Genomic DNA, 288,358 nt, shown 5'->3' with positions numbered 1-288,358 from the left:
TCGGAGCTGGTTCTGGTATTTTTTTACCAGGAAACATTGCTCATATTCCGTTGGCTCTAGGAGGTGTAACAGTGGTATGCTTTTGACAACATCATTATTCGTTGCTTTTTTGTACCTACATCTCTGCATGTTCAAAGTGTTGCAGAAACACTAGGTTTTTGCTTTCCTTTTTTTTAACCAGGACCTCTGAATTGAGCAGTATTCATAACTTTTAAAACATAATAATACATATGTATCTGAATTATATGAATAATACAGAGAGTAAACAATAATTCATAAACACTTTAAGTAAAGTTCTTTCGTGTTACTTTTCCATTAGCATACAAATACTATGCTGGAAAGCTGTAAAGATTTTTATCTCAAGGAAGCACTTAGTGCTCCTCTTTAAGAAGATGAACATTCCCATTAAGATCACAATTCTAGTGAGCAGGAAAAACAATAAATGCAAAAAAACCCCCCATGCTTTTCAATAGGAATTTTTAATAAAAATGAAATTTGCAGAGTACCTTGTCTTAATGAAATCGGTGGGATTAGTCAAATGCTCAAGGTTAAGCATGGGCTTATGCACATGTTTAATTAGGGTCCTGAAACAAAAAAAAATAATTTGCAGGCTCAACTGCAGTTTATACTCCCTGTGGCTCAGGGCTGCCATGTTCCAACACTTGTGTGAATGGCTGCACTCCTATCAACACGGCCAATACAAAAATGCAAAGTACTTAATCAAACTGTTCCAAGTGAAAGCTTGCTTCTTGTGGCAAAACCTAATAAGTTAAGAGAAAAACAGATTAGTTTCTATGCAGACATTTTAAGAGGGACCATTTAAGCTACTGTTTGTAACAAATATTGAAAGTAAATGAAAACGGGAGTTAGGTGAGACAGGTGATTAAAACCATGTCCAATATTTAATTCATTTTGATAGCATAAAAAATATTAAGACCCAAGTTGTCAGGATCCCCAGAGAAATGCATCCTGCTAGCTGTCTAAGAGTTTCATGAAATTGTTGGGGTGGTTTCAGTCCTGTTAGAAATTGTCAACAATCTTCCTATTTCTGATAAAAGCAACTGCTATTTTTTTAAAGATATTGATGAATTTATGAGCAATTTATTTGCTGGTGAGTCTACAAAAATCATGGTTGCAATAGAAATATAAGATCTTTTTAGAATACAAATTAATAAACAGGCTGGATTTTATTAAAAGGTAGGAAAATGAAGGACTACAATCAAAATTGTTTTTCAGACTTTGAATTCTGCAAGGAATCATTGTAGGTCTACAAGAAACAGAGGGCCTATTCTATAAGTATTTACACTTGTGTTTATTTGCATTCATGTGATCAGTATTGTTTAACTTTGTGTGGAAAATGTGCAACATAAAATTAAGCACACACATGTACATTTTTAGAAAACACCTCTCCATTTTATTAAATCTATCAGAGGGATGTTTTGGGTCTCTCTTATTATTTTTTTCTACCATTTCTTACTTATCATGCATTTTAAACTTCTGTTAACATCCTCCCCAAATATATACTGTATCATTTCATGTAAATTGTAAGTTTTTACAGGAACATAGAGTCATGAAATAAACTAACTGATAATAAAAATCTCTACAGTCTTCAAGCTCTCTTCACGAATCATTTTGGGTGTTTTTTCCCTCCTGACTGAATCTCATCATAGCACTTTGTGAAAGTTGTCATATTCTGCCTCTCTTTTTGTTAAATTACATACAGGTGCATAGCATTTTGCATATGAAATTGCTCAGAACTTGCAGAAGAGTAGAAATGAAGCCACAGAAATGGAGTCCCGAGTTCAGGTCACAGACAGGTTTCAGGAATGTCAATTTGTCTACCACTCATCCTTTCTTTCTAATGAGGAAAAGTCAGAAAGTGGGGCCTATTTTTTTCTTTCCTCACAACATATTGGGTAATGATGCAGAGAAAGGTACCAGATTGCAGAGATGTCTGCGATAGCCTGAAATGAGACTTCAAAATTAAGTTTAATTGAGTCCCAGAATGCAGCTGTGACACAGAGAAACACAAGTGAAAATATTTTCAGGACCACCTGAAAAGCCTGAGATCAAAAGTGTTTAGGTGGCAATAAGAAGGAAATAAATCTGTCATTAGTATTTTCCTAGGAATAATAAAAATCCATTAGCTTCTCTGGAAGACAGGGTTATTGGTCATAGGATGGAAGACACGAAAGCTTCTGAGCTGTCCAAATCATTACTATCTAAACCTAAGATGACCAACTGCATAAAGAAAACAACCAAGTCAGGCTGTTATATTTTTAAGACCTATTTGGCTTAAACGTTTTTGAGCCATGCACCCATGGTCATAAGGGTACAGCCAGCCAGAGATTCATGCTTGTGAGATGCCTGGACATCCTCTGCCTCACAGAGACTGGAGCCATTAGAGATTAAGGATCCTGCAGCTGAGTCGCTGGACAAGCAAGCAAATCAAATTCTGCGAGAAGAAAATGTGTTTGTGTAAGAACACAGAAATCTGAAAAAGAAGGACCCCAGATGTTTGAGGAAGGTCTTAAAAAACAATTGGGAAGCTACTTTAATGGAGATGAAAACCATAGCAAAAAAAGTGCTCTAACAGAGAAATACACCATAACAGAAGAATATTTTAATGGAGACCTGCAGCATCAAAGGCCTCTTCAGGGCTGCGATGGAAGGACAAGGTCACTATCTGGGCTTTGCCGGAGGAGCAGATGAAGGCAGCACGCCTAGCTCACAGTATCACGTAGTTAATCCCTGTGCAGAACGGTATGAGCAGTGCTATGGTTCCTATTCGTAATAAACTCTTCCCATCACAGAACTGTCCTTTACTTCTAGGAAAAAGAAAACATTTTTCCACAGGCTACCAAAACTAAATAATAAAGGTCTGTTTTGGAAACAGAGCTAGTTTTGAATGGGGAAATACACCGGGCAGCTTTCTATCAGCATTCCTCTGAATGGTGGAGGTAGGATTATCCCCCTTTTCTACAGGCAAAAGTTAAGACACCGAGAAATTGTCACAGTTGCTACTAACTTTGCGTGCGTAATTTGAGACACTTAATGCCTCATTCTCCAGAATTCTTTGTATGCAGAGGACTATATTACACTCAAAGTATCCCCCCTGTTTATGTTAGTTGCAGCTGTGAATGCTCTGTACCTATAACCAGATCCTAAGCCTTCTAGAAAATGAAGATCATATGCAGGCAAAGTTCTTCAGAAGTTTGTAGCAGAGATAGGGATAAATTGAGATTAAAGGTCAGTGTTCACTTGCATTATCCATAAAAACATCTTTTCCTGCAGTGATTTTGCTCATTTACTCTAAGTCTTCTAAATCCTGCAAAAACTAGGTATGAGTCCTGAACTCATCAACTGTTTTAATGCATGATCCAGTTTTGTTCTAAGGCCACATCCATGCCAGGCACAGAGCGAGAGAAGGAGAAGGGAGGGGTTTCATGGAGAAAATAACATTCTAAATGTGCTAAATTATCAATTTATCAAAATGCCAACAGACAGACACAAAATGAACTGAATTAATATTGGTTTTAAAGGAAAATTTACTTCTACTATTTTTTAACTGTTCAGTGCCTAATTTTACAAGCTTACTAATATTTTAACACCAAACTTCCAAGGCTTCCCCAACAGTCTATCACTCAGACTACTCTTCTGTCCTATATATTATCTTCCTCCCTTTTATCTCCTCTGCATCTGCGTTAAGCATCTTCTTGCCCACAGGCCCAGTAGCAGAAACACAGAAAACGCGGGAGCATGATTCCCATCCTGAAAATGAGGGCAGTCCTCACGGCAGAGCGCGGCAGCCATTCAAAGCCTTACAGTCTGCATGTTCTCTGCACGTAAACTCCGGAGAGAGTTTGGCTGCCAAAAAACCTAACGAGCACAGGTGTGAGTTGCAACTTCCAAGACTTACGAGTAGGCAAACTTTTTTCATAGGCTCAATGAAAGAAATGCTTCTGACACAAGTGACAAATCCACTTTCACGTGCCAGTCCCTATTGCAAAGCAGTCATGGGCAAAGGTTCCCTTTAATCTCTCCCTCGGAAATTAGTGGATTTCTTTTGAAATCTTCACTCACACAGAGAAAAAAAAAAAAAATCCCATATGAATGCCTGCTCTGCAATGTTTCCCCTTTGCAGCTGAGGTTTGATGAGGTTCTAAGCAAGGACAGAGAAACTAACAGAAGCAGGTGTTGCTACTTGCACTGCTAGGACCACAACATCTTTCTCCTCAGCTGGCCCCTCTTATTCCTAAGGTTGCCCAGCACTTCCCAATTTATTTTTTTAATTTGCTTTTGCTTTAACAGCTTTTTCAGTTCCAGATGAAATCTGCCTTTCTAGGCATCTGCCTCAAACTGAGTTGGGACCCACTGGGTTAGACGTTTTCAAGAATGGGACTGAAAAAACAAGCAGTTCACGGGGTCCCTGCTGCGCTTTCACTGAAATTCCAGAAACCCACAGCCTGGGAACAGGAATTTCAACTTTGCTGTCAAGGAGAGGCTTTTGTGCAATATGCTTATATGCAGGCAGTCGGCACATACTCCACAGAGAGCTCTTTCAGCTGAACTTGTAAATTCTCCAAAGATGCTTCTGCCAGGGAGCATAACTCTGTTCCCTCGCAGATCTTATAGGTGTTAACACGGGCTTTAATTAAACATACTCTGGCCTGGAGCTACATAGGTGAAATTTGACTAAGCTTGTAATGGCTGCTCCCAAGCACAGTAACTATTTCTCCCTACTTTCATGGCTCCCTTTCCTCTTTCCCTTGAAAATTACAGAGGAATAAAATGATGAAAATGCAGAAAGTGGGGAGAAAAAAAAAAACAAATTGAGGGGAATGGAAACGAGTCAATAGAATCAAGAATTCTGGCGAGGTGAGGACTGAGTGAGGACATTAAAACTGGCTGGGAACTGGAAAGGGTGCCTGGCACTGGTTGCACAAGAAGAGCAGGAACGTGAACCAGTTTGCTAGGCAGGACTGAATATGGAGGGTAAAAGGATAGGAGGAAAAGTTTCCGTGCAAGGAAACTGAAATTAGGATCCTGTGAAGAAAACACGGAAAACAAGAAGCTGGACTGTAAAGGGAGAACTGTATCTTTAAGAAGCATTCGCAACAGTTCATTAGAAATCATTGTGGTGTGCAGCAGCTTGTGTGAGGACATGCTGGACACTGAGTGAAGCACCCTTTCACCAGACTCCTTGGCTTTGATGTCCGAACAGCAGACAGGTAGCCACAGGGTGTACGTGAAAAAAAGTCCTTGAAAAAAAGCATAGCGTAGCCTTGCAGCAACGTATTTCCTAAGATCCTCCAGGTTCTTCCAATAAACTGGGTGCAAATCTGACTAATTTATTCTTCTTTGGGAAATCTAATTTATTCATCCATTGCTGGTTCCAGAATTCTTCAGCCTTGCTTTCTGAGAGATGTTCCATGAAGCCATGAAGCAGGCTTCTCCAGTCCATCACTGTATTATCTTTGCAGCATGGTTACTGCATGTCTTTCTCTCCTGAAGTTAACAAGCAGCTGATCTTATTCTACACATCCATTTACTTTCTGATGTTTCACAATACAATAATAAAAGGGATGGCAGGGAATAAAAGTGGGTCTCAGTCTTCACCACAGCCCGCTGGGGGTCGGCCCACCGTAGCTGGAGGGAGGCAGGCTGACACTGGATGCCACTGGGATCAGGAAGGGGTTTGGTAGGCTGGGTGAAGAGTCGGGTGTGGAAAACTGGAAGCGGTTGGGCAAAGGGTTGGAATTGTGTGCAAAGGGTTGGAATTGTGTGCAAAGGAGACACTGCTTCTCAGAGGAGCCTGTGACTCAGCCAGCATGCAGACCTGGACAGAAAGACCAAGCCTGGAGTTCAGGAGTGGAAACAGGAATGCAAGAAAAATGAGAGTGGGATAAACTGCTGGGACTGGGAAAAATGAGGGCAGTCCCAGTTGGAGGGGATAAGCAGAAGCAGTCAAACACGAAAAAATGAACAGCGTGGTTCTCTTCAGCCATTAGAGTGCAATCCCCTTCTGATCCTGGAGTAAAGCGCACAGACCCCTGGGTTAGGAATACTGAGAGTCTAGACTCCGTGGCTGTGATCGATGTGTGGCTAGACTGTGATAAGCTATGACCATCTACTTAAAGATGATCTCACAATGGATCTGCAAAATGGCATTAAACTAATTCATTTAGGCTGCTCTTAATCCTGGCATTTCCTAACTTTGGTGTGCTTGACCTTGCCACGTTAATAACGCTCTTTAAAGTACTCTAGAGACTACACACATATACTATAAATGTATATAGGATCAGTCTGAAATAGTTATTCTCTATTTGTTTTAAAACGAAGTTCAAATATCCTTTGATTTTAAATATGGATTTGGCTTGTATGAATCTTCCTTTCAATTTTTTCCTCTTTTATACAATTTCCTAATTGTAAAAGTGGATTAGTAGCTTGTAGATTAGTAGATAAAATAGATTGCCAGCCGTAATTATGATTTATAGCATAGTCCCAGGTGTCTGCACATTAATTATGACTTATTATTGATATATGTATGAATTGATCATTCATTTCATAATTACTTTGGAAGGATCTAGCCCATCAGTGCTAGCTTTGAACAAAACCACACAAAGAACACAAACCTACTAGTAGGACTTTCAGTGTATGTTCCTGGTCCCGGGCACGAGCTGTGTCTTATTCATTAGCCTGTCTTCTCAGTCATGAAAACTAGCCTCACAAAGTGACCTTACTCTAGGAGCCAGGGCTTTAAGAAAAAAAAAAAAAAGTATTTTGAGACTTGTGATTAAACCAGGAGAAGTGGCAAGATTGTGGATGCTACAGGTGGTTCCATATGGCTGAATCTGATTCTGCAATACTCTGTGAATTCTCCGTATTGCTTGTATCACTTATCATTTGCTTGGTTTTACTTTTAAATGCGATCTTTCTTCTGTATGAGCCCTTCCTCACCAGTGCTCTCTCGCTACAGGAGCGCCTTTTGTCTTCTGCAAAACCTCTCTTCACAATCCTTCCTTACCGACTCGTTTCTGTCTCTTTCAAAACGTCTCTGTTTTCATAACTTTCATAACATCTCTCCAAACTTGCTATATTATTTATTGCTTTTTGAGGTAACGGCCACAAAAAGAGAAACACAGAAAACAGCTTAGCCCTCTGGTCTTTGGAAGGTTCGTTTTCTCTGGTCTTCCAACCTTTGATACCTTGTGTAGCACTGACGGCATTGTTAAGAGGTTAACAAAAGTTTGTTTGTGATTATTTTATTGTCTATGTTTAATGGACTTAAGTACTTTTACCAGCTATCAAGCGTTTACATGACTGGGTTGCACTTTTAGAGGACACACGCATCTTTTGTTATGTAAGATGACCCACAGTCCTGCAAGTCTCCTCAAGGGGCCCTGTGCCGGCCCGGAGGAACTCTCCTGCTGGTTTGAACAGGCACAGACCAACATTTCTTACTGTCCCACGGCCACCCAGCCCGCCCTAGTGCAAGGGTGCGACTGGGCCCCGCGTTGGGAACAGGCGGAGGTGGGGATCTCCTTCTACTGGGGTGAGGTCCCTTCCCCATGAAGGCGGCGGCGGCAGGCCGCGCTCTCTCGGGACGCCCTGCTCCCCACCTCCCACCAGAGCCGTCGCTCGGGCCGCACAGCTCCGGAGCAGCACCAGGTCTCCCCGGGCGTTTGACGCCTGCGGCCCCACAGCCAGAGCGCCCCGGCTGGGGCACGCCGACCTTCACGGGGAGACGCACACCCCCCTCCCCGCCGCGCACGCTGACGGGTAACGGCTCCCCGCCCCGAGTAACGGTTCCCGCCCGCCCGCCGGCGTCACGTGAGGCGCGGCGGCGCAGAGCGGGAAGGCAGACGGGCAGGTGAGGCGGCGCCGGCGATTGGGAGGCGGGCGGTGACCTCCGCCGCGGGCCCCGCCCCGCCCCGCCCCGCCCTTCCGCCGCCGCTATATGAGGCGGGGGGCGGGCGGTGGGGCGGGCCTGAGCGTGTGCGGGCACCGAGGTGAGCGGGGAGGCGGGAGCGAGGCGGTGCGGGGCCGGCTGCGGCCCCTCAGCGGGAGCGGCGGGGCGAGCAGGCGCAGGAAGCGGCGGCGGAGGTGAATGCCTGGGATGGCGGCGCCGGCGGGCGGGAGCCTGCCGCCGCTCTCTTCTTCCGCCGCCGCCGCGCTCAGGGAGCGGCGGCGAGGCGTGCGGGGCGAGGGGCCGGCGGCGGCCGTGCCCTCCCCGGGCCGTGTTTCCTTGCCGTCCCTGGCAAGGGCGTGATGAGGGGCTGACCCCGGGCTCCCCCCTCGGCGGGCCGCGGAGCCGGCGGGTGGGGTGCGGAGGCCCCTCCCTGCCCGCTGGCGGGGGCCGAGCCGGCGCCCCGGGTAAATGCGGGTTTTCTCCTGCCCGGCCCCTCACCGCCCTCGCCGTGGGCGGCCGGTGCCCGGCGGGGTCAGGTGCTGCAGGCCTCCCGGGCCGGCAGGGAGGCAGAAATGTGGTGTCATTGCTTTCCAGGAGCAGGTGTAAGTAGCTGAAGATGAGGGTGGCGGAGCATCTCTTACAGGAATTCTCTGTTCAAGGTTAAAGCCCAGCCCCTCCCATCAAAGCTGGTCTCTTGCCATGGCACAGGCACATCTTTTGGGTGGGTGTAGGCAGAGACCAACTCCTCATGAAGAATGATGCTGTTGTAAGCGAGTGTGCTGCTTGCTTTATTAAGCAATTTTTTTTTTGGTCTTCGTTCTTTCAATTGAAATCTTTTTAGTTTAAATTCTCAATTGGATTGCTGCAAAGGTCATGAAGGGGTAAAACTGATTTAATGGGGGTGAGAAGAAGAGGGGCTATACCTTCAGGCGTGCCCCTTCTAAATCTTCATTCAGGCTGCAGCCTGGATGCGAGGCTGGCGGCATGATTTGCAATTGCTTGCTTGCAGTTTTTTCCCTTGTGGGTGATGTGTGCAGGAAACCCGCCTAGTTTTATATGGACACTATATTGGGTTTCTGGAATCATCCCCTGTGCTGTCTGATTCTGCCTATGTAAAGGATTTCTGGTGTCTGGATGGGTGGGGAGACTTGAACAATACAAAGTTTGCCTTGCTTTGAAATAAATTCCTGCTACAGATATATTGAAAGGGGGAGGGAGAAGAGTGAAAGACTGTGATGAATTTTTTCTGAGGCTCAGTTTTGTGTCTATGCTTTCTGAATGTGTGATAAGGAAAATTGTAACTTTAAAAGGGGGGGAGGGCGAGAGAGAGCTAAATAAAAGGATTTTCTTTTCAGCTCCATCCATTTCAATGGTGCAGCTTTCCCAAGCCCCTCTCCGTCGCCCATCATCACCTTCAGGCCGGTCAGAGGAGGGGGAGGATAAGAGCATGAAGGCGGCCAAGCAGCAGGTGAACCCGTCTGGGGAGAGCCAGCCTCCCTCCAGCCCCCTGCAGTCTGCGCTGAACTCGGCAGCCTCTCCTTCCCAGGCATATGAGACTTACATTGATAATGGGCTTATCTGCCTCAAACACAAGATCAGGAACATTGAGAAAAAGAAGGTAACTTGTTTTTCTTTGGCATGGTACATATTTAAATCGCTACTTGTGCAACTTGGTACCTATTTTATCATAGCTGAAATAAAGTTGTGTGTGTATATAGAGAGTAATCATGTAATTTTTTTTAAATAACCCGTGAAAATACTTAAATGTGGATTCAGTAGGGTTTTCTTATTATCATTTATAACCCTGGTATAGTAAAGAATGGTGTTCTTTACTCCTACTGTTCTGAAATGGGGTACTTGCATTTGACATTGTGTGAGCATAACATTATTGTTTCAGGGAATCAGGAATGCAGCTTACTATAAACCTGTTCTCAGCAGCTGGGTGTGCTGTGTGTGTCCAATAGTTAGTAAAAGTAATTGAATGTTGATCAAAACTGGGGATGCTTCTCTAATAGACTGAATCGGTTGAGAACTAACTTGGAACTGATTTGGAGATGGTTTATAGTCTTGCAGAAGTCTTAATATTTCTTCTATTGACTACATGCATCTAATATTAGGATGTAGAGATGTATGTAAAATTGGAAATTAGGAGCAATGTTTCCTCTGACTCAAGGAAATGTCAAATTGTATTAAATATGTATTGCACTTCACTTTGCATAAATCTTTGTCTTCTATATTTTAAATATAGACAAATGTTATTCACTAGAAAGCTTTTAAACAGAAAGCATCCAAAGCCTGCTCTCTTGCTTTGAACTGTGCTTTTCTGGGGTGGGAGGGACACAGAATAGTGTTAATAAGGATAAGAACTGAGATAATGATACACCTAAAATATCATGGTTATAGCTGGTCAGGTTTCTGCATTCTAAGACTTTTCAGTTGATTGGCAGGTGACTGAAGTCTATGTGCATGATTTTTAATTGAGAAAATGCTATTTTCTGTAAGATAAAATAAATAATGGTGCTGTTGCTTTTGGTACTGGGTCAGGATTACAAGTAAAGCAAGTGTATGAATATGCTGTGCTTCTCTAGATGTCTGAAAAGCTTTGTGTTATGTCTTAGGCTGAGAAGAGGGAGTAGATCAGACTTCTGGCCATGTGGCTAGGAGACTTGATCCACCTGCAGGAGATGCAGTATTACTGCTGTCTCATGTCATGCATCATGCCGTAATTTTGAATAATGTTGGAGAAGCATGCTTTCCTTGTGTGATTAAGCAACTTTGTGTTGTACTCTAATTCTGTCCAAGGAAGCTTATTGTTGTGAATTTCTCATGTATCTTTGATTTTTTTCACATGAATGAAAATATGGTCTCTCTGGAAGATGGAAGTGTGACTTACTAGAATGAGAAGAAAGTATTGCTAGTCCTAGGCTCCTATAGGCACTGTGTTAGTAAACCCTATGTCAGTAGATATACAAATGAAATAGTATTCAACTTCATGGCAGTGAACTCCCTTTCTTTCCCCCATGGATATAAAGAAGCTTGTAATAATTAATAGTTTAGTTTTGTATAGCTTACATCAGCTTTTAAAGACTGTTTCAGTATATTAAAAATAAATCTTACTTCTTTCCTAAAGACATTAGTCCACTTTCTTAGGAAATAGCACTATAAAATCTTGATGACATAACTGAAGCCAGATTTTTGAAAGACATGCTCTAGAAAATTAAGTAGGATTATTCAAGGATAAGATAACTAAATTCCAGCATTGACTTGGAAAAGCTAAAAAAGCCTAATTTAAAATGAGGACACTGGATGTGTTTGGAGCCCCTTAAAGATCTGGGGTCAATGCATTAAATTAAACAAAGGTAGCAAGTAAGAAATGAAAGATCAAAGATAAGAAAGGGAAGTAGGCAATCCTGGAGACTGAGATTGCCAAATCAAAGGCATAGCAAAACTTTCTATGTTCATTTCTCCTGAAAATGAGAGGAAGTAGTAAAATTCCTATTCTGTTACAGTATGCAGATAGCTTAAAATACAGAAAGAATATGTAACTTGTACCGCATACTCCACATTAGACAGAAATCAATGTAAATAATTCACTTTGGATTTTCCCACAGCTCAAACTAGAAGACTACAAAGATCGCCTGAAGAAGGGAGAAGCCCTCAATCAAGACCAGTTGGTAAGTTTGCTTTATGCAGGAGTGGGTGGCCTCAATCTTCAAACATGTCAGAAGGGATAGGTTGCTGAAGGAAGTGGTGGTGTAGTTTTACAGCACTAATGCTGGTAGACTTGCATTAGTATTTTTTCACAAAACCGAATGGACAAATTATTGGTAATGGAGCTGAATGGTGAGCACACAAGCTTTTAAGTCTCCTACTTTAACCTTCATGTTGTATACTGGAGTAATAGAAGGTCCTTGTTTATCTGTGCTCTGTAGACTTTCAGCTTCAGTGCTCCTGCACTTTTATTTCTTGATGAGGTGTCTGGATGCAGCTTATCTACAAGGCATTGCACAAACCTCAAGACTTCTGGGGTATCTAATTAATCCTTGTGGCTTCTTCATGAACAGGTGTTACTTGACATTGCCTGTTGGCTGCACAGTGCTGTTGGTTACAAGTAGCTGTTAAAGTATAACTGACAAACAGTCCCTGTTGGTGCCAAGGAAGACACTGGTTTAACTTGCATGGGATTCCCTAATACAAGAATCTAGCTATGAGTTACTGACTTAGTTGGGAATACTCTCCTGTCCTCCTAGTGCTGCTATTAGGTGGCTGGCAGTTGCCAGTACTCTCAAATGCTGTTAGAATAGTATGTCTGTTTTGTGTCTAAGGTTACTAGAGCTTGGAATGCTGGGATGCAAGATCACTAGTCAACAAATGCAATCCACTTTGTGGAGCTAGCTTGCCTGGTGTTAAAACAGTGGTTCTGGCTTGGACTAGAATGGATTCTGGAACAGAAACCAGGTTTCTATAACATGAAAGCTATTGCTTCTTAAGCATGTCTGAGTAGCAGTGTTGCATAATCCAAAGGGTTTATTGCTCTAGTCATCTAGGAGTCACGTCTTCAAGATGTACTCACACACATGCTAAAGAACAATTGTGTGATAAAGGGCACTGACACTTCAGTGGTAGTGCTGTTCCTGCTAATGAACCAGTTGGAAAAATACTTCATTGACTGTTGGCTTTATCACAGTGCAGCAGTATGAGAACACAAATACGATTTCCTTACTCTGAATCATTTGTAAATGAAAACTAGACATAAATGGGATAAGAGGGGAAATGATAACTTGCTACTTAAAAGTAGACCTATTGGAATGAATGGTCATTTACCACTTAACTACAAAATCTCATGTAGTCTTTTGCCATCTTAAGTGCAGAGGCAAACAAATTAAATCTGATGGTTTGAAGCAGGATGATGACCTTTTAGTTCCTCTAAACTCAAATCTGGAATCAGGTGGGCAAGAGCCTTTTGTGTGTAGATCATAGGTGTTAAATACAATCTGTTTTCTTCTGTCACTAACGGTGAGACTATTGAACAGTATTCTGTCTAAGTTTGATTAGTCTTGAACATGTTTTAAAGCTACTTCTAAATTTGACTATTATCTTTGGTATGCACCCTGGACTGTGAAAAGCTGTTAGTTCCTCACATCTTAATTTTACTTTCACCTAAAGAGGTGAAGGATTCTGTAGATGTTTTTCTTGCAAATGCATCCAGCAGCACTAACTTTGGAAAACATATAGGCAATTAAGTTTGTTACTGGCTTTCAGTATTCTCAGCTGAGCTCAACTTTTTAAGTGTTAGTATTTTATCTCAGTTTTTGGGATATTTTAGGCTTCTAAAATGGGGAATTAGATTCAGTCTTGCTAGTGAACTGACCAGTGGTAGTCAAACTGTTCTGGTGACTATTGTAGAAGCAGGTATCAACTCATATTTACCTAATAGTCTAGTCAAGCCCCCTGTTTCAGTGGTTAAGATAGAGAAATACTGCATTGGTACCTTTCAGATGCAAATTCTCAATGTATATACAAATATTGGGACCTGGTAATTAAAGCTAGAGCAGAGCTTAGTAGTTTGGACACTTGCCTAAAGAAACCTAACTGCCTATAATACAGTGGAGCTCTAATGTAACTTGATGTCATCTATATTTTTCATTTTCTCACACAGAGGAAGTGCACATCTGGTGATGAACTTGTTTAGCAAGCAATTTGGGATTAAACTGTAATTACTTAGGTGCATGCCTGCCAGAGCTACTGTGCGTGTGCTAACCTTACTTTAGGAAACATTTGTTTCAAAAATGAGGAGCTTCCAGCAAGTTAAATGCTCTCACTGGCAATATTGTGCTGTTTTGGAAGCTGTGCAGACTTTCCTCAGTACTGTTACTCTAACATGCTGTTAATGAATCTTATAACAGGTGTGACAAAAGAAAGCTATTGCTTTCCTGCAGGCTGAGTTACAGCCTGTCATCAGAGCAGTGGTAACTGTTCTTGATGTTTTCAGGTAGGGAGTTTTACTCTGGGATTTGCATGGTTAAAAGCACAATTACTGCAATCTGTCTAGTAAGTTGTTGGTGTTAAATTGTGAGTCTTCCTCAAATGTCAAATGTGTGGGCATTAAGGGTCTAGAAGTCATTCTCCCAAGTGCTAAGTGAACTTGCTAATTAGTTCTTAAAAGTTGCTTGATAAATTGTGTGATGATAACTTAAACTACCAGATGAGTGCTTTACTGCACTTCTTTGTGATTTAGGCCTAGTAATGTCTAGTATATTACAAGTAAGTGAATACAAGCAACTGAACAATCAAACAAATGAATGTGTAACTTGTTTTCCAGTTGCTTAGGAACACATATGGAATTTGCATGTCCCAGATCTTATTGGGACAGTAGATTAAGCTTTTGTCACTGCACTGATGAAACACTTAACACTAACGCTACTTTGAAAGAGCGTTATATTAAACTGACAGGCCCATTCTAGAAAAACTTCTGATGTCATGAGCATAAACCAAACTGAGTGTAAAGCACATGTGAACAACTGAAATTAAACTTGCTACTTCCCAGGCATGCCTTATGGTATGAGGATATGGGCAGCATGTCTGCACTACAGCATTTAGGCATCTTCAGAGTTGTCAAGGAGACTTATGAAAATGAACTGACTCCTTAGTGGGGAAGAACTCAAAAAATAGGGTATATAAAAATGCAATTAATAATCTACTTTAAGTAGTCTTTTTGAAGGCTGCCTAGTAAAATATTGGTTAAAGCCATTAGTGAAGACAGGAACACTGCTTTTTTTTGTGGAAACTAAATTTGAAAGACTCTTTTCTGAAACTATGACTTGCCTTCTATATTGTTTTCTTTCTGAAGTTTCTACAAATTATCTGTAAAGGCATTCAGCTAAGCATCAGGGTAAAAATCTGTGCTGAACTTGCCTGTCTCCTGTATTCCTTCCAGGCTTTTATATCAGTATCTAATTTTAAGTAGCTGTGTACCTCTGGTTGTTGAGACCTATGGGAACAAAAGGCAAAATGAAATAACTGGTATCCAGGCTTTCCTGTTTCAACATTAGTATACTAAGTATTGCACAAGATGTTGCCTGGAAAGTCTAATACAGACAAACTTGTAGGATATGTGTGTGGTGGTGTGAGCTGGCTTTGTACTGCATCTCAGACAGTCATGGGTGAATGATGTTCATGACTAAATTTAAAGTACCAGTTACAGACATAGTATCTTTAAAAGTTACAATTTCAGAAGTACATACTAAATGACTAGTTCTCAATGAGAAGTTAAGTACAAGGGGATTGAGATGCAACCAGTAGTCTTAAGCATGAGAAATACATTTTTCTGTTCCTTTGTAGGAGGCAGTAGAGAAATATGATGAAGTAGTACATAATTTGGAATTTGCTAAGGAGCTTCAGAAGACTTTTTCAGGACTTAGCCAAGATGTAAGTATAAAATGCTCTTCCCTATATTGTCAGGAGGTAACTGCAAAGTTTGTGCTGCTCTTTTAATGGCTGCACTTACATGCCAATATGCAGAATGCTAGGAAGTTTCTATCTTGGAACTTGGGGGAACAATGTGCTTAAACTGTCTGGAGTAGTGAGCAGAGCAAATGTTGACAATTTTATGTAACACTGACCTCCACAATATAGTTAGGCACTGTGTACCCCTGTAAGAACTTACGCTTAAGTACATTGAGTCACTGGAACTCAGCTGTGTTTGAAATGACTCCAGTTTACTTAGGTTTGAAACTGTTAACCATCTGGTAGCTTGTGGCTGAGGTGGACTCATCCCCTGCATGGGTGCAGGCTGGCAGGAGAGCAGCTCTACTGGAAAGGACATGCAGGTCCTTGTGGGCAGCAGGCAAAGTAAATTAAGTGTACCCCTGGAGCAGCGAAGGCTAGACTTAGACTGAGGACCAGTAGATGAAGAACAACTGATTATTTGGTACTTGTTAACCAGTTGTATCTATTTCTGATCACTTGGTACACAAAGGCTATAGGTAAACTTCAGTGAGTCCAGTGGTGGGCCTCTGAATGGCTGGGGGCTGGAGCTTGAGACCTGTGAGGAGAGCCTGGAAGAACTGGGCTTGTTGGGCCTGGTGAAGTGATGGCTTGGCAGGAGATGTGATGTTAGCCTTCAAATACCAAAGAGATTACTGAAGGGATGGAGCCAGGCTTTTTGCTGAGAGATGTGGTAGGAGAAGGAATGGTCATAAATTGAAATAGTAGGTTCCAACTAGATAGGAGGAAAATGGTCACTGTGAGGATAATTGAGCACTAGAGCAGGCTGCCTAGAGAAGTAGTAAAATCCATCCTTGGATCTTTTCAAGACCTGACAACACAAAGCTCTAAGCAATCTGGTCTTGATTCAGTGTAGCCTTTGTTATAGAGGCTGAGCTAGATGACATCCCAAGGTCCTTTCCAGACTGAATGTTTTGACGTTTCCAGTGAGGGAAAGTGCTGGGGTTAAATCACTTTGGTTTCAGTGAGAAGTACAGCGCTCTAAAATTTTAAGTGGCAAACTCCACAAGCTTCAGTATTCTGCTGTAGTTGTCTATAATTATGGCAAGTCACAGATTTAGCGCTTTTAGGTCTTTATTCAGGGTTTAGAGCACTACATACATTATTTTTATGTAAGTAAGTGTTTTTTCTTTGGTGAAACTGGTCTCTTGGCTCAAGCAAATATTATCCTTACGAAAAGAATGTGATCCAAGGTAGTGTTGGGGATGCTAAACATGATTAGTCACTGCTCTGGCATTCTTTCTCTGCCTCTTATAGGATGCTGAAGGACTGGTAAAATCGCTTGTCTCAGTGTTGACTGAGACCCAAACAATTTTGCTAGAGAGGCTTTTCTTGTATATGTAGTAATTCCAGCTAGTGCAGTAAATCTCTCAAAGCACTATGAGCAGAGATTTAAGAGCCTTTTCAGCAGAGTTGCTGCTTTGGGTTCCCTCAGTCATTGTATGTTGAGCATAGAAACTACTGTGCTGAATGTCAAAACTTGGATTGCTTCCTATTACTTTCCTCTGTGTAGCTGTCCATAAAATATCAGAAATGAAGGACTATGATCCTTCAGTGTATCTTTCTGTAGGTTTTTTTAGTAATCCAGCATTAACTTATACCAGTTCATGTTTGTTCTTTAACTTATGCTGTGTTTAAAGGCCAACCCACTTTGTTTTTCACTTGGCTCTACTTCTACCAGTATGAATTCGACAGCCAATACCCACTACTGGAACACTAGGGGCCATTTTGGCAACAACATCTTTGTAACCTTTACAGTGCATTCTAGAAAACTAAATTTTCATAGATCTTGCAAAGAAACTTAAGATAACCCATATTGAGGCATTTTGAATTCTGCAGTTACTTGGATAGCTTTTGCTGCATAATTCTCTTAGTACATGATAAGTTTCTCCTCAAATGCATGAGGGCTGTGTACTGTGACTTGTGTTGTTGCTTATTTGAGTGCTTCAGTTTTCTGCCAACAGAACTAAGAGTAACTGTAAGATTCTGCTGTATCATTTAAATTGGAGTATTCAAAAGTGAAGAGGCAGTTGTCTTACTAGGAGAAATTTGAGTCAACTTCTGCATCACTAACTTCATGTGATAAATGTTAAAGGTCAGCTAGGCTTGGATTTGTGCATTGGTATCAATGCTATCAATTGCTTATATTCAGTTGTGAAAGCTGTTATAATAAAGCAACTAGCAGGCATAATCAGGATCTAAATATCATAAAGGCATATCACAAGTGAAGCTACCAGTATCCAGTCTGATTAAAAGTTAGATGTGTAGAGAATTAGTAGATAAATGGGGAGCTTTTCCAGAGGAGGAGCTTGAAAGATCTTGGGTATCTGAAGAGAGAATTAGGAGCTTCTGTTATCTAACCAAAATTAATAGTTATTTTGATCAATGTAGGATGCTCAATAGTAAACTTGAGGTGTTTTAACCTAGAATCCTGTTACTAAATGACTGTGTTTAACTGTTGAATTAATGTATTGAAATAGCTGCTGAAAGCACAGAGGAAGGCTCAGCGAAGAGAGAGTCTATTGAAGCTTGAAGCAGAGAAGAAAAAACTGCGTACAATACTTCAAGTCCAGTATGTGCTGCAGAACTTCACTCAAGAGCATGTTCAGAAAGATTTCAAAGGTGGTGTGAATGGTGCAATATACTTGCCTTCTAAAGAACTAGACTACCTCATAAGATTTGCAAAACTGACATGTCCAGAAAGAAATGAGAACTTGAGGTAAGTTCAAGATTTTTGTCTAATTGGTATGCTTCATTCATTACAGTAAATGTCCTCTGTTTGACACTGCCATGTCTTGAAATATTATGTTTTGGGACACTAATTAAAATTCTATTCAGTACACTTGCTTTAGTCTGAGACTAGGAATGTAGCAGATTTACCTCACTGAGCAATAAAGGAAAGCTGCAGTAATTACAGCCTCAGTTGTGCAAGTTACACACAAGCCCTGCCATCTTATGTCTCCCTGTGGGGTTGAGGGGAGATAGCCCAATACCACCATAAGCAGGGAGGCTGGTCGTGTGCTGAGGTCTCACTGTTTGTGAAATGAAAAAAGTGCAATAAACACAGGAGAACTGTTCTATATTCCATTCATGTGATGATACAGATGTGCTTCTTTATTCCAAAGGAATGTAAGGTGGTAGTCCTGAGGCTCTCTTCCTTTTAGCTTCAAAGTAGTTTTAAAAATTTGACTGAAGGTGCTTATACCTCTGCACTAAATGTCAGACATCTTAAGGTAACAGGTTGTCAACAGATGTAATTTATGTCAGCACTAACTTGGCATCATGCTTGTACTATGATGGCTTATGTTTAGTGTGACAGCCTGTCTGTTTTAAGATAGTGTAGTAAGAATTGTATTTAAACATGGAAAAAGTAGTTACTAGGTGGTAAGTTGAAACACTTCATGGATAACAGTAACTATTTCTATATTGAAACATGACTTAAGTTCCTAAAACTTCTAATCACTTGTCAATGTTAAACTTGCCTAATCTTTGCTCTTAAGTTAACTTCTGAAGAACAACTGCTTAAAGCCACACAATAGGAGTATCTCATCCCAGTGAAATAACTTTATTTCTAGCTTATTCTCATTGTATTACACTTCCACAAGAAGCTTAAGCGTTTCCTTTGGGATACTAAATTTCATCATGGTGGACTTTAAAATCCATTTTCTGGAGGGAGTGGGGTGGATCATGGACTGATGTCAAAGTTTCTCAATAACTAGCAGTGTGGCAGGAGCTGTTGATGGTTGCCCCTGCACATGTGCATTCAATAAACAAGGTGATCAGCTGATTAAACAGCAATTGTTTCCCTGTCTGGGAATCCTGGCTTGGAATGGAGTCCAGCTGTATGGTCTTGTGGGATAGTGCTAGGCTCTCTAATCTGTTCTAATTACCAGCAAAAGAAGTTAATGTGCTAGATTAAATCATGTACAAACAATACAAGTGAATCAGTTTCAGTACTGGATAATGGGCTTAGATTCACTCTAAGTATAGACTTAATCTAGAAGGCTAAACATTAGTCAGTGTCTTAAAGTGAGGGGTACTGGGATACTACAAGGCTTGATCTTGGCTATGATTCTACCTGGTAAAACTGTCATTTGTTTTAGTGTGGAAGACCAGATGGAACAATCATCTCTTTACTTCTGGGACCTTCTAGAAGGAAGTGAGAAACCTGTGGTTGGAACAACATGTGAGTGTCTCATTTCTCTAAGTAACTTAGACATCTGAAATTTGTATACTATTTAAATACCCGAAGACAAATTAATATACATGGAAGGCTACTAAATTAAGCACTTTCAAGTGCTATGTGTTAATGCAGTTAACAATACAGTAAATCTTTCCCTGGAAAAAGAAAGCATGTTCTTCTGCCAATGTACTAGCACCTTTCTGAGGAATAATGATGGTAGAAATTCAAAAGGTGATGCATGAATACATTAGAGAATCGGCAGTGGGAAGCTTTTTGGATAGTTATGTGCAAATGGGTTAATATTGGAATGCTGTTCCCAGCCATGAAATGCTTAGTTGAGTATACTGATGTGTATTACAAAGCTTCAGTGGCCCCAGGCTGAAGGTCCCACAGCATTGAAGATTTCCTCTTCTTGTAGGAATTCCAGGCTCATACCCATTGTCTGACTGTAGTGCAGGATACCACACTGAGGAAGGATAGTCATTAATAGAGCTGGCTGTGATCTCTAATCATGTACAGTACAGTCTTGCTTTGACGTGTTGCAAATGTCCTCATTTTTCAGGCACACCAAAATCTGTGGGACTCTACATATTTTCTTCCATCTGTGCCTTTTCCTTTCAGAAACCCTGGTTGTAAGCTAACATACACATTCTGTGTTCCTATTTAGAACTTGCTTGCGAGGAAACTTCCCTTACTTGAGTTGTAGTGTCTTTCCTATTGCAAACAGACCTTGCTTGCCCTATTTACTCCAGTCTTGTAATGGCTGTGTGGCAGTAATCTTTCATTTGTCATTGACAACAATGTTGTTGAAACTGTTAGATGAGAGCGCTAATGTGGCCTAACTTCCACATACAGATAGTTGAACTGACAACTAAGTGTTAACTCTCTTCATATAGTTCTGGACGAAGTGCAAACTAGCCTTGTAGAGCTACAAGCTGGCAACTTTAGCCTTGTATCTGTTGATATGAACTGATAGTTGCCTGGTTATCTTGGACTCCAAATTTTTGTAGCTTTTTGGCTATCTTCTAAACTTTTGTGACTATTTCATCAGTATCTCTCTTCCTTTAGTGTCAGTCTTCCATCATTTTGTGTGCAAGCTAAACTTCAGATAAAGCTGTTACGACTTCTTATTAGCATTCATTGCCTTGGAAAGCAGTTTTTTATATCCATATTAAATTCTAGCTACTATTCTTGTTTATATAGTTGTCACTGGTAGGAGTGATCTTTCACTGAATGTTCTTCCTGTTCTCAAGGCTGCCCTGTCTCTAGCTCCGCTGAAACAATATCTAGTATCACTGCTATTTCTGAGGTCTTACTCTCTACTCTAAACTGCTGTCTCTTTTTTGCATAGAGGGAACTGAGCAATGTTCACTGGAAAGAGTACACAGTTAAGTTTTTCTTCAACCATGTCAACTTTGACTTTTTTCCAAAACTTCAGAGGATTAAGTTCAGTCTGGAACAATCTCTTGCTTTCTTCCCCCTGCTTGTTTTTGCAGTTCTTAACTCTTCCTTCTGAGACTTGCCATCCTACACTGGGAAGGTGGTCTTGTAGGGCAGTTCCATAGTGACTTTGTTTAGCTTTATGTATGGTACAGTCTGCACAGCATGCTTTTAGTATCAATGCTGGCTAGTTGATAATGGTAAACCACTTTCTAAGCATGTGGGAGACCAGGTGGCTTAGTGTTTACCTTGTGTGCATTTAAACACAAGCTGCAGTCTTACCTCTGGATTACAAAGATATTTTCAGCTGTAACATATAAAGCAGTTTAACAAATACTTTCTTTTACTAAAACATTTGCTATAATTCAGTAAGATGTGTGAACTTGGAGAAGCTGCAGTTTATATAAAGAGAGCAAGTAAGGAGTCTTGATCTGTAATCTGACTACTCCTTAATTTCAAATTTTCATATCTTAACTTCATGGATTTTTACTCTTCAGATAAACACATGAAGGACCTGTTATCCAAACTTCTAGACTCTGGCTACTTTGAAAGTATTCCGACTCCTCGCGCCACTGTGCCAGTAAAAGAATTGGAAGAAGAAGTAAATAGAAAATCTGAGAGAACAAGACAGATGTCAAAAGGAGAGTCTGTCAAAGAACCAGGTGGAATATTACAGGGTTCAATTTCTGTAGCATAATGTTGGGATAAGCTTGAACTGAGCATTGATTTTTGCATTGCTTGATGCTAAATCTAATCCTGTGCTGTAGCTTACTGGCAATGTAGTAACTAAAATGGAACCTGCAAGGCTTGCAGCCCTATTCTGACTAATAGTGTAGAAAAAAAAAATCTAATTCATAGTAATAGGATGCTTTTGCCTTCTGAGCAAGCCTCCATGTTGAACATGTGAGAATTGTCTGGTGTAGGGAATGTTATATATTATAATAACCAAATTATGGATACTGTAAAATGCTTCTTGCTTAACTCTAAACTTCTGCAAATGTAAAACTGAATCAGAAAGTAAAAGCTTGTCTAAAAATTGCATGTTAAATGACAAGCTGAGCTTTCAGAATATCTGGTTTAGCAATTGGCACTACTATTTAAATAGAATTAAAGAATTGCTACTGTTTGGTCTGCCTGTCTGCGTTTGATCAGTTGAAACAAATTAACATCCTTTCTCTAGAATCCATTATGGAGCTTATGAAGTCTGAAATACAGCCACAGGAGGTAAGATACTCCACTGATAATTGCTTTCCTTTAGTGTTGTGATTTACCAGAAACATAACTGCACTTCTGCAGTCCTTTTTTTAAACTTAAAAAGGGAGTCTGAACAGCAACTTAGGTATTGCTTTATGTAGGAATTGTTAAAGACTTGGTTACATTTCTATTTCTAACCCCAAATTCATGGCTTCTCTGGGCTATTTTGGGAAGCAGTAGAGTACTTTAATGCTCTGGCACTTTCCTGGATAAACCAAAGCATCAGCCTTTAGAGTGGAAACACACTGATCTTGTGTACTATGGGACAGAGAAAATACACATCTACTAAAGCTGTCTCTGAAAGTTGAGCTTATTGCAGTAGACTTTATTGGTGGGGTTGAGAATGGTGTAAGTCTTTCTCTGATTTGTCAGAAAAGTAGGAATCCCAAGATAGACTTGTGTGCACAGGGATGTGTAGACCTGTTTGAACAGCCCTTCAGACTCTGAGTTAAGTACTCAAGCTTCAGTTGGCAATAGCATAAAAACCATTAGACTTGGGTCAAAAGATGGGGAGGGGTGTCCTTTTTGTAAGTAGAAATACTGGTTCTTAAAATGCTGAATCCCTGTTTCCCAGGTATCCCACTAGAGGGTGTACTCTAGAACAAGTTTTTGTAACTTGGTGGTAACACTGTTACCTGACTAAAAACTTTTCTGGTGACTTGTCAGGAAAAAAAACTCAGCCAGTTGAGCCTTGCACATATTTCACTTCATATATTTACTTCATGTTTATGACAAAGTAGTGACTCAGGAAAACTTTAGGACATCTTCATTGAACTCTCAGACTTATTGACAGTAAACACAGCCTGGAGTTGAAGTCCAGTGGTACTAAATCTGAGAATCTGGTGGCTTTTTAGTATTTAAAGTCCATTAAGAATGATGGTAATACTTGGTTATTGGAGTTCTAAAGGGTCAAAGATTTTGGGGGAGATGGTGCTGCTACACTTAGCAGAATGTCTACTAATATAGTACCACAGCATTTAGATGCTTAGGAGGAGAGCTACCTTTATAAAAATCACAACTGAACTTGATATTGTCACTGCCTAGGAACATCAGTTAGCATTGAGGATAAGGGTAATAGATTCACTCAGCTCAAGTATGTTTCACTTGGGCTGTTCAGGACTGTTTCATGCTTCTCTGTGGCATGCCAAGCAAAGCTAGTCTGCAGTGTTGTAGGATAAAGCCATGGCTGTACGCATAGTTTCTATGGCTAGTGCTTAAACTGTCTAGGCTCTGCTTTTAGTCAGAAATTTTCAGTAGCTGGGTGACCTAACTTAACTGACCTGAACTGTAGTAGCAAAATGTTTTCTTGGGAGCCATTAAGTTTCTTTGGTCTATATAGTTTCTCAACAGGCGTTATTTGCCTGAAGCAGAATACTCTGTCAAGAAGAAGCCAGAAGAGCCCAAATCTTGGGAAGCTGAGTGTGCTAGAAAGCAAGAACCTCCAAAGTCCTGGGAAATGCTTGTTGATATTGAAGAGCAGGAACAGAAGCAGAAACCAGAGACCTTAAAGCCTTGGGAAGCTCGTGTTAGGCAGCAAGAACCAAAAAGACCAGATTCTCCAAAGCCCTGGGAAGCTCGTGTTAAAGAGGAGGAACAGAAGCGTGAGCCTGCAAAGCCCTGGGAGACCCGTGTTGAGGAGGAAGAACAGAAGAAGCAAGAAGCTCCAAAGGCCTGGGTAGCACGTGTCCGAGAGGAGCAGGAATCCCCTAAACCTTGGGTAGCAAAGGTTAGGGAAGAGCAGGACCAGAAGAAACAGGAATCACCTAAGCCATGGGTAGCAAAAGTTAGGGAAGAGCAGGAACAGAAAAAGCAGGAGTCCCCAAAACCTTGGGTAACTAAAGTTAAGGAAGAACCAGAACAAAAGCAGGAATCTCCAAAACCTTGGGTAACCCAAGCTAGGGAGCAACCAGAACAAAAGAAGCCAGAGCCTGTGAAATCATGGGAAATGCCTGTTAGGGAAGAGCCAGAGCAAAAGAAGCAGGAGCCTGTGAAGGCTTGGGCTGCACATGTTAGGGAGGAGCCAGAACAAAAGAAGCAGGAGACTCGAGAGGCTTGGGAAAAACCTGACAGGCAGCAGCAAGTGTCATCACAGCAGTTACAGAACCCTCCGAAGTCCTGGGGAGCTGCAAGTGTTGGGCCAAAGGAGCAGATGGGGCCAAAGAAGTTTGATATGGAACCCAAAGAAGTGAGTTGGCATATGTAGTATTACCTGTCATAAGCTTTTCACACTAGTGACTAAAGTGGACTATTAGCAGAGGCTTTATAAGGTGCATTTTGTAGGCCTATACAAATAGACTCCTATTTCATTCTTTCTTGGGGGGAAATAATTCTGGCAATTAAACATAATATATGAATAGCAAGATGGGCTGCTTTGCTTTTTACATCAACACAGTATTGCTGTGTTTGAGCCTTGAATAATTGCTTTATGCATAAGACAGAAGAATTAACTTAGTTCATCCCCAGCTATTGGCTCTGTCCACTGTTATCGGTACAAAGCAAGTATGACTCATCCAGGGATCAAATACTTTGTCTGTGGCTGCATGCAAATAGCACTTCAGTAATTTTTTAGGCTTTTGATTAAAATAGCTGCTGATTCAAGAGAGATCTAACATCTAGATCAAGCAATACCAACTGTACAGGAGCTTAAATATGTATTTCCAGATGAATGCATAAGCTATACTGCTGTCCTGGAGAGTCTAACAATAGCATAGTTTGTTTTAGAAATGTAAAATGGAAGTTATTGCAGGGCTTAACAGCTGAGCAGGCTGCTAGCTTCTGGTTACATTACCTTCTTTCTCACCTGTACTTGGTAATAACAATTCTGATACTGTGAAAATGGGTAAGATGGTAGGTAAAGCAGAGTTCAGTTATGTCATTAAGAGAAGTGTTTAATTTAGAGTTAGACTTTGGGAAGAAAATACGGGGAATTGAGCAATTCTTTTGTACGCAATGTTGTTAGCACTGCTACCTTGTTTCTGCAAGAAGGCAGAAATCAATTAATTCCGTATTAGTCATAGCAAATGATTAAGCTTAAATCTTGTCAGTAAACTTGGCATAACTGAAAAATTTTTGTGCCTAGAGGCGGGAGCGCAAACAGAAGGTTGAACATGAAATTAAAAGAGTAGGTAACACACAGCACTGGGTAACAAAATGGGATTAAGGTGTTTCAACTTGATTCATCTTTACACTCAAGCTGAGTAGAATCTTGTGTCCACTGGTGGTGGTGGTACAGATACAAAACCTGGTTGCCTCACACTAAGTAGCTCTGAGCACAAATAGGTGTTGTGCACCCAACTATGCATAGCATTACTGTAACGGAAACTTATCATATCATACTGGAATAGTCTCAAGCACTTAAAGATGCCTTGGAATGTCAGATTAACTTAAAGCTTAAATGCAAGATGCTTCCTAATGAGATGGGGCTCTTACTTTTCTATAGGAGGGGAAGACAGATGGCTTAAGTGATGGATAAAACTTTGATGCAGTAAAGAAAAAGGAGGGTCTCCAGTCAGTTGGAGAAACTTGCAATCTGCCTAGGAATCTTCAGAGTAATGTGCAGGTGTGCAAGTCAGCCAAATTAAGCTAAATCTTTGGAATGTAAGGTTGCTTAAGCTGGATTCCTGAATTAAGTAAACAAAGCATATTTTTAAAGTATTCAAACTTCAATTTACAGACCATAGTGAAACACCAGCTGGCTATATTTTTGCTTAGTAGCTATTGACAAACCCTAATATTAAAAGTATACTGAATGAGTTAAAAAATAGTGTACTGTCAACCTAGCTGGCTTCCATAACCACTTCTTTAAAAGAAATGTTTTAATTTGACTTCTGAGATGCATATAAAAACAATTAAAATCATATTTTAAACTTTTTGGGTAATGAAACTTGTTTTGCCTTTGCTTATAAGAAGAAAGAGGAGGCAATGTAGTGCTATAGCTGGATCCGTTTCACTCCCAGGGAGAACCTATAAATGAACTTGTGCAGGGATCTGAGGATGGTAGAAAAGGCCTATGTCACTGCTGCTGCTTTCTGGATCTGAAATTAAGCTTTCTTTACTCCCTGAAATAACTGTTAGAGCTCTGAGACATCTTTTAATAAACTGCTTGGTTTTGAGATCTTAAAATACACTTATTTAACTTAATGTACTCTAAGGTGCAGTACCTAAGAGTTGGGCCTAAGGCAGCAGAGTGAGCTGATGTGCAAGCCTGTTAAACTGTTATTCTATTTAAATGTTTGTGCAACCTGTGGACCAGCAAACTTAGAGCTGAATTTGTGGCCTGCTATGTGAAAACAAAACAGTTTGGCTTTTGCTGTCATCCAATGCCATTTAGTTCATACCTGCTGTGAATGCTGCTCTGAGTAGAAAGCAAATGTTAATTGTATATCTACATAGCACAGCTGGTGATCACTGATGTGATTACAGGTTAGGTATCACCATTCCAGCTCATTTAGTACTCCACAGCTAACAAACCTAAAGAGGAATTGAGGTCCTGTATCATTGGATGGAGTTTTACTGGTATATGAGGTGGTTGAAATGTATGTTAGAGTAGTGTTAGATTTTCAGTGTTTAAAAAAAAAAAAAAGAAACCAAACAAAAAAAATCCTAAAACAAAAAACCCATGAAGCATTAACAGGAGTACCTAGTATATTGGCACTCTGACTAGTAACATTCCAAAGTGGTCAGTGCGCTTTTGACTTGGTTTATTTGCAATGGTTTAACAGGTCCTAAAACAAATTCTAGGTTTTTCAATTCTGTTTTTAGTCAGTTCTCTGGATATATGTTGAAACAGGTTTTGCTGAATGTATAAGTAGTGTTGAAGTTAGGTTTCAGAAACATTGTTATGACAAAGTAGATCCTAAACTTGTCAGTGCTGTGTAAAACTAACCTGAATGTTGCTTGAACCACTAGTCTTAAGTGATCTCAGCATGTGTAAGTTTGTGAGCTGGCCTAACAGGTTACTAAACTTAAAATCTGCTACCAGCTTGTAATGAAAAGAAACATGATGCTCCAGAAACAGCATCTAACTGTAGGCTAGAAAGAAAACTTGGTTTAAAACCATCTTAAGGATGTCAAGTACCTGCTTCTTTTCAAAGCATCTCTTTTATAAAGGTATAAAACCTGAAATACTTGAACTTTCTGATGCTTTCTCATGTGTACTCTGTATTGCACTTAAATATTCTAGTTTTGAACACCTAAGTACCAGCAAAATAGCAAAGCGATATGAGGTAAGGTCACTATAGCTACTTCTGGCTGGTGTATTTTAATATATGCAGGAACTAGAAAATAAATTCTGTAGAATGGAGTCTCAATGTTTCAATCCTGGCTTAAAGCCCTAATATCATATATGTAACCCTGTATGTTTGCTCTTCTAGTTGAAGTAAAGAATGCTACCAGCATAATGCACAGAGTATGATCTGGGGAAGGAGATGAAGACTAACAAATTGTAAAAGCATACAGAAGATTGTATCATCTTTGCAACCACAAGTGAAACATTGCAATCTCTTCTGCTTCCATGCTCTTGAGGCTGTTTTTACTTGCTTGTGCTTAATGTACAAGTCTAACTTATGTAGCTAGTGGACAATCTCAATAGCTTCAGACATTGACAGACTTGACCTGGTTAGGTGACTTAAATGGATAACAGAAGCTTTTCACCTTTACAAACATACAGAACTCATTTGGTAGTGTACTTGTGTCTCAGTAAACTGTAGCAAGGAGGAAGAGGGTAATAGAAACATTAATCTGTTTGACCCATAATAAATTTACTGTGACAGCAAGTGTTTTAAGATTAAGTCTGCGTGTAAGTGAAGGCTAATAGTGATGGACAGGAAAATTCAGATTCCTAGTAACTTAATCTATAACTTCCCGAGACTTAACTTTATCAACTCTATCTTTTGTCCTGCGCTTAGATCCTTAATAGCTTTAGTTCCTGTTCATTATTGGAAACTATACAGCAATATAAACTTGTATAGTCAGTAGTTAAAGGTAGTGCTTGTGCATCAGCAATTCTGTTTAAGATAGAGTAGTACAAAGGTGCACTCTTCTAGCTCCAGAATAAAGTAAAACTTCTCACAGTTCAACAAGTAGCTGTCATGTGGGCTGCATAGATATTAGAAATTGAGTCCTCCAGGGTTAATGATGTGCTGCATGTACATGGATGATGTTTTGTGAAGCTTATTAAACCCTGCAAGCTTCTCTGTGCATGCTATTGGAATTTCTGCAAATACTGGTGATTAGTTTCAGATAACTGTTGAAGAGGAAATGCAAGAGTATTTGGGCTTGTTGTCCTAAAACTGGACAAAGAGCATTTCATCAATTTGTTTTGAATTTAGCGTGACAATTAAATGTCATGACACATACCCTTCTGCTATATAGTCTTCTAATGACTTCATACAAATAATCAGCTATATTACTATACAATGTATTGAAGTAGTAACTTCCTCTTAGAAAGACAAATGTTTGTACTGTAGGAAAATAAAGGCTTTCACATGTTCCTGTGTGTCTCAACATCTGGGCCAGTTGAAATAATGCAACTACTTAATGTGTTCAGATTTGCCTCCCTCTAGCTGCATAGACAAATGTAAGAATGGCAAAGCTTTAGAGAATCACTAAAAATTATGGTTTTAAAATACTTATAACAAGCCTACCTCTTCCCCAAGCTGCTTTCAAAAGACATGTTAGACTATCTAGACAGTCTAATATTATTGTCACTCTGTAAATAACAGGGCTTCTGCTATTTAAGGGGTTTACTGTCATGATTTTTCTGATACCTTACACTTGTCTAATCTCTGATAAAACATTTCCCTCTTTTAAACCAGTTGCAATGAACTGTTAAGGGACCATCTGAAACAAGCAAGGAGTAATAAGGCCCTGCAGAAGTCCTTATTTAGCTACAAAGTTAGGCTCCCATGTGGGAGCACAGGTGTATTTTTCATGCCAACCTTTGAAAAGTTTAACATAATACTTTATGCAGGAGCTGGAGCATTGAGAGTATCTGGCTTGTTAGTAAAGCACTTTGGTCTGATCCTCAGTAACCTGCTTGCAGTGTCTCTCTTATGTGCAGTTTCCTCATAATGTCTGGAAGTGCCATCCTAATAAAAGATCTGTACTCACTGAAATGGGCTTTACTGGGAGGAAGTATGTTTTAAACCTTGAGTGATGCAGCTTTGATTTTTAAGTTTGTTCTGGCCTTCAACTTAAATATGTGGGTTTCCTTAGATGGAGGTGCCTAATTTTGCACTAAATGCAGGCAACCTATTGTCTTCTGTACATGTGACTGTAAGAAACTGAATGAAGTGCATTAATTCTGTGGCTTAACTAGTTGTGGCAACAGGAAGCTGATTTTTTTTAATGAAGTGAAAGCTTAATTCAGGAAATATCAATAACAGCACAGAATTCCTTGGCCCATGGTGTCTGACACCTATAAGTTGCTCTGGAAGTATATTGGATGAGGCAGCTTGTCTTGCTTCCAGTATTAGATTTAATATATTTTCTCCTTATTAGGTGCCTAAACCTGTACATCAGCCAGCTGCAGAATTTTGCTCTACTTCAACTCTTCCAAAAGATCCAGTATTGAGAAGGGAAAAACTTCAGGATCTGATGACTCAGATACAAGGGACTTACAACTTCATGCAAGTATGTTTTTCCCTGCTGTTGTAGCACAAAGCTCCAATTCCTACTGAGTTAGGGAAAACAGTGCTGACAATGTATGTTTGCACTGAATGAATGAATCTAGCTCTAATTAGCTAACAACAACCTGTCAAATGAGAATGTTTCATTTGTATCTAGAGTTTAACTTTTTCTACCAACTGATGATCTTTTTTTCAAAAGGAATCCATTCTGGATTTTGATAAAGCTTCACCAAGTGCCATTGGTTCATCCCAACCACCATCAGTTACTCCAGCAAGTAGTCCTGTAGGTAGGTAATACTGTAAGTGTAAATTGTATGTAACCTTTTGCAAACACTAACAGGGTTTGCCTGGGCTGTAGACCAGTAGGTGTGGTGAAGACAGCTTGTCTAATTATAAAGAATGCCAATGTCTGATTAAAAAAAGGCAGCTCGAGCCACTTACCTGCTTATTTGTTGCTAGAGGTGGCTTAAGTTGGTGCATCTGCCTGGAAATGGAATGCTTGTATAATCACTGACTGGCATGTGCATCTGAACCCAGCTGCAGAATTGACATGCTGTATCTGTGTAACAAACTTGTCTAGGTGTGGTGTATGTAGACACAAGCAGTGAATGACCTCAGGATAAAGAGTGGTTATCTGAGCAGTTATCTAGCTATAGTTAGAAAACTGGAACTTTCTACAATAGGCCATGTCAAGAAACTGGGTGGCTCTTGGGCTGTAAGACAGTTACCCAGTTTATTAAATATTTAATTGCTTCTTTTAATCTGGAAAGTGGGTATCTCTACTGTGGTAGAAATATTTTTATCATTGACATTACCTGTCCTCTTTTACAAAAAAACTGAAGTTTTCAATTGGGTGTAGTTTACTGATGCTAAGTCTAAATATTTGCAGTGCATACACTAAGAATAGTGTGTATCTTCATATACCAAATGTTTTCAAAAAGTAGAACTGCACACTGAAACTATATGTAGTGTTTGAATTTAAAAGTAAATGCTGCTAAACATTTTTTTTACAGCTTCAAAAGAACAGAAACTGCCAAGTCAGAGTGATTTTCTTCAACAGCCCCTTCAAGTAAGTTGAAGTTAAGACTGCCCCAAAGAGGCAGAGCTGTAGCCAAGGAATGCTATAGAAGTTATTCACTAGAAGAGACTTATACTTTGATTGTTTTTCTTATTGTCAGTAGTTTTGTAACAAATTTTGTGTAACTTAGTAGTTCGCAAGTCTAAGATCACTCAAATGCTGACAAAGTTGGCTGCTCTTCTGCTTGAAAAGCAGCAACAAACCTGAAATTTCTTGAAGTAAAACAGTATGTTGAATGCTGAAATAGTTTGAATATTTAAACCATAGATGCAAGTCATAGCTAATAGTTGTGTGCAGGAGAACGTGCTGCTTCTTTCCTAGATAGTGCATGTCTTCATCTTTGAGATCCTCACTTATGCCAAAGACAGTGTCTCAAGCTTTGTCAGCCATGGTTAAGTGAACCTTAAATTTACTTACTGTGCTTGCATGTCTTGCTACTTTGGCTTTTAAATAGGTTTCCTTGCCACTAACAAGAATTCCTAAGAAACTTAGACTAACTGGTCAAAGCATTTCAGCTCCTGCCTCATTCTGAGGTTTACTTGGAAATGCCCGGAGTGTGAGTTTCGTGGCAAACAAACATTTAAGATAATCTTTCAAAAACCTTATCTCACTTTTCTGTTCTTGCAAGGCTGCTGCTTCATCCATGACGCTGCATGGTTCAAATACTTCCCTAGCATCTGCTGATCAGACTCTTTCTGGCTCTGAAACTGAGGACTTGGTGACATCACAGGTAGTATACCTTGGGCTTTACTGGCATTCAAAGATCTGTGCAATAGCCAGCCCTAACAGAAAGCTGTGGTGGGGCCTCTCCTGAAGGACTATTTTTGAACAACATACAGGGACAGAATGCAATTAAGAGCCATAGAATAGCCTACATTCTGGAATACATAAGATGATTGGGAAAGTCTTCATAATACTGTATGAATGCAAAGTGAACAGTCTGCCCCTTGAAATGAGAAGGGTGTGGGATGAAAAACGCAGGCTAGAAAGTGTGGTGCATATTCTTGTGGGAACATATAAGCAGCATAAATATTTGCTTTGGTTACAGTGTAAATACTCCCTCTAATGACAGCATAGGGGATGCGTAAATCGGGATGGATATTGTCATGAAATAGCAGGCTTCTATGTAAGCTGAAGACTGATGTGTGTTCTCTCAAGCACTAACTGAAGGAATACTGGGAATCTGACTTTCTGATGTTCAGCCGAGACCTCAGACTTTGCTTTCTTAACTGTATATATGTGCAGTCAAAACCTCAACTAGCATTCAAATATTGTTCAGAGCTGAAAATAGTGTTTCCATTTATGCAGATCACTGTTTTAAAGATATCTTGCTAAGTTTTGCTGTGTTCAGAAACACAACGGGGTCTTACCTGTTGGACTCTTTAATACAGTGTATGTAGATTATAATGGGGAAATGTTCATGCTTTTTAAATTTTTTTTGCCGATGTACATGCATCAGTACAAGGTACATGTAGTATTTATTCTTTAACATGCTGTATAGTTGAATGTAATGGTCTTGACAGGGATATTATAGTCTTGCTGCCTCTTGAATCAGCAGTTTGGCCTGGTTCTTGACAGCTTCTCTCACTTCTACAGTGTCATAAGACCACTTGTTGTGACAAGGATTAAATAATTTTGCTGTTTATAGCACAGCACAAATCTTCTGGATGCATATTAATGTAAACACTGATTTAGCAGAATGTTCTGAAGTTTTCTGCAAACTTACTGATTGGCATTAAGGTGGCTTGTGCCCAGCATATCTCTAGTCCCTTAGGGTTGAAGTGTGGTGTCGTTCTTTCCCAGTCTGCTTCTCGTGGGAAGCAGTAGATAAGCTTTGTTTGGTCCCAGCACAACCAGGGAATACACTCCATGGTGACAGTGCACTCTCCTGGTATGCAAGTGCAGTTCTGTCTGATGCACCTGTGATGGTATACATGGTGAGAATGGGACTGGTAGTCTTTAGCCCTAGGCTGTGTATCCAAGTATAAGCAACTCTTAAACTTAGCATTACAAGTGTCAGCTAACTATAGAACATGCAGGTTTTGCAAAGGCAAACCAAAGTTTGGCTCTGAAGGCTTGTTCAACTGAGCTTACCCAGAAGTTTAACATCAGATGTCTTTCCATTTTAATTCAATGAGACAGGTGTGTGTCACAGACTTCACTGTAAATAACTGCTTCAGGCAATCTGCAGTTCTTAAAAATTACCTGACTTTGCAGGGTTAGTTGTACAACCTGTTGTGTAAGAAGGGTAATTAAGTCTGAATCTCTAAAGCTAATTACTTGAAGCTTTTGGTTAAGATTACTACTTAGTACATTTACTTTGGACTTAATGTTTGTCATGGTCTTTCAAAATCCACTTGTTTCAACTTATGCACTGGTATTTCATAGCTCTACCAGAACTTTGTGCTTTCTGCAATACTTCTTGTAATAGCAGGTGCATGTGTGGCTTCTTTTAGGCATCAGCATCGCTTTCTCAAGAGACTGAGAAATATACTTCCCAGCCGCTGTATCAGACAAGTTCACGTATTTCTGAGCCACTGATACCTAAAAAGATTGAAATTGCCCAGGTGAGCTATCATAAATACAGGCAAGGTAAATATATTGGTTGCTGAAATGTGTCTAGAGCCTTACATTCCTTTTGACTTCTGATTCCTAAAATATTGGTATTCTAAATCAACACTTCACTTTGCTGCCTGCACAGATGAGACTTAATGCTGGTTAATACTTTGTCTGGGCAACTCAGCATTGTTTCTAATCTGAAACATAATTGATTAAGTTGGGAGGGAAAAAAATCAAACCCCCTAAACTTCTAGTTCCTTTGGAAAAAAGTAGTCATTTTTAATATCAGCCAGAAAATCAGCTTCCAATAAATGGAACAGAAGGAATTATGTGTTTCCTTAGTGATGGGAAAAAATACCTAATGTCTCTTTATTGTGAAATTATTACAATGAGTGGCATGTATAGTAGCTCATAGGCACATTTCACTTAATCAGCAGAGACTGCAATAGAAGTACTGTTTGCTGAGGATGCACAGCAAGATTTGAAATTGTAAGCAAAAGCTATTTTGTAGCTCTACTATGTCCAAATGTCATCCTGTAGAAACTGCTGACTTCTGTCAGTCTAGGCTTTAGAACAAATTAACTGCTTCTGTTACTGCCTGATAACTGTAAAGTGACCTTTCATTACATTTGTTCTTGCCTCAGGCAAGTGAGCCACAGTCACCATTGCCTACTTCAAGCACCTCTGTATCGCCAGTACCACCAGCCCAAAGCTTTCAGTCTCCTCCAGCAAGCAGCAGTTCTGTCACAATAACAGCAGCTCCCTTTCAGGCTATGCAGACTGTAAGTATGCAACTTCAGGCCACAGAAGAATAATTGACAATAATGTGAATAACTTAGTCCTAATACTAGGGAACTGGCTCCTCTTGGTATAGTACAGAACTTGATAGATCATTTTGATGTTTTAATGTTAAAAACCTAGATTAGAACTCTGCTTCTCCAATGCCTTCAGAACTTAAAACAGATAATCTAAGAACAGAGATCCTGGTTTTGCTCTGTATAGTCCCAAAATCTAATACTGGGATATCTTAGTAGCCTCAAGGAACTAAGAGGGAGAAGTCAGACCTGAAATCACCAGATTTATAGCTGTGCCCCAAGGTAAAGTTGACTGTACTTAAACTGTTCTTATGTATAGATTTCAAATAAGACTGCAGAGGAGGGATGGAATCCTGAAGTATATAGCTGTTAGGACTAAGAGCTCTCTGGAGCCTGAACCTGTCTTGCTGCTTTTTAGTGTTTGCTTTAGAGGGGTCAAACTGGCAAACTTCTGTCACTAAATTGCTAGGATGTTAATTCCTCTTGTAGTGGTAGCTGTCTCTAACTTTGCAGTGCAGGGTTTTCTTCCTCTCTATGTTGCTTAGATTCTCATTGCTGCCAGGAAAACACAGCCATTGTATTTCAGTAGATAGCCAGGAGTCAGATGGTTCCTTGCCAAACAGTGGTAGTACAGTGACAGTAATGGAAGCATCTGATTACGTGTCCTCAGATGTCTGAACATCCTATTGCTGCCATTGTACTTATGGAAGCTTAAAGGGAGATCCTACCTGTAGCCCTAGTCCTTTATTAGAATTCCACCTGTAACCCTCACTGTAGGAAAAAGTAGGCAACTTGCTACAAATACTCCAGGATGTAGGTGCTGACAGCCTGACTTGACTGCACAGCATCCTCAAATTTCTTTTAGAAAGAGGATTGCCTGGGATCACTTTAATCGCTTCATCTGGCAAAGAAAAAAAAAAAAACCCAAACGTCTTACTTTATAATGGTGCAAAATTTGTACTCAACACTTCAGTTTCATGAGGGGTTTCTGTGCTGGCTCCCTCTTAGAGGCAGTACTTGGTTTCTTTACCCTGGAAAAAGTGTTCATTTCCCATTTTAATTATAGAGGCTTCTGCAAATGACAAGAATTGTCAAGCTGTGAAGCTGTTCCTTGCACCTAGCTGTAGTTTTGCCCTGGTCTGTCTTCAGACAGTTTATAAATGGTCAGATACACCTCTAGATTCAGTAGGAGTACTGCTGACAACTCTTTATGTGAAACTTAGATCCTTTTACTCAAATAGACTTCTTTCTGATTTGATTTTGATACTAGTTGTCACTTTTGACAGCATCAATTCTGGTAACTTTAGGTTATTGGCTATAAAGCAATACAGCCACTGGAGTGACTGAACTCTGGTTGACTAGATATAACAGTAATATCTGTGCACCACCCTACTGCCCAAGCTATAATATTAAAATTTGAATTACAAGACTGTTACTTAGGTTACATGTTTACCCTAAGGGAACTTGAAAGGAGTAAGAAAGTTGAGGCTCAATTTACCAAAGGTGCGAAGGCTGTCTAATATGGTATTTGAGTGGATAGTAGTGTTGCATCAGGTTCCCAGACACGTATAAAGATCCAAATTCTTCCCAAATGTGAGTATCTCAGTATAGGCTGTCCCAGCTTCAGGTCAAAAGCTGTAGGATAGGTAGTCAGTGAATTTAACGGTGGATTTTTCCATAGAAAGAAAAAGCTTATAGTATGGAGCTGTTCTGTTGATCAAATATGGTAGCTATGGTCCATCAAGCTATGGGTAGCAGCTATGTAAACACGAGTAAATTCTGTAAGTTTACTGAGAGGGAAAAGGATGGGTTGAAGCACAATGTTCTTAATTATTTCTAAGAAACAGTTGGTGTTCTAGAAACTGATCTAGGCATATGGATTTAAACCACAGCATAGCAGAGTGATGGCATTAGGCAGAGACTTCAGCTGGTAGTGTTCAGCACTTGTCTTGAAATATGTTGTAGGTATTTAAAGTGAATGCACCACTGCCTCCGCGTAAAGACCAGGAAATTAAAGAGGATTCTTCATATTCGGCAGGATATAACCAGAGTTTCTCTACAGCAAGTACACAGACTCCGCCTCAATGCCAGTTGCAATCTTCTCATGTTGCAGAACAAACCTCTCTTTCACAAGAATCTCTGTCTTCAGGTGACAACTGTACTTGTATCTGTATTACAAATAGTCTTTTGAAGATGTTCAGGTTATAGTAGTAGTCTAATTCATTAACATGTGCTGTGAATTCTTCTAACTCAGTGAAATTCTTAAACACTGTTATGTAGTACCTGTTAACGTTAGGGTTACATCAACTCTAATCTAGTTGATGGTATGGTATGCAAACTTAATTTCAAAACTGCTAGCAGGATGACAGGCTGCTTCAAACTAGTTTCTATATTAGTTGCATGGACAGTGTCACTTACATGCCTGAATTTTGCAGTAGGTGGGAAATCCAAGTATGCAGTCATATTTGTCAGTCAAACAATTGTTTGCTTGGAATTGAAGCAATGATGAAATACTCTTATTTGGAACCATTCATTTGGTCTCTGGTAATAGACACTAGTGCTGTCTAGTGCTGGCAGTTGCTGAATGCTAAATAAGAAAGTTGGGAGAAGTTTTCAGTCTGACCTGAGGAATACTAAACTTCTGATAAGTGGGGTCTCAAGCTGACTTATGTCAAGCAGGTCAGGTTTGTGTTGAATTAGGATACTTTACCAGGTGAATTTATATAGCTGACACTAAATTTGAAATTAAACTAGCCCCTAAATATACCTGAAACAGGCTCCAGGATGAGAGGAAGCTGACAACTAGACAACTAGGGATCTGGATTTACAAGACTATCTAATCAAGTGACTTGAGGTCATTTAAAACTACTGTTTTTCTGCCAAAGGAATCTTTGTAGAAATTATACTAGAAATAGACTGATAGCATGTGAAGTCAGTGAGACACATAGAGATTAAGAGCTCTAAAGAACTATATAAGTATAGCAGTCAGGAAAGCATGTTTAGCTTGAATGCTCCTTCTCATCACTGAGACTATGGGTGATCAGTATTCTATATAGTTTTTTGATGGAATATCATGATTTTTTTGGATTAACCTTCTGCAGTGGCTCTGCACAGACTTCAGAAAGGGGTTTAGACTGCCACTCTGGATCAGTTTTAAGCTTTTTGGATTGATATAAAGCATGGTCCTGTGGAAACACATTCGTGGCTGCAAGGTCTGTAGTTAAAGCTAACCACTCAACCACCCTGTGAGTGAAAAGCATTCTTGAATATCTGTTGCTTGGGGTTGAACTGCCTAATAACATGTGGTAGGAATGTCTGAAGAGACTGAACCCAAATATCTAGCTTTCCACAGTTGTCTTATTGCTATCTAGATAGGATTGAGTTTGTCCCTTCATTTTGAAGGATGTCAACACTGAGGTGACCTAGTTTATCAGGTAGACCACTGAGGTCTTGCTAGTAGAACAGTGTGGGTTCTAAGTGAAAATTCTTTAATCAGGTGTTACTTCATTTTTTTTCTAGCTTGGTTACTTTCTTGATGCTGCTAGGAAGCTTGTTCTGATCTAGGCAACTGAATCTTGTTGAATGTATTAGAGACTTAGACTGACAGCCTGGGCTGTCTACAGTATACTTTAACAAGCATTGCACTCTACAGAACCAAAGGGAGGATCCCCACTTATTTGGAGTAATGAAGGGCACAAGAACAGGATATTTGGAGCAGCTTGATCAGTCTCTGAACTCCCTAATGTTGCCCTTGCTTCTAGGTGTGGTAACTTATTACAGTTATAAAAGCTTTGAATTCATCTGTGCCTTCTGTTTTAAGCAGTGAATTATCAACCCGATGGAGCTGTTCCTGTTAGCAATGGTAGCCTTGCCTTTTATCCAGCACAGACTAATGTTATTCCCAGACCCCCTCAGCCTTACCTTAACAGTCGTGGGTCTGTCAGAGGATCTGCTAGAGGTGGAAGGTCACTGGCTAATTCATACCGTTCCCCTGGTGGGTACAAAGGTATGTATGTATTTACTACCACCTTACAAATAAAAGAAAATCTAATGTAATAACACTAGAACATGATTTAACACAACATGGTATTAAATTTAGGTTCTATATGTGAAACTTCTTAAAAACAAGACTCTAAGAGCAATGTGCAGAGAATGGGGTCTTCCTTTGTAGAATTTAAGCAAGTTCATTCTGACTTTTATTTGTAGTCTGTGTACTTTGGGAGTCAGGTGAACTGGCAGAGCAACTTCATAGCTTTTTTAATTATGAAAGTAGACACTTTCACTAATAGGTTATTGAATTACTTAATTGTATAGACTCTTCTGCTTGCTATTTCATTTACCCTTCCGAACTTTTTACCCCCTTTATTCTTTCTCTTGGCATCTGTCTTGCTAACATTCTGGGCAGATATTTTCTCTTCAGATGTCATTTGCAGTATTTGCCCAAAACAAAATACTCTTTGCTTAGAACTGCTGGCTCTAATATTACCAGCAGAAACTGGGATGGGGGGGGAGGTTCCCAATAGTGGAGACCCCTTCTGAATTAATAACAAACTGAAGGGTTTTAAGAGAAGGATTGCTTGGTCTTTGCAAATCAGTTGCTATTTTGCTGCTAACTGAAGTACTATGGAAAGTTTCAGCTGACTCAGCAGATAACTTAAGGTTGTTGATAGCTGTGGCCTATTCCACTTTGAAGTGGAAGGGCACTTAGTGATAGAAGTTGTTTCAGTTACTGGGCTGAGACTGCTCAATACTTTGTAGGAACATGTACTAGAAAGTGAGTTATGCAGTTCTGACTTACCAGCAGTTAAGGCTTTGGTAGTTTAATACCTAAAGATGTTAAATATTATAGTACTTAAATGTGTAAGAGTCATAGCGAAGCATCTGTAATAGCAAAAGAAAGCATTTCTTAATTCTGCTAAATCTTATCTCTGGATCTAGCAAGTTTTTCAGCTGTTCTGTGAAGTCCCATTAACATCAAACAGGCAATTGTTAAGGTCTGATGTTAACACTTCTAAACATGTAACTTTGATACATATATTGAATAGTTCAGAGTAGCTAACAAATTGCATCCTTTATAGGAGTAGTGAGACTCTGAAATAAGGAATAGATGTGTAATTCATAATACACATGATAATTGCCAAAAGGGAGCTCTAGTTGTATTCTGGACTTGTACACTTGTAAACCAAACAATAAATAATATTGAATAATCAACCTTATTTGAACAGGTTTTGATGCTTACAGAGGCTCACCTTCAATAACTAATGGCAACTATGGCCAGCTGCAGTTCCCTGGTAGAGATTATGCTGGAATGCCATATTCTCAGAGGGTAAGCATTGACTTTGTTTCCAGTAGCCTTGAGCACTGTATGGGAGATAAATCTTCTAATACTGTAGCTTTTCATTATCCTAACTGGTGCACTATTCTTTACAAGCTAGAGTTCAGTTTTGTTTCCTGGATGAAACCCTTTTTTTGGAACAGTAGACAGCAGTTGAAATAGGAAGTCGGTTCAGACAGATAACATCTCTGTATGACAGGCTGATTTTAGTCTGAAGGGAATCTCCAAAATGCAAACAGATGGCAAATAAGATGTGGCATAATGAGTCCATTTTACTATGGATTTTAAAGTTAGTCCTCAGTGCCCCTGTAGTATAAAATAACAAACTCTTAAATGAATTACTGAGAATGTGGTTAGGCAAAAAAAAAAAAAAATCCAAAAACCAATGTGTAAGAAAGCAAAGTTCCTGGTGGGAGGAGGGTCTTCAGCTTTGAAATGAAATGAAATATATTCTTCTGTACAGACTCAGACTTGTAACAGACCTGAGATTTAAGGTAATGCTCAATGAACTGAACTGAATGTGTAGTTCAGAAGCTAACTTGCTAGAACCAGCATTGAAATAGCTCTTTAATTTCATACAAGCAATTGTAAAAGTAAATTTTCCATAAATAAGGCTGTTTATCTACATGTTAATTCTGAACTCCATTATCTATTCTGGAGTTTGAATTAATTGTGCAAATGAAAAACAACTATATTTGGTAGTCCCACTTGTTTTCAGATTTGCTTGTAGCAATCTTACTAATAGTTATGTTCTTTTTAGGATGTTAATTACCAGCAGTGTTATAAACGAGGTGGGATAACTAGTGGTCCTCGAGCAAATTCAAGAGGTAAGGCTAACATCGGGTTCCCAGTGGTACACGTAGGTGCTTGGGCACAGACGCTTAAGTGGAGTCTTATTGTGAATAGTGAGAAAAAGTGTACTGTCACTGATCAAACAGATGAAGGTTGGTATGAATTAACCAAGATAGATGAAAGCTTAAGGACTGTGCTTGGACAGTTAGCATTGCATAGCAGCAGATTAATGTCACCTCTCCGTTCAGTGTCTTCACATGTCAAAGTTCTGACACAATGGCACCTTACTGAACTTTCTTCACAAATAAACTGACCAGGAAATACACACATAGAGTGGTTCCCATGTTGCATTTGACTTCATCCCTTAATTGTGTGGTCTCCCCTGATTCTGGGTGAGCTATCAGATCCCAGAAACTTTACGATAACTTTTTCTATGAAAAACAGTTCAGGAATACAGGTTTGCTCTGTACTTCCATGCTGGAGTACAAAACCTAAAGAAATGCATAAGACGAGCTGTTTTAATCCAAGCATGAATAGCGTGTATTTTGAAAAGTTGTGAACAAGATGATTTAATCCTGGAATGTGTGCTGGAAAAAGCTGGACTTAGTGCTATAGGTGAAAAGAAAGATGAATATTAACTATAGATCACTACTTTGAAGAGTGAAGGGAAATTATGGCGTATCATGGAAACTGTTTTAGAGTAAAGCAAGTCATCTCTCAGGGAGGACTCATAGAATATACTTCAGAAGAGAAAAGAAATATGAGATTGTGGTGAGTTGCAGTACATATCAGTAAGGTATTGGTAGCAACTTCACTTGTATTTGATATCTTAAGGTGTTCCTTTCCAGTGGAAATAAGTGGCTTGAAACTTGAGGGTGACTGCTTTAAATTTCTTAGATCTATAATGTTTTCATTCTAGACCCTTTTAACTTGGATATTTGAAAAGATAAACAGCTTCATTTTGGGTGATAGGGTGCAGAAAGCTTAAAAGCAATTCTAGTTCTTAGAACTTAAAATATTCTAGCATCATAAGTTGATATGACCTACTAAGAATGCAGCTCCAGAAGAACAGTATTGAGGTAACTTGAAGTGCAAATTCAGGTCTTGAAGGTGACTAAATGACTACTTGGCTCTTGGTAATCCTGCCAATTTTTTTCAGAAGTTATATTTTCTCTCCACTCAGAAGCTAGCATATGGGGTTTTTAATGGTAATATATGTATGTGGCAAATACTAACACTAAAACTATTCCAAGCTAGTGCCCTCTCCTACCTAAAAGTATGTGAAGTCATTGTTCATAGTTAAATTATGGTCCATCCTGCTGAATGCTGCAAGTGTGATGAATTTAAACCCCCTTCAAAGTTCTGTTCTCACTGGGGTCCTTTGACAACTTCCTGTAGCTGAAAGACAACTCTGTTGCAAAGCCCATACACTTGCTGCTTAAGACTACGCTTGCAGGTTTAAGGGTCTCCTTCTGTTGTAATACTTAATTAACATTGCTAATGATCTTTAACAGCAGGGTGGAGTGATTCCTCTCAGGTGAGCAGTCCAGAACGAGACAATGAAACCTTTAACAGTGGGGACTCTGGACAGGGAGACTCCCGCAGCATCACCCCTGTTGATATGCCCGTGACGAGCCAAGCTGCCACCATACTACCAGTGCATGTCTACCCCCTCCCGCAGCAGATGAGAGTTGCCTTCTCTGCCGCTAGAACATCTAACTTGGCCCCTGGAACTCTAGACCAGCCAATTGTGTTTGATCTGTTGCTGAACAACCTTGGAGAAACTTTTGATATCCAGCTTGGTAGGTTCAACTGTCCAGTGAATGGTACATATGTCTTCATCTTCCACATGCTGAAACTGGCTGTAAATGTTCCCCTCTATGTGAATCTCATGAAGAATGAAGAGGTCCTAGTGTCAGCATATGCAAATGATGGGGCTCCTGATCATGAAACAGCTAGTAACCATGCAGTCCTGCAGCTGTTCCAGGGAGATCAGATCTGGTTGCGTCTGCATCGGGGAGCCATTTATGGAAGTAGCTGGAAATACTCCACCTTCTCGGGATACCTCCTTTATCAGGACTAAAATCCAGTGCGATGTTTACAAAAGAGCTGCTCCAAACACCTTGGTGGAGGGGGGTGGGACTAGCTTTGCACTTACTACTGACTTTATAGAAGATAAGTGGTTCCATTATTGGGGGAAATGATGGTCCTGTTGTGCAAGGTGAAATCATGGAGTTGGGGTACTGAATCAGCACTAATTTGGCACTTTATCAGTTGTGATGTAGCCTTGCTAGTAAAGCTGTGAATGTATATTGTTTGCACTTACCCTAAACTGTATTAATGTCCAGCTTACTACACTATTGATTGCCTCAAGTATGGGCTATTCACAATGCCTTGTTGTGCCTCAATAAAACAAGTTAATATGCATTTTAGTATTAATCTCGCCAGTGGTCTTTATTTTTAAAATACATCAAACTGAGCTTATTCCTGATGTGGGGAGTACATGCATGCTATTACACAGTTCCAATAATTCAGGGTAAACTGTATAGTTTAATAGGATTACTTGTTTGCTTAGTTCTTGTTTGATGCCTTTCTCAAGAGTGTTCCCTTGATCAAAATGAATTCAAGATTGTTACATACCTGCTTCCTTTTTAACCAGAAGGTCAAGAAATTAGAAGTGAAATCCTACATACTTCATTAGGACTACTTACTTTAAATGCATATCCTGTCAAAAATCTAGCTTTGTCACATTGCCAGTCCTTCAGTAGTGATGTTGTTGAAATTCTTAAACCTCAAAACAGTGACTGAAGGGCTGGCTCACACTGCTTGTTACTTGGCTGCACTGTATATTAAAGTTAAAATTGACTCTTGTGAAGCACGAACAGGTACGGAAGCACGAACATGTACGGCTTCACTCCCCCATGAGACTTGAATCGGATTGTAATGCAAGTTACCTCCTCCTTTCAGAGAACTGCTGAGGAACTTGATATTTGTAGTTGAAGCCTACTGCTTGCATTTTAAATCAAACCTGAATACAAATGCTAGGATGCATTTATGAAATTCTTTTCTTGCAGCTGAAGGGCTGTGTGACCAGTCTTCAGCAATCTCTTGTGGCCTGAGAACTGAAAAGCCATTATGTATGTCCTTGTCTAAGCTGCAGCATGTCAGATACTATAAAGCATTTCAAGGTTTAAAATGTTAGTAGGAGCTAGTAAGAAGACTGTAGGTCACTGGCTCTTTCTACTCTTAAAAGCTTCAGTAGTTTGTTTTAGCAGTAGGAAGTACTTTATCTGAGTGTACGACGGTAGCTAGTGCAAAAGCCTGACTGGTATATCAAAGGATGAACTTAGAACTATGCAAAGTATAAAGCAGTTCAGCTGTGTGCTTATTTAAATGAAACTAAAAACCTAAATGGAATATACTTCGGACCTGATATAAAGCTGCTGTTTCTTGGTAACTGGTTTTACAACTTCCAACTTTAGACAGTTCTCCCCTGCTACCATGCAGATGCCAAAACAAGTTGTCTGGTGTGACTTCATAAAGTTACTGCCATAAAGATCTTGTTTTTATTCCAAGCTTAGATTTCTTTTTCATAAGGATTTTCTTTTTAGAGGGTGATCATACTGCAAGTGTTGGTTTAATTCCTTTGGCAAGTTCTGAGATGAGAAATTTGGGATAAAGCTTTAGGGAAGCTAGTTTTTTTACCCCTATGGACAAAAATATCAAGCCTTAACCATTGAATATTAAGCCTGTATTTTTAAACATGCCAATTCTGACTTCAGTCAATAGAGGCTGATTTCTAGAACACTCTCAATGAAGGCGAAGTAGCAGGAGTTTAACTAGCACTTCTCTGCTCAAACTGTTAACTCTCCTTGTGTATTAATACTGGAATACAGGAGATAAGCCTAATTTTCAGCTTGCGGTAGCTTTGCAGCTGTGGACAGACAGGCTTCACTGTTTTTCCAACAGACCTGCAACTCTGGATTTTTAGACATCTAAAGCAGTGGCCCAGTCCTTCCTCTCCCATGCTGTCTGCATAGGGACTAGTAAGTAAATGAGCCCTGTTCTGCGTATAGTAGCAGGGTATCCCGTGTGCTTCAGGCGGCCTTAGTGCAGGCGTCTTCATTTAGCATGCAGCTTATCCTACTTGGTTTTATCATATGTACTTGTATGATGGATTCCTTAGTTTTAAGAACAAGTTGCCAGTATTTCTAACTATTGCTAATAAGCTTGGCCTTTGGCACGTGAACACGTAAAGGACATGTTTCTTTCTAATGCTCCAGTTCAATCAAGTCTGGACAACTTCTTGGAGGACGCATTTGTTTGAGACTTACCTTATTTCTTGCTTGGAGATCTAGAAAAGCTTTTATCTATTTCTAGCTTGCATATAGTTAAGATATCTGAGGTCAGCATCTCAATTTCAGGGCTGGTTGTGCATCTGTATAAGATGGATTTTTAAATTTCTAACTAAAGGAGTACACGCTGTCACAGCAAGAAGCATGAAGATATGATGAAACATGAAATCTAATTATTATGCCATTCCTTGATAGTAAACTCAACAAGAAATCATATAATGGATGGCTTTAAAAGACTTCATACTTTTGTAAGCTTTATCAGCCTGAATTGGAATCATCTCTACAGTACCAGCTACTCTAAAATAAAAGGTCTGGTTTTTCCCTGATATTTGTTATTAAAAAAATACACAACTTGGATAATTCTCTTCCATACAGTTAGTGAACATATGATCAATTTTATCCTATAGTGTTCTCACGTAGTACCTCCTTAGCTAGAACTGTTGGCTTTCACTGTGTTTCTCGTTGGAGCCATGAACACAGCTCTAGCTAACCTCTGTTACAAAAAGGAATATAAGTACAATTGAACGGGTACTGCCTTTAAAAAAGTTTCCAAACTAGATGGGACTCAAAAGGTTAGTACTGAACCTTCAATGTTAAGGCTACATTTTTTAAAAAAATAATGCAAAAGACCAAGCACCTGCTTTCCACACCAATAGCTGGCCAAAATTCACTGGTAGAAAATTGCTATTCTAATCTTCAAAATACCTAGAAATATGACTTCATGTGATTTCCCATAATGATAAATACTAGGATATTGATACCACAATCCTCATTCTTCATGTGTCTAGATTAATGCTTGTTTTGAAAGCTTCTCAAAGTACTTCAGAGTATTTCAGTGCATTGTTTACCAGCTGACACAGTTTTAGTCTACCTCAGTATGTCCAGACTAAGGACCGAGATCCATATTCTACTGCTGGGTGAAGCATTTAACAGGTGAGTTTCACAACTTGAAAACATCTGAGGTAAAACCAGTATAGACTTCACCTAAATACTATCTGCTAATTCTTTTTGTGTCCGTAGTTGTTAAATGTAGTTGCTTGAGTTGTTGCACCAAGTAGCGTGCATTCACTATACAGAGATGATCATCAGGTCTAATTAATACATACAAAGGGGTATCATAGTTCTGCTAACTTCTTATTGCTCTCTTTTGCTATGCAAATCGGATACCACCTAAATTCTCTCCAGTTTAGTTCTCTTGTGCAGCCTGCTGAAGATAAACTATAAGGATAAGGAACTAACACTAGGTTTTGATTTGGAGTGAGTGAATTTCTGTGTTTCCTTCTCTGAGTTCAGTGAAATACTGGAACGACCCTGAAATAGGAGGGCGTACTGGTTTTGGCTGGGGTAGAGTTAATTTTCTTCATAGTAGGTAGTATGAGGCTATGTGTTGGATTTGTGCTGAAAACAGTGTTGATAACACAGGGATGTTTTCAGTATTGCTGAGCAGGGCTTACACAGAGTCAAGGCCTTTTCTGCTCCTCACCCCACCCCTCCAGTGAGGAGGCTGGGGGTGCACAACAAGCTGGGAGGGGGCACAGCCAGGACAGCTGACCCCAACTGGCCACAGGGCTGTTCCGTACCATATGACGTCATGCTCAGCATACAAAGCTGGGGGAAGAAGGAGGAAAGGGGGGACGTTCGGAGCAATGGCGTTTGTCTTCCCAAGTAACCATTACGTGTGATGGAGCCCTGCTTTCCTGGGGATGGCTGAACACCCGCCTGCCCATGGGAAGCAGTGAATGAATTCCTTGGTTTGCTCTGCTTGTGTGCGCAGCTTTTGCTTTCCCTATTAAACCGTCTTTACCTCAACCTACGAGTTTTCTCGCTTTTACTCTTCCGATTCTCTCCCCCACCCCACCGGGGGGGAGTGAGCGAGCGGCTGGGTGGGACTGAGCTGGCTACCGGGGCTAAACCATGACAGAAGGTTTCTTAAAAGTTTTCAAAGTACTAACGGACTTGTGACTCAGTGAGAGGAGACCACGAACGACCTGCCAGAGTTGTCGCGGCTAACTTCCTGCAGCTAAGGAAACCGCCCTCCTGCAGGCTACAGTGGCGCTGCAGAGAAGGCCACTGTTCTGCTGTACTGGTTCAGTTTACGTGCCTTTTCCTCCCTGACTGCTGAAAATTATCTACAGCTGCTCTGACAAAACAGTCAGTGGGGGAGACACCTTCCGAATTTTAACTCTGATCGAAGTCTTGTATCTGGGAGGCCTGGCATGCATTTATCTGCTGCAGATCATCCTTGCTAGCTCTTTAGCAAATCTATACATGTCTTTTGAGAAAATTAAGTTTGAGAGTCTTGTGGAGGATATGAAAAGTCTGTTGTGTGTTCTAATTGGAGACATACTGTACCATAACCAGATAAAAATGAATTAACTCTACTTATGCGCTTGTTCACAAGTCTCCGATCAACTTAATTTTGTGTCTTGTCTCCCAACTATGAACAATCCTATTAAGAATGAAAAAGCTTATAAATTTATATCAGCTGACTGAACATTTCCAGGCGGAGTTGTACTTGAAAAAAAATATTGTGAAGTACTAATTTGACTGGAGAGTACTAGTTCACACAGCTTTTGGACCATTTGGGTCTTAGATGAGTAAGGGCTGTGGTTGATGTGGAGTGAAGGCTTTAAGCTATCCAATCGCTTTGTCATTAGTTTATTACAATGAAGTAAACCCTATATTTTAAACAGTGGATTACTTTTAGCTTGTCGCACCTCACACAAAGAATCGTTGTCGTCTTTCGCATACTTTTCCATGCGTATCTCTTATTAACTACAACTTATAACCAGATGCTGTCCTAAAGGAACTTGGTTGGCAGGATAACGTAGCCGTTGTTCTATGCCCGTGGAAAGCATGTTACAGATAGATAGCATTCAACTAAAACACTACCTCCATTTCAAAACAACCAAAAGTCAAAGGACTAATTCTAAGTAACCTGCAATATGTCAGGCTTTTCTAGGTTTTTTTCCATCTCCCAAAGTTCTTTAACTTAATCACGTTATCTTGAGAGCAACTGTGTCAGGAACTTGGTCTGATTTTCCTTAGGGTCAAACTTACGTTGCTTTAAAAATCTTTGGTTTCAGCAACTGAGTTTCAAAATATGATTGCTTGTTCTAAGTCCTTCATAAAACTGTTGTTATAGTGCACCCGGAGAGCTCTGGAGCTTTAAAAAAAGTATCTTTGCTTTCCCTTATCTCCTCACCTCCCTTTTATTCTCATCCTTTTTTCCTGTACTTGCATGCTGACGCAACTTGGATTTCATTTACTTGTTTTTAGCTTCTTCGTGTATCACTTGTCCCTTTCACATTGGGTCTTCTCTTAGCAGCAGTGTTAGACAGCCTCCAAGAAAATCTCAGAATTTTACCTCAGATTCTTTATTCGGAAGAGTAGCAAAACAGATTTAAAAAAAACCCCGCATTCTAATTCAGTTCTAGATCCATTATTTTTAAGTAGATGAAGCCCAAAATATTAACACAATCTTTGCTCTAACAAAATGGCATACGAGTTCTTGCTTGTAAGTAGTTACTTTCATCCTGAACTTTTTGAAGTGACATAAAAATATTTCAATTAATGACTAAACTTATTTTTAGAATAACATAGCCACTGGTATCTATGGTGGTTCACGTTTTACAGAAAGAAGTATCAGGCATACATCAAACCCAGCGCATAGGTAGACTAAAATGCTTTCAACAATACTGTCCACAACTAAATCACTGCTGACGTATTACAAAGGAAATAAATAACCATTCTTGAACTGGATGTTACTTGATTTAGAGACTTGCGGGCATTGCCTCATTGATGGCTGTGTGCACAAAAAGTGGATCTTAAAAGCAAAATCTTAGGTGTAAAATCTTTTCCACTTTTTTTGTAGTGAATGTTGTGTGTCAAAAATGCCATTTTAAAAACAAGTGGTAAGTGCGATAAAATTATGAAAAACATTTTAGGAAGATGTTAAAATAGCCTTTAAGCATATTTTGTTCTTTATGGATATGTTTTACATCACCAGCTCCACAAGACTAAAGTCCTTCAAAAAATAAATTCTGTAACTTTTAAGTTGTCCTACCACGGATGAATACACAGAAACGGAATTAAACAGAAAAGCTTTTCAACTGTCCATAATATGCTAACTTTGGAAAAGGAAGTAGAGATATAACACCTTTAAAATAATCCTTTAAAGTCATTTGGATTTAGTATGATACGTGATCCAAGATAATTAAAATGGGCAGTTTTCACTGGACTAGTCTTATTTACTATCTTTATCAAAATGGGAAAATGACAAAGAATCACCATAGTTAACAATATATACTTTTTACACCCACATTGTCACATTGTTCTTTGTTTATATTTTATGGTTACTGAACATACTCTCGCCTGCTTCTAAGAAGAAATGAAAAGGTGAATGAAAGTACCTACAATTTCATGCTAGATGCTGCAGAGCTGCATTACTGGAGAACAGAAAGAAAGTTCTTGAGTGATAATGATCAGCTGTTCTGCACCACTTCAAAACGTGATGAAAACCACAAGAGAGCGCACGATCTCCAAATGCCAGGTAGATGTAATTCATGTTTACAGCTAGGTTGTTTTAATTATAGGCAAACTTATTAAGGGACAATTTTTTTTGTATGAAGTCATTATAGTATTAGCTGTTTTAACATTTCCCTTGTAAACAATTTAGGAGCTTAAGTTATTTAGTGGCAGTAAAGATGTTGTGGCAAGCATTACCATATAGTCTCCTTGGTTAGAGAAGGGTATCCCTACCATAAATGGCACTCCTGTGCATTCAGCAGTGTTAAAAAGAGCATTCTTCAGTACAGGTCAGGTAATATATAAGTTGAGGGAAGTACTGCTGTTTTCTTAATTGAGGAGCAGTAACGAGAAACGATGTTTTATACCGTAATTACAATGAACAAATGAGATATTGCCCAATTGTATTCTTAAGGCATCTATATAATGGGATGATCTTGTAATTGCCCTTGTGTTTGACTCTTCCAAAACACAGCAAATAGTCTCTTTCTGTTCTTTCTACCAGTTAATAACACGTCTCTGGTTTGTAAATGTTATGGAAAACATCACCTGCAGAAGCAACTGAAGGATTTGGCCCACTAAGATCCTACTAGTCATGAAGTTTTTCTGGCATGCTGTTGGTCTGTGAACTGCACTTTTGATAGTCATCTTGCACCTGCATGGATGTTTAAATCTTCCTTCGGTTCACCTGCATGCTCTAAGGTTTAAGGGGAAAAATAGAAAGACAGAGGTGGAGAAGCACAGTGGGGCAAATGCTTGCAGTTAGAAGTGGTGTTTGTATATTCCTGACAACCTGAGTGGAAAGCACCTTCCACCCACACAAACACTATTAAGATAAGCAAACCATTTGCAGGGTCTACTAATCTACATAATGATGAGGACAAGTATCACAAAGAAGCTTGCTCAGAAGCATAGTAGGAATTGTGATGTGTGTCCCAACCGCACATTTTAAGAAGCTCCTTGCAGCAAATTTCTGCCTTCCTGCATGTTGCGCGTCTTTCTTGTCCAGCTGCACATTACCTTGGGTACCTGGACAACTGTGTGAATAATGTCAGTTCTCCACCACGGAATTGACTTCACCACTATTCAGTCTTGGTGTTCTCGCTTTAATTCTCATGCAAACAACTCACGTGGCAACAAATACAGCACAATCAAGCCTGGTACGCAAGTCGGAAAACTATGAGAAAAAGGAGTAAACTATTAAGAAGGAAAACTAGGATTTTTTTTTTAAGTGCAGTGAAAGCATGTGCCGGTGAAGACGGATGGGTGCAGAGGAAGCATCCCGTGCGTCGGGCAGCCAAACGTCCCCCGGCCTGGCTGTCCCCACCCCAGCCGCCCGGGCCTGCTCCCGGCCGAGGCGCTGTGCCGCAGGGCCCCGCCCGCCCTCCCTCGCCGCGACAGCGACGGTTTGCTACCAGCCGAGTCTCCGGTCGGCGTCCCCAGGGATGGAGCTCGGGGCAGGCGGCCCTGCAAGCACAGGCTGCAGCACAGCGGCCGGCAGCCCCACGGGCACCGTGAGGACAGCGGCCGCCCCGCCCCCGGCCGCTCTCTCCCTCAGGGAGGAGGGCGGCGGGCTCCGTACCGCGACATGGCCGCCCGCCCATTGCGAGCCACCCGCCTCTGACTTTTATCCGTACAACAAGATGGCGGCCACCGCTCGCCAACCTCCGCACGAAGCCAGAAGGAGGCGCTGCGGCCGTAAAGCAGCGCCCGTTTCCCGATACCCAGCTGTCGCAAACCGGTGAATGGCTCTGGAGAGGGACCGGGGGGGGTGGGGGACACGAGCCTGTGATTGTGGCACGGGGGGGGCGGCGGCGCGAGCGGCGGCGGCTCCTCTTCCTCCTCCTCCTCCTGCCCGCGGGGAAGCGCTGCCCGCCGGCGAGGGACGGGGAAGATGGATCCCAACAGGATCATCCAGGCTCTGAAGGGCACCATAGACCCCAAGCTGCGCATCGCCGCCGAGAACGAGCTCAATCAGGTGAGGGGGGCGGACGGCCCCGGCCGGGACCCGCCGGCGGCCTGCCCCGCCCCCGCCCCGCCGCGCCTCACCCCGGCCGCCGCGCGCCACGGGGCCGCCCGGCCCCGCCGGCAGGGGCAGGGGCGGGGGCGGGGGGGGTCGGGGTGCGCCCCCTCCTCGGCGCCGGCAGCGCCCGCTCCGCTCCGCTGCGCTCGGCAGCGCGGGGCCGTGGGCGGGGGTCCCCGCGCCGCTGCCCTCCGCCGGCGCGGGCTGCAGCGGAAAGCGGGGCCGGGGGCGGCGGCATCCCCCGCCGGAGCGGGCCCTTCCGCGCCGGCTGGCAGCGGCCGCCCCGGCCGCAGGGCCGGGCGGGGGCGGCCTGGCAGCGGGAGGCAGGGCCGCCCGGGTCCGGCCGCCGGGACCCCCGCGGCGGGGACTGGCGCTGCCAGACCTACCGGCTCCCGGAGCCTCCGGCCGGCGGGCGGCCTGATCCCTGATCCGCGCCGTAGGTGCGCGGCGGCCGGGCGGGATCGGTGCCCTCGCTCGATTTCGTCCTTAATTTCGTGACCCGGGGAGCGGGGCGTGCCGGCGCCGAGCGCGGCCGTCCGAGCCTCGGGGTGGCCCGGGCGCTGGCGTTCAGCCCGCGGCGCCGGGGGGCCGGGCGGCGGGCTCCGCTCCGCTCCGGTGGGGTCCCGGGCGGGCTCCTAGGGGTGGCGGGCCGCAGTGACTCCCAGGGGTTCGTTTGTCCCGCTCAGCAGCGCGCCACGGCGAACTTGGAGAAGGGCACATGAGATTTCTGTGGGCAGTGTTTACCACAGCATCCCTCCGTTAATGCAGCGGCAGTATGCACTGAATCAAAACTGTGACCGCAGTCTCAGTTGGGACATTCGAAAAACGAGAAGGTTCCCTTGCACAACATTAATAAAGCTTTAGCCTCTGTATTTCCATGGAATATTTCACCAGTTTTATTGGACGACTTGGATTTTTTGATGGCGTTGGTGTGTTAAAACGGTCCATGAGAACTGGCTGTCAGGAATTACTGCTGCTTCAGGACTGCTACTCTGGCTTAATTTTCTATTTAGGCAACTTTAAACTCCTTCTGAATTAGTTATAGCTAATCCTTGCTTTAGCAGTTGGCAAGTTCCTTTAGTACATCAGTGGATTAAGTGCTGGACATTGAGAATGCTCTTGTGGATAGTTGGATAAAAATGCAATACGTTTTTTTCTTTATTTGGCATAGTTACTTTAAAAATTCGTCAGTACCTATTTTTATCCCTACTATTAAGGACTGAGAGGGAAATTATAAATGTTTGTCAGCAGCCTGTTGCACAGGAATGAAAACTACAATAATAAACTGCTGCATGTTTGGCAGGCTCAGAACAGAGAGGCAGCTGTCTGGATTCCTGGGTCCTGCTTCTAACGCTGTTGTTTTAACATCACCAATAAGTACTGTGAAGCTCAGGAAAAGTTTTGAAAGCTTTTTCAGAATGAAATCTGTAAAATCTTTCAAGTTCAAGTGATGGATAATACAATTCTCATGAAAGACACAGGTTTTAGATTCAAGAGCTCAAGTATGTTTATTGAGAACAGTTTGAGATACAGATTTTTATTTAAAATAGCTGGCACGTTATCTCTTTTCTGACTATTACAAAGAACGAATCTTGAAATTAAGACATACCTATTATTGTGTAGGCTTCCTGCTACTAAATGAAGCATGATGTATTTGACTGACATAATGTACTGATGCAGTGCTGGGTTTGACATGACTCTTTGGATGAGTGGAACAAAAGTGCTCCTGAGGAATGTCGATTAATGTGGGCCTTTGACATCTTGAAGCCTTTCAGTGCTTTTGAAGCAAGACTTCAAAGCGGCATGTCAGCCTCCCGTGTATCTAATGACAGTGTTGACATGTAACTGTGTTCCTGCAAGTAGTGGAATCCAGATGCTCTTCTAGCTTTTATCTTGTTCTAGCAAAGGAACCAATCCACCAAGCAAAGAGAATACCCACCAACAATGAGTACTTGAAGTGGTAATACCACACTTGGCCAGACAGAAGAGGGGTCACCTTTATTCCGTGCACTAGTTAAAGTGATGCTGCTCCTGATACACGCTAATGGGTGTTGAGGTAGAACTTCTCTTGTGTTAGGCCGGCTGCAGCATACATTTGCTTTCAAGTTTGAATCCAGATAGTGACAGGAGCTTCCCAGAGAGTATAAGTCCTACTAGTCCTCCAATATAGCACCTCTCTGTAGGCACCTCCTTGCTTGTACCAATACAGAGGGTCCTTTAGAACAGTATCTTAATAGTCCCGACTCTGTAATTTGCTTACAGTGTAGAGTGTGGGGAATAGAGTTAAAATGAATGAAAGCTCGCCTCTCTGTAAAAAGTCTCAGCATGTTTGAAAATGCCTCTTTTTCTTCCGTATGTTCTCGCACCTGTGTAAAGATAGAGCTAAATCAATGAAATTGCTGTCTGCCTTCTGGATTATCATCTAACTGCATTCAGAAGTGGAATAAAGATTCCTTTTTTGTTTGTTTGTTTGTTTTGCCCTTATTATGTCTATTGGAAGGCTGTTTGTGAATTTTCTTCTTCCTGTAGCTAGAAACAAGTGTTGGTTTCCAGCCTAAATTAATTTATGGTCCATTTCTATCCATTTGTGCCAATTTTACTTCTTAACTAGAATAGGTTTCTTGGTACCTGCTCTCACATGTTTGTCAAAGGCTGATCCCTACCGGCCTGTTTTCTTAGCCTCAACAGGCTGCATTTCCTTTACCTTATCATAAAACTGGATGTATAAAATCTAATAATAGGAGAGCACAGCTCTTCTCCTCATTTGTGTCCCTTTGAATTAATCTTTCTTGTGCAATCTGGTCATTTGTGTTTGCATTATTCCAGAAAGTCTCATGCTCAATGCTGTTAATACCTCATTTGATACATCCTAAAACTACAATTATCTTCTTTGTGTCCAATGCCTACATGTTTCTTATCACTTAGTATACCGAGGTCCTTTTATCCTGTGGTTGTTCCTCACTAAGAAACCTCAAGCATTTAGGAGAAATTCCTATTATCCTTGAGTGCATTACTATGCCCTGTTCCCCTGCTCCATTTTTGTTGGTGCAGTTCTAAAGATCATTCAGTTCTTTGTAGGATTTTTCTGATCTTTCCCCTTGGATGATGCATGCTACTTCTGAGTCATCAACAAACTTCACTTCTCTCAGTGACCTGAACACAAATATAAGTGTGGGATTTGTCTGAAACGTGATTCTTGATAAACTAGAGCAGTAATTTCCTGCCAGGTCAGTAATCTCTATCGTGTAGCTGCTGTCATTTCATACACATCTTTCCATCCCTCTTTTTTTCTTTCATTTTTTTCCCCCTCATTTTTTTCTTCAGCTCTGTCACATGACAGTTGGTGTGCACCTTAGGGCCATATTTGTCAATCACACTGTACTTATTAGAACAGTCAATTATCTTACCAAGAAAAGAGACTCAATTTCTGTGCACCTTTCTTTGATATCTGTTCTAGGCTGTTACTCTTGTTAGGTCTGTCTCATGGACTTCAGGGACTTTTGCTGCTTTTAATTTTTTTTTAATGGCTAAATACTGCTTTCATGTGCCAGTTCTTGGAGTGTTGTGGAATGTACTGTCTGATTATGTGAACATACAAAGTCATCTCTGATTCCAGTTCAGATAGGATTACCATATGATTTTCATGCATTAATCTTCTTTGGCTCAACCTGTTGCAGTACATTTCTTTGGCCTGTAACAACGGGAAAAATAAGAACACAATTGCAGAAATACAGCTGTTTTTTTAAATATTGAAAAGGAGTTGCAGAATTTGGCGAAAAGATTGCCCAAATGCAGAAGAGCCCAGAATAAAGTTGGGCTTCCTTCCACATCTTCCGCATCTTTGTTGAGGTGGCTTCCATAGTAGGCAGGGATCTGAAGGCCGCTCTGAAGGTGACAATGAGCACCTCATGTTACCTAGAGGAAGGAATCTCAGGTATTTGTATTGAATACCAATTTGATGAGGAAGTTGACTTGCATAGTTAGAAGTGCTGCGAAAGTGGAGTTTGAGACTGGACAAGTTTGGCAGCAGAACACACAGAGGAATGAGGCTCAGGTAGGTTCTTATACGTGTTTATTTTCACCATGTGCAAAAACACTCTGTATTTTCCCCTTCCTAAATGATGGCTTTGCATGTAGGCAGGGAAAGAAGAAAGTGTCTTTTGAAGTTCTAGTTCATTTTAACAACCTGTCTGTGACTGCCAGCGTAGAAAACGAGAGAAAATACTATTAACAACTGCAAAAATATTCCAAAGTGTGACAAATACTGATGGAGTTTCTAAGTAAAACATCTTCACTGCACAGCAAACAGAAAATAAAACGTAGTAAAGCAGATAGTTGAGCATTCAAGTCAAATGCATGAAAGCCTCAAAATAATCTTTGTAAACAATTAATTGCATACATATTCAAGGTACAGTTTTTTTCTGTGTGTTTGTCTTTGCAAACAAAGATGTAGTGCCTTGATTTTCCAGCAATTTTTACGTGCCATACTTGCATTCAGAGGTACGGAGAAAGATGTTGTTTACTGCTGGTGGAGAAAGGTGGTCTTAGCTTCGCTGGCAGAACCTGAGGGAAGGCTCCAGTTTTCCACATCTGTCGTCCTGTCCTAGATTGTCCTGTTGTTCTGCAGAGGAAGAAGCACCTTCCCGCGGCGTTCTGCACTCAGCCACTGTGGTTGCCATCACTGCAGTGGGAAAGCTACTGACAAATGTGATTATGGAGCAGTTGCTTGCTGTGGGCTTTAAATGCAACAGCAAGCAAGACACAAGAATTATACTTACTGAATGAGTTTAGTAGTATATAGTGCATGATAACCTGGGAGCCAAATTTGAATGTTAGATGTGAGAAGTATTTGCTTCAGTAGGATCCATTTGGGGAAACTTTTATGTGTTTTCCCTGCTTATCTCTCCTAGTATTCTAGCCCTTTACATATAACGGTGTTCATCTTGCTGTTTTTCAGTGGCCCATCTGAGGCTTTCTTGGGTGTCCTCTGTTTTATGCCTAATCAAAGGGAAGAGGAAATAGGCAAAAAAATGATGCGTTCTCTGATGTTTTGAAGAACGTAGCTGTGATGCTGAGGTGGGGAGGAATGCGTGTTAGGCCAAAGGTGGAGGGACAGAGTGCAGAAAGCTGAACAGCTGCAGCGCGCGGATCCTGAGACAGTGGACGCAGGTGGAACAAGATGTGTGGGGACATATGCATCTCCTTGGTCATTGCTGTAAATTTACTCAAGTGTATCTTACCAGTGCTGTATACCTCTTCTAGTTTAGCTGCTAGCCTTGCACGTTGCTGTACCCCATCCTCCTAATCCCAATGGAAATTAAATGAGATTTTTTTTTTTTTTAGCATAAATGCTTTGGTCTGTGATTCGTGCAAGAGTAGTCAGTATGTGTTTTAAAATAATACAGCTTTAATATACAGCTTTAAAATAATCGTTGTTTTTTATAAGTGCGCAGTGAAAGTTCATCTTTCAAAAAATTGTACTTTCTCCTTCAAAGTAAACACATGCCCCCGTCGATCAGCACCTTCGTAGGAAGTTTTACCGAATCACAACAGTGTGAATTCAAGGCAATGTAATTATTCGCAAACTGCACAAAGCAGCATGCTGTGTTATGGGAGTTGCGCTGAAGGTCTTTTTCAGCCATCTGGTGCCTCCCTGCCGCTCCTGGGCACGGCTCTTCAAAATCAGCAGCTAGCTTTCCATTCCTTCCATGGGACTGACGATATTCCCGCTGTCCCTTTGTAAAAGTTCAGGTGCAGCTGTAACGATACAAATAACTGTCTTGCTGAACTCATCCAGCTCCGAGGTCTCTTCCTTGACTCTTTCCATTTACACAGTGCACACCCGACAATTGCTCTGCACCTGCTCGCGTGATACGTACGGCTTTACTGGCTGGCGCCCAGGAGCCTGTTGTATGGTTTCCCAAGCAAGGCAGGGAAGGATACATCCCAAGATCACGATTAGCATGACAACTAAACCGACGAGAATGTGCTGGTATAGGAGAAATGTTGCTGCATGCGGCTTTTTAAAAAGTCCTCTGTTCCAAAAATTGCAAGCAGTGTGTAGTTTTCCTGACGGGGTTTGTTGCTGCACAAGTGAGCAGGATGGTATTTGAGCCTCACAGATACAACAGAATCAGGTGTCTTGTTTCTAAAACGGGCACACAATCTCTGTTGATATCTGCAGCGTTCATGTTTCTGGTGATGAGTAGAAAAGGAAGCTATGTAAAAATGTGAATTATGGGATCAAATGAGGAAACTAGGGCCTTGTTCAAAGTCATGGTACAAAGGTAATGATAATACTATGGCATAGAAGGATTTAGTGGGAGCTTGATACTGTGTCCCTGTGATCTCTTTAGGGTTGTCAGTATGTCAAGTGTAAAGCAGCCCTCAGAGCAGTGTGCTGGTAGGGATGAGACCCCCTCTGAGACACTGTGCCTACCTTCTGCGTAACATGTCTTTTTTTACTCCAGGTGCTTGCTGAGAGGGTTCGCCCTGCAGGCCAAATAACCGTATTTGTATATATCCTGGCAAAACTTAAGGGATAGCGGTTGTGCGCCAGCATGAGTTGTACCACTAAAGCTTCCTGGAGTAGCGGCGACTTTAATGTAGATTCAGTAAAAGCTCTTTGCACAGAGAAAGGGAAGTAATTTATACTGTTACCACTGCGTCCACCCTAAACGTGGTACTGGTAGGATTACTGCAGGAAAAAACAACAACACAACCTCCAAAAGGTTGCATTCTTAATCAATGTGTTTTTAGTAGTAAAAGCTGTTCGTAGACTGGGTCTGAGGACAGCGTATCGGCGCTATTTAGATGAAAAAAGACGATTAAAGTTGATGCATATTTTTGCTTTTTTGTGCTGCTGGGATTCCTCGTGCTTTCCTTATCTCCCTGGGAGTTCGATGTTGAGTGCTGGAGGCTGCTGTAACCTACTGCAGCCCCGTGGGTCAGAACCCACCAACGTTGCACAGATTCTCTCCGGTAGTGACTGAAGGACAAGCTTTGGATTCCAGTATACTCGATTAAAAGATGATCTTTGGAATCCACTACACTTCAACCAGCTGATGTTGAAAGCTGGTATTTCAGCGTGTCCGTGGATAAATGGAGTTATTGTGCTGTCTGTTACAGCTTTTACTTTATTTGGAGCATTGCTTATGGATAATTAAAGTTTATAGGGAAGGGAATTGTAGGAGAGTATGCTTTTCATTTGCCATTACTGCTTTTATCTGAGATCTGAGATTACTCCATAAACATCAAATGAGTTTCTGAGCACAGAGTAGATTAGAATTACACTGCCATTATAATGAGTAAAATGAGGGCCAGAAAGTTATGTGATTTGGTAAAATTATTGAATGACAGCGTTGTGGTGCAGCTGTTACACTAAGGCATCATGAAAGCAATGTAAGTTTACCTCATTATGGAAATGTTAGATCAAGGAACTGGGTGCATGAAAAGCAGAATGTACCTCTTTATTTCACAGCTTTCCAATGAGGCAAAGTTTACGGGAGGATGTAGTATATTTGTACTTAAAGCACAGCTCTGGAAACAACCACAGAACTGCCAGGCATAATCTAGCTGGAAAGAAATGCTATAAAAGGTGAAATAAAGAAAGCTTCTGCCATCTAGCCCCAAGAAACATCTCTCTCTGAACATAAAGCACATGGATCTAAGTGATGAAAGATCTGACCTACTAGTAACTACTGATGTTGCCAAGGCTTAGCAGTAACTGCACCATGCTGAGTCAACGATTCTTCACGTTGGAGGACCCCTGTTGAATGACAGCAGTATAATGCTATCAGATTTTCACATCTTTTAAATCTGGCATGCTTTGCTCAGAAGTTCAGTGAGCATTGTTTTCTCTTTGAAATTCTTCAGCTGTGTGGCTGATGTACTGTTTGAAAAGTTCTCAGGAAGGCTGTGGGGTTTGAAATGTTATCTGTCTATGAATGATTTTAATTAAAAATGGTTATTCCGCTGTGTTCCCCCAGTTTTTATTTTTCTGTTAAGAGGCACTATAGTCCATTAAAAGATAGCTGTATAATATATGACTAATGCAGGTGCTGTTTACCCTTGAAAATAATTTTAAATTTTCTTAATCTCTTCAAAATTCAGTGTTGCTATTATACCACAATCTATTTTGCAAATAACTGGTATGTATTGATGAAACATGTCAATATCCATTTGATTTACGAGGCTAAGTTAAATAATTCAAAGATCTGTAGTGCTTCGCATTATGCATTCTCAGAATTATTTAAATATTCATTATCACTAATCTCTAACAGAGAGCCTTGTCACATTCCTTATTCCACCCATATGCCGTTATATGCTCGTCTTTTACAAGTAATTATTTGGATTGCTGCAGATCTGGATAAATCCAAGTACTAAAACCTTTCATACTTCCTGAGGAGAGTCAAAGAACACTGCAAAATCCTTAGTTTGTATTTCTTATTCAGGTTTTGGTAATACAGTCTTCTTTAAGCATAGTGATTTGCTAACTGTGTTTTATATGTATTTCAGTCCTACAAGATCATCAATTTTGCTCCAAGTCTACTGCAAATCATAGTATCAGATCAAGTTGAATTTCCAGTGCGTCAGGCAGGTGAGAAAAATTCCTTGTTTCATTTTCTTTCAGTAGAAAATCAGTCTGTTAGTTATTTCAACAGAGTATTGAGCTGTCGCAATGTAAGTAAGTTCACATTTATTCTGAATGTGGAAATGAAAAGGATCTATCTTTGCTGTTTCTTTCCTACATGAGGGTCAGATAAAACCATGGCTATAGTGTGGAATCCTGCTTTGGCTTCCCTGTGTTTGTAGTGATCCCTACTGGATTGCTGTGATACTGATATGAAAAGAGAATGATTTGTGCTCAAAACTGAGTACCCAGGGAGCCTTAGGTATTCTTTCTTCTGGTGGTGAAGAAGTAGTGATGCCAAGACAAGTAGGAGTTTAAAAAAGTGGATCTCATTTGAATACATGTTTCTCTGTTTGAATTGCTTTTCCTGGAAAAATGAAAGTTTCCGAAAAATGAAAAAAACCCCACAGTTCCCTAGGTCAAGCGTAGCCACATATGCTTCGTCAGTATCTATGGTGTCCGCTCACAAAAGTAGATATGAGGGAAGGTCACATCACTGGTAAGTTATAAATTTATAGTCTGAGCGTGTCTAGAAAGATTGCCGAACTCTCTGTGTGAGTTCAGGTATGGTGATACAGTTAACTTTAGGGTATACGTTTGTGTAAGATCAGATTCTACATTCTCATAATCTAACTACTCCTATACAATATTTTTGACAGATAGATAAAGAAAATATGCAGCTTTTTCAAGAAGTTGATGAATACACAATTTCGTTCACAGCTCTGTTTTTATCCTATGGAACAGCATTTCCCATAGAAGCATTGTTGGTTTTTTCATACAGATCCTATTAATCCCCTGAGTGCGTTGGGGCATGCTGACATATGCTGTTTGTCATGCTGGCCTGTATTTTTTCAAAGATAATCCAACTTTGAATAGCATTGTTAAACGATTCTCTAGTAAAGGTTGATGCTTAATCTGGACTCCATAAGGTCATTTTTATAAATTAATCTCTTATTTCAGTATCATTCAGGAAAAAAAGCAAGTATGTAGAACATAATTTTTTAAATTTTTGTTTAATTTTTTTATTTTTTACAGAGTAGGGGTATAAAATAGAAAAGCACATTTAAATTACATTTGTAAATCAACAGATTTCTCTGGGAATTTTTTAAAAGCCAAGCATTTGTATAACAACAAGATCTATGCACAAAGTAAAGTAAAGTCTTGGGCTGGTCTTTCTGGACCTGTTTCTTGTCTGAATATTCTGGCACGTCATAGACAAAGAACTGTTTTTCCTCTTGCTCCTATGAAATATTTTACAAACTACATGTTTTCATACTTTGTAATTTGTCATCACCAAGAAAAATTATTGTACCCAAGGATATCTTATTTATACTTTAAAACCCTAGCTAGTAATCAACCAAAATAGTACAGGGGTAAGACTTTATTAAGAACATTCTTTTAATGCCTTCCACCATATTTCCTATGTTTTCTAAAGAATGCCTACAGGCATTTTAGTACTGAGGCATAAATGCTGCTTTATTTTCAGTGGAAGATTAACTTTATTTTTCATGGTTTTTCATGTGAGACAGAAGGGAACAATTCTAAGGGATTATGGGAAATCCTAATAGTGAGATAAAGCTTAGGGAATTCACAACAAACATTTCTGTCTGAATAGAAGGTCGGCCACGTGCCAGTTTCATACTGGGCACTTCCCCAAGCAGAACGTCCCATCTGTGTGCACAATGATTTGTTTGCACGAGCCTTCCAAAGCTTCACTTACTGAGCTCCAGTAGTTGTTTTAGGGATGAGTAAAAATGCAGATAAGTAGATTTTTGTTTGCTCATTTAGAACGATGGAATATTGTGTCCATATGGAAGACCGCTGTAATAAAGAATGTGCCCTAATAGAAGCTGACTGAAATACTATCCTGTTCTGTTTAGGACCAGGCACTTGAGCCTGGTCTTGTGTGGAATCATAAAAAAAATGGTTTTCTGACTTAGCTGTAGTTTTGTGCCTATAATTGTTAAGAACTCATGCAGTGGTTTTCAGTCGTCTTTTGAACTCTTTGTTCTACTTTCAGCTGTACTACATGTTGAGCACAGAGTAATGTGGAGATGTGTTAGAATTAAATTATTATTTCCCCGATGTTTCTACTTAGCTGCCATTTACCTGAAGAACATGGTGACACAGTACTGGCCGGACCGTGAACCACCTCCTGGAGAAGCAGTATTTCCATTCAACATTCATGAAAATGACCGTCAGCAGATTCGCGATAACATTGTAGAAGGAATAATTCGTTCTCCTGACTTAGTGAGGTACCTTATATTGTGCAGAGTTATTTCTAGAGATCAACTTTTCAGACCTACCAGTCCGGATGTAGTTAATATGAGAATCTCAGTTTCTTGGGAGATGAAGCAAGTACTTCTTTTGAAAGTGTAATAATAATCAATTTTACCATGTTTATTTGCACTTGTTTTTCAGAAATGTATTAACCTGGCTAAGAGCTCTGTGATGTGATTTGTCCTCTTATGCTGTAGTTTAAAGTGTCTTCTAACACTTGCTGTAGCGACAGCCTGTCTATTTGGCTGATTCAGAGCAGGTAGTATAGAGGGCTATCTGCAATACAGAATTACTCGTTCAGAGAAATACTGCCCAAGATCTTTTTTTATTCCCTAGTAGCCCTTTTCTCAATTACTTTTGCAATTTCTATATGTAATCCTGATATTTAAATGTGTGTTAGCATTCTTGGTTTTAAGATGTTAAAAGAATGAAGAAATGCTGTTCTCTTTTTGCTGGAAGAGTAGTTAAGATTCACAGCCATACTACAATCTATGATTGTTCACCACCCTAATTAAAGTGAGGCTAGTAGGATGGGATTAGGCCATAGTGTATAGAAGTTCATCTTTGAAAAACAGAAGAAAATCTTCCTCTTCTGTCTCCTCTCGACCAGCTAGGTGCCCAAAGACGTCTTTTTTTGTTAGTAGTCATATCCAGAGGAGGAGTGATTGTCTATAGATTGAAATTAGGATTAGAGAAAACACTTTAAAAAATAATGAAACACCAGAATGCATTAGGCTGCTATAGCATTGCTATTGCTGGAGGTCTTTCTGAATAGATTAGACAAACACCTGCCAGGACTGCTTAGATCCTGCACTGAGACAGGAAAATGAACTAAAGCATGGTTTCAAGTTCAGCTTTTCTAACATGCTCTGACACAGATGTCTAGAATCCCCACTGAAAGAAATTGTTGCTCCTTGCCAAGGTTGCGCTACAAGAAGCTTGTGTTGGTTCTGTGATAATGTAATAAAGGCATGTAGTTTCCCCTGCCATCATGTCATGAATACCAAGGCTAAGTTTATACAGAAGAACACAAAATAATGGAAGTTTGAGGAGTTTTCTTGCAAACTTGTTCAGGCATCATTTCGTAACCTGATATTCAAAATGCCCTGGCATTGCAATGACAATCTACATCTAAAAGGATTGTTGAAAACCCCGGGACAACCACCTGGAATAAAGTAGAGGGTTTCTAAATACTGGCTAAACTTGTAGATTTGTCAAGGGTTAAAAAAGTCAAAGAAACTTTACTGGAACTAGTCTAATGCTGTAATACTGATATTTTTCACTGTTTGGTTGTGAGTATAAGGGGGGAGGAGGAACAAAATCAGCAATGAGCACAAACTCCAAAGGCTTGAGGGGGAAGGTAAGTTTGTACGAAGCTAAAAGGATCAGTAGGTGGAGAGCCCCTTACTGAACTGCTTTGTAATAGTGGCTCCTTATGTAATGGACTGCAAGAGGATACCCCAGGAAAACTAAATATAGAAGAACCAATATTTTCTGCAGACTTCTTTTTGTTGTTGTTGTTCCTTAGCGGAGCCAGGAGTATTTATTTACAGCTTCTAGTTCAGTGCCTCTCAGCTTTTTTAGTCACACCTCACTTTAGTCAATTAACAATCCTGGCTTGCCTCTCCATTGTGAATGGCATCTAAAAGTGTGTGGAGGGAGAGAGGAATGGTAAGGTGTTTTTACCTGATTTGCTCTCCCATATGCTTCGGAGGTTGAGAAGTGCTATTCTAGAAGATCCCAGGAAAATTGTAATTTCATGAGGAACCTCTGGCTTAGATCATAACACTAGCCAATATTGTTCAATAAAAATGTACAAATTTGGGGTTTTGTGGTTGCTTTCAGCCTCATAAGCATGTAGAAGTACAAACATTCATTTTCAAAGTACAAAGCTAGCTGGTTTCATGAGCAATTAATTGTTTTCAAATATTGCCTGGTGGGTGTGGAAAGGGAGGAGGAAGGGAGAAAAGTAGCTAAAATATTTTGAAATTAGTTTCTTCCTTAAAGTTAAATCCCCTGGGATTTTTTTTCCTTGCTTTTCCTCTGCCACTTCCCAGTACTCTTTCAGTGCTGTCAAAATACGTATGATACTTATGTATATTGTGGCCAATAAACCAAGATTTGGGATCTATCCTTTAATTTTAAACACTATGCCATGATCTTATTTACTTATAATGTATTTCTTTTTTCCTCCTGCCATAGAGCCCAGCTGACAATGTGCCTCCGTGCTATCATTAAACATGACTTTCCTGGCCATTGGACGGCCGTGGTAGACAAGATAGGCTACTACTTGCAGTCTCAGAACAGTGGGAGTTGGCTTGGGAGCCTCCTGTGTCTGTATCAGCTGGTGAAGACTTACGAGTAAGTTGATGTCCATCAGTAGGTGAGGAATCAGTACTTTTAGTCTCAGATGACTACTGAGAATGACATTCTTAAGAGCACTGGCAGTTTTACAAGGAATTCAGATAGAAAATGGGAGTTAATAATTGTCATATGCTTCCTTTCCTGCAAATAAATGAAAACTGTTCATCATCTTTATATCATCACTGAATTGAAAGCAGAGATGCCAGCAATAGTCTGTATGAATTTACTGACATTTTGCTTGAGGCTTTGTACTTCTGATCTGATTTAACCCATCTGTGAAAAATTTCTTAAGTGTTTATAACTTCTTTTGTTTGAAGATTCCCCAAATGCTGGATATATGAATGCAAATTATTTTCTACTTCTGTGTCATGAATACAGTACTGCCGTCGTCATATACTCCTATTGCATATTGTTACCTGTACCATCCTCCTGATAGTCTAAACCCACAAAGTGTAAATTAGGCAAAGCGTAGTGTGCTCTCTCACTCATTTTTTAAAAAAAAAAATCTATTGTTAGAAACATATCTGTAAACTGCACAAAAGAAATGTAAATGGAGAAGGAGAGAATCTTTTCAAAACAAAGGAATTGTCTTTCCCTTTCAATTGCTGTTCACTCCTATTTGTTCAGCACCCAACTTGGGTTTGGCATTGGTATGAATGTCAGAGAAAATCAAGTCCCTGCTTCTCTGAGCTGACAATTCAGTGGTAAAGAACATTAGTTCTTCCTCCCAATAGCTGCATTTATATAAGGTAACATTTGTTGGTTTTCATTTCTCTGTTTATAGGTTAGAGAATTTGCACAAATTGTTAAGATGGGGGCTAGAGGAGGGGAGAGTGAATGAGCGAGTGCTGGATATTCATTTTTTTTTTTTTTAGGGTACAGAAATTAAATTGCTGGTGGGGAGTAGGCATTAGAATCTCCAGTGTGTAGATCCTGGACCAACATTTTTGTTTCCTTTGCAGATACAAAAAAGCAGAGGAGCGAGATCCTCTCATAGCAGCAATGCAAATATTTTTGCCTCGGATTCAGCAGCAGATGATCCAGCTTCTGCCTGATAACTCCCATTACTCTGTACTGCTTCAGAAACAAATCTTAAAAATCTTCTATGCTCTTGTTCAGGTTGGCATCTGTGTAGAGGAAAACCGAAACTTTTACTTTGCTGGGCACAATGACCCCCTTCAGTACACTCATGGGTGTAATTGAACAGCAATACCAATTTGGATGAGAAAAGTCATGTACAATAAACAGCTTTTATAAAAATAGGATCTTTATAGATTTTTCTACTTAAAAACTGGTCACATGATCCCCCAGATTAAATTTTTAATGAACCTGCATACTTCTGCACATCCTATCTGTAAGCTTACTGGAGAAATGTTCCTATTTTTATATGGTCACACATAACCCGGTAGAAATTGTATGGGCATCTAGACTGTGCTGGTTGGCCTCTGAAAGTGTCAGTAGCACATATTATAGTATAATTGTCAAGTAGTTAAGTAGGTGGTGTTTCTCATTATCTTCTGAAGATCTGGCAGAAATTATTAATCGAGGCACATACATTTTACAGAGATGAGTTTGGCTTTTATAGGGATGAGTTTGGTGAGGAAGTACTTTTAGAGAATGAGAAACAAAACAAGATCCTACATAAGGGGCAGCCTGAAAATTCTTACTGGGGGTTAAAAAGCTAAAATAATTTGTTATTAGATGGGGGGGAGGATTAAAGAGATCCCGAGATCCTGTAGTATTTTTCAATAGCTTGCCTGAATCTTGTCACTTTGCTTTGGATTTTGTAGAGAAGTAAGATTTACTAGATAGTAGCTAGGTAGTAATTAGGAGTATATTTCACTTACTAAAATGCTATTGATTTACCCAAGCCCTGTAGTATAGCTACTGCCATGGTCCCTAAAAGGCAGCTGGGCTATTCTGAAGAAAAGGAAAAAGTAAAAAGAATTGGCAAGTTCTCAGACCAAGGAATTTTCCTCAAATAGTGTCTGCTCAGAAATTCCTCTGTAGATTGTACCAAGAAGGATGCAATCAGAGTAGTATTGATATCTAACCTAATTAGTTTTAATTTTACTTAAAACCTCGTCTTCCTCAGAATGTAACTACTGTAGAAACATCTTCTGCCTTTCTCAGAGAAAATTAGTATTTCGTGACTGTGGGGTTTTTTCGTATTTCAGTATGCATTGCCGCTCCAGTTGGTGAATAACCAGACTATGACTCAGTGGATGGAGATCTTCCGTACTATCATTGATAGAAATGTACCTCCAGTAAGTTTTAGTTTTGTAAAGACCTCTGATACTTGTGTGTTGGCATTTGAGGAACAGGCAGTGTGAAAGTTTTCTCACTGTTCTTTTTTTTAAGATGTCATCTATTTAAGATTCTTATCCTTGGAATAAGTGGTGTTTCTGACAGAAGCGTAGGAAGATCATGTAAGCTGTCAGAATTTCATTGTCTGAAGTAGTGACACCATGTAAAATCCAATCTGGGACATTTTGGAAGTTTCCAAATGTTTTAACCAGTTTCTCTCAAACAAGAATCAAAAGCTCATCAGAAACCCATAATTTGTCTCTGTTCCTCTTTTTCTTTCATCCATCCTTCATATTTCTTGAAGAACAAAATAAAAATAGTAATTAAATTCTTGCTTGTGTGTGTACAACATTAAATAGCATTTCCTAAGTTTTTTAGAAATTTATTTCACAACCTTAACATTAACTTTTGCATTAGTATATGGTTAGAGTGTATATATTTGGAGGAGTTAATATCATGCTTAATTTTTAAGCCAGAGTGCACGCCACTGTGTAATATTCACGTATATGTGAGAGTTTTCATTTTCTAAATAAGCATAATTTTGAAAATTTGAAGTACAGGCATTGTACAAGTGTTGCACATATACAGTTATATTGACCAATTAAGATATTTGAAAGTTCCTGAATGCTATATAACTGTTAACAGAACGAAAGCTTTAGTCGATGCTGTGGATTTTTATTAGTTTACTCAGCAAGGAATGTTTAAAGCATAATTTCTCTCAACAATACACACAGCTAATTTAAAATAAATGTCTTCATTTATAGGAGACTTTGCAAATTGATGAAGATGATAGACCGGAGCTGGTGTGGTGGAAATGCAAGAAGTGGGCGTTGCATATTGTAGCTCGTCTTTTTGAACGGTAACAAACTAGCAAACTGATTAAAAACTAAGTTGGGGTTACAGATCTGTAATGTTACTTGAGGTGCAATTATACAAGACAGTGTAGTCGATTTAACAGGTCGTGGTCACTGAAGAGGTATTCCTGCTGCTGTCCTCTGCCTTGCACTGACACAGCCACTGGTCTGAGCTAGTAGTGAAGTGGTTTGACTCTCTTAAGAAAGCAAGAAACTAGCCCCTTGGGAAAAGTGCTTTTTTTTTTTTTTTTTTCTTTTTAAAACTACATCTGACTAGGAGTGCTTATATTCTCAAATATAAAGGCAGGGGAAGATCTGAAAAGAAATCCATAAACATGGAAGTTACAGAGCTTCTGACAAAAAGGTGGCTATATTTACTTGACTATAGTATTGTACCTTATGAGAATCTAAGAAAAGAAAAGGGAAGTGGGGTATTATATGGGAAATAATGGCTTAGAAGGAACCTGTGGGAAAGGATTCCTTTGGGGATGGAAGACTACTCAGCGTCCTTTGTGTTTTAGAAAGTACTGTGTTTTCCTGACTCGGTAGACTTCTCACAATGTAAATATCTGTGTCCTCTTCTTTTTAAAGGTATGGAAGTCCTGGAAATGTAACTAAAGAATACTTTGAATTCTCAGAGTTTTTTTTAAAAACCTACGCCGTGGGCATACAACAGGTAAGTACAGTTCATTTGTTTCTGAATGAGATAATTTTGGCTGAACAAATGTATTGTTTTCAACAGTGTGCTCGTATTGAAGTTCATTCATTACACAAAAATGAACAGAGTCAGGCAGGTTTTCCTTTTAGTGATTGAGATGTTCTTTAGAACTCAGTGCCATACAACTGAGGTATAATAACACAAATTTTCAGCAATTCAAAAAAACCCTGCAGGAAAATTCTCAGAAAAGGTGAGTTCTGATAGAATGGTATTATCATCATGTGTAAACATTCTAGATATAGCTGAGAGAAGAAACTGTTGATGCAGAGGCCTCATGTTATAGAAAGGTGTATTTTCAGGCCAGTCTTTAATAAGGGCTTTTGCTGCAAAAACTTAGGCACAGTAATCCAATGATAGTGTTTTGTTTCAGGAAGATACAAGCAGATTAGAAAGTGTCTGGAGAACAGCAGTAAAAGTTATTTTCTACCTGGAAAACATATTTTATGAAAATACAGCACAAATTCACAGTTTGCAAGGAAATTATTTTTGTTGGGGAATGCTAATTATTTGTGATTAACATGGTGTGGTGGAGATAGTTCAGTTCTGATAAAATTGCATAGAAGAGAGGCAGTTCCTGTCAGAGTTTTCTGTGTTTTTCTGCCAGCTCAACTGTGGGCCCCTGGGAACATGGGCTTCCAGGCTTTCAGCATCTCCCTGGTTTGGTGGAATGACTGTAGCAATTGGGTGCCTGAAAGCCCTGAGAGTGCTGGCTCCCAAGCTCAGATGTTTTTGGCACAGCTGCTCCTGTTTCTCATTCAGCCTGCCATATACTAGATGACTAGGAGTGGTACTTCCCAGGCTTTTGGCTCAGCTAAAGCTCTTGGGTGTCCAGGCTTTTGGGTTACATATTCCAAACAGGCTCCTAAGAAGCCAGGAGAATGCAATACGCTCTCCTGCTCATGATTCTGGGCTCTTGATTCCCTTTGGCCTGTAAACCTTGAAAAACACCTGGGAATGCTCTTTTTCAAGTGACAAGTGTTTGGATAATATGTATTTCCAGAATATGTGTCTCCTCGGCATGCTGCCAGATGAAATATCCCTGACATGGCACCTGCAGGCTTTGTACAGTTTAAATTTCCAGTGTCTTTGATGCAGGGTGCCAGGCTGTTGTTGTCACTCAAGTCAAATCTAAACTAGATTTCAAAACGCCAGGATTGTCTGCAAAACGAAATTACTTTTCTCCATCCAGTTTGACAACAGAATAGTTTATCCATCAGCGTATTAATTCTGTGTAAATATGTAAATGTTAAGAACTAAAGAGAGGAATGGTTGTGGTAAGGCTGTAAGCATTAAATGAAAAGAAAAGGCAAACAGTCTAATATCTATTCTAAGCTCCTTGCAGTGTTTAACTCCTGAGTGAAAAAAATAGAGTCCCATGGGCAGTTGTCATTTGAAATAGTTAAAGTTTGTCTGTTAAGAGATTAGGCTATGTAGCAGAGGGAGCAGTGTAGCTTTCAGGATAAATGGACTGGACAATGTGCACATTTCTTCCATTTCTGGCTTTTAAATGCTGATTTGTCATATTTCCTTGCGGAGTTAGTAAGAATTCTATTGTGAATATTACATTACTAAGCCTTCATTACTTATTCATCACTTGTTAAGTGCTGACATCGTGCTAGAGACCATATGAGAGAGAGACAATTCTTGCCCGAGGAGCATATCATATAAAAGACTTAAGATCAGACTTAGTACTCCTGATGAAGGAGTTATGTTCAAAATAAGATTTATTATAATGTTGTGAAGAATTACGAAGCAGAATTGTCCTTCTGAAAATATATGACTCAATATTTTGTTACGCATTGCCCTTGATTTTTATTGTTATTCATGTACAAGCCAATTCTTTACACTTATTAACACTTAATAGTTCATCTGCCGTTAGTGCAGATTAGTGGCTTTGTACTGTAGGTTTCTCTTAGTAGAGCAAGCCTTTATATTAAAGCAGCTTTGTGTGATAGAGTTTGTGATAGCATGCTAGATGATACTATCTGATGGTTACAACAGGTCATTGAAGTTAAGGGTTTTGGAGCTCTTCTGATTCACAGATTTAGATGCTAACCTATTTTTCTTTTCTAGTTTAGTATTTCTACTAAATTCTGTTCTCTTATTCATCATTCTGTTCTTATCACTGTTGTTCCAAAGTAATTTGTCTTCTTTAGGAGCCTGTCCTTAAAAAATGAACACAGACACCACTAACAGATTTAGAAGCCAAGCAGTTTGAAAATCTCACTGTGACTTTTCATTATCTATTCCAAATTTTGCTGAGGCCTGTGTAAACTGCGAGCCTGTGAATATTGAAGTATATCTTTGGTTTACAATCACAAGTGATCACATGGTGGGGCTAATAGTAAAGGTAGACATGTACATAAATGGTTGCAGGACTAGATCCTTAATATTTAAATGATTTCTGATTTTTGGATCAAAGGCATTACAGTGATTACTAACACTAGAACGCCTGCTGTAAAACTAATTAATCTGTCCACGTACATTCACTGAAGAGGTGCACTGCATGTCTACGCATGAGAGAGAATTTTCAGTCTTCATTTAAAAATATCAATTTGTCATTTCTTTAGGTTCTCTTAAGAATCTTAGAGCAATACAGGCAGAAAGACTACGTCGCGCCACGTGTTCTTCAGCAAACATTAAATTATCTGAACCAAGGGGTTATTCACTCTGTAACATGGAAGCAAATGAAGCCACACATACAGGTCAGTGCATAAAACCCAGTCGTAAACACTGCATGTCATCAGAGTGATTAAAAAAACCCAAAAAAACCCCACCAGTTTTGCAGTTTTAAAGAAGTTTTCATGAATCTTTCATGCAGCAATCGATCTGGGCAAAAAATAGCATCTCTACACGAATGTGGTTGTTTTTTTCAGTATTATGACTACCTTTTATGGGGGATATGGTTAACTCAATTATAAGATTCTGTTTCATAAGTTCATTATTTTTATTCTTGAAGTCTGCCAGACAGTCATAATGTTCTGGCTTTTAGTAGTTGCTAGTGTTCAGAATTGTCTATAGATTTGGAAATTTATAATTGATTGTAGTGCAAAGATAGTGGGCAAAGAGAACATGAACTATGAGGAACTGAACTCTGTTTTAAGGACATGTTTTATAAGTGAACTAAGAACAAGTGAAAAGTCATTTTCATGCTTTTATTTTTTCATATCGTAAACTCCCCTCTTGTAGTTAGTTAATCCCATGACTGTTAAGAGGAAGGACTCTGAAATCCATTCTCATGTTAAGTGTTGCACTGGTGGGATCCTTCTGCAGAATGCGGTGTTCTGCTGTTTATAGACTATGTCCTGAAGTATACTTTGTGTGTGGTACTGTATTATTATAAAGTTAGATTGTATAATTGCTGCTGTCTGGGACTGTTGCAAAAGGAAAGTATGTATATTGTAAGTTTATTTCTGTTAGCCAAAATAAAAGAGCACTGGTTAAAACAATTTTACTCTTCAGAAAAGTAGGTCTAGTAAATTAGCGTGTAGCGGAGGGAAGCTGTACTGGAATTTGATTTTATGTGTACTTATGTGTATTTGACTTCTCTAATATTAGAGTATAACAGAAGAAGTGATATTCTCTCTAATGTGCTACAAAGATGAGGATGAAGAGCTCTGGCAAGAGGATCCATATGAATATATCCGCATGAAATTTGGTAAATGTTTGTGTTTAGCATTTATTTTCTGCTTTCATCGTAACTGTACACTATAGTCCCAATTAACAGTATGGCCACTGTAGTGTCTCTGTCTTCACCAGTGTCCTAAACAACAGGAAGAAGAAAATTTGTTTCTTAAATCTCACCAATCTGTAGTTAAAAGGAGAAGGCAGATCAAGTGAATTTTGGCCATTTGGCTGGTAGCTTTAAACTAAATGATTCTCTTAATGTTTTTTTTCTACTTTACATGTGCTCAGTGCACCCCGAGTAGATGGGCTTGCTCACTTTTTAATGCCAGTTTCAGAATCCTGAGTTGCAGATGTGCCAGCTGCCTGCAAGTTCTTGCAGCTCTCACTTTGACCAGAAGAGGCCTGACTTGCGCTTTCCCAACTGAAAATTGTTAATGTCATCATCATTTTTTTGCCAGTTATTATTACTAAATTGTAAGGTAATTACATACATGTATTCTTTCAAAAGACTCAGTGCAAAATCTTGGGAATGTCACATAGGACCGTATTATGAATAACCACTTTTATTAGAAGAGTCATGTCACTGAAAAAGAGAAGGGTACTTGAAAAATATAGCAAATTTAGCTGGAAAACTCCAGTAAGCCAGGCACCACAGAGATATGTGGCATTTGGGAATTTTTAATTAGTTGATTTGGGATTAGCATATGTGAAAACGGAATTTAAATGCTCATAGAATAATTAAAAAAACTTGGAGAGTTGTTATGCAAAAAATTAATCACTATATAGTGTTGATCACTGGGGTACAAATACGCTGCTGATTTTTGGTATATGAATTCAGTTCTTTCTGTGTAAGTAGTGAATCCCGTTTTTATATGTAGCTGTGAAAGTTAAATACAGATTTAAATTGTATTGTGGAAGGTAAAAAAAAACCCAAGCATGAAGGTACATTAAATTTAGTTTAGTGAGGCACATTTGGGTTTGGAACAAGAATTCCAGTAATCTGGTAGTATTTCTTAATCATGTTTTATCTTCAAGTTCTCAGGAAAAGTTAGTGTGTAATCTTAACCACATCTTAAGATTACCTTTTTACATCTTTTTACTTAATTCAATTTGTGTAGGGATGTTTGGATTAGAACATGTTTGGCAGCACAGATTTTTTTTCAAGACATAAATTATATTTTCAGTAGGATTAAAGGAGGTTTACTTGTAATGAATGAAGCTGAAAAGCTTCCACTTTCAGCAGATTTAAAACTACCCCAGATCCAAGTAGTTTTTACATACAAAAGGTTTCCCATCAGGTTTTAATAAAATCAAGCCAAAAATGTGTACATATGGTATACAGATGGTACCGGAATGTATTGTTGTTCTTCCTATAGTGGTTTTAATTAAAAAAAAGCCAGGATTTTTCATCCCTTAAATAGATGGTCTCGAAAGAATTAATGAATAAATAATGCATTCCTAGTAAAGGGAATGATGAGTAGTCAGTAGATTTGGAAGGCGAGAAGTAAATGCTTTCATAAACTATGTGACATAAGTTTGGGTCTGACTCTTTAAGCATGAAGTGAAGACAACCATGTCAATAGTTTTGAAGTTACATATTCACCCTGATTTTGTGATATCCCACAAACACAATGGTTTCTGAGAATTTTATTACTATGCCATTCATGCAGAAAAGGAATTTTTTTTTTCCTTTTTTTTTTTTTTAAATTTGTTAGATGTATTTGAGGATTATGCATCCACTACAACAGCAGCACAGAATCTCCTTTATACTGCTGCGAAGAAGAGAAAAGAGGTATGGAACTAGTGGTTTTTAATTATTTGCAGTTTCCTTGATAACGTCATTTTCCCTTAAATTTGAAGATGCTACAGGAAGCTAGTCTTGAAAAATCTACTTGCTAATACATAGTCAAATGCTTTCCTGGCTAAGTGCTATAAATTTTGGGAGAATTAAAATATATGTGTATGTATAAATAAATAAATAAGTGGATTCCTCTTGCAGCTTTAAAATTAACCTGCCGGATATGAACTGAGTTGGAATAGATGTACTGGTATTTTCCCAGGTTTACAAACAGCCTCTGTCATGGCTGTTCTGAGCTTCCCAAACTGTAGCAGGGGGAAAAGTGAACCTGATCCTTATTAATTTTCACCGATGCTATTTAAAATCCTGTTGACAGCAATGAAATTAGCAAGAATGAAACCAATTTCATACAGCTGCTCTTTAAATGAGGACATAACTTTTCTGTAGATCTTTCTGTACTTACAGTGATCTGTGCAGAAGTACCCGGCCAAGTGCTGGAAAGCATACGTCAGTTTGCTAAAACTGCAAACTTTGTTTCTGGGTACCATTTTAACATCCAGTAAACATGGAGCTCCATTTCCAAGTGGATTTTCAGAGAGGAACATAGTCTTTACGTCAGGTGGAATAGCCTATGACCTTTCTGCTACTTTATTGTCAAAACAGCCCTTGCCCACTGACCTTCTCATTGTCATAATTAGTACCGAGACCGTCAAAATGTCATAATATCTGAAAAGCACATAATGGGTGTGGAAATGACATTAAACAATTGGTTTTGCCAAGAAACCTTTCTAAGTCTAGTCAACTTTAGAAGTTACTGCCAAAATCGATAGATTAAAGTAAGTTTATGAGGTTTTAGTCCAAGCTGTTCTTGAATATGTATATGTTCATACATATATGTACACATATGTATGTATTTATATATGTGTGAGACAAGCCAGAAGAGAAGTTAAGGGGAAAAAATGGGTGAGGTATTGTTTGAGTCTCTTGCCTTTTCATCACTTTTTTTTATTTGTCTCAAGACAATAACAAAAATACCTTATTTACTATTACTAATGTGAAATTTCAAGGAGATTAATTTAATTTTGACAAGTTTGGCTGAAAAGTTGAAAAAGGAGTCTTCTAAATTTTAACTGTGGAAAGATGCTACACATAGTACCTCACAGTTGCTTTGGCCAAGATAAAATTTCTACTTGAAAATGTCGTATGAATTTTTTAATTTAAACAATGCTATCAAAATGCTTTGGCAAAAGGAGATTGTGTGTTTTCTGTCTTGCATAGGTATTACCAAAAATGATGGCATATTGCTACCAGATTCTGACAGAGCCAAACATTGATCCAAGGAAAAAAGATGGAGCTTTACATGTTATAGGATCCCTAGCAGATATTTTACTGAAGGTAAGTGGGTAAGGAAGTGAAAAAGGTTTGTAATTCTTATTATCAATTGTCATTTCCAATAAAAAAGCCTTAGCTTATAAAGTATGGCTAGCCCTTGGCCATATTTATAAAGTCCATAGAGAGATTGCATTGTGCAATAAGAATCTGAGGGTTTGTTTCTTTAAAAATATTAACATTCTTTCCTGTTTTTTATATTCCCATTTTATATGCAGATTTTTCTTCCCAAGTTTCTCCAAAGCTCTGTTTGTTTGCTACAGAACAGTCCCTTGGTCCTCCCCTGCTTTACTAGTAAAATGGAAGGGTGTTAAAAAAGCAAACATGCATTCCATCAATAACATTGCCTATGATTCTTTAGCAAACCCCCCAACAGCCTGCACTATTGTGGGCTTCTTCTGGTTCCAGAAAAATGTTTACTTAACATGTTGCAGGAATGTTTTGTTTAGCTTTCCAGCTTTCTTACCCTGCAACGTGTGGCTTTAAGTCTTATTTCATCAGCCAGTTGGGAGTTTTGAAAATAACTGGAAAGAGCACAGAGTTTCTATCCTTCCTCCATTTTTTATAGACAGTATCTTCAGAACTTTGAGTATTTTTCTGGAATTTGAATACACATTTAATCCACACTGTTGCTCTTTAATGTAATATTGATTACAGTTTCCCTTACGCTTTTGTAGACGGTGGAGTCCAAAGTATGCCCTCTCTCCATGTCAAAAGTAACTGCCAAAAAGTTACCACTTTTAGCATGAGAATGGTGGACTAGTGCTGGAGGCTTCCTTTTAAAAGTAATTTATTTTATTTTATGTGAGTTGTCTCTCTGTGCAAGACGTGTCTTCATGTTACAAGCAACATCTTACCAACATTTACCATCTATTTTTTACCAATGTACCAATCCATGATCTGATCTGAAACATCAGTAACTTTTGCAGAATTTTTGTAGATTATGTTGGATTGTAAATGCCCTCCCCCATGCTGGAGTATAACAGTGAAAGAGGAAGACATTGTTCATGTTGTGAGGAGCCTGTCATATTGACTGGGGGTTTCTAAACCCATTTATCTCTGTCCTGAGGGAAAAAAAGGGATTTATTCCAGTATACTGCTCCTATTTGAAATTTTCAGTCTTGAAACATGAGGTTATAATATACTTTTATAAAAGAGTAATAATCCCCAAATACTGCAGAGTCCTCTCAACTCTGAATTTCTTGTGTTTGGGATTTGGCAGATTGAAAAATTCCATGAACTCTCTCTGCGTAAAATACTCAATTTGTAAGTGCTTTCTGACTGGTGAGCTGACTGAGATACAGATTGTAAGGAGCTTGTAGACACAAGAACCCTGCCTTAGCCGCCTCTCCACAGCAGCTCCAGTTTAATGCATGCAAACCTCTGACGTGTTTTCTCTCTGCTCAGTTCTTCATCTGCCTCTTTGAAGGTTGGGGAATCAGTGGGGGAAAAATGATGTGTGCAGTGGTAAAGTAGAAGTGTGATCACCTAAGATACATTTTGTATTGAATGTCCCCTTTCACCCTCTTCCTGTCTTAGCCACTGAATCATTCTTTTAGATAGTAACACGGGCCCCAGCATATATCTTTTCTAGTAATCTGGAGCTATAGGTGCTAGGAGATTCCCAAGTCTCCACGCTGGTGGCCCTGGCTTCCTGTGAATATTTTGGGATTTGCCAAGGTTGGAATAATGAAGGATAATTTTAATCGAATATCCTTCTCCAGCCAAGGAGGTTTCTATTACAAAGGAATTATCTTAGTCCGTTAATAAACACGAAAAAAGATGTGAGTTATTGTTGTAGTGTGTAAAATAATTAGTTTTGGTGCTTATAGTAACAGTAGGTCATTTGAAACTCAGATCTGTTTCATACTAAGCTTATATTTATCTTCAGGCATGTATGTACTCCTTTGTAGGAAGAATGGAGGTACTAGGTTATTGATCCTAACTGATTTTTAAGAAGAATCAGCTGGAATTAATTGCCTTAAAGAAAACGAAAATTCCAGTGTACAGTATTGTAATGAGTAATGTAGAGTTGAATATTATATGTACTGTTCTTTCACTTATCTGGCTTTAGAACTTGCTATGCTTATGAGGTTTGTTCAGATCAAGGTACAAGATCCAGATCGCTTCCTGAGAGAATACCTTTATTACATAGACAAATCATTGTATTTCCTGTGGTTGATAGTTGAAACGGATTACTGGGTAGAATGAAGTATGTGAAATGAATGGTCTCCAAAATTAATTTTTATTTACACCAACAGAAGAGTGTCTTCAAAGATCAAATGGAGCTGATGTTACAGAATCATGTATTTCCATTGTTCATGTCTAACCTGGGGTACCTCAGAGCTAGAGTAAGTTCACCAGTTCAATTAATTTCAGTATTTGCCATGATTCTTTCCTTTGCAGTTTGACTTCATTCTGAATGTTAATGAAAGAAATAAAGCAAATACATAGTAAAATTTCAAATAACGACCTTGTACAGTTAGTTTTCGGCATTTTGATTTAAAAAAATGATTTGTCAGTTGAATGAATTGATGTGAAGTCTGTGTCATATTATCGTTTACCTGTTTGATCAGACTGGAGAATTTTAGCAGCGGTTGTGGCAGTTTTCTAACCATTGTTCGTTAGCAGATCTCAATAACTAGAGTGGCTGGATGGCTGTGAAGAATAGGTAGGATTTCCACAGAATAGATAATGTCAGTTTGAGTGTAGCTTGAAGAAAATCCCCAAGTGCCTATATCAGTCATAAACAAACAGTTAGTTTTCTTTAATTTCTGTTCTGATTCTTTTTCCCCCAGAAGGACCAAAACTATGAATGCCAATTATGTGCATACTGAATTTACTGGAATTTGGGAAAGGAAAATAAAGAAATGCTTGAGTGCAAAAACTGTGTTACATTCACTGTATGAATACACCACAATTAAGAAAAAAAAAAAAAGCAATACATGCAAACAGAGAGATAGTTACCATTATTTTTGAATCAGTGAAAAAAAAATGCTAAAAATTACAATAGTCCCTAACTTGCTTTTCTTTTTGTCATGCAGTCCTGTTGGGTACTTCATTCATTCAGTGCTTTGAAATTTCACAATGAGCTAAACTTGAGGAATGCAGTAGAGTTGGCAAAGAAGAGCCTGATTGATGATAAGGAAATGCCTGTCAAAGTAGAAGCAGCCATAGCTCTTCAGACATTAATAAGCAACCAAGAACAAGGTATGCTACAGCGATTCCTCAGTTGTATACACTGATATTTTTTTTTTTAGAGCTGGGGAGGTTGGTGCAGATTTATCTAAACATTTCTACCATTTAAAGACATAGATTTCAGAACATTTCATCATGTTTAGACAGCTTCACTTGCTTGTTAGTTGCTGTACACATCCTAGAATTCTGACGTCGAGTTTTTATGGCAGGTCTCTGCACAAAAGAAGTTAGAATCAACATATTTCTTTCAATAATGTAAATAGTGCCTGTCTTTGTTTTTCTTCAGTGAAGTGAAACAGTGTGTATGTTTAAGAACAAATGCTGCCTGTGTATGAGGGCATGTATTCCCCCAAAACAGTGGATTTTTGTTGTAGATGGCATTTCAGTATCGAATGTGGTAAATGTACAATTTATTTACTTTGTCAGTCTACTAGTTATGGGCTGTAAAAGTGCTTTGGGTAGGTTTTTTGGCTTTTTTTTAATTTAGTGAATTAAACTTTAAAAAATTATTTTGTTCAAGAGTAGTCAGTTACCTAGTAGTTTTGAGATACTGTATATTTATGTTTATGGATAGTTGATTTCACCTAGTTTCAATTGTTTTTTTAGCCAAGGAATATGTGAAGCCTTATGTAAGGCCAGTAATGCAAGAGCTCTTGCACATTGTTAGAGAGACGGAAAATGATGATCTTACTAATGTAATCCAGAAGATGATCTGTGAGTACAGTCAGGAAGTAGCTACTATCGCCGTTGACATGACTCAACACCTGGTAAGAGACAATAGTAAAATACAGTCCAGTCAGAAGCACATGCTTGGTTTGGTAAACATTTAATGAACTTTGTTTGAAGTGCACACTGTTTAAAGTAATCTTTATAAAGGCCCACCTCTAGTATTCAGAATATTTTTTTTTTTTCTGTACGAAGCATCTTTAAAACCTATAGGTTTTTCAAAGATACTGAATTTTGTTACTGGTTTTAATGAGCCAAGCTCTAACTATTTAACATTTCAAATGGTTTAACATAGCCAGACTTCTCAAAAAAAGAGGAGTTTTTAATTTTCTATATTCCTCTTTCAAAAGTAAGGAGCATATTTTTTCAATGCTGATGGCTCTTACAGATAAGGCATTGCTGCTGTTGCGTTAGCTGGCTTGGTTTTGCATGACAAATTAGAAGTGTGAGTTTGCTCTTGAATGTCAAGTTGGTTGGTTTTTTTCATAGGCTGAAATATTTGGTAAAGTACTTCAGAGTGAGGAATATGAGGAAGTAGAGGACAAAACAGTTATGGCCATGGGCATCTTGCACACAATTGACACTATCCTGACAGTTGTGGAAGATCACAAGGAGGTGAGATTTTCTTTTATACATCTTTTCTCCTGCTGTTCCCTCATGCCTTTCATTCATGACAACAAGGACTTCTATGTATGTTGCATCACTTGAGTTGCCATGAATGTGCATTTACTGTAGCAGGATGGTGAATTAGTACCAAGTGATCTCTGGCAAATTTGAATTTAAAGCCCAGTTTACTTTTGTGATTTCTTAATTGTTTAGCTCTCAACTTTGAGGGGAATTTATATCCTGAGGGTAAAATCTTTAGCCCTTATTCTGGTAAACACTTCATCAGATAACTGTATTACAGACTGTTAAAACAGATTTTAGGGAGAAATATTTTGCATAAGGCTATTTTTTTACAGTGGTGACTCATATTTTGTTGTTTACCCAGCAGTTTCTTGGCTAGAATTCCTAGGAATTGGTCTCCCAGTTGTAAGTCTACATTTCACACGTTCAGGGAAAAAAGAGATTCTTTCTGCTCATACCATGTGGGCTGACAGAGGTAGGAAGGAGTTCAGTGACTGACCAGAGAGGCAAAGTCAGTCAGTAACGTTAAGCTCAGTTGGCATAAAAGTGCTTTGTCCTGCATTGTTTTGCTTCCTTGATTTACAGTGAGAGTGTTTCATTGCAAGTGTGAAATCTTTTTATGAACCTTATAATTTAAAAAATACATTAATTAAAATACTAATTATTTTCTTGTAAGACCATTGTGTTCCTTTGGATTTCAAAACATCTTTCATCCCTTTACAAGAACCCCTTGCATCTTTTGAAAGCTAAAATGAAATCTGGTAGCTAAGCTGAGCATCAGGAATGATAGTCTGAAGTGGATCTTCAGGTTTTAGCCTAGGAAAACCTTTGAGGTTTGGGTATTTTTGGTATAAACTTAGCAGCTTGTTTTTCTGTTGTGTGAAGCACAAACTAAAATACTGTGCAGAGTGCTCTTCATCTCAGGATCTTAAATCATTTTAGAATTGATGTAAATGATATAGAAATTATATGAGGCTGAAAACTCCTTAGAAATTCCTTTCCCTTTCACCATTAAGTAAGTATGGAGAGAGTTTAGGGGATGATAACTTTTGAGTCAAGTGTCTGAAGGTAAGTGGGTGAATCTGTGGTCACATACTTAATTCCTTTGCCTAGAACAAGCCCAGATAGCCTGACATCCTGCAAGGTTATGTTTGTAATGAATGACCTGTGGTAACAACATGAAATGTCTGTATTTGCAGGTTTTAATTAGACTTATAATGTGGCTGTATAGTTCTCCTTGTAATTTAGTTTAATTCATACATGTAGTCTCTCTGTCCAACATGGCAAGGCTGAATCCTGACTTCAACACAGTTGTACGCTCCCAATTTCTGCGTGTGTTCTTCTTGCTGAGCCTACTCTGGGAAGCTCTCCATAGACCTTAGGCAAAAGCATCTTTTCCTTTCTTCCTTTTGACGTATTCTACTTCAAAGGTTTTGGACAGAGGCTTTATCTCAAACACTTTCAGTACAGTGTTACTTTATATCCAGACAGGACAACAGATAAAGTTTTCGATAGGATCTGTAGAATAACCATAAAATAAGATTTTTTTAAAATAAAGAAAAATGCTGTAGAGTGACAAGTTTTAAAGCAATACTGTTTATTGAAAATTTGAGTACTTACGTCAGTGGGACCTTATTTCATAATATTGTGATCATTAATGCAGCATTTAAAAAGTGATAAAAGCCTTTTTGCTTTGAAGAACTTCTTAAGCTGAATTAGTCAAATACATTGATTAAATTACTGTATTTCTAAGTTTTTAAATAAACTGCTTTATGTTTTTATTTCAGATAACTCAACAGCTCGAGAGCATTTGTTTACAGATCATTGGCCTTGTTTTGCAGAAACACGTTATAGGTATGGTTTAGAGATAATTTTTAGAAAAACATTGCATGGTTTCACATAAAAAATTCTTAAATTAATTATTGCAAACAATACTATCTTCCTGAACAGAACTTCATCTTTTTTTTGTGTGTGTGCTTCTTTAAAGAAAAAAAGACATTAATTTTCAGTTATGATTTCTTTCTCCTGATCTCCTCTTGTACATTAATCAGGCTGGGTATTGTGTTTTGGAGGTCAGACTCAAAAGCAGAAGATGCAGTTCTGATTATAGTTCTAGCTAGCTGTGTTAAAGGATAACGTCTACAATTACATTAGTATTTTATGGACATGGTCTGCAATTAAATTACTGCTTTATCAGTACCCTGAGCTGAAGAGCTACACAGTTTTGTGATAAGGCTTTTAAGAAAAAAACAAAGGTTGAGAAAATAAAAATATTTTTCAGTAAATCATTTAGAAGCAATGTCTTTGATGTGCTGGGAATATATCTTTCTGGTGTGTATTTATAATGAAAAACTATGCATATTGTTGTAACTATAGCCAACATAAGGCCCATCTAAAGAAGTCTTTTCCAATATGTTTTATTTTTCTACGTATTGATTTAGTTACTAATTGCTGTCTTGTAGTTGTTGTATGACGTGGGGCTTGATTTCAGATTTCAAGGTATTTGCAAACTAAATTTATTTTTTAAAGCACCCTACTTGAAATTGTTTCTCCTTTCCAGAGTTTTACGAAGAAATTCTCTCCTTGGCCTACAGCTTGACGTGCCAGATGATTTCACCTCAAATGTGGCAGCTTTTAGGTGTTCTATATGAGGTTTTCCAGCAGGATTGCTTTGAGTACTTTGCAGGTACGATGGCTTCTATTCTACTGATGTTTCCACTGTTTGGGGATTCATCTCTAAAATCCACCTTAATAAGGGTCGCTTCCATTTAGTGTCTTGGTTTAAAATGATCATGCATTTGAGTCATGCCCTGACCGTCTGTTTAGTGTGGGAGTATAACAGGAGCATATTTAAGTAGGAGAAGCATGTTCAAATCTGTCAGTGTGATCAGTTATTGTAGGAGGTCCTGAACTCAAAGAAAGCTGAAATATACAAAGTTGATGTGAAACTACAAATTAATTAATTAAAATGTAGTGCTATTCTATTTCCTCTTCTGAGAATACACCCTGCATGGTGCGCTTTATGAAGAATTCTGCTAGAATCGACTTTTGCAGAGTTTGAACTTCCAACCATATCCAAGAATCTGAGCTAATGAAACCCATTATAGGACTGCAGCCTCACTGGTTAGCACTTGCATGGATTAGTTTGTAATTTTTTTTCTCTTTTGCTCTCCCTGTTCTGCAGATATGATGCCTCTCTTGCATAATTATGTGACCATTGACACTGATACTTTACTGTCTAACCCAAAGCATTTAGAAATCATTTACGCTATGTGTAAAAAGGTAAGGCTTCTGATTCTTACTGTTGCCTTATCACTGGTACTTAACAATCAGGTTAGCAGAGTGACCTGAACATGCCAGGTGGTGGCCAGTCATTTCAGAACGAAATGAAGTTTGGTCTCGGCTCAGTTCCGAGTACGATTAGCACCTTCACACTTTTTAAGTGACATGCTTTTTAAAAAATTACATGCACAAATCTACGTGGGAGAAAGTTGCTGTTTGTCTTGACTCTCTTCTATGAACAGCTATTTTGGTAAGTAGAGGAATTAATGAAGCCTGATTTCCTTGGGTTATGTATCTTGTGATTGGATTCTCTAGTTGTCAGCTAAGGTGCAAACTCATATGAAGTTCTTCCTGCATTTATAATGTTTCTCTTTTATGCTGATTCTCTCATGTGAATAAAGTATGAGATCACGCTGCAGCCTTTCTCTGATTTTGGGCATTATGGAGTGTTAGCCATCTAGCTACCTGCTTATTCTTAAGAAGCTTAGAGAAATGGAATGTGTTTGAGAATTCTGCTTCTTTGTCAGGTTTGATTGACACTGACCATAGGGTTGAAGTGTACTGAGAAGAAGCAGTCAGTTTCACATGTATGTGCATATACATAGAGTGATTGCATACATCTTATTTTTAGTCAGAAACTAGCCTAGAGATAGGACTTCACTTTGCCAGGCTGTTAATCTGCCAGCATCTATTAGAACTGAAGTCAAAAAACGGAAGCGTCTATTAGAATTGAAGTCAAAAAACGGAAGCAGAATGTGGAATCAATGATTCTTATAAGTAACATTTCCTTTAAAAAAGGGAAAGTGATGACATATAAAGAATACTAACATTCATAAGGAACTATAGCAGTTTCTTCTAAATTTTTAAATGCATCTTTAGCCACTTATCCTTCTTTATGTCCTGTGGAGATGATGTTTTATGTGTCTTAATTCCTCACAAAATATAGCATGAATAGGTATGCGTATGCCATGTAGAGGTTTTTTGATGTATGCAGATACAGGAGCACTTGCTTTCAAAGTTGTCAGTGATAAATACTGATAAACTAAATTGTCACTCTGGTTGTTAGGTATTAACAGGAGATGCAGGAGAAGATGCAGAGTGCCATGCAGCCAAACTCCTAGAAGTAATTGTTCTTCAATGCAAAGGACGGGGTATTGACCAGGTGATACACATTGAACAGGTTTTCTCTTTTACTGGTTTCCAATGATACGTGTATGATTCCTGAGAAAAGCAATTAGAATTAGAGAATTTGAGGGAAGTAAAATGTGTAGGTATGGGGAGAAATACAGAAAGAAGTAAATGAGCTCAGGAGAGTTTGTAAGGTTGTTTTTTTTTCTTTTGAGATTAGACGTTAGTGGGCATGACCGGAAAATGAATATAGACTGAACAATAGGGATATAGTATGATGTGCAGGATTGTGGTTTTTTGCTTTCTCCTGATACGATTTCCCTTTTGATGCAAAACACACATTGTCAAAACTATTGTGGCTGAGAGGTTAACTATCCATATCCAGCTGCTGAAGTTGTTTCTCCAAGCAATATGAACTTGGTCTTTTTTAATATTTTGAATTACTTAGTGCATTTGAAAACGAAGAATTTTTAGCGTGGCTGGATTGTGATTGCTGGGAAAAACATAATCACAATTTTCCAGAGTTTCTTAGAACACACTTTTAGATAATAGTCTTTTTCGTACTAAGAGCTAAATTCTGGTGTCATGTTTTACATAATGCTCTAGCCTAAATTACTTTAACATATCATATTTGATGTTGCCACAGTGCAATCCATGGACTTCAGTGATAAATTTTCAGTTAATTTCACTGAAACCAATATAACTTTACTAGTGTAAATCTGAAGTCATTGAAGATAAAAGTGTTCCCTGAAAGATTTTATTTTGAAAAGAAATCTGGAAGGGATTAAAGTGAATTCTATGCATTTGCATTGAAATAAGTATGTGGTGGAAGGCTTAATTGAGCTGCACAACTCTGTGAATTCAAATGGTTGCACACTGAACTGAAGCTCATAAGCTGAAATGTTCATAATGCTTCCCAAATTATTATAAAGCATAAACCTGAACGTTGCAGTATATGTAGATGTTTATTTCATTGTGTAGAAATTTGTTCATACTTGCTTTTACCTGAATAAACACACTCATTTCAAACTTTTATAAGAAATTTAATATCACTTTACATGTATTAGGTAAAACTTCTTTTATTTTTCTTGCCGATTTAGGTAATTTCATTTTTAATGCCTGTTAGTTTTGAAATTGTTGGATATCTTTATTCAAAGATGAGAATGTCTTTGAGTTCTTTTCTAAGCCTTTTATACATGCTAGAACAAATTCCACCAAATGGCCCCAAATATTCTCCTCTATGCTGAGAATAACATTGGCAATTTTTAGCTCAGAGAATAGCTGTTTTGGGAAAGATTTATAAGCATGTAATTAGAGGCTTAAAATGCTTTTACACTAGGAAGTGACTAGAATGCATTCCTAGGTTATACCAGGACTTCAGTTAACTCTGGAGACCAATTCCAGACAAAAGTATTTTAAACTTTTGTATAATCTGGCAACATGTATAATGCCTATTTTGGTTGTTTTTTTGTTTTGTTTTGTTTTGTTTTTTCTTTTCTTCTCCTTTATATTTATATGCCCAGTGTATTCCACTCTTTGTGGAGGCTGTTCTGGAGCGGTTAACTAGAGGAGTTAAAACAAGCGAGCTTCGTACCATGTGTCTTCAGGTTGCCATAGCTGCACTCTACTACAATCCTGACCTACTTCTGCACACCTTAGAGAACATCAGATTTCCACATAATCCTGAGCCCATCACTGCACAGTTCATAAACCAGTGGATGAATGACACAGACTGTTTTCTTGGGCAAGTACTGTGGTTTTTTCTTTTAAAACTCCATGGTTTTGATTGTTTTGTTCACTTCTGTTTGTATCCTCAGTCATGTTGACGAAAGAGTTCTCATTCCTTGGTTAGTCTAAATAACAGTAATCCACACCAGATCTAATTGTTGTGATGCCAGTAAATGTGACCTATGTCCATGTAACTTTTCTGGGTCTGTTGAGCTATGTTGCTGAATTTTCTGTGTTGTGAGGATACAAGGGTGCAATACATACCATATTTCAGAATTCTTTTAAGTTCCTTAATCACAAACTATCTGCTTCTCCAAGAAATGGTCCAGCATGCATTGAGGGTAATATTCAGATCTGACCAGCAGGATTTCAGCGAGATGTTCACCTTTTTTCTGAAACACTGTATACGTATTTTTTTGTTCTGTATTTTATAAAGTATTTTTAACTGCTTCGTTTAATGTTAAAAAAACATTATTCTGTCCAATGAATCCACACTCTGATTTTAATCCCTGCGAGTTGTTCCTGATCAACTTGCGTATTTATCATTATGCCATTGATGTACTGACTGTTTAGCATACTCCTGAACTTAAACTTCATTCCAGCCTCCCTTGAACATGTGTGTACACTGCACCACTGTGCCCTTGGGCAGGAGCTGAGCATTTGTAAAGTAAATGAAGGTGGACAAAGCCTGTCATCACATAGCTAAGCATGCACTTGATGCTGGGTGGATATGAAATGCAGTGCTTGACGGTTAGTGGTTGCCTCTCAGCTGAGATGTGGTGTCTGACTGTGAGATTCAAATCCACTTAAGGGCAAAGCAGGCAGTCGGTTGCAGTTAACAGCTACCTCTCACCTTCCTGCTGTGAGTTAAGTTTTGTCGTTGGAGGCTGACTTCTGACTGCAGGTGTACGGATAGGCTTAGAATATGTCTTCTCTGTGCATAGTCTACGCCAACAGACCAAGTGAAGTGTCAGCCTGTTAGGAGTCATGCCATGAATGAGCGTGGGCCGAGACAGACAGCTCCTGACCCATAGATGCATACCTTATTTTAGGTTGTCGTTCTTTTCCTACCTGTTCATGGTTTCTCCGCTCCCCAGTCATCCAAATAGCTTTTCTCCATACCAATTCTTATTTGAGTTAGTCTTCCCTGAACAGAATTATATGCCATCTTGGTATAGCTGCATTATTGCCTCGGTGTCCATCTTGAATTTAGAACTGTGTGGTGCATTATAGCACGTCATTACCTTTTTCATAACTGTAATAAAATAGTGACTCCCACTCAATCAATGACCAACTGGTATATGTGGGTTTTGCTCTCAGCATATCCTTTGTAGTATTTTTAAAACACATACCAAATGTACATGATAAAAATTTGGTTTTCTCCCTCCTCTGTCGTAAGTACATAGTTTAGTGGGATGAGAATGAAAGTGCCATAGTTTGTAGAATTGCAACATAGACTACCTTATTTCAGGTCTGCACGTTAATTCTGTCTGTTTTACTAGAATGAAAACCACTTGGAGATACAAGAGAAATTGCCTGCTTTGGTGTATACAGGCTTTGTGCAGATTCCCCATTCGTGTCTCTTTTTGAAGGTATTACCATAGCAGTCTCTCCTTAAAGAAAAAAAAATTAAAAGTACTAAATTAAATGGATAAAAAGTGGGGAAAAAAATCTCTTATTCATTATAACAAAAATGGACGGTTCATATTATTGCAAGCATTCTGACTTCTTCTACCTGCTGTGCATATGAAATGTCTGCAGTACTTCCTGTATCTTAACATAAATGCACATCTTATCCATTAGAGGGGTTACTTGAGTTGGTGAAAAAGAAGGGGTAAAGGACCCAGTGTCCCTCATTTCTTTTGGAATGCCAGGGGCTGAAAAATGGCACGTTTAAGTCTACCTCTCCCACACCTTGTGGTAATATTATTGTTAATTACTAAATTATTTTTGTATCTACTGACTTTAGAAAAGAGCAAGACGTTTTAGGATTTCCGTGTACTGATTTTTTTTTTTTTTTATGGCTGAAGCAAAGTTCTTGAGATTCAGCTCTTTGTGCTGTCATTTTTATTACTGCATATCAAATGCTGAACGCATACAGAGACAGTAGGAAAGAAGATATTCCCTAGAGGTGGTAAACTTGTCATTCCTTTTTTAAAAGAGATCGAAAATGAAGGAGATTTATAGCCTTAAACAGTTCATCCTGGAGCATTCGGTGAGGAACTAGTCAGATCCAGAAGGGAAAAATGCTGCAGATCTGACTAGGCTCCAACCTCAGGCCCTCCTGTGAGCTACAGCTTAACTTTCAGTTCTTTTGTGTTGCTTTTCAAAAAGCATCAGCTACTACGACTACTGTTCAACTAAATTCTTCTTCAGAGCTGAGACAAAAGTTGACAAAGCCTATGAAAATGAAACACAGAGATCATGATGCTAGATTCTGCTCAGACTCTGCACTTGAATGGCAGCAGAAGATTAAAATGTATCTTTTTGATGTGCTGTTACCAGCAGCGAAATAAATAACTGTAATATTGCTTAAATCTAAAAATCACTCTTTCTTCAGTGCTGTCTCCTCAGTATGTGGCTTCCAGGTTTAAGGCTGTTGCTATAGTACTGCTTGTCAGGCACTGTGATGTGGTGTAAGCGGCTTTCGCCCCTTGCCTCAGGACAGCACTGCTTCTAGAGGACCATTTGGTTTAGTAAGAGTAGTAAGGGTCATCAGCTGAACAGCAGCCAGATATTGAGGGGCCTAACTGAACAGGAAAACAGAAATGCAAACAAAACCTGGCTTGCTTGAAACCCTTCCTTGGGTCCACCCCTGCAGACTTCATGTCTTCAGGGTGCCCACTGCTGTCTTCACTGATGATCTGTACAATCCTTTTTCTCACCAGCCATCATTCGCTGCTGCTTTGGTTTACAGTTAGATTGCTTTCCAGCAAGAGGCAGTTTTAGGCTTAAATTCAAATCAGTTGGAAGACTCACAGATCCTAGAGAAACTGGAGAAGATCAAAGTAGGTGTGAAGGACCAGGTGAATCTTACTGCTGTTTGTCAGCCATGCGGGAAATCTGTGACTTACAGTGGCTCTTTAAGATGCTTTGTCCACATAAATCTCACACCCCTTTGTCCTTCTTCTGCTCCTGTGAAGTCTTAGTACCCATAGATCCTGCTCTGCCAGCAGTAGGGTTGTGTGTGTCTGCGTGCTCTCAGGCTGGAGCCAACAGTGTTTGCCAAAAGAATGCAGGATTCCTTGAGCAGCACTTGTGGACGCATGAGATGGAATCTATAGGAATAATACATCTTTGGGGGGAAAAGCAGTTACGGTAAGATAAGTAACTGTTCTTCCATGTTATTAAAAATATGGAAACTATTTAAAACTGATTAGAAATTTGGAATATTAAAAATGATCCAGGCAAGGAGAGCTCAGAACTCATTGTAAGACTGTGCATAAATCCAGTATGTCATTGTGGATGTTACATATCTGTGGATGTGTGCCCATAATGCCCATGTACCACAGTATGTTGTATTTATTTATTTCTAAATGTTTTCTACAATAACTTCAAACTAAAAAGCCATTTGTAGAAACATTTGTTCCTTACTACTTTCCACCTTTTCCCTGACAGCTGAAATTTGGGTGAGACTTCTATGTGACTTATGCTTACTCTCGTAGTAAAAATTCTTCTGTGGAAACTAGGGTGAAAGGAAAAATCTAACTTGCTTCAAAAAAAAACTCAATAAGTGATTTTATTTTTTTAGAAGCCGCATAGGGGGATTTATTTGAGAGGAGTTTAAATAGTTAGAAAACCTAGTTTCCTCAGAGTTGTGTGTAAAATCCAAGTCTTGTATAGGAAAACAGGGTTGGTTCCAACTTTGCAAGTAGAAGGAAATGGCTAATTATTTGCAGTTTGTCCAGGAACTGGATTGATGTAATAGAAAGCAAGTTGATCCTCACATGAAGGAGTACAGCAAACCAGTAAATAAAAGGCTTAGCGATTTCCCTTTGAAATACTTTCAGCTTGGTTTAAAATACAAAAGATTCCTGGATCTTTTTGTCCTGTATTGGAAGGAAGTGTATTAGCAAGAAAAGGTCCTGCAGATTATGAAGACCACACACAGCTTGTTAAAAACAGACTTGCCTAGGAGTCGTGCGTTGCGCTGCCACGTGTTGCATGTTTAGCACTCCAGGCTTGATATACCATTGAGGGAGCAAGCAGGGCCCGTGATTGTTAGGGAGGACTCTTGTGTGCTGCTGAGCAATTAAGTACAGATCTTGAAGCACAAAGCACTAAGGAGAATCGTATCCAGGCTCCCTTGTGCAGACAGAAGGGTGCTGAAATAATGAGTCTTTTGATAGCAAAGGAATGGTCCTGAAACCATTCTTTGCCATTACGAAAACAGGTAAATGACATAAAACTGTTTTGCTTGTTCAGTTCTGTGGGTGCTTGATACAGCCGGGACATAGTAGAATGCTGAACTTAAGGCAAGGCAGATGCTTATCCTGCTGTTTGTCTCTGCTGGCAGGTGGAAGAAACAAGTCTCCTTCTGGCTCAGGTTCACTAAAGATGGCTTGATGCCTGGATTTCTTCTGTCCTGCTGGGCCTTCTAATAACATGCATATTCTGAAGACATGTTCATTCTTACAACTTCTCTGTTTAGAAGCTTGAAAATGGAGCATGATAAATATGCTGTATTTTTTGGCCATTTGGTCTGCTTCCTAATGATGACTCCCTCTTAAACAGCAATGCTTGATTATTGCACTTACGTTTGCTGTCCAGAAAAGATAATTTAATATGAAGCTAAACCACTAATTGCTAAGATTTTTTTGGACATTTTACTGTGTTGCATTTTGCAATTGGCATTGTATAATGGTAGCTTTTTCAAATGTATTATAAAAGGTAGTGCCAAGTGGCATTAATTACTCTGGTGCATGTACACTGAAATTGCTTCATTATACTTGTGGGGCTTGAAGAAATTTCATGGCTTCCCAGTGTCAAGATGCAGGACAGAAGTCTTGTGCATAGATTACAGAGCTTTGGTCAAACTTGGATGAAGGTGCTGGCAGAGACAAGAGGTAGAGAAAGTTCTTTCCTTTTGTACTTGCAGTAAGGACAACTCTCCCCAAAAAGCTATGCTTCATTCATAGATAGCATCATCTTTACCTTGGATTTTGGTTTTCACAGTGTTGGCATGAGAGCAAATGGCGATAAGCTTGTTTTCAACACAGATAAACTGACAGGAGTAAGGGATTTAGTTTTTTTTCTGTGAAAACAGACCCTGTTTCCCTGACTCAGTTTCCTTGGGTGATTTGTATGCCCTCTTTTGTGCCCCATTCCTTCTGAAAAGAAAGTATTGCAGTTAGCAGTGATGGAAGGACGCTCTTCACCTACTTGCACTTTGGTACATTTTTCAACACGTGGAATGGAGCAACCAAACCCAACATGACAAAGCATGTCATTTGATATGCTAGTTGACTTTGTTTTTCTTGGAAGCTCTTCTGTGATCATAATGTTACGCATGGCCATATATAATTTACTGTTGTTGTCAACTACTCTGAGAATGGAATCACTTCACTACGCCCTAACAGGACTAACAACGTGGGAGGTGTAATGAAATCCCTCCAGATCGCCAGCCTTGTTTAAGCACGTGTAAAGTTCAGAAAGCTGTAATACATGATCACTTGTATTACTTAAAGAATATTATAGTTCAGTAGCATATTATATGGGAACTTTGATAATGAAATTGTAAGCACTTTTTAAATTGTATTTCTATAGCGATTTTTGAAGTGATGGATTGAGCTGGCTCTTCCTCTGTAAGCTTTATTGCAGTCTGTGGTGCACATCTTATTAGTTTCTTCTCTCTCAACTTGTATCCTCTTCATTCCAAAGTAAGACTGGTTCAGTAACGAAGTACCTACCGAGAGTCTGGAGGATGGCCATTTTCTGCCAGCTCTGGAGGTTTGCTTGGTTTCTGTAGGTCTTGCTGAAACTTCTTGCTGGAACTGCTTGTCCTGCAGAAGGCTTGCGCAGAAGCTGTCAGCATCAGATTGAATAGTTCAAACAAAACAAGCTCCTCTCAAGCCATTAATAACAAAATACCATAGTGGTAGAGAAGACTTGACTACTACTGGTGTTTCCAGTAAAGGAGAACCAAAGGTTATCTGCACAGGCAGTTAGAGAATTTTTCCCTGTCTTGTTTGCAAATAACTTCTATTTCTGGAAGTGAAAATCAATTCTTATTTTTAAGAGCAGAGGCTCTTACCTAGTTTCCTGGCTATAGTCACATAAAAATCTTTCTGCTACTAATTTAATGATTTTTTTTCCCCTTCAATTAGCTATAGTTTGTTTGTTTTGCTGGAGGTCTACTCATTTGCAAGTTCCCTGTTTGAGTGTACTGCCAGTTATTCTTGATACGGTGGAATTATTTCCCTGCTTTCACTGGAGTTAGCAGTGTGTCTCAAGTTAGTGTCAGAAATTGGATGTATAATACAGTCATTCTGATGGACTCTTAATAAACATGTTTAAATACAGCTAGCCCTGTGGCACTCCATAAATGCACCCTGCAATTCAGTGCATTCCTGCTTCTCATGACTCTTCACTGATAGTCTTTTTGCTAATTTCAATCCCTGGAACAGTACTGCTGTCGAAGCCAAAGCAAATTAATTTTCCATCCTATTTAATGATGATAATCTGTATCAAATGCTTTATTAAAGACAAGATATTCTACATAATTATTAAACAGTATTTATTTAGCATTACAAACTTTGCATTTGGTAATCAGAAACAGTTGTTCCAGGAATTTGACCAGTGCTTGAAAGATATTTAATTGTTATTGGACAAGTACTTTCTAGGGGGGAACTTGCATTCAGAACAAAGGAAATGATGTGTTTAGGAGCTTCGAATATAGACTTTGAACATAGTCTCTGTGACATTGTCTTCTGCCATGTCAAGCACCAGGACTTTAATGGTCTCTACATATCCTTGCAGTGAAAAACTGGTTTTTGTCTAACAAATGTCTGTTGTTTCAGACTCCATGACAGAAAGATGTGTATAATAGGACTGAGCATCCTAATGGAATTGCAGAACCGACCGCCTGCAGTGGATGCTGTGGCTGCCCAGATTGTCCCTTCAATCCTCCTCCTCTTCCTGGGCTTAAAACAAGTTTGCGCCTCACGAGAACTCACAGAACATGAGGATCATGCTAAAGATGAAAAACACGTTGCAGAAGATAATGGTAAAATCTCCCCTTTTCACATTGTGGATTTTGTCTGGATTTAATTTAAAGGGGGTAAGAAATTGCAGTTCATTTTTAAGACTCATTAGTCTGCTGAAAATAGCTCGGCTTACTGGGTGCTTGAAAGATCATCTTAGGAATTGATTTTTCCTCCCGAAATGTAATGAAAACGTTTCAACGTATAACAGCTAACACTTTGTGAAAGGGTAGTACTGGTTTAAGAGCAACAACAAAACTTGCAAGTCCACTCTTCTGGGTTGTGAATGTGCTCCATCTTCTCACATAGGCAGCAGGAGTTTCCCAGGACTGCACTGGTTATATTCTTGATTCCTGGAAAGAAGCTGTTCCTAGTACTCAACTGTTTGAAAGACCTGTTCGGTTGAGCTTTGAAGGAAATCCTAGCAAGTCGTCTTTGTCCAAATGGAAAGTGATTTGCAAAGTGAGGTTAGAGACAGCTGAGGTTACTGGAGTAGGCAAACCTCTTACTGCTCCGTTTACCAGAAGAGAAAAAACATCAAAGCATACCTTGTGGAGGGAATTGTGGGGAGTGAATTTTACACAGCATTGCAGGCAGATATGTGTGGCTGTATTTGACTTGGAAAAGGAGTTAGATGGTTTGAGGTCTGAAAATTAGATTGGATGTAAGCAGATTATGTAATCCCCTCAAATTTCACACATAATTGTTCTGTAATGGAATTTCAGAATTCTTCTCAATGCATGGGAATACAGTATGGAAACAGCACAGTAATTTTCAAATCTCTGTCCTGTGATTCAGTCCCTGCTTATTGCAGATACAGTCGTCTTTATTCTTTCTAAGCTGTTAACACCGGAAGAACTGAAGGTTTGGAATTGGAGGGGGATTTTTTTTATCTTTATTATAAGTCAGAAATATTTTCCCTTAAGTAAGAAATAGCAGTGTTTAGAATTGCATGTTGAAGTTGCATTTAATTCAGGATGTAATAGTTGTTTCATAAGCGGAATGGAAGGTAAAGCTAAGCGAACAATGCTGGTTTAAGTTTGTTCAAATAAAGGAGCACTCTGAAGAACAGCAGGCAGACATTTGGTCTACATCTGGTTTTCTCTTTGTTTTGTGTCAATTTGTGAAGTCTATGCAAGTCTCTATTTGTTTGTAATTTAAAAAGCACAGTAATGGAACACTTTGTCAAAGACACATTTCCTCAGAATGTTTGGATCCTATAATTGCACAATGACTGCATAAATGAAAGAAGAAAAAAGATAGCAGTTTCACATTCCCCAGGTGTGCTTAGAAACAGAAGTTTAACTGATCTTGAATGTAGGAAACATTTTAACAGCTTCATTTTTCCAATTCTTCTAAGATTTTGGGGGAAAGGTGTTAACAGAGGGCCCCCCTACCAGCCAAAACCTAGATTTATTAATTGGTATTCATTCATAAGTCATTGTTTCCATATACTTTTTAAACTTTGTTTTACAAAACACATCAATGCTTTTGCAGAAGAGATACCGAGTGATGAGGAGGAGACAAATGAAGTGAGCCAGGCAATGCAGGAGAATCATGGTGGAGGAGGAGGAGGTGGTGGTGGTGGTGGTGGAGGTGGAGAGGAGGAGGATGAAGATGATGATGATGATGATGACTGGGATGAAGATGCATTGGAAGAGACTGCTCTTGAAGGGTTCAGCACACCTCTTGACCTTGAAAATGGTGTTGATGAATACCAGTTTTTTACACAAGCGCTTTTAGGTATGTGTTTTCTAGTTGGCAGAATGATATAACATGATGAAATAGTGTGGAGATGTTTATGACCATCACCGGCAAAAACCCTTTTCTTTGTTACGAGTAATAATTTAGATTATTGAAACTGGAAAATGTGATCTTGCTTTCTAATGTTAGTCCTAAGATTTTTTTTTGGCTTACAAGTACTGCAAGAAACAAATGGTAGCAAATACAGCCAGAGATTAACTCTCTTCATGTTCTTTTTCAGAACTTTTCAATCACAGCCTAAATAAGTGGGACTCGGTTACTAGAGGGACTCATATATAGAAATATTTGTCACTATCTAGGTGTTAAAATCTTAATGGAGAAATTATTTTCTCCCTTTCCTGTTTGACTAATCCTGTTGCTTTTAGTTTTGATATGAGTTTTAAGTTAGAAAATTCACTTCATCATTGTCCATGAATAATGGCCACATGGTTAACTTTCCGTTTCAGAAAGCAGAGGATGTAATTAAGTTCCCCAAAATGGATTGCCTCTTTTACAGTGGGGATTCTGTGCTACGAAAACTGACAGGAATACTGAACCTGTTTTGCAGTGCAAATTCTGTTTTAAAACCAACCAGGGATTCCGTGTGTTTCATTTTGTTCTGAAATTAACTTTCAACGTAACCTGATAATCACTTTTCATCCATTCCTGTTCTGACAGCGGTGCAGAGCCGAGATGCAGCCTGGTACCATTCACTGACAGCACCGCTGAGTGAGGATCAGAAGAAACAGCTGCAGGAAATTTATACATTAGCAGAACACCGGCGAAATGCTGCAGGTGAGTCACTTCTCTGGGGCCATTTTGTCTGTTGCAGGGATGTTGGAACTGCATCTAATCTGTAACAACAGAGAGAATAAATCTCTGTGCTAATTAGCATTTCCTGAGAAGCGTGAGTGGGATATTGCGCCTATATTATCCCTTGCCTGGAAGTGTGTGTTATTCAGAGAGATTACTGTTGCTTCTAATTAATTGCCTTCTCATTGACATGTGCTGCTGTTTGAACAGGGTACAAACTAGTTTTGCACAATCTGACATTTGAAATGAAGAACAATTTAAGGCAGTATCTAGCTGTCAGCCAGGCATTTGATGAAGATTACTATAGATTATTATGTGTTTAACAGTTTTGTATCTTTTTAACTGCTAACATTGCCTTCACAGTCAGTGTAAGGTTTTAGATGTTTAGGAAGCTTGCATCGTGGAAAATGAATTCAGATTTAATCAAAAAGCATGCAGAATAGTGTAACATAGACTGATTCTGTAGAGGATTAATTTCTCAGCTCTGATGTAGAGGTGTGTGTCTGTTTATGCATTTAGAGAAAATCTGAGTGTAATTTATTACTGTCACTGCATTTAGGGAATGAAATTTCGACTCAACCAAGAGTTTTTTCCACAACTTTGCATTAACTGAGCTGTATTGTCTCTGGCAAAAGCATTCTCTATAGACTGTTTTTCATATCCTTTCCCTTCTTTGAATTCTAGAGACTAAGACAATAGAACAACAAAGTGGCTACACCTTTGACAACAAAGGACTGATCACAGCATTTAATTTTGCTGGAAGTACTCCTGGTGGCAACTGAAGGATCAACTACAAAGGTCAATGGAAAGGGTCTCATCATTACATTTTCTTGAAATCATCGTGACTTCTGAGTGATAGGGGAGGGTAATTTAATGCTGCTGAAGGTTTTCTGGAAAATAGCAGTGTGCTTCCCTCACCAGAATGCTCTTTCTAACCAGCTACTGTAATGTACAAATTCTCGTGGTGTTTTTATAATTTGATGGACTGAAAGGAAACATTTGTCCTCAAGGAACCTGAATGACTGGGAAGGGCCAGGCTGCATCTAATTGAGTTGCACTTCTCAGGTTTTTGCTGTGCAGAATTGATAGATTCATATGGATAACAGTGCCTTCTGTTGTACATGGATTGCCTGAACAAATGGATTTTGGAGTGCATTATAATTTTTTAAGTGTAAGGACATTTCTTGATACACTGTAAGCCTTGGTTCCACGTTTTCCAGTCACCTGCTTTTTACTACTCGGTTTAATCGTTCGTTGGTTGCACACACATTGCTGGATTCAGCATATTATCTCACCTTCCCTATTTGGTGCAGACCAGATATGTAGAGGGAGGTATCTGTTGGAGTTGCAAAGCGTACACTGGTTACATCAAAGGGTCTTAACAAAATTGCAGATTTTCCCTTGATGCAGTAGTCTTAAATTATTTCTCTTAGCCATGAAATCAACTCTCTTGAGTTATGATGGCACGCATGGCAGGTGGCTACCCTAAATCTACACTGATATTACCTCCTGCCTGGAAAAGTGGTGTGGCCCTCACATGTAGATGTTCTACGTGACAACTTCTTATTTCCACTATTTTTGATGAATATTGGATTTTACTTGGGATTCTATAAACCTCTTTTCTGTTTTTATTCATTCATTACCATTCCAGTGGTAGTACTGAATAATGTAAAAAATACTTACAGTATTTTATTTATCTTGATAGAAGAAAAACAGCTCTGAACTTATTTCTTCTTACTCTTACACTTCTGTGATTGAATTTCTGGCCTGCATTCCATTTGACTGTTCTTGTCCCATGCTGAAATTTCATTAACTGCCAGATTTTCTCCTAAATTTTGAAGACTGGTTTCTCATAAATGGAAACACGTATAACAAGGTGTTTGTGAATATGTTCACTTAGTGAGAAACTGATAGCAGTACTGATTTGAATAGGTGCCCCTCCTTTAGATCTATTGGGATCAGAGTGGGGGAGCCAGAGTAAGTAGGGGTGCTTTAGAATGTGAAGTTTGGATTGGAGATAAAATGTTTAGACCAGATTTTGTCTCTATGTGTTAATTTCTTCATGACTTAAAAATATTTACAGAGCAATTTTAAGCACATACTGATAATGTATTTCTTTAGAGCAGTGCCCCAACTGAAAAGTCGACGCCCTTCCCATACCCCATCAAATTTTCACTGAGTGTAGCAAATTACAAGTTGCTGGCCCTGCACTGTGCTGAAGCTTTCATTTCTTACGTCAGAGTAATTATAATTCAGTCTGATAAATCTGAAGCGCTCTATGCCTTGGCTTCTGGAAAGGGCCAAAGTGTCTCTGCCTGTTTCTTGCCCCATCCCCTGGAATTTTCTCAGCCTAGCAGCTGTGGGGCAGAAGGTTCCCCGCTGCTTTCCTTTTCTTGCACCTTTGCGTCAGACTCTCTCTGGTGCTGTTCTCTGCTGCTGCTGCTGCTTTTTTTTTTTTTCTATTTTCTCTACACACAGCAGCCGCAGAGTAAAGTTGGCCTGGTTCATGTAGGTTTTTCACTGCTGCTACTCACTTAATAGCAACAGTGAAAATTTCTCACTTTTAGGTCTGTTGTACATATGGAAAACTGTGAGAATTCCAGGGTCTGTATTTCCAAAAGGGAACAATACATTGAGCTGCATTGGACAGGCTCTTTAAGCTCAAGCAGCAGAGGGCTGGGACATCCTTTATTTTGAACGTCAGGCCGTGAAAATTATAGGTCACTTTTGCTAATTTAGGCCTGGGGGTGTATTGACAGAGACCGTAGGAAGGCATTACATCCAGTTTGTTGGTGAGTTTCTCAGAAAGCATAGAAGTTTTGAAATCCTTCATGAATTTAAGAAATGTTTTTGGAAGTTAAGGACATGGATGACCTCTCTCTTACCTGACAATTGAAGTTAAGTATTAGGCAGGTAAACTGTTTAAGCCCTTTATTATTTTATTAAAAAAAAAAAAAAGAGATTGTCAAGTTGGGTTTCTTTCAAAGCCCATTTGCCTTCTCTACACTGGTATGCAGAGCAGAAGAAGGATTTATTTTTCTTCTGCTAATGAGGTTGCTTGCAGAGTCACAAGCTAGTATTTAGGAGTTAATGTGTTCAAGGAAAAATCTGCTTTTCCATAGCATCATCTTTGTGTCACTCAGCTGAACTATGGCGGCTCCCTAGTTCTGCTTCTTGTATACTTTTCAAAATCAACTGCCAAGAAAATTTCATCCAGATGTTTCTTACAAGGGGTTTAATCAGCAGCGTGGAGTCGGGAATCTTTGTTGTCTGTTTTGCAGTGGGGGTCAGAGATGTCTGAGGGGATGGCATGTAAAAAGGTTAAATGCCCTTCCCTTCCCAGGAGATTCATGAGCAAATGTTTCTACTGGCAAAAGCAAATGTTAATTATTTTATTCCTTTTTTTGAAAAGGGTTTTCATCCAAAAAGATTTATTGGGCTCTAGCCTCCACTTTAACATATGGTTCTCTTTTAACATGATAGATATCCGTTTGTACATGATCATAAATAGGTAATGGATTTTAGGGATTTCTTTCTGAGCTGTGTCCAGCTTTGTACTACATTAAAGGGAGAGTAACACAAATGTGCATTACTGTCTCACTTTGAAGCCAAGGTAATCATGGAATATCAGATACCAGCATCGGCCAACCAAGCGTGATGTATTTGCCATTGGAAGTACAGAGAATCATGAATGTATTGTAAAATAAAACAAAGGCTGATAACTGGTGACCTATGTTGCCCCCATGCCCATGTTCCCAAAGTGTGAAGGTGGCTCGTGTGGGCACCATGGGGGCTTTACGTGGGAAATTAGCATTATGATGTGGGTTATAATCATAGCAAATGTTAACTTACATGATAAGCTGCTTTTTCAGATAAAATTAACTGATCCTGGGTATTGAATTGCATATTCTGTTTTGTCACTCTTGAAAGGAAAATAAGAATCACCACATGTTTTTGCTGCTTCTTTTTGCTCTCTCTCTTTCAAAGTTGAAGTACCTGGTTTGCTTTCATTACAGAGCAAAATCTTTAATCAAAATGGCTGGCTCCAGGAAGAGTGCAGAATATCAAGCTAAGGAAAAAGCTAAAAAAACCCAACCCCCAACAATCCCCCAAAACCCACATGTGCACAGTCTGATTGAAATAAATGTGCTTTAGGAGTGTAAGTCAAAATATGTAAAGAACGTTACACAAAATGATATTGTGAGATTCTTCGCTTTAGGGGGAAAGGCTGCCTGCGGGGTGTGAGGGAGACATGAAATGAACTGCTTTAGGACATGGCCTTTGCCTGTGAAGTCCAAGCGGTTTGTGACTCTGGATTCCATCATACATTGTAGAGTAGAGAAGGTAGGACAGTAGAGGATTTTTTTTTTTTTTTAACTATAAAGCAAGAGTCTGTCTTGAGACTTTGGTGAGCCAAAGGAGTTGGAGACGACGTGAATGATTAACTGTCTTTTGTTTCCAGAATACTTTTCTGCCTTTTTTCTTCCCTCCTTTCCTTCCGTTTGCCAACCACTATGTTACCAGAGATTTCAGGGGATATTCAAAATGCCTGAAAAGGTAACGCTTAAACAATTTTTAAAAAATCCTGTTGTTCTTGAAGCAATGCAACCTGCCCGTTGCATTTCTATGTATAGAACAAAGTCTCTCATTTGACATATGCAGATGATACAGAACTACAGAAAACCCTCACTCGTGCCTGCGGTTTGATGAGCCTTTCTGTGATTTACTTCTTACTATGGGTACTTTGAAATCCTCACACCTTGTACTGAAATTTGCTCAAAGGATCGGCAAAAATGCACTATGTAATGAAGTACCTAGTCCTAGTTCTGAGATATGCCCTAGTCAATCTTTTGATAATGTTTGACAGTCTGGTGGTCAGTTTCTTAAAGATCTCCGTCTCTGATTGAGGACATTCTTCAAGAGACTCTATATCTTTGCAGGTGGACATATGAGGATCATACTTCCCTCATCACAGCAGAGCATGCAGCAGGCATGGCTATCAACTTCTTTGACCTTATGAGTGAAAATAGCACTCTTTTCTCTCGGATGTCAAATCTTACCCCAAATGGATGGGATACAGTAGAGATGGATGTTCCCAGTGTGTTAAAGGAAGCCAGACACTATTCCAGATACCAGAAAGTCTTAGCATAAAGCCATATCATAAGAGGATATATGAACAGGCCAAGCCGCTTGCTTTTGACACCTCTTCCACTGCTACTACTTTTGTAAAACCAAACGAACAAAACCAGTGTAAAATGAAAGAGAACTAGAGCAGTGCTTGTGCACTAGACAGTTAGAAACTTCCCTGGCCTGTGGGTCTAATCCCGATACTCACTCCAAATGCACTCACGTACTTTTCAAATAGAATATGCACCATCTGTATGGATATCAGTACCCTGAATCTGACAGCCATTAATGAGAGGTAAAGGCTTAATGTGATTTTTCTCTGGCAGAAAATAGATGCATCCCTTTAAAAAGTCTGGGAACCTCTTGTCCTGGCTGATGGTCAGTCACCAACAGGAGACACCCAGTGTAATTACAGCCTTTCTTAAAGACTGTCAGCACACCTCCTACTAAAGGGCTACCTGAAGTGCTCCATGTCTAGGGAGCTAACTGATGAATACCCCTCGACTAAAGAGTCTTGGGGAACAGCAGTTCAAAGAGAACCTGCAGGCATATGTAATTGTGATGAATTGGGAAAGCATGCATTTAAATTGAGGTGATGCATTTGATATAATCTCAGATCTGCAGTGTTTCCAGTGTTGCCTGGATCTTCTAGAGGAGTGTCCAAGAACTTTGTCCCATGCCTTTCTCCAGGAAGAGAATGTGCTTGGGCAGCCCCAAATTTGGTCCGATGCTTTGAACTTAGGATCAGAAAGCCATTTTGGTTACAAGCTGGTAGTTGTCCATATCAGAAAAATGAGGTGAAAGCGGTATATTAATGCTAGGATTGTCTTTATAGGCTGTATAGAAGTTCACAATTTTAAGTGCTTGACTATGTGCATGGTGAGGTAGGAGATGAACTTTCAGATGCGTTGATTTCTCCAGTGTGAATACAATGTCAGCTCCGGGATTCACCTGAGGTGAATGGAGAGTGTTGGTCAGGGGCTGCCTGCTGGACCATCCAGGATTACGTTAGATGAAGTGAAATGCAAAAACTGAAAAATTACTTGATAGTTGAAGCTGTTGAGCAATAAAAATGAGTGTTTTCTTGAAATGAGATTTTAATATTCTGTTCAGGTATGTTTTAATTTTCAGGTTTCTTGCCCTTATACAAAATACAAAATTACTACATGACATGGAGGCCTATTGATTTTTCGCAGGACTGTTTACCATTGAAGGTGTTTATCCAAGAATTGTTCCTCATTTTTAAATATTTTCAACACGTTTGCTAGTAACATTGCACATATCCCTCTTTCACTACTTTCCATGCACAGAAATCTTGGAAATGAACTTAACAAAAGAAAGAAGAACAGTGCTTTGAAAAGAGAAGACTATGCATAAGCAGGTTATTTTTAGAAAACAGAAGAACTATGGCCTCTGAAGAAAATAGGAAACAATAAATATTTATACAAAAGTGCATGAGGTAAAGAAATTAATGTAAGACAATATAAGTGAGACTCCATTCTTTGATCACAGCTGTAATGTTTTTTTTTATTGCCAAACAATGTGTGAAAAACACTTCGGATTGCATGTGCTATTGGTAGTATGCTTAACATAAATCACCTGAAATGTTTTTGGGCTCAAAAAGAGACCAAAGAGGCCATGCATATTTCTTTTGCTACTAAAAGCAAAGATATGAGCCCATGCCTGCAGTGACTAGAGGGAGACCGCTATGTGCTACATTAGCAGATTGAATTGCAGGATCATCACCTTTGTAAGAAGCCTAAAATACTAAACTGTGGGTTGGCTTTGAGGGCAAGAATTGACAACTGCAAAACTTGCATCGATGACAAGAAGAACCTCTTCCTAGCTTGAAGAATCGTGTACAGTGTTCTCTTAAGCTGTGCTGAATTTGCTTTAAAAATAGTAATAAATCTTATTGCTTAGGTCGAATGTTACATCTGTTGTGCATTTATATGGGAGGAATAATATTTCTTAAAAAAATGTAACATGCCACCTACCAAGGAGCCCAATCTCATTTTATAGCCTCTCTTTATACAGCCATAAAACTTATTTGCAAGAACACCCCAGAATTATTTTTAAACAAACGTGTGCGTTATGCAGAGTTAATATGTGCATTTGTGTAGCAGTGCGTGTTTGTTAATCTCAGACTTGTGAAGACAACTATTCACAGGCACGCTTTGCCTGAGAAAGAACATAACTGACGTTTGATGTAGAGAAGATTGTTACGGATCATCCAAACACAATTCTCAAAATATCAAACTAGCGAAGATAGTCATCTTGCAGTCCTGAGAGACAGGATTGCACCAGAGCTTGAGCCAGTCTTCTGTGCATGGAATTCATAAGGAAGATAGTTTTACCAAGCCTCCACAGGACAAGAGATTAATCCTGCTGAAACTGCAAGCCTGGTGTTTGTATCAGTGGAGTATTTCCCTGACGGTGAGTTGCTGAAGTAGCCTGTTTGCTAAATTGCACTGATTGATAATGCTTCCCCTTTTCTGTATGGGGAACTTCTATGAATCCTCCACAGTACCTCCACGAGCAGTGGTTAGTGGCCCATTTTTATAACGGGAGGTTGAGTTAGTGTAGTTTGCCCAAAGCCGTAGCGGTGCGTTGCAGCTGGCATGAGAAATTAAAATTCTGGCCCGTAGAAGTGCCTGGGAGTTTTGCCATTGGCTCTAACAGAGCCAGGATTTCGCCCAAGAAATTTGCTAGGTCCTGGTGTTTGGATCACTGCTAATACCTTCCAGAGAAGCTCTGCCAGAACATACTTAATTTATGAAATTGCTTATTAACAGTGAGTTCCTCTATTGAGCTGCAAGTTTAATCTGTCTAGCAGTGACATTATTTAATTGTATCTTGTGTGGGTTGCTTGGTGTGACGAGCTCTTCTGTAGAAAAATGGTTCTCGGCTAGGTGATGAATGACACCCCGACTGCCAGCTCCTCTTGAGGCTTTGAAGTGAACGTGATGACATAGGAGCAGAACTCCAAGTGATCCGTGGAATCATCTATACCAGGTATCAGGGTGTTGGGAAGCTTGTATCCTCTCTGCAGGTATTAACAAACTTGCTGGATCAGTTGTGAGGCTGTAGGTTGTTATTGCCATTTTTAACAGGCTCTAAAGGGTATTTTTCACCAAAGTAAATACATGGCTCTTATGCTGCCTCCTGCCCTCTGACAGAGTGTCGATCTTCTCTTAGCTAGGATCACATTCTTACGTTGAATTCTAACTCCCAGTCTCTTAAAATGGTAGTTTCTTTTGGTCGGTCCCCAGCAAGGGTGAAAGATGATCAGTGTTTGCTTTCTCATGTTATCAGGTATGTTAAATGAATAATTTAAATTGGACTTCAACCAATCCCATGCTGAACTTGTGGTTTTTCTGGCAGAGCTCAAGCTACATGGATTTGTGTGCACATCAGGAAAACTTCCCGTAGTCATATAAATGAGATTCAGTACATAGAGTCTGGAAAGGTCATATCAGTATATGAATAATGTATGTTTTCTTTTTTATTAAAGATCTTGGCCTTCTATCTCTCAGCACCTTGTAGAGCAGAGTATGCAATTGCAACAAATAAGGGTGCCTTAAGCAGCTTCAAAGTCTCCCTGCTCTATTAAATATAAATAACCTGTACTGTCCTTTTTAGCGCAACATACCTTGCCTTGCACCCGCCTGCCTCGCCAGGCGGGTGTGCAAAGTGAAATCATGGAGCCAAATGGCTGCACGTTTGTGTAGGGGTTTGACCACAGCTGCGGGGCTGGCACTCGGACCGCGGCAGCAGTTGTGGCTGTGCTCTGGAAAAGCTAGGTCTGTATGGGGAAAGCATAGCCTGTGTCGCGCTTTCCTCCTGCCATAAATATCTTTCTGGAGGATGCAGGGGGTTAAACAAAACCGCAGCAAGAGTACTTGGAGAACACCGCACTGGATCTGAATGTGCCCTGAACAGAACCAGCTATCACCATCCATTTCTACATATAGACCACGCAGAAATGTGTCAGCATCAAGTGAGATTAAGCAGATACGTGGAGTCTAGTTCCTCAGTACAACAAGGATCGTAGCTGTTGAATTCTGCCAAACAAGTATCAACTCTGGGTGAACAGCATGATTAGCTCAATTTGTATTATTGTTTTGAAGAAAGACTGACAGGATCTGTCTGCATCATTGTGGGGGAAAAAACCCAACCTGGCCAAGAGAGAGTCCATGCACAAGAAGTCCCTTGAGCATTGGTTTCACTGGAAGAGCAAGCATGGAAATGGCTCCAAGGAAGAGTTACTGCTCCTGATGTTCAATTACAGAATATTTATCCCATTGTATTGTTAATCAAATGGTTTACTGATCTGATGAAGGTAGGACCAAGGTAAGAAGGTCGCTAATACTTTCCCATTGTATTGTTAATCAAATGGTTTACTGCTCTGATGAAGGCAGGACCAAGGTAAGGAGGTCGCTAATACTTGCCCATTGTGCTCCTCTGATCTGTAAGTCGGGCTGATTTCAGAACCGGGGGCGTCTGGGCCGCCCGGCCGGAGGATCCCGAGGGCTTTCCTGGCTGCCAGAGGCCGTTCTGTCAAGAAGGGCCAACTCTGCGCAGCCTCAGGCTGCCTCAGTTCTTGGGGTTGCCTCTTCCTAACTGTTGCGAAGGCGCATTTGATTGTTTAATGGGATTTTCTGTTACTCAGTGATTGATATTCCTCTAATAAAACAGACACCCTGAAAACCCACTGCCACTGCGTGGCTGAAGTAGCAGCTGTTTGCGGTTGCAAATCGCGCCTGGCTGCCTGTCGCAGGAGGGTGGGGGAGAGGGCTTGTGTCGGTCTCCTGTCTGCTCTGAGGAGGCTTTGCTACCCTCTCGCTTTGCCCTCTGCTCTGTAGCTTTAGGATGCGGTGGTCTTCCAGGGCATCAGGATCTTGCCTTACATCTTCAGCTTCTGCTTTTTGTAGCTGAAGAAATATTTTCACTTAATCGTGATTCTCGATTCCTCCGCCTTCCTCCTCTCGTGTGTGCACCTCTTGGGGGGTTTGTGGCTGTGATCTGCTGAATTAGGAAGAACTGTGGAGTGATGCCAGACTTTTCTGTTGATAGATATTCCCACAAAGCATGGGTTATTAATCATGAGATTCTCTTACTACTCTTTCTTTCTTTAGAAACAGTATTGTGTAAAACGTTTTCAAATACATTTTGATGATTTTTTTTCAGTGTTTCAGGGCCCGATTACTGAATCGGCACAAATCCTGACTGAATGAAATTCTGTAACTGTACAGCAGGTTGGGGAAGATACAGAAAACATGAGGCAAACAAACCCAAGGTTAACTGTGACAAGAAAAAGAGAGTATTGCTTTGTTTATAAACTGTAAATACTCAGTTTATAGCTTCATATTTTTGCTCTGTTCCTGATTTTGGGGGGGGGGGGGGGGGGAGTATTTAATTTTCTTTTACTTTTTAAATTTTCTTTTACTTTTCATTTGGGGATGGAATTGTAGTTGACTTTTAACTCCAGATTTTGCTTTATGACAGTACCACTGCAGGAAAAAAAAGCACCGGCTACTTAAACATAATGTCAAAGGACAGTTTATTTTGTTGCCATCTTTGTGGCTTTCATCCAAGGTCACTTGTGTTATGGGGCGCCTGAGTCCAAGTTTTATTCTGCTGCAGGAGATATTGCCTAACGGGACACTAACAGTTCATAATCTAATGAATTTCCAAAGCCGTATTAACGCACTGGGAAGCATTTCATCCTTTCCTAAATGATTTCTGTTTCACAATATAATTTTGTACATATCATTTTCTGACTGTTTTTTATAATATCCCCTTTTTGGTTGAAGAAAAATAGGGGGGAAAATGACCAACTGTGGGTATGACCTTTAAAGACACGGAGGTGAGCACTAGTATGTGTAGTGCTAATGGGGAGATAAGGGAAAAAAAAAGCACACCACCTGATTTTAGTCACCTAATTTAGGTTAGGAGGCGTATCTTGCTAGGCTTTTGTAGGAGAGCGGGGGACAGCCAGAGTTGTGCTTCTAAGCCATTGGATGCTCTAAATCAGCCTCTGGCAAAGCCTGCTTCCTTCTCTTATAAAGCGAGCTCAGGGAAATGAACCATCTAGGTTGGATGGGTAATTCTGCTAATGTGAGTACACCCCTGTTGGGTTTACTTGGAGGGGAAAAAGAAACACTCAGGAGGGTTATAACCAACAGTAATTAGAGAAGAAACGTCTCCACTTCTTGTTTGCTAATCATGTGCAAGTGTATGGTTGGTTTTGCTGATGCTCGTACATAAGAGAGATTCTGAAACATGGGAGTAATTTGATGCATATGCTTTGTCTTGCTACAGTAAATTACAGTCTTTCCTTGCCCAGGAACTGAGCTATAGTTTTTCTTCTGTTTTACAGTGTGTTATGTTGCCTTAATTGCACCATCTATCGTGACATTTTTGGTGCTTTTCATTTTTGTCTTTTACTGTGGATGCTCCAACCCAAGTAAATGATACTGCAGCATTCAGGAAACTTGTCAGCCTGCATTCAGGTCAGCAGTTCATCAGTGAGTGCTATGAAAGAGAACCTGTGAACGTCAAAGTTGTAGGACCTTGAAAAAAGGCAATCAGCAGGAACAGCTTGGAAATCTGCTGAACTGAAGCACCTAAAGGTAGGTACGGTTCTGATTATGAGTTACTGAATGTGGCAAGCCCCTGGGCATGTGGTGACCGCTAGCCTACCCTTTAGGATTAGGGGAAAACCCTAAAGAAGGGAAACCTGTAACCCATGGTGGGGCAGTATGTTACAGAGCTGGATTTTCTATCAATTTCTGTTACTATCTCTGCTTGAAAGCTTAGAGCCACCAAATAGTTCAGGTTGGAAGGGAGCTTAGGAGGTTTCTAGTGAACCTGCTGCCCAAAGCAGGGTCACCTCAGAGATCAGGCAAGATTGCTGAGGGGTTTATCCTGTTGGTCTTGCTGCTCTTTCTGTAGGATGGGCAGGGGGAACTCAGGGTTAGCAGTGGCAGAGTAGCTTGGCTGGGCTATCTGGGCAGAGATGATTAGGAGGGCAGGTGTTTGACTTGTTCAAAATGTGATAATGGCAATAATCTTGAACGAAGTGGCTCTGCTTCAGGCAGTCAAGGATAATTAGACTTTGCATTTGAAAGGAAATGAGCAGAAAAAGCAATAAGCATTAGGCACGAGTCCCACTATCATGCAATTTCTAACCCTGGAAACGACAGCTTTCTTGAAGTAGTGTTAGCTTTAATTGCAAGGGTGTGTCACTTCCTCAGAGCAGTCCAAAAGCTGAAGCATGAACGACAGAGTTCTGTGTTAGCATGAACTATAGAGTTCTGTGGGAAGGGGAGGTATAACAGGTATAAACTCCACAGCGTGAACTGTAGAGTTCTGTGGGAGGGGGAGATATAAAAGGAGAACCTACATGAGAAATCAGTGGCTACTTGGATTGCAAAGTGTCAGCAGGTGTCTGGTAGGTTCTGCTTGCTAAGGGAAGCAGGTGGCTCATTATTCACAAGAGAAGAAGGAGCAAATGGCTGACAAAGGATCTAGGCATGGGAGAACCAGATGAATGGAGGGATCTCTGGAGGTTTCAAGGAGGTGGGTTGTGACCCCCATGTTCTTAACCTTTCCCAAGATGACAAAGCATATTGGTGAAGGAGAGAAGGCTAGACAGGGAAGTACTGGCTTTTGAAGGCTGAGAAAGGTACCTGCAGTCCTTTACTTTGTGTTACTGCAGGGGAAAGTAAAGGCACGTTCCTGACCCTGAAACTATTTGCTCAACCCTAGTATGGAGATACGCAGCCACCACAACTGTGCCTTCCAGTCTCAAGCTTTGCCATCAAGCTTTAGCTTCTTTGCAGCGATCCGTCAATGAGGGGTGCAGATGTATTGTCTCTTTATTGGATGCACTGGAAAGCCAGATAGGAGAGACCGGGCTGTGGGAAGGTCTAGATAAAAATGTGGCAGAGAGCAAGGAGATAAAAACGTGGCAGAGAGGAAGAAGGGGTGCAGGGGTATGCGCAAGTTTAGGGAGACGATACAGAGCTATTAATGCAGTTACAGAGCCCATGTTTTCTCCTTCACAGCAATTTAGGGCACATCTGTAACTCTCCTAGATTCCTCCTGTCGTTTGTGGGGTAAGCCTTTTCCCTCTGGTACCAAACCCAGGTGACTACCACGGTGCCGAAGCCTGCCACGTTCAGGTACAGCTCGGCCACGAAACACCCCAGCTCCGCAGTTCCTCCAGCGGCTCCTCTTCACCCGGGCGTCCCGCCCAGAGGACACGGGTGGGGGGACGCCGCTCCGAGACGCGTCACCTCGGCGCTGGGCCAGGGTTTGATGCATCCTGCCGGCTGCGTGGCGGGGAGGGCGGCTGCCCGCGGAGCCGGTGCCGCGGCCGTGGGGGCCGGGACACGCGTGGGCAGGGCGGGAGCGGCCGTGCCGCTGTCCGCGGTGCTGACCGCCGCCCGCCCGGCGCGCAGGGTGCCGCTGCTCAGCAAGTCCGGGTGAAAAGGCGGGGGGGTGTTGCGGGCACCCCTCCTGCTGCGGCTCGGGCAGGCTCCCTCGGCTGGGCAGGGATCACAGGTTTTTCTGTTGGCTCCCTGCTTGGTCGTAAAAAGGTTGGCTGCTCTATAATCTTTCTGTCTATAATCTCTCTCTGTCATTTCTCGAGTAGCGTGGCCCGCTGGAACCCAGAGATTTTCACCATGGCAGATAACTCTGAATACCTCTAACCAGGGCTACCTTTCCTATTGCCTTGCAGAAAGCTACTATTACTGAAATAACTGTCTGCTAAGCTGAGCACAGTGGGGAGTTCTCAGGAAGATTGTTCTTCTGAAAATGGCTGTGCTACACCAAAGCAGGGAGTAACTCTGCTTGTACCATCCCAGCACATTAACTGACAGAGCTGCAAAACCTGAATCCTTAAAATCCTGACTGAACTGATATAGCTGTATGCTCTTGATTACAATACTTGATTGCCTAGAACTGCTTACAGTAGCTAAAAATATCTGATATATTCAAACTATCAACGACACATCCAGCATATAATACTGGATGCCACCCACTGGCTTGAAACATTTTTTCACCATGTGCCTGATTTGCTACAGGAGCCAGAAGGCAGGGAGAGAGATAGTCGGGGTGACATTGAAAGAAAGAGGCTCCCTTATTCCTTATCTAACTTGTTGGATCAGTTTGTGGCTCAGAGTTTTGTAGTACTAAAAGCTCTTTGTGAAGTGTGATTATTTAAATTGGTGCAGTCCCTCAGATGGTGTTGGAGAGCTGCTTCAAGTCCAGCATTTCCTAGGAAAGGTGACAGCAAAAGACATTTCTATAGGTTTTATTACACACTCCTGACACTGTGGTTTGGTCTACAGCAACCTTTGTGTCCGTGAGAAGATCATATTGGGCTCAGCTGTACCATTCTGTGGATGACTAACTTTTAAAGATTTAACATTGTTAGAATAAAGGAGATTTATTTTTCACTTTGTTGACATTTTCATGGGTTCCTTCTGACAGACTATATATGCAAGTCAGGCTCAAGGAAGAAGAAATCTCAACACCCACCATCACCTTGATTCCCTAGGCCAACTGAGCATCCAAGGAAGGAGTATTTGAGAGGAGAAGATCCTAGATCTTTGCACACATGATTTCTGATACTCTAACCTCTATCAAGCATCCCTTTTGGCAGTTTTCTGAAAAGCCCTTGTTAGCAGTCTAGGACACTTTTTCCTCCTGCTCCTACCTTAATCTTGCATTTGGCCCTGTTTCTATTTATTTCTGGGAATGCCAGAATGCTTTTATTCAGAGTGGCAAAACTTGGTTGCAAGATTTACGAAGTTGCTTTGCAGCTCTTGATATACAAGAGCTTTACTTCTGTATGTGTTGTTCCCTTCACTTGCAGGAAGGATGTGAAGTTTCTTCTACAACAATCTTGCTTTTAGCGTAAGGGCTTGTCCTCAGGATTATTTTTAGCATGGGACATTTTTACGTTATATATTAGAATTCATATGATTCTAGAAATCTCTGCTTCATTCCCACCACATGTTCAAATAATGGCTGTACAAAGGAGACTACTCATCTTGTCTGTGCCAAGCAAGAGCTCATTTCTGCAGTTGATGTACCATCACCCAGTCTTTGCCTGCAGGACTATGTTCTACATAGGAAGAGTCAACTGTAGAGGAAAAGCTCCAAGAGTGGTGTACAACCATTTATAAACCTTCTGCAACAAAATGCAAAAAGTGTTTCCCATTACATGCCAGAAATCATGCCTTGGGATTTCCATCATGTATGATTTTTCATCCCATGATCTTCAAGAATAATCTACATGTAACTTTTAAATTTTTTTAATAGTAACCATTTTTAGGGAGATCAGGTGAGGCAGATCTCAGCTAGCCATCAAGATGATTTTCATTCTGTATGTCACCAATTTGTTGTCATTCCCAGAAGGCTAAATTTTTGGTTAGGTTTCATTGCATGAGATGGCAGGCGTAGGCTTAGCTTCCCTCTTCTTTGCAGTATTTGAAGCTTAATTGACGGTGGTTGCAGAAAGATACCAGATACCTTCAGACACCAAAACATTTAAATCCCGGTAAGAAATGATTCTGTCAGGCCAGCATATTCTGTCAAGTGGAAGGGAGCTTCATTACAGCAGAGCAATGTCTATTATGTCCCTGTTATAAAATACGAGTTTTGTGACCTGATTATTCACAGGGAGATTTGAGAGAGAGATGTAGAGCATCCCAGTTGCTCTGTGAATTGTCTCAACATACCACTCCTTTTCCAGAGACATTCACCTCCTAGTTTCCCTGGTTTCTGGTGTGGCTAGACCCTAGGGAAACACTATATGTGGTTTTCTTCCCTGTAAAGCAGGAATTTGCCAGTTTTGCATTAGGAATGATAGTTTGACGGAGCCCTCTCTATGTTCCACTGTGATATAAAGCTACGCAGTAAATTTCCCAGTGCCTTCTGCTGTCCAACAGGATCCCCCTAAGACAATGTGGCAAATGTTCTAGTTTGGGAGCACACATCTCTAATCACAGAGACATATTACAAAGAGGCAACTGAGCAGCTGTGGCAGTGTGTGTTTCATCCTAATGAACAAGGGCAAGGCCCTGACCTACCTAATCTAGTTGGCCCTGCTATGAGCAGGACGTTGGGCTAGATGACCTGCAGAGGTCCCTTTCAGTCTAAATTATTGCATGATTCTAATATAGCTGCCTGAGCATACAGCCAGAATCAAGGGTGCTTTATACAACTGGTGCTGGAGCCATTGCTGCTGCAGCTGCTCTTGGGCAGAGGTTTGCCTCCAAGTGCTGCCTTTGTTTCTCTTGATGAGCATGGAGGCACTCGGAGATATCGTTTCTGGGACTGCGCTGTGGCGTGGCCAACTGCGCAGTCTGAACACTCTAGCACGTGGCAGTCCTGACGTGCCTCTGCCTCCTTGCATCCACGCTTGGTTCTCTTCCTGCCACCGTGGATGTGGCTGGATGACTGCCTTTCTTGCACCGGAGAAGAATCCCTGCAGCCAGACAGAGCCCCTTTGGGCAGCTCTGGTGCTCTGTGAAAGGCTCAGGAATTTCCAGATGTGAAAACCGAAGGCCACCTGCCACCCCACCTGGCAATCCATTGCTCTTCACTGCGAGTGGGTCATTCTCTGTGTTTCTTGCAGGGTTGCTGGTTGCACAAGCCAGCACCAATTTATTCTGTGGGCAGTCCTGCATCTTTACTGGAATGCAAATTTCACGTGCTCCTTTCTACCGCTTCCAAACAAGATAAATCACCCAAAACTTTAACCTTTATTTTCTACAAACTGTCTTTTTCAGCGCTGTGTGCCGTGAAACCTCCCCATAAACAGGCGGAAACTGAAAGAACAGGAGTTCCTTTGAGTTATACCCAAACCAAGTTTGAGCCCAAATATTGACATTTATAGAGGCAGGTGGCTTGTTGAATAGTATGCTCAACTGCTAAGCCATGATAGTAAACATCTGTCCAGGAATGCTATAAATCCTATCTAAAAAGTGCTCAGATTGTTTTATGTTTCAACATGCTAGCCCAAAGCTCCACACATAAGAAAAGAATAAACAGTGTGGGTGGCATAATTGTTACTTTTTTATATCCCAAACATACGCTTTTAGCAATCAGGACCTCATAAATTTTCCCTCAATGCTTGTCAGCATTGCTTTGGTTTCTAACCAGGAGCTTTGAACTCTGCTGGCCCTTCTCCAGAGCTATGATCTTGCCTGCACTGATGTCTGCAGTTTTGGGGGTCTAGTAAAAATGCTTTTGAGGAAAAAAGCATAGATTCTATGAGTGAAAGACAGAACTTGACAGGTAGGAATAAGACTTGTTCCCATTTTAAATGGGCCCTCCTTTACTAATCACTCTCTCCTTTGTACTCCGATCCCCGCCTCAAGCTGTGGCTATCCTACAGTTCGGTCCTTTTAGGTTTAGCCTTTTGCAGCTTGTGCTGTTCCTGTATTCGTTTCCTCTACAAGCTTCTCACCTGATTGGCATTTGAAAATCCTGCTCATCTCCTCAACAGGATCCGCGTGAACAGTGTCGCCAGATTTCGAGACTGTTCACTTCAGCTGCCCTTTCTGACCTGCAGATAAGGCTCTGCGAAGCCTGTGACAGTAGCTGCTGGAGACAGGCTGCTGCAGGGCTCACAGCGTGCTGGAGTTCTCAGGGAAAAGGGTTTGAATTTATTTTGATTTCATGTGATTTGATTTGTTTGTTTTGCCACATTTCTTTCTTTGATTTTTTTTAGCCTCCATGGTATTGCCCAGTAGTCAAAGCCTTTTGATTAGTGTCTCCCATAGGTTGGGGTCTGATAGGTCCTCAGCACCAGCTCCAGATATATCTCCTACAGTGTGACTTTTGCTTTCCTCTGTTCAGGCCCTCATCACTGTTCTCACAACAGGACCCCTGTTGCAGCAGCACAACGCTGCTCAGAACTCACCCGAGGAGCCAGAAGGGCAACATCCCGCCTCTCCCCGGCGTGAGCTGATTTACCGCTTCAGACTGGGACGCGAGTGCCAGCCTGTGAACGTCTGCTGCCCGTGTGGGCTCTGCTGCGAGTAGCAGGTGCACGCTGGGCTGATGCTTAGGCAACGCGTGGTGGGGATCGCGGGGCTGGTCAGCCTTCCTCAGCCATCGCAGGCTACAGGGCTCACCGCTTGCTGGCCACTCTCCTAGCCAGACACAGCTTGGCCTGGGGAGGATTCTGTTTGCCTCACAGCAAGCACCCTTCCTTGGGTTTATGGGAAATGGTTTTCCCTTACTGAAACTTAACAAATGTGGCACTTATTTGGGATGTCTCTGATGACAGAGAAGTGGGGGGGAAATTTGGGGTTGTTTGCACAACCCTAAACAGACTCATTCTGAAATCTTTTTTTCTTCCTTTTGCTGAAAGCAGATTTCACCTTGATAAGTCTAACCCTTAACTAGAGCAGACCCACCACAGGGATGAATGTCATCTTTATAGAGGAAGAAAAATTACAGGAAGAATTATGTAGTGCTGCAGCTTTTCAGTGTGGTAAAGTTAAGGTACTCAATTTACACCATTATAACTCTTCAAAATGATCTAAGAAAATCTGCTCTGAAGCCCAAACTTTGTTACTTCCCAAGTGCAGAGATTAACCTTTTGTGAAATCTTCACGTTAAACCTAGCTGCAATTTGGCAGGAGTTTAGGGAGGAGAGAAGGAAATGGTCTGGAAAGATGATCATGATTTAAGAAGCTGTTCTCAAACAAAGCGACCTCATTCTTTTATTTCTATTTATCTAGCCTGTCTTTCAGAGAGCATTTTTTGGCTATCAAAACACATGTATTTAGATCTTTCTTTTATGTGACTAAGACCTTGTCAGCCAGTTCCTGGCTTGTAACCGCTTGATTCTGCAACCTTAATATTCTCTTAACATTGGTTTGTATATAATTTCCTATGCTTGGCCTTAGGAGCAAATTGAAAAAAGCAGCTTTCCCACCATATGGAACCATATGTACCCTTACAGGGGTCAGCAAAATGGCTGAGCTATTTAGACTGAGATTTAGCAGAGACTTCCACTTGAGTTAAGAGCGTGCAGCGAGAGCACTGAAGAGCTATTTGCTCTGGCAGGGTGGTCTGCACTCCACAACTGTCACTGGCCGCAGTCAGTGGACAGCAGCTAGTCTGCAAGAGTTGTGTTAAACATCAAAATAAATGTAAGTTAAAGGTGGAACACCCTATTTGAAAAACTTAGGGTGTGCTGTGGATGGATGGCCAACTGCTAGAAGAAGGTGGGCCTCCTTCTTTGCTAGGGAGTTCTTCAGATGATTGAAGAACCTGGGCTTTGATTCGAGTTGCTGTGGAAGAGTGCATCCACAGACATCCCTCCGGTCTCTCACTCTGTTGCTTGTGAAGGTGGTCGCTTCCTTCTCCCTGCACAATCTGGGTGTCGTCGCTGAGAGCAAGGTGACAGAAGGAGAGGTGCATGCTGCTGCTCTCTCTTATGCCACAGTGATCCCCAGCAGCAGAAAATTGCAGAAAAGTTTGCTTGGTCCTTGGCCCTGCTTTAAATTGGCAGTGGGCTGTTGGACTTTTTAACTCCAGATCTCTGGTCCACCCTAAATTTCTCTGTTTCTGTGTTGTCGAAAGACTGCTCACGCAGTGAGAAAAGCACGTTATTCTGCAGTATTTTCTGTATTTCCTTAGGAGTAAGAAGCTGAAATGAACATAGCCCTGCCTAAGCAAAGACAATAGTAGGGATTTTTTGGCAATGGTAACCAGGGCTTTGTCAGTAGCTGTTTTAAAAAAAAAAAAAAAAACAAACCAAAACCAAAAAACAAACCAACAACAACCCAACAAATAAAAAAACAAATACAACCCTAACTTAGGTCAGCTTTCTCATTTCTTCTTTCTGGCCTTCTCTAAATTTTTCTGCTTGCCCATATACTGCCCAACTGCTATCTCTGTGGCCCTCTGAACTCAGCCAGCCTCTGTTCACTGAAGCCTGCAGAGCAAACACAACGTGGTCGTGTAGCAGAACATTTGTAGCATTGATCAGCTCCTTGTAAATGGTTTTATAACCATCCACTGTGGGTTTGCTGCATGCCTTGTGCAAGTGCAGAGATCTCCCGTTGCGACAGAGCATGCCAGTGCAAGCCCACATGGGTAACTCAGGGCCTGGTGCGAAGTCAACAGCTGAGTGTGAACCGCTGGCTTTAGGCACGTCTCTCTTGGATTGTGGACAGATTTCCAAGGCAGCAGCACATCCATTTCTGGGATACAACATACTACTTCCTTTTGGTGTTTTGAAGCCTTGCTTCAAAGCTTCAAGAGCTTCTAAATAAGGCAGTTGGAGCCTTTCTTAATATTGGTGAAACACTGTAGTTTTCCCTAAATTCATCCTCAAAATGGCTGGACTAATTTTGCTGGAACTGTCTGAAAATATTCAGCCTGAGGCAAGCACATTAGAGGGAAAATTTCTGCCTGAACACTGAATGTTTGGCAGTTGCAAGCAACTGAAATCAGGGTCGTCTTATAAAAGGGAGTACGAGGCAAATTTAACTATTGTCATCTGTGCCAGGTGTCTGCCTATACTAACGTTTCTGGGTGGATACACAAGTAATATGCACAAGTTCGTAATACAGCCTTTCTCTTTAGGAACCAGCTTTATTCTGGTAAAACTCATTAAAGTCTATGGAATTACAAGTTCATAAATCTAATATAACACTGGAAAATCAGGCCCTATAGATGCGCTCTGTGTGTGGTATCAATCTATTTGCAGTATATATATAAATAAGATTTGTGGTGAAATGAGAAAAACAAGCTGCTTGTATATCATCTAGGAATGAGCTCTATGTTGTGCTTAATATTTTCCAGAGACAAATGTGGTGACAGACTTATCAGAAACACTGGCTGAAATGAAGCTGTTGATCCAAACATCCTCATCATCCTTTATCCTAAAGCCAAAGCAAAAATGAGATGTCCCAGTGGGTGTGGGCCATGGTAACATTACTTTTTATCATTATTATTATTATATTCAGATGTTGGTTGTGTTTACAATTACAGTGCTGGCAGACAGACTCTATTAGAACTGCCAAAGCTGATCATCTAGCCCCAAATCTGATCATATTACTGAGAACACAGTCTGGGATTTTACAGGGGCCAGAGACAAATTGACTCTTTCTTCCTTGCCAGCTCATCTTGCCGTATCTATTTCAGAGTGAGGCACAACATCTATTTTATTGAGCCTCCGCCACTTGCTTTGGATCCTTCTGGGTGGCTGTCAGGCAGAGACCAAGCAAAGTTAGTGGCTTTACGCTAGCGGAGGCAACAACACAAAGGCACCCTTGCGGGTTCTGCAGGTAAGTGAGCTCACGTTCACTGCGCGTGAAAGATAAACAAGGGCTTTCTTTCCCATTTTGGCACTCTCTTTTTGTAACAAAAGGAGTTGTGGAGAAGAGGAAATGCCTGACAAGCCAATATATGTAATTTCTCTGTGGTTAGGCTGATTATTTTTCTGTCCCGGGGATAACAAGCCAACAGCGCTTGGATGGTGTACATTGCATCCAAAGAATAAAGTGGGCCTAGCAACTAAACTGGGACAAAAGATATCCTTCAGGCAGGTCTAGCAGCCAGCACTTCAGCGAGTTTCCACTACGCAGACACCGTTCCCTGGATTTAATGGCTCACTGAGTGAAAATGAAGAAATGAGCAGGTTAGCTTGCCCTCTGGAGAGAAAGAGAGATGCTCTTTGGAAAGCAAGGTAGATATTCAGATTATATGCAAGCAGAGCCAAGGAAGCAGAAACCCTAAGGAAATGGCCATGTGCAGAAGGATTATTCTGAAGAACCGGTCTAGGGTAAACAGCGGAGCAAAACTACTTGAGCTTTGATCCTGACTTCAACAGAAGGGCTGTTTTCAACCGTAGGAATGACTGCCTGCAGCTGAATGTTAAGGCCTGTCTCAAAAGACAGCACAAACCTTCCAGCTCCTGCTTATTAAATCTCAGGACAGGAGCTCATGGGGCTTCGTGACAGCAGCATTCTCCTGTCCCACAAAATAGGAAGATCCTCAAAACTCCCCCTTTACCTGGCAGGGTACACCAAGGACACTGGAGTCTGTGGGTCCAGCCCTAATTCAGGGAAGGGGATTTCCCATATCCCAGCTGACTCTGCCAAACAGTTGGTCACTGAAGTGGTCTGTGGCAGCATCTCCTTTCCTTACTGCTGGCAAGAGCTATTGCAAGTGGAGATCCTCTAAGAGAAAGAGTTTGTTTTGATGAAGCTGAAATTTATGTTTATGTTTTTTCTTTGGTGGAAACTGCTTGCAAAAGTCCTGGGATTTCAAGGAAACTGAAATTGCCTTTTTAGTGGCAAAATTATTCATTCTGTCCTGCCCTGCGTTGTACAGTGCTGCTGGCATGAGGAGCCTTGGAGAGGGGATGTGGCTTCGGGCTCAGCAGGAAACAGTTTCAGGGGCAGGCAGCCAAAAGTAGCTTCTTCTCACAGCAGAGAGATGCCATGGGAGGCAGAAATCCGCTGAATCCTGAAATCAGTGGGAGACAGATGTCCGGAATCTGCTTCTTGCAGAGACAGTGTCTGCCTTGGATGAGTGCAAAGGTCTTCTGACACATAGCTTGCAGGGTTTCCCAGATGCCTGAGCATGGCAGTTGGTTGTCCCTGCCATTTGTGGAGGCAAGGCTACCCAGTGGAGCTGATGCAGTTCTGCCACTGCTCTCATAGCAGCAAGATTGTGGATCCAAAGTGCCTACTCTGTTTTGACCTCAGGAAAAACTGTGATCTTGCTTTGAAAGTGGCAGGATTTTCCTGCCCTATTCAGCTCAACAGCCATGAGAGAGAGAAGGCTGGGGAGGGGGAGGAGAGGATGGTCCAGAGTGGTTGCCCCTCAAGGCGATGTCTGGCTGCCTCAGCAATGTGCTGCAGCAGCAAGAGGCAGTGAGTCTTGAACCACTACTCCACTTCCAGAGCCCGCAGGCTCTGACGAAGAGCAATTGCTGAGTGCCTGCAGTCATCCCCAGATGGGGAGTCCCTCCCCCAGCTCTGCATCCTCTGGGAAAGAACGAGAGAGAAAAAAGAAGGGGGAATGTGGAGCAATGGTGCACATGTCCCACTTCAGAGACTGGCTCGGCATTTACCAGATTAAGAAATAGAGCTCCTTCCACATACCATTCCTCTTTCTAGTTGGTACAATATTCCCCTGTGCCCTTTGTTTTATGAAACAACTGTTGTTCAAATTATCAAGTGCTTTCCTTCTGTGCCCTGCTGCTTTTGTGTTTCCCCCTCTCTCTCCTAACTGCATAGTTACCGTCCTTGGCTTGCTCCCTTTCCTATCTGTTCCTTACCCTGCACTGTCATTGAATTGAAAAACATCTTTCCATAGAGCAGAAGCCTTCATAAGAAAGTCATAACACACACCCCAGCCCCCAGCAATGAGGTGCTCAGAGCTGGCCAGGAAGGGGCAGAAGTTCTGCTGTGGGCTGTAAGCCCACTATGGGTTTCTGAGCCCTTTAGGTTTGTGTGAGGGAGGGAGGAGGCATCCCTGAGGTCCCTTTCTCTGAGTTCTTATTTTCTAGTTTATTTATTCTCCCCAAATTCAATTTTTAGTACCTCTTTCGGGAGTTCATAGGTAAGTAGGAAATAAGTTTAGACTAACTAACTCAGCTACTGTTGTTCCAACAGCTCTTTGCTGCAGACAATTCAGGCACATCTGTGTTGGTCCTCAATCCAGAAAACTTCTGAAATCAAAGGAAACGGGTTTGGGTCTCCTGGCTCAGTGCAGAGGTGAGCCCTTTTCAGGAGAGGACCATCTATTGAACGGACAGTGCCAGCAGGAATCCCCATCCTTAGGACAGGCTGTCCACCCATTTCTTCAGATGGGTGAGTCCTCACAGTTGCTCTTCCTGCCACCCAGGTCTTAACACTGGAAACTGCCCCATGTTTCCCTTTAAGCTGGTAAGTTTCTCCCAATTTTCTTTGGATTTTTCCAAGTGTACGCTTGACTCTAATGGATTTAAGAATTGATTTGCATTGACTTACTGCATGGTGTTTCAATGTGCTGTGACAGACAAGCCAAATGGGCCAAGTAAGAGCCCCTGCTGTGTGTGCAAGAGTGAAAACAGGAGGAGGAAGGTGCAGATATTGCTGTCAGCACAGCTGTTTGTGGAGAGGAACCATTTTCCCCTTCACTCTGAGCAATAGGTATTTAGGTTTCGCATGACTAAGAACGCAGCATTGTCTTCCTTTTAACTCTTACTTGTTGCTACTTAGTTGTCTTTTTATTTGAATGAATAAGCAGCTCTGAAGAGGAAATATAGCTGTTTAGTGGTTTGGGGTTTTTTTGGGTTTTTTGTTTTTTTTTTTTTTTTTGTGGACAAATGCCTATCTAGAGGAGCAATGAAGCTCAGCTTATATGTTATTTTAAGCAGCTCATTTTTGCTGCCTGACCTATATGACTGAGTTAAGGTCACAGGAAAGTGCATCTTTTTTCCCAGATTAGATGATATTCTTCATGCTTTGGGCTGATGCTAATAATTTTGATTTCTGGGACTGGAGGTAGAAATAAAAAGGCACCTTAATTCTGCTAGTCCATGCTAAATCTTCTCAGAGGAATTCTGTAAGCTCCCTCTGTAAACTGCATCATCCTTTGGTTTCATCTTCAAAAGTAAGGGCATCAACTACTCCGTGAAGGACAGCAGCACAGGGTGTTTTCCAGTAGAGGGATGAATACAGCATAACTGCAAGTCCTGCTCCATTCTGAGTTTTATGCAGTACCGTTAAGCTGGCTATCATCTCTTTCATGGTGTTGCTTCCAGTTATTTTGTATATTGGGGGTAGTTGATACGCTGAAGGGCGAGGCTGCCATCATTCAGGTGGACACAAACAAGCCGGAGAAATTGGATGACAGAAGTATCAGGAAATTCAAGAAGGCAAATGCAAAGTCCTACACCTGGGAAATAATAACCCCATGCAACTGTACAAGCTGGGGACTGAGCTAGAAATCAGCTTAATCAAAAAGGACCTGAAGGTCCTGATGGACATCAAGCTGAACATGAGTCAAGTATGTGCCATTGCAACAATGAGAGCCAACCACACCAGACACAGGGCACATTAATACCGGTACAGCTGGCAGGTTGAGGGAAGCGATTATTCTCCTCTATTCAGGACTTGTGAGGCCACATCTGGCATAATGTATATAGTTCTGGCTCCCAAAAAGTATGGGAAAGACATTGATAAATTGGAGCAATGGTAGTGGACAGCCACTAACGTGGTCAAGGGGCAGGAGTTCGTAATGTACAAGGAAAGGCTGAGGGAGCTGGGTTTGTTCAGCATTAAGAAGAGAAGACTCGGGTGGAACCTGCCTTGAGCTAGCTAATGGGGGTTACAGAAATAACAGAGCTGCTGAGAGGTACCTAGAGAGAAATGACAAGAGGCAGCAGGCACAACTTGTACCAGGGGGAATTCCTACTGTGCCTAGGGAAAAGTTTTTCCCCCAGAGGGAGGTGCAGAGCTGAAGAGGTGCCCAGAGGGGCTGGAGGCCCTGAGTATGCTCAAAACTTGACTGTGCAAGGCCCTGAGCAACCTGAGCAAATTTTGAAGGTAGCCCTGCTTTGAGCAGAGGGGTGGGACTAAATGTTCTCCCTGTTACTCTATGCTTCACTTTTATTTAGTGGCCCTGTATTTAGTCTTTCTCCAGCTCACCAGATTTCTCTAACAGACTATTAGATATTCAAGTTATAGCTGTTCATCGTACCTTACAAAGGAACTATTTGGGGCCTACACCTTTTGAAACATAAGTGTTGAACTGAGCCTGTGAACACCTAGGTATGTCTCAGCTCTATGCATTGTATGTCTAGTCCTGCGCCCACTGAATGCAATAGTTCGGTATTCGGTGGCTTCAGAGAGGTTGGGTCTATCACCCTTAATTTTTAGTTTTTATTGACATCATTGGGGCTTTGTTACAGAATAAAAAGTTAACTCTTTACAGAAATGAGAGCTTTCAGACATGATCCTTTGCCTTACAGCATCATATGGCTGCTCCTTAAATGTACATTTCATATGAGGTGTGTTCATTTTGCCTTGTAACCATAATTGCCATTTGATTCCCAAAACTGATTTGGGGAAAAAAACACCCCTGTTACCGTTCCTGTTCCCTCACTAGTGGTTCCCACTCCTTCACTTGTCTTCCAGTCCCTGGAATAGTAGACACGACTGTGGTACACGTCCACTGAGAGGATCAGAAGTAGCTGGAAAGGAGCAGGGCTGTGGAAGTGCTCTGGCAGGTTCCCAGTGAGCCACTGGGCCCTGCCACATGCCCCTGCTCCCCTGAAAAGCCCTCTCTTCACCTCACCCGTGCCAAATGTCAGATTAACCGCTTGTGTGGTCCTGATCCAACTGAAAGGGCAAAGCCCTGTGCTGAGGGCCAGGAGGGCTGAAGAGGAGGTGGGAACACCTTCAAACTACCATGAAAGGAGAAACTGATGAATGCTTTCCTACGAGGGTATCAGTAGGCAGGTTAGTGCTTCACAGCTCTCTCCTGTATCAGACAATCTGTCACTTACTTACAAAGGCAATTAAAAAGCGCACTGCAAGAGCCTGCTTTGCTGAGCGGAGGGAGGAGAGCGCAGGCTCTTTGAGATGAATGTGACCGGGAGCTGCCGGGCGGTGTTGGCATTAGTCCCCTCGTGATGTCAGAGGCAGAGCTGCAGCAGGGATGCCTGGAGAACATCAGGCTGCTTATCGCAGCCACAGCTCACCCTTGCTGTGATACGGGAAAGGTCACACTCGTGACTACTGCATTGAGCTTCTTTTAGACCCTGCCCAGCAGCTGTGAATGAATATGGAAGAAAAAAAGAAGTGAAACCCAAAGGCAGTAATGAAAAGAAGAGGAATGCAGCCGTGATCTGCTACTGCATTGAGAACATGTACGTTTGCCAAATACATCCTGCTCCTTTTCCCCTAGCAGATAATCCGCGGGGAAAACAAGCCTTTGCTATTGCTGTCAGCTAATGAGGTTATTCCTTTGGTTCTCACTGACAGGTCTGAGGCTGGAATTCCTGGAGGCCCTCCTCGCCTGTGTTCCCCTGCCAGGGGTGTTACAGTGGCTGTAAGCTTTCCTCGTTCCTGCACTTTCCCTTAAAAATAGCAAGGCTGGTCACAAGGAGCCAAAAGAGAGAGGGGAAAACATGGCAGCTTTGTCCCTTTTGCTTCCTTGGTAACGGTCTGTGACTTCTCTTGGAGGAAGTCAAGCAACTCGGTGATCCTGACGGCAAAGTTTCACAAGGTCCTTCACACTGATTGTGTGCTCTGCTACCCCTTTGCAGGGCAAGGACACTCTGATTTCATACTAACACAGTACTGTAATGCTTTGTCTTAGCTCACTCCATTGCATGGTGTATTCGGAATATGCCTTTTCTGATAAATAGAACAAAAAAGAATTCAGTTTCTCTCCTCTTAGAATTTAGATGATACTTTCACCAATGCCTCTTTCAACAAAGCCATTTTTATGTAATAGAAAATACCAAGAATTTATTTCTCTTTTATCTGATATAATACATTTTGACCTTATAATAACATGGCACAGCAGTTGCATTTTCAGTGCTGGTGTAAATGGTACCTATATCATATTACCAATGATCATTTGATACCTCGACACATCTCTGTAAAGCTCATCTGCAATCTTAAGTATTTTCCTGTTCCCTTGTAAGACCTGAGGAAGATCACTGCCTAATGGAAATGCATTCAAGGGAAAAGTGTTCTGGACATCCATTTGTTTCTTTGGATTGCATTAGAGTACAACCAGCAGAGTTAAGCTGGGAGCAGGGTAGAGCCTCCACATCCTCGTGTCTCCGAAATGCTTGCAATCAAATTGCAGTACTGATCTGTATATTTTAACTGGGTCACTGAGTGAGAGCCATTTGAATGCTTCATGCTCTGCATCTTCCAAGTAATTGCCGTTTAAGGATTCATTTTAAAGTTAATTTTCCCACTTACATGTTTGAAGCTGAGCTTGGAGTTATGCAAAAAGAGGCATACCTCAATCTATTTTGAATCTGAAACCAGCTAAGTGTCAGTATAAAACCAACCCTACATTATAACTTTACACATTAAAACTTTTTACATTATGCTTTTGAGGCGGTGAAAGACAAAGGACTCTGCCTTTTAATAATGACCCTATTTAAAAACCCAAAAGTTGGTAAGTAAGTTTTCCGAAGAAGCGCAAAACAAGATGCTGCCTCACGCATCCACGTCTTTGAAACACTGGTTGTTTCAAAGCAAGGAAAAGACTGGCTGTTTACACTGCTTTATATCTGACCCACATGCCTTCCAGCTTCCCAGTTCATTTATTTCTTCTTTGTAATTTATTTTTTTGCTATTTTTTCCAAAACGTGGCTCCTAAGATCAGTCCTATTACCTCTGGACACTAGGATTGACAGAACCTTTAGGAAAATTAAACCCAGAGGAGTTTTGTGACGACTGAGTGAGATTTAAAGCTGAGGGTTGGGGCTCCTGGGTTCTTCTCCTGCCTGCAAAATGTGCTTTTGGCTGCTGGCCACTGGGAAGGCGTAGCCTCAGGTGCACTTGCTGGCATGCTGGTGGAAGTGGTTCTTAAGGCCATGGGACAGCTTTATTGAGCAGAACTATTGGGAGTGAGTTGAAGTGGTCACTGATGGCAGGGACAGTCGCTGGAGGCACGAGTGGGGCTATTGGGATGCACAGAATGAGATAAAAGAAGCTGAATTAGATTAGGGATTCAAAGCGAATGGCATTCTTCAAATCACCAGGCAGGAAAGGCAGCTTCAGAAGCAAGACAAAATGATAGTTGGGCAGTAAAGAAGGCTAATAAGCGAATGATACAGATTTTATTGCAGAAATATGCAGCAAAAGAATTTAATTACAGTCATGATTTATTAAAATGAGCTGGGAAGCATCCCAGTTCAGAGTAGCTTTTTATAGAGGAGGCAGCCCACATATTGCCTATGCAATTAGCAAGAGAGATTTGTGGACATAGGATGTGGAAACTGGCAGCCACAGGGTGAATGGAAGAGTGTCTGTAAATCACATTTTGACAAGCGAGGGAGAAGGTTGTCTTGGCTTGTCACAACCACTCCCCTGTCTGCCTCTTTTTTTCCAATCCAGAACTGAAGTGTTTGTCCCCTCAAACAGCTGTCCTGCCTTTGCTTCTTTTGATGCTGTGAAGTTCATCAATATTCATCAGGGCTGGAGAGAGAGAGACTAATCTTCAGCAGAGGCAGCTGGGTGACTCACTGTCAACACCAACACTGGCAACAAGGCCAGATGCTTTGCCTTTTGGCATCTCCCACCGCCCTACAGTAGGAAATCTACCCTGCCACCACAGTGCTGCCGGCTGGGGAGGTCTGCCGAGGACAGCAAGGATTCAGACGTGACACCCACGCTAATCCTAGCAACTCCGAACGGGAGCACAGGAAAATCTAAGCAAGCTTGCAAGGTGATGGGCAGCAGCTTTAAAAAGGGTGTGCTGTTGTGTCTAGCTCATTGGCAAGGGAAAGCCTCCACAATTCCTTTGAGAACTTTTCAACCAGCTAGTTGGACTGTCTTTTTTAATTATTATTTAGTTTTTAACTAGAAATGAAGTTTTTTAACCTGTGCACTACTTTTCCAAGGTACTGGCCTGAGCAGACCAATTCACATTTTTCTTGCTCTATGAAGTGGCTTCCTAGTTAGTGTATATTATAAAGCATCCGTACTTGTTTTAGGATTTGCTCAATATGTCGCGTATGTGCCATGTGCATGGCAGGGGACACACTTAGCGTAACTGTGTATTGGGATCAGAGTCTCAAAGGAGCTTAAACCGTGTTTCAATAGTATCGCTGTCACTTAGGGCAAAGGCAGATGTTCTGGATCTGCAAACATTTGCCACCGTGGGAAGAGAAGCCGTGGGAAGCGTTGGGCAGAGACACCTTGCAAGGCTCCGCAAGACTCTGTCTCAGCAGCAGGGCTGACAGCAGAGACCAAACCAGCTCTGAAGCTGTGGTTTCACCCACACACTATGTGCCTCCACTGAGTAGCCCTGGTGAGATGGGATGGTGAGTTCAGGGGCAGCATGACTCTGCTGATTTTCTAGAGCTGATACCTAGGCTGTGCCAGCATCCTTGGAGGTGTCGTGCCATCTCTGTGCCTCTGACAGCACATATGCACCCTGTATGACTTGTGCATTTCTGAAAAAGATACTTGTGGTGTTGCATTTAGCAGTGTCACCCCGTGTCCACAAGTCTCTTGTTTCTTGTGATGCTAATGCTGGCAGGAAGGAACAGGAGCAATGGCTGTTTCCTACTGGCCCTTTTGTTAGTGTGCCTTGGGCTGATACTTGCAGTGGTTCCCTTCAGATTTGAGACCTGTGATGTCCCTAGGCTCTAGTGGTGTCTGTGTTGGTGGTGGCAAGTGCTACAGGTGGATGTCTACTTATTAGTCCCTGGGGGATGACAAATAACTTGGCTTTTGCTAGGTCTGGCTGATCCATGCTGGCTGTGGCAGATCAGAAATGATTTCAGACTCACCACGTCTGTTCCTTCATCCGACAGCCACCACAGAAGTAAATATTGCACCCCACTGAGGAGAGTCAAATCTCACAGCTGAGCTGGAGCAAGATGGACACTCTTTGTTATTTCTGTACTAAAAGTAATTTTTTTTTTTTTTTCAGGGGGCCCTTCACACCAACCAAATTAAGACATTTCTTCTGTACAGTCAATGGCACTCCAAAAATTCTGATTTGCTTTCTGGAGCTTCCACTGAATTTGTGGTGGCCCTCAGGCTGTGACTCAGTGATCTCAGGTAGATGCTGTGGGTACCCCAGAGTCTTAAGTTTTACATTAACTACGTACTTACCTTACTGGATTGAAACTCTAGATGGAACAACAATATTCTTCTTCACTTGCAAATCTTCATCTAATGGAGATTTCCATAAATCTTCATCCATAAATGCAGAGAAAGAAAACCAGAAATGAAACCCCCAAAAGTTAAGTACATCCTTTTTGCAACTGTCTGATATTCAGGAATCTCATGTTGCAAAGGACATGCAAAGCTTCTGCTTTTTCTTTGTCAGATACATTTGCCACCAATCCAGACTTGCTATCAGTTTGGGAGGTAAATATGAAACTGACCCAGAGTCACTGAGATTCGCCTGATTTCATGTCTGAGTTGGACGCGCTTTTGGCAAATGGGCGCTTGCAGTGGATCCAAACTCATTCAGAAGCTCAGCAGATGCTTCTCTGAGCCTCTTCTATGTTTGAAAACAGAAATGAAGCATGAAACCAGGTGCTTTTTGTGCTGTCTTGAATTATGGATTTTATTCTTCTTGTTAAAAAACAGTTTACACATCTTCTGGTTTATCATTTTTGAAGATGATTCGGTGTAAAATACCAGGTTCTACCTGACAAATGGCTGTGGGACTCCAGGAACTGCTCTCTTCTCTAAGGCTCTGTTCCAGTTCACTTGAATTCAACAGCAACCTTCCCACTGATATCAGGTGGGGGAGTGAGGGCTCTGTGGGTTGCAAGGACCCAAGACTGCAAATGAAACTGAAATTAGTCACGGACTTTGCTGAAATTCTCCACCCTATGTTATGGAGGAGTTCAGACAAGAAGGTCTTAAGAGTCCCTTCTAACCTAAATCCTAATGAAAAAGGGACCCACATTTTTGAGAATAAGCATCAGCGTGCTTTTTTCCAAAGAGGTTTCTGAGGAGGCAAGAAACACTTTGCTTTAATTTTCTGGCCTGAAAATAGCAACAGTTTGTTTTATTTTGAAAAAAGCCATGAGAATGGTCAAGCCATTGCCACCATGCCTGCAGGTTTGCAAAAATAAAGGGAAAATGGGCTGCTGTATCTTGATATTCCATAGAGTGCTTAGACATAATAATGTACTGATAGGTTTTGCGTTTATCAAGAGTGATCACCTTAATTCTGAGCTGAAATGCTAAGTGGAGGAAAAACTATTATTGTCATGACTGACCTGAATCTGTCAGGATTCTTTGTTGTTTGTAGCTTATATTCTTGAAATTGTTTTTCAGCTACTAAAACTATGGCTTCTCTGTAAGCTGAGCTCGGAAAATGAAAGCCAAGAACGGGAGAAGAAAAAACTGCTGTGAACACATCTAAAGGCAAAAGGTTTAAACATCTGGCTCGCGGTAACTTGCAAGAAGTCCACCGTCACTTTGTTTGCAGTGATTAAAGGTGAGCGACTGAGCCCTGTGTGGGATTTCTTGCCTTTGAAACACATTTAGTTAATTATTACATCTTAATTTATTTTCTACTCTAGAATAAGCTTTGCTGTGGGAAGCAGAGCATAGGAAACACAAGATGGTGCTTTTCAGTGGCAAAGCTTCGACTATGGCATCGTTTTTCATACTTGCAATATTAAACCGCAGTTTCCACAAGGGAGGTACCATAATAGCAAAATGCTATTAAAAATGATGGTGTATTTTATAAGAGCTTCCAGGGTCTCACATAATATTTGCAGATAATCTCTGTTTGCCAATTTGTCAAGTCATTATTCTCCATCTGTGATATCCAGTGATAACCAAATAGACTTTTTAATTCATTTTTATCGACATTAGTGAGCTCATCACTAACCTGTTGAAAAAACAAAATGCAAGCATTAAAAGCAGTGTAAAGGCAATATATTGTTATTCTAGCATGCACTCAAACCTGCATAATAACTGCTAATTAAAGTATTAAAGTCTTCATTTTAGAAAGACGGAGGGGCTATCTGCTTTTGTACCCTACTAGCCACACATCTTTTTTGTGATTTGCTTTCCAGGATTAGTGACCAAGGGCTTGTTTTGTCTGCCATGAGACAATTTTACCTGATCAGGAGACAGTTTTACCTAATCAGGTGCATGCATTGAAAGCCAGCAGCCACAGTTAAGCGTTCACTTGTACCAAATATACTGCATTAAACCAGTATGTGCACACGACCTTAGATCCCCAAATGGCAGGCACTTTGCTGGCTCTGGAGAGGAGCGCAGTAAAATTGTAAACCTTTTTTTTTTCACAGCCTGCATGTTGGCAAACACACACACACATCCTTGCCCCACGGACCAAGCAGGAGCCACTTCATCAGTGCAGCAGAAGTTCCTCTAAGAAACAGATGGAGGAAGATAGGTGAGAATGAACGAGACCTCTGCGCCGTGCCTTAAAACTTTTGCATACAGTATTGGTTTGGGTGGTTGTGATGTTTAAGCAGCATTTTGCATGTTACGCATTAGCACTGAGTACCTAAAAGAAGAGACCTAGACCTTCCATTCGCTTTGCACATCTATTTGATTAGGTTGTGTGCTCATAGCATCTTCTTCTTGAGCTGCAGTAATACAACTGGACACTAGAGAGCTCCTTTTACCAAAGACATCTCAGCAATGCGAGGGCAGGCTCCCTGAGGGGTGCCTTCCAAGCATTCCCCCTTTTCTAGGGGAATTTTACTCATTTTTCATTTTTATGTTAAACATTACTATTCTCAAGCGAAAGCTATCTTTGCCAGAGCGATGGCTGCAGCTGTAACTCCACACCTCCTACCCCCAACAAGGCAGAGATTTCGCAGGAGTTGTAACTTGGGAACTAATTATACAATTTCAGAGATAGCAAAAAGTAAATCAAATGCTGCCAGCTTGGAAATTATAATTAAGTTTTTCCTCGGAATAACAAACACACTCAATATGTGATTTATTATGACTATTACTGTATTAATAATAGTAATAGTCTATGTCACGCACCTATGCAGAGTACATGTTTTTGTCTAAATTGCTGGATTACAGTCACAGATGCAGGATGAATTCTAACTAGCTCTCTGCAGTCACTCTGCTGATAACCTTAAGCCTTACAACACACAAGCTATTGCTAAACACTACTCCATTAGCAAGCGATATAACAGGATGACGACTGGGTCTACTTTTTTCATTAGCCATGTTTGACCTGTTCCCCGCCAGTTGCCTTTACCCTATCAATCATTTATTCAAAACCAAAACAAAATCTCCTATGCTGTCACTGTAAGGACATATGCATTCCTGCTTCTCAGACACAAGCACCGGCTGCTGCAGGATGCTGTAGCAATGTGACATCCTGTCGTATTCCCCGTTAGGGATTTTGCTCTAGGATTGATTTACAGATAACCGTGTCCTGAGGTCAGCAGTGGGAGGGCATGGGATTTTGCCTCCTAAGCAAAGTCCTGTCCCACTCCTATCTGAAAGTGCCAAAGTGCAAAGACTGAAAAAGTCTATATGACAACTTCAAAAAGGTCAGGGGAAGCCTTGTTCCAGCCTCTCCTGTGCACTGTAGCAGTGCTTGGCCAGGGCAGAGAAACAGCTGGCTCTGCTGAGACCTGTAACAACAGCTACTGCTGAAGCTCTTACCAGAGGCACCAGCGCGCTGATGCCTGCTTTCCTCGCTCCTGCCTCCTCGTCCCAGTGTGAACCAGAACATGAGAGCCAGCAAAATCCAGAGCAGAAAGCCTTTGTGCTGTATGCAGGTCCTTCCCTTCCCAATCCTTGTGTGCCCTCAGGGGGAGAAGATGCCTCCCAACCAGGAGGTGTGCTTTCGGCTCCTGCCTGTATTTCCTGCCAAGCTCCTTTGTAGCTTTGGGCACATGTCTTAGCCTTCCTCTACCTCTGTTGCTTCAGATTTGTTCAATGATGAAGCTAAGGCTTGCTTTCTTCCACCATTTCTTCGCCTTGTTCCCTTGCCTGGATTGGGACCAGAAGGCTTTCACTGGGCAGGTGTGAGGGACTGCAGCTCTGTGGGCAGTAGTAATACGGGCCAGGCCTGGATGGAGGTGCCTCTGGAGTCCTGGCAGTAGCTCAGTGTCCGTGCAGCTGATGGCACAGCTGGCAGGATGGTCCAGACAGTTGGAGGATCTCTGTTGCAGTTGCTCAGTGACACTTTCAGTTGGACAGACCGATTCATTATTAATTGAAATGTTCCCGATCTGATCAGATTACTTGCAGGCAGCCTGACAAGGTGAAAATGTTTATCGTTGTCCCTGGATGTTGAGGAGAATATTCTGCAGGAGGGAGCCAGATCTGACCAGTTTTACCTAGAAAGCCAAAGAAGCAGCATTCTGATTTTTGAGGAAGCTTCTCTTCCAGGACAGCCCGGCTGTGTTAATGGCAGTGAGCTGAAGTGTGGCATTAACATCTCGTCACTTAGCTTCCAAAACCAGCATGTGACAATGATAGCTGAGAGCTGAACTCTAATGTTTCTTTCTTTGTTCTTTTCAACCCACAGTCCTCTGAAAAATGTATAGACAGATGTAAAGATAGATAGGATTTTCAGCGTAGGGCAGCTCCGAAGAAGGTTAGTGTGGGAGGGGAGAGGCTGCCTTCTGATTCATCTGAAATTCTTCTTTTCCAAACTGCTCTTTATGAGCCTTGGCCGTGTCGTTACACAACCCATACGCTGGCTCCCATACATGCAGAGCAAGTCCCCAGCACAGCACTCATCAACTCTCTACCTCAATGACCTTGAGCTACCCGGAGAATCCTCTCCTATCTTTGAGAACAGAGGGCTCATAATGATAGAAAATGTAACAAAATCCAGCCATAACTTGCTGAACTGAGCTAACAAAATGAAAGGGTGTGGTGAAGTCAGGGCTAGCACGTCCCTTGCAAAACCCCATTTCTCAGAAAATTGTGTTTTATTGTTTCCAGCCCTGGGAGCTCACATTACACCCTAGCCAAACCTAGCAGGGCCCTGTCATTCATCAGTCAGTTTTATGGTATGATGGGAGTCTGCAAAGTTAGAAGCCAGTTAAACAAATTAAAAAATTTAACGGGATTCTCTGACTGCGTCTTGCAAAAGAAAAAAGGAAATGCCTTAGGATATCTTTTGTTCATAGGGAGGATCATATAGGCCCCCAAAAGGCAACAACAGCAAGGTGGCCACTGGAGAGAGAGAGAAAAGATTGCAAAATTTTACAAAGGAAATTAAAATGTAATTCCTGTCAAGTCATCTCTCATGAGCCTGTCTTTTCTCATCAACATTTTGAACCATGTGATATGGAGAAAAAATGAAAATGCTAGCTGGGGCTGTGAACTACTTTCCCCCCCTAATTTTATTTTGCTTCAACTGTCCAGAGAGCAAATCTTTTGGGAGGTATCCAAGACCTCAGCGTCTGAGGAACTCTTTCTAGAAACTAAATAGAATAACTCTGCCAATTTAGCTGACAGATGTAGTTATTTCAGTGACAAAGCACCCTGGGACCTTATAATCCCTTCTCCAAAAAAAAATCCCCCACTATCGCTTTATTCATCTCCCCAAAATATTTTGGTATGTGGTCTTAGGAAAAATGGTTCATTTAATATCATTTTTATAAACCATTATTGAATGGATCGTGATCCAGAGGCTATTCTTTTCATCAAGTTGTCACCCACTGTCAAGTCTGACTAATAAGAGTTTATAAACCAGCAGTGAGCATAAGCAGTCTCAGTGACACGAATACAAACTCAGCAGCTCAGCTTACTGCAGCTTAGCATGGATTAATTTCCCATGGCAGACGCCAGCCTCATGCCAAAAAAGAGTAACCCCATCTTTATGATTTTTCTCTTCTTCACAATTGTCAATCTATGTAAATACAGAGATAACTAGGAATTGGCCCAAATTACAAAGTGTGGATCTCTGCAGCACGTCTTTGAAGTTGGGCTGTGCCTGAGTTTTCCTTCAGGCTCCTCTCCGGTCCTTTCCCTTATAAAACTATTTAGAGCAAGCTTGGTATATTTCTACCCTTTTTATCAAAAGGTCTGTTTAAGCAGTAGTGATATAAATGATATTGACTCTCAGGTAATTTTTTTCTCTCCATCTTTTCCCAAGGAAGGATTAGGAGTACAGAGACATACTGTGGTTTGATAGAGTGGTTTGTTTGCTATTATTATCCTTTTTGTTTATACTGGAGAGTGTTGGCCTTTTTGCACTGAGAAGATGATGATGAGGGTCACAAAAATCCTTGGGTCTTGCAGAGAATCACTCATTATTCTTGAAGCAGCTTCCAGGGAAGCTCTGTCTCAGTGTACATGACCTCTAATCTACAAAAGAAAAGGTTGCCTTGTGCCTGAGGAACAGAGCTGTGGCATGGACTTGGTAATAGTTAAGATATGCTGGGCCATGAAGCATCTCTGAAAGCCTCTAGACAACCCACAGGAAAAACTAAGAAGGACCTAGGATGTGGCAGTGAGGTCAGATGAAGCTCGAGCGAGGCCCCTGAATTTGATGTGATGTCCCAGGGATGGAAGAAAAGGGCAGGTGTAATGTGCTGGGACTGGTCTACTAGAGGTGACAGAAAACCCTACAGAGAGGTGTGGCTGAGCAGGTTAAGTAACAGCGAGTATGCTAAATTTGCTCTCAAACTGTGGCTTGTTTTGATTTCTACACCTTCCAGGCTCCAGATGCTGTCCAGAAAGCTTCCAGACTCCTATTGCAGGAATCCTAGGAGTGTTTCAGCTGAACTGCAGATGACTTTTGGCTTTGGGCTGAAGCCATGGGAAATTTTGTAAGCTCCAAACTAGGCAAAGCTCAGTAATTTGTTTTTTAAATTGTTTAACAATAGACATTCAAAGGTTGCAAGTTCCTACCAACTGAGAAGAAAGGTGGAGTGGAATCAGGCAGGAGAAATCAGCTGAAACACATGAAGGGAGTGTGAGCAGGCATAAGAAAGCAAGAGAGACTCATCTCCTTGGAGAGAGACTCTGAGAGTCCTGTGGTCCCCATTAGCAGGAGGAGATGAAAATCCTGAGCTCATACGTGTGCACTCATCTTGGGGAAAACTGAGAAAAATCACACATATGTCTCCCCAGAGCATTTTAGGCAAGCCAAGAGTTTGCATTCACGTGGATAAAAGGTGTATAAGTATTGTTAGCACCTATAGCTCATGATTCTAACATCGCCAGGTTTGTAGCCCCAAAACTAATTTTGCAACGTTGCAGTAACAATGTAGCAAAGCTCAATGTGAGCTAATACAGGAGAGAAAGGTGATTTTACCCAAAACAAAACAGGATTTGCACACGCTCTCACATCCTCATGTGTTCTTCATCCCGTTCCATCCCTGGATCAGGATTTATTCTTCTCTCCTTATCTGGGTGTTTGACAGCTCTAAGCCTGCTCTTTTCTTCCTTGCATCACTTCTTTAGGGCTTTGGTTTATAGTCTGTCCTCTCTTTTACGCTGTGTGTAGTCTGTCTTCAGTTTAGGGAGGTCCTGGTAAGCTGCACATAGACGTGCTGGCATCTTCATGACCTAGGTGCCATCTGCACCTACCATTCTCACAGCACTTCTTCTACTCGTCCTTCTGGTGCTTCCACACCTAGATAATCACTTTCATTCAGAAAGGTCTTAATATTTTTGTTAAAAATTCCTCGAGTATTGCAACATATTTTACCTGTCCACAACAGACTTACTGGAGTGCAGATGAGTGCGGAAGAGCAGGGATCACTGGGGAGGGTCCAATTTATCCTACCACCAGTTTAAGGGTCACTTAGATGCATGGTCTATGGAAACAATGGAGAGGGAAAAGGGAGCACTGAAAAGCTACTCCAGTCATTCCCAGCTGCCGCCTCCTCCATCCCGCTCCCCCCTGACACTGCCCTTCTTAATTGGGCTTTCAAATCATTTCCTTTGAGAAGCTGTACAGGGTTTTATTGCTTTGACTTTTAACTGATCTATTAGCTGTCTGTGAATTTCTCGAACACTTTGGGAAAACAGCAGCCGGCACATGGTGATGTTTGCAGGTGAAAAAGCAGATCTGCGTGATAGCTTTCCAGCTAGTGTAGCACTAGTGTTGGCTTAGGTGGTTGTAATTGCGCTTGAAATCTCATTTTTGCTTTAATACAGCTAGAGCTCCTCAGTTCAACTTGGTGTAAGAGGACTAGTGAGAAGAAGCAGTGCCCAGAGTGGCTGATTGATGCGTTGTTTTATCTGGAGTGTTTGTTCAACATAAACACTAGAAAGTGAAGCACTGTAACATAAAACTGGATCTGCTTGCAAAAATAAAATCCAAAGAAGTCGCCTGAAAAAAAAAAAAAAAAAAAACAAAGTCGTATTCCTTTCTCAGTAGCTTTTATGGAAAAACGTTCACGCTCCTCAAATTACAATGACTCCATGTAGCTTATTCTACAATATAGATTTTAATATTTTTGCTAAAATTTATTCCAGCTGTTGCTAATCATAGAGATATGAATAATATTATTATATAGAGAAAAGCCTTGACTAGACTTGATGCAGATTTATTCATTTGTAATTTTTCCATCTTAAACCCAAATATTAAAAAATAGATGAAAAGAAAGAAAAGTAATTGTAACCACTGGCTTCTGCTTCACCATGATGAAATTGAGCTTGCTCGGTAATCAGAGAATAAATGTAGAGATTTCCTGATTTTATCCGACTGTCTGATTTTATCAGACCATTTGCAGTGACTGCAATTCAAACGAAAGTGGGGATGCCAGAGGATCTTATATATAAATCAGTTACTTTTCAGAGAGAACTGCTACTGAATTCCAGCTCAAAGATGCCCAGAAAACAAAACCAACTGAATCTGAATGAGGGACAGACTTGGGGTTTTTAATCTCTCTTCTTATTTTGACATATACACTTCCAAGAGACGATTACATTGAGGAACGTACAGCCAACTCTGAAGGCTGAGCATAGGGTCAAATTAAACTGATTCAGATCAGTCCAAGCTGAAAACGCCTCCTTTGTCTCGCCAAAATCAGCTGCTTCTTCCGAATCCAATGCCTCCCTGCAGGAGCAATATGAATCCCAACCACTAAATATTGATCGGAGTGCTGTTCCCAAATCTGCTTCTCATGCTGCTCTTGACTCCGGTGCCCTCAGCATCCAACTTCACAGCCACGTGACAATTCAGACATGTCCTTGCACAGCCTCGTAGGAAGCGTATGGTGTCTGAATTATTAACGTCCATTTCTCAGGAAAGTTATACTTTTAAAATAACTTCTCTTTAGCAAGAGCCCCACTTTAAACAGCCTCACACCCATTCTGACCTGCTTGTACTCAGAAACAAGGTTCCAGGCAGGGCAAAAAGGCAGTCTGGGGCTATGCACTGTAAGTGAAAAAAATGTTGGGTCATCTAAGAGTCCCTCATTTGCTCGCCCAGAAATGGGACTATCTTGAGTTGGGTTTTCCCTTTTTAATTTTTGTGGTTCTGAGCCATTAGCTGATTTCCGTGAAGTACATAAAAATTCAGCTTGAAACTGTCTTACACTTAATCAGCATTAAATAGATGAATGTTACAAGCGATAACTCTTATGACTCAAGCCCTACAGGCTGCACTTTTCCCTTGCTCCGATGCCATAAAAAAGATCTTTCAGGCAAGGGCAAGACTGAGAACTCTCCTTGGCTTTGAGAAATTTCTGTAGTGCTTCTAGAGAAGGAAAAGTGCAGATCTTTGCTCAATAAGGAAAGAAAAATGCTTCTTCTCCTCCATTTCCCATTCCATCACGGGGTTCCAAACACCCAAATCAAGCACGCGAAAATGGAAAGTACTGAAGTCCTCAGCCGATGAGTGAGTCCGCCGGAGTGGACGACTTCAGCAGCCCGTGGCATAGTCTGCCTCTGCTCTGTAGGTGAAGAATCCCATTATTCTCACTACTGGGACTTGTCCCACCTTTGTATTGTCCCTGACCTTCAAACTGCGACTACCAAACCCAAGTCACTCTGTACGGTTTGCTGGATGCCTCTCCCCTGTCAATCGTGGATGTTCCACCCACCGCGGGGGTTCAAAGACCCTGTACTATCCTGCCCATAGACTAAGGCTTAACCTGGGTCTCTTCAAAAGCAGAAAATGCATTTGTTGTATGAGCTGAAAAAGAGATTCCCTCTAATCCAGTAACAACTATGGCAAGCTTTTTCTCAGTTTGAAATCTCTCATTTTACACAAGCATGTGAAACAGGTGACAAATGGATCTAAAAATGGGTCACGGAGGATTCTGTGTTACTTGCCATCTGTGTCAGCGATGGGAAATATGCATCCATGGGGATCCACCAAGCAGTGCTTACCATGTGATATCTTCTTGTGGATATAGCTTTGTAAAACGGAGGGGTTTGAATTTTCAGGCCTAATATTTAGCGCACTCTGTGACTGCCACAGGGAGAATGTTTATTAGGGGGTTGTGGACTGAACTTGAACTACTACATGCCTATTGAAAAGGAGAGGTCATCCTGAGGATACTGGATTGCTTTGTCTCCTAAGGAGCACAGGACCAGGGTACTAAGGGCAAGAAGTTTTCCTCTTCTGGCTCTTGGCCACAGTTGAAAGTGAAAGCAAAACCACCAGGCTTTGGGAAGAATGCACCGAAGAGAAACTTTCTGTAGCCTGCATAGACCTAAAAGCAATTTGGTAACAAGCAAAAAGGATGATAACTAGGATTTTTCCAGCCCAGTCCCGTCTTTCACTGCACTGTTGCAGTGCTCCCAGTAACTCCAAAGTTCAAATCCTACTTGACTAAAGAGCACGATGCCGGCACTGAACTCCTTGGAGGGGCTCTGGACCACATGGATTGCTCTCTGTCTCTCCAAAGCTCTTCCAGCACAGACGGCCCCCTGGATTAAAGATGCCAAACTCGGTTCCAGGTTTTGCAACACTCCTTCATTTAACATGGCAATTTCCTTTAATAGCTGGCAGAACCTGGTGGCTGGCTCATTCTAGAATTTTTTTTTGCTTTTAACCATATGAACATAATCTGTATCAACCGAAGATTATATGCATGGCAGATACAGAGTTTCATCCTGCGGCTACTGAAATGAATTGCAAAACCATTCAGTAACTGACTACAGCAGAAATCAATTGTACCAGTCACCAAATGACTTACTTAGCTTAAATGTAAAATTATTTGTTCAGACAGCAAGAAACTATTTACATGTGCTACTTTTGAAATTTACCTCTAGCTATGACCATATGGTAATTTAACTTTTAAATTGTATTTACCGCATTCTTATACTTTAATCAGTCAATGCAAAGCTAAATTCTTCAGAACTCCACGTTTAAGCTTGAAACTCAAAACTTTTGCAGTTTCTCTCTGTCTTTGAGCAGTTGCCATCTTCAGATAATAACAGATCAATCAATGCTCAACCCTTTGAAGTGTAACAGTTCAAATGTGTCTACTGCCTTGTATACCCTGCCGTATGTTTTACTCCGAGTAGAGGCTAAACTTTCCTACTTCAGAAGCAACGAGTTCTGCTCAATTAGCAGAGCAAGGTTTTTTTGAGCATCGCACATGATTAGTTTCAAGGTTTCTAGTTTTAACAGCCATTTGTTAACAATCTTTTTATATAGCTGGCACGGAACTTGTGATTCAAATACAAGTAGGCAGTCAAATAGCTGGAGTGCTTCAACTACACACATGATTCCAGAACTCAGCTAGGCTTTTCTGAGAAGCAATTTGGCTTTACATTTCAGAAGCGATGACATGGCTACTTTAGGTAGAGAAAGAATCAAGGCTTGTAGGAGGAGGAAATACTTCTTATTAGACCAGGTGTTTTTGGAAGTGGCAAAGCAGCTTTGGAGCAAACCATCCCATCACTGGATTCTCTTCTTTCTCTCTCTTTCCTCTCCCTCTATGTATATGCCTGCACACATATGTACAGGCTTAAGACCCAATATACAGCACAGTTCAATATGTGTTCTTCTGCTCTCTGAACTCTGACTTTTTGCTGTTAGTTTCTTTATAAGTGGTCAGGACTTCTAGCAATAGACAACATTTTGAATTCAGTCTGTGACAGTGACTGCTGCATGAGAGGTAATGTTTCCCTTTGTGGATCGAAAGGAGAAGACTATGTGCTTGTGTTTCAGCAAGCCTTGGTGTGAAGAACAGGAGGTCTTCCTCCGCGGCTGACATTGCTTTGTCTCTTTCAGATGTTTGCTTGAGGGAAGAAAGGAAAGATCTCGTCTGTCTTGGAGAAGTGAGAATAGATTTTCTTCTCATAAAAGAAACTTGACAAATCAGTGTTAACTACACTTTGTGCCTAACATTTCAATAAGCACATAAGAAAACAGATGAGAAAATAAATAGGGTTTTTCTCCCTTGCAAATTCTGTTTCTGTGCCAGATGAAAGCCAATGGCCAGTGTTGGTGCCCTCCTGAGGAGAGCGAGGGCAGAAGGAGTCTGAATGGCTCAGGACTGCCATCTCTTTCCATGCTTTTTGGTGTTGTCAAGCATGGTGGGTTATGAAAGCGAACAGGAAATTGTGGATCTGTATAGGAAGCAATGTTAACGTATTCCGCAGAGTGCGTCTGTTGTACCATGCGATGTTGTATGGCTGTGTTTGTTACTGTCCTAAGATATTGACAGGAAATCCCTCGACGAGAAAATGATTTTTTTAACACCTCTTCATCATTTACCATTTTAGAGCTCCGCATTTTTTGTAAGCTTTATGTGGTGAACTAGTTAGGCTCAAAGGGTGGGCAGTGGGACTTGTGACACAGCAGGGATGCGTACCACAGTCCTGGATAACGAATGGAGACCTGTCCCCTGCCCCAGCGTTGGCTTGCCTGATGGCAGCCCTGGGCCCTGCTTCGTGGCAGGAGCGGGCTATCGGCAGGCTGCCCGCAACCTGTGATGAAGGAGAAGGACAGGAGGCTGAAAGACATCAGTGAGAAAGGCCATGGGGACCCTGGTCCACGCTGGAGATGAGGTACGAGGGTCTTGGGAGGGACAGCCTGCCGAGGTGCAGCTGGGCTGCCAGGTGCGCTGGGTTTGTTGGGGTCACAGCAGCAGTGCTGCTGACCCCCCTTTCGGCTGCCTAGCTCACCCGTGCACGGTACATCTGCCCCAGAGAATAGTTAGACCCTCAGCTGCCCATTTCAGAACTACAGGGGACTGCAGATTTTGTTTGGTGGAGTAATTTAGGGTTTCAAATATTACCTGGAGTCTACTGTAAGGCAATTTCAACCTTTAAATCTTACGCATGTTGTTTTTGCTTTCACCAACATTACAGTCCATCTTTCCCCTCATCTCTCCTCCCAGTAACTGTCACCATTTTAATTTATGTCAACAAAAAGTCCCAATTCCACCTTTTAGGCACGCCTGCAACAGTGACTTTGTTTCCAGAGCTGCTGGGCACTTGCGGGCTTCGGTACTTCAGTGCCGCTAGATAGCAGGCTGTTTCTCTTTCTGTGCCCAGGCACAGATGTTGCAGTCTACCTTTATGTGCCTAAGCTTCAAAACTTTGGTGGAAACAAATACCAACGCCCCAGCACAAACGGTCTCGCATGCTGGGGAAAGCTCCAGGGAGCCGACTGCCAAAATTTCATCAGCCACTTAAAGGGAAAGTTTGAGTGATGGCCCTGCTTCTGGTGGAGTTTCCTTCTGTCCCGGATGTAAACACGCTGTCCTAGTCGGAGTTCACTGTTATTTTTAGCTATGATGACAAAAGTGCATCTGAAAAGCCTCTTCTGTTGCACTTGGAAAATACCAGATCGCTGGCAGTGCCAAGTAGGCTGGGGGAAAAAGCATTCCTGGCGAGGGCTCGCCCCGGACGGTCTGCATGAACTCTTCACGGCTTCCGCTCCCCTCTCTTTCCCACACGCACGCAGGCACGCACAGAGCAGCTTGCAACTGCACAGGCTGGTGGCGAGCGATGCCCAGCGTATCTTTTTTCAGGGACAAATTCAGAGTGTGTCTGGTATCTTCATTCACCTAACTGAAACTAAGCTTGTTTGCTAAGCAGTGTTATTTGTTTGGTCGGTTATAAGCAGGAGGTTTTATTTAAACAGCAGAAAGCATTAATAGAGTCTGTTTTTCTGTTTTCTGAAGAAGCCAGGGACGCACACCTTTTATACGTGGCTGAGGCGGCGATCTGAACATGGCCTTTCCTTAAGCGAAAGTTATCGGGAGTTGTCACTAACACAAGGAAGGTCGCGTACGGGCGGGGACGGACACACCGCCGCCATCGGAACAGTGCTTTGGAGAAGGCAGCTCTCAGGTGATTTTGGAAGAGGGACAGGGGAGGGACCGGGGGGAGACGGCAAGTTCCGCGGCACCAAAACGCCTTCCCCGCCCGCAGGACGCGGCGGGGCCGTCGGGCAGGGCCGGGGCTGCAGCCCGGGTGGTGCGGGGCAGCACCGATGCTGCGGCGCGGCGTGGATGCGGCGGGGCAGCACCGGCGCCGTGGGCCAGCGCGCGTGCTGTGGGTGCCCCGGCGCCGCCCGGGGCGCTCCCGCTCCCCAGGGGAGCGCGGCCCACGGGGAGGCGGACCGGCCGTGGGGGGGGACGCCCGCGGGGGGACGGCGGAGGCCCTGGCACCGGGGCAGCCTTGCACCTGCCTCCCGCGAGGGACAGGGGCGACCCGCCGCGCCAGGGCTCCGCTCCCAGCCCCGCAGCACGGCCTCGCGTGGGTGCAGCCGTGCCGTGCCGTGCCGTGCCGTGCCGTGCGGGGAGGGTCTCCCTCCCCGGTGTGCGGAGGCCACCCCGGGCAGAGCCCACCCCGCCGACGGGCTGAGGTGGCGGCGGGGGTGACAGCGCGGCAAGGAGCATGCGTGCGGCGGGGCGGGGGGGGAGGAGGAGGAGGAAGAGGAGGAGGAGGAGGGATGGCGCGGGGAGGCGGCCGCTGTTTATTTGCAGCCGGGCAGGCTGCGCCTCGGCAGAGCGCGAGTGGCCGGCGGCGGTCCCGCTGCCCGCCCCGCACCATGCGGGCGCCGCTGCCTCCCCGCGCCGCGGCGGCGGCGGCGGAGCCGGGGCAGCCAGCGCGGCGCCCCGCACCCGCGCCATGGTGACGGGCTCGGCGCCGGGCTCCCGCAGCCGGGACCGAGCCGCGCCGCCCCCCTGCCCGTCCCCGTCGGCGGGCGGGCGGCGCGGCGGGGCGGCGGCGGCGGCGGCGCTGGCGGTGCTGTGCGCCCTCTGCTACGGCAACTCCCTGCGGGGCGAGTTCGTGCACGACGACGTCTGGGCCATCGTGAACAACCCCGACGTGCGGGCGGCCGCCCCCGTGGCCGCCGCCTTCGCCAACGACTTCTGGGGCAAGCGGATGGCCGAGAACACCAGCCACAAGTCCTACCGGCCCCTCTGCGTCCTCACCTTCAAGTAAGTGCCCGCCGCCGGCGCGGCAGCGGGGCGGGCGGCGCGGCTCCCCCTCCGCCTCCCGGCCCCTCTCCCGGTCCTGCGCCCGGCGGCGGGAGGCGGCCAGCCCCGGGTGGGGGCCGGGGGACGCCTCCGGTCCCGCGTCCCCGGCTTCGTGATTCAGCATATCTGCCCGGAGCCGTACGGGACGGGGCGCGCCCCGGGGGCGCTTCGGCCGCCTGGTGCCGCCGGGGTGGTCCCGCCGCCCGGCCCGGTGGAAGTGACCCGGGGAGGAGGAGGAGGGATGCGGAGCCGCTGCGGGGGAGCCCGCCGCCCTCCGGCCGGCGTCCCGCTTCCCCGCCCGGTTTGGGAACAGGTGGCGCCTCTTCCCCAGGCCGCCGGGGATAAAAGGGAAAACCGAGCATTTCTGAAAGCTCTTCGGAGTGAGAAGGGTGTTCAGACTGAATTCCTCCTGAGTGCCTCCTCTTGCTCATCCCTCTGCTTTATCTCCAGTACTTTTCTCTGCAATTGAATGATCATGCCAGAAACTTCCCCGGTGCAGTTTTGAGACAGACCCACAGTCATCCCTACCTTTCTTTTCACCGCTAAGCGAAGGGGTCTGCCTTAAGGAGAGCGCGCCGTTTCTTGCAGCCAGCCTGGCAGCTGCAAGCCTCTCATGTCAGTCACGGAGTTCCCCGCCAGCCTCGTCTGCTTCAGATGTTCCCTGTGTACTGGGCAGAGTTGTTGAGGAGGAGTTTCGGTTTTACAGGAATAAAGAGAAGCTGGGTAGCAGCAAAGTAGCTGGCAGTTACCATCGCTAATCGTAGAAGGAAGACCCAGATGCCTTTCTCTCTCTGAGGAGAATAGCTTGTAGCGGATCAGCTTAGTTACGATTCATACAGTTTGTCATCCTTTCCTTGAGCTTGCTCTCTTTTTATTCTGATGAAACATAAATGATGGTGAATGTTTACCACGTTTTGGCATTTAAAAATGATATGGGTGTTTGCAGGGAGCTGTGCTGAAGAACTAGTGTAGCTGGGTGACGTTTAGCACTAGGGTCCTGTTTGTAAGCGATCAGTAGATGCTCGTTACGGACGTATGGCAGGCATAAGGAACAAACTATATAGACAGCGGTAAGTATGCCAGGAGGAGGTGTTACTGGAACCTGGTCGACTCTGCTAATTGAGTAACTATTCACTAAAATACCTGATTTATAAATAACAATTCGTGAACTATCTGAAAGTAACGTGTCTGTGAGGCGAGAGCAGTTTCAGGGAATGGAGCATCCCGTCGGCGCTCCGCCGAGCACTGGCTGCCCTTTGGTTGTAAGGGTGGGCTTGGAGCCGAGGGCAGTCCGTGTCGGCTGTCTGGGGAAGCGGGGCTGGATGGGCACGGGCTGGGGGATCCTTGATAAAGCAAAACTGTGAGCAGCACAGATGCTTGTAAACCGGATTGTTTAGGACAGGTTTTGTACCTTCCCCTTGAAGGGGCTCTCAGCAGGTTTCTGTAGAGAGCGAAGGGGACGTAGGCAGTCACAGGCAGAGCTGGCTTTGTGCACGCAGAGTGCCTTCTCCATCGGGTGTCCCGCCGAACTGTTGCAGTTTGGGGAGTCATCTGATTAATCCATTCCTCCAGCAATATATGCGGGGGTAATCTGAGAGGTGAGCGAACCTGCACGTATCACCACTGACCACATTGCATGCGGTATTGGTGCTGGACTTGGCTTCTTAGATCAGGTTGCGGGACTGAGGTTATGTTGTGCTGATTAGCAAAAGAATCTTGAATTTTAATAACAGAATGGAAACTAGATGCTTTAGTTCCCATTTGTATGTCTTGACTCTGAACTGGTTTTGCCTTTGCTATTTAAAGGGGTGTGTGTGTGTGTTTGAAAAAAAAAAAAAAAAAAAGTGCTGTCCCCATCTCGTCCTTTTTGGAAATTAGTGAGACTAATTTTATGAGCAAAATTTCATCCTCAAGTGCTTATAATAACCATACAGCTAAGACATAGGGTCAAAGGCAGAGTCATTTGTTTACTGCTTGGCATTGCATTTGGAATCGGGAAGGAATCGTTTATCTTCCCTGGCTGCAGAGGAAGATTATTTCTACCACATCCCAAATATCCTTCCAGCCCTCCAGTTTCCACATTCTTCCCATTTCATTTCTACCAGCTGGGTGTCAGAGGAGGAAGTTAAGATCTGGGTGGAGTGGATTCTCCAAACCCAGCACTTCCAAAGAGGCTGCAGGGAGCTCTTGCCAAGCGAGACACCAAGCCTGTGGTTGAGCTGTCCTCTGCCTGCCTGAGCCATCCACCCCTGCCTTGCCCAGCAGGAGGCTGCTGGTTGCTCTCTGTCCTCCTGCAGAAGGAAAAAGGATTTACCCTGATGCTTGTAAAATGTTTAACAGAAATGGACTTTTAACAGAATGGAAATGAACGTTGTTTGTTAAGGCTTTTGTTAGAATTCAGTGCATCCACTTAGGATGCTGGAGAAAACTGCCTGACGCGTGCTTTGCAGGATCTTGCTGAGGAAGGGAAGTGGGGACCAAACTATTCTGGTCTTTTTAATTTTTTATTTGCTTGTTTTATTTTATTTCTTTTTTTTTGTTGTGCTAGTTTGGTCAAATCCAAGGCATTTTAATAGTAGCGTGATTCTTTATACCTGCCTGGTGGCTGCGCTTCTGTTGCATGAAACTTTCCTCTGGAAAGGCTTGTTTTGAGTCTTGCTGTACTAAGATTAAAAATCTGGGAGATCTCCAAACTGCATGCACAGAACAGATGTGAAGGGTGGGCTGAAATTTGTATCTACAGATCCATCAGTCTACAGAAACTTCTGTCCTTTGTGGCTGTGAAAGTAAGAGGAAGGACTCATGATGCCCTGTGGACTTTTCATGAGGCTGAACATATCCTGCATAGATGCTACGTGTTCTTGAAATGATCTCAATTAAAAAAATTTATCACCTGTCTGTCAGAAAAATCTCAAGCAGAAGTTGCTGAAATTTTGTAACAGTGGTTCGGTGTCCCTCACGTATTGGAAATCTGAAATGACAGTCCTCATTCCAGTAGACTAATGCTCTAGAGCCAAACAGTGAAAACAGCTCGAGTATTTAACATTATTCACACCGGATCTGTCAGTATGACTGATCAGAGGATAATAAGAGTGGCCCGTGTTACTGGAACCATTAAGCAAAACTTAAAATATTCACAGAACTGGTGCATTGTTTTGTGTGGGTTAACATCAGAAGGGGAAAAAAGCCTGCACGTGAACTGTTGAATTAAATAATGTTTGCTTTGTGTCTTTGAACTTCTCTCACCTTTTCTCCTGACCTCAGGAAAGTAAAGAAGTGTTAAAACTAGTTGGTTCAGAAACATGCCTATAGTACGTGGGTAACTTGTTAGGTGACAGGTCTAGCACGACTCCTCATCTGCATGGAAGCTGAGATGGTAGGCAACAGTTTTGCTTAGTCCTTAAGAAAAACTTACTTCGTGCTCTCTTCTCCAGTGCTGTCACTCAGAGATGTTTACCTGCAGCTATTTTCTTCTCCAAGAAGTGATTCAATATACTTTCTAAAGAAGGCAACTTTTTGGATAGGATATACTATTTCTTGGTGTCTTCCATATAAAATGTTAAGATGAAGAGTGGAAAAGAAAAAAAACAGAACTGCCAATTCTGTAATTCACTCAGGGTTTTATATTTTAAACTGGGTGCTTTCTGTCTTGCACCTTGTCTCCACTAGCAGAAGTTCAGTGAATCATTTATTCCCTCGGTAGTGCTTAAGTTATTCCTTGGTTCCAGTGGTTTTGCAAAAATGTTTCTCAACTGTTGAAGCAGAAGGTGCAAGCCTCAGTGCTCTCTCCCTCCCACTTTCTCTGCTTGTCTGCCAAATCCCATTTAGATAGATTTTCAGCCCAGAAACAAATAGGTGATGGAGGTTTGATGTAGTCAGCAGCACAGCAGACTTAGCCTGAAGGTGTGCAGTGGTAGGACATTGTGAGAATGAAGACTCGAGAAACCCCAATGCTAAGGTTTGAAGACTCTTAACCAGAGATCAGCCTCCTGGTTTTGCAGGTGGTCTAGAAGTGAAGGCCCTGCCTGCTCAGCCTCTTTGGTAGCGGGATGGAGGGCGCTGCCAAGGCGGATGCTGGTGAGGGAGGTGCCTCCAGTAACAGCTCACCAGGGACAAAAGACTGGGCGAAAAGGAAAAGGTGGTGGCAGGTCTAGGCCACGTTGCCATGACAGAGACTCAGGAGGATGACACTGGCCAGACGAGTGCAGGAGATACCTGGTTTTCCTTGAAGGAGGTGGAAGTGACTGTTCACTGGGAATGTGCTCGCCTCCATGGGAAGGGTGTAGGAGTGCCCACCCCAGCTGCTGCTGGGTGGCTCTGGTAGCCCAGGAGGAGAGGAGCTGGGGGAGACAGGCTATAAAGGGGAACACAACTCTCTCACCAGAAAAGACGTAGACACACAATTTGTGCACAGACCCATCCTGCTAGTACTCTGGATGGAAAAAATGGGGAAGAAGATAAATTAAAAAGCCCAGGCTGTGCTCAGCTGCTGACTGGAGAACAGATGACCTTCCAGGTCTGCCCACCGAGGCTGCTGGCCAGGGGTGGCTCGGGTGCATACATGCCTAGGAAGTAAATGGGACCCTTCAGCAACGGTTCAGTATTCTGTGTGGGCACCTAATGCAAGGCTACCAGTGGCTTTGGATCAAAGCCTTAAGTGACTGTGAGCTTGGGTTAGATGTAAATAGATAGCCAAAGAGAGAATGAATTCAATAATTCACTGCCAACCTTCTCATCTACCTAGCTGCTTACAGCTGATCCTTCTGTTTTTTCAGCTGTATCAGTGGCATGAGTTTCAAGGACAGGGAGCTTAAGAAAACCAAAACAACCCAGGGAAGAAAAAAAGACCTTAGATTTTATTTGTTCTTGATTTAATGCTATATTACAGTTTGACATCACAGGGTAACATAGTGGAGCTATAATGTGTCAGGTTAAATACACAGTGCACAAGTATTTTCTTCACTGTGTACATCTATATTAGGGCAATATCACAACATTTAAGATTGTGTCAGTATTTCTTCTGTACAGCTTAGTTGAATATTTCTACCCTAGCTATAGCAATCACTCTCCATACTGATGCTGTGATACCTGCCATGAAATTGATGTAGTACTGGTGTAGCCACACTGGGCGAGGTGGAGTTTGTGAAAAGAGGCAGTTGCTTTTATTAGACTGATTGTGTTATGGTTGGGATATGCGGACACATTTCTAGGTGTATAAGCTTTCCTTCCGACACAGAGCAGAGTGTCTTGCTGCCATTTCCAGACTGGGAGAGGGTGTGTGTGCCTCAAAGCTTGTTTTTTCCCCAGTTCCAGATGCACAGAAGTCATCCCCGCCCTGCCCCCTCCTTGAATCTCATTTTCGTAGGAGGTGTCTGATGTTTTTCGGTTGTAGGTTTGGGCTGTGTTTCTCTAGGGGGACTGACAGGGTTGCTTGCACTCCCTGGAAGGGGGCCAGGACTCCTGGGGAGGGTCAGGGGAAGCTCCCTGCCAGGGAAGGGAGGGCGCAGATCCTTGCAGCCAAGTCCAGAGGTGAGCGATGTGTGCAAAACACATTGGACTTCTGCCTAGTCGCAACATTTTCTCAGTCCTTAATACTCAATAAAATTTGTCTGTCTCTTGAATTAAAAGCCTTTTATTTTGAGGGAAAGAATTCACTAAAAGGTCCAGGCAGATTCTCCTGAAAGACTTGGCTGACGTGAATCCAGTCATGCCTATGTTTGCTGCTTGCTTCAGTGGTGTTTTGTCTCTATTTAACACCTACCAGTTCCTGGGGATTTTCTCTCATCTGGCATCCTATTCCTCTTGCACCAATGTCACCCTTAATTTTCTTTTGTCTTCTTTTACCTAAAAGGCTCAGCTTTGGACCAACCTTCTTCCCCACAGGAGCATCCCTGTCAATACTCTTTAGAGTCCATGAAAATAAAGTGCTCTGGCTGCTGCTGGTTAGCTAAAGGCATTTCTCTGCATTTACTTGCTGTGTTTCTGACTGCTTTCCTGGGCTTTCTCATTTATTGTCTCCCAGATTTAAAAGAAAAAAAAAAAAAAAAAAGGCTGTTTTCTTTTCACTCACTATACTTGGTTTTTTTCCCTTTGCTTCTGTATAAATGAAAATGGCACTTCCTCCGTGGTCTGCAGCTCGAGCTGAGAGATTACCAAACTTATTTTAATTGGTGGAAAAACTCTTTTACCCAGTTTGAAATATTCTCTTCATCAGGCCTAATAACTTTAGACTAGATTTCTGTTAGCGTTGTCTTATCTTCTTGATGAATGAGTGTCCTAGCTTGGTTCTTGATCACATCCCATCTCTTACTCTCTCAGCGCTCGGAAGAGGACTGCTTGATGGCTGCTAAAGAGTTTTGCGAGATGTTAGTTTCCTTCAGTGCGTTGCTCTTGCTGAAACAATACTCGAGAATAATTTTGAAGACAAACCGTTTTTTGTTCAAAATCTGGGTAAAATGACACCTGGCTTTTCCGTTTGTAAATTGCCATCGTCTGGCTTTTTTTAATTTTCCGAGGCCATTTCTGGAGACAAATCTAAAGCCGTGTGAATGATGCTTTCGGTATTCTCAACACAGGAATGATCGTCAAACCACGCCTTCTAGGGTTTCACTAGAAATTTCTGCCCTGGCATATTTGCCGCTTCCAAGGTGCTGCTGCTTCCCAGTCTAATTGTGGTTTCTGTTTTCTTTTCCTGACTGTGCTGGAAAGCAATAACCTGCTTTGAATGCCAACACTTAACTAGTGCTCTTGTAAGTGATGACTGTTGTGCTCTAAGGGAATTGCTATAGCTTGGGAATTGGTATGGCCTCTGTCTTCTCACCCATCCCCGTTAGAGCAAATCAAGTAACAAAGCATTTAAGCCTTATTGTCCATTTAATTCTGAGGCATTTTACTGTACTATAAAAAGATTATCAACACGAAGTGGTGCTGCACCGTGGTGCTGGCCATTGCACGAACACTGCTGCAAAGGGGGCTTATTTTCCTTTTACTGCTACAGGTTTTTCGTAAATCTTTGAGCTGTTTCCACATAAAGCTTCAACCATTATTGCCACTGATGCAGCTGCACCATTTTTGGAGTGCAAATGCTCATTTTCCTGGCACACAGTAGATGCATCTGTGGAGTTTATAAGGAGATTCCACCGTGCACTGAAATCAGGCATTAGTTTGCATAAAGTTTGTCATTTATATCACGCAATTCCAAAAGGAAGGGAAGATCACAGGAAACGTAATCCATCCTTGTATGTTAGATTAATTTATATAAATCTGCATCTGAGCCTTCCTCTATAAAAACTGTGGGGGTTTTATGAAGTGTGGGATGCTCTGAGACTTTCCATTAAGTGTTACTCGCTATAACAAATTACCATTATTATCCTGTGCATTTCTATTTCATAACATGTTGCGGTTTTTGTTAGTCTTTTGAAAATAATAAAACAGATTAAACTAAACAAGAGCTGCCCAGGGATAATAACAAAGTCTATAAAAAGAGAAACTCTCCAATTATGGTTTACAATACTATTAAATCATAAGAGGTCTTAAAAAAGGTTGGATGCGTCTTCATGTGTACAAGTGGATAAAAAGCACTATATTAGAGCCCAGGGCTGCTGGTGATTATATACCGTAACTGGATATGTATGGGATTTGTCTGCGAGCCCATATTCTTGTGGCATAGACCCCTCTGGTTCTGGGTCTGCGAGGATGAATCACTGAATCCCACTTGATTTCCAGGCCCTCTGTATGGGGAATTTCTTACCCGAGGAGGTATGTCCCTGCCTGACGACTTATCTAGTGCCCATGGCTTGAGGGTAGCATGGTGCACAGTCCCTGTCCTGGAAATGCTATTCTTCAAATGAGGCAGCTGTGCCGGGGGGAGGGAGGGCAAGTGGTTAACTGGGGGTACTGGTAGATGTTGCTTATTCTTTAAGAGCAAGAGTGATTTGCGTTCTTCTGGAGAGCTCTTTTACAAGCTCTACTCAGTGGACCTTCAACAGCTGGTGCCTGTAAGTCTCCTTCTGAGAGCAGAGCTATGTAATCTCTTTTCCTAGGGTGGATGGTGGAGGAATGGAAAAGCTGCTGTAGGTGGCAAGGGAAACTACACTGCTCTTCCTGGAAAACATCCATTAGCCTGAACAAAATCAAGGGATTTCTGTGTTAGGGCATATGCCTCTTATTTTGGTATACCTCCTGCTTGGGCATGCAGTTTTGGCAGTGCTCTGCCTTGGGTGTGACACTCTAAACCACACATGCTGCAACACTTGGACACAAAGATGGGTGTTGGGACAAGAGTCTTTGCTTGAATACATGTTACAGTGCAGCCTTCTCCGCCCTGATGGGGCATGTGATCGATGCTGGGATCTCTGTCATGAATTTTTATTTTGGTGGTGGCTTGGGTGATGCTGATTAGCTCTATTAGAAGACAACTGACAGTGTCACCTAGTATAAGAGACTGCTTCTTCCCCTCCTTTCCCCTGGGTCTCCTGAGGGCCTTTGCATTTGAACTGCCATTCACCACTTCTCAGGAGGCTTAGCCCACTCTTTGACTCCAAGGACTCTTCCAGCAGAGGTGTTGAAGCAATGCAAAACTCTTCTTCTCTGAGTGTTCTGTGGGCGGCTCCCCTGAGGAAAGACCTCCTTGTCCGAGATGGTGGTCTCTCCTCTTTCAAGTGTCTCCATTCCTAGGAACATGGTCACTTGCTTTATTCGGCCCCAAATCTTTAGAATACTATTTGCCAACACCTTTCTGGTTTGACGAGCAGTCATTTCAAAAAGCCTGGCTGGCCCGAAGTATCTGCTCTCCTAGCTGTGTGCTCTACCAAGGCTGTAACCTGTATCTTAGAAGTTGTGCTTTAGCTCAGACAGATGTTACAATCTTCATGCAGAAGTGAGTAGGGTCTTCCAGCCCACATAATGCTGCAAATTAGAAATGGTGGTAGTACTGGTGTCTTTTGGGCTTGCAACTTAAAAAATGAAAGATTTTCCCTATTTGTGAGCCAGTTTAGATGTGGAAACATAAGGACTAACCTCCTCTCCCGTAACAGAGTACAGTTATTGCCTCAGAGCTTCTGTTCATGAACATCATGTTGGAGAAACACCGCTTCTTACTTAATTTCAAGATTCCTATCTCTGTTTTACTTTCTTTGTTTGCTGAGCTGTATACTGTGTATAATTACTACAAGACTCCGTGATAATGCTGCTGCCAGTAAACAAAGACAAGACTGAATCTCTGTAAGGATATTAAAGTTTAAGAAGGGAGAAGTTATTTTTGTTGATTTACCCATCCCTTCCCACTCCCTTGCCCAGAATTTGCTCCGTAGTTGCTCCTCAGTGGAACAAATTTGGCTGTCCATAGTAGGCTGCCTTTTTTTGCCCATGGGTGGATGAGCATGGTGGGGAGCTTTGTCAAGTTCTTGTGGTTTGGATTAGAGCTGTTTGGAGCCCCAGATTTGCTCACCCATTTGATGTACAATAAACTCAACCACTGCTAACGTTTCAAAATCATTCTGCTGGGATTGTTTCAGAACAAAAGAATGTTTCCTTCATTGCCATGTGGCCTAATTTCTTATGACAAAGAGCTTTAGCAGCAAAAAACACTGGTGTGAATATAGCACCTGCACACACTCATGTTTAGTGTTCGTGGACCACCAAAGATGGTATTTAAAACATACATCGAGGCATGCTTGCAGTCAGATTTTGCTGTTTAATGGAAGGCTTATCTGAATACCATGGTGCTGTTATGTTTGTGTTTTGTTCTGCTGGTGTTTTTTTTTTTTTTTTTTTTTTTCCTTCCCCGAAGAATACACAGGGGAATAGCCAATCTGTGAGGCTGAGGCTTTTACATAACTGTTTTCAATAACTTACGTTGGGTAATTTGCAGTTTACAAGCCTTTTTGACTTGATGTTTGCCTCAAGAAGGGGTGTGAAGAGCACACCCTGCCTTTGGGATCGGTGACCTGATGGTGGCAGGAAGATCCATCCCCTACAAGATTCTGCCTCTCCTGCCAGTAGACCCGTTTTGCAGGATGGGAAGTGGTCAGACGTGATCCCTGGAGACTAATGAAAGACTTTTTTTCAAGAATGTTGTCAGATGTCGTGTTTTTGGTGATTGGTCCTCACATCTTGGCCAAATAAATAAATAAATGAGAATCTCTCACATTTTGGTGCACGGGTTCATATCACCTGATAGCTTGAGCACTTGTCCTCACTGTCCTCACCTGCCCGCATCTGGTTTCTCCAGAAATCAGGTTGCCAGAGCACACTTTGTCATTTGGGCGAGAGCGATGGTGATGACTGTGCTCCATCTGGCTGATTTACAGCCAGAAAAGATTAATTTGTACAAAGAACGGGTCCTGCAGGTGGTCCCTGCCATTGCACGTGTCGGCAGGTGCCTCCGAGTGGGAACTTCACCTCCTTTGGGGCAGGGTGGCCCTGTGTTGCCCCTTGTCCCCCGCAGCGTGCTGGAAAGAAGATTTAGGCCTGGGGGTTCCTGCTGCTGCAGCGTATTTACAGCTGAAACTGTGTCTGGGTGTCTGTTACTGTTACATTTGTTGTGGTTTGTCATTCTGTGCTGGTAGTAATGAGGGAAAGTGATGTATGCTGCTGCCCTGAAGTGGCTTGCAGGAGGAAGGGGGCGGGGTGGGGGGAAGAAAAAGTCCCAACTCTTCACATATTCTTGAATCACACAGACTGATGTCTTGTCAAAATGTAGCTGCATCAACCCATACATCAAAGGGAAAGGTCAAGTCATGCTAAAATCTCGCTTTTCCCCAACTCTCTGGGTTTCAGCTATTGCCTCCACAAACACTCCAGTGGGAGCACAGCAGGAATGCACAAGTAAGTCTCCTGGTCTGGTAAAGTGAGATTGTCCTGGAAAATGCAGCCCAGGACACATAGCACTCTGTTGCTTCTAAGTAAGGAATGTAGAGAGTATTTACAAAAAGGGTATGTTGCCTGGCCATTGCAGACATACCACACCTCCTCTGTGTTACAAAAAAACCTAAGGTGCTTGCATAGTAGCAGCAACTCAGTGGCTTTGCTGTTGTGTCAGGCATGTTGTGGGAGACCTGGAGTCTGTCAGTAACAACAGGAAGGATTATTGTCCCTTTAGCATGTTTACAGCTACATTCAAAATATTTAGATTGAGTCTTTTTTTCACCAGTGTCTTGTCTATTTTTTTTTTTTTTAGCATTAGTACTTCCAAATTCCTTGTTCATGTATGGAGTCTTCCCTAGATAGAGGCACCATGTGTATGCATGTGTATATGTGTGTGTATATATATATTTGTCCAAATGTGCAGATGCAGTTAATTCTAAAGAGAATCGAGTTATCTTCTACTGCATGTAAGGCAAAGCCTGTCAGCAGCTGTTAAGCAAGCTGGCTATAAAAAACAGTGACCAGAAAAATGTGTTAATACACGCTGTAAAACAAATGTCATAACAGCTTGTTATATTTGGTTTTTTATGATCGACACAAATAACGAACTCTAATTGTCTCATCGAGTCTAGGGTGATGTTAGCTAACTTATCTATCTTTAACATCAATGCCCTTATAAAAATGATGCTAACTATTAGACCAACTTCTGAGTGTAGTCCTGCTGTCAGTAAGGCATTTAAATAAATGCTTAACCTCCAGTATGTGAAAGTATTTTGAAAGTTAAATGGGAATAAGTGTGCCTGTAACTCCAAGCAGATGTTCCAGCGCCTTACCGAGTCCTTGTCTTGGCTGTTCCCAAGCGAAAGCACCTACTCCATAGTAGAAAGTAACTACCTGTACTGTAAAGCTGCCCCGTGGCTGAGACAACCGCAGAAGGTGCCAACAGGGAAAGAGGACAAGTGCCGTGCTTGTGATGGTGGACGGTGGCGTTTGCTGCTGAGGGAGCACAGGCATCGTCTCGCTGCAGTGAACTGTACTGGGAGGGCACAAGCCTCTCCCATCTCGGTGTCAAGAAGGCTGCCAAATTCAACCGCCTATTTTAAAAACTGGGGAAGTGGTTTCTCTTCAATCAGATAAACCAGACGTTCAGAGTGATTTTCACTAATTAGTTTAATAGCACTTACATTAGAAGACTGCAAATCAGACAAAAAGCATAATTTAGAGTATTTGAAAGATGTCCTCCTATTACAAGACCTCTCCGGTCTACTAATGGTTCCCTTTTGTTTCCTTACAGGTTAAACATATTGCTGGCTGGTATGAACCCCTTCTATTTCCACGCAGTGAATGTAATTTTACACTGTCTAGTGACTCTTGTGCTGATGTACACTTGTGACAAAGCTGTGTTCAAGGACTGTCGACTTGCTTTTGTCACGGCGCTGTTCTTTGCTGTGCATCCCATTCACACCGAGGCTGTAAGTATGTGACACACAAAAAAAAGAAACGGGTGATACAGGAGCTAAAAATAAATGCATACTTTACATTTTATTTTTTTTTAAAGAAACCTCTGAGTCATACAGAATATGGTACTCGTGATTTTTTTTCTGTGGAGGAACAAAGGTGGGAATATACTATGTTTAACGTAATTTGCAGGAGTCATTAAGAAAAACGTGTATTCATGCTTGCCAGCTTTCTACTCCGGCACAAAATTCTAATTCACGGTCCTAATCAGAGATGCCGGGAATAAACGGACAGTCATTCAGCTGATGAAAATGTCGAGGCTTCTGAAACCAGAAACCTCGGTGAGGCTGCGCTCTCCTGCTGGGACATTGTTGCTTGCCTTCAGCCATCTCCTATAGTCATCAATTTAAGGGAGAAAAAGTGAAGGGAGCGCTAGTGTGTGCTCTGGAGGAGATCGCTCAGATAGAGGTGATATGACCCATGGATTAATTTATATTGATTTCAATTAAAAGCTAGCAGTATCATCTTCAGAAAAAACTTGTTAGCTTAATAAACATCATGGTAAGTTTACAGAACAACAGCTCATACTGGACATTTTTCTGCTCATTATAAGGAAGCACTTAAAGACATCATCATGCTAAAACTGCAGTCTGTTAGTGTGGGGAGGTACTTCTGTAGATAAAATAAGTCTTGCCGTCTTTGAGAAGGAAATGCAATGTCTAGCTATCCGTACTTAAAAAAAGAAATGCACTCGTTAGCTGAGATAGCATTGACATCACAGGCTCTCCTTACGAGCCTTTGTGAATGAGTGAGGGAAATGAAACGGCTGCCGCGGCTGAGAACTTTTCAGGAGAGATTACCTTAATAACAAAAAGCCACGAGCTTTACAGTTACTCCCTGTGCTGTCTCATGTGAACTAATCAGCTAGGCTCCCTTTGATAATGCAGCTTTATATTATAAGGGAGGTTTTAGAAGAGGCACTCTTTGAATTTATTTTTGTCTGGGTCAGATCTTAAAAAGGTTAAAATAAATGCCAGAGTGCTGAATATAGCTTAATTATGTAATCTCAAAAGAGGTGAAATTTCAAAGGGCCTTTTATTTGCTTTATGGGCAATTTTTAGATCTTTATGAAATGGAATATTGAAATAGTTTGTAAAAAGAGTGTTTATACATTCTTCTTCAGTGCTCTCTTATAAAAAGATTTGGTTAATTAATATGTAGAAAAAACTCTCATAAACTCAGATTATTCAGAAAGAGAATAAATTACATACTACTCTATCACTTTTTGGTGATAAGGTTCATTCAAATATTAATTCTTAACTCATTCCTATATAATAAGTCTTCTCCAAAGAGTTGCTCTTTCATTAGTCTTTTTCTTTAACAAATCTCAGTTCTGGGAGTTGGATGCGTGTCTCATTTGAGCCTTATGATACAAAATTAAAACAGATCCCTAAAAGTGGCATTTCTCTATGCAACTTTATTAATATTTTAATAAGCAAGTAAAGAATGACTTAACTGTTGGCTTACTCATTTGCTTTGCCAAGTGAGAAATGCAGCAGACAAAACTGAGCATGCTCCCCGAGCACACTAACCAAGTAACATTTCACTGTATTGAAGGAGGATAACACTGAAAGATAAAAAACTTAAAATAGTAGCAGTTAGCGTGGATCATTGAAACAGTCACTGAATGTGCATGCCTTTTTATATATGTGCTTTTACACCTGTGTGTCTCTCTTCGTTTTAGGTAACAGGTATAGTAGGCAGAGCGGATGTCCTAGCCTGTCTACTCTTTCTGTTGGCTTTTCTCTCCTATAATAGGTATGGCTCCTTGCTATCGGTTGTGATAATATCCTGAGGTGCTCTAGTCTGAGGAGGAGACAAAGGGGAAACCTGTCGGTTCTGGGTGGCTGTTGGCAGAGGTACTTCCCCCAGCGCTGCTGCCTGGAAGTGCCCTGGCCCCTGCTTTCAGCTGTGGTGCCAAAGAAGTGATGCTTAGGAGAACAAATAAACATAGAAAGAGAAGTCAACATTTAAGTTCCCCCCTTCCTTTGACATTACAGCTGACCATACGCTAGAGGAGGGCTTGTAGAGCTAAAAATTATAAAGAAATGTTTTCAACTGAAGGCAAATTGTCTGCGTGTAGAGTGGAGAATGGACGGACACATGCTTGCCTTTAAAACACATGCTGTGACCGTGGGACTCCGTAATACCTGGTTTGGGAGAGTTAAGGATTGTGTCTAGACTGTTCGTCATCCTTTTCAGATGAAAACTTGGCACCGTTTGCTGGTCTGTGTCCTGAAACTGTGGCTGAACAAGTATAGATAAAGAAATAGCTTTACTTGGATGGGGTTTCTGCCCCTTTTGCATTGTTATTTCATTTAGGAAAAGAACCGCGTCATCATGGCCGCATGGAAAAACTGCTTATATCCCTGTTGGGCTGCTTGCTACAAATCCATAGCGCTGTTTTCATTAGAAGGTTTCAAAGGCGTAAAACTAGTAGTGACCCCGCAGGAGTCGGCTTGTTTGATTTTGGTTCTTTCTTACCACCTTCCCTCTCATACAGGCTTGCTGCCCCGTCTATTAATGATTAGGACACATCTTTGACTCAGGGGAGTGTGGGTGGGGTGGAGGAATTTTTACTCGCCTGGTGCATTTTGTCACATAAGGAGAATTAAGCATGTGTGTTCTAGATGACGGAAAGCAGGTGTTTTTCTGCCCTTTCTGTCTTTGTACTTACTCTGCCTTCCTCTGACTGTTTCAAGTCCACTTTATCTTTCTGCTTCTCTTTTTTTCCCTCCTCTGCTCAAATTCTTGGTGCGCCTCTCAATATTTGTGTTTTCCCTTCCTGTCCTGTGTCTAAACCGTTCCTCATTCATCAGCAAACAGTGTAGATTGCTCATGTCGCTTATTACCAGCATCTTAAGAAATTAAGGAAAAGCGTCTCAGTATTTGTGTGAATGGAGTAAACATGAAAATAACAGAGAAGTTAAAATATTTATGTGAAATCTATTTTTCAGGAGTGTGGATCAGCTTTATGTTGGGGAACATTTCCCTCCCACTGCCTCCCCATTCTTTTTGCTGCTTAGTTTATTCCTTGGGACGTGTGCAATGCTGGTGAAAGAAACTGGAGTCACTGTGTTTGGTGTGTGCTTGGTTTATGACTTCTTTTCCCTCTCCTGCAATGGACTCAAACTGTAAGTAACTTGTTATGCTCGCTGGGCTTTTCAAGTGTTGCCACCTGTGTGTGCAAAATATGTATTATTATATACAGCACTGTGGGAGATGGACTTGCCCCGCTGAATTAGATGGCACACATTTGACAAATTTGGAGGGCACCAAGGTTTCATTCTGTATTTTTTTTTTTTGTTACTCTACTGCTGCCTGATAACTTTTGCTGGGTAGATAGACCAGATGTGAAGAACTGATCTCTCAAATGCTCAATTCACTCTGGCAAGACTAACATTTATTTTTTCCGTGGGAGTTCTGACTGAAGCATCAACATCTTAAAATTTCTCTGGCAAACTCCTATTTGCAACGTCTGCTTGATTATTCAGTCACAATGTCATGGTTGTAGAAATATCATATGTTGTTTAGTAGTAAAATCAGGTTTGATCCTTTCTGTCCTTACAGAATGGAAAAAGAGGGAAAATATCCAGCCAGTTCTGGGATCATTGGAATAATTAGCAGCTCTCAGCACTCACTGGAGAAAAATCAAATACTTTGAAGTTTGTATTCCTCACCCACTTAGTGTCACAAATAACTATGCTATTCTATATCTCCATTAAAATTCAGAAGTCTTTTATTTGATAGAAGCTGTTTTTTATCCATTTCTCTCCCAAACCATACCTGGTGCAAATCTATTGACGAGTGAACATCAGAGCTTACTGCCACTGAGAATGGGAGGTCTCTCCTGCCATTGCTTCTCCTGTTCCCACTGGTGCTGCCCCACAGGCTCTGGAGCCTGTCATGCCCCTGCGTGAGCTAGTGTATCTAGGTTATAAAGGACACTGAATTCATGTTTCTGCAGTAGTGAATGAAATCAGCTCCCAGAAGGGTTTGGGGAGTGCCAGAGCTGGCACAGTCCGAGAGCAGCAAATGCAGGGAGAGAAGAGGGACCCTCCTCTTTCAGGAGCATCCTGGCTTCCCTCCCGTTTCAGCCCTTCCTCTAGGTCCTGATGGGGGATGGACCAGGTTTCAGGCCCACCTGCCCTCCCTCCATCCCCTCTACCACCAACAGCAATCAGGGCAGATACAATGGATCGGCAGAGGATTTCTCCTGTTTTGACCGGATAAGTAATTCATAACGATGTAACTGGCGGGCAAGTAGCCAGCGAGTAGTTTTCTGGGGACTGACAGCTGGCACGCTTGTTAACACTTGCATTTACAGTCTGCCAGGCACGTTCCAGGAGCTACACAAATGTTAATTAATCAGGGGAAAATCTGTGCCCTCCTCCTTCCCCCTCCCCTCAATCTCCCCCTTCCTGTAGGTTCACATTCCAGTGGCCTCTCCAGGTTATTTCTTTGCTTCAGTGGCATCCAGTTGCCCAGATGTGGCCGTTATTTAGCTTGCAGGAATGTAGCTCTGTAGTCCAGATGTGCTGCACTTTCATATTTGCTCTAGTTGCACGTATTGTGCACTTTTCTGTCTGTTTGTGGTGCTCAGGATTTTATGACTGTATTTGACTTTTTTAGGGGGCAGCAGAAAACCAGCAGCCTCTACATACTGCTGAAACTCATCTCCTTCTACTCCTTCCTCCATATGGGAGTGCTCGTCTTCTGTTGCTGTTGGGTCTCTTCCTTTAGATCTAGTTAGGCACTAATAAATCCTGTCCTCCCAACATGCAAAGACTTTGTATTTTGGATTAAATAAAATGTCGTCTGTTCTAGTTAGATACCATGTTGTGCTGTTTTCATAATGTTCAACCTTTTGATAAGTAAATGTGAAAAATAAAAATCCTTAAATCCTTTTCTTTCCCTTTTCCCCTCTTTTTTCCCTTTTCTCTGCATGTGTAATCAGGAGAAATGGGGGGATCCACCAGAGACCTGCCCGGCAGTCTGCGGCCTCTCCCTCTGCCTCGCTGCAGGTCCCTCCGGCGGGCCGGGAGAACGGGAAGCATCGCTTTGCTCACCGGGGCACCTGGAGCTCCTGCCACCCGGCATCACCCGCGGAGCAGCGGAGCGGGGGCCTTTCTGTGCCCAGCAAAGCCATGTGGGCCATTCGGAGGTACTGCTGGCTACCTGCCGCTCTGTTGTGGTTTAGTTTGCAGCTGATCCTACCTTAAAATGTCAAGTCATTCACTTTGTTTTAGCCATTTTTATCCTGAAATGTGCTGTAATTTTTCTAATGCTGCTGAAGAGGGAAGAGAGGAGAAGGTGGCAGGAGGGTTAAGGGAAGAAAGAGGAGGGAATTGAAAAGTGCATTTCTTCTGCTTGGGAAGAGAAGAATATCTGAGGATTGTCCATGTCCTGAGACTTTCTATCCTGATATGATATCGGTAGGCAATGCTCTCCTTCCCAGCTTCTCCATGGAGAAAGCCAAAACTGTAATGCTAGTTTGAATGTGAAGAGGGGGAATAAGGTGCGCGTATACAATAATGCCTGAAGTGAGGTGAGTGCAGTGCAAGCAGGATATTATGTGATACTGCTATATATCTATATATACACGTTTGTAGGCATAATTTCTGCACATGGATATACATACATGTAGATGTGTGTATATGCATATTTATGTATATATATGAAAGTAGAGGTGATACCCACATCTGCTTTATGCCCAAGAACGTGCATATAACAGTGAGAGCCGGGCTCAGGCAGTAACAGAAGATTTTCCACTGGTCGCGTCCAGCAGTTCTCAGCACGTTCATTGTGCACCTCCCTGAGGAAGGAAGGGCTCTCCCGTAACTCAGGGCCACGCTCTGGCACAAGACCAGCACTTGGTGCCCTTATTCCTGTGGAACAGCACTGAGTTATAAGAGTGTTTAAGGGGGTGTGACTCAGCAGCCGCCCCATGGATCTGTGCCAGAGTCCGGGTGTTTTTCCTTTTAACCTTGACCTTTGTGCAATCTCCCTGGTAGCCGTTGCCCAACTTGCCCTTTGTGGCTGATTTTTGGTTTTAACTACACTCACAGTATGATTTTAATTTGGAGACCTGTAATAATGAGTTGCCCTGCACTACCTATTCCTTGGAAAAACTGTTTTGTTCCTTAAATAGATCAGGAATTACCTGCTGCAGTTCTCTGATCATTTAATGGTTGGCACCTGAATGGGCCCCATGGAGCACTCCTGAAACCTGGGAAAGGGAGTGTTTTATTCACACATAACACCCCTCATTAATTAGTTCAGTAGGAGCTGTTTGTTTGTTGTTGTTTGTTTGTTTTTTTATCTTCTTGCCGCATCAGTATTGATGGCATATAGGCATTACATGAGATCTGTAACTTCTCAGATCACACAGCCTGTTTCCTCTACCTGTACTTTAAATGGTTCAGCCCACGCGAGAGCTTCTGCCCTACAGGTGTTTTGTCTGATTGGTCTGACTTGGGGATGGTTGGGTTTTTGGTTTTGTTTTTCACAAGGAAGGGAGTGGGTTTGGTCGTGTTGCCTCTCTGTGGGAATCTGTGACACAAAAATGGTATGGAAGTCCAGGCTTGTCAGAGTGGGTAAGCGCTAGCTGCTCCGGCACGGAGACTCTTCTGACCATTGGGAACAGCTTCTAAAGTTGTTTGTTTGAATTTATTTCTTCTCCTGTATCCCCAAATGAGTAGCACAATTGAAAAGCATGGGTGACCCTGGTTCCTTCTGATATGCCAGGCCAGAACGGGCTGTCCAAAAGCCTCATTTAATATCTTGCCTCTCAAGTTTAGGACCTGGTGGGGAGCAGTAACCTGAGCACGGCACTGGTGCAGCTGCTATTCCTGGGCTTTGCTCTCTCCCAGTTTCTCTCAATGCTTTTGTTCTCTTTGATACCTGGATTTGTTTCCTTTTTCCCTGACAGATACTATGGTAGAGGGTATCAATATAAAAAATGTCTCCTGTCTTCCTCCATCTTCTTGTTCCTTGTTTCTTTTACCCCTGTTTCTTTCTTTCTTCCTACTGCTCCTTTTCCCCCTCCTTTGCTTTATACTTTTTCCAGATGCCCTCCCTCTGCCCCTGCTTTTGGGAATGTCCCTTTCTTACACTACGGGGAAAGCCTCTGGTTTTCCAGCCTCTTCAGGAGAGGCTGCAGAAGTTGTGTTGGAGAGACCGTGCACATGGGATGGCTTCAGAGGGAACTTGTCCACGCTGCCAACTGGCATTTGCTTTACGGCAGCTGCCTCTTCAAGTATTGTAAAAGATTTCTGCACGTGGCAAATCAAGCTCTGCGTGTACATAGCTGCTTTCTTCTTTTTAAAAAGGGGCTCTCACGGTGTAAGCCACTCAGCTTCCCTTTTCAAGTGACTGACTGTGTACAACACACTTGCAACAACCTGTTGTGTGATGGTTCGCTGTGGGATGCCCGAAGTAGAGCTGGCTTGGTCCCAGTGGCTGAGAGGGAAGCCTGCTGCCACACATTTGTGTGAGAGGTGTGCCCAAGAGCCTTGGGATGAAGCCTGGGATGGGTTAATGGATGCTGCTTTGAAAGAAACTTCTCTAAAACGCTGTTGGCAAACCTTCTTTGCTAGTTTTTTCCCTTGCTCTGAATTCCTGTTTCCTCTGAAGGCAGGATAAGGCCAGATAACTTCTTGCTGCATGGAATGACAGCCTTACAGAGCCTGGGCAATTTGACCGGTGCCTGCTTGTCTAATGTCAATGATAGTCACTATAAAAAATAAATGTGCTGCTACAGCATTTGTAATTTCAAGAGATCTTCTCAATTCTCACCCACATGGAGCATGCTTGCAGTAGTATGGAACGGCAAGATTAAATGTATTGCAGCTCACTGACTCTCAGAATGACGTCCATGTCTCGTGGAGGTCTGTGGACCACTACCTGATCGTATGACTGCAGTCTTCTCCTTACTTCCATGTGCTGACTCCTCTCACAGACCAGATTAAAATAGTTGAAATACTTTCTGTACACAGTCTTTCTCTAGTGCTATTGGCATATTATATGCTATGAAGTAAGAAGCACTCAAGGCAATTGCTCTATTAAAATACAATCCATCTTTAAAAAAAAAAAGTAAATCCTTGCTATAGATGAAAAAAAGATAGAAGGAAAAAAATTGAAGTTGCTGTCAAATATACAAAATTAATTACACAATTTCTCCTCTGTAATCGATGTTTCTCTGACTTACGTAGGTCTCTTCCATAGCAAAAGGGAGGGGAAAAGATTTTCAATATTTCGAACTCCAAAGTTAGAGGGCAGATTGGGAACAGTGAAGTAGCTTCAGGTACCTTATCTAGTGCACCTGGTTGCTAGTTGTAAGGTCTTCATTAGAATAAAATAGTTGTGCACTGCTTAAGCTGTACTTTGAAGTACTTGTGACCAGTTAGGTTTCTATTTAATAATAATTTATTATGTATCTTGCTACTAGAGCTAACTGAAAAATGCAGGAAAATGTAATGGAGGAGTTGAGGGAATCAGTCTAATTAGCAGTAACTGGAGCTAGTTATGTAAATTCTCTGTGCAGAGAGATTTCTGTTCTTTGTTGTCACTTGCTCTTATCTTCAGCTATCCAGTGAATGTGTGGGTTGCAGTTCTGGGTGCCTTCAGGAGTAAGGAATGAGTTAGTCTGGGTGAAATCGTAGGTTTTATCACCACGATTTATTGCAATTTTGGGGGATGCTGGCATATACTACTGAAACGAGGTAACTAGGGTCTCTTATGAGTCTGATCCATCTCCCTGAGTTTTAAGACCTGAAAGAGGCTTGTTACCATATAGGCCCACAAATGGAGAAGGGCAGACAGGAACTTTCACGTCAGGCTTGTACTTCTGTTTGGGATAAGGTCAGAGCTTCAGTGCTTTCACTATGATGGTGCAGCATACGTACACGTGTCCTATTAAAAAGCAATATCAGTGTCAACACCTCAATGGTCACCACAGCGATACTCTGTTAGATCCATGAATATGTTTGACAAGGATGATATACGTAAAACAACAAGCTGTCACAGTCCCTTGTGCAAGTTGTGTCTGTAGTTATTGTCACTCATTCTCTTTTTTTTTTTTTTGATTTGTTGAACCCACTGAAACCCAAGATCTGTTTTTTTTTTTTTTTTTTTTTTTTTTTTTTTTGTTCTGTTTTGTTTTGTTTTAAATTCCAAGGCTACATGTAGTTGTAGTCATGCCGCGTCATATGTGCCTCACACTCGGCATTAGTAAACGCTGTCCAGCCCGTGGACACCCTCATACCACCTAATCCCCCTGATGGGTTTGAGCTTTGTAAATGAGCCTGTGGTGGGCCTGCAGTCTAAGCTTCGTGAAAATCGAGACTCCTCAATAGCTTGCATACTTTTGAAACTGAAATCTCTGTTTCTCCTTGGTGACCTAGAAACTGATTTTTATTGCATCTGCTGTTGGTGATTTAGCTGGTGAGACTCTTCCTTTAGGATGGACAATAGACCGGTGTTTAGTGCTGCTGTTTTCCATGTACATGAACTGTTGCATTAGTTTTTTGTGTTTGGGGTTTTTTGTTTGTTTGTTTTTGTTTTTTTTAATTTTTTGCCAAGTGGCAGAATGAGAGAAGCAGCAGGTGTACCTGGAGCTGTGCCCGACAGCATCACTTTACATCTCTGTGTACGTGCAAAAGAGAGTGAAGGAGCTCACGACTTGTTAGCACTGTGGGATCCAGGCACAAAACCCCATTGATCCAAAATTCAATGAAATCCTTAAGGCTGTAGCAGGGATAAATGCGATCTGATGACTAAACCAGCAGCAATGTTGTTTCCTTTTGTGCAGTAGCAGGGGAAAGAAAATGGAAACACCCTGCAGAACGTGGTGCATTCCAGGGATGGCTGCGCTGGCCCTAAGATTGATATGCTATGAGGGAAAGTATGTTGAGGTCATAGCGTATCTTCCCTGAGTCCCCGCGCAGCATGCGCGGTCAGTGTTTGAGCTGAAACAGATGCTGTCCTCCAACACGAAGGAAGAGCGGAGGCAGTGGGGGGGGAAAAAGCGTTGGCACACGTAATGTGTGACTACATAGCAATTGCTTGGTGTTGATTTGGCTTTTCCTCACCGGGTGCTTCTATTTCCAATTATTGTGTAGCAATGATTTTTTTTTTTTTTAAACTAATTTGACAGTATAGCACATTTCTGCTTTAACATGAAATTGCTGCTCAAAAAGCAGAAGTCTCGGCTGTGTTTCTAATGCTTCCCCTTGCCACACAGTGTAATGCTACTTGCTAGATTCATAACTGATATAGGCAGAATCGTGTGACTGGTTTCCCAGATATAGGATTTCATGTGTGCAAACTTTACCTTTTCTTGAATTTGTTAGAGGAAGCTGCATAGGAAGCTGTGGCTCAGCATATGAAACTGCCTGGGTTGTAGAAGTGCGAGGAAGACACTTTCTGTTAGATTTGGTACAACTTCCTTAAACTTTAGGAAGTTGTGCTTAGTTGCACTCACACACCCTGAAGGTCAGTACTGGTTGTGTTCATACACAAAGCACAGCAGTAAAAAGCATTGCATGCCTCTGAGAACTATTATTAGTAACTATTATTAATGTATTATTTTGGTCAGGGGCAAACATACAAAAAAAGAAAAACCTGAATGCTTGTCACTGGCCTAAAAGGTCCTTGCCGTGCAACAGCAAAATAGTGAGGAAGGGATATAGGGCTTTGCAAACACCACAGCAATAGTTAGTGGCGAAATTCCAGGACAGGGGCCTGGTTTGGGATGCAGCCTGTGGTGAAAAAGGTCTGGGAGTCTAGCAGTCAAAATGATTTTCTTCAGGAAAGAAAAATGAGTAACCTGGAGCATTAAGTAAGGGCGCCAGCCTAGGCTTTTCCCTTCCTTCCTCTCTCATTGGTGATCTCCTCAGGGTTGTGAGGTTTTGAAAGTAAAGGAGCAAGCTCCAAGTCTGCGATGCTCTGAGCAAAGGTTGGCGTTGGATTGCCTGCGTGTGAAAGGAGAGAAAAGAAAGTGCTGAATTGTTGCTGGCCGTAGGCTGATTTTTTTGGGAATTGATGTTTAAAATTAAGGTGAGAATAGGACAACGCAATTTCACCCCAAAAGACAGGTAGGACCCTGAGTCCCAAGGCCTGGGAAGGCACAGTGTGTGCTGAAACATGATAGATTAGATAAGTGTCATTGTTATCCTGGTAACTGTGGGATGATGCTTCTATGGTATTGCAGGCTTTTTTAAATTGTAGCAGGTTTGCTAAGGCTCTGCCATTCTTGTTATTTAGTAAGCTTAAGTTATGAATGAAGTTCGGCCCCCTTTGGGGAGGTGTATTGCAGAGGTGGATTTGGCCGGTGGTTTACTATTCTCTGAACTCAGTTCTTTAGACCATTTTTCCATTGTGAGTCTGAGCAATAGCTCTAGCTACTGCTGTGTCTATGTCCTGTCTTTTTAGGAAATGTTCGCTGGCAATAACGCATGAATCTTCTCGTTCGCCTGCAGTCAGCGATGATATTTATTGTCATGCTGAGACGGTACCTGAGGCCACCAGAAGACTCCGCTAGAGTCTAGAAACACGTGAGGGGTGGGCGCCCCTATGCTTAAAGCCTTGGATTCAGCCAAGGATTTACACGCTCTGGCCTGTGACTGTCTTCCAGACAACCCTTGTGTAATCTTGGGAAAATAATTACGTCTCTCTGTTCCCATGGCCTGTGCTGGAAGATGAGGCACAGTAATGCATGCTTCTTTTCCACCTCCATTTGTGCAATATGGTTGTCGTTTTAAGACTCCCCCCAAAAAAGCCAAGGACTGTCTTTCTTATGCATACTTGTGGCATTATGTGTCTTCATCTTTGAAATGTGCAAGTGCTGTTTCAATACAAGTAATGGAACTCACTGCTTGCTAACTAAAGCTTATTTAAAAACAGCACTGCTTTGGTATGATGATGACTAATGTTGCATGCACATACAAAAAGACATGTTTAGACATCATTAGGCTGCAAAACTATGCACTCACCAGGTAAGAAAGGCCTGATTTCATTTTGGCCCTGTTGTGTGTTTATATTATGACAGACTTTAATTACACTATCACGTACCATTTTTTCTGCATGATCCCTGCTCTATTCATTGTCCAGAATGGATGGTGCTCACTTAATTTGCAACTATTCAATATTTTGTTTCTTCCTTGTCCAGGGCATGGCCCCGTGCCCTATTTTCTTCATGTCATTCAAGTCCTGCTTTGAGACAGATTAACAACTTCTCGATAATTTCTCTGTGTACAAACTACCAACTGCTGGTATTTCCTCACAGTTTGTTCCTTCGGTCTGTAATCTTTTAAAGTACTTTTGGCATAGTTTCTGGATGTGTAATTTCCTTGCTTTTCAAAACAATTAAAGTGAATAGCCAGAAATTTTGCAGTGGGGAGCCACATGGGTGTGAACAGTTGGATTGAAACCTTTGGATCCACCTCATCGACGTCTGCTGCTTGAGCAAGCAGACTAGCTGGTGGCAGCAGTAGATTGTGCTCTATAGGAGTCAGTATTAAGAGATGGGGGACTTTTCCCCTTAGATATTTGCTGACAGAGGAGGCACAATGACATGATGTTCCCTTCCAGACTCGGAGAGGAATAAACCCCAGCATGTGCAGCTTCTTCTGGCAGCCCTTTTCTTCCTCTCTCCCCAGTTTGTCGTCCTGCCTCATCTACTCCAGCCTGCCCTCATCTTTTCCCTTGCTTTCTTCTCCTTAGTCATTTAATTGCTTCTAATCTTTGCTCCTCAGGCTTGGCCTTTTGGATCTTGTTGCTTGGCCTTTTGGATCTTGTTGCTTGGCCTTTTGGATCTTGTTGCTTTCCTCAAAAGCTACTGTGATAAACTCCCTCTCCCAGGGTCCCTCTTAGACTCCTAGCCCCAAAGTCCTTGCCCAGCCAATTCAAGGGCCCCCACTTACGTCCTTGTACTGCGTGTTGGATCCTCCATGTGCTCCCCACTCCTCCTGTCTTTCAGGTTCAGTCTCCTGCTGTGGGAGCTTTGCCCAGCGAGGCGGCAAGGTCCTCCGGGGTTTTCCAGCTTTCAGCACTAGCTGTCTCTTTGCTTATCTCCTCCTCCCCTCTGCATGGGTTTCTGCTCCATGGGCTGCAAAGCTCAGTTTGTTTTTGACCTCTCTTCTCCTGCTTTGGGTGTTCGGCTCTCCTCCACCCTGTACCTAACTGAGGAGTTTTCCCTGTGCTTGTTGCCTGAGGAGGAGGGACCATGGAGAGGCTGGCAAAAGCCAGGAGCCTGCTCTGCTCTGGCGCTTGGTGTGGCGCAGAGCCACAGTTGCTTGCGCTCTTGGCTTATTTGTGTATGGAAAAGCAGGCACTTGTGCACGCGCTTGTTTGAATAGAAGAGGCTCGGTTTTAGATTTTTACTTCCTTCATTGGATCATTTTAGCTGCTATTCTGGATAATGGTTTTTGTCTTGCAGGACAGAAAAACACCTCTCTCCCTCTTTTTAAATCCTTCCGAGAAGGAAGTGGAAAGTAAATAATATCCCCTGGTCTACTAATATATGACAGTATCAAGAGGCCCTGTTTATTTCAGTAAGCAGCAAATAAACTTAAGTAGTTTGGCTTCATGTACATTAAATGTCAGGAAAAAAGAGGCAAGATTGAGTCTGATATTATTTTTCTTAGCTGATGATGACTTAACATGTTTTAGCTTTTTTTTTTTTTTTTTTTTTAGGGAATTTTTAGTCTTTTAAAGATCCTTTAGACTTTCATTTAGTCCATGAAAATCCATTTTTGTGAATTCGTAAGTGGAAACTGTGCCTGGGACAAAGAACCACGCTGCGCAAAACAGAATCGGGAGGAGAAGTTAACAGCTGGTTTTGGTTTGGTTTTTTTTGGTTTTTTTTCCTCATCTTCTGAAAGATGCTGATCGCTTATTCATTCATGTGCAGAGGGAGCGGGTTTTTTTCTCTCATTAATGGGAGTTGCATTTAAGCCCTGCAGTTGCAGTCACTTCATTGTACGTCGGCATCTTCGTTTCCCTGTGTTGCTAATTGGAAATCCCCAGTTTGTAGGTGCAGTCTGTGTGTCCCCGAGCTGACTCACAGGAGATTCTGTTCATTCCCTTTACTTCACAGGACTGCCTTTCTATTCACAGTTCATGGCAGTCTCATTAAACCAGCGTTTGAAATAGCAGCATGCCCGTTTTCATTGGCTTTCTCTGAAAGCCCTGTAAACCAGTGTCAGGGAATTAACAGCGGCTGAGAAACAGAAAAACCTTAATGGCTTGCCAGGTCATTTTCCTTGCAGTAAATCTGGGTTAGTTTGACACAGAATGGTATTTCAGTCGCCCAGGAAATAAAAAAAACCCACAACACCTGAAGATAGATGATACCCAGATTATTGCAGGTATTTTCCCAGAGCTAATCTAATTGAACAGTTTTTCTCTCACATCTTTGACTTCCAGGCACATTTTTGGACATCTAGCGTAAACTTTTAGGCTGTTCTGAGGAGTGAAGGATTCAGCTGTAACTACCTACCTCATTAATGACTGATGCTTTCTGAGCTGGTCCATGTCTCCTCTGTGAACCTGGTAATAAAGGCATATATTAAGTGAAGGATAGCAGACTCTCAGGGCTAAGTTACATGGCTTTAGGTTTTCACAGGCTGTTACAAGCAATCATTTGCTCAAAACCATGAGGACACCCATCTCATCAAATACGACCTTATGTGGATGGTTCCAGTTGCGTGATGAGTGTTAGTTTGATTTTTTTTTTTTTAATGTGAAGTAGCTGTTGAGACTTAATATTTGGTTTAAAAAGACAAAATCTGTTAGCATGTCTAATACTCCTGCCATCCTCCTTGTATGCTTTCCAAGATGAATAGATCCTTCCCTGACTAGAAACTTAATCTTCAACTTAATCTTCTTCTTTAGAGTAGTAAATCCACTTTCACATTTCTAATTCAGTTATCCCAATATTCTTTTCCAACTAGTGCATTAGAAACCTTAATCCTCTCCTTGGCTTGGAAATGCTGGAATGCACATTTCTCTCCCGACTGCAGATCTTTGAAATGCAGATTTTTTTGTTGCTATTCTTTTAAGCAATTTCCAGAATGTGAATGTCCAGGAAGCTGCATCGCAGAAGGGACTCTTGTAAATGCATTCCACATTCCCAAACATCCGTGCTGAAATTCAGATACTGGCTGAAGTGAGCCTTGAAAGACAAGGTTTGTGCTTGGGCTGTTGGAGCGCTGCTGTGGAGTGTTTGCTTTCCAGGTGGGACAGGTCTCGCAGCATCTGGCAATGCTCTGCTTTGCCTTATGAATTCTCATTACCTGCCACAACTGATCACGGAGCGGCTTAAACGAAAATCTTCCACTGAAATATGTTGTGGTGGTTGTTGTGGGTTTGTTTTTTTTCTTTTTTAACCTCCTTTCTTAAAGTTAGGTTTGGTTGTCTTAAGAAAATACCTTTCTTATGCTGTGTGGATAATGCAGTTGTTCCTCTGTTTAAAGCTTTGGTTGGCAGCGTGTTTGCTGTAGGTCTTCTGTTCAGGCTGGGGGCTGAAAGTCTGCTCAAATCTCTCCTTTTGTGACCTATGAATTCCTTGTCTTTGCAAATCAGCTGTAGAGTAAGGAAATACTAAGCATAAAATTTGTACTTTGAAATTATGGTTGCACTTTGGTTGTACTAGTACAAGAACTATGGAATAAAATACAGTTCCTTTTAATCTGTGAAAGATGCCAACAAACATGCTGGGTGTTCATTTTAGAAGAGGAAAATTAGAAGGAAAAACTGTCTCTTCTCTGTTTTCCATGGAGATAAGGACTTTATTGATTGTTCAAAATAAAATTCAGGGAAGGAGTAATTATCAGTCAGGGGTGGAGTGAAGAGGGAACATTACCTTTATTTCCCTCCCATAAAATGGAGTTTTATCCGATCATATAACACTGTTACGCATATTGTTCTTGCAAGACCACGTTAGGAATTTCTGCAGAGACAAAGCTGCTGTAAAATGATGGCCTTGGGTTCTCCTGCAATATTTTGACATTGCTTGATTTAATTGCATTTACCGTAATCTCTGCCTAATCTCATGACAGCAGCTTGTATCGCTGCTGCGCCTGTGAGTTATCTCTAAATGTCTGAAGCAGAGATGTTTCTTTTGTATTTTGGTAGTAAGCTCAATTCATTTGTTGTTGTTCTTCTCCCTCTTCTCCCCCATTCCCTCCAGTGTTAATTATGTCACGCATTTATTTCAAAAGATGAATTGCTTAGAGTACAAATGTTTTTGGTACAAGCATCAGGAATTTTCATCTTTGGAAAGCTGTCACCTGGTCTGTGGTCTAAATGGCTGCTAATGCCAGTCTTTCTAATCTGTCCATTACAGATCAGCATTCTTTTGCTGATCTTGGCTGACATACTGTGGATTCACTATCATGACCCTGTTTATGATCCTGAATGGTATCTCCATCATGGAATTACTCCGTGTGGAAACCCAAATTCCTTCATTGCCTGTATAAACTTTTGGAGATGATGGATAACTTTCCACCCCGAAGGCGTTTGTTCATGCACTTGGTCTAGTGCTATGGAGGAATATGAATACAGGAATTTTTGCATGATATTTCTTCAGGGGAAGAAAAAAAAATAGAAGTCCTTTTACTTTACATGAGGATTTGTGTATTGGACTCATATCAGTATATTCAACATAATAGAAGAACATTGTGGGAACACCATATCAAAACAGCGGTCCATCTAGCCCTAGTATCTGTTTTCTGACTGTGGTCATTACTAGATGCTTACAGAGAAGAAAAGAATGGGAACAGGACCAGTACGGGGTTACCTTTCCTCACCGTGTATGCTGAACATGTGCCAGTCAGTGATTTAGAGTCTATGGATCCGGATGCTTTATCTGGATCACTGTGTTTAAGACTCTCCATGGACCTATCCTCTGTGGAGTTGCCTAATTCCCTTTTTAGAACCCTTCTCTCCTCCAACTTTGAGGACATCTTGTCTCGATGAGTTCTGTGATTTAATTACACGCCATACGAAGAAGTCTTTCCCTTTGCTTGAAAACTGATAATTTCATTGCGAGCCCTTTGACTTTGTGTGATAAGAAACAGAAAGTAATTTCTCTGGTTCACTTCCCCAAGCCCTTCATAATTTTATAGTATCTTTATATGTACTCCCTTTCCAGGGTGGAGAGCCCTGTTCTGTTGAATATCTCCTCATGCAAAAGCCAGTCCATGTGTCTGATGAGCCTTATTACCCTTTCCTGTACCTCTTCGATCTCTATTAGATCCTTTGAAAACTGGGCAGAGGAAGGGGAGATCTTGGAATAACGTGCCGTACTGCAGATGCAGGGACACCTTGGATTTTTATTGTGTATTATTGCTTGTTGTTCCTGTTCCATTTCTTTCTAAACGTGCTGGATGCTTATGCTATTCACAAGCTGCATTTTCAGTGCTGATTTATGGCACCACCCTTTTTTTCTTTATTATTTATTCTTTTGTTCTGACTGCAGTCTGTGTAGGTAATTGAGATGTACAGTAAAAACCTGAACGGAAAACCTAAGTATCTTTTATTACTGTGTTTTGAATTCTGTGCACTGGCTTTGGCTGAAGACAATCCTGCGACTGCCTGGCCTGTTCCCCATTACAGGGGAAAGGCTGGAGCAAGATGCTGAACTAAGCTAAGATGGACCTGGCCCATTTCAGGGCCAGAGATGACACCATCAAACTCTGTAGCTGCTGTATCTGGGCCTCCGTTACCTAGATATGGGTTTACAATATATCCTCCCTTTCTTAACTGCTATTTGGGGATGAGTAATAACACAAAGTAACCTGGCTTGGGCAAAGCTCGTGGGCTTCCTCAGACACTCACTCACGAGACTGAGTCCTTCTCATTGCTTTTTATCGGCTTCAGCAGCTTTCTCTTCTCTGTGGTGTAGTTGCAGTGCAAAGGGGCTGCAGCCGCTCTCTCGGCTGCCGGGGACCCAGGGTGTGTGTGTCCTCTCCGTCCGAGTGTCTGTGCTCCATCAGCCAGGGAGAAGCGTTACCTCTCTAAACCAAAGGGCAGAAAGTCTGAGCATTTGCCCGAATTCACAAACAAAACCTGACATAAGGCAGAGACTTAATCCAGGATTTCCCAAATCTTCACCAGATTTACCTCAGCAAAAGTCTTCCTATTTTTGCCCGTAAACTGACAATTCCTCTCTTAAAATTTGCTGAAAAGATAGAGCCCCCTATCCCCCTCCCCTTTCCTACAAGTCGAAAGCTTCAACATTTGTTGTTTTTATGAAGATCTAGACAGTGCAAGCCATGATAGCTGCTCTTCCAGGGCTTTCATGTCACTATTTGTTGCATTATTTACTTTGATCTGATTTGGCCTCTTGACTCCCATCAAAAGCACCTTTCAATGTGAATTAATTAAGAGAACTGTATTTTCTTCTTTCAATTGCCTTTAAAAGAGAAACGCTCCCAGATGGCATTAGGGAAGGAGGGAGGTGTTTTTTCTCTCTGCACAAGCCATGCTTTTGTCATAAACCAAAGGCTTTCTCTGCCCTCTGTTACACTTTGGGAGTCTGCCGTTTTGATGGATTGAAGGTGCTTTCTCCCGGGAGTTTGGAAATGCCAGAACCGAGTGAGCCCCTCTCAGTGGCATCCCCAGCCCAAAGGAGCAGCTTTCTAATAACGAAGATGACTTTAATATTGCAGCATCCTGTCTCTGCAGAGCACTCAGTTAATTATGAGGTGTGAATAAGGAATATGTTTCACAGTGCCTTGGCAATTTTCTGAGTTCACTGATCCGTAAACAAGATTATTCCCTAATAGTCCTTCATCTCTGCCATTATCACACAAGGATGTTCAACTTTAAATTAAATTAAAAACCATCGTCTTTAAAGTTTGTTGAGTCACGGCTAATCTTTTGAGAGTGTTTCCAGGATTAACTATTTTAAAATTGCTTAGTTATTTGGGGAGGAGAGAATCTTTTGTTGTTCCTGCTGTGCCATTTTTATAAAGACCACACTGTAGCAACTTTCCGCTGGGAAATGCGAATTAGACCCATTTTTCTGTCTGTCTTTTCAAAGTCCCTGATGCTGTCAGGCAGCTGATGTTTTGGGGGGAAGCGGCTTCATCAAGGTATGTGAAGGGGTTTTTTACAGTTCTTTCAGCTGCTGCCAAGCCAGGAGCGAAGGGACTAAATTTGGTACCCGAATGCCAGCTGTCCAGCCCGGCTCTGTCCCTGGCCCTCAGGCAGCTGGTACGGGATGGAAATGACACGGGCTATTGGTGCAAAACTGTCGTGCAGGGTTGTGCAGAGCTACAACTCCTTGAAGATGTTTTTACCGTTACTAGGAGTGTCATTGTAGATTTTTAAGGTCAAGAGCGACCGTTTATGATCATCTAATCTGAGTGGGAGCGTGGTGCAAGAGGCAGAGCTTTGTCTAAGAATTACTGCATGAAGCCTGCATTTGTCTTTGAGCTGTGTCGCGCATCTGTCAGCAGCCCTGACTTTAAATGTGATGGACTTTTTGAAATATCTGTAGGTGAATGGTTGCAGCGGTATGCTATTCTCACTGTTAAAAATGTGTGCATATTTCTAGCCTGATTTATCTAATTTCAGCTTCCAAGCACTGCATCTCATTATGTCTTTTTCCACTAGATTAAGCAGGGCTCTCCTAGATGAAAGTTTTGTAGTCGATGATAGTTGTTTTGTTGTTCTTCCAGACAGACTGAAAGGCTGGGCTTCCTCAGGGTGCGTCTACCCAGCAGTCGCTGTTGTGATGCAGTTTATGTACTCGGACCTGAACAAGTCTCAGATTAGGTAGCTTGGGTCCTGCTAATAATATGTCTGCAATGGCATGGAGATCAGAATAGGTGAAGCAAGCTTTCTAAGTGTTTGCCAATCTTCTTTTTTTATTTTTTTTCCTGTGGATGTCATGCTAAACTCTTTCAAAACAGTAAAATACAGTTAATTTTTGCACTGCAAAATTTATCTATCGTAAAAGTTGGTACTTTGCTGAGTAAAAACAAGTAGATTAGAGTAAAATTAGCGTACCTTTGATAATAAATCCCTTTGGGGCAAGAATGAGATCTTCCTATGTGTTTGTTGTGTTTCTAGCACAACAGTGTTTCAATCTTAATTGGAAAATTAGTCATAGGAGGAGGTGCACTCGATACTGCATCTGCACACACAGATGACATTTGGATGGTGTGCTGCTCTCGATCTTACAAGCGTTGCCGCGCATTAACGAACACAAGTGCTCAGAGTCTGGAGTTGACATTTTGTCTGGAAGGGCTGTGAGTGAACACGTGGTCTTCGAAATACTGCACCGAGCCCTTGTTCACAGTAGTAAAGTTGGAGAAAAGGGGATGGAGAAAATTTGGATAGATCATCCTTTTTAACACAAGATTGTCCCTCACAATATAGTCCCCAGCAGGTTTTATATTGAATCTAGTTTTAGAAACAAGAAAAGATATCGATTGATATCTTTATTTCACACTCCGCATGTTTTATAATCAGGAAGTATAATTTCAGAGGGGAAAAATGCCTTCTGCTGAATTGCTGGCAGCCTTACCTCGAGTGTGTAGGAAGCTGTCAGGAAAGCAGGGATGTCAGGTGTTGACCTACACTGATGGTGCTTCATTTGTGAGATTTAGTCAGATTAAAGAACAGAGTAATATGATTAATTTGGCTCCAGGTTCGGTGTTTAAGAATACATACGACAGAACATCAGCATCATTCCTTTATACCAGCTGAGACTGTGACCCAGCTGGCAGACTACTCCGTGGGTACCATCATCTTTTACATAACAAGTTTCATATTCTCACATTTCATTTTTTTAAGCATCTGTCATTACCTCTTCAGAAACACCTTACAAATTAGAGGTGCATCTTGCATAACTGAAGAGCAATTATTGTTCCATTACCAAGTAATGAAGTGCACACTTGTATGGAAAGAATGATGACTCCAAATATGATAAAGTTCAGCAAGATTCCCAAGATAATTTCTAGAAGTGTTTTCTACCTTCAAAGCTTATATTTTAATAGGTGGCATATCTTACATCCAATATCTTCTTTAAAAAACGATTAAGGAAGAAAACACCTGTGAGAGCTTGAAAAAGCTTTTCCATACCAAAGTCACAGGAAATGTTTTGCATCATCATGGAAGATGCCTCCCTGCAATGGCCCAGAGTTTGAGCTTACTGACTTTGATTTAGTGTGGTGGTTCAGTGTGTTATTGGCCTCCTGGTAATTCTGCCAGGACACAGAGGAGGCTTCTGGGGAGGCAGGAGTCCTGGAATTCAGTATGGCGTAGCCTTCCCCCAAGTTACGTTTGAAGAAGACTTTAGTTTTCAATTGGATAAAGTTGCAGGGCTCTGAGCATGTCCAGACGGTGCTCCCAGGGCCTGCTTTTGAGATGTGGGATTCCTGACGCTATCACTTGATGCGGTAATGCTCTCTGCCAATTAGGACTTATCTTCTGTTAGGCTTCCAAACATTGAGGTACTTGAGCAGGAAATTATTTTGAACGTTTAGTCCTCATGTTTAATGCTTTTTTGAGTAGAGCTTAGTGTGATGATCACGACCTGGTAATCCCTCTAGCAGAGTCCCCCAGTAACTGGGACACATAATCACGATGATTACTGGGTCATTGCAACTGAACAGCTGGTGTCGATCGCTGTAGCTCCACTTGCGTTCGGTACAGCTGAGGTTTCCACGTCTCTGGTATCCTCATGACAAGACTCAGGCCCCTGCAAGCTTAGTGAATGGGATGGCTAACAGTGTGGTGACTTCTAAAGTAATCGCGTTCCTTCTGTCAAAGGAACATCATACGGTAAGGGACCACTTGGCTCATCAGACATAGTCCTCTGTTATCACATGCACCCAGTTATCTAATCCCTTTCATAGACTGGCTCAGCGCTGCCTTGTGTCCAGTTGGATCATCTCCATGGCTCCCCTTGGAAGGCTGCTCCGCAGTCTGACGAGTTTGCCTGGAAAGCTTTCTTTTCCCAGCCTAAATGCCTCGATGGCCAATTTATGCCCACTGAACCCTTGCATTTGTACATCTCTTTTGTCTTCCTTCCTTTGTGTGCCTGCGTGTTAATGTGCGGGCACACAAAACTACAGAGACTGTCAAGTGAGGTGCAAAACTGGTGTTAAAGTGTGAGAATCCAGCAGCAGCTCTTTATTTCATAAGTGTTCCTGGGGAGGGGACGTAGAGGATTGCCATGGGTTGTTACTAAATAATGTAATAACCTTATTACTGGTGTTGTCGAGGCAAGCTTTGTGGAGTGACAACAGCTGAGACTCTCCAGAGAAGCTGCCTTTGCTTTTGCCAAGGAGAAGGGTATGTTTGGAGTGCTTGTTTTTATTTTTATTTATTTCCTTTGGTCAAGTGCCATGAAAGTCTCAGCAGCTTCAGAAACTTATGCTTTTCATTCTGACTCGCAGCCGTTTTGAGAAAGCACAGAAGAAAAACCACCAGCAACTGCAAATGTGTGGGATAAAAACCATACCACCCATATCCTCACCAAATATGCTTCAGGTCCCTTTATAGGAGAATGAAGCAGTAGAGAACCTCCTTCTTTATCTTGGCAACTAGTGAACAGGAAAAATGAAGTTGAATTATTTTGGATAGTGGCTCATGCTTATGCCCTGTTGTACACTAGTGCAAAACAAGCCTAAGTGAGGTGAGAACTGAAACTTAGACAGGGCCTAAAACTTAAATATCGACACTTTACTGTCATGTTAGTCAAGCAACTTGCTACTTCTTGCTTTCTTCTGGACTCCCAGAGGCATTAGCTCTCATTATATTAGGCCTTTTGGAGACCTCAGTTCCCTTTTCATGAGCATGTTGGATAGGCTTCCTTTGCCATGCTGATGGGGTGCTTCTTGCCCACTGTGTCAGAGTCTGAATGATTGTGTGAAAATGATGTAGCCTGTAAGAAAAGATAATATGAATCATAGTTTAAGAAAAGGATGATTGTCTTTCCTTTCCTTGTAGTGTACTTCCCAGAGGGACATCTCTCTCTTTTGCTGTCTTTGCCATGGATTTCCATCCATAAAGTCCTGTAGAAAGAGTGCCTTTTACTGAGGAGGAATGACTTGCTCCTTTTTGGCTAGACAGTCTAAAAGAGCTGCTGGATCTCGAGGGGAAGGGTGTGCACTTCTATAACCTCTGTCTCCTTTGGAAGGTACGGAGGCATGGTCATCCCCATGCCTGGCACAACCCCAGGGCTGACGGACCTTCAACCACTAGGTGAAGTTGGGGTCTTTCCTTGGCTACAGCTGGCCTCTCTGGACACATGAGACAATACTGTAGCTGCTGTTCGATGGGTTGTAGTTTAGGTTGCTGCTGGGTGAGGGAAGTCTTCTATGGGCTGGGTTGTTCTGTCCGTCAGCTGTGGAGCAACGGCTTCAGAGGGACGGCTCTCCAGCTCTGCACTAAGAAGCACCCATCACTCAGCAACGGTACCAGCTCCTTTGTAGCTGAAGGGAAAAAAAGCTAAAGAGGAAATAACTTGGAGCTGCATATATTAGTGGTCTGAAGTGTTTCTGGTTCAGAGGAGACAAAATAAACTTTCTGCATGAGCTTGGACGTGTGGTGCTCTGCTCCCTCACCATCCTCTGACGGCAGCGTGAGGTAAAGGCATTTGACACCTTTCAATATTGGCATCAGGAAGAGACTGAGGCTTCTTAACACCTTCCCAGCAGTCGGGTAACTTTAATTTCCTGAGAGCAGAGGAAGGAATGTGGTCCTTCCCTCTCCCTGGCAGGCTTTGGGAAGTGAATTCCTTTGTTTTGGAAACAAATTTGATCTGAAAACATTCTTTTCCATAACAATCATGGACTGTGTGGTACAGTCTGTAGACCTGATGTGAAGGCTGAAGGTTTCTGTTGTGAGGAGGTGCCTTTGGTGTCCGGCAGTAGATGGCTCCCTGCATGGATGCCACAGTGTCTCCTCTGAGTAGCAGCCACAGTGTCAGTTATGTACTGGGGTCCAAAGAACTGAAAATCTGTGCGGGGGATGGGGTTCAGATTTCCTTTTTGGTCTTATGTTTTTCTGGTTTAGTAAAATCTTTTCTGTGGAGCTATTTATGTTAAGAAACAGAGCCTAAACAGCTCTGCTCCTCTGTTTCCCCTGCTTTCCTCCTCCCTTCTGCCCCCATGCTGTCCTAGCTCTGGGTGGCTCAAACAGAGAGGATCTCTGCTCGGGACATGTGCCAGCCGTTCGGATAGAGACCTGCCACGGCGTGTGGTGAATTGCAGTGCCCCTTGACCTGCTGCCTTTGGGAAGGCATCGCTGGTTTGCTGCTCAACGCGCAGCTTTTCAGGTTGTTCTTTCTGTCTGCGAAACTACCAATTGGTTGCTGCTCACCGAGAGACTGCTTTTTGTTGTTATTTTTAAGGGAAATAACAATTACAAAACCAGCAAATGATGTCTAATGTGAACGAGTCCCCTTTATTTTACTTTCTAGCCCTGCCATGTTGGTAAGGATATATTGATGGCTTTCCTAACCTTAGTTCACTTTGATGGAATGATGTTTATGCGTTATAAAGTAATAAATGTGTGCTATTCAGTAGAAATGAAATTGTTGCTTTAGTTCTGCTTTTCTTTTGTCCACAAATGTGTTAAGCAAATGGAGGTATATTTATGGATTAGGCACCCGATGTAGGAAAACATTCCCACAAGACAGTAAGAGATTAATACATACAGAGCATGTTGCAAATTGCACTTAAATAGCTGTTGCCTTCATTTTCCCACATTTGAGTGGGAAATCATGCTGCAGAGAGAAATAATGACTCTGTGATAAATCTTGAAAGATGTACAGATGAGGCGTCCTTATAATAAGATACAATAATTAGCAACTGCTTTGTTTCGGATGGTGTATTTGGATGCAGCAATTGTGTAGGTGTGGTGAGAAAGCAGAGGAGGGCCTGGATTAAGAAAACTGGCTCTTAAATCTCCATTTTCAAATGAGAGAAAATGCTGGGTTTTACTCTTCCTCACCCACCTTTCTGCCCTCCCAGCATCACCCCTCTGCCGTCCTCTGCAGCATGTTTTCTTTGAGATGGTTGGTATGTTGTCAAATCTTTTTGTCCTTTTTTTGGTGGTGGTGTTTTCCGTGCTGTGAAACAAAAGATCCAGCCTTACTACCTTCCTCTTGCTCTGTGAGTTTTAATTAATGTTTTTGCAAAGCGTGTTAAGATCCTTGGATAGCAGTGTGGGTTTGGCAGTGGTTCAGTCTCCTGGAGAAAAGCATATGCCCTAGAGTCTAGGGGAAAAAAAATATCTAACAGATTTTTAGGGTTAGAAATAGGTAAAAAAAAAAAAAAAAAAAAAAATTGTGCAGTTAAAAAAATTGCTTTTCTTTGACTCCTGTAATTTAAAGTTCTAGTCTCATAACAGCGTATTTTTTAGTAAATGGGGTGTCTTTCCTCCTGGAGTCGGGAGTCATCCCCGTTGAAATCTTAAAGAACAGTGTTCATTTTGCGCTAGTTTATCTCTGAAACAGTATTTCCTTATGCAGCCTTACCCTTTGCTTCTCTGTTCTCATGATAGAAATGAAAAGGAAACTTTGAAACATATCAGCTGTTGTCTTAAAAAAGATGGAGCGCATCGTTTTTTAAGCAGTCAAAGGAATGGAAACCATAAAACCCTCTGGATTGCTGTCAGTCCACAGTCGGGTAAAGATCCTGAATGTATCCCATATAAACTATGCCAGGGCTGTCTGTCTGTACCAACCCTCTTTCTCAGTCTCCGATATTAATGCTTTGAAGCAGGTCACCATTTCAGGCTGTTACTGCAGTGCTGAGTTGTAAAGTCAGCAGTGGGACAAAACCGGTGAAGTGGTCACCCACTTCGCAGCGTTAAACCCAAACAAGAACAGAGTTTGTAATGCATTACGGGGAGGCTGTTGTGGTGTCCCCAGGTCTCTGACGGCCCAGGCTCCTGCAATGCCCCAGCAGCACGGAGACGCTGTGGGGTGGGTCCATACACAGCAGATGCTGCAGGTGTTGCAGAGCTATGAAATAGGCTTGCAAATTCACTGTAACAGCATGGAGAGAGAAGTCCTGAAGAAACAGTGGCTGGGCAGGTGGTCTCTTTTTTTTTTTTTTTTTTTTTTTTTTTTTTTTAAAAAGCTATCATTCTCATAAGGGTCTTGGTTTGGCAGTTTGGGGATTTTTTTGCATGGTTAACTTGAATGAAGTAACTATTTACCAAATACACTTAGGGAAAGCAGTGTTTGTGTTAGGAATGTTAGGAGTCACATCTGCAGTTCCTGTAAGATGGTTAGCTTGATTTTGAGAACAGTTCTACATTTTCCACATGCTTGCTCTGAAAAGTGGCCATGAAGCAGCTTGAGGACATCTGGAAGGCTAGATAACTGGCAGGAAGCAGGGAAGTCATTTGGGATGGAAAGCTGTATGTTAGTTTGACAAAAATATTTATTTGCTGGTGAAGATGCGTTGTACCAAGCACACTCACTAGCTCCTTTTTGAGAGTGCAAGGAGTTTCCCATCCTATGTCCTCCCGCTTCATTGCCAGTGGCGGTGATGTTGCGATTTTTTCTGTGCTAGGCATTGCTATGGATTGTTTGGTTTAATTCACACTGCCGTTCTGGAGGTGAAGTCCCTGAAACTTCTGATGGGTTCACTTCACATGGGTTATACATTTCTGGAGAGCCACCTGATAGGTACTGTAGTAGACTGTAGGGTGGGCAACTTGCTTACGTATAAAGAGATACAGGTAAGAGTTAGCAAAAGTTGTCTCTGAGGAGAAGCACAGCTCGTGCTCGGTTGAGCAGTGGTCATTGAGAGATGGACTCTCTGGTGAGATGCAGCGGCTGTGGGGCAGCCGGGCGCTCCCCTCCCAGACCCGAGGCGCACGGTCCCAAAGAGCACGTCCGAATTCAGCATCTCGGGAACCGTTTGGTCTCTGGGTCTCGGCTGAAGCAGATGACTGAGGTATGATTGCATTGACACAGACAATCTGCAAGCCATAAAGCAAATATCCCTGCCTTGTTTTTCCAGAGTTGCCTCTGCCAAAGTGCTGTAAGACTGGCTGGCACTTGGGGCTCTGGATAAGCTCTCCTCTGCCCTTCTCATTACTGATTTTAAACGTGTGATACATATCAATGTTATTTGTAGTCTTTTATTTTTTTTTAGTCTTTCTTTTATTTTTTTCCTGTCAAGAGGCAGTCTCTCTATGTACTGCTATTGTGAGATGACAGAAGCTTTTCCATTTATGAATCTGTCTCTTTGACCCACAGAGCAGCAAAGGAAAAGCTAGCCCTGCCCTTTTTGAGGCTCAGCAACATATTTTTCCATCAAAGCTGGCATCAGTTGCTGCAATCTCAAAGGCAGGGTTGCCAAGAGGGTGAAAGTATCCTGCACTCTTTTGCTCAATAAATACCAGACCCAAAAGGTGATTTTTCTCCATCAGTAGTTCTAGTTATTTTTGTCAGAGCCTGAGCTGTGTCTGGACAGTGTGGGTTTTGAGGGAGCTGAGTCCGAGGGAGGTGAGCTCCCTCTGTAGCTGATGGAGAGAAAGAGGGTCCCCAGAGGGTGACTCGGAGCGAAGGATGGCCCTGCATCAGCCCTCCCCTCTCCTCCCCTTTCACTGCTGATCAAAAAGGGCGCACAGGGAGGCTCATTTCCCTTGGCGAAAGTTAGCCTTTCTGAATACACCCTCTGCTGCTGCTACACTTCTTGCAAGGGTTTGCAACAGCTTTCACCAGGATTTTACTACGTGGCTTGGAGTGCTTTGTTTTGGGAGAGCAGATCTGCCAGACTCCCGGTGCATGCTGTCCAGTGATAGTTGTAGGGGCAGAGCAAAGATCGCAGGAGAGGCAGCACGCTCTCCCAGGTGTGAGCGCGGTGATGTGCTTGCACAAGCGTTGTAAATCTGGAGCAGTGGGTCAGTTAGCACCAGGAATGCTGGCAGGACACGGATGAACAGCACCCGGCGGGATTGTCTTGTTTTTCATCAAGTGCTGGCCCTCTACCAAAAGTTGTTTTAAAAATAATAATAATAAAGTGGAAAGGAGTCATTGATTCCTGCTGTGAAATCAGCAAGAGGCGGCCGTTGACAGAAGTGAAAGTGGGATGGAGTCTGTGCGGTTTCGGCTTCCTTTTCCATAACTTGGTGGATGCTGATATTATTTATATCAGATGTGTCCTTGCAGAGTCAGTAAGAGAGATCAGTAAGAGAGAAGAAGAAATTGAAATAAATGAAATATCTGGCATGTTTGAGTTTTAAAGTGAGTTTGTGCGCAATTGGGGGCTGGTTGGCTGAGGCAAGGGGTGTGATCTGGTATAATACAGTCCTTATTCTGGAGATGTTACCGGAGAGGCATACACAGGATCCCAATTACATGTTTGAAATACTTCCACGCATGCCCATTTTTGCATCAGGTCGAAACCATGGAGTTGGCCGTAAGCCTTGCTCTGTGCCCAGGAGATGGGTGAAGGGCACGGAGAGCCTTCGTGCAGCCAGCGGTGCTGCAACGTGTGCAGGAGGTGGCTGCTGCTGCCAGCCTGCTCGCCCCTGCCCAAGCAGATGAGCAGGCAGCGGGGACAGCCTCGGGTTTGCAGCGCTTCAGCCAGCACGGGAGCTGCCACAATCAGCATACAGCCTGTGCCAGCAAGAAACCAGAGTGCGGCCTGCTGACCTTGGAGGAAGGAGGGAACACACATGAGCTCCTGTTGACTGCCAACAGGATGAAAATTAATTTGTTAGGTTCATCCTAGTGAAAAAAAAAACACCACCAAACTGGACATCCTAAAAAGCTTTGCCTAAACGGAACTGGTTTTTATTATTAACCCTAACCATCTGCAAAAAAAAGTCCAAAACAAAACACAAAAAGAAAAAAAAAAAGCATTTCTCAGTGAACAGCACGTTTTGTTTCTATTTTGGACATTATCTAAATAAAAAGTGTAGAAAAAGAGTTAGATTCAATAGCAGTTACACTTTTCCCAGGGGTGGGATAGAAAGAGGAGGCTATTAAGATATGCTCCTCCTTGTCCCCAACAGCCTGGATCGCTGAAGGTTGGTCAGTGCAACACCACTTGTTTTTCTTGTGGAGCTCGCAAAAGTGCAGCGTGGGGCCAGCAAAGTTGCAAATCTGGGTTGAAATAACCAAAAAGTTTCAACTGAAACAAAATCCTCCTTCCTCTCCAAGCATTTTGGAAATTTTACTGCTTCCCTGCAAAATTGTCAGTATGGCACATATAATAGCTCAGCCTGTGTAATAAAAAGGGAGAACCAAATGAAGGAGGCAAAGAATCAGCTCCTGTTCCCTTCGGGAAGTGGTATTTCACCCAGCAGTAAAAGCTGCCTTTTGAGCCGTGGCAGAGTGGGGTCAGTTCAGCGCTTTCTGGGGGAATCTGACTTTATACCTTGCCTGAGCACCTGCCCGCTGTGCTCAGAGGAGCTTGGGGTAAACAGTGTTCTCTCTGGTCCCTCTCTTAGTATTGCTCATTTGTTTAAGATATTGCAGGAGACGGTCTGCTTGCTTAATCCGTATTTACATACGGGTGCAGAAACTTCCATTCCCCCTCTGTATTCTTCCTTCCTCCCCCTGTCCCCATCTCCACATGAAATGTTTGAGAATAAATTGAGGACTCGGTTGCATGAGATACCTATAGCACTCATGGCTGACCTTCAGGAGTTTTCTTTTATTTTTTTTCCCCTCCTTCAGTATGTTCGTAAGGAAGCCAAATCATTTAAACCAGCTGGAAGATCCCTGAACTGCTACAGTTCTATAACCATTTCTCTCCCAGCTTATAAAACTGGCTCTCCCCAGTTTACTGCCAGGCCCTTTCATTGCAGATTGAAAAAATAAAGGTCTTCGAGGACTGTGTGCTTCTCAGCTCTCCGAGAGATCAATTGGATCAATTTGCCTCTGTGCATTTTGACATCTCTGTCCTAATTCTGGAGACAGCACGCAGAGTGGCTGTTTGGAAAGGGAGAGACTCCTGGATCTGCTTGGGTTGCTAAAACAAGCTCATTAGAGGTTAAAAAACCCAACAAATGAAAGAAGGGAGCAGTAGGTTATTGTTCTGTAATAGGCACCGGTGAATTGGGCAGAATTTTTCCTTTTATCTGAAGCGAGCAGCCTACAGGGTAACGTAGCACGTATGGTTTAGTCAAGACTTTAAACTGATGCAGATGATTTGTAGTGATTTTTGTAATGTGAGTTTTATTAAGTTGCCTGAAGCACAGTATGTTCATCAACACTTTGCCTTGGTTCGCTCCATCCATCTTGTAAAATCCGTTTCTTCCTGGCCCTTGTGAAAAGTGCCCTTTTCTGCCTTCTCCATCATAGCCCTGAGCTATCAATTCAAGGAGGCAAAACTGAAGCAGGCGCAATAGCTTTGCTCAAGTAAAGTGCACTTGGGCGAGCATGTGCCCTCTGGAGGAAGCTTTGACAGGCAGCAGCCACTTAGGTAAACTCCACTCCACCGCTTCTCTGCTCCTCGGAAAACACTGCAGTAACCCCTGCCCTGAGCAGGGCAGGTTAGAGAGGAGAGTCATCGCCAAAGAGGAGCAGCTCTGAACCACGGCTGGCGTCTGTAGTGTAGGTGCCTCCTATGCTAAGCACCATGGGAGAGGCGTGCAATGGCCAAATTTAATAGAAACTGCTGCTGGTTTGGAGATTGCTCCTTTCTTACCCATGCGGGATCCACAAGCTAAGTGTGATTTGAAAGCTTATGCTCTGAGTGAAGATGTGTGGCTGTCCTCTTCCAAAACGCCTGGCCTCTTCCCTCCGTGGGAGGTGGCAGTGCACAGGGCTCGCCGTTCGCTTGGTTGGGCTGCAGGGTCTTGCCGGAGCCGTCCCCGATGTCCCTCCGGCATGGCTTCTGCCTCTGGCTCTTCGCTCTCTGCAAGTCTGACGGCCTTCAGTGAGGATGTTGCTCTCAAATTAATACAATTTGTGGTGATCAAACCGAGACTGCTAAATCAGTACGTTTGCTTGGTATTATTCTTACTCTCTTATTTTTCTCAGAATAACCTTCTTTCCTCAGGGTCTGAGGGCAAGAGTTTTACATAGTTAGTTCAAGAATGTTTTTCTTCCCATCTATTTCACCACTTAAAAAAAACTTCAAAAGCAAACCAGGAAGCATAAAAAAAGACAGACAGTTTTCTGGAATAAGTATAGCATTACTGTTTCAGAAGATTTTTCCTACTGAGACATATTTTGGAAAAAGACCCTTTTTGCTGTGTATAAATAACACATATATGCGTAATTTGAAAGGTTTTACAGTGGCTTACAAGCAACAGCCTGTATTGACTCTTTTCATTTTTTAATTATGTTTTTAAAATCTTGCCTTTGATTTTGCTCCGTAGTTCAGGTTTCCGTGATTTGTTTTTGTTTAGCTTGTGGGTATATTGGATGCTTTACTTGTTTAATTGCATTTTAACCACAGGAGTATACGTGATTGGCACTTGGAACGAGTCTTTACTTCTCTGGGAATGTTTGCGGACTAGCAATTCTGATTGCTGCTCTACGGATGTTACATTTAATCAATAACTCAAATACAGAAATAACGGCAGCTCTCTCTCTTCAGTCTTAGTTGGCAGTATTACCTGTACTGGCTGGTGCTTTTTTCTTAATTATTCAGCAAGGGCCTATTTATTGTGTTTAATAAGAGGATCAAACATATGCAGTGTGCAAATATTGAAGGGGAACAAGAAAAGAAAAAGAATCGGTTAGTTTAATGAAAACGTCTGTTTCTTGCAAGCAAATTTATGCGAGCCTTTAGATCAGTTTTGTTGCAGCATTGCTTGTCTTGGGGTGTCTTTACAAGTGAATTTGGGAGTATCAGTTCTCCTGCCTTAGCTGCAATGGGACTGCCACCACACTGTGGAGCAGAGGCTGTGCCGCTCTTCTTTCATAGCCACTCTTCTGGTGGCCTTCGAGGCCAAGGTCCTGGCTGTGTCCACGCACCTGTGCAGCAGTGGTCCCAAGAGCCACCGCCATACCTTAAGAACGAGCAGATGTGTTTGTGGTAGCTCTGATACCACTTCTCTCCTTTCCCCTCCTCATCTGCATTGTTTTTAACCAGATCCCATCGCTGTCTGGAGTCTAGACAAGCACCGACTGCAGGAGTATCCTCTGAGGGACCTACAACCACGATGTGTGGTTCCTTCTCCTTGCCCACCAGGGCCTGTCTGCCCACACCCTCGCACCCTCCTTTTGGTTCACTTGTGGGATAGGTGTGATGCCAGAGGATGCCCCACATGGTAGCCAGAGCGGGTGTCCCTTCGGCAGTGTGGAGACGCGTTGCATGGTGGGGCTGTGGAAGGGATGAGATGACCCTCTTAAACTGATCTTGGTGGTGGCTTACCAGAACGACCCAGACCATGGCTACGTCGGAGGGTGACGAAGCCTCGAACAAACTTCACGATGCATTTTCATGGGTTTCCGTCAAGCCAAATGGGCGACGTGCCTTCTAGCGTGGGGTGTCTGGGGAAGAGAGGCTATCAGTTACGTGGGAAGGTTTGGTTGTCCCTGCAAATACGCATCTGAGCGTTACCGAGTGTCAGCTCCAGCCCCATCCGGTAAATTTGGATGTGGTTGGGGGGTGCATTACAAGCTGCTGCAAAATCCCCAGGACAGAAGCTGCTCGTATTTTTGGCTGAGCGCAACATCTCGTAAGCTTTCCTGTGAGCAACTGTGCAGGATCTTTCATGCTTGCCAGACTTTTAACTATCAGAATTTAAACCTACTTCTGTGGAGACTACAAAATGATGTCGTTTTCTTGCTACTGCTTATTTTTGGAAGTTGCCAATGCAGTTCAAAGCAAATAAGGACTTAAAGTAGACTGGAATGTTTGTCGTCTTATTTTTCTGGCAATAGATGAGACTGAATTGTGGTCAAAATAGGATAAAATGTAATTATTTTTTCTAATTCTGCCAAGTTTCAGGATTATTCTTTTATTGATGTGCTTTTGGCTTTTACCATTTATTATCTGTTTAGATGAGATATAAAGAATAGCTTTGCAGAGGAAATCCATTTAAAGCAAGCCACTAATCTTTACTGGTTATTGTGGATTTTAATTTTTATTTTTCACAGATGAACCCTATCATAACCGAACCATGAGTGCCTGTGATGAAAGAACCGGTCCATTTTTAATTTGAAGAATTTAAGGATTTGTGTGTAGATGATTGTGTGGAAAAGCGACAAAGATAAAAGTTGTTGGAAGTACAGTGTTTGGTATTTCATGCCAACAGTAATAACACAGGCACAATTTACTTACAGGGCTGCTGACAAAAGAAGTAATTTGCTGCCAGTTTTTGAATTGTTTTCTTTCAGATTCTTTCTGTGTTGCAGTATAACTTTGGCATTGAGTTGCATTTGATTGCAAACATCAAAAAGTTTCTCTGAAAGGATACCAGCTCTGAAGAATGTTATTTTGCTTCTTCGCTATATTGCTAACAGACTCATGTCATTCATATTTAAAAAGAACAAGCTATTTTTGAGGATGTTAAAAATAACAGACTGTTTCCTAACAAGAAAAGAGTGAGGACGGTGGGTGTTTTTTTTTTTTACCATTTATTTTGTATTTAGAGATGGCTGTGACATATTTACGGATTGCTTTATTTAATCTGACAGAAGCAAAGGGACATGCCAGATCAAATGTCAGATTAAGTATTTTCCGGAAAGGAAATACCTTCTTCCTGAAGTATTTAGCATTGACATCCAGTAAACTGTTTTTTAAGTAGCTGATGCATGGGTTTCATTTTGAAGGAAAAGTTTGTGGGAAACAGGCCAAGCTTCAGTTTGAGGACAATACAACGGAATGTAGTGGCTCTGCCACTGGTGGCTTTTGACAGACAGTCTGGATCCAAACAAGGGCCATCCCTTTCCATCATATGAATTTGGGAAAATTCTCAGTGAAAATGGAGAGGTTATAACCTCTTTTAATTTAGAGGGCGTTTTCAGGAGAATCCCCTCAAGCTTTTTGGCCTTCATTAACACTTCTTGTAAGCAAACTGTTGCTGTTGCAGTAGTGCCCCATACACTGACTATTGCTCTCTCCTTGCTTGCTACCAGCTCCCACAAAGTCTGTGCTAACATGGTCCTTTAACCCAGGCCTTAGAGCTCGCTGTCCTAAGGCAGAGGCAGCCAGGGGAGGAGGGAAGATTATAAATGCCTGAATGTCTCATTATCACTTGCTGTTTGTTTCTAGAGGTCCGTAAATTGGTTCTTGGACATCAGCACTGGTGAATTCCCCATACACTCTCTGTTTTACTGTCCTGAAGGTCCACAGTCCCCCTACCCCATCACAGTGGTGTGATAACTGCTCCTCTTTCCATCTTCTTATCTCAGTCAAGGATTCAAATTGCAGATGTGTGATTTTCCCCCCCGTCCAATTAAGTGAAAAATGTGAGTTTATATTGAATTTTACAAGTAGTTTTGGATTACAAGTAAAATATGGAAGAATTAAAAAAAATTCAAAACAAATAGGTTTTGAAATAAATCAATACACTTCAGGCTACATTTACAGGGGGTTTCAGGCGCTTATTTCCTCCCCGCATTTCTTTGCAAATTGTGCCCATGTCTCCTTCTGAAACCAGACTTTCACTTACCACTTTCACTTGATTTGCCAGAAATGCTCACAACTAAAACATTATGTGCCTCTCCAAGCATTGCAAAAAGTTTCTTTTTGGGCTGACCCCAAATGATGACTTAAAAAATACAATCCTGTTCAGCAAACATATTTAAGAAAAAAAAAAACCAAACAATTGAGCATTTGCCCTGATTGAGAGCAGGCTCAGCTGTAAAAGTTTGCTTTCTTCCCCTCCTTCCTCAAGTCAAACTCCGTACCAGTAAGTTATTTAAATTCCTTAAAGAGTTGTTTCGTGAGCTGGGATTTGGACCAGCTGACATTTACCTGCCCCTATGCTTCTTATCAGTGCCCATCACTTTTTTTAAGGCTGATGCCTGGAGGAGGGAGGAGGTGATGGGCCTTTTCTCTGTGGGAGCTCTTCTCTCTTCCCAGCGTATCCTTGTGGTTGTGGTAGGAGCAAATGCATCCATCCCTGCCTTGGGGCTGGGTGCTTGGACTCCTGCCTTTGCCGGGCATATTTACCACTGGACTGTGCTCCTTGCTGAGCTCTCACTGTGTTTTCTGGGGACTGGTTGTCTGCGTAGTGCTGTGTGTTTGTCCACGAGAAGTAGGTAGACTGCCTGAAAATGGTGGTTTCTGGTTTGTCCTGTTCTCTTTGTGTCCCCGTCCCCCCACCCCCCCCTTCCTTATTTGACCTTTTTTGGCACTGTATTTGAACCCAGGATGGTTTGCTGTTGCTAGCACTGGTATGTATTATTTCCTACTTTGAGATGTATGTCATTCCTCTCCCGTGCAGAGTGCAGGAGGCTCACCAGAAAGAGACTGACAGTCTCGCAGATGTTGATTTCTGTGCTCTTTCTCTGCCATATTTTACCGATAGAATCGATTTATTCCTCCTGTTATGTCCTCTTGTAAACTTTAAAATTTCTCTTTTTTTTTTTTTTTTTAAGTTTGCTTACTGGGATCCTGGGCAAAGACAACAGCAGAAAGTTAGAGCCTTAATTCCCTAACTGCGCATATGTAATTTTAAAGCCACCATGGCTCCTTCTGTAAATTAGCAGACTAGGTGGACCAGTGTGTGTTTACTGACATGAAACACTTCACGGAGAGCATCAAAGCCACGCAGCAGGGCTCCACATCTTTTATGGCTTGTTTGTAAATTTTTACTAGGACACTTGATTCCCAGGGACAACTCAATAATTTCCACTCACAATAATGGTGCCCTGTGCATGAGCGGAGGATAACCTCCTCCCCTCTTCACATAAAAGCTGACAAGTAAGCTAGTTTTTTGTGACTAGGGAGCATGTTTTAGATACCTCGCAGACCCCATGCTCCCTGCCTGTGCATGGCGGGTCTGCATGCAGCCCCTTTACCAAGCCTGGCCCTGCAGAGCGAGTGTGGCCTGGGAATGCTGTGCTGTGTTTTGGGGAAGGCTGTATTCAAGAGCTGCCAACTCTTTTCTGTGCAAAGACACAAAGACAGCAGTGAGTCTGTAAGAGTCCTGGCTATCCTCTATGTTTTCGGGTCCATCTGCTTGTGCTAGATTGGTTTGTTGAAAGCACAGCTGCTTTCTTAAGTGGAGCTGCTCTGGGGAAGGTGGGCTCTTCCCTGCCTCCGATGCTGCAGTCCAGTTCCTGAGTGCCCACTGGGGACACAAATGAATGGAGCTCCAGTGGCAGCAGATTTCTTGGATACTGCTGCTGGATCTTTGACAGCAGCAGAGGTCTGAATATCTCCATGTATCTCCATGTTTCTCTTCCTTTGTCTCCTTCCTGGCTCCTCTTTGTACTTACCTTCCTTTCTTTCTCCTTTATCCCCTCTCTTCCTTGTAAGACATACTCACATAGCCTCTTCTTCAGAAACAAATTTTCAGCCCTCTGCAGTCCAAGCAAATGTTCTCCTCCAGGCTGGATACAGGCATTGTAGGAGAGAGGGTCTCCTATCTCAATGGCTTTGCAGGAGCAATGCAAGGAGAGCCTGATGCTGTTCCTGCAGGCTCCTGCTAGATGCTGTTTGCTAGTGCTGGAGACCCTGAGGAATTGATATAAATCTCTAGCGAGCATTGCAAATGGAGATATTTTTCCCCAGTGGCTTGTCACATGCCCAGAAGTGGAGTGAGTTGTCACTGAAAGCAACAACAGGAGCATCTCTGCAGTCCCCCTACTAAATTTCAAATCCCTGCTCCAAATTACGGAACCACTGAAGTTTTCCCACTAAAGTGGTTGCACGATTTTGTTGATATGGGCAAACCTCTCTAATTGCTTTTTCAGGAACAGCCTAACTGTTTTACCTGATACTTTCAAGGAAGAAAACAATTTCAGCTTGACACAAGCTCGTGGAAGGGAAAACTTTCAGCCTGAATGAATAAAGCTTGTAAAAAGAACAAGCAGCTGAAAATAGGGGTTTGTAGTTGAATGTGTGGAGCAGCCAAAGCTGCTATCAGTGCTGCTTATAGTGCAGTTGCTTGAAATACCTCTATACCAGCTGTTAACTGGGCTAGGGCAGGGAATAACGAGCCTAACTGTGGATTTCAATGCCTCAGGTGTGTGTGATGCAGAGGAAATAAAATGGCTGAAATCGATGGAAGCTTTAAATTGCAGGCATGGTGCTTTGGCTTCCTGAGATCTGGCGGAAGGTGGCCGTGCTTTGATGAGGTCTTATTTTTCCTCTTAGCCCTGCTCCACCTTGTCTCCTCATTGGATCGGTGGAATGTCTGGTATGAAGGGAAGCCCTTTTTCATCTTCTTGGTCACATCTTTGATCCGTTAAGTGCATTTTGCTACTTTTTCTATTCCTGATCCCTTACTGTGCCTCTCTCTCTTCCTTTCCCTGTTCCTCCCAGTTTTCTTCCTCCACTTTCATCCCACACAGAATGAGGTATGTATTGCTTAAAAGAATAAGGGAAAGCCACGAGCGGGATCGCCTCCTCTGCTGTATGTGCCAATGCAGTTATGCCCTGCTCTGCTTTTCCTGAAAATCCAATAAGCAGCAAGAACCCCAAATTTGTGGTCACATCTGAAAATGTACACAAAGAATACATGCCATTATCAGTGTAAATGAGTTAAAACAGCTGAGGCTTTGATAAAATCTCTCTATGGCCCCCTAAAGAGTCTGTAAACCTGCTTCTGTTTGTGTGTGTTTATGCATCTGGGTCTGCGTGGGTAGTGGTGGCTGGGGTTTAGGGCTCTGGGGAGATAAGGAGCAAGAATGCCACACATAGGCTATGGGGAATGTCAAGACTACTCATAAAGAGGGAAGAAGGAGGGCTTCTCTTTCTCCCTTGCAAAACCTATAGCTATGACTTATATTTTATTTCCCTGCATTGACAGGTATTTTAAGCAAGTTAAAAATCCAGACGTTTCTGGAATGTATTGGTTTTTCTTTTTTTATTCAATTTTTTTACTCCACAATGGATTTTTCACTCCTGTTTTCTCCCTGGGATATCACGTACACTTGGCCCTTGATGGTTGTCCTTGAGGAGGAATATAGGCCAAGCTATGCTGAAACGATACTTCTCCAATATAAGATGTAGCTGGCTGGACAGATTATAAGGAAGTTGTCTTTAAGTAGAAAAGGTAAGGATGGTCTCTAGAGACAACATACGGCTCCTGTAAAAATTCTGCATTCTCAGCAGGGGAGCCTGTCAAACTGGTTTGGAGTTACATTGCATCTACCAATGACCTAAAGCTTTGACATTCACTTAAAATAGCCCCTTCTAAATTTAAAAATGTCTTGGTTAGAGGTGTCTTACTGCTATCAATAATTAACAATAAGTTAACAGCCTTGCTTTTATACTTATCCTTCTAATGCCTTCCTTTAGTATAGGGTTTTGAAAGTGTTAGTTCAAAACACTGGCGGTTGCTGGGAGTTGGATCTGTTTCCTGAGAAGAATATAAATGGGAGCAATGATCTTCTCACAGCGGAGGGACCTGGCCAAAACAAGCTCTGGAAATACCAAAGCTTATTCTACTGTGTACTTATCTTGGTCTTTTAGATGTCCCCAACGGGGAGCATCCATCATACATCTTAATTGTTTGTTCGCTTCTCTTGAGAAAGCCTTCAAAGAGAATGCAAGAGCAAGTTCACATTTTATACCAAGCTGAGTCAGCTGCAGTGTGGGATAAATGCGTTGCCGATACAGGTTTGGGGTAGCTCACACAGCCGTGGCAATGAACAGCAGCTGAGAAGCTGCCCCGCTCCTTTCCGTGAACTCTAGATGCCTCCAACGGTACAGGCAAATTACAAAAGCTGCCTGCTTCTTAGAGAAGTTTGTTTTGATTAACACAGAGTCCATCTGGTACCAGCAAAGTTTACATTCCTGTAAACTGCACGGTATTGAGTTTTACTAGGCCACCTACCCTGCTGTCTTCAATTATAAAACCTCCGAGTGCCCGATGATGTAATTGATTTCAGGATGAGCTGTGCTTTTCAGGAAGCCGGAGCTGCCAAAGATCTGTCTTGGCCTCCGTTCGAACTGTGCGAGAGAAGTCCCTGCATTATTAAGCATTTCTTGGATTTATTGTTTGTTGTGATCCTGGTTGCTTCAGGGAGTATTCCTGAAAGGCTTTTAAAAGATAGCAAGTAGGCAATTACATGCTGGTTTGCTTTGTGGGAAAGCTGGCACGAAGCAGAGGTGGAACCTCTGCCCAAATGGGCTCTTTTCACACTCGTTTAGCAAACCTGGTGACCTGTATTTCCTCCCCTAATTTGATCATTTCATTATGAAAATCGGGGAGAGTCACGCCTTGAAATGTTCGCCTACTCTGGAGGAAGCGTGGAGCTACCATCAATACAGGTTTCCTACATACGTCCCACGCCTGCTCTCCTGTGGGAATGAATGTGTGTGTGTTTTGGCATGGGGAGCCACATTATGCTGGTCAGGGTGGAGCAGGTGATAGGGAGTGGTTCCCATGAACAGTGGGATGTTTGGCAGCCTGGTGTGGTTGGCAAATGCATGGAAATCTGACCTGTAAATGACTTTATCCAAGGCAGCTGTTTAAAACAGGTATAAAACAGTTAAACTGTTCGTAACAGTAATTTCTTTGATTGTCCTAGCTGAAGACAAAATAAAGAGCTTTGGCTGATTTTAAAGTTGTCTGAGCGAAGTTCAACATCATTTCAGATGTTTTTGCAAGCTGCAATTTTATGTGTTTACTGCATTTTACATGCTGTGTATCACTGACATTTAGCGAACTTCCTCATCCAGGTCCCATTTGCAGTTCATTTAATTTTAATATATAAACTGTGTGTTGTTCTTTGCCTGCACTGGACATGAGATATTTTACTAGCTACCTTTCCTGAAAGAAGTAGTAGCCTCAATAAGGTGCTCTGGAAAACCACATGGTTCTTGTGAAGTTTTGATGCATTGAGCATAGCCCATAGATTTATGCCACTCCTAGAGGTTGATCTGATCGGCAGACAGCTGGATTACCAAGCAATGAACTATGTTATCTTTCATGGTTTCCAGATAGACTTCAGGACAGCAGCTTTCTCAAAATGGAAAAGCTTTGCTTCTTAATTGAACTATTGTGGAAAGAAACATTTCTTAACCGAAGCTGCAAAGTAGCAAACGCATTTGGAGGAAGGATCAGAAAGTTCAGGGCCCTCTGAACTCTCTTGCTTCACCCATTCCCAGTTATCCATTGCTTTCATTCTGGTTCCTTCTTGCTTGCTGCCCATCTGCTCTTCAGCACGGAGTGGCAATTTGCAGTTGGTGTCAATGCAGGGCTTTCTTTTTTTCCTGGAGACGTTACTGCTCCACAACATAAACTGTGAGAGGCCGATCAGGATTTTCTGAAATGCTTTCAAAAGGCCGGCTCTGCAGCGGCCAGAGCTACCCTGCAATTCGGTGGAGCGCTTCAAATTAACTTTGACTTGTAGATAAACTCATTCCTTGAAACTGTGGTTGGTAGCTTGCATGGTGTTATGCTTGCTGCAAGGAAGGTGCGAGATGTGGGCAGCATTTTAGTTACTCATAGACAGACAAAAAAAGTCAAAATTAAGACATTTAAAGAGTAAGCGTTCCTGCACTATACTGCCAAGGATGAAAGAGCAGCTCCTGTCTTCCATTTACATTCATGTTCTGGCTTTAATTTTCCCCTTGGGCCAGGCTTGAGGGGGAACAGGGAGATGGTAATGGTGAGGGCTCCTCTATGGTGGTCTCCAGACCTAGGGCAGTGTTTGCAAGGCCCTGAAGCACAGACGTGCTTTCCTGAGCCTCAGCAGCCTAAAATGCAGTTTACCCTTCCTCTGAAGGGCTGCCTTCACGGACAGTGTGTTGTCCCTAGCAGTTGTTCCAGCTGGAACATCTCCGATGCAAACTCGATCTGTTAAAAGCCCGTTCCCCGCTGAGCACGGCAAAGCAGCAGTGTCTGCGTGTCCCCACCTCCTTGCAGGTGCTGCCCCCCGAGCTTGTAGCTTGCCTGGCCGCAGGTGGCTGTTCTGGAGGATGGCAAACACATGGCCCAGAGACGATGGCCGCCTCACGAGATTTAGGTCACTGGTGCGAGGTGATGCAGTTTCTCAAGGATGAAGCTGGCAGACTTCTTGACACCGATAAAAGTGGTCGTCTGTCTCTAATTGAAGTCTTGGAGAAAAAGCTGAACTGTTTTGGCTGATCTTTTCCCAGACTAATTCCACCTAAAGCAAATATTTGTAATGGAGTACTTCTGCCCAAGTTGTTGCAGTTAGTTAAAACTACAAGAGAGTGAAAACAGGTTCTTGAAGAGAGTCAGGCAGTGTGATTAATAGAGGGCTCTCCTCCCTCTACCCATAAAAATATAAACAAAATGCAACCCAACACTTCTGTTCCCACTGCAAATCACAAGGGGACTGAGTTTCATAAAAGGTTCTAGTAGGGAACAAAAGACCGGGGTTTGATCCAAATGCTATTAAAGTCACCGAGAGTCTTTCCCTTTGGCTCCGGTGGGCTTTGGAGCAGGGCCATGGTGAACACTTGAAGGCCAACCTGACCTTTCATGGAGAGAGAAAGCTGAAGGCTTAGTTTCATCTCACTTGTACTTGCTGGATCCTGATTAAAATCAGTGGGAGCTCAAAAAACTTTACACTTTGCGGAGTTCAGCCCTTGAAGACTAGTTTGACATTTAAGTCGGATTTGGTGCTTAAATGTCAACATTTGTAAATAAGTAGACACCAAAGACTGAAAGTCATCTGGCTTGCTTTACAATGTATGGTTTGGTTCCTAAGTTTTAGGCATGACACTTAGGGATCCCTAAGTTTCCCGATGAGCAGTTATTTTGTAGAGAGCACCCAGATGTACTTCTTTCTTCTTGTTAAAGGCTGCCTCTGTTTCTTCCTGGCTTTGCCCCTGATGCTTTTGTCTGCAGTGTAATCTTTTCTCCATCTTGCCATGGTGACCAGGCTTGCAAACTTCCTACTATAGAAAATTTGAACAAAAAGCCAGATATTAAAGACTCTTGGCAGCATTAGGAAGTGCCGCAATCTTGTTTTTTTGAAGACTTTAAGGGTGGAAGCAATCAGATGATAGACTGTCTTGAGGAATTTGGAAAGGAAATAAGATGCATTTTATATGCTAGATGTTCACAGGAGAAATGTATGATGGTTTCATGCTTGGAAAGGTAACTTGCGTGCAGGTGTTGTGATTCATGCTGCAGTTTTTGTAAATCATTTACATAGAGTATCCTGATACTGATTGTATGTTATGCAGAGGAACCTGCAAATGTTTTCCTTCTGAATTTATTTTGTTTACCTGATACTTATAACTTCTTAAAATTATTTGTCATTTTTTCAATAGTTTTCTAGCTCCTATATGCTTAAAATATTCCTGTTGCCTCTTCTGTATTTCTTTCTGTTTCTCGTTGCTTTATTACAATGACGAAGCCTCTGTAAGGTTCACTAGAAATGGAATTATCATTGAATTAATGTCATAGGTATGGCACCGTTTGTTATATTAAGAAAGCTCCTTAGAATTTGGCAAGTGCTTCTACTCTATATTAAAATAAATGTGTAGTTTTGGCTCCAGATACAGTTTAATTTTACTCATTGAGAAACAGGAAGGTTTTTATGAACGCTTCTACAACAATAAGCCACCTGTGTGTTTGTCTCTATGCAGTTAATTATCATAACACCTTGTCAGCAGACTTGTAATGAAACTGAAGTGTGCAGAATAGACTTCCAAAAAAAAAATTGCTTAAAATAAGTTCAGTTCTGCTAGACCGCTATGCACATCTCTAGAGACTGAGCAGAGAGCTGGGAACAAGGAGTTTTTGCATTTTAATCATGGCCTAAAATTGAATTGCTCAGTTTGGGTGACCTTTTAAAAATGTGTCCTGGTGTAGTCTTCTGGGATTCTGAAGACAGCAATCTCAGTGAGACACATGTGGAGGTTTTCTGAGGATTAAGGAGTTAATTGATGATTTAAAAAAAAAAAAAAAAAAAAAAAAAAAAAAAACCAACCAAAAAAAAACCACAAAACCACCCAAAAAACCAAACCAAACCAAAACCAAACAAACAAAAAAAACAAAAACCCAACCAAACCAAACCCAAATTTTGATGGGGAAACTGCAATGTATTATAGTGTGTGTTATTTGAAGTGGTCTCAATATTTCACTTAAGTCATGTGGAAAGAGCTTTGAAGAGTAAGAGTGATGTCATTATTACTACATGTGAGTTTAGGGTGGTTAAAACAATGTACAGTATTTTTTCCAGTTTGAAAAACAAGTTATTGTTTCAAAGTATTTCAACAAATATTTGCCTCCTTATATTTCAGCTACCTGACTGCAAATAACAACCAGAATTTCTTGTATACTGCAAGGCCTTTTTTGAAGAGAGCTGCTTTGGTGATAAGCTACGTAAGTACGAATGGACTTGACCATGTATTTCTGTGTATGTGACGAGAATGAACATTGCGTGGTGGCATCCCAAAAGACTTGGAAAGCTGAGATGGTAGATCTTAATACAAAGTTAGTCTTGGTAAATAGTCTAGAAAACTTCAGCTGGGCAGAGACAAGAATATTGCTGTGTTTTCAGTTCAAATTTTCTTTTAATTTATAGTGGTTGCCCTTACAACTGTGTAATCATCCGCAAGTATTTCCTGCCCTAAATACAGGGGGACTCTCTGGTGCTGGGCTGACTTTTCAGTGGCATGCCTGTAGTTTCAGTGCAGGGCTTGGTAAGAGTCACAAGAAAAGCTCTGCCTGCAAAGACCTGCTGCTTGGCACGCTCCAAGCAGGACTTGACGCCTTGCAGGGGAGAAAACAAGCACCTCCACGGGGGTGTGCTGGGTGTGCAACTCCCTGTGCTGCTCTAGGAGCCGGATTCCCTTGCTTGTCCCTTGACAAGTGGTTCCCAGAAAGGTAGAGGAGTGTCAGCCCGCAGAAATCCTTCCAGGGATGAGGATTACACAGTATGAGAAACACTGATGGAGCTTGTCCTTACACCTGTGCCAGCATGAGTGAACAATAACAGCTTTTAAGACCTCAGCCATGTTTTTCCACTCTGTAGTTAGGCAGAGGTCAACAGCAGAACTCTGCAGTCAGCTGCAGCAGGGTGACTGATTTGTCCTTTAAAATGCTGCCTTTTTCGTGGGTAGCCGAGATATGCCTGTTGCTGTCAGTAACGCGCACATGAAAGGGGGCCGACACAACAACACAGCGTGCTGTCTGTGCTGAGGGTTGACACGTTTCTCGCCCTGCACAGGGTGGCAAAATTGAATTTTGCCTAAACCGCTGAGCTGACTCACTTCTAGGCACAGAGCAGAGCATGGAAAGCTATCACAACAAAATATTTGCTGGAGGCCTTAGTTCTTCTTAGTAGCACATTGCTAACCGAGATGTTCTTCCTTGAAGGTGATTCTCGTGTTGTATTTCCGCCTCTGGATAATGGGAGGATCCATGCCAATGTTTTCGGAGCAGGACAATCCAGCTTCGTTCTCGCCGTATTTACTGACGAGGTACAATGCCACTAATCAAACAAAGGTTTTCAAATGTGTAGTCTTGATTTTATTTTTTCCCTGCACTAAAATGTTTTACAGATGGCAAATGAGAAGACTTGTTTTGTTGTCTTAACTTAATTACTTCTCCTTATTGCTCTGTCTAGAATAGAAACCAACCAGCATTATTTGAACCACAAAGCGCGCTCCGGGTCCTGTAGAGTTATATTACAGATGCTTTCTTACTGAAAAATGTGGGCTTATTTTTATGTAAAGCCCAAAGAATATAGTCTAATTGCCTGAGCACAGGACTGGAAAGCCCAGTGACTGAAGCCTAATCCTAAACCTTAAAACTGGCTGCTCCTGAGATATGGGATGTATGCATTTGGAGTTTTGCCTTCAGCTGAAGTTTGTGTAAAAAGGGGATGACCATGCCTGTTGGTGGAATATTGGTAGCTGATCAGTGAAGGTAGCAGGCAGGATCCCGGTGGCAGAGAGTACTGCATAGCTCTGGCTAAGCACAGGATGGGCTGCCACGGATTAATTAAAAACAGCAAACCCGAAATTTGTGTTAACAGATTTTTGTTATCGCTATTTTTTTTAAAAAGTACGTAAATGCTTACATTTGGTAAAAATGTTTTTTTTTTCCTTGTCTGGGACCTGATGTGTGGTTAGGTGGGCTGATACCACATCCCTCTGGCTCTGCTGGGCCAGACCAGCAAGGCAGTGGCAGCTGCAACTTAGCTCTTCCCTCCAGACCTAACCAGACCAGTGCTCCGAGAAGGTGGTAGGAAGTTGATTTCCTCTTAAGACAGGGCCGTGTGCATAACTGTTTGCTCTGGTTAGCTACTAAACTGGGGAAAGACATTTTGGAGGCTTCTGGAGGAATTTCCAGATGTCTCAAATGAAAATGGGAACAGTCCTCCTCATTGTCACTTTCTGGCCTTGCTGGCTCCTCGTTCCAACAGTGGAATTGCAGCTGAGACACAGGTTAAGATCAAGCAATCCTTATTCAACATCTGCTGCAGAATTGGACTGGATCTCATTTGGGAGACCTTTATGATAATGTGACAACAGCTCCTATTACCATCAAGGCTAAAAGTGCTTCCAGGAAGCACGTTGTCTGATTTGGAAAGCTCTGATCTGTTCGCAGCATTTCTGGCAGAGTCATTAAACTAAACTCTGTGCGGCACAGCGTGAAGGATTTGCTGCTGTCTCTTTTTGATATGTTTATGCTGAGGTGGGGGTCATCAAGTCATAAATGATCCTGGCCTGATTCCAATTACGTATCCTGTGCTGCAAATGTCTTCCGTGTGTTTGTCTCTTTACATCTTGGAATGACAGGGGAAGGGTTTTTAAACCCAAAAGCTAAGTCATTCTTGGGGTATGAAACAGTGACTATTTTTACCACCGGCACTGTGGATTTTATTAACAACCTCATGAAAGACAAGTGAGAGTGCTGCTGGCTGAGGTCCTCCCTGGCCCCAGCAGCAGCCCTGGCTTCACCTGCAGTCCAGCAACACCTACCCACTCCAAACCTAATTAAGGGAACCTTTGCGAGTAAAACCCAGTATTATTGTTCTGGAGGGATTCTAAAACCCTGTAGTTATCCCAGCTCTTCTACTTCTGATCTTGATCTTAATCCTCACTTTAGCCAATTTACCCAGAAGCCTCTATCTTCCATCCAGAAAAACCCATCCTTTCAGCAAGCCTGGATGCCAGCTGTTACATGGCTTTCTAATATGCAGAGTTAAATTTAACTGGTCAGTTCCTTCCCTGCTGATCTAGCACCAGCCTCCCGTGGCTGATGCTGAGGCACAGGTCCTGACAACAGAAGCTGAAAAATAGGTTTGTTGCTGGATCCTGGTCAGGGTCCAGTCAGGAGATGGGAATGAAGTCAAGGCTGCAACATTGGCCCAAAGTCCATCCAGGAGAAAGGGCAAGAGGCAGGAGTAAGGACAAGCAAGAACATGTGTCTGTGGAGGTCCATCCAGGAGACAAGCTACCTACAGTAGTAGGTCCAAGGTCCATCCAGGAGACAGAGCTGAGCTGAAATGGGGCTCCTAGAGCAATGGGCATCAGGTGTGGGGCCAGGTGAAGCTCGTCAGGGTCCTGACAGCATGTTGCCACAGTTCAGTATGGGCCGCTTCCCCTGCAGAGGATCTTGTTGCTCACCTTCTGTGGTAGTACCTGTCCTCGCTCTCTGGGCACTGTATGATCTAGAAAGAAGCTGGGTCCTGAGCTTCTCTTGACCTTAACCCTAGTCTCCTGGCATGAGCCTTCATCTTAGATGTGAAGTACCTGCAGAATATTTCTATAAATTCTTCTCTGCAATTCTTGTTTCTCTGAACTCAAACCTTAAGCTGACCACTACCTTGAACTTGCAACCAAACAACCTGGAAAAAGCCAAAACCCAGCTATCGTGGTCCCGTGCACCACCCTAAGCCTGCAGGATCCACCTGCCAGCCCATTAGGCTTGCTCAGCAACACCTTCTATCCTGAACCCAGACCCTAACCCTTCACTTCAAAATAGTCAGCGACCCACGGGCTGTCTCAGAGCTAGCTATAGGCCCAGCTGCACTGCTGGCAGTAGTCTTCATGTTAGACCTGTGGGGTCCACCTACAAACGAGAAATCAGAGATGAGAGCTATGCTTTTTATCGTTGTATCTTGCCAGTCTCGTGGAGCTGTGGGAAGACTAATTAGTCAATGTGGATGATACCTTAGAATACATTTCTGGACAGCTGGGGTGGCAAATTTTTGCCAAATGGGTCAGTGGTCAATCCTGCAAGGTAGACAGAGACCCGGTGACTGTCTCTGAACTGACAGCCCATGATGCACCCACTGACCACAGCCCTTATCTTGGCAACAAACCTTTTCCTTCCTCACCTCCTCTTTCAGACTCAAATGATAACTCTCACCTGAGACTTTATCTTACTATGGTCAGAGCTGAAGCTATTGCTGCAGAACTGACATTGTGCCTGTCATCATGTGTGCAAGACTGGGATGTCAGATGGAGCCAGCAAGGTTGAGTGGCAGTGGCCTGGTTTCCAGGAAGATCTGTGTGTCTGGCCAGCAGGAAGGCTAGGCTGAGGTGCAGGGCTGGCATTCAGCTTAGGTGCAAGGAGGAGGGAGGCTGAAGAGGTAAGATTGTTTTTAAAGCCTGGTATTTCCACAGGGTGGAAATAAGAAGTGGTGTTAGGCGAGTAAATTGCTTGAGGGTGGATTTGGAGGTGATACAACTTGCTGGACCTGGTGTTAGGGGTAGACATTAAGTTAAGGTCTAGGACATGAAGGCTCGAGGATATCCAACATCCAAGTAGGTGCTGGTGTGTATGGTGGCTTGCCCAACTGGTGGATGTCCAGTCACATAGGAGAGTTTGTGGTTATGGCCCAGCCTGAGAGAAGCTGCTCAGCAGTGTGTGTTCCTCAGCTGTGCACACCTACAGCAGCTGCATATGAAGAGTTGGTGTGAGAAGTTTTTAACAAGGTTTTGAAGGCAGTAGTTAGGTCACGGCACTGAATTTAAAGCCAGGATGTTATTTGCAATTACAGTTGCATTGAGAGAAAGGGAGTGGAAGAGCTAAGTTTGATGTCAAGACCAGAAGAGAGAAGCCCCATGAAACTAAAAGAAAGGCCAATGTTGGCTGATGATCTTGAGGTGGTTACTAACACCTTAACTATAGCTGAAGCAAGGGTTAGTGCTCAGGCAGTGGGCAAGTTTTGTAACTCTCTGAAGATCATGCAGGGCACAAATGGGAGTTTCTGTTTGCAAACAGTCTTTGTTTGCACTGAGCTGGAAATGTGGTTATTGTGCATGTCTCACCAGGGTAAATGTTATGGTTTTCAGCAGAGTTGAAAGTTATTGTAAGACTTGGCCAACTCTGTGGGGCTAGGAGTAAGGCTGATGACAACAAGTGGAATAAAAAAGAAAAACAGTAGTTTAGAAATGTGTGGCAGTCTTCGTGAAATGCACAAAGTTACATCTGGAGTTGGGGTCTTGGCTGACATAGGATGAACTCAAAGGAGTATTGTTAACTCTCGCAAGGTTTCTGTGTCAGCTGGTGAGCTGTACAGGTGTCCTGAGGCTGGCAAGGGTTATTGGAGTGTGGCTAAGATTAGCGGTAGGTGTAAGTTATGGGTTTGAAAAAGTATTGGGTAATGAGGTCAGATTTTGTTGGCCCCTATGATGCTTGTAGTGTAAATTAGATGACTGAGGGTGTGAGAGAGGTCTGTGCATCCATGATCGTGTGGAGGAGGGGAACATACAGAAATTAAGGCGTATCAAATGAATCTAAGAGGAGACAGGCTCAAAGCAAGCCAAGGAGGTGGCTTGCAACAGGTAGTTGAGCTGGAGAGCTGCTTCCTGCAGGATGCTGTGGGTGTGCTGAAAGTTTATGCAGGCTCAAAGAGAGATTTGCCAAGTTAAAAAAAGAAATCCAGGCTACTAAATATGCAGAAACCACATCCAACTCGGGGACATCATGCTAGCTGGAAATGGGAAAAAATGATCATGTCCTTATATGCTTTGCTTGGCATTAATTTTTGGTCGCTGCTGGAGAGGGGATCCTGGTCTGGACAGACTTTTGGTGTGGCCCAGTTTGGCCTTGGAGTATGACTGTATGTTCTGTGTAACCCGTCTCCAATCTTGGACAACACAAACGTATAAATTAAAGTAGACAGATAATGATTTATTTAACCATTGGAAGATGAAATATGCTGAAATTGTGACAGTTTTTTGGTCTTAAAAAAAAAATCATCTGTTCAGTATGTTCACTAAATCACTGCCCTTAAAATTACAAGTGAATGGGGATGCGAATAAGTGCTTCGGAAGTCAGAATATGAATACTTCAGTCCCTGCAAGGCATTGGATTTTTCTAATATTCCCCAATACCTTAAAACTTACAGTGACATAAATGAAAGCCACATTTCCATGTCCTTCAGTGTGCTGCTTGGGTGATCTGAGAAGGTGAAATCTGTCCATGATGCCCTTTCTCAGCAGAGGTAGAAATGAAGGTGTTGGGAATCCTGCTATGCGTAAGCCCTGCCATGAGAGCCTGTCCGTACAGGCTGTTGTACGCTGCAGAAAGGACATACTTTCTCCAGTGACCTACCTTAAAGAACACAGATTTCCAGTCGTTGTGACGTGCCATCCCAGAATCTGCTATGGGTAAGCTGTTGGAATAGAAAAACCAATCCCAAACCTCTGTTAAAACATTCGTGCTTGTATTAGATGAAAGTTGAGGAAAAATGCAATTAGAAAGGTTTTGAGAGCTACCTAGCTTTAGGTAAACAGCGTACTGAAGTGCAGCTCGAGTGCTAGCAGGGTGTTGAGCAGCGGGCTGTCATGCTTCAGGTGTTTTGCACAATGTTTCTTTCTTCTGCCATTCTTGAGGGGAAAGAAGTAGGAGGCCTCTGGATAAACAGATTGTATTACTAACACCATGGTAAAACAAGGGAAAAGTCCATTGTACAGCATGTCTCAAGGTGTGTGAAACAGATTAAATCCTACCAGTCATTTCAAACTAAGAAAGTATGGGGTTTTTTTTAAACTATATCTTTGGGAGTCAAGTTTTATTAATTTCTGCTGGCATTTGCCTTGTGACCTCCCTTGGCTGATCACTCTGGGCATGCAGCAGGCTTATTTGTGGTGTTGCATTAAATAGTTAAAGCATTTCTACTAAGCCTGCCTTGAGATAACATTGTCCTGTGGTTGAACTGCATTCTCTGTGAGATGGCTTTCTGTATTTCTGTGCTGTTTCAATTGGGTAAATGAGAATTCAGTGCCGCAGAAAGCTGAAGAAATGCTTATGCGTAAAAACTGCACATACTCCTTTTCATAGAGATTTGTGACTGTTTTCTGAGCAATGCATTTAATCATCCCAGTTTTAACTTCAAAGGGAATGAAGTACCGAGAGGCACACAGCGGACCTGTGCTGGAGAAGTGGGTCCCTGTGCCAGCCAGTTCTGCAAGGCAATGGAAGTCAAGTGCAGCAACTACTCTGGTATGGGATTTTCACTGACCTTAGGCTAGGAACTGGCATTAAAATAGAGCCCTGCGACATCTCATTTCTTAATTAGGCAGGCTTGCACATGCTTCCTGAGTGGAGAAGTTCTGCCTGTTTTGTCAGTGCTTTCTACTGTGTGCCCAAAGGTGCTTAACTTCAGCCCTACATCTAATCTCTGCAGGCATCCAGCATTCAGGGCTCACTTCTAGACAAAAGGGAGAACAGCAGTGTGTCGGTAAGAATTGCTGTCATGCCCACCCAGGGGCCAGACAGTCCATACTTTAAGTGTAAAATGTATTCTTTATTCCGAGGGGGCTGGGGGCCAGGGTGAAGCCTATCTGGAAGATGGTGCTACAAAGCAAAGGCCATCCTACAGTAGCAGGTTCCCAGAGGAACCTGCTTTCCCAGAGCCAGGTGAAAGATTTCAGCATCTCTCTCTGTTAAGTTTTCTTAGTTTAATGAACAAACCCAGGTAGGCACTGCTGCTCTGGAAATCAGCATGATAGGCATTTTTAATGGGTCATGGCGCTTGCTGCAAGCGCTGCTTACACAACAAGCCTTCCCTGCCAAAAGCCTGCATGTGGAGTGGAGGGGGTGCAGCCAAAGCAGAGGCCCTTGGCTCCTATAGGCAATGCATTTTGCTTTTCAAAATACTTCCGCGCAGGAGGGCTAGACCACGGCCAGTCTCCGAAGCAAAGCAGCATGCCCAGGACAACCCTTTGGCTCCCGCTGGCATGGGGCAGGTAATGCTCTGGGGTACAACGGCCTGTTTCCAGAAACATTATCACACCGGGTTTATGAGGTCTGTTTTTTAATTTCCTGAGGATCAGCCACCAGTATCTCAGCGGCTGTCCAGAGGACCCTCAATCCCCTGCTGCTTCAGTGAGCTGCTTCAGAAGCAGTTGCCCACCGGTGGCTGGGGGGTTTTGGCTGTGTGACTTCTGGAGCGTGCTGCTGTCGGCGGCGAGCTGAGGATCACATTTGATCACAAGGCACGCTCTCACCCACAGCATGCCAGGGTTTGTGGAGGGAAAACAGCACGAGATCAATCCCAGGTTTTCCAGCGTTGAGACTCTGACAGCAGGCTCGGGTTTCACTGGAAATTCACAGGCTCTTTGAAAGTCTTTACTCTTCAAGAATTTGATATTTTTCAGATTCTTAGCCACAGAGTTGAAACAACTGAGAGCGAGCCGTTCGCCAGATCAAAGCTCTTCAGGCTGTGAGGGTATAGAGGACAACATAGTCTGCCTTTCCTCCTGTGCCCTTGGTGCACACAAACCACCTTCCAGAGGAGTTACCTTGCTGTTCATCAAGCTGCAACTACCTGTTTATCTGTACCTTTGTCTTTCCTACTGCTATCCTCTACTGACTGGCAACTCTTTCCCCTTAGATGCAGAAGTTTTGATGAAAGGGAATACACAGGCACTTTTTCCAATTACAAGTATTTTCTGTCTAGCTGATACTTGCATTTGGATGTTAAATTGGAATTAGTCTGTCTGTTGCTGGTTTGTGTAGTCTTACTCCACCATCACCGCATGTGCTGGATAGACAGAGTATGATTTTTCTTCTAAGGCTATGCAAAGAAAATGTTTAGGCTGACAATATACAGAGCAGGAAAATAAACTCATGTGGGAAGGTATGACTGGACTGGCAGTTCCCCAGGGGAAGCACAAATACATATAATTTTAGTACAATATCCTTAAATACCACCACCTGCTTATAATTGCAGCCACATGTGTCCTAGGAGAACATTATTGTGAAGTGGCTTATCAAACACACTTGGTTTTAGGGCTTTGTAGAGGATGAAGAGAGCCTTGAGCTGCAATCAGTTCAGCTGTTAATGCAAGTAAGAAGCTCTTTTCCCTAATAAAGGAACTCTTCTCACCCTTACAGTGAACTGAAACCTCCCTGAGTCCCTGGCAGTGCAGAGGTCGTCTTCTTAGGAGAGCATTAACAAGGTCTGTGATTTCTGAAAGGGCAACAACTATCTTCCTGCTTCTGTTTCAGACCCCGGTCTCCTTTGTACACACCCTTCTTTTCCCAAATACGAGTTCAGTGCACTGTTATCACCTGTCTTCTAGATAGGTCCATTTTGTTCCCAACCGGGAGAATATTTTGCCTTTGCCTTGCTAAAATCCCCAGTGCAGGAAAATCTTCCACTTGCAGGTGGATACCCTGCTGGGTCTTTGGGGGTAAGGTTGGTTGTCAGGAATGGGATGGGTTGTCCCAGAGCTGGGGAGGTGGTAGGTTGCACAACTGTATGCAGCTAGAAAGAATAGGGTCACTGGCCCCAGCTTTTCCATGCAGCTTTGGTGGGGCATGGTCTGAGTCTTGTGATCACTCGTGTAGCACAGTTCTAGGGAGAAATCTATAATCTCAGGCTCTGGGAGCTGGGGAAAAAAAGCTTAAAATGCTCCAAAATCAGAAAGCAAATGAAACTCCTCATAAATTTCTGTAGATCTTGTATTTTTTTAGCTAGTCTCACAATCCTCATGTGCTCTGATTGCCTGGGTTTGGCAGAGGGGCTTTTCCAAGCTTGTTAGTCTCTCTTACAGCAAAGGGTAACAGACAATACCTCAAGTATTTTTCTGTCATATTGTTTATGGCTTTAAGTAGCACCCTTCACTTTCATTTTTGCAGCAGAAGCAATCAGTTCAGATAGTTGTTTTCTGCAACAGGTTCTAGATATGAGTCATCCTGTATTTGTCTCAAACAAAGCACACAACAGTACATTTAAACAAAAAAATTTAAAACTAAACAAACTGGATTGCCATGACAACACCTGCTACCTACAGGAGGAGCTCTGTTTTTCTCAACATGCCAGAGATGCTGAGAAGTGAAAAGAAACACTTGATACCCGCTGAAACTCAGATTTCCATGTGCAATTTGCAAATAAAAAAAAAATGATTCTGCTGTAATGCAAATGCTGTTAACCAGTCTGGGGAAAAACTGATTGCCAATTAAGAGGCAGATTCTTCCAATCACCTTACCAGTAATAGTCTGTCTTGCCTGGGATTAATTGATGGGGGGGGAGATGTTACAGGCAGGGATTTTTCTCCCCTGGAATTCCAGCAGACATGAACAGCAATATAGAGAAGATCATTAATTTAAAATGTAATTCACTTAGTCAACTAATTAAAAGAAAATACTTTTGTTGCCATTTGCAGGTAGGCTGCTGAAATGTAATTAGCTCCTGCAATGATTCCATGAATCTTCGAGTCTTTCCAAAATTTGCAAATTATTTCCTTGAGGTGTCAGCTTTGGTGAGAGGGTTCTTCCAAAGTTTCTACTGCATTTAGTTTTCTCCCTGGTTAGCCTCGTGATATGAGAGCCACACACATGTAAAGGAATATCATGTGCTTTAGCGAGCCATAAGTAAAAAGCAGCACTGAATTGTCAGTAACTATTATTAGCATCTTGTTATTTTTCTGTTCCTGGTACCTAGAATAGCGATAGTTTGTAGTGCTTTGTTTTATACAGCCATCCATCGCATTCTGAGGGAGCTGGGGTTGTTTAGCCTGGAGAAGAGGAGGCTCAGGGGAGACCTTATCGCTCTCTACAACTACCTGAAAGGAGGTTGTAGCGAGGTGGGGGTCAGGCTCTTCTCCCAAGTAACAAGCGATAGAATGAGAGGAAATGGCCTCAAGTTGCACCAGGGGAGGTTTAGATTTGATATCAGGAAAAATGTCTTCACCAAAAGGGTTGTCAAGCATTGGAACAAGCTGCCCAGGGAAGTGGTTGACTCCTTATCCCTGGAGGTATTTAAAAGACAGGTAGATGTAGTGTTTAGGGACATGGTTTAATGGTGGACTTGACAGTGCTAGGTTAATGGTTGGACTTGATGATCTTAAAGGTCTTTTCCAACCTAAACAATTCTGTGATTCAAGGACAGGTTACCAATGCTGAAAGCGTATCCAAACTTTTGCTTGGATCAGAGCTCGCTCAAGGCTTTCTTGCAGCTTGCTAATGGCTGCTAACATCAGGCAGTGCCCTCCTGGATCCTGCTTCTGTGTCTGCTGTTGGCATGTGCACATTCAGTGAGGGCATTCAAGCTTGACAGCGAGAGGCATGGCCAAGGGTTCTCCAGTAGGATGTCTGGGGAGGCAAACCATTTGACCATACATAGATGGTAATGACTGTCACAGGCTTTAAAATAGTTCACCGTTGTTGGCAGAGCATATTTAAGGTACTAATTATTGCGTAATGGAACGGAGCGATTGTCCGTCTCCTCTGGGACCTGCCTCTGGCAGTGAGTTGTGCATATGGCTCCTGAGGAAGATGGAAACCCCACAAGCACAGGGGAAGGGAGACTTGTTTACAAACCTTTCTTCATCAATGCATGTCCTGGAGCCTGTCTTCTCATCTTCAACAGCAGTTTGTCCTAACCTTCCATCAGAAATGCTTTAACGCTCACTAATCTGGCTAGCCTGAATTCCTCTTAAAATTGGTTCAGCTGACTCAATTTGTTATGGCAGCAAACTGTGTTTATTTATTCTGTGCTACGTAATGATTTATCAGCTCCTGCCGTATCAGTGAAGATAACTGTAATGCTGCAGTTTGCAAAGATCCCAAATGTTGTCTCATTCCTTCCTGCCTAGCAGCCTAGCCTGAGTAAGTAGGGGAGGGTTTCTGGTGTACATTGTGGTTTGCACACAAACTTCCATGAATGTTGTGATGCTTATTGAAAATGTTAATATGCAAGGCCATAAAAGGACACTTCCTCCAAAAACTGGACTCTCCTAAGACATCAAGTGCAAAACTAACTCAACGCTTCTGAAAATCCTGTCTCATACACACACTTGTAACAAAATTGTATGCCATGACATTATTCAGATTGATATAAATGGACATGCTTTTTATTTTAAAAGTAAAGCTGGAAACGGATCTTGGTTTGGCTTTTAAGTAAGTAGCTGTAAATAAACGCTGCAACCTTTTCTGAACTGACGTTGTATTCAGACTGATACAGAAGTCTGTTTTGTATTGCAGCTGAGCAGGGGTGGGGCCAGGCCACAGGTAACATCACGAGTGAGCGCCTTGGCGTGATTAAACTCCACCAGATTTTGTGTTGCTGTGTTTCTCTGTAATGCGGGCCAGAAAAGATTGGCTTGAGGACTAGAAAAGACATATCTGTTTCTTTAGAAATAGTGAACAGTCAAAATTGTAAGAAGAGTTTGAGTAGAATTAGATTATGTTTTTGAGGGATGCTTTCTTCACTAGAAACTGGCCTTTTAATCACTGCCTCTGTTAAGAGAGAAAATCAGTTTTCTCTCTTTTTTCCCTTTGTTTGCTATCTCAGGGTGGGGAAGGGGAGGAAAATGGAGGGATGGAAGAGAAATGTACCAAATGGCTGAAAACCTTAAAAATGTGGGAATATTCCATTTTCTGTAAGAACTGGGAGCTTAGAAAGATTTGTGGGGAAATGAGAATGTGCCTTTTCCACTGTTTACAATGAAACATTATTCCTGCTATGTAAGCCTCCCTGCTTTCGGGTGGCTGTGCTCCTGGAGACGTTTGTTTTTTGGATGAGAAAGAAACTGATATCCTAACTGTTTGTCGTTATTTAAAAATGTTTTCACAAGAATTTAGGCCTGTTTCTTGGCCCAACACCCATCTGGGAACTTCTGTCCTGCCTACCTGGAGTCACATTTAGCTTTGGTGTCTTACCCCTTCTACTGTAAATATAATATAGTGTTGTAAGTACTGTTGTAAGGGGCTGCATTTTGACCCCAAAGAGGCATGTTCCTACGTGGTGAGTGAGACAACCCTCTGTCTACATGGCTCTACATCTCTTGGGGGTCCTTTGTTATCATTTTAATAAACCTGCTAAGGTACCATGGCAACTGGGTATGATAACAACAGCCAAAGCAGGCTCAGATGAAAGGAATCCTATGCAGGATAGAATATAATTTCATTTCTTTTTGAGTATTTGCCATCTTTGGTGCTGTATACAGTGTAGATTTTTCCATTTGCGAACCAAGGAAGGATTTGTTTGTTCTAAGGCTGTCGCAATTCTGCTTGGTTGACTTCATGATTGCTGGAATAATCTCTAGCCTCTTGCATACAAAAGTATTTGAACTTTTGTAAATGTGGTTTGAGGGGGATGCACTGTTGGGCAAGTAGGTGCCAAGCAGCAAAAGGCAGGGGGGAAGGGGAGAAGGGATCTTGGTTTGATTTTTTTTTTTCCCCCCCTTGTTTCCCCTTTTGATTTTTTTTCTTGTTTTCTTTAGCCTAGTTGCACACACACTGTTCTTGTTCAGTCTTCTGAAAGCCCTGCATACTTCCCAGAGGGCAGCATGTTCCCCATTTCCATTCGCCATTAATTTCCTCTCTATTGAGAATACCAATTAATGAAGATTAAAACAATTTGAAAGGCTCTCTACTTCTCCACTGCTTCTGTGGCACGTCTCATGCAAGCTGTCCCCAGCCCTAATAAGCTGTGATGGGATCAGCCAAGAATCACCCTGTGCCTCCTTTCTTCTGTATTTTCTCTCTGTGCCAGGATGCAAAGAGAAAAGACAAAGAGGTCTGACTGTAATTGCTCAATATTGTGGACATAGGAGAAGTCCTAAATTGTAAGTTAAAGCCAGCTAGAGGGATATTTTGTGTTGCAGGAGTGAGGCAGTGAACTGTGAAACAGTTCCATATATGTATGTACCTGCTCGGTTATCATTCATTTATTGTTGAAGCTGGTAGAAAGTCACTTCAAAAATCTAGCATTTGAATAGGAGATGAAAATGTCTTAGTTTTCCAAAGGCTGGTGCATAGAAACCACATAAATGTTATTCATCTTATGTTATTTCTTCAAATGACCTGTTGAAGTGCCCCTTACCTATGTTAGCATCTCTTTATTGACAGAGAGGTATAGAATTGCCTGTGTGTGCAGAGCTAATTTTTTTTTTCCTCCTCCCATATAGTAAGTGATAATTGCCAAAGGAAAATGTTTCATGTGTTGGCAGCCATTCCATCTGTTGTTACCTGGTTTCTTTTGCAGGTTTCTAACGTATTCCTACCTTCTGGCCTTCAATGCGTGGCTTCTGCTGGCACCCATCACCCTGTGCTACGACTGGCAGGTCGGTAGCATCCCTTTGATTGAGTCCGTCTGGGATGCGAGGAACTTAGCTACGGTGTTCCTGGTGCTGGTGATGACGTTACTCAGCCTGCACTGCATAGCTGCATTCAAGGTAACACTGAAAGACACGCAATACAATGTTTTGTTTAAAATCTTTTGTTCCCTAATCTTTAGATGAAATGGTCAGTAAATGCGAGTTTTCCCCTCAAATGCATTGGATTGAGGTGAAAAAACCATGGCGGTACATAACTAACGCAAGCAAGCTTAACAGATGAAAATGTCCCTCTAGCTGAATGTCTCAGTCTCTAATTGGTCTGATTTGAGGGCAAAACTTGGCCTGGAGTTCTGCATTCAATTACTGTTAATGATCCAAACCCCACTGAAGTTGTTAAGTATCTCTGCCTCTCCCATAGTCATTAGGCTCTTTGTCACTTGTTTCAAACAGGGCTGGGAACTGTCATCTGCAGAGCCATTTGAAAGTGAAATCAATTCTTGTATTTGTACCTTTGCTATGCTTCTAAAACCTAAATGTTGGATACAGCTTGATGAGAAGATTTCCCGTCAGCGGAGTAATGGAATGTGGGAAATCTGAAATGATCTGGAAATTGTTATTTAGTGTAAATAATATAGTTGGTCAGCCATGCTTCGCAATTCAGCATTTCAGATCCACCATTAATTATATTGCAGAAATGAAAGTGAGGTTGTACTAGACTTGTCAGGGATCAGATATGCACTTACATGAAAGGGGTTTTTTGTGGATCGTAGGGAGTTACAAGCTATTCCTCCTCCAGTTGTGTTGTGGAAGCTTCTATAGGAAAGGTGTTGGTAACCGTTTTTGAAAATAGTACAAAAGTTTCTCTTCCTTAAACATACATATCGCTGAAAAGCGTAGTAGGGGACTGACAGGGTTTTAATACCTACGTTATGCTAAAATGTGCAGGTCATGTACATGCTTCAGTCTACCTTGGCAGTCTTCTCTGTGCTTCTGATAAGAGACAGAAAATGAACCAAACAGCTTGAGACTGCAGAGTATTAATTTAGATTATACATTGACAGATGCTGTATGGGAAATATGGGAAAATACCCTATTAGGTATTCACTAGTTCTACCTGCAGGTCATACATCATCTTGTATTCCTCCTGCTTTCATTACTCACTGCTAGAGATATTCAGAAGTGTTTGTATTAGACCTAATCCTGTTCCCAGGGAAGTTAATGATAAAATTCTCATTAGCCCAGTACCGAACACTTCTGAAAAATCTTATCCCGTGTTCTTTGAAGTTTCAGTTGCTTTTTATTTCTTCTCCTGTGTCGGAATGTGTAAGATTAATGTTGTTGGTTTGCTGGGAAAAAAAATCTTTCAGGATTATCCAAAGACATTTTGTGTTATTTTATTTTGGGTAAAACGATAATCCAGAAGGATTCCTTTGGGTAACTGAATTGTTTGTCTTCTGTCAAACTGCAAAACAAAATATTTCAAAACACTTTGTGCATTAAATCTCTAGATTTTATCATATTTTTATTCCTTCTGTTTTTTTTCTTAAAGGCAAAATAATTCAGTCTGGATTTATGAATACCATTGATTTGAAACTGCAGCTTCTATTTTTTTGTGAGAATAAATTCACTGCTTTGCTCTTAACCACTGTTAATGTTGCGTTAAGCAACATGAATTTCACTCTCCAGGCATTTACTTACTGGATGCTTTGAAATTCATCTTGCAGATTCCTTTGTGTTTATCCCTGAAAACCCCCAACATGGAATAAATTGGATCTGAAGTGATCTGCTTTTGTGTCTAACCTGAGTAAGACTAGAACTATCACCTATTCTTGACAAAGTCCTCTAATCAGTCTCTGCTCGCAGCCTCCCAGCAAACCCACTGTGAGCATGGAACTGGTAATGGTTCCTGGGGGTCACCTTGGACATGCTTCCCCCAGTCCTAGGTATAATTAGAGGTAGCTGAAATATTCTGCTGTTCAGAAAATTCTAAATTTCTGAAGCTATTTTCTATTTTTATTTTTAGCGACTCTTGTAACAACCTGATTGTGATATTGCCACTAAGCAATATGAAGATGATTGTGTTGTGCCGAGTAGTATGAATTATTGAGGAAAGCAAACAGTAGGAAGAGGCATATTGCCTGGAAAAAAATTATCCTGTTTGGCTTCGAACACTCTCAGGAATGCCTTCTACAGTGAGGAGAGGGAAGTTCAGGACACATGAACTGCAGGCACCGTTCATTATATTAGGCTCTTAAGAAAGCTTCTTTCCAAATGCAACGACAGCGGCCTTTCATATGACATTGCTCCCCCCAGGAAGGGCCACCCTTCCCCGAGGAAGGGCCACCCTTCAGTCAAGCCCCAGCCAGGCTATTTCCCCAGTATTTTGCAGCTTGTAGGCAGCATGTGATGCATCAGTTGATTTTTCACATTTCGCCAAGTGTACGATGTTCTGTTTTCTTTTTGAAGCAGACACACAGAACTGTCTTAGCAGCCATTTTTCTCTCCTTTTTCATTGCAAAGTCTAACCTGGAAGCAATAGCTTGCAATTTTCTAGGGAATGGTTTTAGAGTGAACAGGCAAGCAGTTTGTGTGCCTTTTCATTTGAGCGTGTAGGTGTGCAGGGGTAAGAGAGGACAAAACCTCATATTCATTGTCATTGGCGCTAACACTTTGCTTTCTGCGGCATGGAGAATGGAAATGCTAGAAAGTATTTTGGCAGAAGTGAAGGCATTTGTGCAGTGAACACTGAACTGATTTTCAGTGGGAAGAGGTAATGCGTGTGCATTCACAAAACAAGCTTGCAGGAGACTCGCAGAATATGTTACGTGGACTGTAATTAGAGAACACATGTATTGGATTTCTGCCTTTGTTGCCACTGAATTTTAAACAGGGCTAATTTGTTGTTGGCGTTTGTGATTAGGGTAATAACCCTGTTGGCATGTATGCGTAGTGCTGAGAAAGGACATCTAAGGCATGAAGATTTCTTGTTCCATTTCATTTTGTGAATGTTAGTTATACCTCAGAAAGAGAAGAAACAGTGCTTTGCTTGGAACACGTCTGTTACTAGATGAGGGTTTTGATGCTGAAAACTGCAGCAACAGAGAAAGCAGCTCTCTGGTTCATTATTGTTTGGAGAGAGAAGCCTCACTCCTCATCCTCCTTATGCACTTTCGCTGCTGTTCTCCTTCTTACATAAGGAGGAAGTTGCTTGGAAAATTGCTTACTTAATTCCTTGTATATAACTTCCATTCGCTGGGTCGTTCCGTGTGCATAGTGCTAATCCCTCTTGCTTATCAGCCAGAGAGCTCCGTGTGAGCAGCTCCCCAAGCAGGACTTGTTGCTCTGCGCAGCGTTTAGGTGCACAGCCCTGCTTGTCTCTTGCTGCAGCCATCCCTACCGCATGTGACAATTAATGTCAGTCTTCAGGAGGCCTGATGGGAATAAAGGCAAGGCTTGCTCCTTGGCGCACCTCCTACTGTGGGGGTAAAGGACCTTGCTGCCATCTCTGGCCAAGATTTTTTCATAGTGACTAATGTGGTAAAGTTGCAGTCCATCGTTAAGCAGCTCTTTGAAAACCTTTGAGATTTGATTTTTCACCACGCAGGTGCCCAGCATGCTCTGCAAATTGGCCTCTCTTGAGCTGTTTTAGCCAAGGCACCAGGAGTCACTGGTAGGTCTCAAAATCCTCAGGTTCTTCACAGCTCTTTGCAGTGAACTTCCTCACCCAGTCTGGTTGGGCTTTGAGTAGTGTGGCGGAGATGTGACAAAGGCTGGGGATGCTATTGCAAGCGCCTGCATCCCAGAGATACAATACTAGTTGGGAAAAGAGGATGGGATTTGTTTATTGTTCGTTTTCAAAGACAGCCTCAGCTGCAAGGAATGGACGTGGTCTGTCTTCCAGCTTTGGGAGTAGGTAGATTACAAAGGTACCAGTGAAATGGATGAAGCGCTCTCTTTTTGGTTGCCAAGCACGCCAGTTACAAGGCCAGAGAAATAATCTGTGTGATGGTTCAAATGGCCACTAGCGTACCCAAGGGCCCGTAGCGCTGCCTTTCTATGCTGGAAGAAACAGCGAGCACCTGGTGAACTAGAGAGAGGACAGCAATTCTTGGCGTATCGTCAGGATGACAGTGACTTCTTTGATGTCATAATAATTCAATGAGCATGAAAGGAAAACCCTTCAGATGTTTGAAACGCCACTCTGCATGGCATTTTTCGGTCGCTGCTTAATTAGCAGTGTGATTAAAATGCAGCTTGTCCTGTAGTTGTAGTTGTGATCATATGTACAGAGATGGATCAGATTCCACTTTCGATGTGGTACCTGGAGGGCTGATAGTGGGAAAACTCATGTGTGTGCGATGGGGTAATTCAGAGCAAGGATATTTGGGAACCTAATCTGAAACAGTAGCTTTTGTACCTGACCAGTCTGGGGGAATTTATTGCACCTCATACTGCTTGGCCCTTGTCTTGCATTTATACTCGTGTCCAACGCTACGGAGGTACCTTATGGTGGTTCACAGCACCTTCTACTTGTTCAGCAGGAACACGTAACGACGTGCAACAGTTTGCTCATGTCTGAGGAGGGAGCACTACTTATGTTTCACATCAATTTAAAAAAAAAAAAAATCTCTCCCTAGTTTCCTCTAGGATATATCTTTTTAAAGAACATGCTTTGCTGCTGTGTGCGACATGGCTACATATGGTACAGGAAATTGTGATGATTCTCAGGTTATATTCGTTACGTGCAACTGAGATATACGTTATTATCCTGTTCTTTCATATGCTACAGTTGGTTGTTTTTTACTTTGGGTCTAATTTTAAGGTACCGCTGCCTCTATATTTCTCTGCACACTGCTTCTTAGCCAAGACAAGGCATTTTATACCAAATTATTATGACTCTAATTTGTGCTGTAATTGGCATCATATTGCCATTTACCCGGTGGTTTATATGTATGAATATCATCTAAGCATATTCCTCAGTCACTCACAGACTATATTTCTTAGCTGACAATGTTTAATACCATCGAGAGAAATGGATTTGCGCCTTCTCTTTGTGTGTATGTTTCTGTTGTTTTTCCTAGCACTCATTATGTGTATTCTGTCATGCTATTTACTTTACCCTACACTCCTGAGACCTTTGCCTCGTTTCCCAGGTTTGGCATTTCATTAATAAATCATAGCTTATGGACCTTTCTGGGGAACAATTGCCTTTTATAATATTCTACAGTCATATCAGCACAGTTAGAAAGTACGCCTAGCAAAATTCATATGCCACAATACTTCCAGAACAATACCTGCTTCAAAGGCACGGCAAGATGAAGAAGGCTATTTATCGACAAAGTCTATCTGACGAGCTGGAAACCACAGTCATTTTCATGAAAGGTCCATTTAAAATGAATCCTGCTTTCATTTTCCTGAGGGCCCACTTGAATTCCTTCCACATAGAGAGAAGGTCAGGACTGATGTTCTTAATCCTTAGCAGCGAGGTTTTTCTATGCTGCTTCTGTTGTTAATGTTTGCTGCGGGGAGAGAGTAATAAGCCAGAAAGACTCTGTTTAGCGAAAGCTGGAGGAAGGGGGGGAGCCCTGCGTGCCTCGCCGGACGCGTTTCTGCTCTGTTGAGCGCTGCAAGCGGATCAGCTGTGGGTCCCTGGCGGGGCTGGAAGAACCACGAAAGCCTTCCCAGGGTGCTCGCTGTGCCAGCCAACAAACAAGCAGCAGAAGAAACCTTCCTCAGTCTGTCTGTGTGCGATTGCTGTTCTGAATTAAAAACGCAAACACAAGAACTGTCAAAATACCTTTTGCATCAGATTTTTTTTTTTTTCTCGGTAGATGTTTGAAGTAACAGGTTCGGAGTGTGGTACTCGGAGTAGATACAGCCATAGCTGAAGTAGGTCTGATTTGGTTCACCGTGGAGATATTCAGCATCTCACCAAACAGGCTCTTAACTCCTGCAGGAGTTTTGTCACGCTAGGTAGGTGGTTTTCATAGGGGTAGGTAGTTCTGCCATTTTCAGCATATTAACACTGAATTACTATATTTTCAAAGATACTCTTTTTGTTTGCTACCATTTTCTTCTTCTGATTTGAGTTAATATTTCAAGACCCATTCAGAAATAAAAGGTTTTGGAGTGGCACAATAGTAGGGTGAAAAGGAGAGGGTAAGTGAAATGAGGACCAAGAAATTTACAGCTGAGGGAGATGATGATGCTCGTTGTTCCTAGTTGGTCTGAGTTAAACATTAGGGTGCCAGACTATTGCGTGATTTTTATTAGGATCCTCTTGTTCAGTGTTACCTCTTAAGAGCAAACTCACCATGAACAGAGTTGCTTTAACAAAGATCACGCTGGTACGTACTGCAAGCAGTGTGCATGTGTTTAAATTTTACCTTTGCTCCCCGCCCATGTAGTGAAGCAGCCTGCAGTCACAGAATGAAAGGGAAAAGGGGAAAAACAACCTCAAGGTTAAAAGCATTTTTCTAATTCCTGGAGCAATTTGTTGACTTTCCTATTTCCTTTTGGAATGTTCCACTTCTCTTTCAAAGACGCGTGTGCTCCTGCATTCTGCTCAAATCGGCTCGTCAAGCGGAATTAGAGGCTGCAGAGATTAAGGATTGGGAAAATGAGTTTACGTCTTCAGGGAATTTTAGAAACCTGGATAAGACAGACCGTAAACACACAGATGAATGGATGGGTAGCTGAGGTCTACAAGGAAAACGAAAATAATAGATATCAAAATTTTACTTTAAGATACTAAAATAAAAAGTGAAATGTTGGTAGAATACACTTCTGTGGCCTGCTGTGGGTTATGGGATTGGGAAACGACTGCTTTCTGCTTTTATCCCATGATTGAGAGCCTGATTGCCAGAGTGTTTGGGCATCCACAGTTCCCATTGATGTAAACAGAGTTTTTAGGCACTTTCAGCTTTCTGAAAAATACGCTGTTTTACCTAGTGGTACAGACCAGAACTTGCTCCTTCTGGAAATGCAAAGTGAACGATCTCATTAGGGCAGTCTGAGATATGTGCCAAGGATTTCTCTTAAGATAATCCCAGGTTAGGAAGCCAAGGATACTTTCAGGGGTTTTGATTCAACTTCTGACTGGTACATGTTTGCCTGTACACCAGTTCCTGAATAGGTGCTGCTGCTGGTGAACTGGAAAGTAGGGTTTTTTTGTTGCCAAATGCTGGAAATAAGATCAACATGTCAGTTAGTAAGTAGTGAGCAGTGATGGTCAAAATAGTATTGTAAATCTCCATGGCTTTGGACTATCTGTGAAGTATAAAATTTGCTTAATTTTAGTGAGTAGTAACTGTGGGTGATTTTATCAGAACTAGATGATCACCAAGGAAAACTGAGCTATTTTAGGAAGATAGTGAGTTGCTAAGCCTGACATTCAAGCAGCTGGCACTACTGAAGATGCTGATTTTTTTTTTTTTTTTTTATGAGATGAAAGAACAAAACTGATAAATTGTAGTGATTACAGAATTTGTGGCTCTTTGTAGGAGCAAGCTGGTTAAGCCTGGTGTCTGAGCCAGATTTGAAGCTGGGCAGTTACCTTTTCCTTACCAAATGTTTGAGTTTTTCAGACCATCTGTTGGCACCTGACTTTTGGCACCGTTCGCTCGGTTGTGGTGGCACAGGTAGCAGAGCAAAACAGCCACAGCTCCACGTGCCCTCCTGTTTGGCCACAGAAGACAAAGATGTACATGTCCCATCCCGACTTCCGCTGCTGACCTAAAGGAGACCGTGCTGCTGGTACATGGAGCATGGCACAGCTCTGCCATGGCCTGTCTGTGCCCGCACCAGTGAGGCGGGACAGGGGAGCACCCAGTGCTTGCTTCTGCGAGCTTTACATCACCAGATTTTTTTCCTGTGAAGGAATGAATCCCTAGGGTTGATTCCTAATTAGCTTAAGTTTGCTTTTTATCACCTTATGCATGAATGCAGAGCGAATTTGACATACTTCTACACCGCCCCTTTTATCTTTAATACCGTATGTGTTGGAAGCTTGCAGATCCTGACTTCTTGTCAGGTGAGATGCTGCCAGTGGTTTGGTGCAGGCCGGTGAGGAGTCATGTTGCCGAGCTGCTTGTGGCTTCACGAGTGACTGGTACAACAGCAATACATGAATGAAGTTTGTGTACAGCCTGCACTAAGGGCTTGCACAAATGGATGTTAGGAATAAACTGAAGAAGTATAATCCTCTGTCTGTGGTCTACAGACAGTCATGTAGCTTCTTTGAATCTCTGTGTCTCTTTTGGTGGATAATGCACTTACCTCCTAGGCCTGCAAGGATTTGAAAATGTGTAATAGCATTCATTGCTTTTGTACAGCCATGCACTACCAACTTGCTTGGATACCGGCTTTTCTGTGCTTGCAGTCAGATGTTCCAAGCATAACATCTCACTGGCTGCAATGGACCATCCAGAGCTCGCTGGCAGAGGGTGATTTATGCTTTTGGTAGGAAGGAAGTCTTTGCTCCATGGAGCTGTTGGTTCTAAATGGTGGGGAGGTGACACTTGCCTCATTCTCAAAATAAACTCTTAGAGGAAGAAATTAAACCCATTTGATTGCCACCTTCCCGTCAAACAGGCAAGCATGTCTATACACCGTCGGAAACATTCCAAGGTAGAACAGAACGGAATTTGCTTGGACTTGTTTGCCCAGCTGCGTCTTCCCTGAGGTGCAACTTTGTCCTGCCAGGAGGAAGGTTGTCCTCACGGCTCCGCTTTCCAATGCCTCAGCCCTTGGAGGTCCCAAGGGACGTGAACGTAAGTCTTGTCATCACAGTGTGAGACTTAATGGATCTGGCACCTCAGACGATGCTTTCTCAATGGGAAAGATAGGGGATTTACAGTGGGCTTAGGCAAGTCTATAGTTTATGACAGATATGTCAAAGTAGTCTGTGTACCTCCTGCGTGCTGGCTTGCAGAAGACTTGTGATTTAACAGTAGTCAGCAAATATTTATTTGTGGCTCAGGACTATGTCTTATATGTAATATGGGAAGATTTCTTTCAGTTGTAAACTCAAGACTTTCTTCCTTTTCCCCCAAATTGCCAAGGAAGCAATTTTTGAGATTTATTGCTGTGTTGATGGTTTTTGGCCTTGGAGTGATTCTTTGCTATTTTGTTTCAGATAGTGTGACAATTTTTTGCCTTGCCTTTGGGAGAAGAAATGGTGTTCTTTAGTTCTTTGATAAGTCTATGAAAAGTAGCAGATTAAAAAGATTCTTCTTTATTGGTTTTTGGTTTGGTTTGTCAGTTTGGTTTGGTTTGGTTTTTTTTGTTGTTGTTGTTACAATATAATGAAGGCCTAATTGTAATTAACAGTAAATGTGAATTTGAAAAGCCCCACCAAACTATCTGCTATAAGTAATGCTATTTTGATTTGAAGTCGGCTTGTCTTTAACAAAAGGAATCATTCTAAGGTTAATTCAAAGGTGCACTTCCCCCCCCCCCCCCCCCCCCGAGACCTCTGTGACAGATAGAAAGATAAGTTTTATGTTTCGAAAAGAAAGCACTGTCTTTAAGATGAAAGGAGATGTCTCTCTGTAAAAGAAATGATCTATAATTTCTAGTCCTATGTTTTTTATTTTAAGGAAAAAGGAAGAGACACAAAATTGCCTGCTACTCTTTAAAAGCTTTTAGTACTGCTCTGAGTACCTGGAAGATGCTGGTTCTGCCACCTTTAGCTCAGCTGTCTCTTAAGTGGGCTCATATGACCAGAGTAGTTAAACCAAATAAATGGTCCCAATACTTCCCCCCCCCCAGCATAACAAGCCACAGGTTGTATAGGTTGGTTTTTTTAATTTAAAAAACATGTGGAGGGCATCTCCTAAGGCTTGTGTTGGATGGAAGATCCTTCTGCCCCCTGTTCCTGCAGCCCTACAGTACCAGTCCCTGACATTCTTGTGCCATTCTGTCCTGCTTGTCTACTCATTTATAAATCTATCAGCCCCTCCAGGAGAAGGAGGAATAAAAGGTGAATCTGCTAAAGCAAATTTTGATAGGGAAAAAGATAAAAGAGAATATGGTGACCTGTGAGACTTGTGCTGATAGCTTTTAGCTGTCTAATGTTATCAGCTGTGGTACACGTAATCCTTTCAACACGTCATGGTTGCATTTCTGTCCTTTTTTTCTGTTTTCTCTGGGCTGCCTAGGTGAGCAGATGTTAGCCCTTGCTGGGAAGGCAGGGACAGATAACTCTGCGGTGCCTCCAGCCCTTGCAAAGCTGAGGTAGAAGAATGTGCAGCTCTCAGGTCAGGGCAAAGGCTGGTTTGTCTCAGTATCTCATCGGTCAGTAGAAACTCTTTAGGGAGGTGAGAAATAAGATCTGGCTGCGAATAAGGTAACTGTTTCCTGCAGTATAAATTCCCATTCTGCATCCAGACTGTCTCATTAATGGCCACAAATGAGTTTCAGATGACCAACAACCCCGCCTGCTCTTCCTGCCCAGGGGCTCTCCCCAGCCTCTTCTGGGCAGGACCCAGCCGCAGGGCCAAGGTGTCAAATACATGAAGTCCCTGTACAAATTTTGGAAAAGTTAATGGCTGGGTGGAGGAGAGAAACCCAAACGGAGCTCTGGAGTGACTGCAGCACAAGCTCAGCAGTCCTGCTGGCTCGCAGGCAGGACCACGCGTAGCACAAAATCAGCCAAAGCCTGGCCTTCAAGGACCGGCTCTTCACAAAAGCCTCTGTGTGAACCAAATGCTTTAAAAAAGGGTGCTGCCAGATGTTTCTTGTTTCAGAAATAAGTAGCATCACAGAGGGCTCTGCTGCTCCTTGAGGCTGGTTTGTGAGTGTTGGGCTCCTGTCCCTGCCCGAGGGACTGAGCTGGCAGCTTGCAATGGCATTAGTCTAGAGCTATGACTTGTTGTGGAGGGAGAAAGGGCACACAACACCATTTCGAGCTAATTCCCACATTTTCCTCTTTTCCACTTGATGTACGGGTTTTATTTATCTTTTTCCAGCATTCAGTTTCCTTTGCTTATCTGTAATGCTGCAGCCTTGAATAACACTGTGTCCTTCCTAGAGATGTTAGCTAGAGGTTGCTTTCCCAATTATTGATTTAACAAAGGACAACTGGAGAAATATTTGATAGCTGGTTCACTTGAAAGCAAGAGCATATCTTGGGGACAGAGAACATTTTCTGCATTAGCAGTGCACTTCCTTTGGCCCAACATAGTTTCTTGTGCCTCCTGGTCTTTGTTGTTAAACTCCTGGGGTAGAGTGGTGGCAGCAAATGGGCAACATAATTAGGCCAGACAGGGTGGGAAGGGAATGTCAAATGGCAGGAGAGAAATAGAGTATATGTCCAGAGCTGGGTGGGAGGGAACTTGGAGTTGAGTTAGGACTGATAATTTGCATTCAGAGTTGAGAAGTCATTTTTAATCCTTTTTTTTTTTTTTTTTAATTCAATTTTCTATTGTAATTACGAGCCAAAATGACCATTACTGGGCACCTCTGCTCATCAGCTTTATGGATTGGTGTCAGCTTCAGCTCTGGGAATAATCTATTTTAGGTGCTGTTGTGACTGCAAGAAGGCACTAGCAATTGTGATTCAACACACTGAAAAAGTAGATGATAGAAGCAGGTAACTGTGGTGCTGTTTAAAGCCGATACTGATAAAGAAGTCTGGAGACATGAATTCTGCTCCCCTCTCTGCCTCGTGTTTCCTCTTTGAGCCAGGGGAAGCCAGTGCACTTTTTTGTGGTCTGTGCTTCATCTCCTCTAAAGTGACATCAGAGCCTCCTAACACATACCCTTGCATTTGGTACCCACAGAAAAATGTTTGTTGTCTTTCCCACACAATAGGATGACTATATTTTAATACTGGGACTTCTGAATTTCAACCACTGATTAGGCCAGCGGTAACTGGTGTCGCAGTCTGTAGCTGTGCAAAAGCAAGACAAGTTGTCCTGCTTGGCCCTGCATCATCGATCAAGCTCTGTTCCTCTACTCAAAAATCTCGTTCAACGTTTCTAAATTTAGATCCCTCCAGTAAAGGGAAGTCAATTTGCTCTCCGAAGTTGAGAAATTGCCCACAACAATTAGGAAGCGCAACAACCATTAAGTGATTCCGATTGCATCTGTTTCTAAGTGTGACAAAGCTTCTTCCGATGCCTGCAGAAGGGCACTGTGGAGGCAGCAGTATCGCAGGGCAGGAAAGCACAGATGCCTGCCTGGGTGATTGAACAGGCCTAATGCTACACTTCTGTTAGCCTGATGTCAGCCTTTGAGATCATCAACAGAAAGCATGAGCTGATTCACCCTCTTGGGGTGGAGCTGAATCTGAAACTCAACTTGCCCGAGGAGGCTTGGGTCTCTCCATGGAAGGAACAGAGGCTGCTGCTGATCACAGCATCACGAGATGCTTGTGTCGGCCGTGCAGATCACAGTTGTTTTGAACTGTGTGTGGCAATTCTATTTCTCCTCAAAGAGCAAGTCAACGCTAAAGTGAGCTCAGGTGAAGGGCATTAACTGAGCTCAAGTGAAAGACATTAATTTTAACACGTAGCATGTCTCAAATTTCCAACTTGGTACGACTGTGGAGATGTCGTGTGCGAAGGTATAATTTCAAGTTTAGATATTGTCTCAAAAGGGATAAAATGACTGCATTAATGTGCCATTTGGGGGTAGTTTTCTTTACACAAAACGTGACTGATTGAACAGCTTTTTCTCAGTTACAAACATTTAGGATTGAACACAGCAGTCTGTATGTATGTGATATGCATGTGTGTATTTACATACAGCCACACTGTGGTAGACATGCTAATATATACATTCACACTATTCTATTTTTACGTATTACCAATATGGGGTATATTTTAAGTGCTATCTATGCCATCTGAAGACAGCTGTACGCAATAGATCTGACCTTGGAAAAGATACCAAGGGTAATAATACACACTGTGGTTAGCATTTATGCATTTTCTGGGCATATCAGAAGCACAAACAGTTCGTAAATATGGAAGGATAGTGTCTTTGAATCATTTCTTTTAAATGCAAAACATATCAAATGTTAATCTAAGTTGCTTTTATTATGAATAAGAATCTCAAAAGGAAAGGGGAAAGTTAGGGGTGAATTAAGTTGGATTTTTTTTTAGTTGATATTTGTTTAATTTTGTGTTATTGCAGAAACTGGAACACAAAGAAGTTTTGGTTGGCTTGTTGTTCCTGGTTTTCCCATTCATCCCAGCCAGCAACCTCTTCTTCAGGGTGGGATTTGTGGTGGCAGAGCGAGTCCTTTACATGCCGAGGTAACTATTGCAATTGAATTCCTTTCTAATGAGAGCACCATCCCGTTTTCTAAAAGGAGGCATGATTACTTCTCCCCTTTTACAATACTTCAAACATTATATTGCTAGTCAGTGTGTTCTCCGCCTTTGAGTTTTGGCTTGATAGCATGAGAGGTTTTAGAGTTGGTTGAGAGCAGATTGCTTGGCAGGAGCAAAGCTACCTAAAATCTTTTCTTTTTCTTTTTTTTTTTTTTAACACAGATTTTTTTGGTGTGCTTGAAACAGCTCAATGCAGTGATGAGGTGTTGTTTCTTGAGGATTGTCCTCCAAGACTCTTTCTCTCAGTAGCATTATCAACTTATATTGTCTAATGTCTTTACCTTAAGGACAGTATCTGAAAAGTTAACCTGTCTTATTTTTATTGTGGTAATGCTCAGCTGTCCCACTTTATTAGGTGGTCAGTAAAAACAAAGGTAACAGTATTGCTGTCTTAAAAGGCTGTTGGCTTCAGTTGTGGAATATGCGCATGACCTCCTGCCTGTCGCTATTGACTGCATACGCAGCTAGGAGTGGAGAATTTGCAGTTGTTGAAGTGGATGAGGAAAATCCAGCCCCTCCTCCATCCCTTCAGCCTCTGCCCTGGGATTTCCCTCAGCTTCCAGCCTCTAACAGTTGGCACTTCAGCAGTCTGGGTGCTTCTGATTGCATTTACTCAAGGACAGCTTTGACCTGTTACTTCTGACATCTCCACAGTATCCAGACCAGAGGCTGCAGTGGCAAAGGACGTTCATCCAAGATGCACCAGACCATTGCCCATTTCACAGAGTCACAGAATGGTTGAGGTTGAAAGGGTCCTCCTCTGGAGGTCGTCTGGTCTCAACCCCCTGCTCAAGCAGGGCCACCTAGATCTGGTTGCCTGGGACCGTGTCCAGATGGCTTTTGAACATCTCCAAGAAGTAGACTCCGCAACCTCTCTGGGCAGCCTCTGCCAGTGCAATTTGTTCCAGCCATGAGCATAAATGGTCATTCTTGGATGCTGCAAGTCAGAAAGCCCAGTTCTGCTCTTGGGTGCAGAGGGTCATCTCATAACCATCTGTTATCTCTAATGGCAACTGCTGCTGTGGAGCTGTTGACAAAGCACAAGTCCTCAGTTTCACTCCGGATTACTTTGTGCTAACTGAAACAATAGTTTTATTCCACAAAGTGTTTAAATTGTATTCCTCAGAAAATGTGGATCCAAAAATCCTAAGAAAAACGCTTATAGGTGGTCTTTTGCAAAGCCATATGCACATTCTGACGGTCACTTGTATAACCACTAACACAAAAGGGCGGTCTGCTCATTGGGATAAAACTTAGGCTGCGTAGGAGCTGTTGCATTTATTACAAGCTGCTTACGCAGTTAGGCTGTATCTCTGCTCTGCTATATACTGATTTACTTTTTGGGTCAAACCAGGCTGACTTTATTCACATCACTAGCCCTGCGTTTGTTTGCTGAGAGTATACCTGGAAGTACAGTGGGTGAAAGTTGTCCCTCAGAGTTATTTTGCAAATGATACCCTCAACTAGTGGATCTTGCATCATTTCAAATTAACTTGGAAATCAGATTGCTTTAAATTCATGTAACAGAAAATGAGGAAACACATGAAAGCGCAAAGCTATTAAGGAAACAGTCAGCTGAACACAGGGCTGTGTTGAGTGGTTGCATTTTAGAATCTCAAAAGAACAACTGTGGAAAATACTTCAGCCATCAGCAGTTCCTTGTCCTCCTCCAGATGAGACTGCTGATATAATGAGAGGAGGGGCAATGAAGAAGAAAAAAGGGTATGTTTGCACAGAGAAAATTAATCAGCGTTAACATGTGTGCATATAGTTTGTATAATGCTTTTCATCTCCCTGAGGGCTTTGCAAATATATGACCTACAAAGTAGGTAATGGATAGTTGCTGCTTTTTTTCAGGCAGGAAAACCGAGGCAGAAGGATTAAATGATTCCTCCGGAGTAAGTCTGTGTCGGCATCCCTGGATCTCCTACTTTGGTCAGATCACTCATGTCCTGCTTTGCTATATGTGGTTTTGGTCTTACCGCAGGCTGGCAGGCAACTGGCGTGAAAAGGGAAGGCCAAGCCTGGCAGTTTGCAGGAGAGGTGTGCAGTTTCCAGCCAAAGGATCTGGAGAGAGCTGAGCTCTTGGCTATGAGTTACCAAGAAATGAGCTCTTTTACATCATTGGGGTGCAAAATGACCTGAGTGGTGAGGGGGACTTCTGCAACCCTTCATTACTATGGCAGAACAAAAATAACGTGGGTTTCTTTTTTGTTTGTTTGTTTGTTTGTTTTTTTCCCTTGGGAGCATGGCAGTTTAATACTGATGGCTTTAGGAAGGGCTTGCGTTCTCTATTTAGAACAGCCTTTAGCAGTTTTCTTATGTTACATCTTGAAAAGGGCTTTTCCTATCCTTTACTATTCCTTCTCTAAAGCTCAGTTAGCAAGTCAGAGGTTGTTGTTCAGCTTTCTTTAGACAGAAGTCCTCAATCAGATGGAGAGAACTCAGTGGTCTGTGGTTTTGGGCTTATGCTGGAAGGTGCTTTTCTACCTCTCTTTCAAATAATAGCCTTTTATTAATATTTGTGGATGTGACAGTTGTGTATGTGTGTCACAGCCTGAAGTCCTAATTCAGTTTTGCTCAGTAGTTACCTGGGCAAAATGTCAAGCATTTTCTTTTCAATAAAAGTTAAGTAAGGACCTAAGGATTTATGTAAAAGATGTTGTAAATAGAAAGGAACAAGGAATAAGCCTTTTGCTCGATGTCTTAATTATATGGCTGGGCCTTGCCTTCTGAGGACTGATGGGTGTTTGGAACAATTCCTCTTCTGTCTGCAGCTGTGCCTCGGGGGAGAGGGATATAAGCTAAGTCAATGTTTTCTTTAATTGGCTTTAGCAAAACAAAAATATTTGGAGAGAATATTTCTTGTATTTCATTTTCATTTGAGGGTTACAAGCATTTATTTGTTTAAATCAGGAATTTTTCATAATAGTATTACTTTAGCCTGAAAAATTTCATAGTAAAATAATTTATTGCCTTTCAACTTTTAATTTTAATTTTGTTGTTGTTTTCTTATCCTTAAGTGGGAAAAACTTGTTTTCAGGAGGGCTAGAGGTGTGAAATATGTATCTTGGGAGTGGTGGACAGGATACAACTCTATAGGCCACAGGTTTCCAAAGAAGCATCGCAATAAATAGCTGCATCAGTGAAAGACTTAAACCACTGTGCATTTTTCCCTCTTCAAAATGTAGATGTAATTATGCTTACTGCGTATCTGCTGATGCTGCTCAGAACACCACAGACAGCCTAACTGAAAATCCAGAACGACCACGTACATCCAGTTATTCTGAGCCGTGAGCAATTTGTCTGTACTTAAACAGGAGTGCTAGCTCTTCCTCTGTGTTGCCCTTCACCATGCAGAAACTGGAGAGGCGATGCAAACTCTTGGGCCATCCAGGAGCTGCCTGCCCTACTGACGTACCAGCAGAGCTGGGGTTGCTCTCACCTCATGGGATTGGACCTTTCGTACCAGAGCAATTTCTACGTTTTCCTCATCTTTCACTGCTACCCTGATAGCAGTGGCTCCTGGCTGGGCTGTTGTATCGTAGCTGGACAACTTCAGCTGTTTTCACAACCTCATATGAACCAACAAATCAACCAAAACATTGCTACATGGCTTATTTCCAATTTGCTGAAAGCAATAGGCAATCCAGTGGTACATGCACCATTTTTATGGCAAGTCATTCGTGGTGGACATTGCAATAAGTGGATTCCAGAGTGCACAGTTACTCTTTCCCAGCATAGGCAATTATGGGTTGCTGTCATTTTTTTCACCAGCTCCTCACTGTATCAAGAGTTGATGTTGCAACCCTAATTGTCAATACTGGAAGATGAGATCACTGCTATATACAGGATAGCATTTGCTTCAGTGTCTCTCTCAAAATCTGCAAGAAAGCCAGCATCCAGAAAAAAGTGTGCTTGTATTTTTCAGGAACTTCACATATCATGTTAAAGCTTTCCCCATGCCATAGCAAAGCGGGGACCATATGGATTTTTGCCTTTGCATAGAGCATGTTTTTGGTTCTTTGTGCTAATGCATTTGTTCCAATTAGTGTAATTCCATACATTATTAACTTTTGTAATTGAAAAAAAAAAAAAAAGAACCTGGTAGGTAGTGGAATCATCTGTAATTTTTATGAACCTGAATATCCCTGAGCAGAAGTCCCCTTTGCTTACAAAGTAGCCACTTGAGGATGGGATTTACTGGTGTTTCTCTTCTCTGGGAGCATGTTATGCTCTCCACATTATCTTCATTTTCTTAAAGACCAGTTGTGTAATGGGGTGGTGGTGTATTTTCAGTTTACTTTGCTACCCCTTTCTTTAACGTTATTTGAAGCTCTGAGTTCACCAGGAGCTGAATTCCTGTTTACCTATTCAGAATTCCTTCAGTATTAGATCAGATCCCATAAGGAATCATCTGATTTACAGAAGAAGCTTCTTTTCCGTTGGAGTCAAAACCTGACCCCAGCAAAGTCAGCAGTGAAAGTCCCATTGACTCCATGGAGCCAGTTTATCTGCTCCCCAGTCTCAATTCAGTAACATAATTAACGTTTTTGCCTGCTTTCACGTTAAATCCACAGTTCATTTGGGATTCAGATGTGGAATCCAAGTTACACCTGTTCCATTTACTTTGAAAAAACATGATTTCAATGCCTTACTGTATTGCTGCTGTTCTTGTAAGGGCCATAGAGCAGCTGAAGTTCAGAAGGAGCCAACTGGATTATATTCCCTGTAATTCAGCTGCGGACTTGAGGGCACTGGGAGGGGACTGGGAGGGCATGATGTGACAGCAGTGGGCCAGATTCCACCCCCAACCTGGTCCCACTTTGCTGAGAGGGGTGCCTGTCCCTGCTCCAGGGTGTCGATTTGAGCAGCGGTCTGCAAAATTGCTCATGGCTGGAGGTGAGGAGATTGGGACCTTGGCTGAGGCAAGTGACTCTGGTTCTGCTTCCCTATCTATTAAATAGGGATGATAACTTCATGTTGCCCTTCAGAAGGGGGCAGAGAGAGTTCTCATTAATTAATGAGAATTAACTGCTTGTAGAAAGGCTAAACGCTGCAAGCAGCTACCTTTTAGATGTGTATCCAAACTTAAGCTCCTAGCTTTTGAAGGCTTGCCCACCCCTATTAAATACTCTAAGGAGAAATCAAAGCAGCCGTCCTCTGTTAATGCAGGCAAGGAATGCTGAGATGCTAGTGCCATATATTTTGGCAAAAGGCAGTAGAGATGTAGGAATAAAAGCTGAAATGATTCTGCAAAGCTGAAAAAGATTAGCTCATGGCGCATTTGGTCTAGACTGCAGTCTTACGTTATTTTAACTAAATTTAAAACATGCTTTTGAGAAACATGTTGCGTTTTGGCCATGTACAATCGATTCAGGAAAAAGCTAAATTTGTGTGGAGTATGAGCATTAATGGCTATACTGGAAAGATTTTTGGTTTCGTTGTGATATATTAGGTTAAAGGAAAGCCTTAAAATGCATTTATTCTGCTCTTGAAAATAATACAGATAGGTAAGGATATTGCTTTTAAAAAATAGTAATAAATTAAGTTAATGTCATCTTGTGGAAATAATCTACTTGGTCATGTTGATTAAAAGAGGAATTCTTATTTACAAGGGAATATGGAGTCTGGTTAACAGAGTCCCTTGGGAGGCAGTCCTGAAGGGCAAAGGAGTCCAGGAGGGCTGGATGTTATTCAAGAAGGAAATCTCAAAGGCACAGGAGCAGGCCATCCCCATGTGCCGTAAGACGAGCAGGCAGGGGAGAAGACCGGCCTGGCTGAACAGAGAGCTTTGGCTGGAACTCAGGAGAAAAAAAGGAGAGCTTACCTGGTCTCCTTCTATGACAAGGTGACCCGCTTAGTGGATGAGAGAAAGGCTGTGGCTGTTGTCTACTTGGACTTTAGTAAGGCCTTTGACACTGTGTCCCATAGCATTCTCCTGGAGAAACTGGCTGCTCACGGCTTGGATAGGTGCACTCTGCACTGGGTTAAAACCTGGCTGGAGGGCCGAGCCCAGAGAGTGGTGGTGAATGGAGTCAAATCCAGTTGGCGGCCGGTCACAAGTGGTGTTCCCCAGGGCTCAGTGTTGGGGCCGGTCCTGTTCAATATCTTCATTGATGATCTGGATGAGGGGATCGAGTGCACCCTCAGTAAGTTTGCAGATGACACCAAGCTGGGTGGAAGTGTCGATCTGCTGGAGGGTAGGGAGGCCCTGCAGAGGGACCTGGACAGGCTGGATCGTTGGGTCGGGGCCAACTGCATGAGATGCAACAAGGCTCAGTGCCGGTCCTGCACTTGGGTCACAACAACGCCATGCAACGCTACAGGCTGGGGGAGGAGTGGCTGGAGAGCTGCCTGGCGGAAAAAGGACCTGGGGGTGTTGGTTGACAGCTGCCTGAACATGAGCCAGCAGTGTGCTCAGGTGGCCAAGAGGGCCAATGGCATCCTGGCTTGTATCAGGACTAGTGTGGCCAGCAGGACCAGGGAGGTGATAGTGCCCCTGTCCTCAGCACTGGTGAGGCCGCACCTCGAGTACTGTGTTCAGTTTTGGGCCCCTCACTACAAGAAGGACATCGAGGTGCTGGAGCGTGTCCAAAGAAGGGCAACGAAGCTGGTGAAGGGTGCAGAGCACAAGTCTTCTGAGGAGCGGCTGAGGGAGCTGGGGTTGTTTAGCCTGGAGAAGAGGAGGCTGAGGGGAGACCTTCTTGCTCTCTACAACTACCTGAGAGGAGGTTGTAGCGAGGTGGGGGTCGATCTCTTCTCCCAAGTAACAAGTGACAGGACGAGAGGAAATGGCCTCAAGTTGTGCCAGGGGAAGTTTAGGTTGGATATTAGGAAAAGCTTCTTCATTGAAAGAGTAGTCAGGCACTGGCACAGGCTGCCCAGGGAAGTGGTTGAGTCCCCATCCCTGGAGGTATTTAAAAGACAGGTAGACGTGGTGCTTGAGGACATGGTTTAGTGGTGGACTTGGCAGCGCTAGGTTAATGGTTGGACTTGGTGATCTTAAGGGTCTTTTCCAACCTTAACAATTCTATGATTCTATGGTGCCCTTAAGAAGATACCTTGTGAAGTTTAATAGAAAATAGTGTCTTAAGTGAAGTTTTTGGAGACTTGTGATGGAATTGAATGTGAAATTATGTCCCTGCTATAGAATTCCAGAAGTTATTACAGTATTTTAATTAAAACTGTAGCATACAGACCCTTCCCCAGCAAAGTATGTAAGATTTAGGGAAATTTCTGTGGAATCCCCATGGAATTGTATTGGATTTTTCATTTATAAAATGTTTTCTTTCCATAATGAATATAGTAATCAAAAGCCTGAAAAGTTTCTGTATTACCTGTAAATATTTCAGATAGGAATCTGTTGGAAGTGAACTCTTGGACTCAAACACTCTAATGAAGTGAATTTGTTTATCATGTGACTTATTGGAAGGAAGGGAAGGGAAATGTGTCCAAATGTTAAATAGCTGTTCAAAGGTTAGTGAAATAATTCATTTCTAGCCCATATTTTCTCTTTAATAAGGAAAATAAGAGTTCCTGCATTTTCTCTAATTACATCATGTTCTGACTAGAGGACCACATTGCTAGTGGAGGTAAATCATTTTGATGACTTAGCCGATCATGTCTAAATGTCTTTAATATAGGTCTGCGGAGCTTTTAATTTAGAGCCAAGGACAAAGTCTAACACTAACTCACAAGGTACCTTTCCAAGTTAGATGTATTCTGCCAGTGTTTATGGTTCTCTGTGTCTTTGTATTATGACTTGCAAACGTTATTCCAGGAAAAGGCCTCTTAATTCTGGTGAAAATTTGACATTTTATTCAGCGGACTCGGTAGTAAGTTAAGTACTCTGCCAGTTACTTGGTTGACAACACTGGTATTTCTGAGCTGTGAGGCTTGTTTTTTTCCAATGGGATTTATTTTGTATGCTAAGCATTATAACTTGATGGTGGTCCTGAAGTCTTTTAAACCCTCTAGTAACCAAGAAAAAAAAATATTAATTCCATGTCATCATTACTGGGAGATAGGGAATTTAAACAACGTTTTTCCCTTTGTGCTCAAAACTCAGTACCAGTGAAGAAGCAGAGATGCATAGTGAATGCTGCTGGCTGGCTGTGTGTGACAGAGACACATCCCACATCCTCCCTGCCTTTGGACATTTAGTCCAAAAACGTGACTATTCCAACAGGTTTTTCCTTTGTAGTCCTGACTGGTTGAGAAAGTTTTGATACAACATTTTCTCATGGAAAATATGACATTTTAATTAACCCAAAACTTTTTGCCAAGGTCTGCTGACTACAGTGAAACTTTAGATAAAGAGGTTGGAAACAAAAGACTTCTCCAACCCAAAATGGAATTTACAGTCAAAAGGACATGGACAGCAGAAATGGACAGTTGGATGGATGTGACCCAGAATTGCCTCTTTGGGGCGGATGCTCATCTGAGAGTTGGGACATCAAGGTCCATCTGCCACACAGCAGCGTTTTTCCAGGATTGTTAGTGCTGGATTTACACCCTGCTGGATCACTCGGTGGTGGCAGCTTGATCCAGACCTGATCTAGGCCCATGCTTGCACTCCTGTCAAATTAGCCAGCCTTTAAGTTGCTGAATTTAGGCTAGCCTTGTACCAGCTGTGAGAGAAAATCTTGATCCAGCAGTAAGCATGGCAGTACAAAGTAGACTTCTCAAAATTTCTGGAATACATTTGGACCAGTGGAGTGTGGTTATTCCAGATCAGCACTTGAGCTTTGATGGCTGGAGAATTTTGGGGACCCCAAACTCAGAGCACTCACTTACTGCATCCCCAGCTCTCAGCCTGACCTGGCGCAGCGGTTTGAATCCGCGTGATCCAGATCGCAGGGAGTGCCCCAACTCCAGTTGCCCCAAACCCAGCCAGTTTCTGGCTGTTCTGGGTGACCTGGGTGCAAACTAACACACACATACAAATCCACTATTTTTCCAGATGAAAACATTTTTTAAAAGTCCAGATTTTATCCTGGCCCAAACCAGCTCCAGCCTTGGAAAACTTGACAATTTTCATAAAACACCATCTTTGCTACCCTGCCAGCACTGCTCACCGCTGGAGCTCCATGCCCAAGAGTGCTTTTTGGGGCAGAAAGAGCCACCCTGGCCATGCTTGCTTTTGCCAGCGCTCCCTTCTGCATCTGACTGCTGCGTAGTGAGGCAGGAGCAGCCTACATGGCATGCCAAGTGTGCTTTTTGCAATGAATTACTCCCCATTAGAGAAGCGTGAGCAGAGCCTAAGAGTTTAAGAGGGATGAACTGCCTTTTTCCCCCTGCAGCAACAGCCCTGCCTGCAAGCTGCATTTCAGCTGACTTTGGCTCTTACTCTCAGTGTGTTTCCTCAGCTCAGGCTGCAGAGCTGGAGCGGCTCGGACTGGGAGCACGAAAAGCATGTCATGCCAGGTAACATATGTGTAGGACTGGGGCTAGGAAGCTTGTGGGGAGCTATAAAACCGAAAGAATCAAATGTTTGTGTTCAGCATTTGGACCTGGCAGCAGACACAGTCTTTCTCAAGGCTGTGCTCCCCGCTCTCTGAAGGGCAGCAGCAGCAGAGTGTGCACTTAGTTTAAGTCATGCACGCAAGGGTTAAACTTGCTTCAGAGCAGCTTGAAAGTGAGGGTTAGTTTTTTATGGAGGGAAAGGGAGTCATCTTAAATAAGTGCTGGAAATCAAGAAGGAGGTTTGCAGCCCAGAAAGAGCCTCCGGGGTGAAATGTCAAAGCCAAGTGCATTTTCTGGTCTCAGTATAGTTTTGAGATAATCCCTTTTGTTGCATTAGCAGCCCCTGAACAGGGCAGTATTTCTTCCGTGCTTTGACAGGCTGCTTATAGGCAACTCTTTTCCTAACTGATATGTATGTACGTATGCATCTGGATTCTTATCTAGGCTGAGCTCTGAAATCTGGAGTAACTGCTTTGATGAAATCAGTGGATTTACTCCAAGTTTACATGTGTGTAGTTGAGATTAAATCAGTTTAAAAAAAAAACAAAAAAACACAACTACTTCACAAGATTTGACATCCCCAAAATAACCATTGAAAAGTGTGAGGAAGGCATCTTTTCTGCATAGTTTCTCCCACCCTTTTAACTCCTGAGCTTACAGCCCTACCTGGGTGAGTTAGAAAAGGCTGGGGCTGCAGCGCTGGTGGCCGGGCAGGTTCCCTCTTGCACGGTGCCTCAGAACTGCAGCGCTCAGCCTGCTCTGCTCACACGCTCCTCCGTGGAGTGGAAACCTGCGCTGTACAAAGTCGCAACTCGGAAAATACAGTAAGAGGCCTGACTAGAACATGCCTAAGTTTTTGGGAGCTTTCTGAAGCAGTAGGTCTCCAAGCAGTTTCTGGAGGAGGTAAGACGGTTTCCGATGCAGGCAGATTGCTGTAGCAGAACATCTTGATAATCTTGGGCTGCGGCACAAACCACACGTGTCTCTGATTAGGTGCCATTGCCAAGAGCCAAATGCAGCAAAGCCATTCCTGACTTTTACTAAAAAGTGAGAAACCTGATCCATAGAGGGAGAGAGGAGCTGTGTGTAAGCATCATCAGTAACAGCCTCACCTTAGGAAGGGCACCATAATGGCCAAAGAAAAGGTTGAATTTGTGATCTAATTACCCAAGAAGTGTTTGCAAATATTAAGTATCTGCTGTTTTGGCTCTTGTTTTAATCAGGCAATGCACGTAGCACACCATGGGAAACGGGGTCTGTGTGCCACCTCGTTCCCATCTGCTTGTGCCTCCTCTCACTTCACTTCCTTGCAGGTGGAACGATATTAACAGGCCACGGAAATTACAGATGAAAATCTGTCATTGCACAGCTCCCTGCATGCGATCTGCCAGAAGCACATGGCAATGGCACAGGGGGTTTGCCTGCTGGGTGCAGCCCTGCCCGCTCTGCAATTCAGGATGTGCCTAAGGTAACACTTTAGTACTGCAGGAGTCTGAAACGTGAGGAATCATGAAACCATTGGCCTGTTGGTCCATTTGCTGAGCTCTCCTGCAGCATCATTGAATTTCTGAAGCCACAGGTTCTCCTGTAACATGTGTGCTCATTGTGAGCCCATGGAAAAACTATTACCGTGTTAACCTGTCAGGCTGTTCCTCAGGTCCTGCTTTGCATCTGACTCCGGCGACCAAGCTGGTATGTACTTTTCACAGCGGGGAACAGTTGCTGTAGCAGGCTGTTGCTTATCCTATAGAAGAAAAAAAAAAAAAAAGCTTAGCAGTTTTAAGTAATCCAGTGGAAAATGGACTTAAAAAAATAACAGTGGGTTGGGGATTTTGCTTATTTCCCATTGTTTTGTTTTTGCTACAAAGTATTTCAGAAAAGTGCTTGCATGACAGGGGATGACAATGCCAAGAGAAAAGCCCTTTAGGAGAAACGGTCCCCTCCCTTCCCCTCCCTAGGAAATGCTAGAGTTAACAAAAAAACCAAACAAACCCCAAACCCACAACCCTACAGCCTCAATACCCATGGAGATAGCTGTGGAGATGTCTGGAATGTAATACTTAAGAGGAAGTTTTTCAAGTGGCAAATAGGTCTTTGATGAAGGGTCCTTTTGAGACATTTTCATTTTTTTCTGTAAATGTGAGTGAGTAAAATTTGATTTGCTGGGGAGCCAGCGCTAACGTTTGATATGGAGTTGAGTCCCCCGTCACTCTGAGAAGAAAAGCTAATGTATTTGAAATGTTCTCTGTGTTTGTAGGTGATGGCAGGGTCGTGGTAGAGTTAACCACAAAGGAAGTGTCTTAGAGACACCAGGCAAGTTACTTTAATTAGATAAGTGCAGTCTCACCTGTATGGGCTCTTCCCACCACGGCACCAGTGCCTGGGCTGCTGCCAACTCACTAAAGCTCAGCACAGCTTCAGACGGCTTATCGGAAGCCTCATGAGGTTGGGAAGAAGGGAAATGGGATGAACTTGCATCCCATAGGTGAAGCACTGCGGGGGGCGGGGGGGGGCCTCTCCAGGCCCAGCAACTGTTGGGGCATGTTGCCGCTGCAGCAACTCCATCTTAGCAAGCTTGATGCTTTACTGGTTCAAAACTTCATGGTCTCTGTACTAAAGCTAATTTCTGTACTGGGACTGTTGAGTCTAGTGTGAAACAAGTGTGTTGTAGAGTATGAGGGATTATGCATTTTTGGGACTAGGAAACTAGTAATATAATTATGGTTTTTGACAGATGGTTAATACCTTGGCCTGGACGCTTGTTTTGTTTTGTTTAGAGCAGACCACAGGATCTGGAGGAGGGGTCTGGATTTGCCCTGATTTCACCATAATTATTTGGCCTTCAGGTAGACATGTAAAGAGATATGCAAAAATTACTAAGGATAATAGCTTTGGGGATGCTGCAGGGAGTTGTTGTTCTGCAAACAATTTGTGGCATGAAATCACAAACGCACATGCTTTCCTGATGGCAAGGGGCACGCGAGTGCTTTCCGTGCTTCTGGGAGTCCTTGGCCTGCAAAAGACCTGCAGCTGGGAATGTAACATCCGCCCTCAGCCAGGGGATGGGCTTGAAATGACCATGTCATAAAAAAAACATGGAAAAAGATGCGGCTCTACCTGACATCTGCACTGAAAGGTCCCTGACAAGATACTGTGGGCGTGTCCTCCCCAGCCTTTCTTTGATGATCTGTGGCAGGAAATTGTCTGAAGTTTTAAGCCAAACTTACCAGGTTCTGAAAATAAAAGTATTCGCCTACTTCATGCTTTCTGATCCTTTTCCTTCTTTTCCTTTCTTTTGGGTTCCTGCGCACTTTATAGTGCGGGTACATTGACTGTAGGCTAGTTAGGCCATAATTGTGGCACAACTACAACTCAGTCCTAATGTTGTCACAGTTATCTCTATCTTACTAAAGTGTAAATCATTCTTCAACCCTGCCCTCTTTAGCATCACTCCTTTAACCTTACCCTTAGCAGCTTTGTGGTTTGGGATTCTGGTACGTCAGCTATGCGATTCCCTTCCAGCAGCCATTTGGGAACCCATTCCCCTCTGTATTCATACTTACTGCTGAATCCTGTAGCCTTGCTGCCTTGCCGAGTGTGGATGTAGGGCCTGCCTTTGGCTTACTTACCTGTTCATCTCTCAGGGAGGCCTGGGGGCTTTCCAGCAAGATACCCTGGTTTCCATTGCGTACTCCCCTGTGCTGTGGGTAGAGCCCTGGACTGCAGCTTCGTTGCCTTGTTTGCCAGTCCCCTGTCAGCAGAGCAAATCACTTTATTGCCATGCTTCAGGTTCCTGCTCTGTAAGAGGGAGATTGCAGCAGACCTCCCTTACAAAGTGCTTTGGGAGCCCACGATGGCAAGTGCAATGTGGAGCTGGGCGCTGCTACATACCTACACTGTGTCATTGCTACTGCAGCTGGGATGGGAGCTGCAGTTTGAGATGAACCCCGACTCCTCTGTAGCACCCAGCATCTCTCTGTAACTGTTGTGGCAATGCACTGCAGATGTTTGAGAATAACCCCTGGAAGCAGCACCTTTCCAGTGGCTGTATAAGCTGTAATGCGGTGCTGGCTGTGCCCCGGACAAGCAGACTGAGTGCTGCTGCTAAGGCAGAAATTCCCAACAGCTGGGGCAGGGTTTGACATAAATACCAAGACACTGACGTTTGCATTTTTTGTTTTCTGGACACATTCATGATTCTGTTAGAAAAGGCCTGTTCTTGAAAATGTGAAGGTGTAGGGAAATTCCTTTGAAAACAGCCTTGTGCTAAAGCAATTAAATAATGTTTATGTCAGATAATTAATTCCAAGGGAAGGATGAAATTGCTGAAAGGCAAAAGAGCAGAGTGAAAACCGTCTGCAGGTTTTGAGGCATTTCTGATTGGAAAGGGAGGGCTTATTACCGAGATTAGCTTTTCAGAGGTTTTAAAGTAGGGTTCAATAGCTATAAAGGCTGAATTGTTTGGCACCAGCATCTCGGTTTGTAGCTCTAAATGTCTGCTTGCAGTTAATGTAGGTGCAATAAACATATGTGTGCAAAAGAATTCATGGAAAAAAACAGTGCAAGTGCCATAAGAAATGTGTTGCAGGAAAACGCAAGCATAGTTAAGTGGAAAAAAAAAAAAAACCAACTGATACCCGCTTCTGAAAAATGGGAGAACTCTAAAACAACAATGAAGAAGTTTTGAATGATCGCCAGGTCTGATGTTGTCTCTGGAATTGTCCCCTATGTCTATACCTCTCTCAGTGTCCTATACGGCACCTGTACTGTGCCAGAGACAGTACCACTGCCTGGTGCTGATCAGTATGTACAACAGAGGCACTTTTTTCCTCAGTAAAAGCAAGAATTATTGTCCTTCTCCATCCTTGGGAAGTCCAGGCAATAGCAATATGCCCAGCCCTCCAAGAGGGCAGAGAAACCGTGCTGAGAAGCACGCTCACAGATCCTCAAAGATGGGACGTTTTTCTGATTTCCAGATTGTCTTGCCATATTGTGTGCTTACTTGCAAGGTCACCTATGACAGGGGAACTGTGTTCGTAGTTTTTCTTACCTTGTAGCAGTCTCACCGGGAAGGTGCTCAGCCGTCTCCGTACAGGCCAGGAAAGCCTGTAGATCTCCGGCTGGAGCGCGGGCTGGTGTGGTGAGCTCTCTGCCTGCAGCCTGCCTGCGTTCAAGTGTGGGATTCAGCTGGTGTTCAAGGTGTGCCAGTGTCTCAAGAGGGCTGCTCTTTTGTCCCCGTGTATTGGTGGACCTCAAGTGTTATTCCAGATCCTTCTGCTCCCTTTTTTCTTCAGGGGGAGCTGCCTGGGCTAAGATAGCTTTTAAGTCTAAAACTAAATCAGGTGCTAAGTAACTGCATAGGAGAGTTGTAGATCAGCTAATGAAATTCCTCAGGCAATAGGAACTGAAATTCCTTTCTAAAAATGCCGAGCAGAATTAGTGCGTACTAAGTACAGCAACTGAAAGCACTTCATTTCCAACTCAGAGGGGCATCGTTGGAAGAATTAACATAACACTTGAATTAAGGTAAATAATTACTGTATTGATTTAAAGGAATCATACAGGAATAAGACTTCAGTTCAAAATGAAGCTTACTTCACAGAAAATGCCTCGGTAGTTATGCGCGGAGAGCCATGAAAGTGCTGGGAGGCTGGGCGCTGGAGAAGACCGTGTGTGGTTTCATGGAAGGGCAGTGAGGAAGCTCTGCTAACTCATCTCGGCTGTTCTGGACCGGGCGCTGGAAGGGACGGGCTGGCCCTGATGTAGGCGTGCAATACCCAGGCAGTATCTCCTGCCTTTTGATGTGGCCTCTGCCACCCGCTCCTGCTGCGGCGTTGGCTACAACACTCGGTCTCCCGCCTCAGCTTCGCGATTTGTAAACTGGAATTAATAGTGGCCACCGCTGGGGTTGTTTAGAGGCTTCCCTGTGTTAAAATGCTTTTCGCTTCCACGCTGCTCCAGTAGTGCTCAGTATTACTGTTATTACACGATGCTTTTTTAGCTTGTTGTTCAGAAAAGCAGCTGCCTTCCGTGGGCTGGTATAAGCTGCTGTTGTGCTGGGTGGTATTATGTACGCTACTGTACTTCTGGCATCCGGGTCTATTATTTAGATTAATTTGGAAATTGTGTAGTGAATTGAGGAAAGCTGCTGTTGAATTGGAGTTTGTTAGCCTGGAAAATATAATTAGTCCAAAACCCCCTGTAATTGTGTAATAAATGCAAGACTGAATGGTCTTGCACATAAACCAGAGAGCTGGAATATAACTTCTGGTACCTTTCCCTTTTTTCTGTTTTCCAGTATGGGGTACTGCATCCTTTTTGTTCACGGTCTAAAAAAACTGTCTACGTGGTTAAATAAGTGGAGGATTACTGTTCTGACCCTCTTTGTTTTACTGCTGCTGCTCTTCTCTTGGAAGACCGTGAAACAGAACGAAATCTGGCTGTCACGAGAATCCCTTTTCAGGTATGAGTGATCGCGGGAGAATACTGGCATTTTTGTATTGTTTAAAATAAGTTTGTTACATGGAATAGTTTTCTTTAGCCAAGTCCTGCTATTGATGCACTGCTGTGATTAACATTTTGATTATTATAAAATAACACCTACTTTCTGTTTGCTGACAACTGTGCAAAAACCAGTGTCAGCACTTTATATGTTTATGCACAAACTTTGGTTCTGGCAATCACATTTTTAAGACACACTGTTTTTAAATAACTTCAGTTCTGTAGATTTACCAATAATGTAACACTTTCCTTTTTAAAGACTTAGCAAAAGTTCATTGTAACCCTCTAGAACACCATAGTAACGCTATTGAATATATTGAATTTTCTTTAGCGATGTTCTTAATGACAAAAATGAAATGCCATGAAGTGCCAAACTTAATGTACCATATTTCATTTTATTTGATTACTCCTTGCCAAACAGCTCTCTTTACAACCTCATTTATATATTTTTTTGCACTGAAACAGACCGTTTCATTTTGTGTTTTGCTAGCAAATGTATTGCGTTTGCCTCCAGCTGCTTTCAGCAGTTGTCTAATTGTGAAGTAATTGCAGAAATGCAGGTGATCTGCACATGGGTTCCTTAGCTTTATTTTCTAACTTATTGGCCAGAGCAAAGTTTAATTTATGCAGTACTAAAGAGTATGAAATTATTTTTTGTGTACCCTTCGGTCTTCAGGAAACACTATTGAAGTAGTTGGAGCTCTGTTAGTGGGATTTTTAAAAAAAAAAAAATCTGGAATAGGGATTTCTTCACTCCAACATGATTCATTGCCCGTCTCCCTGCAATGCTGTTTGCTGCTCAAACAACAGCAGCCATGGTGACCGCTCTGGGCTCACACAGCGATCCCTGTGAAGCACACCTCCAGTCCAAACCCTTCTGGCTAACGGTGGCCACTCGGAGGAAAGCTGGACACATTTCCAAGTTTGATGACTCTCTTGCTGAAAGGGGGGAGGGGGGGAAGATGGCAATTCCATATGCTGAGTTGCAGGCATCATCTGGTATCACGTTGCATACAGTTATGGTCGCCCATGTTTAAGAGCGATGAAGTCGAACTGGAGTGGATGACAGGAGGACATCTCCTCCCACTAAGGAGCACTCTTGGGATGATATGAGGTGCCAGGGGGTCTGTCACAGAAGAGAAGGCTAAAGTCATGTCTGCTTAGCTGGACGCAGATGGACTTCTGTCCATCCTGCCTCTGTTCAAAGCAGGATTGGCTAGCTACAAGCCAGCTCAAATTCAGCAACCACGCCACTGCTTCGATGCAGCACTGAGCTGGAGCTAATACACCTTGTCTCAAGGTAGGGATTTGGTGTTGCCCAGGTTAGTATGCAGGGCTTGGTGCCTTGGGTTGAGCTGGCTCACTCTTCAGCTCAGGTCTTTTGGGGACAATTCCAGGAGAGAGATCTGCCCTGGGCTTTTGAGGAGAAGGCAAGAACATACATGTGCTCCTGCTGGGTCACCTTGTATCATGGCCTGCCCCTGAGAGCAATCAGCAGCAAATGCCTAGAAAAGCAATGTAAGAACAGGGCCAGCAACAGTGATGCTTCTCTCCAGTCCTTTCCCAGCTTGCAGTAATCTGCAGTTTAAAGACTTCCTGAGTCAGGAGTTACTTGCTTTTTTTGCTTTTAACAGCCACTGATGGGCTTTTCTTCCATTAATGTCTCTGACTGCTTTTTCGATCTATTTATAGTTTTGGCTCTACAGCATCCTGAGTGCTGGGCTCTGTTGTTAAATTTTACAGTGTGCACACTAAGATTTCCCTTCTGTGTGCTGTGAGCCTTCTGGCTGATCATCTTGTTTGGTGTGCTGAATAAGTAGTGAGTAACCATCAGCTCATCACTTTTCCTCTGCCATCCATGCCTCTTCCCCCATGCCCTCGCCCAAGGCTGTCTCTTTTTCATGCTGGAGTCTGCTGGTTTTGAACTCTCCCCATATGGAAGCTTTCTACGTTTCTGATCCTGCTTGTCAGTTTTCACTGGATGCTTTCAAACTCTAATCTGTCCTTTTGAGAAGGAGGCCAGAATCACTTTTCAAGAGATATGTGCAGCACAGTAACATAGGACTGCTTTCTTGTTTTTGTTCTCTTCTACTAAGTCCTGATCTTCCACTTGCCTTTTTTGACCTCTCCTAAGCACTGGGTGATATTTTCACAGCACTGTGCACATGAACTCCAAGATATTTGTTGTGAGTAGAAGTGTCTGATTCATAGACATCAATCTGTGCGCAGATTTATGCAGACTTAGAGTGTGTGTGTACACACTCTCTGATAGTTGTGCCTGTACCAGAATTGCATTTCATCTGCCATCTTCTTGCCCAGCCTTCAATACCGTGAGATCCTTCTGCAACTCTTTGTAGTTAGCTTTAATTCCTGCAGTGTGATTCACATCGGTGTCATCAGCAAATGCGTCACCTCCGTTTGCTCCCTTTTCCTGATCCTTTGTGAACATGTGAAGCAACTCAGATGCCAGTGCATGTCCCTTGGGAACCCTGCTTGGTGTCGTCCTCTACAAAAACTGTTCTCGCGCTCATGCTCTTTGCTTGCTGTCTTTCAACGAGGTATTGATTCACAAGAGGACCTTCCCTCTTACTCCATGATGCCTTTAAGAAATTGGAAGTCTTTAGTGAGGGATTTTATCAAAAGCCTTTTTGAACATTCAGGTGGACAACATTGATGTATGTGATTGTGACTGACTGGGCTATGTTTGGATTTTCATAAAACATTTCCATAGTTTCAGTACCACGTACCTGTTGAGTCCATCAAAGAACAACAGATCTGTCCACCTAACTTCTTTCTGCAAAATACAAGGTTAATTCTTCTCTGCTGGATTCTAGTTATTTGGAAATTTGCTAGAACTAGTCTTTATTATGGTTTTCCCCAAATTACCTGGAGTGAAAATCAGACTTGCTGGTCTGTTGCCCCCCAGATCCCTCCCCTGGAGCCAAATGACATCATGTTCGTCACCTCCCATTTCTCTAGTGCTGAGCCTCATTTAAACGATAGGTTACATACTGCAGCTAATAGCAGCTTCATGTTTGATTTCCTTTGGATGCATACTACCAGGCCCAATGGATTTATAATTGTTCTTGGTGTTGATTTGTTTTAAAGTCTCTTTTACTGCCACTTTGGTTTGAGACAGTGCTTTGGACTTGCCCCTGTAAGGAAAGGCTCCCGTGTGGCAACCTCCTTCAGTTCCCCTGCAGTGAGCACTGGTGCAGATAATCCGTTTAGCTTTTCTGTCGTGGCCTTTTCTTCTTCAAGCCCTACTTTCAGACCTCCATCATGTATTTGCCTTAGGGGGGACCTTTGGCACATTTCCTATATCTGATGCATTCCATTATTAGCTTTGATGGCTTTAGCAAGTCTTTCCTTAAATCTCTTTTGGTCTGCCTAATTATGGTTTATGTTTAACTTGCTGAAGTTTATACTCTTTTGCTTTTTTCTTCTGTAGCTGTGACATTCACTTTTTAAAGGGTGTTTCTCATTTCTCATAGCCTTCTTTACTATGCTGTTTAACTATATTGGCCATTTTGTTGTCCTTCTTAAGATCTTCTTTGATAGGCATTATACATCTCACATAAGCCTGTAATATGGTAGGACTCCTCTTCTTGATGGGAAGGAAATGCAAAAGAAGAATAGTATAGCAAGAAGATAATGTCATCCCAGGAGTGAGAGATCTCCTCTTTGGGGCAGAAGGAGGGAGGCTATATATAGGCTGATGAGGAGAGGGAGAAGTGGATAGATGTGTGTGCAACAGCAATAAATTAGAAAGGACAGAGCAGGATGAGGAGATAAGGAACACTAAAGAAGTATGAGGGAATATAATAAGGAAACAGAGCAAATATATAGATGTGGGAAAGGAGACATAAATCAACCTACTTGGTAGTCTCTGTGTGTGTTGACTTTTTTTTTTTTTTTTAAGAAGTATATGCTGAGAGAATTTTTACTCCCATTCCTAGTTCTTCATTCTTCTTTCTCCAGTTGCTGCTTTAATTAATTACTGCTTTTTCCCTCCTCTTACTTTTTTCCCCTTCACCTCTACTTTCCATTCCTCCATTTGCTTGGATGTGTTTCTTCAAGTTCCCTTGGCTGAGACCTGTTCTGTTATACATGCTTTCTTTGTGCTGGTCCAGGAGATGTTTATATACTCAGCATGTTACCAGTTTTGTGCTTGTACCCCATTTTGTTCCATTCTCAAGGCTTACCCTGCTTTGACATTGTGTGGCAGCACTGTTGCCATCTCTGGGCCACCCTGACTCTCAGTCTCCAGCCCAGGGGCCAAGTTTTCTGGATGCAGAAATCCCGCCAGGTCCTGGCTGAAAGGAGCAGTGTGGGGGAGGATGCTGCTGTCCGAAGAAATGATGCATCGACACGTAGGTGCACAAACATATGTGCAAAGACTAAATGAGAAGCAAATGAACCACAAGTATAAGAATTGGCCAAATATATAGAGGTCTAGATATTTGAGGCATATTATTCCAACAGATCTCTAGAAGCCCTAAGCAGTTTGTCTTACTGTATTGGCAGGTGGGCAGGGAGGGTTTATTTCTTAAATATTTAAGGAACTACCCTATAGAACAAACGCACAGGCCAGGAGGTCAGGCTCTAACCGCGGTCAGTGTTAATGTCTGAAGCCAGGGAGAGGGAGGTGAGGGCTGTGGGCTAACCTCTGCCTCCGCTGTACTGACCTTTGCAGGGTTTGTCAAGCTGCCACGTTTCCTCTTGCTCCTGGAAAGCATCTGCGTGCGCTGCCCACGTTTGTGACAGTGCCTGGAAACGCAGTTGTAACCAGCAAAGGAACTGTATAAAAGTGGCACTTTCTTTGTCAGCAGTTTTTGCCTCCCAAGCCAGGTCTGCTGACTTCAGTAATTTGCAAAAACCAACCCAGCCCCAAAGGTGACATTTACTGCTGTGTTATTTTGTTAATTCTGAAAGCTGGCTCAGGTGAGGAAAGCAAGTCCTATTGCATTTTGTGCATCTTCTATAGAACAGTTTAATATGGCCTAACATTGATATCTGTGAAATCAATACAAGGGTAGGAGGCCAAGGAAAGCGGTTGTTTGTGTCATCCAGAGAATAATTTGCTGTAGAGAACTTTTATTGGTGATAATGATTCCCAAAGCAGAGGAGATCCCATCGGTCTCCCAGGGCTCCTGCTGAGGCAGGAGTGGCCACCTTTCCTTGAAAACGGAGCACTTTTCATATGGAAATCACAGAAAAGCAGGGAAGCCTCTGCCCTGCACCCAGTCGCTTTGCAGAGCAGAACATGCACTTAGGAAGACAACAGAGGGGATCACAGGAGACTTTTCCCAGCTGAAGTGGGATTTGAGTAACAGTGGTATTTGAGGTTAGAAAATACCAGTGGTACTTTATTTCCCTGATTTACAGCTAATAGGCTTTTGCCTTTCCATGGAGAGGAAGTGTTACGTGAAAGGGTTTGCCTATTCTTTATTTTCCATTTATGTTGCATACTGCTGTCGTAGAAGTCAAAAGGAAAGGAAATCCTCCGGAGAAGTGACGTCCGATCTCGGTGGGCTTGTTTCTGGCTGGAGTCAGATTGGTGCCATAGGTTTTAAGAAGGGCACGTGCGTGCTGGGCTGGGGAAGAGGGAAATAGGAGAGTTTGGAAAAGCACGTTGGAAAATTAGATTGAAATTGTGAGACTGGGGGCTTGTGGGAAGCAGAAATGGAAAAACATTGTGTCCTGCTTTGTTATTTATACTCCACCCTTTCCCGCTTGGCTTTCATTATGGTCATTATTGTTTCCTCTGTCAACGAGCAAACAGTGTTCTCGGCTGGTCAAGAATCAATTAACAGGAGTGTTTGCCTAAAGTCTCCCAGTCCGGCGCTGCGTTTGCTACTCCCTGCACAGCGCAGAGACTCCAAGCAGCCTCAGTCATTGCTACGTGCATTTGCAAAATGGAGCACCCCCCTCCCCGCCCGTGCAAGGAGAATAAATAGGTCAGGGAGTGCGAGCGGTGTGATGCAGAGGAGAGTATCGTAAGAACCCAAACCGATTTCTGTCTTTCCTATGTCACCCCCACCCCAGCAGAAGCACGCAGATGAAAGAAGCTTTATTAGTGATGTTTTAATAAATGGGACCAGCAGGATTAATCATAAATTCTACTTAAAGGGAAACAGTCCAGAATTAAAATATTTAAACATATTCATCCTACTGTTAAAACCGTATCTCATTAGAACCGAAGTACTTGTGCATATGTAATGTACTCCTCACCATTAACTCAGTTTGCTCTGTTTCAGCAGGGGCTACAGCAGAGCCAGCAACTCATTGCACATAGCTCTGAGATAGCAGCGGTTTTGAGTGTCTGTCCCTGTCTCTGCCTGTAACTCTGGCGCTGATGTAATGAAACCCTCTCTGTATAAGAATTAATATTCCAGTAATGCCCAGAGGTTGTAAGTGTGTAGTTAATAGCTCCCAAGGCCAATGGAAATTAACACAGCCATAGCAGTCACACATTACTTGCTGCTGGTGCAGTATATCTTTGTGAAAACTAATATAGAAAATCATTCTCTTAAGAATAGCATCAATTAACTGATTTAATTCAGCGATTAGTCACAAAATGTCTTACTCCTGTAGTGCTCCCAGTAAGTAATTTCGAAATACCTGATGATTAGGAATCCAAATGCAAGGTGTATTTTTAATTTCAGTAGGAAAACTGTGGCTGTGTTGTGCTGAACTCTGTAAGGCAGCCATGAAGCTTTGGATGCTCCCACAGGTAGGCATTAGTGATGCTTGATACCACTGGCTGCAGATAACCAAAAAGATATCGGATTTGCCACTATGATTGTCCAGCGCGGTTTTACAAAGAAATCCCCGACAAAGGGTTTCCGCAGCTGTGGGTGTGTTCTCCCCACGGGAGAGGGTGTGCACCCCAGTGAAGGGCCTCTGTGTGACCCTGTCTCATCATGATCAACTTCCATGCCCACCGAAGTTAAACAGGAGAGACAGACGAGGCGAAGCAGCAAGACTTGGGAAATCCCTAATCCCTGCTTTTCCTACCTGAAGTAGGGGAGAAAACACAGCAGCTGGCAGGGATCTGCTTGCGAGCAAGAAACAGCGCTTTGTCTGCTTTTACGTGAACAGATTCATCCATCCTTGTTTCCCATTACCTTTGAGAGCCCCTGTTTATGTGCTGGAAAGGATTCCCCCATTAAATGGAGTACCGACTTCTCTGGATTCTTGCAGGAGAAGTGTTTCCGTGGCGTATGTGCTCCTGTGATTTCTTTCTCTCTTTAACCTTGAAATGGCATTTCCTCTAGCTGCGCAAGGTGTACCTGTACCTTGCTTTCTGTGCTCTCAATTAAGTAAATAAGCATGTGCTTGCTCTTCTCCTTTTGTCTTTGTGCCCTCATTATTAATTCCAAATGTTGAGTCCACTCTACGTGGCAGGGGGGCTGACGGGGAGGGGTGGGGTGGCTGTGCAGCCACACGCCCACAGTCATAACGTGAGAGCGTATGACTTGCCAGCTAAGGGCGAGAGTCCCATTAGCCCTCACCTCCTGGCCATACTCTGCACAGCGCTAAGTGGTGCATACGTGCTGGCTGGGTACTCGGAGTATGCTACGTGTCCCCTCTAGTGGCTGACGCATATGGAAAAGGTACCTTCTTTCTGGTACCTCCAGCCAACAGATTTAAATCAAGATTTTCATAAGGTGCTTTGTGACACTCAAGTTTAAGCAGGGAGCCTGTTATGGCTATATTATAGAAAGTACTACATACTTTCCCATCTAAATATTAGCCTTTTTAGGGTCTTTCAATTTAATCATTCAGATTTTGAAATACGACAGCATCTGGCCACAGGGAGTGTTGCAGTATTGGTGCTAGAGGTGCCCGCAGTGCCAGTGGCCAGGACGAGTTGAACTGCTGCCATATATTTATGTCCACCTGGGGCATGTGGTATGCCAGTGCGTGGGGCAAGCATGAGTTGTGTTGGCATGAGTGCACAGGAGGTGACAAGGCACTCAAAAAGCAAACTTTTCAGAAAAAGGGATCGTGAGAAGAAGGTGGACCTCGGGAAGGTGGGGTAACTTGGCTGCTAACACTGTCCTGCTTCTGTTCCTCTTCGCAGCTCAGGAGTGAAGACCCTGCCCCACAACGCCAAGGTGCACTACAACTATGCCAATTTTCTGAAAGACCAGGGCCGTAACGTTGAGGCGATCTACCACTACAAAACTGCTCTCAAGTAAGTCCCTTGAGGGCCCGGCGGGGCTCCGGCTGTGTGGTGCAGCCTGCCGTTAGCCCAGCCCTTCCCTGCCGGGCATGGGGCGAATTGCCTGCTCTTCATCCCCGGCTCCCGGGGGGCAGCTTGGTTTTCAGAAGCTGGGAAAGTTCCCTGGCTCAGTGTTTGCGTGTCATTAAATGAGGTAGCCTGGCTTCCCTCCAGCTCCACATGTGTGTGTATGTGTGTGTGTGTGCATGCACACTTCAATATATAAGATAGAAATGTTACCATAGCTACACGTTGAGCAATGAGGTGTCATTTACTCAGCTGAATGTATGCTGGTAAGCGGGAGGTAGTTGTCATAAATACATTTTCAGGTTCCTGGGCCATTTATCTTAGTAAATTGTTAATGGTGCATGCCTGGAAAATGCCAGTGCTGTAGCCATCTGAAGTGCAGTAATAATAATAGTACTTACTACTTGTATTGAGGCTTCTGTCCACGAGCTTTGCATGAACACTAAACTAATTGATCCTGAAAGTGCTCCTGTGCAGTAACAGCGTAAATATCATTACTGTGGTTCTGTACAGGGGGAAGCTGAAGCAGGAAGATGAATTGCCTTGCCCATAGATGCATGGTAAATCTGGGCCCAGGGTTGGTCTGTAATATGGGACATCTCCTGTGGTATCTCTGAAGGACCCTCCCAACAACGTGCGAATGGGGTCACTCCTGGCGTGCAGCATCCCTCCGCTTGCCACTCCTGCTGGTGCTGTTAGTGCAGCTCAGCCGAGGCCTCAGCTGCTCCCCGCTGCCCGGGCAGTGCTCGGTGCAGCAAGCAGGTCACCCCAGTTCCCAAAACCTTTCCCCTCTGGTCCTGGGGGCTTGGGAGAAGGGACAAGCCCCTCAGGGGAATGAGTGCAGGGAAAAGGTTTGGAGGGGGCGGGGTGGGTGGTGGCAGGGGAAAGCAAACACGGAGGGTGCAGTAAATGTCTTTGGGAATATGTGGGAAGGACAGACAAGGTGAGGAGTGGCTCTGATGGACAGCAAGGGCAGAGCTCAGCTGCATAGGGCATGTCAGGAGGTGCAAGAAGTGTTCTTCCCTGACACGTGGTGTGGCAGGAAACTCCAGAAGTTACATCTATGTTTTGTCTTCTGGCCAGTTGACAGGGTTACACCAATGGCCCCCCAAGGGCTCCTAACACACCCAGGTTAAGCTGAGAAGACAGGAGTTCATTGTCACTGGGGAGGGCTTGAACCTCGGTGAAGGTGACTTTTAGCTTTTTTCAGCAGCATCCTGTTCTGTTTTACCATGCTGGGCATTTAGGAAGTCATTTAGAAAAACCTCCATCCTATTTTTTTAATGTTTCCAGGAATGGAAAATCCAGCACAACCATCAATAAATTGTACTGAAGGTTAATTACCTTGGCTCTTGAAAATGTCCTCCTTTATTTTTAGTCTGATTTGTTTAACATCAGCTTCCAGTCATTGGATTTGTTTACACCTTTGAATGCCACACTGAAGATCCCATTACCAAAAGTCTGTTTTCCATAGAGCGATCAACTCCTCCCTTAACCTGCTGCTTGACACAACCCACTGATGTGGCTGCTGGTGTTTTCAGCGTTATGCGAGTTTTTGGAGTCCTCCAGTCGTTCCTGTGGCTAGTCTCTGAACTTTCTCAAACTTGCTAGAAAAGCCCATTGCAAGTTAAAAAGAAGAGGTACTAACAAAAATTATCCAAGCCCTGCAGTGAACGTGCTAGAGCACAGAGTAACATAACTGTTCCTACCGACATTGCCTCTGCTTGTGTAAATGGGATTTGCTGACAAAAGATTTTGCTCTTCTCTAACTCAGCAGCACCCATTTATTATAATTATAATGCTGTCTTCTGCTCTGCAGTATTTCAATTATGAAAGAATCTGTTTTGAGAACTGATTGCAAACATTTCCTCAACTTTATTAGATAGCACAGTTTGTGCCGATGGTGTTGTTTATAGAGCGTCCGAAGCCTTGTGGGGGCTTGGAGCCACACAGAACCAACCGTGCTCTTCTCTAGGTGCTCGGCGTCTCGGTGGCACTGGTGCTAGTGCTCCACTTGCTTCAGTAATTTCAGGATTAGTTGACACTTTTGAAAAGTGAGCCCCTGTCCCTACCTTGTGCGTTTGCTATCTAAGCCGGCAGTGCCGACCAGGAGTTAGTAGTCTCCCGCTGGCTCCATCCCTGGGGAGCCGCATTACTTGGTCCCACCACCTCGGCTCACTGCACTTATGCTTTCCTTATTTTTACCCCTTCTTCCTACCTCTGTCACAGGGAAATTATTTAGGGCCTGTGTAATAAGCAATAAAACCATGTAAGTAGAAGGTGTAGTGTGTTTTCCTGTTGAGAATTACATTCCATGTTTGCCCCTCAGACATACCACATCTGAAATGCCTGGGGGTTGTATGTAGGCCTTGCAGCCTCTGCTAGCTGCCTACGCATGATGGCTGTGCTGAAGCGGTGGAGAAGGTGATGGATGTGGGACAGGCAACATGATGGTAGCTACAGTGCAAAACCCTAGATGGGTATCACCGATAAGAACAGATTTCATGTCCAAGCTATTTACCCATCCTCACAGACTCTAGCTTTGCAATTGCTGCTCTGATTGTAGACCAATTACTCTACAATTAGAGAGAAGGAAGTAGTAGCTGTAATATCCTGACCAGATTTTGATGGTTTAGAGTATTTTTGGCCACTGGCCTGACCTGAAAACCGGGAGGCTGAGGCACCACTCACTCCATGAATTCCTCGTCAGGGAGCAGGCAGACCAGCAGCTCAGGTGGTGACACAACAAGCTTCCCTGATTTCTCCCGGGTACCCCTCACCAGGTGTCTGTTCTCCAGGTGACTCTAGGTGGATCCACACTCCCCAGATTACAGAAAACGCAAGCTACTCAAGAGGCTTTGCTATCCAGCAGCAGCACTGTCAGAAGTACAGGAGATAAAAATATCATATCTGCCTAGTGCATGGTGAGCAGATCAATAAGGGAATTAATAAAGAAACGGAGTCAATAAGGACACGGACTGCTGCCACTGCCACCGAGGATCTCCTGGGAGGTAGGAGAGGGAGAGCAGCATCGCCTAGTACCGGCTCCGTCTGAGACACATGGGTGATGGCTCATCCATCATTCCAGCTCGCTTCTAAAGCTTGTGCCAAAGTACAATGTAGGTCTGCTTGATCTCCGGTGAATGAGTTTAACTGTTTGCTAAACAAAAGTGATCTTGTCAGTGCAAACTCGGCTGAACCGCTCGCAATTACCATTCCGCCAACGTAACGATGCGTTTCCACGCGCTGCTTCTCTGCCAGAAGTGTCAGTTGCCATGTAGCTATTTAGCGAAGCAACCCATTGCTCCTGTGAAGTAGGCAGGTGATGTTGTAGCTATAGCTGTGGGAAAGGATGTTGAAGTGCATGCAGGTTACGTAGTGAAATAATAGCAATTGAGACTAAATCCCGGGAAAGTTGATCCCCGGTGCTTCAGTCGCTTGCTCCCATTCCTGCTCTCAAAGGCAGGCGGGATCCTCTGCTGGCACGTGTTGGTGTATCTCTGTTAACTTCAGGGCAGATAAATCATGGAGGAGAAGAATGTATTTTCTCTGACAGCGAAACTGCAGGGCAGGTTTCCAAGGCAAACAGGGCAATTGATCCCATCAGCCACCTGTTGATGTCATTGCAGGTGGCCCATCAAAAAACTCATTCCTCGCTCCAGCCCAGGGGCCGGTGACACAACACCCTGACTTAGGCTTAGGTAATTAGTGCAATCTAATCATGCTGTCCAAGAGCGGGGGAAATGAAAACTGAAATGAAATGCAAAAACAGAGAACAACATTTGAATTGGAGAGGGGGGAGAATGAAAAGAAAGAAGTTCTGTGTACGTAGGAAAAGCTCCTCCTGTACGTTGGGTTCCTAAAAGGGGAATGGAAGCAGAGCCCTTCGGAGATGCGAGGTGAGTTACCTGTAAAGCAGAGCTGATGAACAGCTGGCGTTCTGCGATTGTAGCAGTGGGTTATGAACTTTTCAGCTTACCTTCAGTAAAGCAAGAAAAACACACTGCTGGATTAGACTGCTTCGCTGGTTTGCCTGCCATATGGTAGTGACCCCAGGAGATACTTGTTTGGTTTTTTCCTGCAAAAAGTAAAGGCCAGAAGTACTCTGTCTGAGATGTGAGTTGACCATGGCTGCTGTGAAAGCTGGCCTAACATTCTTGCTGCTGCTTCTGCTGCAGATTTGTGGCTGTTGCTAGGAATTTCGGAGACCTCCTGCTGCTGGAGATCAAACAGTGCTGGTCTTATCTGAAATAAAACTTGTCTCGCCACTCGCCTGTTTGTGAGTGAGAATATGAGGTCATGCAACCTCATGCAAATACAAAGAACAACTCCGACGTGCTAATGAAGACATTTTTGCTGTTGTTGATAGTTACCAAGCTTTTGTCCTGTTTCTCCCCAACCTTGTTTGCTTGATGTTGCTGTTGAGACTTTTATTGCTCCTCAGGAATGCACATGAGCTGACATGCAGAGAGAGAAAAACAGCAAAGCCTTAAAACCCATTTGATGAACATTTGTTGTGTCTTTAATAAGTCTTTTAACAATGGGGGGGCGGGGGGGGGAATCACCTTCCCTGCTACAGTTGCACTCATTCAAAATTTTAATTCCCAAAGCAGCTCTGTCTTACCCTCTCTATCTCCATGTTTGTTGCCAGGGCCATGCTTCCCATGGATGGCAGATCGATGTGAGCAACAGCAGGTGGGGCTGAAGGAGGTTGCTGGGTTTCTTGCTGGAGTTGCGTGAATAAACGTGCTGATAATAATTCTGTCCTATTCAAGATACATTTCGGTGTCCGGCAAAAGGTCAACATCTAAAACTTTGTGTTTGCACTTTTGGACATAAAAACATATAGATTTGCCCTTAATTAAAAAAATGTCAGTAGGGTATTGTGTTTAAGTTAATAGTAGGGGAGAGTTATCTTTGGGTAAAGGCAGAAACTGTGACCATCAAATGATACAAAATGGTCGAATCGGAACTGAATTATTTTTTCACAACTGATTTTTGCCAGATGAAAGACACAGAAATGAACTGGGATTGGGGAAGTAAAAAAGGAAAAGTCCTGGAAAGAAAGAAATACAGACAGTAAGGCCAGGGAGGGGGGAGAGAGAGAGAGACTCGGGCTGGTCCTGCAAGCATCAGGCACCCTGCGGCCACCCAGAGCTGCTCTCTGGGTGCTGCTGTTTCCCAAGGGAGGCATGGGAAAGTGTGTGAACTGACTCTTAGCATCAGTGTAATACCTGATAGTATGGAGTTCTGCGGGAAGTATCCACCATATATGTAGTACTGTGAGTTTATATACATAAATGCACTGGTGCGTGTACATGAGAGTGCACACACGTCTGCAGTGTGCCTGTGTGTGTGTACATGTCCATCAACAGGTTCATAGCCACAAGCTCCCCTTGGGCTTTCCCTGCCAAACACTGCTGGCTGAACAGAGTGGGAAGGGGACCAGCCTGCTGTGCAGAAACCTCCATTCTCCCTTGTGGCATCTTCCAGAGAAGGGAGCCTCTGGGCAGCAAGCAGGAACCCTTGGGCCGGCTTTCTTTGTGGCTCAGGGAGCTGCTCTGGTGCTGAGCCATGAGAGAGAGGAGGGAGTGGGCTTGGAGGCAGATGAACCAGTAAGAAAACACTTGGTGCTGCAATGTGTGTGGTCTGGCTCTTGCAGAACTTGAAAATAATGCAGCTTAGGGCATTGCTCAGAGCATGGAAACTGGGAATACTGGTTTGTGGCATCAAGAAGTGTCATGAGATCACGCTTATGTATACTTGGTACTCGAATGCAGGCTAGAGGGAGGAGGGAGGCAGTGTGGGTACTGTATCCATATCTCTCACTGAGGGAATAAAATTGGTTCATAACATCACTAGAATGGGTAGAAAAGGAGCAAGCGAGACTGCTCTTTCTCCTCACTCCACTTTAGAAGTAAAGCCCTAATGCTGTAAGGGAGACTCAGGTTTCTCGCTGAGTTTTCCCACACACCTACCCACTGGGTTTTTATATATCTTAAATCAACTGTGTCTGGGGTTGTTTAAATTTGGTTAAATTGCACTCTCCATGCAGTAAAAAAAATTGTGTTCATACAGCCCTTTACGTGTGTGTGTGTGTGTGTCTGTGTGTGTGCCTTGAAAATGCCTCTCAGCATGGACTGCAGGTGGCCTTGGATACCATCTGTGATTTATTTCTGGAAAGAATTAAAATACCAGCACCATTTGTTAGCCTGTTTTTACAGTGAGTCAAAAATGTGCAGTGCTGCTTTGCTGCGACTGCCAGGGCTGCATTTGCTCCCGAAACTGTGAGTGCCCTTCTGACACTTAATGTTACTTAGGTCAGGCCCTTGGAGCAAGCCCTCTGGTTAGGCATTTGATGAAACATCTTCATAGAGACTTCACATAATACCCTGCGTTAGTGGATATTACAGACTTGAGGCAGATCGCATCCAAACTGTCAGAAACATCTTCGTGCAGTGTTCTTCTGAATCACCCTTTGACAACAGGCTTTTGGGGTAATTGGTGCTTTCTTGTACGTATGTGGTGGCTGTCCTGAAGCTAGACAAAATTGTTCAGTGATTTGATAGTAATTGATGGCTGAAAAGGCTGCCTGATAATTTGAATCACAGACTTAATGGCCTTTACAACACAGTTCATGGGATGATGGTCAAATTACTTCAGCCAGTGTAATTTATTTTTGAACCTGTTCACTATAAAGCATGAATCCCTGTCTGTTTTGGTGTGTACTCCACCTCTGCTCAGTTTTCCTGCTTTTTATTGATCAAATACCAATCAATCAAGGCACAGGCTTTTATTTACTCAAAACCAAACTGGTGTAAGTGCAACCATGAGCCCTGATGCAGAGGCAGTACGTGTGCAGTGTAACTGCATTGACAGCAATGGAAACTGGATGTCGCTGCTGGGATGCGCAGATGTATGTATGACTCACCCCTGGACACTGGTATTTACAGGCAGGGTGCCTTCCTAGACCGTGGCTTCTGTCTTGCGTGCAGGTCCTTCTACACTGTCCTTCAAGGACTTGCTGGCTTTTCAAACACATCTTGTTGGAGAAGAGCCCCCATAGCTATGAGAATGACTGCTCTATAGCTTTCCTCAGCCACCGCACCATTGCTCTGACATATCAGGGACTGATGCTAAAAATCTGGGGAATGGAAAATGCTTCCCTAATGAAGCTGCAAAGCTGTTGTTTTACTGGGACAACAGGTCTATTTCATTTTTTATGTGGGCTATGCAGAGAGAAACTTACGGTTGTATTTTGCAGATATTTGAGTCTACTTTTCACTTCTGGCTAACAAAAACCTCAAATCTAAGGGTTAATTATTTGTTGCTCCCACAGCCATTTCTTTTCCCCTAGCCTACCTTCCTTGTCTTTATGAAAACTTTGTGTGACCATTTTTTCTCAAAGAATGACCAGGTAGCACTCATTATTGTTGTGCTAAGTCATCAGAGACTTGCCTTCACCGGTCCTTACCAAGGGGCAGCAGAAAAATTGGTTTCCAGTTGTGTGTCTGTCAAGGATAACCTTGAGATTTTCTGTGAAGGCTTGGCGGGAGAAGTTGAGGCACTCTGCTTATCCCCAGACATTTGAATGGCCCCTTCAAGCAATTCGGGCAGTGCTGGAATGGGGCTGCTCTGATTTATACTGAAGACTGGGGCAACCCCCAGACATCTCAGAGACAGCCATGATCACGGGTAGTAGTACGGAGCTTCCTCCAGCACCTGTGAACCCCAGGAGATGACAGGCGTGGTTTCATACCATCTGCTTAGGCGAGAGATATGCTGTTATTTCACCCCTTCATGTAATGGTTTGGTTGAAGAGCTCACCCAATGGTGTCCCTCTAGTTTCTGTGGGCTCTACAGAGGTGCCTGCACTGTTCATGCTGTCTGTAAGTCAGGCATGTTGTGAATTATTAGTCCTTTGTTGGGCTTGAGTGGTTTCTGGGATTTTCAGGATTTACACAGGTCTTGCATAAATTCTTTATGTGAGAGCGTAAGCAGGCAGCCCGGTTTGATAACCTCATGTTGCCTCAGCATTGCAGGGAACATGAGAGTTTAGCAGGAAAGGTTTTATTTATTTATATTTAGCTGTGACATTGTTTGACTTAAAATCCTTTTTTTCTCCTCAACTCTTAACTCTTAAGCTTCTACCCCTGCCCAAGTTTGAAAATGTGATGAAAATTCATAAATTGTAGTATTGTTTAATGTTCTACACGTTTGTTTTTTAAATGGCATGCTTCTGGATATGTTTGGTTTTCTGTTTGGTTGGTTGGTTGGTTGGTTGGTTGGTTGGTTGGTTTTTTTCCTTAATGGCTGCCAGGCTCAAAGAATTCATGGGGCTTTTGTCAATTTACAGATTAAATCTGTTCAGCTTCTCTTTTTTTCATGTTTCTGTCCTGGAGAGGTTTCCCTCAATATTAGGGTACAGCTGCCATCCCCTGTGCTCTGCCCATCAGCCTTGGATGCTCATCCTGGTAAAAGGGTTTGCCGGTGGCAGGGTGCTCGCGGGCTGATGTTCCTGCCGGCTGGGCTGCCGGGGGAGAAGCCGTACAGCCAGGACCTTTCTTCCTTCCACTGGTCCCTGGCTGTGATTCAGCACTTACTATTTATACTGAATTGGCCTCTGGAGGTCCCAGCTGAGATCAACATCCTGCTGTGCCGGCCACTGACTGTAGCTGGAGGTTGTCATCACCGCAGAGGGCTTGTGCTGTGAGCAGAGAGGCAACAGCATGGGGAAGGGAAGTTTTATTATTGTCATTTTAGCGATGGGGCGTGGAGACCCTGAGAGACAGACTTGTCCTAGGCCACATGGGAAACTGTGGCAGAGATGATTCCCAGTGTCCACGTTGTAGGTGCTCAGTGCCAAAATGTGGGTGACATCTGCCCACTAGAAGGTAGAAGGCATTTGAGGTGGGTTGGGGTGTCCCCCTGCCCTTCAGCAGGAGCAGAGGGAGGACAACCTGGGTGGGTGTCTGAAATAGCCGTAGGCACTGGTGATCAGGCACCCCCTCCTCTGACTTCTTGAGCAGGACCTGGATCAGGACATGAGCTGGTCCATGTAACACCAGCGAGGACCCTAATGGGACCCGTAGAACCACTCAGAGATGCTCTGAGAGCCCCTGGCACCGTGTTGGGGTGGGATTGCTCCTTGCCTTATTCCTTGCGTTGCGTCAAGCACTGAGCCAGACCTCCTCATAGCTGAGTAGGTGGAAATGGGCGTGATGGAATACCCATCGCCGGGCCGTGCTGCGTACAGCCAGGAGTCTGGCTGCTTTGTCGTGCTTTCCCTGAAGAAGATTATGCCTGAAGCTTTCAAAGGAATCTAAAAGCATTAGATGTCTCACTTGCCTGACTTTCAACAGGATTTCTATTTAAAATAAAAAAAAGTACAAAAAATCCCAGCCTGCCACAAACCTTCTGCCAAGCTGAAGGGTGTTACCTTTGAGGAAATATTGATGCAACTACTAAAACTCTTTGAGAGAAAACCAGCTGCTGCTTAATATTGCAGGATCATCTCTCCCTCTGTAAAACAAATTCAAATGCTGCAAACTGAAGGTGTTTTTGAGAAAGACATAGGATCTGGCTCCGTGACTTACACGTCTCCACATCATGTAGAGCAGCTCTCAGAACAAGGTGCCACGCTGTCGTGAGGCCACGGCCCGAGTTGTTGCCAGCGCAGGACTGTTCCCTATAGGGTGACTGGTCTCAGAATTACATCAAGTCAAGTTTTAATTCAACCTGACATAGAGCTTTATTGAGAACTTACGTAAACACATGAAAATCAGTGTGATGTAATATTAAAATTGGAAAATTGGCTTGAAATAGTATACCTGAGTAAATATAAAATGGGCGGTATAAAAATTTGGCACAGATGAAACATTATTGATGTAACATTCTTTCTTTTGTTGGCAAAATGATGCCAATAAAATATTATGGTATGTGTTGGAATGGGGCAAAACATGCCTTAAAAACAAGTTGCCATGCTGCCAGCAAGTAATTGGGCTTGGGTAATTAAGACCTGACTCTGCGCACTTAATCTGGCTGAAATGAGCCTCGTGGATGCTGAGCGTTGGCGGTAGGGTCGCGCAGGCACCGGGAGAGCCGAGAGAGAGTAGCAGGGAGGCGTCCTGCAGTATGGAGGACCAGTGAGAGGAGGTCTGGCCCAGGGCTCTTCAGCCCCTCTTCTCCTCTTACCATGAGAGAGGTAACACAACCTATTTTCTCACGGTGGCGCAGCAGTGGTAATTAATCACAGCTGCTTCAAAGGTGGAGCGTTCCCTGTGAGTGCTAGGTTTAACCGCATTCTTTAATCAAAAGATGCATTAACAAAAAACAGGCACGCTAGATCTCCCTAGCTGAATCAGTTGCTGATTTTTCTCTCTAGCAGAAATGAATACGCTTGGAGCGCCTTTGAATACTGTGCAAGATGTTGCTGGCAGGTTTTTTCTCTCTGCTGCTGCTGCCATGGCATGGCCATTAGGTTAATGATGGCCAATGTTGCTTACAGCTTTTATAATGCCTTTACGTTCTCATGTTTTAAGTCACTGGGAACATGCTTTTGACAGGTGCTTGGAGGGTGGTGAGGGGCTGGGCACTGGGCTGGGGCATCAGGGAGGGTCACCCCCGTGCGTGACACCTCACGGCTGTCCCAGCTCTGAGAGGTGGCTCTGGACTGCTTTCAGTAACCCCTTGTATCAGGCAGTGGCTGCAGGGGGCTGCCCAGACCCCTGAAAGCTGGCGTTGCAGCCTTTTCCATGCTGTTCCTGGTAGTTTCCCAGGCTAATTGCGCATTAGCCTGGCCCCATCCCCTTTTGCTCTCTGCCCCTGCACAGCGATGGCTGTGCAAAAACCGCGTAACACTCTTAAGAGCGAGTGAGGAGTTGTCACACTAATGCCTTTTGCCCCCTGAATGCCTCTGGCACCAGCCCAAGGGCCATTTAAAGGCAGGACTGTGAGCAGAGCTTGCCAGTTGTTTAAGTGGTCTCTCTTGATCTGAATTAAAAGAATTAAAATTCTTGATGGATTATAGGTTGTAGCCATGACAACAAATTCCCTCCCCTTCTCTTTTCTCTGGAATTGTCTTGTAGTTCAGATATGTTGCCAAACAAAAACTCTCTTTTTTTTTTTTTTTTTTTAAACTACTGTTTCAGGTAATAGCAGCATTAAATTGAAAAACAAAATAAATGGTCATCAGTGTTTTGATGACTGTATATGTTTTATGCCTGGTATCTTCTTGTGAGACTAAAAATCTCTTGACTGTGCAAGTCAATAAGGCTTTTGTTCAGTGGTATTAGAGGGAATTTTGCTAGCCTAAAAGAAGTGGAGCTAATTACTAACAGGAGCTCTTGTGCAGTGTATACCTGTAATAGTTAAAGGGAAAGCTGCTTAAATTTATTCTGACAATTGCAGATACAGCACTGGAGGAATCATTTGAATTGTTCATTCTGCAACAAGGAAACGTCCCACTTGTCTTCTCTTTAGAAATGAAATCCCAGTCTGATTTAAAATATACTTTTATGGGTTAGTTTCCTTTTTTTTAAAGTAATTTTGCCGTTTCAAGACTTCTATTATAATTACCTGTGAATGTAGGTTTTTAAAGAAAATTATTCTGATTTCTAAAAGAAAGGAGAAACTGATTTTTTTACATGAACTGCTTCTTGTAGAATAAGTTTAATGAAATTCAGCTTTCTTTCATAAATAATGCAGCACTTGCATTTGATTAGGTGAAGCCTAGAGGAATTTCTACCTAATCAGATGCATAGCAAGAAGGATATTGCCTGCAGACTGTTACCATTATCAATGGTGGTGGCAAGGAAAATACAGCTCCGTGTGTGTCCAGATAGAAAGCTTTGTTTCTTAAGAGAAGTTGCAAAACAAGGTATATATGTTCCAACAACTGTTTCCTTGCATCTCAGAGTATCCTGGCTCTTTGTAAAACAAGGTCCAGGTTCTGAGTATTATCGTTATTGTGGCATGAAGAGACTCCAGGTTAACTGGAGAGCTCCTTGTCCTGGTAATGGATTTCTGACCCTTCCAAGAAATAAATACACGTGGGGAAGAGACGATCTTTGCATCAGAGAGCTTACAGCCGAAATAAGCAAGGTAGACATCAGGAATAATTGGGATCAATTCCAAAAGTCTTGAAAAAGAGCACAAACCTCCCGATGGCAGAAAAATGGAAAAAAAGGGCATGTGTGCCACATAAAATAATAGATCACATACAGCAAAAAGCAAACCAGTTTGCAAATGGCGTATCTGCAAGTAATGTAGAAACATTTTGAGAGTTTTTTAGTAAATGTTGCTTTAATTAGTCACCTGTGGTCAAGTTTTATGATGCTCTGTAAATCCAGCCATGAGAGTTTGTTCTGCTCTGGTTTTATCCCCAGAAAGCTGTTATTAACAGCAGTGGGCGTGCATGAACAGAGGGTAGTTTGAGTAAGGCCATTAGTCCTTTAGTCATCATCCGTATTAATAAATAAAAAAGGGCCTGGGCCTCATTCTCTAGCTCTGAGGTCAACTGGCATAAATTGACCTGCAAGCATTCAGTAAGTGCTTGTGTCCTCTGAGAGACAGGGGCTGAGCCCAAGCTGGCTTTTGGGACCAGACCCTGGTCTGGGCTCAGCCCTGAACCACTCCTGGGAACTATTTGAGGGTGGTGTAAAACGGTTAGGGATCATGTTAACAGTATAACAGCGTGGATGGTCATGGGCTCAGGCTCTGGCTCTGGTTACTTTATTAGGGCTTGGTTATGCTCTGGGCCAAACTCAGTTGAGTGGCATCTTGCTCTACTGCCATAATGAAGTAATATTCCAAATAAAAGCATGAAGAACTGAACCCTAATGGCAAAGCCCAACAACACTGCCTTATCTCACTGTGCTCAGATTTTTCTCTTAATGTTTGTTCAGCTATGTAAAACTGCAAATGTCGGAAGTTCTTTGGGCCAGATGCTAAGCGGGTTTAATCTGACAATTTGTGCTAGCTGAGGTTCTGTTTTTTCACTTACATTTCTGGAAAAGGGCAATGAGATGTAATGAATAAATGTAAAACACAAGAAATAGAGCCCAGGATACATGGGAGTCGTGCTTGCATCCTGTGATTTGCTGTCGAGAGGTTTTAGTGCTGAGCTCAGAAGTGTATTTATGGAGCTGCCGGTCAGAACTGTGCAATTTAAAGGTGAAATCAGTTCTCTTTTTTTAATCTTGAGTTTTCATTCCTCTCCAAATTGGTGCAAGCAAATCTCCCGGGCCTAAAATGTCATGGGAGCACTAGAGGCCAAGAACAGAATTAATTTCTGAAAGTTTGAGAGCAAAACCATCAGGTTTAGGGCTGTAAAATGTTAATATGTTTCTGACTTTCCCAAGAATTGCCTGAAATACTTGTGCCCACTCATAACTCAAGCAACTTCATGTCAGATATTAGAGCTGGTTTTATGTGTGAGTACTGACAGAAGTAGTGCACGGCTTTTATCATAGCCAACTGGAAAAAAAGCCTCCAAAATATAACTCCCAAACCTTTTTTGGTCCAAACCAATGTCAAAATCCCATGGAAGAAATGGGAAACAAGGCTGAGCCCCTGGTCATTTGGCCTAAGGTAGACAGGACGTTTTTCGCTCCAGATCCTGGTCAAGGTATCACACACAGCTGCACCCCAAGTGCTGAAGAGCAAGCAAGCTTGGTCCTTTACATTGCTCCCCTGCTGTTGCTGTGGAAAGCATTTCTCCCAGCCTGCTTCAGCTGGGAAGGCTTAGCCTTGATGACCAGTGGATTTTAGGGCCAAGATCAAGACTCAACACTGTACTCTCATCACCATCTTGTCCTTTGCTGATGCTTCTTCAAGCGCAGGCAGCCTCTCACAGCCTGAAACGCACAGGCTCGCTGGGTAGCTTCAGTGATGGAAAGTGATGCTGTTTCTGTGCCAGCTGCAGCCTAGCCTTGGATTTCCTACTCTTTGCTCTTCTGTGACAAGATCAGTTAGGGAACTCTTCAAAAATCAGTTGAGCAGGGAGTGCAGGTGGCGTGGGTGAATGGCCACTGGGCAATGCAGACACTCGAGACGTGTGAACCGCACCTGAGAGCTTGCAGCAGAAGTGGTTACCTCTGGGGGACAGGATGCTTATCTATACGGGAAGGATGTTGACAGAGTCCACCATCATTAGTTACTGTGAGTGGTGGTAGCTACATTTATCCTTTGTCAGTATAATAGGCGAAGTTTTAAAAAACATATGTGGCTGCATCCTTGAACGCTCTCCTGGACTATGTGGCTTTGCGGTTGTCCACTAAGCTTGGTGTTGGGTGGAAAAAGGATTTTGGGGCTCTTCACTTACTTAGTTGTAGGCAGCATCCTGGGTTTGTTACTGGTGCACATCCACTTCTCCCGGAGTTCCCTTGCGCGTTCCCAGCTTCACCCTCAAGTAAGACCCTGCCAGAATCACTTATGTGCGGTGGAGCGAAAACGTGACTGATACAAATGTTGCAGCAGTGTATAAAATGCTAAATTATTCATGGTATTTAAGCACAGAAAATCCCAGGGGTGGACTGACATTATGAAAAACTCCAGGCAAAAAAAACCCACCATGGAAAGTCTTAGATTAAGAACAGTTGCAAACTTTAGAGTCAGACTGTATTACAGAGTCTTAATCCCTTCTTCTTCCTTTAAATGCCCCTCCTCATGCTGTACCCTGGGCTATCATAGTCAACTACTTTTTAATGTCATTATCCACATCACTTTCCCATGAACAGGGACCTAAGGCAAATAAATGTCAGATGACTTGTCCTGATCCGAAATAGAAAATCTGTAGTGGCAGCAGGATTTGCAACTGGATCTTCTTGAACCGAAGCCTTGACCATCTTAACCTGCTTCCTCCCTATCACGAATGAAATGATCATCTGGAGGAGTGCAGTGGGCGAGCACCTGTGCACCGTTTCATAGGAGAGCATCAGACCTTCTCGCACAGCTGGTCTCCCAGCTTGCCTGGGACCTCTGTGGGCTACTGTCATAGATTTATTTCTTTATCATAAGGAACCTTAGTTTTCACCCATCTGTGACACAAAGGGTCCTGGGTGCTAGATCTTGCCCTGGATCACTTTCACCTCTGGAGTTTTCTGGTGAAAGACCTACAAACCAAAATATTAATGTAGGAGCACGATTTTGTCTGAGAATTTAAGCAGCTGAATGGACCATGACCTGCTTCTTAATTCATGGAGAATTTTAACAGAGATGCACTGGGCCCGATATGTAGTGTTATAACTGAAACAGGTAGATGTAAAGATCAACAGATCAGTTAAAAGGAGAACCGAACCAAGTGGTAAAAAAATACGACTAGAAGCTTAGGGAATTCATACTGTTAAGCAGTCTGTTTCAGATTTTTTTATCTTTTTGGTTTGTCCTGAAAACATTGTTCAACAGCTGATTTCAAGTTTCCTTTTGCACTTTATTATCACTTTTATTGTGGAAAACTGATTTTAAAAAAACCAAACCAGATCAATTTAAACAGTGTTGTGCTGGTTTCTGTATATGTCAAAACATATTTCCATTGGAAACATATTTTTGACAAAGCAGTTCTTGGTTGTTTGAAAAACATTTTGAATAAAGATGTTCAAGCTGCTTTAGTCACTTTGCCTTTTGCTTGGAGGGTAAAATAGGTTTTCAAAGCTGTTCCATGTTCCCTTTTGCCCTGGAGGCATACGGGAACTGTAAGAGAAGATCTGATTTGCAATCTCTTTGGGAGTTGAAAAGGTTCCTCAGGATCCCATTCGGACCTGCAGCAAATGAAGGGAAAATGGTGTTTCCTAGCTGACATCCTTCGCTCTCCTGAGTGCCAAACAGCAGTGGTGGCAGCGTTAGTGACCTCAGCTTTATTTGTCAATTAATGAGTTTCTGTAACTTGATATTTCATTTTTCCTAGACTGTACCCTCGTCACGCAAGTGCTCTGAACAACTTGGGGACGTTGACCAAAGACGTGGTGGAGGCAAAGGACTACTACAGACGGGCCCTTCAGTTAAACCCTCAGCACAACCGAGCTCTCTTCAATCTCGGCAACCTGCTCAAGTAAGTTGAATGCAGAACTGGCACCAAGGAAATTTACAGTCTCTTTACACACATCGCCAAAGTAGTTTTTTCTGCCAGTTGGTGAAGGAATGGTGTTCTTTCTTATTGCTGGCCAAGAGTGCCGGCACAAAGGTGAGGCTTAGACTGGATATCTTTATGCTGTCTGCCACATCACTTCAGGTGATGCTTACAATTGTATTTCAGCTGGAGGGAATTCACTTGTTCCAAATCAGGCATCAAAAAATGAGGTGCCTAAACCCAATGAGTCACCTGAGACTCCCATCTCAATGGAGAGGTGGAGCAAGCCGTGTTGTTCAGAGACAGGCAGCTGATCCAGATCTAATAAATAACACAGATCAAATAAATCCCTCTCTGTAAGTTCCCCCTTCTCCTCATTAGCTGTATGGAAGGTCAGTGTGTAGTTTAGGCGTAAGCACCTAACTCTGACATGCTCAGAGCTGCAGAAGGTTCATCCCATTGCAGAGAGGGTGGGTCTGGATTTGAGGGGAAAGCTGGCTTACGTCCCTGTATGGTTACTCTGCTGCACAAGAAGACAAGTTAATCAGCTCATGATTTCACTCATTATTATTTAGGGTGTCAGCCTTTAGCAAGGAGAATCTCAGATGATCACAATCATGCAAATTAATTTGACTAACCATATCTAAAAACTGAACTCAAATCTACAGGAGATTGCCAGTATGATAAGAACTGCATAAACTACAGCAGTAAAAGTACATTTTTGCTGATATAAACTGCACCTATTTTGCTGGTAATAGGTCTCTGGTAAATCTTTTAGAGCAGATCGGGCTTTAGTGTTGGTCTGGTTTTAAAGTGGCACTGTCTCATCAAAACATACTTGATCTCTCTGGTTCTGAAATGTTACTTTCAGTGTGAGATTATATGACAGATATTAAGTGTGTTGCTGAAGTTCTGCTGGGTTCATTTGGTAGTGGAGAAGTTATCAGAATAATATTACAAGTAAACCTGATGATTTGGGGTTAGAATATGGCAGCTGAGTAATTCTTAAATAGAAAGTAGGTGAATGCTTTACTGGAAACACTCACAAGAAAGGAAAATGGTAAAGACAGTCTTATTACAAAAGAAATGGAAGGTCTTTGTATTATTCATCAGATTTGGTTGATTGAAATTAATCTTAGGTGGCAATGCTCTTTAAAAATACATATTGTCCTTTTAATGTATCTGTATGCCCTGTGATTTTTTTTTTTTTAAATATAAGATATTAATACAAAACGACGTAAGCCAGAAGCAGCACCAGGACATCCCATGTCAATAACCTGTAAACCTGGCCTGTTGATGGGCTCTTATGACCCAGCAGATGGGTAGAAACTGGATTTGTTGCACTGGCAAAGCACAAAGGAGACATGTGGGAAAATCTCTTAAAACTGCTGTTTGTTTTGTGTGCAATATGTCATGGTTTTCCTAATGTGATAGTTAAGATATTGTGTCTCCTGTTGTACTGTATGTGCTCTGCATTCTTCTGTGGTGCCGTATATTGCAGTATGTTAAAGGTGTGTGATGCTTGTGCTGAACCCATTAAAAGAAAGCGCTTAGGTTCTGCCTGCCCTTTTCCCCATTTGCTCCCATTTCCTAGACCTTTTTTTAGGCTTCTAAAACAACCTAGTGCATCTGGGCACACCAGTAGTATTAATTACAATGGAACTGGGTGTCCTCATCTCCCTGTTCAGCTTTAAAAAACCTGCTAAAAATAGGTAGATTTCTTGGTGGAGGGATTAGCACATACGTAAAGCAGATGCTGCGCAGGCAGATCCTATATGAATGTCTACCACACCCCTTTGCCAGGACCTTTCCTGGATCATGCATCAACGTAGCAGAGATCATCAGCCATGCTGGAGCATGAGGTGACTTGTGAGATGACCAGACGGGAACGAGGCAGAGATTTCAAGCTCCCCCTTCCTACAACTTTGTCTTTATTTATGTTTTCTACCTGGCTCTCCAAATTATCCTTTCGTATATATGTATATAGGGCAACTGGTATTCTGCAGACACTAAATGCTAGCATAATCTAGGTAATAAATGAAAATCTGCAGAATATTACAGGCAGATATTACTTTCTGGCTGTACTATGAGACATTATGAAGAGTGTTTTGATTTTCAAACATATGGCAGATAGAGGATAAACGGTCAAGCCATAAAAGCATTTTCTGTCCTCTTTGCAGAGGCTTCAGTGCATGGTGCAGATCAGGAAGAGCCAGATCTGCAGCACTTAAGGCATGTCCAGCAACAGCACTACTTGTACTGAGACACGTAACGAAACCGTCTGGCATGGGCAATTCCCAGTTGAATTCTGCTGAGTTCCTTATACCCACCCCTGCTTGTAGCGCTGAAATCTGACGGCGGATATTAAATTTCACCTCCTCTGGAGTGCTGAGAAAGGGGAACTCCAGGATTTTGGAAGGCTGCGTTTGCTATTCCCATGTGGGAATCTGCCTCTCATTATTCCCTGTAAATAACCTCTCTATTTAAGCATCCATTGCTTGTGATTTAAGCTTGAGTAAAAATCTGTTTTGACGACCACAGGGTGGAATTTTTAAGTTTTTTTCTGTGGAAGTCCTAGATGAAAAAGGATGTTTCCGTTTTCTGTTTGTACATAATGAAGACAGCTATGTGCCACAAGATGGATGTTCTCAGGAAGCAGTGCAGGGTAGTGGCTGAATAAGCTTCTGGTTTTGCTTACATATCCTAAAATAAAGTTGTATGTCATCATTTTCTTGCCTAATATAAATATTGGAGAGTAGATAGTTAAACAATGACAACAGATTTCTTATTTAAAACAGACCCAAAAGATGGCCTACCTAAAAGTAAGAAATCTCTTTCTCACAGAGGAACAGATGCAGACACGGAGCAGCCTGATGTTGCTTTCTTGTGTTTTGTTTTGAGGTCTCCCATGATATAAATATTTAACTCCTCTATATAGAGTCAGTTTTGTTGAGATACAGCTTGAAAAACTGAGATAAATATCATTCAGAATACCTCACAAATTTATAGCCTGTGGGATATTCTGTAAAGAGACAAGAAATAAAATATTATGAATATTTGAAGTAAATATTTATCTCGGCTTTCTGTTGCAGAAAGAATGGGAGAGAACTTCTTCTTTGCGGTACTGTATCTGTCCATACCTAAAGGACTCCAATATTCAGTACGCTATTTCTTATGAAGAAAAGCCTCATAACTTTTACGTGCTTTGAGAGTGTCATGACTCTGTTTTCAAGGGGAAAGTGAAATGCCTAGAAACAGTGTCCACTGAAATCTTGCGTTTATTCGAAGGACTGATTCCCTTCTGAATGCAGAGTAACACACAAGGTGTCCTGTGCATTTGTTGCCGTGATTTAGCCCAAGTTTAGCAAACCCATCTATTCAGAGGAAGGAGGACTGTCTGCCCTCTCCGACACAGGCTTCTGGATATGTATGTCTGTGAATGTGCTGACACAGGCTTGTGTAACTGTCTGAAGATGCTGAAAAACATCAGATAGATATTACGTGTATTGAGATTTAAGATCTTTCGGAGAGTGAAACATTCGTCCCTTCCATTCAAAGAAGCAAACAGAGTGATAATGCTCAGTGATACTGCATCTGGCTTTCTGGACGGTCTCTGGTTAGGATACTCTGCGTTGCATGAAGTGCTGTAGTTATCAGTCGGCATCATATACATGTTGTAGCCTGTTTATTAAAAAAAAAACAACAACAACAAACTCTGGCAGTGTTAAATTTACAGTAGATTAAAAAAATAACTTACGTTGAAATGGACCTCTGGAGATCATTTGGTCAAGCCTGCCGCTCAGAGCAAGTCTAATTGGATCAGGTTGCTCAGGGCTGTGTCCAGCTGAATCTTGAACACCTCCAAGGACAGAGATGCCACAGTCTCTCCGTGCAACCTGTTCCAGTGTTTGACCACCCTCATGGTGAAAAATATTTCTCCTTATATCAAATCAGAATTTCCCATGTTCCTATTTGCATCTGTTGCCTCTTGTCCTGTCACCATGCACCTCTGAAAAGAGTTTGGCTCTGGCTTCTCTGTATTCTCCAACCAGGTAGTTGCCGGCAGCACTGAAGTCACCCCTGAGCCTTCTCTTCTCCAGGTTGCACAGACACAGCTTGCTCAGCCTCTCCTCAATGCAACGGGTGCTCTAGCCCTGACCTTCTTCAGTGGCCCTCTGTTGGGCTTCTTCCAGTAAGTCCATGCCTTCCTTGCACTGGGGTGCCCAAGTCTGGATGAACATTGCTCCAGATGTGGTCTCACAAGTGTCATTTAAAGGGGAAGGATCACTTCCCTGGACCCACTGTTGGCCACCTTTGCCATGTAGGGTACATTGCTGGCCCACGGTCAACTTGTTGTCCACTAGGACCCCAGTTGTCCCCCAACCTGTGCTTGTACACGGCATTATCCCACTCTGGGCGCAGGACTTGCATTTGCTTTTGTTGAACTTCATGAGGTTCCCATCAGACCTGGTCCCTCTGAAAAGCAGCCCTGCTGTGCAGTGTATTGCCCACTCCCCCGCTTTGGTGTCATCCACATAGTATAGATGAATGGCAACGGAGTGCATCTAAATTATCTGAATCAGTTTTAAACCAGGGAGTCAAACAGGCTTAGAGGCTTCCTTTCAGACAGGCAGAGTTAGACGCTGCAAGCTCCCCTTGGACTATGGTGTGAAACCAAGATGAGATGTTCAGAACAGCTGTGGAGCCCTTGTTGAGTTCTGTGTTTCTGGCTTTAATGCAGTCAAACTAACTTCACAAAATAAAACAAATCTTGAAAGTTAAAAAGTCCTCTAGAGCACTAATTCCTGGGTTACTCTTTCTGTTGCAAATGAAATTTGGTCCAGTGCTAACAGCCCACAGCCTCGTGCATCACCAGACTTCTGCGGGTTGGTTTAAGCTGATGCTTCTCCAACTGCAGGGCACTTCCAAAAATATGGAAGACATGCTCCCAGTGGAAAGAGCTGTTCCTTGCAGCTCGAGCACGCTGATTGTAGAGGGGAGGCTGGGAGCTCGAGTGGAAGAGGGAGTCAGGAGAGGGCATTGTAAGGCAAGGTAATTTGGGGAAAAATTGGATTAAGTGATCATAGACTCCTCGTGTCAGTTGAATTTGTTCCTCTGTCTGTCACAGCGAAGGTATACATTACCTGGCTTTTCCTGCTCCAGATCCCCAGTTTATGGTAAATTAGTGTATCAGACTGTTCTTCCAATGCTCTGTGCTCTCCCAAATTGCAGGAGATTTATATAAGCAACGGCCTCGATCCTGCAAAGTGTTGGCCTTGGTCCAGGAAAGCACTTCAGCCAGTAATTAATTTTCAACTCGCATACATAAAAGTTAAGTATGCGTTTAAGTGCTTGGCCAGAGCGCTTGGTATCTTGCAGGCCTTGAGCCCTCTGAGAAACTACTGGATCTGCTTTTTTTAATGTAATTCAGTCTGTCACATAAAAAGATGCCATAATCTTTCCCTCTCTACCCCCATTTCCAGGAGACAAACATTGTTCTTGGATCAAATGAAAAAAAAAAAAAAAAAGGTCATTTTGAAAAAAAGAGTAATTAAGAGGGCTGCCCCATGTTCAGAGTGCATGCTTGTGGTTAATGGGAACTTTTACTGCTGCTGAGTGGATCACTTAATCCTTTTATTTCTGTAGCTGGCGTTTCCTACGTTTTTTTGCCAAACATCAATACCTTTATAAAGCAGTCATCTGTTTTTGATTTATAAAAATGTGTCACGAAACTCCAGCCAAGGGATCCAAAAGTTTTATAAATTGACAAGCTAGCTAGTCTTTAATTAGTGTAGGAGAAAAGTGGTTCTTTATTTGTTTTTGCTTCATTCGTGTAATTTATATGGAACACCAGTGGAAGAAGAAAAAGACTAGCACAACTGGTTTTACTTAGCTTAATGCAGAGGCAAAATATTCTTCCAGTTACACAACTAGAGAGGGAAAAACTCTGCAAAGCTACATATATTATCAGCTGAAATTTGCACCTTATAAACAAGATCTGGTTACTTGACCATGTCACTCAGATGAAATCTAAGGCCAAAGCGGCAAGGTGTTCACATATTTTCTGTGTCCCAGAGCCCTTTGTTTCTTTTTGTAAGCCCTGCTATTCATATTCTTTGTACACCCAACACAAGGAAAAAGTTGTTCCAGTCCAGCTAAACATCCTTAGATGTTTGTTCAGGAAACCTTCTCATTTTTCCAAGCAAAGAAATACAGAGCGATCCTGGAGAAATTGTAGCTCAAATAAATAAAAACCCTTAGATTTTTTGTTCAGGAAACCTTTTCTGTTTTCCATGGCAATAAATGCAGAGCAATGCTGGGAAAAAACCTAGCTCATCAGCATAGCCATCTCTCAACTATTTCTGTTCTTAATCCTTAAGATCTGAAGAACAAACTCCTCTAGCCTAACGATCGACTTGCTACGGAATTATTTAGAGATCCCGGGCAGATTTAACTTAGCAATATTTTAATTTCAAAGTATAAATTTAAGTCATAAGTGGATCTGTAACAGCACTCATTGTCTAGGAACATGCAAAGACTCTGCAGGGTTTTTTTTAAGGAAATGTAAGTGTTTTGGTGTCTCCAGCCTACTGATGTGAGAGCAGGGCTGGTGAGAGCAAATGTCCTGTTCCCAGGTCAGTCAGTGCCTCAGTGACATGACTGGGGCCAGACCTCCAGAAGCTGACTGCAAACCCAGTGTTACCCCAACAGCATCCCTTCCCGCAGGGCACGCGACTTCCCAGGGACATCGCTGGGGGGGTCTTGTGCAGTACTTCATGCCTGGGCACACTTTTGCTATCTTGTCCTTCATGTAACTTTAACTCCTGATGGGATGAGCGGGACAGAATTTTATGTATTTGCCATAAAGAGAAATATTGAGAGGAGGTGTACAGTAGAACTGGAGAAGTTTACAAAATCTAGTGGTTATGACTCAACAGACAGAGCATGTGGCCTGTACTGCTTGCCTGATAGCCAAAATAATATCCTTTTTGCTCTTCAGTGTGTGGAGTTGAGAAATAGACTGTTTTGGGGGTGTTTTGTCTTTACTGGGATCATTGCATAGCACTCAGTATGAGAGTCACCAGAACAGCAGACCAACCAGCTGATTCATTAAAGCCTATGTCCTCCCAGCTCCTGAGAATAACATATGGAAACAGCGATGGGCCGAGGAGATGCTGGGTACCCGCACTGTGCAGAGGAGGCGCAAGTGAATCATTTAGTCTTTGTTGAAAAGGTCAAGCTGGGGACTCGCACGTCTCTTTTAAAGTAGTTAATCAGTGGGATGACCTAAACATGTGCTTACAGAAACGTTTCTTTTTTTCCCTTCTTCCCTGTCCTGCAGGTCCCAAGGGAAGAAGGAGGAAGCTGTAATCTTACTGCGGGACTCCATTAAGTACGGCCCAGAGTTCGCAGATGCTTACTCAAGCCTGGCCTCGCTGCTGGCCGAACAGGTAACGGGCATCGCTTGAGCTCTCGTGCCTTCTGCATGTGTGTATGCACTGCTGCCGCAGCCGCAACACCTCCTGCGCATCCCAGTGGAGCAGCCTCGCCTTGCACACATGCAGTGGCAGGCGTGGGTCCGCGGCTGTCTGCAGAGAGCTCTCAGGCTGCTTTAGAGATGACTTTTTCAGGATAGGAGGCAACTCATTTGTAGTGAGTAATTACACCCACACGATGTGGCTCTGAATTAAATCACAGTTGAAGTTGTGAGTAAATACCCTCTCTGCTGCTCCCTGTGTCTATGGCAAAGTCTTAATCCATCGCACCTTGAATGTTGTGACAGCAGAATAGGCGAGCGCTTCCCCTCCCCCTCAGACACACACGCCTACGTAGATAACCTTGAGATTTCATAATAAATCACTCCAAAGCTAGGAAATGTCAGAAACCAGGTGGCCTCTGCAGACCGAATTCTGCCCCTTGCATGCATGCATCAGAATACGGCCCTTAATTACCATGGTAGATGGTCACATACAGGGGGTGGGAAGGCTCACTAGCTTTATTTTGCTCTTAATGAACAGCTGTTCGATATTTTATTTAACCTCGTTGTTCAATATGTGCCCCCAGGCCTTATTTACTGTGCATGGCCCAGGCTGCGCTCTGGAGGCAGGATTACTCATTTCCTCTCAGGCTTGTTCCCCGTGCTCATTACTCGGTGCTCTCCCTACTCTCTGTAGTTAGGTAATTTATTTCTACAAGGTCCCTGTGAGGTGAAATATTGTCCCCATGGAGGAAAAGGGAAATTGAGGCACAAAATGCTTGAGTTCAGAAGAAGCCACAAAGCATGGGTGCCCACATCGAGAGCAACAAGCCTTGCTTTTCTCCCCGCCTGCAGCAGCAGATAAGGGATGCTGTGCTTTGGGTGTTGCTCCCACGGACTGCAGCCACAACCAGTGACCCCACTCTGGGGCTACAGGGGTGGGTGACAAGGTCCTGATAACTGCACACCTCTAGCACACCTCCACAAACCTTTTGAAAACTGATTTTTTTCTCCCCCAAGTTTCAGAGCTAACTGTGTCATAGCACGGGATGCTACAGCTTTCTTAAAAGGTTGCCAAATGCAAATACAGACAAAGGAACAGAGTATTGTCTTTCACTCTTTTCCATTAATCTGGTTAGTGAAATCTCTCTGTGAGGGAAGTAGATACATTTCAGCAAAACTATAAGCAGAGGTCTTGTTCTGGTTTAGGCTTCTTTAATGATGTAGGTGCACTCTGCAAAATTCACCTATGATACATGTGGATTACTGAAAGATGTGCTATTTTATTTTCCCTTTTAAGTGACTTTCAAATATTTGAATGTTATCAATATCAGCTGCAGGGACCTAGAAATATAGTGTATGAATTGAAAGAAGAGCCTTATTGAATGAGAACTGTGTTTTGAATAAGCCTGTCAATGAAGAGTCTCCTGCAGGTAGAGGAAATGAGTCTTCCACAGTAATACCTGGTTTTAATATTAATTGAAATTATTAATTAGAACCATCGATTGTAAGGTCAACAGAGCAATAAAACCATTATAGAGTCCTGAGGCCTTCTGCCCAAAGCAAATGCCATTAGTAAGTCCAGCAATAATTCATCTACTCTTATGTATAGATTGTTCATCCTCTTGTGACTTGAGTAAGTGGTAGGGAAAAAAGATAGTACAATTTCCTCAGAAAATAGCAATTTCCTTCAGGCTTTTAACACCTTCTCATGTTCAGCCACAGCAGACGACTACCTGATTGTGCAGCTCCTGCCTCGCACACCCATGCTAGTGACCGCAGACAGGGCTGTCCTACAAATACGTGCTGCTGCCCATGGCTGTGGGCTGCAGAATCGCATCCTAACGCTCTGCGTTTCCTGGAGGGGTATGGGCAGAAGTTTTGCATGTTCAGCCCAAAGGATGATGACGGGACCCCATTTTTCAGTTTTGGGTTTTCCTCTTTGTCCAAGCAATAGTGTCCAAAAGGGCTAAAAGTGACAAACCTGTTTTTCTGTCTGCCTGTGGCCCAGAGTCTCTCTCACAGTTGTAGGGGTATCTGTGATGCCAGGCAGCATGCAGTAGGGTGCATGGACAGCATCGCTGTGGAGCTTTGGGGAAGGGAGAACGAACTGGTTCCCTCTCGCTGGGATGTGATAGAAAGCGGCTGAAGTGCCATAAGTGGAACATTAAAATAACTCACATGAGGTGGCGGTGCCCAGGACAAACTGCTGCTCCTCCAGCTTTGCACCGAGGCTAAGAAGGGGGAGAAACGGGTGGATGTGGCTCAGTGAAATAGTGCCGGTATTGCCTTGGTCAATCCTGCACAGTGTGTTCCCCATCTTGAAGACGATGAATCTGAAATGGGGCTTATGGATCCTTTCCTCCCATAACTGTAAAAAATGCTACTGAGAGGAATTTCTCATGCGCCAGGGAATTAGCCTGTAACTCAATGTAATTGCCCTTTTCCTTCCTTGATAGTTGACTCTGAAGCCAGAACTGACATGGAAAAAAAGCCCACCACATTGTATAAAACAGTTTGGCTTGCTTGTGCTTTTTATAAATATTTGCCCTTCTTACTGCTCTTTCTGCTTCATATCATAACACAGTCGCAATATATTGTTGTTTTCTATGATCACTGCAGTGGTGCTAATATGAGAAATCAGTCATTTTTGTTTGCCGTTTCCACACTGCTCCTGTAGCACTGCTTCCCCAGGATTTACTCTGATGCACTTGAAAAGCATCTTCTTCCCAGCTCTTGCAGTTTCATCAGCCATCTCGTGCTACTTGATGCCTCTTTTCAGGCCCTAGTTTCTGGATTCAAGTGATTTTTTGTGAGTGTGTGTAATAATATCAGCCTACACTAAGAAAAAGAAACTTTTTAACGCACTTAGCTACAGAGGAGAGCCTACTCAGGCATAACCAGACTGAAAAACTGAGCCATAAAAAAACAGACTTAAAACCCCTGGAGTTCAACTGAGAGATCCTCACATGCATAATTTTATTAATATCATAAAAATCTCATACATTTTTTAAGCCAAACTTCTGAATTTTGTGAGCTTGATGAATGTTTCATGAAGGTCTGGGAGTGGCATTATTAAGTGTTAATGAGAATCAAGCCTTGATGAAGTTGCAGCATTTCTCCCAAGAAGAGGAGAGGCTGTGAGGGAGAAAGCCCTGGCACAAAAAGCTGGGCCCGCCCTTCCCAATTTCTGACTGCCCTTAATGCAAACGCTTTGTTAGAGAAATCATCCCAGGCTCTGTGCTGAGCCTGAGGCGTGCAGGGCCAGGATGTTAGGTGCCAAAAAAGCAACGCAGCCATGATAAAAATGCTAAAAGCACTCAATATCGGTGACTGTGAATGTTTTGACGTGGGACACTGCTAATCCAGTTTAACATAGCCCTTCCTTGCTTTAAAGATCGGGTTTATGATCAGTAAATAAAATGAGGAAAACTGACATATGTGCACACAAAGCCACATTCCTTGGCTGAAAATTAAAATCAGAGGAAGAGAAACTCATACAGAAATCTTTGAAAATATGCTTGTTAATGTCTTGGTGACACAGGTGCTTTCTCAAAAAATTTCTCTTCATTTTAGTCAATTCTGACGATCGCTACACTTTTACTGACCCTGCAGGATAATGATGTCAAATTCACATAAATAAATATGAAATGTCCAAACTTAAGCACTTTTAAAAAATGTGTTTCTGTGTTTTATCACACACTATCTTTTCTGCTGGCTGACCTCTATCATGTAAATATGAAAGCACTTAACCATGGCAAACCGTGTGCTTTCATCAAGTCGTACTCTTTCAATGCGATTAATTCCAGCTCTCCAGTTCTGAAATAGGAGGTGAGAAAGGAGTCCACACATTTAAGCAGCTACAGAGCAAAAGCTGCCATCACGTACACCCTTTAAATCCAGAGAAAGCCCCATAGGCTCCAGGATTTGCAGGACTTGAGGAGGGGAGAGTCCATAGCTGGAAACAGACCAACCTCTTATTTCAATGTGGATTCAGCTCCCGAGCAGGAGGTCTGCTTTGGTGACTCCAGGCTTTCCTTGGCAGAGAGCTGGATGGCTGATTTTGCTCGGGAGCATCGTCAGGAGGCTGTGGAGTTTGTCGCGGTAGGGCTGTGCTGCTCCACAGAAGGGGAAGAATTGAAAAAAGCATCTTTGGCGCTGGAGGCTTACCTGCCACCCCTCTGCACCGTGCTTGTCTCTGCTGTTCACAGCCTCCTTCCATAAATACACCCAACAGCAAAGCTCTGAGGTTGGGGGGGAGGAAGACCATGATAACCCGTGGTAGCGATCATGCAGGCAGTGGGCACACACTGCCTGGCTGGAGGGAAATGGAAGCCTTATTAAGTTGCTGTTTGATCCAAATGAGATACCTTATTTTCGTTTCAGGACCGGGCTGCCTGTAGCTCAGGCTAGATAGACCCCAGCCAGTGGGACACTTTCTGTGGGCAGGGTGTTCCCAAAGAAAAGATCTGTATTTTCCAGAAATGCTTAGCACCAACAAACCTCCTTGAAATCTATGCAAAATGTAAGGGCTCAGTGCATCAGCGCAGTCGCACGTCCCATCAATCCCAGTGAGCTACATCTCATGCATTTACAACGCCTGGTTTTAATCTGAATCTGTCAGATTTTCCCCACTCTTTCATTGTCCCCATCCTCCTCCAGCTTCCCTCATCTCCCTGCATGAGCTCCCCGTCCCCCAGCCATCACACACGCCAAGCTTTCGTTCCTTGTATTTTCCCTGCTGCGTAGGGAACAAACAGCAGAGTTCCAGAGGGGAAAAGTTAGCCAGTGAGATGCTCATTAAACAAATAAATTAAAATATATCAGCTCCCAGATGACAGATATTTCTCAACAGAATGAACACGACCCCTGTCGCTGTGTGTTTCCCGGCTGGGTGCGTGCCCAGCTGGGGCTCGCTGACGTTGCACAGGAGCCACGTTTTCCAGCTGTTATTTTTGTTTCACAGGCAGCTCCAATTGCGAATGTACGGGGGAAAGCTGTCTGAATTGCTCTGGGGTGCCAGACAGCAGCTATATAGCATCCATGCCATGGGGTAAAATTTTGGCCTCCTAGAAGGTGGGGTGGGCTGGCGCCCCGAGCTCCCCCTGCAGCGAGGCAATTGTCACAAAATGCAGGTATGTGGCAAACGATGCTGACACCCTTTCTGCCACTGCTAAGAAATCTCCTTCTCTTTTAAGGAACGGCTTAAGGAAGCAGAGGATGTCTATAAGGCTGGCATAGAGAACTGTCCAGAGAGCTCCGATCTGCATAACAACTATGGTGTTTTCTTGGTTGATACTGGTAAGTGAGAAGGAGCAAGGGATTTTTCCTCTCTGTCTTATTTGCTTTGATTTGTTTTATTCAGCAGAACACATCTAAAAGGGTGTCAAAAGCTTCCAAAGCAATAGATGTGCCTCCACTGTAGCTTGGAAATAAATATCCCCGCGCTGCTGAGATGGCACAGCATACTGAAATTTGTAATCAGTGCAGGCACTGTGCGGCAGTGGCATTCAGCCCAGCTGTTTCCTTCAGTGTTTCTCACCATCTTCACACAGGCAGTTGTCCTCTTCAATTTGGGCTGGGCGGCACCCTGACAATACTGCCGTTTCTCCCGGAAAGCATGGCCAGATCAAACCAAATCCCAGACACACAAGTGGATCGTTATGGCCTTTGGAGCACTTGCAGCTCTACTTGGTGACAAAGCAGCTCTTTGACTGTAAAGCTTGAGTGCCACCACTATAAAAACAAACATGGCTTTTAAACCACAGTCATCTGTGAAAACAAAACCTGAGATACTGTGGGGTGAATTGATTTCTCAGGAGGTCCGTGATGACATCCAAAGCCTTTCTTTTCTGGGCTCCTGGTTCCCATCCAACTTCCCTGGACCCAGACGCTTCCTGGCATCCACATAACAACAACAAAAAAATGCCACTGTAATTGCTGTCTTTTATTGACAGCTTTATAAGCAAGGCCAAGTTTGACAAATGACTAGTGGAAACCAAACTACTATCTCACTCTGGTCCCTCCAGAACAAAGCTGAGACTCAGTGATGAAATACTGTAGGCTTAAAGTGTGTGGTTGCTACCCATTCTGCCTCTTTCACACTGCGATCGGCTCTGGTGGTGCTTGGGAAGAAAGGACGATGGTGTCCATCAGTCTGCGGCTGGCTGTCCTACCTCTGAGCTGACGCTCAGCCATCGCTCTTCTGTAGTACCAGTGTGAAATAAATATGAAGCCAAAATGAGTATTCATAATCAAAAAAGGCATCGTGGCATTAGCAAGAGAAGTTGAGGTTCTGAGTTTGTGCCCTGGCAAAATTCAAGCTTGCAAATATTAAAAATTCCTCAGTAATTTCACTCTGACATTGTACTCATCTTTGTTTGCCAACCCAGATAAACTGCCCTATTCCTGCCAAAAATTGTGTTTCAAACGCAGCGCAGTGCACTTTCTATTTTTTGCTCTTGTGTATTCTGCCAAAGTCAAAACTAACTTTTCCTGGTTTACTCCTACACTTCCCTACACACAAACAACCGGAAAAAGACCCACTGACTTTTGATAGTTCAGGCATGATGTGTAAATAACCCTCCTGGAGACATGACAAGGCGTGAAGGAAGTGGCTGGTCGTGAGCCCGTGACAGGCTGCGCTCTTCCCCGGCGGGCACGGGGAGATGCTGTGAAGCACCACGCCAATTAACTTGCAGGATTCTGTGCAACAAGCCTCCAGCAAGTGTCAGCTCTGGGGAGCTATAACTCCAGACAGCTCTGCAGTGGTTACAGACACTCAGTGTGTCTCCCTTAACGATGCGCATTACCCCTGTGTGTTAAGCAGGGGAGGCGCTGGCTGATTTACGGACTGAGGTGCATGCCCAGCCGCTTCGCAGGATGTTTTGTAGATATGATTTTCAAGAACATCTGCCTGCTCAGCGGTGGGAGAAGTTGGAGGCTGCTGCTGGATGTTTGGAAAAAGTCCTACCCTGAAAGATATGTCGTTGGCCTTGGATGAATTTTAAGTGCTTCTAAATCTCCCTACAGATGCCCTTCTTCTCTCCTGTAAAGGAGATGCCAACAAGTGCCAATGTTACTTTTATGTTGCATAGGTAGTCTCAGGAAAACCAAACTAGATCTGAAAAGCTATGAAAATAAAATTCCCACAGCAGCATATGTTCAGTGCCTCAACACGCGCAGGCTGTTTTCAAGTTCTGCTTTCCAACTAGAAATGAAATTAAATACGTTGTGATTTGGCTTAAAAAATGCCAATACTCAAAAGCTTTGTTGGTGGACAAGACTCTGTAAGTATCAGTTTTCATCAGGAGATTATCTGGTCTAGAGCGTGCAAACCAATTAAACAAGCGCCTCGGTTAAAAATATGATATTCGCATTGCTGAAATGCTGGAACTTTATACTGTGCCCCATTCATTTATTTAGTAGGTAATCAGCAGGCCCTGCCTGAGGATAACACTGCAAGATCCTTCTTGAGGAAAGCCATTATTTAGATAAAGAAAAATACATTATTTGGGCTAGTGGTCTGGCACCTTTCTTTTTGCACTGTGTTGTGTTTTGTTGTGGTGCTCGGTGATGTCATGGACTGCGGGACCTTGCACCAGTAGACATTTTTGCACAGCGAAGCAGTGCCACCCAATGGCTTTGCTGCAACACAGAGGTGGTGCCTACGTGCTCCGAAATAGGCACCGGGACACCTGTGGTCTGGGATTTATTCCCCCAAGGTGGGAATTAGCTGGTCATTGGCAGCTACTTCTGGTCCTGTTGAGTGATGCCCAGAGACTGAGCAGGGCCAATGCAACAGAGGTGGAGGGAAAAGTCTCTGTTTGGAAAGAGATGAAACTATTTGCAGCTCTGGTGGGGTTGTGGGGAATACTGGGTGGCTTATTCTCTCTGTCTCTGTTGCCAGTCTCTCCAGTGGGCCAGGGTGGAAAGATGCTCTCCCAGGAGGTGGGACATGCACCCCAGCCCCCTCTCTGGGGTGGGCTCTGTCCTTAGCACGGCAGGTGCGTCCCCCTGCAGCATGATCAGAAGGTGCTTTCAGTCAAGAGTCTTCTTCTGGTGACTGTACCCTTGACTTGCAAAAACCCACCCCGAGAAAATCTGTTTCTCAGGATTGTCTCTGAATATTGGAGTCTAAATCTTAGTTTGGACAGCAATTTTCATTACACTTAATCTCAAAAGGCTGAGACAGGATTTCTTTCTCAAAATGGTTCCCACACATAGAGCAGTAGATGAAAGAAAACCCAGAGCATTACGGCATGCTGAATTGCAAAAGGATTTTTCTGAGGCACCAGTTTAATGGTTGTTTTCCTCTCCAGGGGCTCCCGAGCGAGCTGTGTCCCACTACAGGCAGGCCATACACCTCAGTCCTTCTCACCACGTGGCCATGGTGAACCTGGGCAGGCTTCACCGCTCCCTGGGGCAGAACAAAGAGGCCGAAGTGTGGTACAAGCGGTAAGAATTTGGGATAGGAGACAGAGGTTTCCCTCCTCCCCCTGTATGGCTTGTCTTTGCTAAAGAGCCTCTGACATGTGAATCTGTCAGTGCATATTTGGGTTTTCCTCCCTTCCTTCTCCATCTGTTTGAAACCAGATTTACCTTTGCTTATTTGGCTATTTTTGGGGAGTGCTTGGAGAGGCAGCATGGGCTCAGGCAGCGTTGACTTCCCTGGACTGTTCCCAAGCCCCCAGGATGGACACACTGCTGCTTTTGGCTGGGGGATGCTCTAACGATAAAGTTGGAGGTTTCTCGGTGGCACGAGCAGGTTGTTAGCATGACTCCCACCCTGCTCAAAGCTGGTCTGTGAGTGCCGCACCAGTAACAGCCATAACTGCCGCACAGCCCAGCACCAAAACCTTGGCACCATCAGGAGCTCAAGCCCTTCCTAGCAATGTGCCAGTAGGCAGGCTCTGACTCCCAGTATCCAGCAGGGTGGACTGTTGTTTTTTTTTTTTTTCCTCCTTTTTGGCATTCAGATTTGTGCTCACACTCCCCAGGTTCTGCCACCATCAGCCATCCCCACCCCTGTTGCATGCTCACATGCACTTTGAAGGTGCCCGCCCCCTTTTCAGGTGGCCAGAGGGATTGCTGCTGTGGGCACACTCATCCCTCCCTGGGACCTTAAATTCTCCCTGGGGTGGGTTGAGCATGCCATGCAGAGTGCAGAGCTTCGCTGCTCAATCTCAGCACAAGCCACACCTCGCTCTTCTGCTTTGATCCCCACATCACCTGGAAGCATCTCTTGTTCCCAAATTCCAGGGCACTGAAGGTATCCCGGAAGGCTGAAATCCTGTCCCCGCTGGGGGCTCTGTATTACAACACGGGGCGGTATGAAGAAGCATTGCAGGTTTACAGGGAAGCGGCATCACTGCAGCCTTCGAACAAAGAGATCCGACTGGCGCTGGTGAGTGTGGGGCAAGCTCGGCCAGCGCAGGGCCACGAAAGTGGAGCACCAGCTGCTGGGTGCTGTATCATGTATTAAGGAGGGCTGAGCTTTTTAAGCATTATATAAGCTTATTTAAGCTTCATAACCCTTTATAATGTGGCTCTGTAGGCTCAGGTTTTAGCAATGATGGGGCGGACGAAGGAAGCTGAAAAGATGACGAACCATATACTCAATGAGGATGTGGAGTGTCTGGAGTGCTACCGCCTTCTGTCAGCCATCTACAGCAAGCAGGAGCACTATGCCAAGGTACTGTGGCCACGGGGTGCCCTTGTCCCGAGGGCTCACACACTGAGCACAGGCTGAATTTTACATTCTTTCTCTCCAGAGACATGTCACGTGCCTTAGCGCACATCCAGTAGATTTATTTTTTCACTAAAACCTGTTTGTCTAGGTGCTGGGACTGAAGCTAAGCAGTGTGCTTTTCTTACCACTTACTGTTCCTGCTGCTGTCAGCCCCACTGCCCATCACGCACAGGCATCAAAAAAGCTCATTTCCACATGTGTTAACAGTGTGGGGCAAACAAGGGAAGGAGGAAGATGGCTCGTATGCTGGGAGGCCCTGGTGGTGAGGAGAGCATGAGAAGTGAAAGGGTGCAGAATACAATAACACAATGCCCTCTTGCTTTTTCACAGGCACTTGAAGCTATAGAAAAAGCTCTTCAGCTAAAACCAAAGGATCCAAAAGTAATATCAGAGCTCTTCTTCACTAAAGGAAACCAGCTAAGAGAACAAAATCTCCTTGACAAGGCTTTCGAGGTATGACTGCTCTAAGCCCTACAGGTAGTTTTGTAGGTTAAAAGAGAGTTAGCTCATTGTCTCTAATACTCCCCGGTGCATGCACCCTGGCTGTTGGCCTTGGGAGCTCAGAGGTTCACCAGTGGTACAGCTAAAGCTATGGGGCAGCTAACTTTGCCAGACTTAGTTGCAACTTTTTTCCTCATTGCTGTGTGGAAATACAGCTCCTTTCTCTGAGAGGTTAAGTACAAAGTCATACTGGGACTATGGAGGAACCTAGGCCTTGTTGCACTGACTAGACCCTTGGTCCATCCAGCCCCAGCCTTTCTCACTGGCAATGGCCATCTCCAGGTGGCTCAGCTGAAACCTGTGCGAGCCCACCGTGTTGTTATATCTCACCTCATTGCCTAATAGCTGAGAGATTGGTTTATTCTGTGGAGCAGGAGGCTTGATAGCTCAGAAATTATGTTAGCATTAAATAATAGCACAGAACATTGTTATTGGGGCTGTTCTGAATACTCTTGATAGCCCTGGAGATGTCTAATCCTGGTTTGAATCCTTTCCTGCTGTGACACCACAAAAACAGTGCTGTTTGACAGAGTCCAGAAGGTCCTCATTGCTTCTTCTCCCATGCACAGTGGCAGAAGCAGTGGGGAGGGATAGCACTGCCCTCCAGTCCTTCTGAAACCTCCGTGCAGGTGCCTGTACCGTAGTCTGCTGCCAGCTCCAAGTAAAGCCTTGCAGATAAGGAGCACCACAGCCCACACGTGGCTTGTGGGTGGCAGGCACCTGCCCGAGGAAATGACCCTGATGTGCAGGAGACCCCCGTGGTGCAGGGTGGCAGGCAGAGGGTCGCAGGGGCTGGTGTGCCTCCTCGTGCGGCGCCGTGGGCAGAGAAAACCTGCGAGGGGAGCTCAGCAGTGAAGCAGTACATTATGTCACCTCTGCTGTAAAGAAACTGAAGTTCAGCTTGGGCATTGTATATGAGAAGAATTTGAAATTATATTTTAAATGGATTCAGAGGGAGAGGAAACTTAGTTTCTCTTTCCCCTCCAGTGCTGCTTTTGTTTGAAAGCTCAGACTCTTAACCTAAAAATGTTTCATATTTATGTAGAGCTATAAACGGGCTGTGGAGCTCAACCCAGACCAAGCGCAGGCCTGGATGAATATGGGAGGCATTGAGCACATCAAGGTATGACACTTTTGCTTTTCTTTAAGTTGTCAACTGCAGAGACTACTACTCAGGACAGAAAGCTAAATTTGTTTCAGACTGCCAAGAGCTGCATGTTTGTGAACAGTGAGTGTCCCCGATGTATTTTATCCAAAAAGGAGGAAAGTCTGTCCACCCCAACTGGAATTTCCTAACCAGTTTACTGGGGAATATGTAGCCAGTAATGTAAATCCCATATTTGTAAGAGGACAGGCTGCAAGGAACAACTTGCCTACCTCTAAAGTTTTTCTGCTTCAGTTATTGACCTGCCTTAGAAAAATGTCACCATGAGTTGACTTTTAAGATTCCTCTCTACCTAATTAATTTAATAAAGATATGTAATGCAGAATACTGGCATGAAATTATGGAAATAGACTGCCTGTCCTGCGGTTGCTTATCTTTTTGAATACTTTAGCATATCATTATGATTTGGGTCTTAAGGAGTCACATTGTGTGATATCCTCAAGCTATCCTATCGCTGAGTAAAATTAACTCTTCTGGTACAATGTAACAGAAAAATGTAAATCTACTTCTTGCCACGTGTGTTTGATCAAATTTAGGCTAACGGCACTCAGTGATCCATTCCATAATGAAGAAGTATTCCCGTTACCTAATGATATCAAGGTTTATAAACTCTTTTTCCTTCGTATTACGGTCTTCGCCATTCCCAAGGAATGAACTTTCTATCTATGTCAGGGAATGCGAATCAGATCTGGCACTCATTTTCTTTGTAGGGGAGTTACGTCACTGCCCGTGGCTACTATGAGAAAGCCTTACAGCTGGTTCCAAACAGCAAGTTGCTGAAGGAGAATCTGGCCAAACTGGATCGCTTGGAGAAACGGTTTCAAGAAGTCCAGGAGAAAGACCAAACATAGCATTCAGTCACCAGTGGAAACTCATGCCTCTTGGAGAAGAGTATGGTAGAAGCCTATTGCTCAAAGCGATGCTGAAGGAACTTTTATAGGACTTAGAATTATGGAAGGCAAATTTTGAATGCATGCTTATGTTTGACCAAAGTTACAGGAGACGCTCAGCTCCTGTGGGACATGCTGGAGAATGAATGAAAACCTTCCTTGAATCAAGATTTATGTTTAGGCTGAACCCATTTTAATGACACCAGGAGTGTGGGTGGGACATGTACCTTCAATATCTTGGTTATCACTGGGGAAACCGTGGAAACAAAGCACTCACCCATTGCAGTGGGGGTGAAGTAACACCTCCTGTTACTCAACACAGGCTCACCTCATCCACGTACAGTACCACTGATGGGCTTCATTGCAAGTGCTGCCAGGTCCTTCTGAGCCAGGAAAGATGGTCATAATGGTCACATAAAAAGATTTCAAGGGGTTAATGCTGAGGAAATGGTGGCCACTTTTACAGCTCTAAATGTGACTTGAAAATTATTCTAAAGAAAGGGAAAACAGTGTCTGAATATCACCCTAGAAGGATGATTCTACAAGTAGGACAAATGATCCTTTGAGGGAAAACTTCAGCTGAATAATTGACTCATAAGATGATATTCATTTTATAATAATTCAGGTTCATGATGTCAGTATTGTCAAATATCATATGGCTTTACCCTTTGCCCTCTCCCTCCAGGCCAAATAATGATTACTCTGAAAAAACTGGAAGCATCCAAAGGCAATGGGAATCTCTAAGATTACTTGTCCTCCTGTCCAGTCCCCTGTAAAAAAAACAAACAACTGATCTGATCAATATAGGAGGTAAAGCAAATCCACACAGAAGTTAGGGAAGATTTCTTAGGCTGGAAAGGTACTAAGGAGGCTTTTTATGGGTGTGCAGGAACAAAGCCCATTTATCATGGTGATAACACTGACAAAACACTTTGTCAAAGTGCTCTCACTCCCTTCCCTAAAAGATACAGAAAATGACCTATAGCTGATCAGTCATAAATCTATATTTTTAAATACTGAAGTGGGAAAACAAATTCTCTTCGGAATTGGGGCTTTTATTTTTGAGCTTTATTTATTTAACTTATAATAATCAAATAATTAATATATTTTCTGTTTTATACGAATTGGGCAGTATCCTTCACAGCTGGCCACATGGCTGGGCATTGTGACTTGTCTGAAGTTAGAAAAATGCAGTACCACCGAGGCGTGCTTGAATAACTCCCCCTAATGATGTTTCTAAAGCAAATGGCTGCAGAGCACGTTGGACCACACTGTCACTGCAATAACAGCACTTCTGCTGCTTCCGCCAGGGTTTGTACCAGTTCACAGAGAGCGTTAGTGGGATCGTGCTTGGTGCCACTGCCTTTGGGTTTGGATATGGAGATATGGTATCAGTTTGTTCCTCTTGCAGCAGAAAACTGCTGTGAAAGTTGTTATATTTGAGCATGATTGTGGCCAGTCCCTGCAGAAGAGCAGCCCAGGGTTTGGCATTATTGGCAAAGGACAGTTCAGATTAGGTATGCTGTGCCTCGATACACATCTGTCAGGAAAAGCCTGTGTGGCAGTGACCCACATGGCGCCCGGGCTTAGTTGGTGCTGGCCATGGCACCTCAGCAAGCTCCAAATTCGCTCAGAGTGATGGAACAGCCTTGTGCTCGTGGTTCCACTCTCTTCATTCAAAAAGCTCAGTGTCTAGCCACTACTGGTGGTCAAATTACTGACAAATTATTAACATGACTCCAGCTGCATTTGGAGCTCAGAGGGAGCCCAGACTGGTGCAGATGTCTGCCCTGCCAGAGCTTGTGGACCTGCTAGAGCCACGGCTCTGCGTCCACCAAGACGAGGCTGGACTTGGGAGGTACTGGTCCCCACTGGCCAAAGAGACCAGCCAGTGCCTACAGCTGGGCAGAGGTGGGAGGGAGAGACCATCGGGGGGAGAAGGTGGTGACACACGTTTCTGGGCTCTCTCCCTTCAAACGAGCTTCCCAAGAGAGCAGCTGGGATGAAAATTAGCAAGTCTCTTGCTGGTGAATTTTCCTTTCTCCCCCCAGCCCAAGCAGCCTACTTTGCTTTCCGGGGCCGAGGGCAGGCTTGAGGTCCTGGGCCTGGGTCAGCAACCTTTGTCTTTTCACATGACTTTTATGGCCATGGACTTGCTGACCTGACATTTCTGCAGGTCCCCAGTGCAGGCACCCTGCTGGATGCTGTGCATGGAGTAGCTTTGCACAAACCTAGCGCTGCCAGGACGGTTGGGAGGAGATGGGGTCGCACCAGCAGAGTCCTATGGGATGGGGAAACCAAAACTTAAATGGCCTCTGAGAGCAGTTGATTCCCCCCTGTGCATTGCAAAGGTGTAGGTGATTCATTCCCAGGGTATTCAGAGGTACCTGGACTATAAAGCTCTCCCTCTCCCCAAGGGGAGCCTGCCTGCAGGGCAGCTTCACCAAAGCCCCGTGTGCCCAGGCTGGCTGGCTGCCTGTGGTACCGCTGCGTGGCGGCGAGTTTGGGGGCTGGCAGAGCAGTGTTTGGTGCAGCCCCCGACAGCAGTGCTGTGCAAAGCCCCTGTGGAGGAAGCACCTGCAGAGTCCTCCAACAGCTAGCTGAAGGGTGGGGGATAGGGGTGGGGGGAGATACGTCTCATTTAAAAATATGTATCAGCTATAAACTTTGTCTCATAAAGATATATTAAATAAATACAATATATTCTACAAGCCCCAGAGCACTGTGGCTTTAAATTGTGGCCAAGGAAACATATTTTTTCAAATATAAAAGAAGTTGTATTTTTTATAGCAATGCTTTGTGAGGGAGATGACTTGGGTTTGTGTTTTTAACTTCGGCTTGAAGCTTAGTTTGTCTTTCCTGAGAGACCTGGTAGAAATGATTGTCTCGTTCTTGTCCTAGAACCTGATCAAAGTCATCTTGACCTCCTAAAACCGGTGCACGTGTAGAAGTACAATATAGCTTTGGGTGCCCCCCTCCCAGATCCTGGAGAAGGATTACCATTTTTGCAACA

General features: G+C 42.7%; 3 protein-coding genes across 4 annotated transcripts; all 3 read left to right on the top strand.

Annotated features, from left to right (window-relative positions):
* Nucleotides 1-9,344: 9,344 nt before the first annotated feature.
* Nucleotides 9,345-42,585, top strand: CAPRIN2 (caprin family member 2; the record flags this gene model as incomplete). Its single annotated transcript, XM_082308374.1, is given in 22 exon segments — nucleotides 9,345-9,530; nucleotides 11,524-11,586; nucleotides 15,254-15,340; nucleotides 17,899-18,137; nucleotides 19,522-19,604; nucleotides 21,539-21,703; nucleotides 22,222-22,265; nucleotides 23,635-24,480; nucleotides 25,375-25,416; nucleotides 25,735-25,764; nucleotides 25,768-25,854; nucleotides 29,796-29,927; nucleotides 30,123-30,210; nucleotides 30,937-30,992; nucleotides 31,630-31,731; nucleotides 33,458-33,568; nucleotides 34,205-34,342; nucleotides 36,341-36,524; nucleotides 38,199-38,381; nucleotides 39,601-39,701; nucleotides 40,471-40,537; nucleotides 42,017-42,585. Coding segments are annotated over 22 exon segments (3,588 nt in total). The 5' UTR covers nucleotides 9,345-9,359.
* An 8,543-nt stretch (nucleotides 42,586-51,128) lies between these two features.
* On the top strand, nucleotides 51,129-99,406 carry IPO8 (importin 8). Of its 2 annotated transcripts, XM_082310989.1 has the most exons (25): nucleotides 51,129-51,362; nucleotides 59,925-60,006; nucleotides 62,138-62,294; nucleotides 64,522-64,680; nucleotides 65,646-65,802; nucleotides 66,861-66,950; nucleotides 67,755-67,849; nucleotides 68,436-68,520; nucleotides 71,133-71,267; nucleotides 72,121-72,220; nucleotides 73,905-73,981; nucleotides 75,266-75,382; nucleotides 77,638-77,727; nucleotides 78,421-78,586; nucleotides 79,181-79,341; nucleotides 79,790-79,915; nucleotides 81,715-81,781; nucleotides 82,488-82,613; nucleotides 83,112-83,209; nucleotides 84,276-84,371; nucleotides 85,861-86,081; nucleotides 93,085-93,290; nucleotides 94,765-95,010; nucleotides 95,689-95,805; nucleotides 96,508-99,406. In XM_082310989.1, exons 1-25 carry the CDS (start codon nucleotides 51,279-51,281, stop codon nucleotides 96,603-96,605), a joined length of 3,156 nt encoding a protein of 1,051 aa, XP_082167115.1. In that variant the 5' UTR covers nucleotides 51,129-51,278; the 3' UTR covers nucleotides 96,606-99,406. The 2 variants fall into 2 exon arrangements, with proteins under 2 accessions (XP_082167115.1, XP_082167116.1); XM_082310990.1 differs by lacking the exons at nucleotides 95,689-95,805; nucleotides 96,508-99,406 and having other exon boundaries at nucleotides 93,085-93,344; nucleotides 94,765-94,818.
* A 42,265-nt stretch (nucleotides 99,407-141,671) lies between these two features.
* Nucleotides 141,672-287,931, top strand: TMTC1 (transmembrane O-mannosyltransferase targeting cadherins 1; the record flags this gene model as incomplete). Its single annotated transcript, XM_082308520.1, has 20 exons — nucleotides 141,672-141,985; nucleotides 154,185-154,362; nucleotides 156,093-156,166; nucleotides 157,366-157,542; nucleotides 159,366-159,572; nucleotides 197,701-197,782; nucleotides 198,779-198,882; nucleotides 211,860-212,049; nucleotides 225,070-225,191; nucleotides 241,036-241,200; nucleotides 249,328-249,441; nucleotides 265,400-265,543; nucleotides 272,904-273,012; nucleotides 278,237-278,339; nucleotides 281,360-281,495; nucleotides 282,300-282,444; nucleotides 282,595-282,732; nucleotides 283,120-283,242; nucleotides 284,336-284,413; nucleotides 285,166-287,931. 20 exons carry the CDS (start codon nucleotides 141,672-141,674, stop codon nucleotides 285,304-285,306), a joined length of 2,844 nt encoding a protein of 947 aa, XP_082164646.1. The 3' UTR covers nucleotides 285,307-287,931.
* Nucleotides 287,932-288,358: the final 427 nt, after the last annotated feature.

Source organism: Platalea leucorodia (genome assembly GCF_965183815.1).
Source record: "Platalea leucorodia genome assembly, chromosome: 4".
Lineage (NCBI taxonomy): Eukaryota > Metazoa > Chordata > Aves > Pelecaniformes > Threskiornithidae > Platalea > Platalea leucorodia.
The sequence above is the reverse complement of the archived record's forward strand: the minus strand, read 5'-3'. Positions and strand labels throughout refer to the sequence as shown.

Bases quoted from the DNA above. Each gene is read 5' to 3' on its own strand.
- IPO8 (XM_082310989.1), top strand. From the start codon at position 51,279: ATGGATCCCAACAGGATCATCCAGGCTCTGAAGGGCACCATAGACCCC. The intron at 64,681-65,645 runs GTAAGTTGATGT...TTTCCTTTGCAG, and splicing joins CAGCTGGTGAAGACTTACGA to ATACAAAAAAGCAGAGGAGC. The intron at 75,383-77,637 runs GTAAGTGGGTAA...TTACACCAACAG, and splicing joins TAGCAGATATTTTACTGAAG to AAGAGTGTCTTCAAAGATCA.